The following is a 288,358-nucleotide window of genomic DNA, read 5'->3' as shown; positions in this document are numbered from 1 at the left end:
AACGTGGATTTTTATAAAGACAATAAACGTGGATTTTTATAAAGACAATTTTTTAAAGATTTTTAAAAAATAAACGTGGATTTTTGTAAAGACAATTTTTTAAAGATTTTTAAAAAATAAACGTGGATTTCTGTAAAGACAATTTTTTAAAGATTTTTAAAAAATAAACGTGGATCTTTTTAAGATTTTTTAAAAAATAAACGTAGATTTTTTAAAGATAAACGTGCACTTTATTAAAGATTTTTAAAAAAATAAACGTGGATTTTTTAAAGATTTTTTAAAACATAAACATGGATTTTTTTTAAAGATTTTTTAAAAAATAAACTTGGATTTTTTTTAAAGATTTTTTAAAAAATAATCGTGGCTTTTTATTTTTTTAAATAAACATGGATTTTTTAAAGATTTTTTAAAAAATAAACGTGGGTTTATTTAAATATTTTTTTAAAAATAAACGTGGATTTTTTTAAAGATTTTTTAAAAAATAAACGTGGATTCTTTAAAACATAAACGTGGATTTTTTTAAAGATTTTTTAAAACATAAACATGGATTTTTTAAAGATTTTTTAAAACATAAACATGGATTTTTTAAAGATTTTTTAAAACATAAACATGGATTTTTTTAAAGATTTTTTAAAAAATAAACGTGGATTTTTTTAAAGATTTTTTAAAAAATAAACGTGGATTTTTTTAAAGATTTTTTAAAAAATAAACGTGGATTTTTTAAAAAATATACGTGGATTTATTTAAAGATTTTTTTAAAAAATAAACGTGGATTTTTTTAAAGAGTTTTTAAAAAACAATCGTGGATTTTTTTAAAGATTTTTTAAAAAATAAACGTGTATTTTTTTAATGATTTTTTAAATAATAATCGTGGATTTTTTTTAAAGATTTTTTAAAAAATAAACGTGGATTATTTAAAAAATAAACTTGGATTTTTAAAGATTTTTTTAAAAAATAAGCGAGGATTCTTTAAAAAATAAACGTGGATTTTTTTAAGGATTTTTAAAAAATAAACGTGGATTCTTTAAAAAATAAACGTGGATTTTTTTAAAGATTTTTTAAAAAATAAACGTGGATTTTTTTAAAGATTTTTTAAAAAATAAACGTGGATTTTTTTAAAGATTTTTTAAAAAATAAACGTGGATTTTTTTAAAGATTTTTTAAAAAATAAACGTGGATTTTTTAAAAAATATACGTGGATTTATTTAAAGATTTTTTTAAAAAATAAACGTGGATTTTTTTAAAGAGTTTTTAAAAAACAATCGTGGATTTTTTTAAAGATTTTTTAAAAAATAAACGTGTATTTTTTTAATGATTTTTTAAATAATAATCGTGGATTTTTTTTAAAGATTTTTTAAAAAATAAACGTGGATTATTTAAAAAATAAACTTGGATTTTTAAAGATTTTTTTAAAAAATAAGCGAGGATTCTTTAAAAAATAAACGTGGATTTTTTTAAGGATTTTTAAAAAATAAACGTGGATTCTTTAAAAAATAAACGTGGATTTTTTTAAAGATTTTTTAAAAAATAAACGTGGATTTTTTTAAAGATTTTTTTAAATAAATAAACGTGGATTTTTTTAAAGATTTTTTAAAAAATAAACGTGGATTTTTTTAAAGATTTTTTTAAATAAATAAACGTGGATTTTTTTAAAGATTTTTTAAAAAATAAACGTGGATTCTTTAAAAAATAAACGTGGATTTTTTAAAAAAAAACGTGGATTCTTTAAAAAATAAACGTGGATTTTTTTAAAGATTTTTTTAAATAAATAAACGTGGATTTTTTAAAGATTTTTTAAATAAATAAACGTGGATTTTTTAAAGATTTTTTTAAATAAATAAACGTGGATTTTTTAAAGATTTTTTTAAATAAATAACGTGGATTTTTTAAAGATTTTTTTAAATAAATAAACGTGGATTTTTTAAAGATTTTTTTAAATAAATAAACGTGGATTTTTTAAAGATTTTTTTAAATAAATAAACGTGGATTTTTTAAAGATTTTTTTAAATAAATAAACGTGGATTTTTTAAAGATTTTTTTAAATAAATAAACGTGGATTTTTTAAAGATTTTTTTAAATAAATAAACGTGGATTTTTTAAAGATTTTTTTAAAAAATAAACGTGGATTCTTTAAAAAATAAACGTGGATTTTTTAAAGATTTTTTAAAAAATAAACGTGGATTTTTTAAAAAATAAACGTGGATTTTTTAAAGATTTTTTTAAAAAATAAAAGTGGATTTTTTAAAGATTTTTTAAAAAACAATCGTGGATTTTTTTAAAGATTTTTAAAAAAATAAACGTGGATTTTTTAAAAAATAAACGTGGATTTTTTAAAGATTTTTTAAATAATAATCGTGGATTTTTTTAAAGATTTTTTAAATAATAATCTTGGATATTTTTAAAGATTTTTTAAAAAATAAACGTGGATTTTTTAAATTTTTTAAAAAATAAACGTGAATTTTTTTAAAGATTTTTTAAAAAATAAACGTGGATAAACGTGGATTCTTTAAAAAATAAACTGTGATTTTTTTTAAAGATTTTTTAAAAAATAAACGTGGATTTTTTTTAAAGGATTTTTTAAAAAATAAACGTGGATTCCTTAAAAAAACGAGGATTTTTTTAAGGATTTTTTAAAAAATAAACGTGGATTCCTTAAAAAAACGAGGATTTTTTTTAAGAATTTTGAAAAAATAAACGTGGATTTTTTTTAAAGATTTTTTAAAAAATAAACATGGATTCTTTAAAAAATAAACGTGGTTTTTTTAAAGATTTTTTAAAAAATAAACGTGGATTCTTTAAAAAATAAACGTGGTTTTTTTTTAAAGATTTTTTAAAAAATGAACGCGGATTTTTCTAAAGATTTTTTTAAAAAATGAACCTGGATTTTTTAAAGATTTTTTAAAAAATAAACGTGTTTTTTTTAAAGATTTTTTAAAAAATAAACGTGGATTCTTTAAAAAATAAATGTGGATTCTTTAAAAAATAAATGTGGATTCTTTAAAAAATAAAAGCGGTTTTTTTGAAGATTTTTTAAAAAATGAACGTCGATTTTTTTTAAGATTTTTTAAAAAATGAACGTGGATTTTTTTTTTAAGATTTTTTAAAAAATAAACGTGGATTCTTTAAAAAATAAACGAGGATTTTTTTAAAAGATTTTTTAAAAAATAAACGTGGATTCTTTAAAAAATAAACGTGGATTTTTTTAAAGATTCTTTAAAAAATAAACGTGATTTTTTTTAAAGATTTTTTAAAAAATAAACCTGGATTCTTTAAAAAATAAACGTGAATTTTTTTAAAGATTTTTTAAAAAGTAAACGTGGATTTTTTTAAAGATTTTTTTAAAAATAAACATGGATTTTTTTAAAGATTTTTTAAAACATAAACGTGGATTTTTTAAAGATTTTTTTAAAAAATAAACGTGGATTGTTTTAAAGATTTTTTAAAAAATAAAAGTTGATTTTTTAAAGATTTTTTAAAAAATAAACTTGGATTCTTTAAAAAATAATCGTGGATTTTTTTAAGATTTTCTAAAAAATAAACGTGGATTCTTTAAAAAATAAACGTGGATTTTTTTAAGATTTTCTAAAAAATAAACGTGGATTCTTTAAAAAATGAACGTGAATTTTTTTAAGATTTTCTAAAAAATAAACGTGGATTTTTTTAAAGATTTAAAAAAAAAAACGTGGATTTTTTCAAGATTTTTAGAAACAAAAACGATTAAGTGATTTTTTTGAAACATAAACGTGAATTTTTTAAATGATTTTCTTTAAACAAAAACTTGGATTTTTTTAAATATTGTTAGAAACAAAGGGGACAATTTTAATCTACTAAGGATCATTTTAAAATCATTTTTTTAAGATTTTAAGAATATTCGCAATTGAAAAAACGTGCCACACTATAAGAAATCATAACATCTGAATCACATACTTGTCCATGAGTCTTCCTTCTCAACACTGTGTTTAGAAACGTTGATATCAAACATATTATCAATCTAAGCGTAGAGCTATCACTTTTCACACAGATTATCTTAGCTTATAAACATACATACAGTTTGCCAAGTAATTGTTTTTACACTGAGAAAACGAACACTTGTAATTCACTAATTAGTGAAAATAAAAAATTAACCTACTTAGTCCAATAATAATAAACAAAACTAATAATTAACATGTATGTTTGGACGAAATGTGTTTCAGGCAATTTGTAGTTGATTTAGCCATGTCCGTCTGTATGTATGTCTGTCTGGCTGGTGCGCACGATAACTCTCGAACAGATCAACCGATTCGGTCGAAAACTTGTCCAAACTTAGTTTAAGTTCGAAGATGGGTTTTATCGGTCCACCTCTTCCGGTACCTCCCCCACAAAAGTTCGAAAATGTTCGGAAAATTTATGCGCACGATAACTCTTAAAGAAAGTAACCGATTTGGTCCATACTGTACACATCGTGAAATATCTACTAGACTTAGATGAGGTGTCAATATGGACCCAATCGGTTCACTCCTTCGGGTACCTCCCACACAAAATTTCGGATAAGTTCAGATTAGGGCCTGCTCCCGAATCGCTTTGGTTTTTGTTGCAACAACTTGTATTCATTGTCACCCATACGACGCTATAAGTTTCATCAGGGACAAGTCCATACCTCCTGAGAAAATAGCCTGAAAGGTACAAAAAACCCCTATGACACCGTGTGTAGTGGTTGGAGCGCAAGATAACTCTCGAATGGATCTGCCGATTCGGTCCAAAATGTGGCCTTTTTATTATTTTGTGCAAACTTAGTTTAAGTTCGAAGATAAGCCATACCGGTCCACTCCTTTAGGTACCTCCCCCACAAAACGCTCAAAAAGTGTGCGCGCGATAACTCTTGATGGAAGTGGCCGATTTGGTACATACTTTAGACATCCTAATATATCTACCAGATATAGATCAGGTTCGAATATGGACTATATTTGTCCAATCCTTTGGATACCTCCCACACAACATTTTGGATAAATTCACTTTAAGACCTGCTATCGAATCAATTTGATTTTTGTTGAAGCAACTTGCATTCGCTGCCTCAATTATGACAGTAAAAGTTTTTTCAGGGGCATGTCCATACTTCTTGAGAAAACATCATTTTTAGTGGCTGGAGAGTTCGAATCGAATACTTTGTTCGTCCACACTTTGGATATTATAATATTGGTCTACTAATTTTTATTTTTTTTTCGGATAACATTTTTTCCTTTATGTTATCCGAAAAAATAGTAAAAACAAGTAAAAAAGTGTCAGTCGGCTTTGCCGACAGATATATACCCTCAGCCAATGTGAAGCGAAACTTGTCCGATCGAACGTATTTAAGGCCTTTCAGAATTTTGTGGCCCTTTTTGGACCAAATGTTGAACTTTTGTGGGGCAAGTACCCTTAGGGAGGACCGATATTTTAGAAGTTAAAGTAAATTTTGCAAAATATTCCAAATATCCAAAGTTTGGACCAAATTGGTTGCTTCATTCAAGTGATATCATCCTACATTTTAGTGAACTTTTTTAAATATTGGGGAGAAGTACCGAAAGTTGTGGACCGGTATTGCCCATGAAACTAACTGGATATAATATGACGAAGACGAAATGTTGGACCAAATCGGTTGAACAGTTCGACCGCCACATATGGTGACATAGGGGTTTTTAACACCTTTCGGGCTGTTTTCCCAAGAAATATGGACTTGCCCCTGAAAAAACTGTTACCGTTGTAATGGAGGTATCGAATGCAAATCGCTTCAACAAAAATCAAAGTGATTCGAGAGCAGGCCTTAAAGTGAACTTATCCGAAATTTTGTGTGAGAGGTACCAGAAGGAGTAGACAAATATAGTCCATATTCGAACCTGATCTATATCTGGTAGATATATTAGGATGTGCAAAGTATAGGTTACATCGGTCAGTCCCTTCAAGAGTTATCGTGCGCAAATTTTTTCCGAACATTTTTGAGATTTTGTGTTGGAGGTACCTGAAGGAGTGGACCGATATAGCCCATCTTCGAATTTAAACTATGTTTTGATAAAATATTACGAAGGCCAAATTTTGGACTGAATCGACAGATCCGCTCGAGAGTTATCGTGCGCTCCAACCACTACACAAGGTGTCATAGGGGCTCTTTGCAACTTTCCGGCCATTTTCTCAGGAAGTATGGACTTGCCCCTGATGAAACTTGTAACGTCGTGTAGGGGGAAGTGAATACTAGTTGTTGCAATAAAAGTCAAAGCGATTCGAGAGCAGGTCCTAAACTGAACTTATCCGAAATTTTGTGTGGGAGGTACCCGAAAGAGTGGGCCGATTGAGTCCATATTGGAACCTTATCTAACTCTGGTAGAAACTTCACGATGTGCAAAGTATGGACCAAATCGGTTACTCCCTTCAAGAGTTATCATGCCAGCAAATTTTCCGAACATTTTGGAACTTTTGTGGGGGAGGTACCGGAAGGAGTGGACCGATATAGCTCATCTTCGAACTTAAACTAAGTTTGGACAAAATATTACGAAAGCCAAAATTTGAACCGAATCGGTGCATCCGTTCGAGAGTTATCGTGCGCACCAGCCAGCCAGACAGACGGACAGACGGACGGACATTGCTAAATCAACTCCAAATTGTCTGAAACACATTTCGTCCAAACATACTTGGGGTCTAAAACCATTATTTCGATGAGGCACATTTTGCCCGTATGAAAGTGTATATAGGCCTAAAGGCTGAGGGTATAATTAGTAGATTCTTGCAGTTCTGGTACAGACCATAGTTCTTCGAATATTAGATGAAATTCGAAGGTGGTGCTTAAGGGTCCACTCCTTCCGGTACCTAAATATTGTCGAAACTTAGTTTATGTTCAAATGTAGGTCCTATCTTTCCAATCCTTGTGGTACCACCCACACAAATATTCAAAATTTTTATGTGGTTAAGGGTCTGTTCGAAGATCCTTTGGACATTTTTACGGAAGGTTTTCCTAGTGGTCCTAGTGTGATAAATAAGCCCTATCTATCGTTATCCCCGTAAATGTTTGAGCTTTAATCCTATCCATACTTTCGTCGGTTCATACGCCCAAAATTTTGAAAACCCCCTATATACATATGTTTTTTTTTTGACTGATACTTTTTCACTTGTTGTTTATGCATTCAATCAGGTCTTAAACAAGTCGAGCAACTAAATTTTGCAAAAAATTTTAATTTTTCACTAATTAATGCATGAAAAGTGTTCGTTTTCTCAGTGTTAAAACAATTACTTGACAAACTGTATGTATGTAGGTACGTGATGTTTGATATGTCTGCCTGTATATACAATTATATCGATTTGCGTCATTTAAACGGGTTTAATTTACCTCAAAGGAATGTTTTCATTTCATTAGTTGGAATAACAATAACAATATTTTATTCTTAGAACGCTAATTGATTTGCTTTATTTTCGTAATAAAAATAATCAAAATATGGGTTACAATAACCACATTTAAGCAATGTACAACGTACATACATATTTCCATTGTAAATATGCACATACGTAACGGTTTTTTATTTCCAAATCCACCGGAGCAAAAAAAATATTCGGCTGCTATTTCTAATAAATTTATATTTTAAAAAATTATCAAAAAAGGTTTTCATTAGTCAATTTTGCACATTTTTCCAATTCTGTCTTCTCTGCCGTTTTTAATCCACATGTGGGTTTGAAGTATAAAAATAACCTATAATCGCTAAATATACATTAAATGCTCTGTTCCTTTACGTGCCTGAGGTTACCATTTTTAACCTGTAAAGTGTTCCCTTACTTTTAATATCATACAATTTCCATGAGAGCAGTTTACCACTTTTACCATTTTCTGCCACTGTTACCATTTTTAAAAGTAAAGGAACAGACCATAAGTAAATTCATATAATGTCAATGGTCAATAATTTACATGCAAATTTGTAGAAATGTATGTATGTGTGTGCAGAACAAAAACAATCCACATATACATACCCTGTAGGAAATGTCAATAGTGAATCTATACTGACTTACTACTGACATTGTCAACAGTACTACTGACAAACTGTAGACAACTAATGTAATTTCCTATAGACATTTTGTATGAACGTGTCATTCGAAAGTCAGTACTGACAATGGAACTAGTATGTCAATAGTAAGTCAGTAGTTCCTGAGGAACCATGTGTTGACATTGGAGGTAGTGAGTCAGTATAGACATTGGAGGTAGTAAGTCAGTAGAGACATTGGAGGTAGTGAGTCAATAGTACATAAAGGGTCATATGGAGACATTGGTACCAAATTGTTCACTATTAAGTTTTGTTGGCCTATTTGAAACTTTTTATAGATTAAATGGCTATATAGTGTGTTTTATAAGACGATGAACTTATACGTTTGTTTAAGAAGTATATTTTATTAAAGAATAACATATAATTATGAAAATACTAAAAAGTACAAGGGCTAAGCCCAAGATTCCACATAAGCACAATATTAGTAAATAAAGCCAATGTTTTCAAGGCTGACTAACCAATAATAAAAATATCGTTTTCATTGTCAGATATATCATCGCCTAAGAATTGGTAGGTCCTTGGCCATAAGAATTGGTGTGATTTATCTGCTTAAAATATTTCTTCTTCTGCTGCACTTCGCTTTTTATTTGGCGATTTGCTGAATATTGATATAAAAGAATAAACATGTATAAATAAGCATAAATAAACAAAATGTCCATACATTTTCTTACATTACAGCCGTATAAACATTGCAAAAATCTCGCAATCAATTTTTGCCAAATAACCCTTCAACATTCTAACTCATTATTATGCCGTGTCCAAATATCAGATGTAAGTTGCGTTCATCATTTCCAGCGAGAAGGGACAATATTCGTCATCATCTCTAAAGATTCCATAAAATGTACAATAGTCGAAATTTCACCACATATGTCAGCCGCCTCAGAAACTGCATTTTGATATAGAATTGTCTATTTTTTCACTTGTCTGTTACTTTCCTTTTCTAATTTCTTTTGCTCATACTTGTTGTTATTAAAATTATATATTTTATTGATTTTTCACAAAAACACTTTATTTTATGCCAAACTATTAAAAAAATGAAGAAAAAATAAGATGCTTCGTTGGGCTATCAGTTTTCACTATAAACAATGCTTCTTCTTATTAAGGTAAAAGTATCAATTGTTGACAACCTGTTGACAAAGTGTTGACTTTGTCACCATAATAGTAGACAAAGTGGTGACATGTCGACACATGTCCCCATGCTTCCTACAGGGTATGTATATAAAGCTGGTTTTGGTTTTCAGAAAAGCTCTTAAGCCAACTTATTAAAATTGTTAGTTATTGTGTTATCAACTATTTAATTACACTATGCAACAAAATTAAATTTGTTTCAAAATGATGGGAAAAATCGAGTAGATTATGAAAGTAGAGCTAAGAATATGACACATGTGCATCGGCGTTTTTAATGTTTACATCGGAATGTAACCAAAGTAGGCGGGGCAAGTTCTGCCCATTTCTAGTTTTTTTTTTTTCGAAATATTCGACTTAAGATATCTTGGAATCCTTGCATTTTAGGTTATAGTTTCTTTGGCAACTTTACAGAGGAGGATATGGGGAATATTTCTGTTAACAATTTTAACCCTCATGCGGTACCTTTTTTCGAAAATCGTTCAAAAACTCCTTTAAAATGTAATCATACCAAATCCAAATATTCTACAAAATTGTTCGTCATAAAATTTTACTATAGGTCTGAGAAAACACCAAATCTGTAAACCTTTTTCGAGTTGATACATGAAAGTAATATACAACTTGGTTCTAGGTGGAAAGTGTCAAAAGAAGAAAAATTCTACACATAATTTCACTATGAGTTTCAGAATAAACCATATATCTAGGTATACTATTTTCTTAAGAAAATTAAATTACAAATTTATACATTTTAGGATGAAATTATTTGTTTAAATTTTGGACTGTTAATTTTACATAATTCCATAGTGGATCAAAATCGAACAAAATTCTTCACTTTTTGGGGATATTGTTAAAGAAAGAAATGTTCTAAATCAAATTTCACTATGAACCTCTGAATAAAAGAAATCTGTAAGCATAACATATAACTTTCTTAGCAGCCCTTGTTTTTGATATAGGGTTTATGGCCATATTTTAAAATTTTTATCAAGATTGTCGTTGTGATTGGACACTATAAATATCTTATTGATAGTTTTTCGTTATAAATTCATACAGAATATGTTTTGCGCTTCATTTAAACAGTCGTTGAAATATTTGTGATGAATATATATTTGAAAACCACTAAGGAAAGGATCAAAGTCGGGCGGGGCCGCTTATATGATACACTACACAACTGTGAATAGGTAAAATATATATGGGAGCTATATCTAAATCTGAGCCGATTTCGATATAATTAGGCACATTTATTTCTAAACCTAATTCAACCACACATTCCAAATTTAATCGAAATCGGACATATATAGGATATTTGGTGCAGCAAATATGTGAAACCGGCCGAAAAAATATATGGGAGCTATATCCAAATTTAAACCGATTTTCACCAAAAGCAATAGCGTTCTTCCAATAGGTAAACAAATGATATTCCCCAATTTTCAGCTAAATGGACGGACGGGCATGCATAAGTCAACTCAGAAAGTGATTCTATGTATATCCCCAAAAGGAACTATGGGTCTATCTCGTTTCCTTATGCATGTTACATACAAATGCACAAAGACATAATACCTCTTACCACAGTGTGGTGTAGGGTATAAATATAGAAAACCCAGATCGGACTTCGTAAAATTGTACATTTTTAGTAATTTTAACTTAAATAACGCAGTTAGGATAATAAGCAAAGGAGGCAAATTGCGAGAGACTCATGTATTTTTTACACTTTTGTGTATGAGGCCGAGCATTTCTACCCAACAGTGATAATAAGCCATTGGTTGCTTATATTGTATGTGAAAATACGTGAGAGGTTTACGGCTATGATCCAGTGCTCTCACATGCACGATTTGTCGTGATCCGAAACAATAAAATGATGGCAGTAACTCCTCTTTTGGTATGTTGTTAAACCATGTGAAAGTATTGGTGAAAATTCCATGTCAAATGGTTGATGAATATGAAAAGACCGGACACAGACACAAAGTTCTACGAATTGTAACTAATTGTGGATGTTAATATACGAATTCCACTTATTGACCTAGATATTGAACAATTAATTGAAGCATTCCCCAATCTAATTTTATAAGAAGAAATGTGCTTCACTTCTAAGAAATAAAAAAATGGGGAAAAAATCCTCCAGCCCATATACAGTGTTGGTCACACAATTAGCACACCCCACTATCAACATTTATTTTGTCTAAAAAGACCTTCAAAAGTAGTTGTATTTAATAAAGTATTTGTACTAATATATTCTCAGTAGTATGCTTAAAGAATACAATGCAATACAGGAACTGCAACATAACTGTCAATTTGAATATCCTCCAAAAATGTAAAAAATGTCCTAAATTCACTGGACACGTAATTAGCACACCTTAAAAGAATCACTAATATTGTGAATAGTTTCAAAATTTTCGTCCACATTCAGTTTTAAATCCCTTTCGTTTGGAAATAAGTACAAGTCTGCTAGTTATACTCTCCACCAGTCTCCGAAATTTCAGTGTCAAAAGGGAATTATATGGGGTACACCTTGGGTCCCAAGGACTGATGGAAATTTTAGTTTTTTAGTGTTTTTTATCGATTTTTTCACATGTAAACAAATTCATTGAGGCAAGTTCATAAAAACATCAAATAAAACATCATATTCTTGTTAATCTTCGTAAATTTGCGAATAGTGGGATGTACCCACCAGCAGTGTGCATCTGTAAAGTCCGGTTGGCACAAAAATTTTCATTAAAAAACTGTAATATGATGCTTTGAGCTATTGATTTTATAAATACTTATCCATCTGGACTGATTTTTACCGATATGTCGTGATGTATGCCACGATAAACCTATGTTCATCTCTATGGGACCTACGCAAATTTCAATAATTTTCTAAACATAAGGCAAATGGGAGATAGTCTAGTGAGACCGCAAGATAATATGTTTCCCGGAGCTTAAAACGATTAAATTTAAAATCAATAATCCAGAAAACATTTATCTTAAATAGTATATGCTTACTTTCATGGATTTTAACCAATTTCAGCAAACCTCAAAATTCTTTATTGTTAGAAAGGGGATATACATACCTTAAAACATACTCATGTGCTACGTGTTCCACCCAGTGCTTTGTTGGCAGTTTTGTAGTGATAGGTCTTTTGTGTTAGTCAGTCGTGTAATTTTGAATAACAAATGGTGTTATAAGTTGATCCTTCTTCAAATAAGGGTGCATTTTATTGATCTTCTTTCTATAAACCCATTCCAAATCGAAAGTTTCTTGAATGAAATATCGACCTTAAACACTTTTTGAAAAGTTTTTGCACTTTATATTTAAATTTCGGTTAACATTTCCAATAATTTCAGATCCAATTGTACATTTGTTTTTTAAAGTTATGGCGACATTCTGAGGTTTAAGTGTACATTACGAAAAATGGTCCGCTATTGGGATATATTTTGAGATTCCGGGGTGATAAATTATTTTTTCTTTCAAAAAATGATTTGTTCAATACGCTTTGAATATGAATTAACTTCAATATAAATTAATTTTTGTATATTAATTGAATTAAATTAAAAAATCTAAAAAATCTTGATAATTTGGTCGACTTCACAAAACTTTTATTTTCAAAAAACCACTGATAATACTATTCACTTATATCATTAAATCTGTTAAATACATTATAGAAAAGGATTTTGTTTACGAAAATATTTCAATTTGCTCTATCAAAACTCTTTGCTGACTGAAATCATTTTGCCCTAAAGGTGTGCTAATTCTAAATTTTCGACTTACACGGTTATCTGTGAAAAGCAGAGAAATAAAAATAAAATCTAAATGTCATTGGCTCTTATTTTTGTTTGCATTTTTAGTTAGTTTTTGTTAGTTGTCCATGGATGAGTGCAACGATCGAAATAATTCTGTACCATTTATCTCGTGCCTCTACCCTACCTTCCATTGTGTTAATTTAAATTTTATCTCACTTATTTTTAACTTCATATAATTTAATACATATTCTTGTATGTATTTTACTTACGTGTGTATATAAAATTATATCGCTCAGTATTAAAAAAATCGAAAAAGCATTTTATGTTTGCAAAAGTTTTTTTTTTAAATTACGAGATAAAAACAATTGAGCAAAGGCCCTAAACGACTATCCCTGTGCACAAGCTTTTTACGGGTAAACATTTATTTTAGGGACATACTAAAGTTATCCACCTCCATGGCTTTTATACCAGATGACTTAGGGCAAAACTCTGATATTTGACCATCATCACCACATTTGGTATTGATTTAAAGCTCAGATGGTCTACTTCCATTATAAGGGTTTTCTCTTGGAAAATGTCCAAGGGACACAAATATATCTGCTTTGGAAATCATATTTCACAAATTGGAAGATGGTAGACTTTTTCTATATCTCTAGTATTTTGTTTACGAAGTTAGGAAAAATTTGAAAGCTCAGAATGTCTTCTTTAATTTTGGTCAATTTTGTTGAAGTGCGTCCAACCAAAGCTGGGATATTCGTCATTACAATTCAAATCAAAACAAGTAAAAAAGGTTAAGTTCTTTTAATACCCTCTACCATTAAATATTCTGAATTAAAATTGATAGTCCGGTCAAAATAGACATTGAAATAGCAAAAATTCCCACAAAGCTGAATTTTGGTGGAGAGCTAGGGTTTGTCATTAGAAGCAACGTCCTAAAAGGTCAAAATTTAAGGGTTTTTAGGTTTTCGGATTTATTTTTTGAAAACGGTTGATCTAATCAAAAAGTGACTAAAGTAAATACTGTAGACAGAAAAATTATCTACAAGTTTGACCTTTATAATTTTTTTCTTAGAAGGAACCATTCTTGAGATATAGCTGTTCTAAAAAACACATGATTTTTATGCACTTATAAGGGAAATATGCACATATTCAGACGAACCGGCTAAAATAAGCGAAGTAATCGGGTCTGTCACCCAAAAAAATATATTTTTTCTTGAAGAGCGAAATTATAGCTATCTTCTAAAAAAATTCCAACAAATTCGGAGTGTGTTTAGTAGAGTTATTCAATGTTAGAGTCATTTTATGCAAAAATAGCCCATTTAACCCACATGTATAATCGAAAGCCCAACAGGAACGACCCCAACGAAAAATCTCCGATTTTTTTCAAGTTCTGTCCGAAGGTAGGGTTTGTTGCGCTGATTACGGAAATGTATAATTTTCAACGGTTGCGGATCCGGTTCGCCGGTTTTTAGACCCGGAAGGCCAAATTTAAAAACCCGGTTAGACCCGGTTCTACTGAACCGATCACTGCAAAGTGGATATCGTTTGAAAGCTTACGGAAGTATCTAACACATAGTGTCGTTACTTTAACCGGTTCGCCTCATAATGTACTTACGCGGCTAATTTTTTATTTTCGAGATATCTCGAAAATGGTAAGTCTTTTTTAACAATCATAAAGACCAATCTTGTAGACAATTATTGAATCTACAACTTTTACTTTAGCGGGCTTTTGCTAAGTATTACCGTTTTTGAGAAAAATTAAAAAAAAAACTGTATAATGCCTCCAAAAATGACTTTTGACCCCGAATAACTTGTTTTGCACACATGGGATCGATGGGGACTTTTAGGACGTTGCTTCTAATGGCCAACCCTAGCTCTCCACCAAAATTCAGCTTTGTGGGAATTTTTGCTATTTCCCCCTTATACGCATGTCTATTTTGACCGAACTATTGAATAATTGTTTTCTTTCGTCTTCACAATTATAGGTGGGAATATTTTGTGACCATGGATACCTAAATAAGGAAAAACAAGTAAAAAAGTGTCAGTCGGCTTTGCCAACAGAGATATACCCTCAGCCAATGTGAATTGAAACTTTCATCTACCGACAGATAGAATGTATTTAGCGTCTCTTCAGAATTTTGTGGCCCTTTCGGTAGAACAGTTCGAGAGCCACATATGGTGACATAGGGCTTTTTACACCTTTCGGGATGTTTTCCCAAGAAATATGGACCTGCTCCTGAAAAAACTTTTACCGTCATAATGGAGGTAGCGAATGCAAATCGCTTCAACAAAAATCAAAGTGATTCGAGAGCAGGTCTTAAAGTGAACTTATCCGAAATTTTGTGTGGGAGGTACCCAAAGGAGTGCACAAATATAGTCCATATTCGAAGCTGATCTATATCTGGTAGATATATTAGGATGTGCAGAGTATGAATTACATCAGTCACGCCCTTCAAAAGTTATCGTGCGCATATTTTTTCCGAAGATTTTTGAATTTTTGTGAGGGATGTACCTGAAGGAGTGGAACGACATGGTTTATCTTCGAACTTAAACTATGTTTGGACAAAATATTACGAAGGTCAAATTTTGGACCGAATTGGCAGATCTGTTCGAGATTTATCTTGCGCTCCAACCAGTTCAGTTAAAAAATGTAGCTATACTCCTCCAAATACCTAAAATCGGCAGGTACCGTTATATGTGGACTATAGCAAAACATGGACCTATATTGACAATTTTATTATATGGGGGCTATACCATAGCTATAGTCCATCTACGAACATGAAAAAAGACATTCAGGTGCAAAAATATAGCCTTCTAACTCAATTATTATGGACACTAGAGTGATTACAGCATTCGGACAAGGCTATATCGACTCAGAATTTCATCCTGATCAAGAGTGTATACATATATACTTTATACTAGGGTCGCAAATGTATATTTCAATGCGTTGCAAACGGATAAACAAACGTAATATACCCTCCATACTATGGTGGAGGGTATACAAATTGAAAATTATTTCGATGTGTTACAAACTTTTGGGCTACAAAATCGAGAGACGTACCTAAAATTTTCTGAGCGACTTTTTTGCAGAACATTTCGAAGCTTAAAAACGTCACCTTGTGGTACTATTATATCGGCTCTTAAAAACAGGAAAAGGACATTGAAGGGAGAAGGTCGATGTGCTCTACGAAAATAATCCTCATTCGAGTTGAACAGTGAACAAAGATATAACGCTAATTCCTGATGGCTTACAGGGTCTCTAGCAAAAACTTCATCACGCTATAACGCGGAAGTTCGACTCACGGCGAATCTGTCCTTCGGGGTTCTTAATATACTCACCAAGGCCTTTCTTCCCCAAGAGGAATTTTCCGTGCCCCAGACTTTCACCTCCATTTTGTTGCACAGTGTTATTACTAACGTTTTTATACCCTCAGCCTTTAGGCTAGAAAGGGTAAATACTAGGCCGGGGCGATTTGAAAACCTTAATGAGCCCTTCGCGTTTCTGATTCCTGGGATTGAACTGAGCAAAAAAGTCCACTGGACCATATATCTACCGTGAAAATCGAGCCTCCCGATTTTGACATTAAGTTTTTTGTTGACGTTTTTCATATATTTTGGCATATAACAGCCAAACCATTGAGATTTTCGATCCAACACAAAGACAAAAATTGTAGCCAAGACAGTAATTGAAAACTCTCTAATAAATCGCAAAAGCATTGGAACGCTCCTTCAGGCAGTTTTAGCCTTAAGAATGTGCAAACTTGTCGGAAAGTGTCGATAAATGACATTGTGCCACGAAATTTGACCCGAAAATTATTCAAGCGTTCGGATGCAAAATTCTATCGTGTTGGAATCCATGGACAACAAAAATGTCTTTATTTCGATTGGGTAACTCCGTTTCATTTTTTTATAATACTAAAAGTAGTGAACATCTGGGTTGCTCATATTTTCAAATTTAAACGCGCAAATCTTCTTATTTTCACAACAGAATTCTATTAATCCTTCTTCCGTTTAAAGGGGTGAATAATATCTTTCGAATAAGCTACTATTTGTTCAAATCGGCTAACAAATGACTAAGTCATGGTGGTTTAAGTCTGAAAAACCCCACAAAAAAACTATAAATGAATTTCTCATAATTTGGTCCATACTTTGCACGTCGTGAAATTCCTACCAGACTTAGATAAGGTTCCAATATGGGCTCAATCGGCCCACTCCTTCGGGTACCTCCCACACAAAATTTCGGATAAGTTCAGTTTAGGACCTGCTCTCGAATCGCTTTGATTTTTGTTGCAGCAACTTGTATTCACTTGCCCCCATACGACGCACAAATCTCAAAACACGCAGATTAATTCAAAAAATGAAATTCGGTTTTTGGAACAACTATTATTATACGGTTATAGGGTAAAGAATTCTACGTCTGTACCGAAAATATCAAGGTCATATGTTGTTTATTTTTACAGTTACACTGTGCTAAAGTTGAACTTTTATTCACATTTTCAAAAGTACCAGCAAAAAAATAAAATTTCCTGTTTTTAATGTGTAATATTTTTGATTTTTGCGTATCAAAAGTGATAATTTTTGAATGGAATAGTCAAATACAGATACTTATTAACATTTTAGAAAAAACGCGTTATAGAAAATGTGGTGTACAACTATAATTAAAATTAAGCAAAAATGTGTCCATATTTTCTGAAAGTACATTGAATTATAAAAAAAGAGAGGTGTGAAAATTTTAATTTTGTATTTTAGTGTAGAGTGTTTTCTTTCAAAATCAACTCATAACTCGTGCCGTTTTTTGCCGTTATTTTTTTATTGAAGAAATGGTGCAAATAGTCATTTATTAAAAAGCTGGTAATTATGGATTTTTTCCTCGCTATTATACTTATGGTTGTTATTATACCCTACACCACACTGTGGTAAGGGGTATTATGTCTTTGTGCATTTGTATGTAACATACAAAAGGAAACGAAATAGACCCATAGTTCCTTTTGGGGATATACATCACTGCCGACCAAGAAGAGGTCACACAAAATTCTCAATATTGGCAACTTTTGACAGTGTGTTAGTAAGGTTGCAAGCACGCATGCTGCAAAACAAAAACAAATCAAAACATTTGCTCTCTTTTGTGTGCTCATTCGTTGCGTTCGGGTCGTGTGTGTGTGAATTACCGAAAATCTTCGTAACTTCAACAATACCAAAGAACGGCATTGATATACAAATAATCACTTTCTGAGTCGATTTATGCATGTCCGTCCGTCTGTCCATATATTTTTGTCCGATTCAGCTGAAAATTGGGGACTACATTTTTTTTAGCCATAGGAAGAACGCTATTGCTTTTTGTGAAAATCGGTTCAGATTTGGATATAGCTCCCATATATATTTTCGCCCGATTTCACGTTTTTGCTGCACCAAACACGCTATATACGTCCGATTTCGATGAAATTTGGAATGTGTGACTAAATTCGGTCTACAAATAAGTGTGCTAAATTATATCGAAATCGGTTCAGATTTGGATATAGCTTCCATATATATTTTCGGCCGATTTCACGTATTTTCTGTACCACACGCGCTATATACACTGCCGCTCACTTAAATAGAACCCCCCTGCAAAATTTTTTCCAACCTCAATTTTTTCCCAATTATACAAGATATGAAATTTTTAAGTTTTACTACATTTTACTTCATGTGTTTGGAGTAAACTTAGTCATTCATTTGCATTCAAATCCAATTTGTATAAGAATTATACAAGAAAAACAAAATAAAGTCAAAAATTGAAGTAAAAAAATTGGCTCATTTGAATAGAACCCCCCTTTAAAACTTGGGAATACAGAAAGATTGTAGTAGAATATCGATTCATATTTACTCTATATTGAAAACGAAGTACTTTCAGTAATATTCAGTAAAAGTATATCCCTTCTGATTAAGGATACACCCGTATATCCTGCTTTGGCAAGGATTCTTTAATTAATCGGGTGTAATGCCCAACAAAGCTTGCTATTTTCATTCAACAAGTTTATTTTTTGAAGCGTGCTGTCTCCTTTAGTCGTATATTTTACGCATAAATCATTCCCATACATTTTAGAGAATATTTACCACTGTAGAATATGACGGCCCCTCGAGGGTAACCGCATTTCTTTTCAAAATTTAAAATTTTTATGACTCGAAGTGTACAAAAGTTTATAAAATCGTGATGAAATTTCCACACGGGATATCCAAAAATGTTACTCACTACTGGATATGTCTGTTTCAGAACTCCTTTATAAATTGCCGTACGCATTAAGGTGAAGTAAATTGACGCGCATGTCCTTAATAATTAGTAATGCCTTCCAGCACCATAAAAGCACATTAATCGCTACAGAAACAATTTAGAAGATGGTCTTCCATTCAATAGACGCGAAAAAAATAGTTCTATAGTTATGCAAGTGTTTACTTAATAAGGATAGTCCTTACTAGTTATGAAGGACTTGGGCGTCAATTTCTTTCACCCTAAATGCGCACGACAATTTACAAAGGAGTTCTGAAACAGACATATCCAGTAGTGAGTAACATTTTTGGATATCCCGTGTTGAAATTTCATCACGATTTTATAAACGTTTGTACACTTCGAGTCATAAAAACTTAAAATTTTGAAAAGAAACGCGGATGTCCTTGCGGGACAGCCATATTCTAGAGTGGGAAATATTCTCTAAAATGTATGGGAATGATTTATGCGTAAAATGTACGACTAAAGGAGACAGCACGCTTCCAAAAATAAACTTGTTGAATGAAAAAAGCAAGCTTTGTTGGGCATTACACCCGATTATTTAAAGAATCCCTGCCCAAGCAGGATATACGGGTGTATCCTTTATCAGAAGGTATATACTTTTACTGAATATTACTAAAAGTACTTCGTTTTCAATATAGAGTAAACATGCATCGATATTCTGCTACAATCTTTCTGTATTCTCAAGTTTTAAAGGGGGGTTCTATTCAAATGAGCCAATTTTTTTACTTCAATTTTTGACTTTATTTTGTTTTCCTTGCATAATTCTTATACAAATTGGATTTGAATGCAAATGAATGACTAAGTTTACTCCAAACACATGAAGCAAAATATAATAAAACTTAATCATTTCATATCTTGTATAGTTTGAAAAAAATGGAGGTTGAAAAAAATATTGCTGGGGGGTTCTATTCAAGTGAGCGGTAGTGTATGTCGGATTTCGATGAAATTTGAAATGTGGGACTGAATTTGGTCTAGAAACAAATGTCAAACTATAATTGAACATATTGAAACATCTGAGATTATTTAAATAAGTCCCGGGCCACACTAGAGTAATTTCACTGAAATTTTGACATGAAATAATGCGTCTCTAGATCGAGTTCCATAGTAGAGTAAAATCTTGAAATTGCTGTAGTGGGAAATTCGACCTAAGAACACCTAATTTCATGAAATTTTTTAATGAAATTCACTCTAGTGTGGACCGGGACCAAGAAATGTAAATAAAACCGTGAAAATACTTTATACTTTTATGGTCCCAAATTTATGAGGGCTTCGACAACTCTCTTCAAACCCCTGATATGCACCAAAACTGTGTTCCGTTATATTAATTGAGGCGTAGACATTCGAAAAATATTAACACTAGACCACCCAAATGCTCCCCTGAATTAATCTGCCTCTTTCGGGATCTCACCCCACTGTGCGACGGTACAAGTTTAATCAGGGGCAAGTTCATACTTCCTGAGAAAATGGCCTAAAACGTACAAAAAAACCCTATGACAAAGTGTGTAGTGGTTGGAGCGCAGGGTAACTCTCGAACTCTCTGCCGATTCGGTCCAAAATGTGGCCCTCGTAATATTTTGGGCAATCTTAGTTTAAGTTCGAAGATAAGCCATATCGGTCCACTCCTTCAGGTACCTCCCCCACAAAAGTTCAAAAATGTTCGGAAAAATTGTGCGCACGATAACCCTTGATGGGAGTGATCGATTTTGTCTATACTTTACACATCCTAATATATCTACCAGATATAGATCAGGTTCAAATATGGACTATATTTGTCCACTACTTCGGGTACCTCCCACACAAAATTTTGGATAAATTCACTTTAAGACCTGCTGTCGAATCACTTTGATTTTTGTTGAAGTAACTTACATTCGCTGCCTCAATTACGACAGTAAATGTTTTTTAGGGCAAGTCCATACTTCTTGAGAAAGCAGCCCGAAAGTTGTAAAAACAACTATGGCGCCATATGTAGTGGCTGGAGAGCTCGAATCGAATACTGCGTTCGTCCACACTTTGCATATTGTAATATTCCTTCGAATATTAGATGAAATTCGAAGGTAATGCTTTTGAGCTTTAATCCTATCCATACTTTTGTCGGTTCATACGCTCAAAAATTTTGAATACCCCCCTAAATTCATAATTTTTTTTTTTTTTTTTAGGAAAAAAATTATGTATTTCAATTCTCACATGCTGAGGGTATATATCTGTCGACAAAGCCGACTGATTCTTTTTTACTTGTTATTATTATTATTATTATTTTTATTATTATTATTTTTATTTTGTTTACAAAATAGTCAGGCTTAATCCCATATAAAAAGTCCAACCCTCCTAATTATTTTTATTATTATTATTATTATTACTATTATTTTTATTATTATTATTATTATTATTATTATTATTATTATTATTATTATTATTATTATTATCATTATTATTATTATTATTATTATTAGTATTATTATGTCTGTTCCAGAACCTGCAAAAATCTTCAAATTTTTACAACGACAACAATTTTCCTTTATGATTTCCAAAAAATATTAAAAATTTGTAAATTCTTGCATTTCTGGAAATGAACAATTATTATTAACGTTTTTTTTAATTGTAAAACTATATCAATATTGTAAATATTTTCGTATGTATCTTTCAATTATAGAAGTAATAAACCCTCTAATTGCATTTTGAGTTATATAAAACAAGCTGTTCCTATGCACGACAACCTGCTGTGACACGATAATATACATATGAATGTTTAGTATGTAGAACATCACGAAAAAATATTTATCTATGTATGTACCTTATTTCCTTTACTTTATTAGCTGATTTAAACTCATGAAAATGTTTTTTATACACACAATAGTGGCCTAGAAAAAAAAATAAACACATTTGTTAGTTAATTAAAGCTTGCTCTCTAGAGCCACGATTAACCCTTCCCAGTGAAAAAATTAAAACATTCCTTGAATTTAAAAAACAATTTTAAATAGATTTATTATTGTTATTTTTAAAACAAAACAACAGTGTATTTTTTTGTAGATAAATACATATGCTTGTGTATAATGACAACAATTAACAATAAAATACATACATACAGTTTTAATTATTATTTATTATATTTTATTACATTAACAATATCCAGTTGTTTGTTTGAGAGAAAAAAAAACATGATGAATTTAATTATAAACTAAATTTAATATTTTTTGTTTGTATAAAAATTCCTTGTGAACAGAGACAGAGACAGGGAGAGAAAAATGGAAGTACGTTGATCTTTAAAGAAATGTTTTTTTTTATTTGTTATAGATAAAAAAGGTTTATTTAGTAGATTTCCTACATCATTCTATGAGTTTTTTTGTTTGTGAGTTCTACAAAGTTATTTCGAAAGACAAACAAATTGTTTTGTAGATATGATAATGTGTTAATTGTTTTAATAATCAATTTGCCGTATATCACCATTACGGTCACAAAAATATTTACGTTAATTGAATTCGATCTTGATTTTGTTTTTGGGTTATTAATTTCTGTTGAAAATCGAGTTGATATTTATTGATTGATATTTTCTTTGAAATGAACAAATCATCTTCAATAATGGGATTTATTTATTTTATGGATTACTTGGCATGTTTTTATTTTTTTGAGTCCAACTTAATGATCAGATGAGTTTCAATTGAAATAGGAACAGGAAATCCAGTGCAGTTCCAAACACAACCAAAAAATGTGTTTAATCAAAAATTTTCTTAAAATTTTATTTTTTTAATTACGAATTCAATTTTTTTGGTATATTTATGTCCATTTTCGTTAAATGGGAAATCTACAATTCTCTCCAATTTATAAACATAAAAAACTTCAGTCTTTCGATTTTTGGCATCAGAATACAAAATTATTTAAATTAAATATTTAAATTAAATATTAATAAAATTGTTCACTGGTTATAAATCGTATAGATTCAAATGTGTGTAGGTGAACCGATGACACCATTTAAGATTTATGGACATTAGGGGGTTAAATGTGTGTCGAATTTACAACAACAAATTGCATATTTTAACACAACAAAAATTTGGAGTTTGAACATTTTTTAAAACTATTTTATCATTTACCAAATCCATTGTCTTTGGCAGGCTATTTTATGTGAAATGACTCTGTTATGTATGCATTACTGTCTTAAAACAAATACCTACTTAATTCTATGTACATATAAAATAGCTTTGTTTGATATTTACAATGTTTTGTATTTTGTTTTTTTTTTTCATTTACGTTTCTATTTATATTTAGCATAGTTTTGTGTTTTATTTTGCAGTAGTTTTAGAGCGTATCAAATGTTGCTGCCACAATGTTGTTGCAGTCGACGACTTGTGGGTATGTTGGATAAATTGTCATAAAATTGGACCACATATTTACCTTGGCAAATATTTGATGAACATAATTCGTGTATGCCACCCACCTCCGACAATCCGAAACAACTATGACCAGATTTTGTTATTCTACTTGAATTGAAACTTGCTGCTGGACTTTGCATCTTGTACACCACATAGGCCAAATAACAGGGTTCCAATGTTATAATTATTCTTAAAGCTATAAATAATATAATATTTGATGTTGTCTTTCCTAACAAATTAAATATATGTAACTAAATAAGAGATAAATCGATTCCAGTAGATGCTATTTACAATTATCTTCTTCGTAGAGCACATTATCACCAATCTTAGAATTAAATACGTATGTATGCATATTTGTGTAGTGTCTCCAGATTAACCTGTTTTCGATTTCCTCGTTATTGGACCGGTAACCAAGGCACTGGATTTGGCCATTTTCTTGATTCCTTGTGATATTTTCGATGATGATGACGATGTTGAGGTTGACGAAGACAACTGGGCCACGGGCAAATTATCATAGATGGTGACATAGATTTTATGGCTGACATAGATAACAATGAATCCCAGTATCACCAGCAGCAGTGATATGAAGGTATAAGCCAAAATGGTTGGAATATAAACCAGAAACATTTTTATGGTAGTTTAATATTATTTTAACGCTTTTAGAATATTTATTTTAATGCCTTTAAAATATTTATTATTTTGTTTTCAAAATATTTATTTTAAGTTTCGTTTTCCAGTTTTATATGTTGTCAAAAGAAAAAAGTAATCGTTTTTAGCTTTTTTTAAATTCACTTTGATCGAAAATTCAAATCACTTGTTTTTTTGTTCTTGTCGTCTTTTGTTTGTTTTATTTCTTGTTTTATCATTCAGCCCCGATTAATTTTAATTAAGAATTGAGTTTATGAAGCGTAGCGTTCGTTGTTTTGCCACATTCGACCAGCATTAACTTTGAGATACAACTGAAATTAAAAGTGAAACACACCGGCAGTGTTGGTGTTTTTGTCGTGGATGTCGTCGACATTTATCTATATCGCATGAAATGCGTTCCATTCCATGTTCTCTCATTCTCTGTCACGTTATCAGCGGAGTGTTGTTTACAATCAAAGAAAAATATTAGTTCATTAAATAATTTGCTTTGTCATCGAGTTAATGTAGCTCAGTTAATCTGGAACGGATCAATCGATTTATAGGTCATTTAGATATGACATCATTAGCCGGATTTAGTCCATTATCAGGTTTTATTTGCTAAATCCGGCCAAAATCAACCAGATTTACCATACAAAAATAAATCCTCGTATTGAGTGGATTTGTTTTAAATCCGGCATAAAACCTCGTATACAACTCTGTTTTTTGCAACATGTTGCTAGAAAATACAAAAAGTTGCAAGCTGGCACAAAAAACAAGGTAGATGCATCGGTTAATTGCTACAACAAAAATAATTTAAAATGTCAAAATTTGTAAACAAGGCTGAAAAATTAAGTCTTATGTCAGACTATGAAAATTTTCATGTACGTGAAAATGAGTTTATAGGCAAGAGGTGTGAAGGGGGTGAAACTCTGTACACAAGGTTCTGTAATCAGGAATTATTCTTTGTGTTTAAATTCATAACTCTCAAACCAATGTAAAGCAAGGGAAATATCAAAATTTTCATTTGATTTCATATACGTGTGTGGATGTCAATGAAATTTTAGAAGAAAATGACAAAGAGTTTTCAATGAAAATTTTCATAGTCTGGCATAAGACTAAATTTGCTTTGATAAACAAAGTTGATTTTAATCAAACAAGACTAATATTTACGATGTCTAAACGATAAAATAATTCATTATTTGGTCATTAGTTAGCTTTAGTAGCATAATGTGCTAACATATTCAATATTAAACAATACATTTGTAATTTGCCTTATGTTTTTTTGAGACGAATTCAATTTACAATAAATTCTTTTGACGTTTCAAATTCGATCAGATGGGCTGATGCGTCTACCTTGGTAATTGTGCTATGAACAAAAATCAGCTGACTACCATTTAAATCATCCAAAGGTAGATCTAAATGCAATGAGATTTGTACTGGATTTATCAAATTCAGTTGAGGATTTACGACTAGTCTAAATGAGCTATTAGTCTACACTTTGCATATCGAAATATTCTGTCTAGGTCAGGTTAAAGGACGGTGACCTTATACCCCTTTATAAAACAATGTCATGAATGAAATTTCCCAACATAAACTTATATATCTCAAAAATTGTACTTACTTACTTACTTAGTTGGCCATTACAGAAATTTTTTCCATAGACCGAACTAAGAAAAGATCTCCATTCCTCTCTGTTTTTCGCTTGACTTTTTGGAATACCGCGCCTTTTCATTTCTTCATCCACTTGTATGCTCCATCGAAGCTTAGGCCTGCCGATTCTGCGTGCACCGCCATGTGACATGTATTCATACGCCTTTTTAGCGGGTTCATCATCGCTCATTCTCATGATATGGCCTAGCCAACGCAATCTTTGCATCTCGATACGTTTAACTATATTCATGTCTTTGTATAGCTTATATAGCTCGTGGTTCATACGACGTCGATATTCACCGTCAACGCAGATTGGTCCGTAGATCTTTCGAAGAATTTTCCTCTCAAACACACCAAGCACTGCCTTATCTGCTTGCGCAAGTACCCATGCTTCGGAGCAATACATTAGCACGGGTAGTGTCAGCGTTTTGTATAGTGTTATTTTTGTTTGACGAGATGTGTTTTTTTTTTTAAATTGCTTACTTAAACCATAGTAGCATCTGTTGGCCAATACAATTCTTCTTCTTATTTCACAACTGATTTTGTTTGTTGTGTTTATGACAGTGCCGAGGTAGACGAAGTCTTTAACTACCTCAAAATTGTAGGTACCAACTTCCACAGTTGGTCCGAGCTCTATCGACGCTTTGCGCGTCGACACCATCAATTTGGTCTTTTCGCCGTTTACCGCCAGACCCACTTTCGCAGATTCTGCTTCGACCTTCCTAAAGGTATCAGTTACTTCCTTTACTGATCGTCCCATGATGTCTATGTCATCAGCATAGGCAAGTAACATGTGGCTATTGGTGTCAATTGTGCATTTCTTTTGACATTTGCATCTCGTATTACCTTTTCCAGCAAAATGTTGAATAGGTCACACGAAAGGCTGTCTCCTTGTCTGAAACCTCTTTTGGTACAAAATTCTTCGGAGAGGTTCTTTCCAATTTTAACTGAGGACCTAGTATCAGTTAAAGTCATCTTACAAAGCCGAATGAGCTTTGCGGGGATACCAAATTCAGACATTGCATGGAATACCTTTGATCGGAGTGGACTGTCGAATGCTGCTTTATAATCGACAAAAAGGTGATATGTCTTGGGTCTTCTCTAGGATTTGCCGCGTGGTAAATATCTGGTCAATGGTGGACTTGCCATGTCTAAAGCCACATTGGTATGGTCCAATTATTTCGTTGACCATTGGCTTTAGTCGTTCGCACAATATCCCTGACACTATCTTATAGGCAATAGGGAGAAGACTTATGCCCCTATAGTTGGAGCATACAGTCTTATCTCCTTTCTTGTGGACGGGACATAGGATGCTTAGGTTCCAATCGTCGGGTACGCGTTCTTCCTGCCAGATGGTGCTAACTAGCTGATGCATACACCTTATCAGCGCATCGCTTCCGGTTTTAAACAGCTCGGCTGGTAAACCATCTGCTCCTGCTGCTTTATTATTCTTCAGCCGGTTGATTGCTGTTTTTACCTCATCTTGGCCGGGTGGTATACATTCTATACCATCTTCTGGGATTGAATCAAGCTATCTGTATCTGTTACCAGATTACCTTGCTGGTCTCTACAGGAGGATGTGCCTGTACCAAAGCCATCTGTTTGATGTTTCTCTCTTTGGTAGAATTTTCGGACTTCATTCTGGCTCCTGTACATCTCGATTTTTTCACACTCCCGCTTTTCCATTTCTCTCTTTTTCTTGCGGAAAAGTCGTTTCTCTTCTCTCCTTTTCTCCCGATATCTCTCTCGTGCGCTACGCGTTGCTACTGATTGTAAAGTAGCTCTATATGCCGCATTTTCTCCGGTAGCAGCACGATACTCCTGGTCATACCATGAATTCCTTCGTGGAGGTCTCTGGAATCCAAGTAGGGATTTTGCGGCTGTTTGCATGGAGTGGGCAATATTTTGCCATTGTGTTGTTATGTTATCGGGACAAGGAGTGCTCGCGTTAAGCAATTGGGCTAGTTGAGTGGAGTATGCTGTGGCTATCTGTTGTGTTTGCAGCCTATCGATGTCCAACTTCCGCGTTGTGTCTGTTCGTGCTTTATTTGCAACGTTTAGACGGGTACGTACATTTGCTGCAACAAGGTAGTGGTCCGAATCAATGTTTGCGCTTCGGAAGATCGTACATACAACACGCTGGATGAATGTCTTCCATCTATCACAACATGATCAATTTGATTACTTGTTCTTTGATGTGGAGACAGCCAGGTGCCCTTATGAATATCGAGATGATTAAATTTGGTACTGCTAACTACCATGTTTTTTGCAGCTGCAAAGTCTATCAGCCTCATACCATTGTCAGATGTTTCACTGTGGAGACTGAATTTCCCTACTGTTGGGCCAAAGATATTCTCCTTTCCAATTTTGGCATTAAAATCGCCTAGAATGATTTTAAATACACAAAAAATTTTGAGGATTATGAGAAAGACAAAATCTCAAAAATCAACGATCGCCCATCTTCTTCCAAGCGAGAGCTTTCTCGGACGGAGGACACAAAGGTCGCAAAGCGAAAGAAGTTAAAACACAACACCACAACCTCATCTACAACAAAACTACCCTTCAATGAAGTTGTTAAGCAGGGTAAGCTGTCCCCTATCACCACTGCGGAATGGGGTACTGTGGAAACCAAATTGTCGGAACTTCTTATGGAACACGTTCTAGCAAACGTGGATTCTCCTGTACCCCATTTCGACTATAGCGAGGTACATCGTGGTTACAGGGTGATCAAATGTATGGATGAGTACTCGAAGGAATTTCGTGCCAGATTTTGGTTGCCCAAGATAGAGTGCGACGGAACCAAGCTGCTGAAATGTCTGGCGAAAATGAACAAAGATGTTCCGATGGAGTGGTCCGTAATCGCCACCTAACAATAATAGCATGAGCTTAGTTCTCTCAATTACTGAGGCCGGAGTAGAGGCTCTCGAAAGATTAGGGAACAAGTTGTTCTTTGGCATAAGTCAAAATACTACGCCCACATGGCCCGAATGGAGAAGACGATGAGGTTGACATCGACGATGCCGGTAAGCTGCTTGACAACATGCAGCTAGAGGGGCCATCCACATCTTCACCCAACAAAAATGATGTTTAAGGTCGTGCAGATCAATCTGAAACACTCGAGAATCGCTTCAGATAACCCTTCTGGTTGAGGAGGATCTAGACATAGGCATCATACAGGAGCCCTACGTTTACGAAAACGTAGTAAAAGGCTTGGATAACAGAGGTTACAATACCATATACATGAAGGATAATGGTAAGCCTAGATCATGTTTAATTGTTAAAAAACACCATAAACGCTTTCTTATGTCCCCAGTTTAGCACAGCGGACTTCACCGTTGCAAGAGTGGAACTGGAAAACGGTAAGCAGTTCCTTATTGCCTCTTGCTACATGGCCCACTCAAGAGAAGCTGCACCAGGCGAGGTCTCGAGCTTCATGGGGGCCATTCTACCACACGACACTATAATCATTGGCTGCGACGCTAACGCAAGACATACCCTGTGGGGCAGCACTGAAAAAAACGACAGAGGTGAGTCAGTTTTAGATTTCATAAATTCTAACAACCTCACAATATGCAACAGAGCACAGAGGGGAAATGTGTGTTAAAAGTTGATCAAAAGCCCTAGAAAGCTCATTTACAGTCGGATTGATGTAAAATTTTGCACAAAGCATATCTTCTGTACAAGGATTAATCCTATAGAAAATAATGAAAATCGGTCCAGATTTGGATGCAGCTTCCATATATATTCGCATCTGATATGAGATAAAAATTCACCAAAATCACTGAAATTTGGCACATGCAACCTGAAATAGCCTAAAAAAACATTGAGCCAATTTTCAAACAAATCGGTACAGATGTATATATAGTCCCATATACATATATTTCATTCCAAATTTTATTTTTTGAAACTTACTTAAATTAAATTTTTCTCAATTCACATGAGAAACGCCGCGAATGTTTCTGAATAATGCAAACATATATGATAGGTGTTGGTTTAGTCAGATAAATAAGAGCCCCGGTTATAAGGCGGAACCAAAATTAGTGTGAGTAAACCTTGCAATTCCATAAAAAAATATTTCCTATTTTAGTTAAGAAAAATTAGATTTTTTCGGAATGGCGCAAATATGCGCAATTTTTTATGATTGAATCTGATATTTGAAAATCAAGCGCATAAAACATTAGAAGAAACTATGGTCGGGAAACGACGGGGAAATAGACTTTTTCACTATTGAAATTGTAGTAATCTTAAAACTTATCATAAAAATTTTCAAAAAGAGGATATGTATCACCCATGGTTCAATTATTAGAAGGTTGGGCAGGTTGATGAAATTTTTAAAAAACAACTCTGAAGCCAGTTTGCTTATAACTTCAAAATTACTAATAACAAAAGCAACAAGTTTTATTTATTTGGAGTATTGTCAGTTTTGTTTTGATTTGTTATATTTCATTTTAAATATTATTTATGTTTTTTATTAATCATTTTAGATAAACATATATCGTCACCATAAATGCCGGAAGACGTAACCCACAAAAATAAAATTTTACAGGAGAAGCAAAAAACGTTATAAAATGAAATCGGTGTTATACAATATCGAAAATTTTTAGTATCGTGTTTTAAGACAGAGAAGAAATATATTTTTCGAAAAAAATTAAATTTTTTTCCAGAATGTTAGAAGCTGTGTGGGTTACGTCTTTTGGTATTGTATTTTTCTGAAATGCTAAAAGACGTAACCCACAATATATTGAGTATACATTTGAAGAAACTAGTATAAATGAAAAATTATAAACAAATTAGAACTGAATTATTGGCCTACGCGGTTAAGCGAACTTTAAACTAGCAATCTGACGGTGTTGGGTTCAATTCCCAGTCTTGACGTTAATATTTCAATGGACCACAATTAGGTGAACTGTCTATTCCAACCATCACTATAATTACTTATAATCTCAATTATATTAGACGGTATTAAATCTGGAATATTATATTTATTGTTGTATTTAAGTCAATTTATTGACAAAATATAGTTTATATAAATTAAATGATCTGTAACAGTTTAAATGTAACTTTTAATTGTCACAAGGAATGTTGTCATAAGAGTAATGACAATCACTTGGAATTAAGCGTTTTAAGTCTTGCAGGTTTTGCAGGTGTTATTTTTTGAAACTTTTAGGGAGGATCCACTGCCGCAAAATTTCCGGAACTTCTCTATGGTAGAATCTGGTAGTCGTGTTTGATATAAGTTTTAAATAAGATTATACTGCTAGGATCAAAAGCCAATGCTCGCAGTGACTATATGATCTCCTGTCTTTTTGTATAAGTAAACCAATACAGAAAATTTGCGTTTTTCTCTGGACCTATTGATTACTACAATCAGTTGATCTCTATTAAACCATCGGTTGGTTGACAAGACCACATTTTGAGCATATACACGTTTTCGTATCAACGACTCAAATTTTGAATATTTCCGTTAGTTGTTTCTCTTGGAAAAATGAACAATATCGAGACGAGCATTGTCTTCCGAATAACCACTTCCTTTTGTCCGGTTGACATATTGTTTTCCATATGTTCGTTTTAGATGTTTATTTAAATCCGGGCATAGGTCTTCTGTCATCGTCTTCAATTATTTCAATTGTGGTTTTTTTCTGCAAGACCAGTAAAAACCGTCTAAAGTCAAAGTTATTGCTTTAAAAATTAACTAAAAGAATGGTATTTGTGATTTTTGAAAAAAGCTACCATTCTTCAGATATCGTCACCTAAGAGTCAAATTAAACATATGGATAAATAAGCCGAGTAAGAGAAAAAAACTGTTAAAATAACTACACCATGTGAAAGGTATTTCTATAAGCTTTCATACGTTACCCATTTTGTAGTAATCGGTTCAGTAGAACCGGGTCTAACCCGGTTTTGAACCTGGACTTTCGGGTCAAATAACCGGTTAACCGAATCCGCCCCCGTGGAAATTATACATTAACTCAATAAGCCCTCCCTCTGGCATTATAATTGCTGCAAAAATCAAAGAATACATTGTTTGTACTGCTGTTTAGTTTTGAAATAATGTGGGTTACGCCTTTTGTGTTCTATGAAAATTACTGTATGCTGTTACGTCTATTGGCATTTCTTGAATAGGATCGTTATTTTTAAACGTAGAAGCTTGAAATTTTGCCATAGCATGTATTTTAGCTTAATATATCAGATTCCATCAAAAAACGAATTTCGTTTTCCATGTCGGTTACGTCTTCCGGCATTTATGGTGACGATATATAGCCGTCCGTCTGTGTAGATCGCTCTAGTGTCCGAACGGATGGAAGTGGTGGATAAAATAGTGGTCAAATGTATTGTAGGCCCATATAATTTTGTGTATTGAAAATTGGGTTATAAGTCCACGTTCTTGTATAGCCACCATAAACGTGACGCATCGCTTTTAGGAATACTGAAGGTTGTATTAGCGTTTCTAGAGGTTAAAAAAGCATTTGTACCAAAAATTGTTTTATTGTGGTCAGAAAACTTCATGGTGGAGCCTATTAAACGTTCGGCCCGGACGAATTTAACGCTATTTTACTTACTTATTTATGGTGAGGTTGGCGTAGGGGAGAAAGATTAAAAGCAACGGTCCTGTCCGGCTTTAACATGATAATGTCCATGACTTTATCAGGGTTCCGCTTCCATCTCAAGTGGACGCTCCCTCATGTGCCGTGCGTTCATCCATAAGATCTATATACAATTGGGTTGGCCGTTGGGCTAGTAACCCACCACTATAAAAACATCGTACTATGAAAAACAAACCCCATCTCAAGTTGATGACTCCCGCAAACAAATCTGTACCAGAGTTTGCAGAAGCTTCATAGAGAATGTGCACTTTATGTACTGGCAGATATGTTTGTAAAGAACAATGCCGATATTACTGCATACAGGTAATACAATGGATAGGGAAAGGCGTCACAACATCTGTCAAAGGAGACACACTGTATTATGTGAAATGACATAAAGCATGAGTTCGGTTGTGGATTTGTAGCTGATCGGAGGTTAAAACATCTAGTACCCAGCTTCACCCTGAATAAAGACTTGCTGCAACTGGATAAAGGCTAAGTTTTTCAAAATCAATTTTATTTTTAATTCGAAATAATGATACATCTGACTACGGATGATAGACTTCACATCGACAAACCACATCATAACAGCACCAAATTCAAGCATCTTCATTTTCATAAGGGCACCTGGCTGTCCCCAGACCAAAATATTAGAGATAACGTTGTGGTTGGACATCGGTATATTGCAATCGCAATAGATAGCCACAGCTGAATTGGCACAATTGGTTAAAAGGATTTCTCGATAAGTCACGTTCATTCTCGAATAATGTATTGTCTTCTGTTCTGCATTGTCTTCAGTATTTATTTACATATATTTTGATTTTATTTTATTTTCAATCAATTCATTTTGTCTTTTGTCAAAACAGCTTTGACACAATAGGGGGACCTCAGGAAAAAATTGTAATCATATGTTTGCTGTGTCCTACCTTGTAATGATTGTACCATGTGTATCACCATTATTAAAGAGCAAAGATGTAAAATCAATCTGAAAATTTTAAATGCTAATCTTGTTCGGAGACTGTACAAAAACAATAAATCTTGAAAAATGTAAATTTTCGCGAAAATAATGTCATTTTAATGTTCACCTAATTTCTTAGTTTTCGAAAATTTACTTTTGGTTTTCAGTATGGCTGAGTTCAATCGACTGCTGCATTGGATTGGTTAATCTTACAAAGTCAAGGATGGTTATAGCAAATGTAGAAAAGAGTCTGGTTGCCGTTTATCAACATTTTTTTCATAAAAAACGATTTTCATATTTTGAGTTTTGAGCAACTTTAGGCCTATGTTTCCCCTCTGTGCAGAGGTACTAACCCAACTTTTGTATTTCCAAGCTCGGAGAACTTTAGGGGTGGCAGGAGGTCATCGATCTCACGCTAGTATCAGACAGACGACAAATTAAAATAGATAACTGGATAGTATCCGATAAGAGGTTCTCCTCAGATCACAATTGGATACTATTCAACATATCTGAAAAGGCAACGGTCACTACATGTTTTCGCAATCCTAAAAGAACGAACTGGGAAAAGTTCAAAAGGGTTCTGAAAGACAAACTTCTAAATATCCCACATTCAGATGAAATCACAGCAGATATAGAAAAGGTTGTATGCATTCTAGAGAAATTATTAGATACAGCTTTTTAAGTCTCATGCCCATTGACGCACTCAAAGAAACATTATCCACCATGGTGGGCGTCCGAGCTCTCAAGGCTAAGAAAACAATCACGAAAAGCAAAGCGGATCCTGGCCGCCACATAAGGGTAATCTTAAGGAATACAAAAAAGCAATAGCCAAGGCAAAAAAAGCAATCCTGGATTGAATTCTTTGGATCTTTAGATAGCACCAAAGATACAGCCAGACTAAGCAAAGTTATGGCAAAGGGTCACTCAAATCCCACCTACATAAAGAGAAATAACGGAATCTCTTGAAATCCTTCTTACGACGCACTTCCCCGGTTGCACGGATAGAACCATCGAAGAGCAAACCAATACAGCTATGAATAAAGACAACATTTAAGCCGAAAAGATAATATGTCCGAGTAAAGTCACATGGGCTATTAACAGCTTCTCTCCCAAATCTCCGGGGCCAGATGGTATTAAACCAAAAATGCTTCAAAACGCGGAGAGCATAATTAACCCTTGGTTAGTACACATCTACAGTAGATGTCTATCCCTAAACTACGTCGCTACGAGTTGGAGACAGGTAAAGGTTGTTTTCATACCGAAAGCTGGAAAACGTAGTCACGAAAATGCTGAAGACTTTAGACCCATAAGTCTCTCATCATTTCTGCTTAAAACACTCGAAAGGCTCATCGACGTGTATATTCGAGAAAAGATGGGGAACTCAAATAACATATCTTCAAGTCAACACGGTTAGAGGACGCTCGACAGACACAACCCTACATGAAGTCGTTAGGACTATTGAGATGTCTTTGGAGCACAAACAATACACCTTAGCCGCTTTTTTGGCAATATATAACTTCGGCGTGGAACCATTCATCAGTGGTTGGATAACCACCATGCTGCAGAGTAGAGTCATTAATTCCACACTAGGAAATAGTAGCTGTCGAAGCACGTAAATCGAGGAACTCCACAGGGAGGGGTGATCTCGCCACTGCTTTGGCTCCTTGTGATTAATGAAATCCTAAGCAAACTTGACCATATGGGGATTAAGGTGGTTGCTTATGCAGAGGATGTGGTAATGCTCGTCTCTGGTTTATTTCCGACCGTGCAGAGTGACATCATGAGCGGAGCCCTGAAATCACTGCATACTTGGGCCACAAGAAGTGGTCTGGGGGTGAATCCAGATGGTGTTATTTACTACAAAAACCAAATATGCAATCACCAATCTTCCACGACTACGAGGTCAAGAAATACCTCTATCAGATCACGCCAAATACCTAGGAGTTATCCTAGATTCAAAACTGTCATGGAAACGTAACATGGAACATCGTGCTCATAAAGCAATCGTTGCATACTACAACAATTGTTCCACAAACATCCCAGATGGGACAAGGGAGACTTCTCTCATATCAACGAGTGCACGCCGATTCATATTGGCTCAATGATATGGGACCTACTTTTTATTGCCGAGTCCGAACGGCGTGTCTTACGACACCACTTGTAGAGAAGTTTTTCATGGCTTAAATACTCAGGAAATGTCGCCAGCATTACTGAGGGGGAATTTTGCCACCGTTGAAAATTTGATGTTGCTTGGCCTAGGATTCGAACCGCAGACCTTCTGAGTGCAAGGCGGACGTGCTAACCATTGCACCACGGTGGGCCCCATCGTTGCATACTACACATGTCGCAAAATGTTTGGGAGCCGCTGGGGTCTCAAACCCAAAATGGTGTTATGGATGTACACCAGCATAATAAGACCAATACTCACATATGGAGCACTAGTTTGGTGGCCAACAGTGGGAAAGAAAACAATTCAGGGAAAACTATACAGCATATAAAGATCGGCATGCATCGGGGTGACAGGGGCAATGAGAACTTGTCCGGCTGAAGCCCTCAATACAATGATGCATATACTGCTGCAAGGCTACGTGCTCTAGGAACGTGAAGAGACAGAGCTTACGGACATGCCTGTGTGCTTCTCAAGCTACCGGGAAAAATAGCAACTAATGCTGATTACTGCACACCTGCAATAACTTTTGATCAGCCTTTTAAAGTTAAATTTCCAAGCAGAAAAGAATGGAAAAATAGAACTCCACTGACGGGGTACGACATCATTGTATACACGGTCGGCCCTGGTGTCTACTCGGAAGAAGCAAACATATCTAAATCCACAAAGCTACCTGAAGATTGCAGTGTTTTTCAGGCGGATATACTGGCTATAAAGGAAGCTTGTAATATACTTCTACAACACCCTTCACCAAACTCAATAGGAATTTTTGTCGACATTCAAACGGCGCTCCTAGCATTGAAGTCAAACATTGTCACATCAAAGCTGGTGAAGGAATGTAAAGAAGAACTTGCTAAGCTAGGGCTTCTGACCAGAGTAGTTCTTACTTGGATCCCAGGTCATAAGGGTCTTGTTGGTAACGAAAAAGCAGACGAACTAGCTAGAGCGGGATCTGCCTCTAACAAACTTCCAAGGGCGTCAGTCGCAACACCAATGGGAGTAGTTAAAGGGGATATCTTCAAATACTATCTTTCACAAGCAGAGATCAGATGGGACAAGACTGAAACCTGCAAAATATCAAAATCTACATGGCCACACTACAACATCAAACGTACAAAGTTCGACGGAACATGGAAAGACTAATTGCGGTGCTAACCGGTCACTGGGCCATTGGTAACCATGCAAAGCGCTTACATATTCCACACAATGATTACTGTCGCAGCTGTGGAAACGAAGAAGAGGAAGAAACGGTTGAACACCTGCTCTGCTCCTGCCCTGCACTATTGCAAAGAAGATTGAAAATTCTAGGACGACCGTTCCTACACGATCTTGCAGAGACAACCGAACTAGGGAGACCTTCTGAGGTTTCTCAATTCATCAGGCTGGATATAATTTACCAACATACTATAACGGAATAACAATCTCTACCCGAATGGTGTGGTTTTCAAAACGGTATATTTTAACATACTAATTGAGGCTATGAAGGTTATAGCCACCACGTTAACCAACCAACCAACCAATACCCCTTTTGCACTTAACTGGATTTAATAAACCCGTCAAATAAATCCTTATAAAGAGGGTTAACCAAGCAAAAGCTCTAATGCAAACTCCGTTTTATGGTCCATTCTCTTAATACTCGTAGAGTTCTGAAAGAGAAATTTTAAAAAAGATAGACTTACGAACATAATATACACGGTGCTCTTGAAATAATTTTAAATGGAAGGTGCTTACACCTGGGAAGTTTTTGCGGTTTCTGAAACTACAATGTTCATAGATGAGAAAAATCAAAAAGTCGCCGGAGCGCTTTTTTCATAACTGAATGATTGCAAACACTTCAGGTTGGAAGACACTACAATTTTCGTTTAGTTTGAAGGAGAGTCGTAAGTCGAGGGAGTTGCTATAGACGCCTGCTCCTGCGCCTGCCTCCATCTTAGATCCGTCGGCATAGAAATCTTTACCATCTGGAGGTGGGCAGTTGTGTGTCGTCCAGTCATTGCTGTGAGGTATATGCACCTTGGTTGACTCGAAATTGATTTGTGATAATATATGATCACTGATTTTCTCTGAGCCTGTTGTTATTTAAGTCCGCCGTATCCTGTCTAAACTTAGATTAAGTTCGAAGATAGGTTAGGTTAATATAGTGACTGTTTCACTCGGAGACCTTTGGTACATTGTGATCATTCTGGATAAAATTGAAGATGATGGTCAAATTGCTTTGGATATTTTCCATACAGATTCCATTAGCGGCTTGCCTTCTCAAAGAAGATTACACGAAGTTTGCCGATATAGATTGGAGGTCGAACAGATTTATCAATTTGGTAGATCGATAGACTTACTAACCTTGAACCAGTTGTAACGTGACCATTACATTTATTTCTTTTTATTTAATTTTGTGATTAACCTACCTCATTATATGCCCCACCCTGATATACACATTTCTATAAGTTCCGCTATTTATGAATTTACCATTGGTCATTACATACTCTGCTATCATCACAAAATATCATTAGTTTGTAACACTCGATATAATGGAATAATTTTAGTCCAGCGTAAATAAATGAGAATTATTTCCAACGTAAGGGAAAGTAGTTTTCATTCACCTATTTTTGCTTGCTGGATAAGTATTTAGGTTTTCAACACCAGAAGTCATGAAGTGCTGGAGTTAGGCCGAGGATACATGAAGTTGACATGTGGCAGTCCACCTAGTACCCAATATAGCCGAAGCTTCCTGCGATTCGTTCGCTTCCGCGATTTGTTCGCTTCCCTCCTAATACGATCGCCTTCTCGTTTCAGGTTGAATGAACCAAAGGGCCCCAACGAGAATCACAAACCGGACTACTACTCCCGAATACAACAAACGAGGGTCCTCAACATGAAGCCGACGACACCTAGCCGAGTATCATCAACCAAAGCCGAAGATCAACAAAACTATCAACAAACCAAACACTACCACTGCGTACGATCGTGCCGACATCTGCCATCTGAACACCACCGAGCCGACTACCACAACTTTACCAACATCCCACTTTCTCGTGTCAGCCGAAGACGATTAACAGCGAGTCTACAGTAAGACATTTTGGCATAGCTTCCACATTTAAATGTGAATTGATCTCAAATATAGTCAGGATGCTTCCTTTATACAAGAAATTCTCGGGATTATTTGTTGTGGCAGTAAATGGCATCTTTGTACAAGGACTCAGTTCACTTAAAAGGATGTCTACAATTAATTCCACCAAATTGAAAGTAAATCCATTTCAACTATTTTTTTTTTCTTGAGTGTAAAAATTCTAAAATGCCGAGAATACAAATTCTTGTACTCATGTTGGATGCATTCATTGTTAAGTTATCTCTTTTTCTTGTTATCTCCAGATGTGATTGAGATTTGGTTGGTGTGTTTGTGTGCGTTCGTAAGTATTTTGAAATATTTTTTTGTATTTTCATTCAATTGTTCGTAGTGTGGTTTTTTATAATTTACGATTATTGAATGAATGAACAAATGGAATTGAATACTACATACAATTCAGTACAAAGATGCATGTTCATACATACATACTTGTTTTGTTGCTATCTACGACAGAACAGATGATTATCACCGGTTCGAAACACGTATGCAAATGAAAATCACCGAATACCTATAACATACAGTGAGTGCATAAATAAAGTAATCGGACAAGATTTTTATACCCTCCACCATAGTATGGAGAGTTAATGTACTCTTGTTTGTTTTTTATACCCTCAGCCTTTAGGCTAGAAAGGGTATACACACTTTGATACGACCAAAATGTGCCTCATCGAAATAACGGTTTTAGATCCCAAGTAGGTTTTGACGAAATTCGTTTCAGACAATTTTGAGTCGATTTAGCCATGTCCGCCCGTCTGTCTGTCTGGCTGGTGCGCACGATAACCCTCGAACGGATCAACCGATTCGAAACAAATTTTGGGTATCGTAATTTTTTGTCCAAACTTAGTTTAAGTTCAAACTTCGAATATGGGCCATATCGGTCCACTCCTTCGCGTGCCTCCCCCACAAAAGTTCAAAAATTTTCTGTAAAATGGTGTGAACGATAACTGTCGAAGGGAGCAATCGATTTCGTCCAATCTTTACAAATCGTATTATTTCTTCCAGATATAGATCGGCGTCGAATATAGACTATATTGGTCCACTCCTTTGGATACCTCCCACACAAAATTCGGATAGAGTGATGTTTAAAGAGCTGCTCTCGGATCGTTTTGAAATTTTTTTCAGTAGGTTGTACTTGCGGCTCCCTTTACGACGGTAGAATTTTTTTTTTTGTTGCGCAAGTCCATACTTCCTGCAAACAAAATGACACATCCGCAAGATAATTCTTGCAGGGAGTTCTGATTGGTGCAGACTTTGCACATCGTATTATTTCATCCAGTCATGTATCAGGTTGGAATATGGACTATATCGGTCGACTCCTTTGGGTACCTCAGCACATAAAATTCGAAAAAAGTGAAGTTTAAGAGCTCCTCACGCATCGTTTTGATTCTTTTTTTTTTTTGTAGGTTTTTCTAGCGGGCTCAGTTACAACGGTACAATTTTTTCCGAAGTAAGTCAATACTTCATAAGTAGACAGCGGAATTTTATACAACCCCTATTTTTGGTCCGTTTCATGTCAAATTTTGGGACTGGGCATATTTTAGGCTTCTGATTAAATTGCAATCGAAACATATGACATATGCAAAATTATTCAAAATGCATAAATTTTTGCATATGCAAAATTTATTTATTTTACATATTTTCGTATGCAACAAATATTTCAATAATAGGTACAAAAATGTACAATTTTTCTGTTTAAAATTCTTTTCAGACAGGCCAATAAAATAGAGAAATGTAAAGCCACAGCCTCAACCTTCAAAATACCGAAAATCAGGAGGTATCGTTCTATGGGGGCTATATGAAGGTCTGAACCTAAGAAAAGTTTTTTACCCCCAAGGAAGACTTAATACCAATTTTCAATCATGTCGGAGGGATATTGAGGCCACAACCTTAAATTCGGTGGGATATTGAAGCTACAACTTTCAAAATACCGAAAATCGGGAGGTACCCTTCTATGGGGGCTATATGAAGACGTGGACCTACACTGACAAATTTCAGGTGGAAAGTTTTATACTCCCAACGAAGACTTTATACAAAATGTCAGACATTTAAGTGTGGTGTTGAGGCCACAACCTTCAAAATATCGGAAATCGGGAGTTACCGTTCTATGGCGGCTATAAGAAGACGTGGACCTACATTGACAAATTTCAGGTGGAAAGTTTTATACCCCAAAAGAAAACTAAGTACCAAATTTCAGTCATTTCGGTGGGATATTCAGGCTCCAACTTTCAAAACACCGAAAATCGGCACGTACCGTTCTATGGGGGCTATATGAAGACGTGGACCTATACTGACAAATTTCAGGTGGAAAGTTTTATACTCCCAACGAAGACTTTATACACAATATCAGCCATTTAAGTGTGGGTTTGAGTCCACAACCTTCAAAATATCGGAAATCGGGAGGTACCGTTCTATGGGGGCTATATGAAGACGTGGACCCTTCCGAACAAAATTTTAGGTGTAAAGTTTCATACCCCTAACGAAGACTTAATACCACATTTCAGCCATTTCGGTTGGATTTTTAGACCACAAATTTTTGCATATGGTTTTGCATATGCTCATTTTATGCAAATATGTCAAAATATGCACGATATGCAAAATATGCAAAAATTTCTGGGCCTAATTCGTTTTATTTGGTGATAAAACGAGTTTCTGTCTAATCAGTTTTTCTGTAGGACCATCATCAGGGTAAAATTCGGAGTCAAATTTATGCATGTCTGCCCGTCCGGTTTGTTATAATCAATCTAGCATTCGCAGAAATGGAGATAGGATGCTGAACTTTGGGTAAGATGCGTCTTTCGTTAGGTAAAGTTTGATGATTGTCCTACCGATTTTCCGTATTTTGCTGTTTTTAGTCAGATTTTCAGACCGAATTAGCTATAACACTGTGCGACAAAAAAAAAAAAAAAAAAAAAAAACAATGAAAACGAAAATCGAGTAGATTATGAAAGTAGAGCTAAAAATATGAGACACGTGTATCGGCGTTTTTAACGTTTACATCGGAAAGTAGCCAAGGTAGGCGGGGCAAATTCCACCCATTTCTAGTTTTTTTCGAAATATTCGAGTTAAGATATCTTGGAATCCTTGCATTTTTGGTATATAGTGTCTTTGGCAACCTTATAGAGGAGGATGTGGGGAATATTTTTGTTAAAATTGTAATCCTCATGCGGTTCGTCAAAGGGGTCTTTTTCGTCCTTTTTTCGAAAATCTTCAAAAACTCCTTTAAAATGTGATCGTATTAAATCTGGATATTCTACAAAATTGTTCGCCATAAAATTTTACTATAGGTCTCAGAATACACCAAATCTGTAACTCTTGTCTAATCGCCAGGAATCTCTAAAAAAGAAAAACACATTTTAGGGTTAAATTCGGACTTCATCTGAGTTTATTCAAAATTGTCCCACAAAACATAATTTTAGAGAGATGACGTCAAAGACAAAAATATTCTTCGTCAAATTTATGTAAATTTCTAGGGTTAATTCCGTAAGTGTCACCAAAGCGGGAGTTAATCCCATCATTGTATTATTTTGGACCACGACAAATCGTGTATGTCAGAGCCCATATGACACCTATATTTTCACTGGACCATAGCCGTAGACCTCTAATGTATTTTCGCATGCAATATAAGTAACCAATGGATTATCCTAACTACGGAATTTAAGTTAAAGGTACTAAAAATACGCAATTTTACAACATCCGATCTGGGTTTTCCATATTTTTCAAATAAATATTCACCACAAATATTTCAAAAGCTGTTTAAATGGAACTCGCAACACCTTCCGTATGAATTCATAACGAAAAACCATCAATAAGATACTTATAGTGTCCAATCACAACGACAAACTGGATAAAATTTTTAAAATATGACCCTAAACCATTTATCAACAAGTTAAAAAGTATCAGTCGGCTTTGCCGACAGAGATATACCCTCAGCCTGTGCAAATTAAAACACTTTTTTCACAAAAACGTATGTATTTAGGGGGTTTCAAAATTTTGGTCGTCTAAACCGACAAAAATGTTGATTAGGATTAAGTTCAAAAATATTGCGGAAAAGGTACCTAAAGGAATGGACCGTCATAGACCATGGGGGTGCCATAGGGGGTTTTTACACCCTTCGGGCTGTTTCTCAAGAAGTATGGACTTGCCCCTGAAACAACTTTTACCATCGTAATTGTGGCAGTGAATGTAAGTTGCTTCAACAAAAATCAAAGTGATTCAATAGCAGGTCTTAAAGTGAACTTATCCAAAATTTTGTGTGGGAGGTACGGGATCGAGTGGACAAATATAGTCCATATTCGAACCTTATCTATATCTGGTAGATATTATGAGAATGTGTAAAGTATGGAACAAATCGGTCACTCCCATCAAGAGTTATCGCGCGCACAATTTTTCCGAATATTTTTGAACTTTTGTGGGGTAGGTACCTGAAGAAGTGGACCGATATGGCTTATCTACGAACTTAAACTAAGTTTGGAAACAATATTACGAAGGTCAAATTTTGGCCGGAATCGGAATTTCCGTTCGAGAATTATCTTGCGCTTCCACCCATGAACATGGTGTCATAGGGCTTGTTTTTCAACTTTCAGGCTATTTTTTCAGAAAGTATGGACTTGCCCCTGAGGAAACTTGTACCTTCGTATAGGGGACAGTGAATACAATATGTTACAACAAGAACCAAGGCGATTCGAGAGCAGGTCCTAAACTGAACTTTTCCGAAATTTTGTGTGGGAGGTACTCGAAGGAGTTTTCCGATTGAGTCCATATTGGAACCTCATCTAAGTCTGGTAGAAATTTCATAATGTGCAAAGTATGGACCAAATCGTTTACTTCCTTCAAGAGTTATCGTTCGCACAAATTTTCTGAACATTTTTGAACTTTTGTGGGGGAGGTATCGGAAGGAGTGGACCGATATAATCCATCTTTGAACTTGAACTAAGTTTGGACAAAATATTACGAAAGCCAAATTTTGGACCGAATCGGCAGATCCGTTCGAGAGTTATCTTGCGCTCCAACCACTACACACGGTGTCATAGGGTTTTTTGTAACTTTCAGGCTATTTTCTCAGGAAGCATGGACTTGCCTTTAATGAAACTTACAGCGTCGTATAAAGGACAGCGAATACAACTTGCGTAAACAAAAATCAAAGAAATTCGAGACCAGGTCCTAAACCGAACTTTTCCGAAATTTTGTGTGGGAGGTACCTGAAGGAGTGGACCGATTGAGTCCATATTGGAACCTCATCTAAGTTTGGTAGAAATTACACGATGTGCAAAGTATGGACCAAATCGGTTATTCCCTACAAGAGTTATCGTGCGCACAAGTTTTGCGACAATTTTTGAACATTTGTGGGGGAGGTACCTGAAGGAGTGGACATATATGGCCCATCTTCGAACTTAAATCGAATCTGGACAAAATATTTCGATACCCAAAATTTGAACCGAATCGATTGATCCGTTCGAGAGTTATCGTGCGCACCAGCCAGACAGACAGACAGACGGCAGACAGACAGACGGACGGACATTGCTAGATCTACTCAAAATTGTCTGAAACGGATATCGTACAAACATACTTGGGGTCTAAAACCATTATTTCGATGAGGCACATTTTTGGTCGTATCAAAGTGTAAATACCCTCTTTAGCCTAAAGGCTGAGGGTATAAAAACAAGTAAAAAAGTATCAGTCGACTTTACCGACAGAGATATACCCTTAGCCTATGAACTGAAACTTTCATCTACGTAAAGTTCGAATGTATTCAAGGTCTTTTCAGAAGTTTGTGGACCTTTTTGGACATTTGCATTTGCCGACAAAAATGTGGATTAGGATTTTAGTTCAAAAGTGTTGTAGAGGAGGTACTTGAAGGAATGGACCACCAACATAGTACATTATGGAAATGGATCTTATTTTGGGAGTCAAATTTTGAACAAAATCTGTTGATCAGTTCGATAGTTATCGTGCTCTCCCACCAAGCCATAGAGGTTTTTTATGCCTTTCGGGCTGTTTTCTCAAGAAGTATGTACTTGCGCCTGAAAAAACTTGTACAGTCGTAATGGATGCAGGGAATGCAAGTTGCTTCAACAAAAATCAAAGTGATTCGACAGCAGGTCTTAAAGTGAACTTATCCAAAATTTTGTGTGGGAGGTACCCGAAGATGTGGACAAATGTAGTACATATTCGAACCTGATCTATATCTGGTGAATATATGTATTAGGATGTGTAAAGTATGGACCGAATCGGTCACTATCTTCGAGAGTTGTCGGGCGCACAAATTTTTCGAACATTTTTGAACTTTTGTGAGGGAGGTACCTGAAGGAGTGGACCGACATGGTTTATCTTCGAACTTAAACTATGTTTGGACAAAATATTACGAAGGCCAAAGTTTGGACCGAATTGGCAGATCCGTTCGAGATTTATCTTGCGCTCCAACCACTACTCACGGTGTCATCTTTCAGGCTATTTTCTCAGGAAGTATGGACTTGCCCCTTATGAAACTTGTACCGTTGTATGGGGGACAGCGAATACAAGTTGCTACAACAAAAATCAAAGCGATTCGAGAGCAGGTTCTAAACTGAACTTTTCCGAAATTTGGTGTGGGAGGTACCCGAAGGAGTGGACCGATTGAGTCCATATTGGAACCTCGTCTAAGTTGGTAGAAATTTCACGATGTGCAAAGTATGAACCAAATCGGTTACTGCCTTCAAGAGTCATCGTGCGCACAAATTTTCCGAACATTTTCTAACTTTTGTGGGGGAGGCACCGGAAGGAGTGGACCGATATAACCCATCTTCGAACTTAAACTAAGTTTGGGCAAAATATTAGGAACGCCAAATTTTGAACCGAATCGGTTGCTCCGTTCGAGAGTTATCGTGCGCACAAGCCAGACAGACGGACGGACATAGCTAAATCAACTCCAAATTGTCTGAAACACATTTCGTCCAATCATACTTGGGGTCTAAAACCATTATTTCAATGAGGCACATTTTGCCCGTATGAAAGTGTATATACCCTCGTTAGCATAAATGCTGAGGGTATAACAAGGGCTGCTAAGAATGTTATATGTTATGGTTACAGATTTCTTTTATTCAGAGACTCATAGTGAAATTTGATTTGGAACATTTCTTCTTTTTACCATATCCCCAAAAAGTGAAGGATTTTGTTAGATTTTGATCCACTATGGGATTATGTAAAATGAACAGCCCAAATTTATAACAAATGATTTCATTCTAAAATATATAAATTTGTAATCTAATTTTCTTAAGAAAATAGTATACCTAGATATACGATTTATTCTGAAACTCATAGTGATATTTTGTGTAGAATTTTTCTTCTTTTGACTCTTTTCACCTAGAACCAAGTTTCATATTACTTTCATGTATCAACTCGAAAAAAGAAGGAAACATTTTGCATCAAAAAATTGGAAAATATTTTCATGTTTTTTCAGCAAAATTGATACTAATATTTTCATGATATATAATGTAAATAGACATTTCATTTCTTTGGTGACCTATGATGAAATTTGACGAAGAATATTTTTGTCTCTGACATCATCTCTCTAAAATTATGTTTTGTGGGACAATTTTGAATAAACTCAGATGAAGACCGACTTTAACCCTAAAACGTGTTTTTCATTTTTAGAGATTCCTGGCGATTAGACAAGCGTTACAGATTTGGTGTATTCTGAGACCTATAGAAAAATTTTATGGCGAACAATTTTGTAGAATATTCGGATTGATACGATCACATTTTAAAGGAGTTTTTGAAAGATTTCCGAAAAAAGGACAAAAAAAAGACCCCTTTGTTGAAAGGCATGAGGGTTAAAATGTTTAACAAAAATATTTCCCACACCCTCCTTAGTAAAGTTGACAAAGACACTTTATACCTGAAATGCAAGGATTCCAAGATATCTAAACTCCAATATTTCGAAAAGTTTAAAAATGGGCGGAACTTGCCCCACCTATTTTGGTTACTTTCCAACGTAAACTTTAAAAACACAGATATACGTGTCTCACATTTTTAGCTCTACTTTCATAATCTACTCAGTTTTTTTCCATCATTATGAAAAAAATTGAATTTTGTTGCACAGTGTAATCAATTCGTAAGTTATCGGGCTCTTCAGTAATTTCTGTTTAGAATATAACGTTTGTAAAAACATTTTACGTACAATGCGGAAGAATTGTCATTTTTATTTTTGCTCTTCAATTAATATTAATTTGCTGCATGTTTTTCTTTTTAAATACGTACAGTGCACTATAGGCCCAATGGCAGGTTTCTGAGGCAAAAAGTCTATTTTTGAAGTCGTATACATATTTGGATAAAGTAGTAACGGGATTAGATTCTTAACACTTTGAGGCATTTAGAAACAAAATCATTTCAACCTGGCAATGCTTCATGACCACATACCGGGCTGTCAAAGATATTGCATCTTACATTCTAAAATTTTATAAAAATCTATCAAACGAAGAACAAATTTGTTTCGCTCGACAATTAAAAACCGCTGGTGTATTTTTTGTGTAGTTTATATGGTTTTTGGAATAGAACTCTCGGTATTGCGACGTATTGTCGAAACTATATATATGTGGTAGAAGGTAATAGTGAAAATTTGTGTAGAAAATTTCATTTCCGTATGAATCCGAAAACTTATACAGGCCAATCAATATTTTAAAACATTGAAAACTACTACAATCGCATAATTATGGAATATTTTCGCCAAATCGACAAAAATATTTTATTTTTGGACATAAATATGAAAATGAAAAATTGTGAAATTGGGGAAAGGGAACAGATTCCGCACGGAATTTTTATTCATGATTGCCCTGATAGAAAAATACTTACAGATAGCGTGACACTTAAAAATGTGGATATTTTTAAGTATTGGGTTGGGCTGGGAGTTGGACTTGTGCATTTGACACAAGTCGCGAAATTTGATAGTTATCTTAATCGAGTAATCTACTTCCACATCATCAATTAATGATGGAGGTCACAATTACTATTGTATTGTATCCCAATACGTCAAATGATCTCTGAGATTTCTCGTTTGGCTAAAACCCGTTGTGGGGAAGGTCCCCCGCCCCTCCATTTTTCGGTATAAAAACTACCTTACGATCTATTCTAAGACCAAAAAAATTTACAGTCAAAATTGTATCAAATTCGGTCCAGCCATTTCGGAGGATTTATATTTTGAACATCATGGCAGACCTGAATAATTTTCTATATATATGTAGATAGTATATATACCTGAACCGATCATAACCAAATTTTCTGGACGTGATTCTTAATTGATCAGGATGTACCATAGCAAATTTTAAAGTCATCGGATGCAAATTGTGATCTTAGTGCGGCTTAAATATAAAATCGGTTGAAACATATATACGAAAGCTATATCTATTCCAAATTTTGCAGATATATTTTGATGCTCATTATAAACATCAGTACGAAATTTGAAAGGTCCAGCAGCTTCCAGTGACTTGTTGCCTCAAAAACCTGTCGTTGGGCCCATAGTGCAGTGGTGAGCAAATTAAAAAGATCGAGAAATTAATTTCCTTCGTCATCGAGGGTTTTTCGTAGGCAGATTTTCTCTCTCGAAGGGCACAACTTTTTACTTAGTTACAATGTTGACATTTCTCTATATACATATGTATGTATTTAACTTGTGTTCTTAGGTATTCATAATTATCGTGCCCTTGTTTAGAAAACCTATAGATTTGGGCGATGGCCGTGGATGCGATGGCTCTTCCAAGACCCTCCAATTCTGTACTTCCATTACATAATTTTCAATTTGCAGTGAGTTAGTCTCGCTACCTGCATTTGCTCATCTTACAGCCACTGCAGTTTTCCGCAGGTGTAAGAGTTGAACTGTAGATATAATCATACTAGGTACATGCTGTCATTTCCCTGCTTCAGCACAGTTGCGTCGATGCTGACAACTATGGAAAGAAAAGAAACTACACATTTTTGTGGCATACTCACATTACATAGGTTATCAGTCAATTTAGTCCAGAAAACTTGTTCTGAATAATCCAACTTACATATTCAAAGTCTTGGGGCGTTACTCTGTATTGAGATGCGTAATCTATAAATGTAACTCTCATTTTGTGATCACATATCTATCAAAAAGGGAAAGTAATATTTAGTAAGCCGCATTTATACATAAAAACTCACGTACCACCATAGCGATCATACTATGCTTTAATTTTCTGTTGAAGTATAGGTGTTCGTTCCTGGCCGGTCTAATCATTTGTAAATGGGTGCCATCAACTGCCCCAATCACCCCAGGAATACCAATCCAATTTCCTCTTCTGCCGTTACCTCAAATTGTATGTGCTTGGGACAAAGTATTCGCTCGATCACCTCGTAAACTTCTTTTAGGCAACGCGACATAGATTGCTGTGATAATCCCAAAAGGTGGTCCTGGCCGATTTGGTGTTGATAACCACCTTGTCTAAGCAATTTGAAAACAGCGGCCACTTTTATTGGGGTTGGAATAGGGATAGGTAATGGAAAGCAGTAATCGATTTTTCGACTTTTCGATTTTGGTCTAAAACTAAAAATGCGATTTTTCGGTCTGGCGATTATTTCACTTGTCATAAAACTCGACTTTCGACTTTTTCATAACCACAGAAAATCGATTATGATCGATTATTCGTCGATTTTCGAGTTTTCTTTTGAAAATGTAAAACCGCCAAAACTGTAAAACCGCTAAGTCAGCAATCAATGGGCAAACTCGAAAATCGATCACAAGATAATCGATTATGCGATTTTCCCTCCAGCCAAAAGTCGACCACGATTTTTAGACTTTTAACTGCAAAAAGTCGACTAATCGATTAATCGAAAGTCGACTTAGCTATCCCTAGGTTGGAATTCCTGTGGATCTTTTTTTAACGACGAGGTCGTCTTTAATAAAGGCATCTTTATTGAGACGAAGATTTTGTATAAATCTATAAAAATTAAATATTTGAAAACATTTGTCACATAATTCGTACTTCTATTTTCTTACCCGTGGTCATTTAGGGAGAGTATATTTATTTGATTGATCTCTTAAAATTCTTATTGTAATTCGTTCTTCAGGTTCATTTTCCTCAAACCATTACGCTACCGAATCCATAATTATTATTTTTGTTAATAAATGTTTAAAAGTTTTAAAAACACACGTACCGCTCAAAAATTATGTTATTTACAATTTTTTGACATTTCGTTTTGTCATTCTTCGCTTTTCTTTACTTTGTAGTACCAGGGTTGCCTTATTTTCTATTTGTTTTGCGAAAACATTTGCGTTAATGGGAATTTGAAACACCAATGTTAATAGGTGAGCAAAATCCAAAAACAAGGAAAAATTGCTGGAGGGATTTTTAAATAAATCGCGGTAAAAATTTGGAAACCGTGTTTGGAAACCGCAAGTACTATCGAAATGGCGCCAAAGAAAATGTTGTAGCTGTGAAAAATCTCTAGAGGATTGACCGTTATGATTTGTTTATAGGTTTTACCATTTTTGAGATATATAGATGTTCATGTCACATTTTTAGCTTTTTTGTCCTATCGAAATGGGACTAGAGACAATTTTTTAGCTGTGAAAATTCTCTACAAAATTGGTACCAGGTTGTACCATTTTCGGAATATATAAGTTTAAGTTGGGAAATTGCAGTCATGACATTGTTTTATAAGGAGGCGATACAGTCAATGCATTGTCCCAATTTGAACTTCTATATCTCAATAACGGTAAAACCTACAAATTTATCATGAAGGTCAATCATGTAGAGAATTTTCATAGCTACAACATTTTCTTAAGTTCAATTTCGATTGGACTTGCGGTTTCCAAGCAAAATGGTGAAACCCTAAAAAACCCCTAAAAATGTCAACTTGAATCGCGATTTATTTAAAAAGCGCTCCGGCGATTTTTTTTGTTTTTGATTTTTCTCATCTATGAACATCGTAGTTTCAGAATCCGCAAAAACTTCCCAGGTGTAAGCACCTTCCGTGTAAAGTTGCTTCAAGAGCACCGTGTATCATGTTTTCCGCCTCGAACTTGTTACCCCAATAGACCAATACGGATACCTTGGTCAGTTTGGGGAACTTGGGTCTATCCTCACCTTCTGGGGTTGGTCGCTGACAGGAAGACTTTAAGTCCGCTTCGAACCCGCTGCTGATAATTTTTATTGCATTCACCCTGCAGTAGATGATTCAAAATCTTGTTGCTGACCATTTCCTCGATCACATGAAGGTGGTCTTTTCCTTGCTTGTCGGAACCTCTACTTGTATCGATGGCTGTGTAGCAGAGTTCGTCCTTGTAAAGTTTCTTGGCTATCTTGGCGTTATATGGCGGCTCTCTGCAAGCCTCCGCAGCTTATATCCTCATCAGCCGGGTCCGGAATTCTCTTCATAGGATTTTTGCAACAATTTGCTTTGGTGGTTATTGAATAGAGTGGTTGAAGCATTCGAAGCTTGTTGCTGTTGTAACAGTGTTTTATTATTATGTTTGTATGTTCGTTCTCCTGTTCAATCTGGCTCTGGGTCTATCTCCAGTTCCAGGAAGGTGGCTACTTCAATGGGATGTAACCACAGATCCACTGGAGTCAGATGAGTAGGCTAGGCGGGGCAGTTGAATAGGTGCTTAGTATCGTGCGGGCCCATGTCGCATATTGGGCAGATGTCTTGCACTGTGCGATCGATTTCCGCCCAATAGGAATTTAGGCGACTGCAATATCCTGAGCGTAATTGAGCCAAAACTACTCTGGTTTGTAGTGGCAGCTGACGCTCTTCAGCTGCGATAGATGGGGGATGTTCTCCGATGACTGCATTCACACAATAATTGCTTATGGTCTTAGCAACTGTGTCCGTGTGAATTATGTTCAAACCTGCCTGATATACCTGTTGATCTAGAGGTTCTCTCCTCTCTTGTTGGACCGCCGTCTCTAGAGCATGAATATCCTTCTTGATATGCCTGGGTGTATCGGTGGCCAGCAGATGGTGATTGGGATGGCTCTCACGGTAACACCCGAGCAAGTACTGCAACGATAGCATCTCATTATGTTGCCGTACTGGAAGAATCTTTGCCTCCTCATGTAGATGGTCCACTGTAGTTTTGAGGAGGCACCCTGTTGCTGTTCTCAGGCGGCGTTCTGACAAATTTGAATCTTATCCCACTGCGTGTCACATAAATTCTGGGATCAAACTGGCGCCGCACAGCTTACCACAGACCGACCTATCGCTTTATACGTGGTCAACAAGGTTTCTTTATCTGCACCCCAAGTGTTGTGAGGACCTTGTTCCTACATTTCAGTTTATCGCAGATAGCTGTGGCATGCGCGGACGACGTGAAAGTGGTGTCGAATGTTACCCCTAGAATTTTGGGGCAGTTTGTGGTCGGAATTCTGCTACCATCGACCCTGATATTCAACTCTCTTCTATACTGCGCCGTCCATGTGGTGAACAGAGATTTAGTGGCGGATATCTGCATATTCCTCGCGTGGAAAAAGGTGGTAAGATCGGTTAAATTGGAGTTCAGTCTCTCACAGATGTCATCAGGGAGGTACCTGACGCCAGGATCGTACAATCATCCGCATACGTTACGATCTCAATGCCGTCTGAAGGGGGCGGAATACAGGAAAGAGGTTAAACAGTTCCCGAGATATCACCCCTCCTTGGGGAACTCCATGTTTAACCACATAAGACTGGCGACCACACAGGCCGGAGGGTTGTCTGCTCGATGTCCTCGAACAGCATGGAGTGCTTGACAGTATCAAAGGCTTTTGATAAGTCAAGCGCCACCATCACTGTTCTATCACACTGTCGCTCCTGGTTAAGTCCTCATCAAATATGTGTGGAGATGGCGTGCAGCGCCTTTGTTGCTGTGATGTGCTGCTTACGGAATCCATGCTGATGATCGTCAACATGATAGCTATTTCTAATGCTGGGGAGCACTAAGGATAAACCTAGGTGTCTCGTCCACACTGGTCAATTGGATTGATAGTATGCTTAGCAGTCGAATAATCAATTCAAGTATCGGTGGATGTTCCATCCGGAAGCATGTCACCAGAGGTACACCCCAAGGTGGTGTCATATCACCACTACTGTGGCTTCTAGTGATAAATGAAATACTCAAGGATTTTGATAGGCTGCGTATAAGGACAATCGCATATGCTGATGACGTTGTCATCATGTTTAGCGGGAAGTTTCCACAGAAGCAATCAGAACTTATGCAAGCAGCTCTGGTCAAGTTATCAAGATGGGCACTCAACAATGGCCTCGGAGTGAACCCATCAAAGACTGAGCTAGTTCTATTTACAAACAAAAGGAAGGTCAGACCATTCACCCTATCAGTGCTGGACAGAGTTATTCTTGAACTCTCTTCGGAAGCCAAATACCTCGGCATTATCCTGGACCACCAACTCACGTGGACCACCAACTCACGCCCAATTCCTACATATGGCTCTCTGGTATGGCGGAATGCTCTCAACAAAACGACATATTTAAAAAACTGAACAGCGTCCAAAGACCAATACCTTGGTCTACGACAATCGTACAAGCTGAACGAATATTGTAGTGTCTTCCAAGCCGAAGTTTTTGCGATCAGAAAGGCCGCGGAACTGATACGTTGATAGTCAAACGGCCCTAAAATCACTCAAGTCCTAGTACATCAAGTCCGCGGCTGTTCTAGACTGCAAACACGCTTTGGAGCCACTAAAATCAATCGTCACCTTGTGTTGGGTCCCAGGGCATTGCAACATCGAAGGAAACGAGGCAGCCGACGAACTGGCACGCTGTGGATCGGAGTCACAAACCATTGAAATCGACTACTCCATCAAGCCACCACTGTGCCACTTCAGGAAAACAATAGAGCAAAAATGTCGGGAGAAATTCTGCCAACAATGGGTGCCACCGTGGTGCAATGGTATGCACACCCGCCTTGCACGCAGAAGGTCGTGTGTTCGATTCCCCGACCAGGCAACATCAAAATTTTCAACGGTGGCAAAATACCCCTCAGTAATGTTGGCGACATTTCCTGAGTATTTCAGCCATGTAAAACTTCTCTATAAAGTGGTGTCGTAAGACACGCCGTTCGGACTCGGCGATAAACAGTAGGTCCCATATCATTGAGCTAATATGAATCGGGGTGCACTCATTGATATGCGAGAAGTCTCCCCTGTCCCGTCTGGGATGTTTGTGGAACAATTATATATATAAATGGCAAAACACGCCAAACTGCAGCACATCAAGGGCAATCTGGCCAATCCCGTCCAAGTCAAGAACCGCCTCACTGCTCTCAATGAGGAAATCAGACCTTAAACTAGCAGTGGGGATCATCACGGGTCACTGCAGAATAGGATCCATGACGAGCAAATGGGAAGTAGACCACACGGCTGACTACTGCAGGCTGTGCAAGGATGAGGAAGAAATAGAAACGATCGAGCACCTTTTATGTCGTTGTCCGATGCTCCTTTCTAAAAGACAATGCACCATGGGTGTGCACACCATCCAATCTCTTACAGCATTCTGCCAAGCAGAGCCTTCGGATCTATTACACATGGCAAAAGGCCTAAAATGGCTCCAACGTGCTGAGTAGCATTGTCAACCACGTCCGAGCTACAACTAACCTTTATTTTCACAACTACAATTTCACCCAATCTGCAGACATCGCCTATACATCACTACATCTCACCCGTCATCACCTTCAATACCATCACCAACACACCTGAACTATTGGATTCTACGCATCTACAATCACATCACTCACAAGCTTCATCTACCCGCAACTACTATCACACATCTACATCTCCTTTATATCACAACCACAACTATAATCCGTTTCAACATTCAGGATGATCACAATGGACCCCAAGGTCTCCGAGTGGAGTGGCTGCCATCACAGCAGCTACGCATCCTAAAACCTAACTTAACCTAAGGCCTCAAGGGTCTTGGCTACAGGTGACAAAAACGAAATCGGCCTGTACGATTCACCTTTGCCTGGCTTCAGTAGCGGGACCACCCTGCTAATTTTCCAGACTTTGGGAACGATTTTGGCGACCAGCGACAGGTTGAGAACTTTAGTGAGATACTCCACTCCCGGCTCATCCAGCTGTTTCAACATTACCATGGAAATTCCGTCAGGGCCCAACGCTTTGGATGATTTAGCGTTCCGGATGGCATTCGCAACATCATCCATTGTAAACTGTGGTGGTTCATCCTCGGCAGGAAGAGATCTAATGCGACGTAACACTCTTCTCTTCGCCCTGTCACTCTCGGGGTGCTCGACAAACTATTGATTGAAGTAACTTGCACACCTTTTCGGGTCAGTCAACGTAACGTCGCCAAACGTGACTGAGGTCCTGTCATCCCTCCTTCCGGGGTTCGAGAGTGACTTAACCGTTGTCCACATTTGAAGATGGGAATCTCTTGTTCTTCTTTGTCGGCTTTGAAGGGTTCTACTGTTCAGGAGATTTGATCAAATTTCCCCTCTTCCGATGTAGCCTCCCCTTCGGGAGAAGGGAATAGCACCAACACACAATTCGGGAGTGCCACTCTCTACAAAGGTGTTAAGGTTATAAGCTGCGAAAACAAGGAATCATTAAACTTTCTTGTCCCCACAGTGAATGGCCTTGGTAGTCTTTGGGAGGGTTGCGAGCTCGCGGCAGTGTCAGTGGACGAGATCCCCTGTGGTAGAATCATATCAGCATGGGTGCCACCGCCCTCAGTGGACCCAGCACGCATCCTGACGATTCTCAAGAAACAGAACCCTAATCTTCACACCGACAATTGGAGACTCATCAGTTCAAACCCAGACCAGGAGGGCCTGCCCATTAGGGTATCAATCGATGCCAATGGCCAGGGCTATCTACGACAACGTGAGGGAAAACTGCATTTTGGTTCGGGATGGATCAGATTCCGCACCGCTCCAAGGCAGTAGGTAGACGCAAGCAGCAGCGGCTTCGCATCATGCAAATCAACCTGCATCACTGCAAAGCTGCTGTCAAACGAGTTTCCTTCTCCGATCATCGGAAAATACTATTCCACGTCGCTTTAGATGGCATTCATCAAACTCCGCATAGGAATCCCCGAAAAACTAACTGGCATAAATTTACTGAACTTTCTTTCTTCTTCAAAACTGGGTATAGTGAAAACTTTATCCTCAGTCAATGAAGTTGAAAAAGCAGTAAATCACGTGACAAGTATTCTGGTGGACAGCTATGAGGCCTCTTGGCCACTTACTTATCCAGGTAAGAGATGCCAACCAGTTTGGTGGAATAAAAATCTGGCGAAACTAAGGAAGACTAGCAGGAAATTATACAATAAGGCCAATAAGACTAAATAATCTACAGACTGGGATGCTTATAAAAAAGCATTCAACAAATATAACAGCGAAATCAAAAAGGCCAAGCGAAAATCATGGGTATGCTTTAGTGAGTCAATAGAGACAGAGAAGGACATTACCAGATTCCGCCGAATGCTTTCGAAGGACCCCAAATCCATTGGAAGCATAAAACGTGAAGACGGTACATGGACTAACTGTGATCTAGAAACCCTCGATCTTCTAGCTACCACTCAATTCCCAAACTGCGCGGACGTATCCGATCCCCAGAGCGATCCAATAATACGTAACGCTGCCACGGTGGACAGGAGTGACATCGAGGAGATTATAAGCCGCCCAAAGATCGCTTGGGCTTTAAACACATTTAAATCCTATAAATCTCCCGGACCAGATGGCATTATACCTGCGATGATGCAGAATGAATCTGAGTTGCTTATCCCTTCTCTGGAGAGTATTTTCAAGGCGTGTCTGATTTTGCCATACATTCCGGTTCTATGGAGAGAAGTTACAGTGACATTCATTCCTAAAGCAGGAAAACCTAGTCACACACTTCCAAAAGACTATAGGCCGATCAGTCTGCCATCCTTTCTGCTAAAAACTTTGGAAAGACTATTGGACCTTGAAATTAGAGGCAAACTACCAATTTCATCAATCAGTTCTGCCCAGCATGCCTACACTAAGGGCAAATCGGTAGAAACTGCTCTAAATGATGTTGTCGGGTTTATCGACAAGAATATGGACAACTCAAATTTTACGTTAGCAGCCTTTCTAGATATAAAAGGAGCCTTTAATAACGTCAATTTTGAGTCAATTCATAATTCACTTGTGGGCTTGGACTTCTCCTCTACCCTAATCAGTTGGATTGACAATATGCTTAGTGGTAGGATAATAAATTCGCGCATCGGCTATAATTCCATTAGGAAGTCTGTCACCAGAGGCACACCTCAAGGAGGAGTACTTTCTCCATTACTTTGGCTCCTAGTGATGAATGAAATGCTCCAAGAATTTGACAGACTTCGCATTAAAACCACCGCTTACGCCGATAACGTTGTTTTGATGATAAGTGGGAAATTCCCTCAGACCATATCGGATGTCATGCAAGGAGCCCTTAGCAAGATAGCGGTTTGGGCCCATCGGAACGGACTAGGGGTAAATCCCTCTAAAACAGAGCTGGTCCTTTTCACAAGGAAGAGGAAAATTGATGCATTCACTCTACCAACGCTAAATGGTGTCACTTTAGAGCTCTCTTTGGAAGCCAAATATCTCGGCATAATTCTGGACCATCAGCTATCATGGAAAAGAAATGTCGAAGAACGCGCCAAGAGAGGAGCAGCATCAATGCTCATAACTGGTGCTGCTAGGAGCACTCCACAGGCAGCCCTTACTCCGTTAGATCTCATTGTAGAGGAGCAGGCATCTAAGAGCGCTTTACGTCTCAAGGAGCTCAATCAGTGGTGCGGCTCCCAACAGGGCCACGCTGCGATTCTCAACCGAACGAATGTGCCAACAAGCAAGGAGCATTTAAGTGACTACATATCACCACAAATGAACTTTGAGCAAATAGTTGTGCACATTCCCAACAGAGAAGCCTGGACCAACAACACTCCACCACTAGACGGTATAGAGGTCTATACCGATGGATCTAAGATGGAAAATGGAACAGGGGCAGGTGTATACAGCGACATTCTCAACGTTCAACTCTCTTTTAAGTTGAATATAGAGTGTAGCGTTTTTCAAGCAGAGATTTTTGCAATCAAAAAAGCTGCAGAACTAATTAAGAACATTAAAGGGGACATCGATGGACCGGTGACTATATACGTCGATAGTCAGGCAGGCGGCCCTCAAATCACTAATGTTCTATTCCATCAAGTCTGCAGTTGTTTTGGACTGTATAAAAGTATTAAGTGACCTAAAATCAGCAGTAACACTGTGTTGGGTCCCAGGTCACTGCAATATTGTAGGAAATGAAATGGCGGATGAATTGGCACGCCGCGGATCAGAGTCACAAGATATCATAATCGAAAACTCAGTCAAGCCACCCTTGTGCCACGACAATCCAGAGATATTGCATTCGCCCGTGCAAAACATCTGACCAGCATGCGGCATGGGCCCGCACAATACACCTTTTCAACTGTCCTGCCAAACCTACTCATCTAACTCCAGTGGATCTGTGGTTACATCCCATAGAAGCAGCCAATTTCCTGGAACTGGAGATATACCCAGAGCCAGATTGAGTAGAAGAACGAACACACAAATATACATACAATAATAAACACTATTACAACAACAACAACGGCTTTCGGTTTTACGAATTGAGTATGCGAATATACTTACCCGCAAAACAAACGTTCAAATTCAATCCTGTCGAAAAAAAACTCTTTTCAATTAAAGTTTTAAATAAAAATATGATTTTGTTTTATTTATTAATAATAATTAGGTAGGTTATAGTTAAAAAGTGTTCATTCAGACTGATGGGGGTCTTGGACTTGATTTAAAATAAACTTATTTGATAAATTTACAGATAGTATTGGGGTGTGATTTATTTTGTAGATGGATACCAGATACCAAAACAGATGATGACGACAATGCTTTTATATGCATGTACATATATAGATCGAAATGACAATTGTAAACTTAATTGTTTTATTTTTGCATTAATTTAAGTTAAACACTTTCTAAAGTCCAGGTTGGTAAACTTTTTTTGGATTTCAATTAATTTTATATGTTGTTCCATTATTCATATACTCGTACTTGCTATTCATACCATTTGAATTTGCATGCGCAGGGAACCCGCCGGCGGGTAATAGAAAAATACTCATATAAATTGTATACATATTATGTATGTTGGGTATATGGTTGTGGGTATGTATGGATTTTTTATTTGTATTTCTAGACTTGTGTTGAAATGATGGTCGAATACACAAGAATGTTTTATTTTTTTTTTCATGTAAATTATTTATTATTGATTTGTTGTTGTTAGTCATTGTTTTGTTGTAAAGGCGCACCAGCACTGTTTAATAAAATAATAAATGTTAGTTAAGGGTTTCGTTTTGAGGATTTTTTTCAGTTATATAATCTGTATTTGTAATATGTATTTAAATATTGGTGGAACACAGCTAATGTGTGAATATACAATGTCACTGTGTTCCATAAACGGCGAACATCTACTAGTTGTGCCATAAATGGAAAATTTTGAAAACATGAAAACTTTTTTCGAGAATTAAAAAAAACGTAGGAAGGATTTCGGATTTTAACGTGCATCACTACTCAGTTTGTCGATGAGCAAACGCATTGAGTGGTCAGTCACCTTACTTTTCAATGAACTTAGGTCTGTTCCATTACCCAAAAATTATTCTAATTTCTACAAACTTTTACAAAATGTTGTTCGAAAACAAACTTGTTCAGTAAAAGAGAGCTGAGAAGTACATGCAAATACATACTTTTTACTTGCGAAGTTATCGAACAGACCTATTGTCAATTTTAAAGCTAGATAAACCAATATGATTTCTCAGAGTACGAAATCGATCCTTTATATCTACCAAATCGATTTCAACTGTCAAATCCTTTGCGTTTACGTCAAATGAAAACTCATCTGAAATCCATTGGATTTCAATTGACTGTTGAAATAGAGTGGATTTTCGTATATGTAAAAACGTACTATCAGCCATAGCCTACTTTTAGGCAGGTGCTTTCTAATTTAGTAAACCGGATTTCCGGTGCAATGGAGGAAAAAAATCTAAACCATAGAAGTGCCAAACAAAAAGAGTTCATAGGATTTTTTTATCAGGGATTTTGGGTATTAATCTGAATGAAAACTTCCTGTGAGTTTCTCCATTTCTCCATAAAGATGAAACGGCCGAGAAAAAAAAACTCACGCGGAGTTTTCTTTTAGAATAACTCCCTTTAAGATACCTAAATACAGCACTAAAAACCAGTAAGGAAAGGATCAAAGTCGGGCGGGACCGACTATATGATACCCTACACCACTGTGAATAGGTAAAATATATATGGGAGCTAAATCCAAATGTGAACAGATTACGATATAATTTGCGCACATATATTTCTAGACCAAACACCGTCACACATTCCAAATTTCATCAAAATTAGACATACATAGCGTCTTTGGTGCATCAAATAGCTTAAATCGGGCGAAAATATATATGGGAGCTACATCCAAATCTGAACCGATTTTGATAAAATTTGGCACACTTATATCTAGACCAAATTCCGTCACACATTCCATATTTCATTGAGATCGGACATATATAACGTGTTTCGTGCAGCAAGTACCAAAAATCGGCCAAAAATATATATGGGAGCTATATCCAAATCTGAACCGATTTCGATATAATTTGGCACACTTATTTCTAGACCGAATTCCGTAACACATTCCCTATTTCATTGAGATCGGATATATATAACGTGTTTTGTGCACCAAATACCAAAAATCGACCAAAAATATATATGGAAGCTATATCCAAATCTGAACCGATTTTGATAAAATTTGGCACGCTTATTTCTAGACCAAATTCCGTCACACATTCCAAATTTCATCAAAATTGGACATACATAGCGTCTTTGGTGCATCAAATACCTTAAATCGGGCGAAAATATATATGGGAGCTATATCCAAATCCGAACCGATTTTGATATAATTTGGCACACTTATTTCTAGATCAAATTCCGTCACACATTCCATATTTCATTGAGATCGGATATATACAACGTGTTTGGTGCATCAAATACCACAAATTGGCCGAAAATATATATGGGAGCTATATCCAAATCTGAAACGATTTTGACATAATTTGGCACACTTATTTCTAGACCAAATTCCGTCACACATTCCATATTTCATTGAGATCGGACATATATAACGTGTTTCGTGCACCAAATACCAAAAATCGGCCAAAAATATATATGGGAGCTATATCCAAATCTGAACTGATTTTGATATAATTTTGCACATTTATCTATAGACCTACTTCCATCACATATTCCAAATTTCATCAAAATTGGACAGATACAGCTTGTTTGGTGCATCAAATACCTCAAATCGGCCGAAAATATATATGGGAGCTATATCCAAATCTGAACCTATTTTCACCAAAAGCAATAGCGTTCTTGATTAGGCTGAAAAAAAATATCTTTCCCAGTTTTCAGCCAAATCGAACAGTAAATGCGACCTGTACGTTGCGAACGGACGGACGGACATGCTTAAATCGACTCAGAAAGTGATTCTATGCATATCCCTAGAAGGAACTATGGGTCTATCTCTTTTCCTTTTCCATGTTACAAATGCACTAACACATAATACCCTTACCCCAGGGTGGTGTAGGGTGTAACAAGGGAATATTTCACAATTGCTACCAGAATTAAATTACAGTCAAAATCGACGGACAAGGGACCGACAGAATTGGTCGCCATAACCGATATGTCGCTATCTTTGGGTCTTTTGGAATTCGATGTTATAACCAAATATGTCGTTATAAAATATGACGTAATCGGTTGTATCGGTTTCGTAGGATCAGTAAAATGTAATTCAGTCCAGTTTATCATGCCAGTTTATTTAGATGTAAAAAAATTTCAAGAACAGCTCAGACGGCACATGTAAACCTCAGATGGCTCAGAGAAAAGGCTTTTGAAAAATGTATGGAATCTATTTGGTTGAGTTCCGATGACGTAGCTTTTATATATAGTTTTGAAGGACCTATCATTAGCATAGGATTATCATTGATGCATCAACATGCTTAGGTTAGGTTATAGGAATCGCAGATGCTGTTAATTGTTGACAGCCACTACACTCGGGCCCTAGGAGGGGAAAAACAAGGGAGAAAGATAGAAAAGACGTATGAGGAGAAGATATATACCTTGGGAAGATGTACTGAGTTGAATTTTTATAATCTATGATGATCCGTTCCAAATTCAATTAAGGTTCCCAATAATAACAGATATACCATCTCATGCACATCAAACAGTCTGTGTCTTTTGACTGACAGTTTAGGACACCGGCAGAGAAGATGATCGATTGTTTCAGTCTCTTCCACATTATATCCTGCAATACTCAATGTTGTTGTTATTGTTGTGGAAATAGTCTATTTCAAATAGCTAATGAGCCCTAACAAGACTGGACTTGTATTTAGCCGATAATCTAAATCCATGTTTCCTACAGCTGTCAATGGCCATGAATCTATCACGCTATCGGGAACCGGAGTAGTGAATTGATCTGTTTATGGACAGATCGAATACCGGCTATGCAACCAAAAAAACTTCACAAAAAATTGTAGATGTATGAACATGCCGAAAAAATATGGATTTGGATTGAAGATCAAAAGTGTTGCGAAGGTGGTACCTGAAGTAATGGTCAACATTGTCTATATTGGAAGTGGATTTTTTTTGGATTCATTACTTTCGATAGATATCGCTCCCATTAGTCATTTGACAGTTGGTCACCGTATAATTTATTTTTTGGGCCATTATATTCGGAAGCATGAACTTGCCCATGAAAAATATAATACCGCTGCAAACAGCAAAATTCGGTAAAAATTTAGAAAGGATCATCGAAAAGACCTTAATCTGCACATAAACACAAATGCTGAACTTTTGAAGGAGTGACCGATATAGTCCATATTCGAATCATATCTATGTCTGGAAAAAATATTACGATATGTAAAGTATGGACCAAATTTGTTACTTATGTCGAGAGTTATCGGGCGCATCGTTATAGTGAACAATTTTAAACTTTTGTGGGGAAGGTACCCGACGGAGTGGACCAAAATATTACAACTGCCAAATTTTGTACAGACATACGTGCTTGAACAGTTCAGCTGGAAGCCCATCAGTTCTTTGGTAATAATTGTCCCTCACACTCACGTTTTTCCTGCTGCTACTTTTTGGAAAATTTGACAATTTTTAGCCTAAACGTACTCATTACGGTTTGGGTTGTTTACAGTGACTTGAAAAAATCAACTTGCCAATAAATGGAATTTACTCGAGAATATTCGGTTTGTGCAGAGAAATGTTGAAAAAGTAGGATGGCGATGCTTTAAAAGACGCTTAAAAGATCGTCACAGATGACGAATTATGGATCTATGAGTATGGGCCGGAAACCAAACAAAACAGCAATCGACCGTGGGGGACGATGAGCCAAGTTCAACGAAAGTAGTTCATGAAAGAATCACTTCGAATCAAATGGTTGCCTGTTGCTTCGGCAAAAGTGGTCATGAGGCGACTATTCTGCATAACCTAGAACAGTCAATTCTGAGTGGTACACCACAATTTGTTTGCCTGAAGGCTTCGGACAAATTCGAAAAACGAACAATGCGAGCTCTCACCCATTGACTTCTTTTTATTCTTGCACATCAAGAAAAAATGGCAAGGACAACCATTTTCGTCGCTTGAAGATGCTTCTGAATCATTCAAGACACATGTTTTGGAGGTGTCTCAGTGGAAAAAATGCTTCAACAATTGGTTTGAGGGTATGCAGAAGTGTATAAATAATGTCGGAGAATACTTTAGAAAACAATAAAAATGTTTTTGTTGAAAAAAAATTCGGGTTTTCATTATTAGGCCAGAAACTTTTCGAGTACCCCTCGTATACTCTCAGCCTTTAGGCTAGACCATCAAAAAAATGGTCTAAAAATGGGTCTAACCTTGTTTGGGCGAAATCCTTTTCAGAGGAAAAGAAAGAAAATGCATTTTTCCAAAGAACTGATGACTGCCTGCCAGCTGAACTCTTCAAGTCCGGTGGCGACATGCAGATGACATCGACATAATAGACCAATCAAAGCGAGTCGTAACAGCCAAATAGAGAAAAACGGCGATAAAATCAAGTTGATGGTATCAACGCAAAAGACGTCCAGTAGTTTTGGTTTGCTAGTAGAAACTACGAGGTTAGTAATAATGAACGCTGCACGAATGAACAACGCATTATCATTGTGAAATTGTTTTACCAAAATGGTGAAAGTTTTGCGGCTACAGTTCGCAAATTGCGATCAATTTGGGCTCACAATAATGCTCCAAGAGAATCAACTGTAAATAGATTAATGGATAAATTTGCCGAAACTGTGTCTGCTGTGATGTAAAGACAACAATGCGCGCCTTCGACCAGTTCGATCGATCGAAAATTTCGCAGCTGTACCACCACCTAAATTCGACACCGAGCTCAGCATATTGGTGTCTACAAATCCACTATGCAGCGAATTTTGACGAAAGATTTGCATCTTCATGCATACAAAGTTCAATTGACTCAGAAGCTGAAGCCAGCTGACCATGGACAGCGAAGGGAGTTCGTTAATTGGGTGTTGGAGAGACAACATGAATGAAAATTCTGATTTTGCCGATAAAATCATTTTCATTGACGAGACCCATTTCCATCTTGATGGCTTCGTCAATAGACAGAATTGTCCTCGAGTGATGCACGAGAAGCAAATGCGTCCTCAACGTGTCAGTGTGTGATGTGGTTTTTGGGCTGGAAGAATCATTGGACCTTTTTTTATGAAAATGAGCCAGGTCAAGCGCAAATAGTCAATGATGTTCGGCGTCGTGAAATGATAACCAGTTTTTTCTTGCCTAGAATTGAGGAAATCAATGTGGAGGGCATGTGGTTTCAACAAGACGACGCACTATGTCGCGAGTTCATATTAACTGTGGCCAAAAATAGAAGGAGTTATCGTAGGTGCATCAATTTTGGTGCATGTACTTATTGTTGATCTACAATCTCGAGGACAAAAAACTGGGATGTTCGGTCCACCTTTTGATATAGCCCCCATAGAACCGTACCTCCCGATTTTCGGCATTTTGAAAGTTTTAGTTACAATAACCAACCGAAATGATTGAAATTTGGTGTTTAGTCTTCGGCAGGGGTATGAAACATTCCAACAGAGAATTGTGGGTGTAAGTCCACGTTTTGATATAGCCCCTATATAATGGTACCTCCCGATTTTCGGTATTTTGAAGATTTTAGCCTCATTGGAGGTATACCACTTTCGGTATATGTCCACGCCTTCATATAGCCCCCAAATGACGGTACCTCCCGATTTTCGGTATTTTGAAGGTTTTGGCCTCATTATCACATCGAAATGGCTAAAAATTTCTATTTAGCCTTCGTTGGGGGGTATATAACTCTCCACCTGAAATCTGTCAGTGTAGGTCTTTGCCTTCATATAGCCCCCATGGAAACGTACCTACCGATTTTCGGTATTTTGAAGGTTGGGCCCTCATTATCCACCCGAAATGTCTGAAATTTTGTGTTCAGTCTTCATATTTTTGTGGGCTTATTGAATACATCGAACTCTTGTCTTCAAAAATGAGAATTTTTTTAAAAACTTTTTTTACCGATTAGTGGTCAAAAACTGCCAAATTTTTGTAAAAAATCTAAAGTTGACTATGACTGTTCACCATTTAAAAAAAATATATATATTTTAAAAAGTCTCTCGTCCAAAAGCAAGATTATTAGGTATTTAATAAGCCCACAAAAATATATGATGATCGGTCTATTACCATTAAAAACATTTATATAAAAAGGGGGTAGCTCCCTAATGAGGTGGTCACTGAAAAAGAGAAATAACATGTTCGTCTGCAAACCTCTGCAGCTGGCACCTTTATACATTTGAAGTAATCACTTTTCACAACGCAAACAGCAGATAATATCGATATACAATTTTATACAATTTCTTTCCCACTCCACTAATTTTCAAAATTGGTTCACAAAATCAATGTACTAAGTACTACTGACTTGGGTACATGATCACTATTTACTTCTAAACAAAACTATATTCACGTTTATTACATCCAAAGCAACTGTAGAAATGTATTTTAGAAGGATAAATTACTTTAAATATGACAATATTGGAGCATAATAAAAGTTATTAATTTTAGTAAAAAAGGACAAAAATGCATTCTTTCAACAGTTATAGGTTTTGAACCTTCACATGGGCAAAACTACTTGACAAATAAATACCACAATTCAAATTGAAATGTTTACTATCAATTCTCATCAATAAATTTGTATTCCAAAGTACTTGGTTTTGACCATTTTTGGCCACGGTAGTGACACTGTGCGGCGCCACATGTCATACCTCCAGAGAAACAATTCAATTACTGCAGCAGTCATTTCCCGGTCGTGTTCTTTCGCGTTTTGGAGACCAGAATTGGTCGCCAAGATCGAGCGATTTAAAACCTTTGGGGTTTTTGAAGTCGATAGTTTACGCGAATAAGGGGACGACGACTCAAGCCTTAAAATAGGAAATTGGACGCTGCATTAATGAAATAACGCAGCATTTATGCAAAACAGTCATTGAAAATTTCATTAAAAGATCGCGTGTGTGCCAGCAAAGCCATACATAACCTCATTCTGTCTACTTTACGATATAATCAAGTTGCACAATTTTCTAGTAGGGACACCCTTTATATTATCATTGAAGGACCTATGACTCTTATTTGGCACTATTTTCATGGTGTTCTTGAAGCAAATTTAAATGGAAGGTGCTTGCACCTGGGAAGTTTTGCGGATTCTGAAACTACAATGTTCATAGATGAGAAAAATCAAAAAAACAAAAAAATCGCCGGAACGCTTTTAAAATAAATCGCGATTCAAGTTGACATTTTTAGGGGTTGTTTAGGTTTTTGCGATTTTGCTTGGAAACCGCAAGTCCTATCAAAATGGGAATAAAGAAATTGTTGTAGCTATGAAAATTTTCTACAAGATTGATCTTTATGGTATTCTCGTCGGTTTTACCGTTTTTGAGATATAGAAGTTCAAATTGGACAATTCAAATTCAATTCAGTATCGCCTCCATATAAAACAATGTCATGACTGCAAATTCCCAACTTAAACTAAAAAACGGTACAACCTAGGGAAATTTGCATAAGCCAGTCTTGTAGAGAATTTCCACAGCTTTAAGATTTTCTCAGGTCCCATATCGATAAGACTTGCCACATTCATGCGAAACTCTAACAAAAAACCTAAAAATGTAACCTGAGCTTCATTATCTCAAAAATGGTATAATCTGGGAACAAATCATAAAGATCATTCCTCTACAGAATTTTCACAGCTACAACATTTTCTTTAGCACCATTTCGATAGGACTTGCGGTTTCCAAGGATAATCGTGAAAACCTAAAAAAATCGCTGTAGGGATTTTTTTCTTGTTATTGGATTTTTCTCATCTATAAACATTGCTGTTTCAGAATTCATAAAAACTTTCCCTGTGTAAGCGGTTTTCATTAAAAGTTAGTTAAGGCACACCCTTCATGACATTGTTTTATAAGGGTGCGATACAGTCAGTGCAGTGTCCCAATTTGAACTTCTATATTTCAATAATGGTAAAACCTACGAAAATACTATAAAGGTCAATCTTGTAGAGAATTTTGATAGCTACATCATTTTCATTAGTCTCACTCTGATAGGAATTGCGGTTTCCAAGAAAAATCGTGAAGACATAAACAACCCTAAAAATGTCAACTTGAATCGCGATTTATTTAAAAAGCGCTACGGCGATTTTTTTTTTGTTTTTAGATTTTTCTCATCTATGAACACTGTAGTTTCAGAATCTGCAAAAACTTCCCTTCCATTTAAATTTGTTTTAAAAGCACCGTGTTTTGTTCTGATGAACTAAGTAGATATTTACCTATTTTTTCCAGATCTACACAAAGCAATTATAACTACCAATCCAAAACCATTTCGGCTAGCGGTTGTCAACCCAACATCAAACCTATGCTGTCACACCAACAACTACCGAACCTCGCAGTTTTTTTCGTTAGAGAAGTCAGGAAAATTGAAACATCTTCACTCACCTACAAACTGAGAATTACGACAATTATAATTACCTAATGTGAATCAAAACTCAAGAATCTATAGACGACTTCTTCGTCATAATCATTTTATCTGTGAGAAATTTGTTCCGCATTTTCTTCCCAAACATTTGTATTTACATATACATACATATGTTATATAATATGCCAGACTTATAACTGACTTTGTATTGATTTCTTTATTCATTTGCTTGGGGGAGTTTTAATACATAATAATAATAATGATGAAATAATTTGTTTAAAAAGTATTTACTAATAAAATTATAATAATTCACAATAAAAAACACAAGGCAAACGAAAACAATAGAAGAATAAACAAAATAATGCTACCAAAAGACAAAATATTACTGATAATATTTCTGTTGTTTGTTTTGAAAATATTATTTTCAATTGTAATTTAAAAATGTTTTTATCAGAAAATTTGCCAATTGTTTTTTATGTTTGTTGCTGAAAACTGTAATAGTTTTTATGGGTATTTTAAGAAACAGAAAAAGTTAACCAAAAGTTTATGACACTACACCATTTTCACATGTAATTCGAATAATTTCAGTTGTAATTCGAAGAATTTCAGTTGTAATTTGATTATTTCATTTGAAATTCGAAACATTTCACTTGTAATTTGAGAATTCCAATTGAATTTCGAATTATTTCATTTGTAATTTGAGAATTCCAATTGAAATTCGAATTATTTCATTTGTAATTTGAGAATTCCAATTGAAATTCGAATTATTTCATTTGTAATTCGAATTATTTCATTTGTAATTCGAAATTTTCCATTTGTAATTCGAATTATTACATTTGTAATTTGAAGTTTTTCATTTGAAATTCGAATTATTACATTTGAAAATCAAAGCATCTGAAATATTTTTAAATTAAGGGTGGTGGCAACGATGGTCCATTTTTAAGTTTTTTTTAAGGTTGTGGATCATCCCAGATGGTTGAGAGGGTGTTGGAAGCGTACACTTAAAACGTCGACACAATGATGTGGAAAAGTATTATAAATAATAATAATTTAAATATGCGATAAAAATTTAATAATTTGTCAGGAATATAGTAAGAGTATTTTCCCAATCAAAAACCAAGGGATTGGCATGTAAGGATACACCTATATTACCCTCCAAAGTTTTTGGAACTTTTAAAAGAAGACCCGATTGCAGGAAAACTATACGTTTTAGAGAAAAAAGTGAATTATTACAAAATGCTTAAAAAGTCTCAAAAATATAATTTTCATAAAAAATTTTAAGTTAAGATGAATACGATCCTTTATTGATTTAAGCGTTATGGTTGGATTATCTTCACCTTAGTATAAAGAAGAAATGAGAGTATTTTTGTTTTTATTACAAATAAAATAATTCGATTTTCAAATGGAAAAATTCAAATTACAAATGTAATAATTCGAATTTCAAATGTAATAATACGAATTTCAAATGAAAAAATTTAAATTACAAATGGAATAATTCGAATTACAAATGGAAAAATTCGAATTACAAATGAAATAATTCGAATTTCAATTGGAATTCTCAAATTACAAATGAAATAATTCGAATTTCAATTGGAATTCTCAAATTACAAATGAAATAATTCGAAATTCAATTGGAATTCTCAAATTACAAGTGAAATGTTTCGAATTTCAAATGAAATAATCAAATTACAACTGAAATTCTTCGAATTACATGTGAAAATGGTGTAGTTTTAGTTGTTGTTAACACGTTTCATTTTAGAAAAAACTAAAGTATTTTTGAAGACATAGACCATACATTATTGGGTTTCAATTGTTATCTGTATTACAAATTTCAGTTCAGTCCAGTTTCAGTTTTTTAATATCAAACTTTGTCAATTGGAATTTAGTGTTTATGAAATGAAAGTAATTTCTCGTGCAACGAGCAAACAAGTAGAAAAGAATCTGAAATAAAGTATGTATGCGTAAAAATATGAAACCACATTCGCATTTAAACAATTACCAGTTAAATACATTTAACATTACAACTAATGCTCAGCAAAAGTACCAAATTCAATAGTTAATGACTCTTCCTTCATCTCATAACAGTAATTTATCTACAGGGTTGTTATGTCTTCAAAAATTACTAATTTTCAATAGAATATCTTTTAGTTTATACTAGAAGTTAAGTAGGTAGCTTTAAATGCGCTGCAAACTTGCCAATATAAATGACAGACAAGGATACTTAAGGAAATCTTCCACAAAATGACATTTTAAAAATGTTTTAACCAACAATTTTGATGGCTAGTGAAACAAAATCGCTTGTCAGCCATTAATGTTGACTAGCGCGCAGCATAGCTAAGTTATAAAAAAAATAAATCCTAATAGAATTAAGAATATTTCAGTTCCATTTTTTTACATAATGTGTGTTTCTTTCATATGGAATAAATTCCGTTGTTGGAGTATCCTTCTTTGATTGATTGTGTCGTTACATGTTTGCTTAACATTTGAACAACAGGATATTCTTTTCATTCATGTAAACAGTTATTACAAAATTGAATGCACATAACTAAGCTTATTTTACATTGAAAAGTAGTAGTAGCAGCAGTTGAAGAAGAAGAAGAACAAGAAAACAGCTTAACCAGGTAATACATCAAATTTGGTTAAATTTTTATATCTGCGCTCCAGAGGCCCTTTTTCCTTAGGGTTTTGGATGGGATGTGATGAAATGGATTTTGAAATGATTGCGTTATGAATTTCAAATTTGTATTACATTAATATTAGTTTGAATGCCATAGTTTGTTTCTAGCTGTTGTGTTTGTTGTATGTTGCACTTTTCCTCAAAATGTTCCACACTGTTGTTTCTCCACGTTGTTGTTGTTTTAATTTTTGTTTCAGTTTTCTTTTTGATAATAAGTGTTTTTATTTCACGTTGATTAGCAGTGTATTTTACAAAGTTTGTTGTTCATTTTTTAGTTGGTTTTATTCCTTTTTATAAATATTTCAGTATTGTTTTTTTGTATTAAACATTTAAAAAGATGTTTGATTTTTTATTTATTTATATATATTTTTGTTTTCTTTTAATAAATTATGTTTTTGTTGCTGTTGTTGTTGTTTTCACACATATCCAAAATATTAATAAATTTATTTGTGTTTTTGTTTTTTCTTTTTTAATTTCCGTATGCCGAATTTTAAACGGACAATGAAACAAAGCTGTTGTATTGGGTAATGTTGCGTTTTAGAATATCTGCACAAGGTCCCAAGACACGTTCAAATCTGTAATAAAAAAACAAAATATTTTATTAAAATGTAAGAAATGTAAATAAAATAAAAAATAAATAAAATAAATAAATAAATAAATAAATAAATAAATAAAAATAAATAAAAAATAAATAAAAAATAATAAATAAATATAATAATAAATAAATATAAAGATTAATGCAGGTTTTATAAAAACAGTGTTGCAATGCATTGGATGCTATGTTTCCGAAATCTATGTATAGAAACAAACCAATTCATTTAGAATCAATTTTCTCCCATAAATCTACTGCTTTCAATATTACACTGTGCAACACTGAAAATGCAAAAAACTTATAATGGGCATTTCCTGAAAGCACATACTGAAGCTACAAAAACCCTAATTGGGTTTCGTGTTGTTAGATTGGGTTTTGGATTTTATAGCCTCATCTAAACCTGGCTACAACGACACCTTTTTCCACTTATAAGGGCCTTATCTCAGAAACTAAAAAGAATTTTACTTCGCGGTCTTCAGCAACATTATAGCCTTAAAGTAGAAGAACTTGCGTGTCAAACAGAAGGAAAAACTGCATCTAGCGCATCAAAATCGATAAAATATATCGAAGTTTACATAATTTCTAGATTCACTTTGGCAGTTTTGTTGAGATGTGTGTTTTACTTACTATTTGTGTGCAAGTCAAGCTTAATCTCATATTTGTTGTTTTCAAATTTAAAAATTTTAAAACAACAACTTTAAAGTAACCAAGTAACCTTTGGCAAAAATTTTCCAAATAATGTGCTCAGCAATTCTTCAGAACATTCTCATATTCTAACATACATACTTATTTCAAGTCAATATTTAGCCACGTTTAGATGAGGCCATAAAATCTAAACCCGATCTAACAAGACAAAACCAAAGTACGTTTTTTTATTGAGTGCCTCTAACAATCTTACATTTAAAAATTTTTAAATTTTCATAAAATCTTCAAATCTTTCACTTATGTTTTCCATGAATGTCGAAATCATTTTCTCATTGAACCGTTGTTGGAGTAGAGATGTCGAATACCGCATGTTTATACCCTAGGCAGACGGCAGCGTTAATTTGCATTAATAACTGTATTTAATTTTGGCCTGACAGACGACAGTTTCTGCATTTACGAAACAGCTGATTGCTGTTTTGTTGTTGTTTGCAATGTATTTTTTGTTTTCCTTCTGTCTCAGAGCATGAATATGCTCTCTCCTCCATATGAATATGGGCTCTCTTCTACGGCATTGCCATATTGAAATACCTAAATGCCTTTTAAATGCAGCTCGATTTTGTGCATTAAGAATGTGGATAATGCACGAATTAATTTGTATTAAGGCAGTTAATGCAAATTAACGCTGCCGTCTGTCTAGGGCAGCGACGACCACAGAAATACAGCCACAGCGAAGACATGTATGAACGTATGAGTGAAAAAAAGCAACAACCACATTATGTTTTTGTTTGTTTTCATTCATTTACACTGTACGTGAGAGAAGCAAATGCAAAAACAACTCAGTGGGCGCCCTCACTATACGGTCTAAGCAAAGAAGCACGACCCTGGTCTAGGGTATTAGACCAAATACAGTCAACCAAAAAAGTCTACATACACCCTATAAATCTCGGGTTTTAAGGATAAGGAAGCATTTTTATGAAAATCCAAGTACATAGCTCTATTTTATATCCCTAATAAACAATATTACATACAACAAAAATATATTCCATAATACGAATAACGGTAAATTCTATAAAAATTAAAAAATTAATAGGGAAAAAGTGTACATATACCCAATGAAATATTAAGATTACCGTAAAATTTATGAAAAAAGCAATACAAATTTTACATTTTATTGCTTTATCGAATGTCTCTGGTTGTCTATGATATATTTTAGACAAAATAGGAACATATTTGTGGATTAATTGCCGTTATTTAATGTCAGACTTCGCGTATAGCTCGTTAAGGCGGACCCTTGCAGATTTCTCTGAGTTTTTCAGTCTGGTAGTTTATGAAACCCCAGGAAATACAGTAGGACTAATTATTTTGAGATCCTAGAGCGCTTTGAAGTTGTTCTTATGGATAATATATGCTTCTGAGACCACAAGGCAATGGAATCCGTCATACTGAGCTTTAATAAGGCTTATGAGCTTCGATGGGATACCTGTTGTTTGTAGTAGCTCCCATATTTTGGACCGGAATACGCTATCAAAAGCAGTTGTGTAGTCCACGAACGTCATATATATATTACTTTGCATTTCTATTGTTTGCTCAGCGATTATTCGGAGCGTATTTATATGGTCTACACATGACATATTTGCGCGGAACCCAGCTTGTTCTTTCCGAAGATTTGTTTCTACCGTGTAGTTGATTCTATTAAGAAGAATTCTTGTGAGTATTTTGGAAGGTATGGACAGAAGAGAAATCCCTCTATAGTTTTTACATTGGGAAAGGTCTCCCTTTTTCGGCAGTTTTAGTAGAATGCCTTGTAACCAGTCGTTGGGTAGTTTTTCTTCTCTCCAAATATCTTGGAATAGTGGGTAAAAAAGTCGTGATATTTTTGTAGGACAGCATTTTATTATTTCTGGGGGAATACGGTCGTATCCTGGAGCTTTGTTGTTTTTGAGCCTTTTAACAGCATTCTCTATTTCAATGAGGGATGGTGGTTCGGTGCTGAGTTGATTAGACGTAGGTATGGGTACGTCGGACATGGTATTAAAGTTTGAAGGAGAGTTCGGAGTGTTATCTAATGTGTCCATAAAGTGCGTGCGCCAGCGAGAAATTTGTTCATCAATGTTTGTTAGAACAGTCCCATCCTTTGCTTTGATGGGGCGGTCATGTGGTTTATGTCTCCCTGCTAGCCGTTTTGTTATATCATAGACCGCTTTAGTGTCGTTCCTATTTGCCGCTTCGTTTGCTTGCATCGCAAGTTCATCAGTGTATGCCCTTTTGTCTCTTCTACAAGCAGTTCTTACTTCCTTGTTTTTTGTTGTGTATAACTTTTCCAATTCAATTTTTTTATGCGACGATTTTTCATTGTTCTTTGATATTTTCAGATTTCTTCTTTCTTCTATTAAGCTCCAAGTTGATGGGCTCATCCATTCCTTTTTTCCGGGGGCATAGTGTCCAAGCACATTTTCGCACGTTTGTAAAAGATTATTTTTAATGTGTTCCCAGCGTTCTTCTATGCCTTCGTTTGGGACATTCTCCTGTTCTAACATCATATTTAAATCGTTTTCTACGGCTTCCTGATAACGAGGGTATTTTAATTTTTCTACGTCAAACTTCGATGACGTAAATTTTTGATGTGTTTTTTTGATGGCGCTTACTTTCATTTGCACTATCGCGAGAAGTAGGTGGTGGTCAGAGCCAATGTCAGCACTACGTTTTACCCGTACATCACAAAGATTATGTTTCCATTTACGGCTAATGCAAAAGTGGTCAATCTGGTTTTCAGTTCTCCTATCTGGAGATATCCATGTCGTTTTGTGACTACGTTTGTGCTTGAAACAAGTACCACCTACTATGAGGCCATGTCTGCTACACGTTTCTAATAGAAGTTCTCCGTTCTCGTTTCGTACTCCTATTCCGTGCTTACCCATACAGTGTTTGTAGGTTGTATTGTCTTTTCCTACTTTAGAATTAAAGTCTCCCATACATATCAGTATATCTCCCTTAGGTGTTTTGGAGAGAACTTTATCTAATTCACTATAGAATTTCGTCTTAATGTCTGAGACTGAAGTCTCTGTCGGGGCATATACTTGGACAATGGTGATATTACGTATTCTGGAGTGGAATCTGGCTGTCAATATGCGTTCGTTTACTGGATTCCAGTTGATAAGGGATGTAGATGCGCTTCTGCTTAGGAGTAATGCAACACCGTCGCTATGTATATCCTTTTCATCCCGGCCAGAATAGATTAGAGTTTCACCTGATTGTAGTCGATGTAGTCCCGAGCCGTTCCATCTGCATTCACTTACACCCAAGATGTCAATACCCATTTTTTCACGTTCCTTTGCCAGTTGCGATAATTTTCCACATTCGTAGAGAGTTCTAACATTCCAGCACGCAATTTTGGTGCGTCTTTTAAATGCGAATGTTGATGTTGATTTAGTCTTTGTAGAGGTTTCTTTTATACTGTCTAAACATGAATTGCTCCCTCCCAGACCTGTGGAGCTTGCCGTCGAAACGGGGGGATTTGACATTTGCCTGTGACCCCCTGGGAGATGTGTGATATTCCTTCGTGTTGTATTCATGTTACTTTGACATTTTGTCAGGGTTTCTCCAATGCTTGTAAGGACAAAGAAGAGCTTAGTTGAGCCCGACACTCTTGAACGACTAAGCACGGGTGTAGGCTTCCTGGAAGCTTGTGGGCGCTACCGTTGACAGTTATCTGTTCTTCCGCTACCATCCCTTTTACACAATCCGACCATAATTATGCAATTATCTGCCTGACCCTATTCCCCGACTATTTCGAGTTGGATCATTGGCAGATGAGATATTGTTGTTTGGATGCTAATTTTAAGGACGGCATCTACTCGTCCTGACAATGAGGTGTTCGGGCTATGGAGCTTCCATACCCTATTCCTCATCCGCTGCTTGTTCGGGGTTGTTTATTCAATATATTCACAACTGGCCCCAACTAGGGGCTGTGCACTATCCACAACCTGTGACCCGTCCGGTAGCTTGCAGCTCAGCTCTCACGGGTATCTCACTCCCGCGAACCGGGCATACTAGTTAACAGTGTAAATTTCATACAAATTTCATGCATTCTTTGGTGGTGCTTTTATTTTGATGCTTTGGGAACTTTAGGAGAGGGTTTGTAGAATACTGTTGTACATTTCTGATTGAGTTAAGGTCCAAAAATGTATTACAAGGTAATTCCAAGGTTCTTGCTTGTAATTTGACCCTTGGAATGCTGTGAAAACTATAAATATAATGAAAAAACTCAGGAATTCGCATATTTAGCGAAGCTTAGGAGCATATATTATCCATAAGAACAACTTCAAAGCGCTCTAGGATCTCAAAATAATTAGTTCCACCGTATTTCCTGGGGTTTCATAAACTACCAGACTGAAAAACTCAAAGAAATCTGCAAGGGTCCGCCTTAACGAGCTATACGCGAAGTCTGACATTAAATAACGGCAATTAATCCACAAATATGTTCCTATTTTGCCTAAAATATATCATAGACAACCAGAGACATTCGATAAAGCAATAATATGTAAAATTTGTATTGCTTATTCCATAAATTATACGGTAATCTTAATAATTCATTGGGTGTATGTACACTTTTTCCCTATTAATTTTTTAATTTTTATAGAATTTACCGTTATTCGTATTATGGAATATATTTTTGTTTTAGGTAATATTGTTTATTATTATTATATGAAATAGATCTATGTACTTGGATTTTCATAAAAATGCTTGCTTACCCTTAAAACTCGAGATTTATAGGGTGTATGTAGACTTTTTTGGTTGACTGTATATTTTTAAGATTTTTATTTTGAATAACTTGAAGTTTTTGTTTTAGCACAAATAAAATACGGTTTTTGTCGATTAGGTCTGTACTTTCGTAAAATCCACAGAAGAAGTTGTTTGCACAAAATTACCTTGAATATGTTGCACAGTGTTATTTAAATATTTCGTTTTTTGCAGTGCACAGTGGCCAATTCTACGAAAAATCTGGCTAAAACTCTAAAAATGAATGGATTTAGACCTAACCTTAGGTTTTTATTTTTTTCGGGTAGCTGGTTTCATTTTTCGTATTCTTTAACCCACAGACGGTTATTAAAAGTGTCTTTTTGGTATCTTCTCCTATAAAACACAAAACTCTATACCTTACATAATCTCCAGAAATATGCAAAACTAAAAACACATTTTAGGGTTAAGGTCGAACTTCATAAATTTTATATTTTTCTTAAAAAAAATTATCCCTCGTGGGATCTTTTTAGTCCCTTTTTCCAAAAATATATAATATCTAATATAAAACAAGTAAAAAGTATCAGTCGGCTTTGAGTCGACAGAGATATCGGCCTTTTTGTAGAAAATTTACTTCTGTTGAAACTGAGGTATGGGGTATTGTATCTCGCGAATTGTTGTAATATACCATAACTTTTGAACGCATTAAGGTAAAATAAAATGTTTTTAGCACGATTCACCGATGGATTTCTAAAAATTATAATTTGAGCGGAAGCTGTGTTCATATTAATGTAAAAAAATAGAAAAAAATCGTTGAAGGAAACGAGTTTTTTTAAGTCAATTTTCAATTAGTGGCTTTACAACACAATGTAGAGTATAATGTTCAAAGAAGAAGTTAAAGAATACACTTCAGAGATGAAGTTTCTAATGTATGATTTTTTAATATAACCACCGCATCAATCTCAAACGGATGCTGACATTTTGAAGACTGAAAAATTGGGTTTTATGAATTTTTGCTCTAATCGGAACGCGCAACTGTACTCGTTTAAAAACTGATTATGAGATTGTAGTACTCGCGATTACGAATTTTTTGATGTATAACTCGGGCGTGTAGCCTTCAAAGGTTCACAACAATCCCAGCTTAAAGTCGAAAATTTTGTGCGTAATTTTTTTTAAAAAACCAGTTTTTTGGATTCAAAACTTACAAATGCCTTTCGATTTCAGTGGAAACCCGCGTGAATTTAGTTTTTTTACGTTCTGAATCTAACAAGCCTTTGCGCGTCTAAATCCATCCACTAGATCGGCGGATATGATACCCCTCAAATTTCGAAAATATGCAAAAAATATTTTTGAAAATATCGCGTATTTAGACGCGTTTTAGATGTGTTATTCCTACTTAGCTAAATAGAGCGAAACGCATATTTAAAATGTGCGAAAACAGATATTGAAAAACGTTCGCGAATCCGGAGATATAACAGATTTTTTCTAAAAACTGAGTGCGATGCTACATCCACGGTTCTTGATGGATCGCATTGAAATGACATAGGATGATGTATTTTTTAATGGTGTTCATTGAAATCGGATGCGCATAAAATGCAAATGTACATCGTGGAAATTATGGGCATTTTACTGTTTTTTGCACCCTAACATGCAACTGATGCTACATCGTGGTCGTCAAATGGAATTTCACAAAGTCTATATCAAATAAGAGGGATTGATTCGCTGTTTTGGAAAATCGGATGCGCATCTTGTGATTTCCACTATTACGCGGTTTCTATGCGTTTCAAATGTTGTAATATTCAATATAACATTATTTTAAGGTTATGCCACAATTGGAATTCCTTGTGATTTAATATAATGTTCTAAAAATATTCGCCAATAGGAAAACTATAAGTGAAAAAGTTGTTGCAACGGAATATCTTCATTATTGCGTGAAATTTGGACGAAAATGACGAAGAACTCAATCATTTTTTCTTCAACATTTCCTATAAAACCATAAAAAAAATAAAATTAGAATAACATAATTTTTATTTTTTTCGTCACATTTTCATTGTATTTTTGCAAATAACACGAACTCCAAACTCCAAACTTCACGACTTAGGTTTCATTTTATTCCTCACAATGTCCGGATGCTGCTATAATTTTTTATATATTTTTTTGTAAGTATAAGCGCTATTGTTTCAATAATATGTTTGTAAATACGTGAACTTATTTAACAAATTTAATTTTTCGCGAATCCATTGAAACTTTTTGAATTTTTTTTTGCATATTCTCAAAGGGTGCGAATTCAGTTAACGACAATTGGATATAACAGCTTACTATATTAAGCCGCGATTTTTTTAGAATTTTTTCTAATTAGCATAATTAAAACGGTCATATCTTTTGCGCGCAACAATCAAAGTTGGTAACGAAAACAGATTTGGAATGACGACTTTTTTCTTAATCTATGTACCAAAAATCATAGATGTAGTATCAACATTTTTTTTTGATTTTTTTGAAATGGAAAAGACGATTTTAGACATTTTTGCTGATATACCCTCAGCCTGTGTGGATTGAAGTACTTTTTTCCCAAAAAACTTATGTATTTAGGGGGGTTTTCAAAATTTTTGGGCGTATGAACCGACAAAGGTATAAATAGAATTAAAGCTCAAAAATTTACGGGGATATCGATAGATAGGACTTTTTTATGACAGGCCCACTAGGTTAACCTTTGGTAAAAATGTCCAAAGGATCCTCGAACAGACCCTTAACCACACAAAAATGTTGAACATTTGTGTGGGTGGTACCACAAGGATTGGACAGATAGGGCCCAAATTTGAACGTAAACAAAAATCGGTTGCAAAGTCTATGAGACATCGTGCGTACCATTTTAGCGAATATTTTCGAGCTTCTGTGGGGGAGGTACAGGAAGGAGTAGACCTATTAGCACCACCTTCGAATTTCATCTAATATTCGAAGATATCCAAAGTGTGGACGAACGCAGTATTCGGTTCGAGCTCTCCAGCCACTACATATGGTGCCATAGGGCTTTTTTACAACTTTCGGGCTGTTTTCTCAAGAATTAGGGACTTGCCTCTGAAAAAACTTTTACTGTCGTAATTGAGGCAGCGAATGCAAGTGGCTTCAACAAAAATCAAAATGATCCGAGAGCAGGTCTTAAAGTGAATTTATCCAAAATTTTATGTGGGAGGTAAACGAAGGAGTGTAAAAATGTAGTCCATATTCGAAACTGATCTATACCTGGTAGATTTATTAAGATGTGTAAACTATGGACCAAATCGGTCACTCCCATCAAAAGTTATCGTGCGCAGGATTTTTCCGAACATTTTTGAACTTTTGTGGAGAGTGACCCGAAGGAGTGGACCGATATGGCTTATCTTCGAACATAACTAAGTTTGCGCAAAATATTACGAAGCCAACATTTTGGGTAACAGTTAAGTCACTCTCGAATCCAGGAAAGAAGGAAGATAGGACCTCAGTCACGTTTGGGGACATTACGCTGACTGATCCGTGGAAGTATGTAAGTTATTTCAATCGACAATTTGTCGATCACCCCGAGAGTGACAGGGCGAAGAGAAGAGTACTACGTCGCATTAGATCTCTTCTTGCCGGGGATGAATCACCAAAATTTACCATGGATGATGTCGCGAATGCCATCAGAAACGTTAAATCATCCAAAACGTTGGGCTCTGATGGAATCTCCATGGTAATGCTGAAACAGCTGGATGTACCGGGGTAATGTATTTCAATAAAGTTCTTAAGCTGGCGCTGGTCGCCAAAATCGTTCCCAAAGTCTGGAAAATTAGCAGGGTGGTCCCACTACTGAAATCAGGCAGGGATGCCAGCAAAGGTAAACCGTACAGACCGATTTCGTTTTTGTCACGCGTAGCAAAGACCCTTAAGGATTTAGTCCTCTCCAACGTCAGAAATAGCTATCCAGTTATCGATTATCAGCATGGGTTCCGTAAGCAGTACAGCACGACAACACACATATTAGACGAGAATTCAACCAGAACATGCCGTGTGACAGAACAGTGATGGTGGCGCTTGACTTATACAAAACTATGCTATTGATGGGGTCACCGTGGTGCAATGGTTAGCACGTCCGCACGTCAGAAGGTCTTCGGTTCGATTCCCATGCCAGGCAACATCAACTTTTCAACGGTGGCAAAATTCCCCCTCAGTGTAATGATGGCGACATGTCCTGAGTATTTCAGCCATGTAAAATTTCTCTACAAGTCGTAAGACATGCCGGTCGGACTCAGCGATTAAAAGTACGATTTCCAGGCCAGGCAACATAAACTTTTTAACGGTGGCAAAATTCCCCCTCAGTGTAATATTGGTGACATGTCCTGAGTATTTCAGCCATGTAAAACTTCTCTACAAGTGGTGTCGTAAAACACGCCGGTCGGACTCAGCGATTAAAAGTTGGTCCCATATCATTGAGCCAATATGAATCGGCATACACTTATTGATATGAGAGAAGTCTGCCTTGTCCCTTCGGGATGTTGTGTATTTATGTATTGACACTGTCAAGCACTCCACGCTGTTTAAGGACATCGAGCTAAGTTTGAAAATTTGGATAATCAATTATATGTATGGACACCAGTCGTACGTGGAATTCAGAAGCAAGAAGTCCAAGTCCCTTAGAGTGAAACTGGGAGTTTCCCAATGTGGGATGATATCTCCGGAAATGTTTAACCTCTAACTCTATTGTATTCTGCCTCCTCCAGAAGGCATTGAGATCGTAACTTATGCGGATGATTGTACGATTTTGATATCGGATACCTTCTCTGATGTCATTTGGGAAGGGATGAACTCCTATTTGAGTGATCTTACCAATTTTTTCCAAGCGAGGAATATGCAAATATCCGCCACTAAATCTACGACCACTCTGTTCACCACATGGTCGGCAGAGGTGAGAACAAAGTTCAATGTATTTGGTCGATGGTAACATAATTCCGATCACAAACTACCTCAAAATTCTAGTCACCGCGCATGCAACTTGCTGAGAACAGCAACAGGGTGCGGAGGATGAGGAGGCAAAGATTCTTCCAGTACAGCAACACAATGACATGCTTTCGTTGCAGTACTTGATCGGGTGTTACCGTGAGAGCCAATCACCATATGGTGGATAGACCTCGCCCACTCAGACAGGTCAAGAAGTATCTTCATGATCTAGAAGGAGATTGCCAGCGTTGCAAGAGAAACCCCCTACATCAACAAGCAAATCAAGCAGGCTTGAATAGCACTCATACGGACGCATATGCAAATACCATAAGCAACTATCGTTTGAATGTGGTCCTCGGACACAGACAATCTTCGACCTTGTGACGCAAGTTTGGATGAAAGGTTACGATGTTCAATGTTTGTACCAAAGCAGTTAAACTTTTCAGAAGTTATCGTCTGGACGTAATAAATTTAAAAATGTTTCATATTTTCTATAAAAACAAAACTTACCTCGCTCTATCTAATTTAACACATTTTAAAGGTCCTCTAGCAACAACGGTAGCAGCACGTGGTCTGTCCAATAACAAAGCAATTTCACCAAAATAGTCACTTGGACCTAAACGTCCAACTTCAGCAGGTTCATCTCCTTGCTATTTTGTATGGGGTGTTAAAGAAGGAATGGATTAATAAAATCTTATATAAATATTTTCTATTTCGACAGTATTTACCTCAGCACGTATTTGTAATACAACAGCACAGCCTTCAGCAATAATGTAAAAATCATCACCAGCTTCACCTTGTTTAACAATCGTTTCACCATCTTCAAATGTAACCGTTTCCAAAGCATCTGCTACGGTCAAACGTTCCCATTTATCCAAACTCTCTGTTAGGAAATAAAAAGAAAAACAAATAATATAATATAATATAATAAAGAACAAGGACATATTCTGCTGATTGAGATGATGGGGGTTATCATGAACGGCAATTCCCCGTTAATTTTTTTCACTTTCTCCCTTAAGTTGCAACGGCGGAAAAACAAAACTCACGGGGAAATTTCATTCATGATAACGCCCGATGTTTTTTATTGGTAGAGTACCTATAGAATATCTTTCGATAGAAAGAAAATCATACTTACCCAAAATCGAAACACGCGACAGGAATTCTTCGTACATTTTACGCTTGCGTATGGTGGAACCCATCAAAATTCGACGATACGAATCACGATCAATGCCCCATAGTTTGACATCGGTTTTGGCACGTACAGTAGCTGCTCTGGGTGTACCATAAATCAAGGCCAATTCACCAAAACTACCGCCCTCACCAATGGTAGTGACCATTTCAGAATTGACAAAGACCTATTAGCAAAATGAGAGAAAAATTCCATTAATTTATTTCATTATCATTAAAGACGACCGGCACCTGCACCACCTACCTCAACTTCACCCTGATCGATTACATAGAAATTATCACCTTCGTCACCTTGTTGTATGATATTTTCACCCATTAAATGTGTTACAGGAAACATGGCATCAAAAATATCCGAACGTTCGTTTTCGTCCAAATGTGAAAAGAGTACATTTTTGGCAATAGCCTTGGACAGGGCAGCCATTGTTTTGTAGTCTTTGGGTACGACCTTTTTCACATAGCTGGTGGCGTCTTCTTCACTAACGGGTTCGGCGGAAATACCGCCACGTCGACGTACTGGTGGGGCGGCTGTTTGTGGCATTGGACTGAGATCTTCACAATCATCGGGGCTGGTTACCTGTTTGGTGGAATCAAGTTTTACTTGTTCCTAGAATGAAAAAAAAGAAATAGAAAACGGGATATGAAATACATTTTGAGATAGGCAATAAAATATATTGGAAAATATTACAATAAGATTTACAGTTTACAATATCTTGATTATACATTTTTTTCGAAACAATTGGATGTGAAATATTTAGGCATATACATGCGTACATATGTATGTACATACAAATATATGTAAATATTCGTTTATGGTCCATATTCTAAAACACTTACATAAGTGTTCGATCATCCAAGACCTTTGGAATGAATGTTAATGAAATAAACGTTTGTATGAGGTTTTCCAAATGATCGTTTGAAAAAGAATCCAGACAGACATGGCGCAACAATAAATTTACAATTCATTGAAAAAAGGAAAATAAAATGTCATTTGATTCAGAAACAAAACTGAGAAAATACTCTTGTGCCAGACACTGAAAATAATACATGAAAATAGTTTTGCTTTCCCTTTCTCCCTTCTTACCCATAAGCTCAAAACATTTTCATGAAAATTTTCATAGTCTGGCACAAGACATGGTTTCATTGAGACTTGAGCTTTTCTATACATGCCATGGCACAATTAACCAGGTAGTGGCATCGTAAAATTTTGAATATGTTATGTCAAAACTTTATTTATGTTGTTGGGGAAATTACAACAAAAATAATTTTTTTATAAAGGGATTTGATCATGTTCGATCAGCTGGTGTGATGCCACTACCTTGTAGTTCTGCCATGATACATGCAAAAAAAACAAAAGTAAGATATTATTCCGGTAGCCGGCATTGTATTTGTGCTTAGAATTTTAATTTGTTTCTATTGGTAGAAAACTTTATTACGAAGTCTTGTATAAAACTTATGATGAGGTCTTTGAAGATCGAAGACATTCTGTTTGGGTCTTCTATAGATAAAATACCTACTGTTTAGAGGTTCTATAGTTAATTATATGATTTTCTGATGAGGTCTTCTATAGTTAGAAGACCTTCTTATGCAGTCTTTTTCAATTAGAAGATCTTCTATAGCCCGAAGATCTTCTGATTAAGTATTCTATATATGGGAAAACTTTATGATTAGTTCTTCTATATGTAGAAAACCTTTTGTGATGATTTCTTCTATAGATAGAATACCTTCTGATGACGTCTTCTATAGATCAAAGACCTTCTGATGAGGTCTTTACAGATCGAAAACCTTCTGATTATTTCTTCTATAGATAAAATACCTTTTCTTTAGTGGTTCTATAGATATGGGTTCTTCTGATAAGGTATTCTATAGATCAAAAGACCGTCTAATGGGGTCTTCTATAGATGAAAGACTTTCCGATGAGATCTTTACAAATCGAAACCCTTTTGATTAGGTTTTCTACATATATATAGAAGATCTTATAATGAGGTCTTCCATAGATAGTATACAATCTATATATAGAAAAATTTCTGATAAGGTCTTTACAGGCACAGGATCGAAGGCATATTGATTAGATCTTCTATACATCAAATACCTTCAGGTTAGAGGATATATGCATTGATTATCTTCTGATGAGGTCTTCTACAGATTGAGCACCTTCTGGTCAGGTCATCTATAGATCGAGACCTTCTGATGAGGTCTTTACAGATCGAAGACATGCTGTTTACGTTTTCTATAGATAAAATACCTTATCAATTTATTTAAACTCATGTCAATATTATGACAAAGATCGGATCTTGCACCACTTCATTTGCACTCATGAAAATTCGATGAGAAAGATCGAATCTTTCACGACTTCAATTGCACTCACGAGAACTCAATGAAAAGGATCGAACTTATAATTCGTTGAAAAAGATCGGATTTTTTCACGACTCCATTTGAACACATGATAATATGATGAAAAATAATTGGATCTTTCACGACTTCATTTGAACTCATGCAAAAGAACCAGTGAAATCATAATTTGACATGGAACCACTTCTATTTAATTTTGCTGGGCTTTTATAGTTGCAATACCTTCTGAAGAAATCTTCTATAGATCGAAAACCTTCTAATTGGGTGACTTAGGGGATGGAAGATACCAAGGAACGGTCCTGACCGGTTTTTAACATGGCAAAGCCCAGGATTTGTGTTGGTCCCTCTTTCATCTCAAGTGGACACTGACCTCCCCGTGGTGTCACCTGGGGAACTGCCTTTAACACCCGTTAAAGGTAGTGAGCTAACATGTGCCGCGCGTTCACCCATAAGAACGTTAAAAACTTGGTTTTGGGCGTTGGGTTAGTAACCCTCCCCTAGGAAAAACAGCTTACTATGAAAAAACGAAAGAAAAGAAAAACAAACCCCTCTAAAGTTGACGAATCCCGCAAACGTTTTAAGGACCATGATCTGCGAATCTGCATCTGGAATGTTCGCACTCTCTAAAGCATGAGTTTGGTTGCGAATTCGTAGTTAGTCGGAGACTAAAACATCTGGTATCCAACTTCACCCCAGTGAAGGAAAGACTGGCTGCAATTCGAATAAAAGCTAAATTCTTCCACATCAGCTTTATTTGCGCTCATGCTCCCACTGAAGAAAAGGACGAACAGACCAAAGATATATTTTACGAGCGCTTAGAAGAAACATATGACCATTCTAGGCGATTTGAATGCCAAACTTGGAGAGGAGAATATCTTTGGCCCAACCTTGTTGCAGCAAAGGTACGTACCAGTCTAAACGTTGCAAATAAAGCACGAACAGAACAGACGCGAAAGTTGTACATCGATAGGCTGCAAACACAACAGATAGCCACAGCATATTCCACTCAACTAGCCCAATTGCTTAACGCGAGCACTCCTTGTCCCGATAACATAACAACAAAATGGCAAAATATTGCCCACTCCATGCAAACAGCCGCAAAATCCATACTTGGATTCCAGAGACCTCCACAAAGGAATTCATAGTATGACCAGGAGTGTCGTGCTGCTACCGAAGAGAAAAATGCGGCATATAGAGCTACTTTACAATCAGTAGCAACGCGTAGCGCACAAGAGAGATATCTGGAGAAAAGGAGAGAAGAGAAACGTCTTTTCCGCAAGAAAAAGAGAGAAATGGAAAAGCGGGAGTGTGAAAAAATCGAGATGTACAGGAGCCAGAATGAAGTCCGAAAATTCTACCAAAGAGTGAAACATCAAACAGATGGCTTTGGTACAGGCACATCCTCCTGTAGAGACCAGCAAGGTAATCTGGTAACAGATACAGATAGCGTGCTCAGGATATGGAAGGAACATTTCTCCAATCTGCTGGTATCCAATAGTAGCGAAGACGATGATACCACAGATCCAATCCCAGAAGATGGTTTAGAATGTATACCGCTCGGCCAAGATGAGGTAAAAACAGCAATCAACCGGCTGAAGAATAATAAAGCAGCAGGAGCCGATGGCTTACCAGCCGAGCTGTTTAAAACCGGAGGCGACGCGCTGATAAGGTGTATGCATCAGCTAGTTAGCACCATCTGGCAGGAAGAACGCGTACCCGACAATTGGAACCTGAGCATCCTATGTCCCGTCCACAAGAAAGGAGATAAGACTGTATGCTCCAACTATAGGGGCATAAGTCTTCTCCCTATTGCCTATAAGATAGTGTCAGGGATATTGTGCCTATGGTCAACGAGATAATTGGACCATACCAATGTGGCTTTAGACCTGGCAAGTCCACCATTGACCAGATATTTACCCTGCGGCAAATCCTAGAGAAGACCCAAGAGATGCAGATCGACATATTTCACCTTTTTGTCGATTATAAAGCAGCATTCGACAGTCCCCTCCGATCAAAGGTATTCCATGCAATGTCTGAAATTGGTATCCCCGCAAAGCTCATCCGGCTTTGTAAGATTACTTTAACTGATACTAGGTCCTCAGTTAAAATTGGAAAGACCTATTCAACATTGACCTATTCAACATTTTGCTGGAAAAGGTAATACGAGATGCAAATGTCAAAAGAAATGGCACAATTTACACCAATAGCCACATGTTATTTGCTTATGCTGATGACATAGACATCATGGGACGATCAGTAAAGGAAGTAATTGATACCTTTAGGAAGGTCGAAGCAGAATCTGCAAAAGTGGGTCTGGCGGTAAACGGCGAAAAGACCAAATTAATGGTGTCGACGCACAAAGCGTCCATAGAGCTCGGACCAACTGTGGGAGTTGGTACCTACAATTTTGAGGTTGTAAAAGACTTCGTCTACCTCGGCACTGCCATAAACACAACAAACAACATCATTTGTGAAATAAGAAAAAGAAAGTATTGGCCAACAGATGCTACTATGGTTTAAGTAAGCAATTTAAAAACAAAGCCACATCTCGTCAAACAAAAATAACACTATACAAAACGCTGATACTCGTACTACCTGTGCTAATGTATGGCTCCGAAGCATGGGTACTTGCGCAAGCAGATAAGGCCCCAGCAAAATGTTCGATGACAAATCATGAGTTGAATCATGGGTGCAAGTGACATGTCATAGGTGAAAATTTAGGTGAATCACCAATGACATTTACAAGGGAGTGACACACACTTTCACCAATTCATTGTCATAGCATTTTGCACCATTTCATTGTCATAGCATCTTGCACCAGTTCATCATCATAGCATCTTGCACCAGTTCATTGTCATGGCATTTTGCACCAGTTCATTGTCATGGCATCTCGCACCAGGTCATTGTCATGGCTTCTTTCACCAGTTCATTGTCATAGCATCTTGCACCAGTTCATAGTCATGGCATTTTGCACCAGTTCATTGTCATAGCATCTCGCACCAGTTCATTGTCATGGCTTCTTGCACCAGTTCATTGTCATGGCTTCTTGCACCAATGCTTTGGATCCGGATTTTCGCCAATCAGAAATAAAAATTGCAATACAATTATGTAATTTGTTGAATTAATAAGAATACAATGCACAGAAGATTTGTATCGCCAGATGTTATTTTTCTTTATTTTGTATGTAATTTTCAATTTTATATATTATATTAATCTGCAATATCATATTTATCTCTTCCGATGTCTGCAAAATATTTTTTTCAACTTGGGGTTCCGTTTTCCCAATATTCGATAAATTATGTGTCAATCTCTGAACCAAGCTCATCATTTGGGAAATCTAGTATAAATTTGAATTCTGTTATGTTATTTCAAAAGAAAAAACTTATCCTGTAATAGTTACCATGTTATGGTCTCTTTTATACTTATTTTACCGACCTTCCACTTTGCTTCTCTAACTTTGGATGCCATGTTTTGTGCTATCATATTGAAATTGATCTTTCCATTGGAGTTTTGTTCTTCCCTCGAGTGGCGTAACGTCAAATTGCTCTTATTAATATACCGGTGGCATCTTTATCCATCCTGTTGACATGGCCCAGCCAACCCAATAATTGCAGCTCGATATGTTTTACTATATCGGTGTTGGTCGTACTTCTTTTTGATATCCACAAAACGAAGCAGGTTTCCAAACACAAAATATAGTTTTCTTTTGTTTTATATCAATTTACATTGTATTTTCAATATATATAAATTTTGCACTTTCGATCACTTTCATCTGACTTTTATTTTCATTTTAACAATTACTTCTGCAAGTACCCCAGATAGCATTTGGAAGACTGTTTTTTTCAAAAATCACATTGCGGAGTCTTTTTAGAGTCCTTTTGGTGATCAAAAACTGATTAAGTCGCTTGTATGATCATAAAGGGACTCGAAAGTGACTCCCTGTAATGATTAAAAAAAGTACAATTTGTAATACAACAACAAATGTGTAGCAATCACAAATAAATCATTGATGTGTTTAAAATGTGACCATTTTTTTTATTTATTGTCACATATTAATCATCTGGAAGATTGAAAAATGCTTAATCAAAAAAGGGTCATGCAGGTGTTTGAAAAGTGATTATAATTATGTATCTTCTGATCATATTTTGAACTGTTAGGTGATTAAAATCTGATTGTTTTGTTTTATTTTGTTTGGTTGTAAATAATTCTCATATACACTTTCTACAAAACTTTGATATAAATGTAACGTATAATATTAAAGGTACAGACAAACACAACACAACAGGTTTTGCCAAGTGAAATGAAGAAGCAGTATACTAACCACCAAGCAACATAAAGGATAATTAAAAGACATAACAAAGCAGAAAAGACTATAAAACAAAGGAAAGAAACAAAGAAGAATAAAAATAATTTTTTTTTAATTTATTTCGTCTAACAAAAAGACTCATAAATGACTCCCTAAAGACTCATAAATGATTATAAACATGACTCTAAAAAGACTCGAAAAAGGGTCCCAAATTAATCAACAAAACACCAATAAATGATTGAAATACGACTCGAAAAAGACTCATTTGTGATTTGTTTAGAAGAGTCGCCTGAGGTTACGTTTTCCTCCCGACAAAGGAGTCATTTATGATCAGAAAATGAGCTCATATTCCAGCTTTTTAATCGTGCAGTCGGATCAGAAAAGACTCGAATTTGATTAAAAATTTCAAAAAATGCTGGCTGGGTACACAATTATTCGTGTACATGAGTATTTGATAATTTATTGTGCGGGTACTTATCAATTTATTTAAACTCATGACAATATTATGACAAAGATCGGATCTTTCACCACTTCAACTTCACTCATGAAAATTTGATGAAAAAGATCGGATCTTTCACGACTTCAATTGCACTCATGAAAGTTCGATGAAAAAGATCGGATCTTTCACGACTCCTTTCGCACTCTTGCAAAAGAACCAGTGAAATCATGATTTCATATGGAATCACTTCCATTTAATTTTGCTGGGGCAGTGCTTGGTGTGTGTCTTTCTTCGAAAGATCTACGGGCCGATTTGCGTTGACGGTGAATATCGACGCCGTATGAACCACGAGCTATATCAGCTATACAAAGACATGAATATAGTTAAACGTATCGAGATGCAACGATTGCGTTGGCTAGGCCATATCATAAGAATGAGCGATGATGAACCCGCTAAAAAAGCGTATGAATATATGCCACATGGCGGTGCACGCAGAATCGGCAGGCCTAAGCTTCGATGGAGCATACAAGTGGATGAAGAAATGAAAAGGCGCGGTTTTCCAAAAAGCGAAGCGAAAAAGGGAGAGGAATGGAGATCTTTTCTCAGTTCGGTCTATGGAACAAATGTTCTGTAATGGGCCAGCTAAGTAAGTAAGTAGTTAGAAAACCTTCTAATTAGGTCTTCTATAGATCGAATATCTTCTGTTGATTTCTTCTATAGATACAATATATTCTAATGAGATTTTTTGTTATTGATAAAGGCATTCCAAGGTGGTACTTTATAGTTGCAATGCCTTCTGAAGAAGTAGGGATACGTAAAATCGATTTCGGTTTATCGATTATTAACCGTAAAATTTCCAAAAGTCGTAGTCGACTATTTACTGTGCGAAAACCGGATAATCGACTTTCGGAAGACGGAGTCAAGTATTATTCGTAGTCAACCATTAGTCGTAGTCTATTATTATTCGTAGTCGGCTATTAATCGTGGTCGACTATTAGTCGTAGGTACTTTTTTATACCCTCCACCATATGGAGGGTATAATTAAATTTGTCATTCCGTTTGTAACACATCGAAATATTCTTCGGAGACCCTATAAAGTATATATATTATTGATCAGCATAAAATTCTATGTCGATTTGATCATGTCCGTCTGTCCGTCCGTCCGTCAGTCAGTCCGTCCGTCTGTCTGTTGAAATCAAGATACAGCTCGCAATTTTAAAGATAGAAAGTCAAAATTTGGTACAGAAGTTTTTATTACTTGCAGGATGGTTGGTATTGAAAATGGGATATATCGGTCCACGTTTTGATATAGCCCCCATAGAACGGTACCTCCCGATTTTCGATATTTTTAAGGTTTTAGCTTCATTATCCTACCAAAATGGCTGAAATTTGGTACGTAGTCTTCCTTAGGGGTATAAAACTTTCCCCCATAATTTTTTCGGTATCGGTCCACACCTTCATATAGCCTCCATAGAACGGTACCTCCCGATTTTCGATATTTTTAAGGTTTTAGCTTCATTATATTACCAAAATGGCTGAAATTTGGTACGTATTCTTCCTTAGGGGTATAAAACTTTCCCCCAGAATTTTGTCGGTATCGGTCCACAACTTCATAAAGCCCCCATAGAACGGTACCATCCGATTTGCGGTATTTTGAAGGTTTTAGCTTCATTATCCTATCACAATGGCTGAAATTTGGTACGTAGTCTTCTTTAGGGGTATAAGACTTTTCCCCAGAATTTTGTCGGTATCGGTCCACACCTTCATATAGCCCCCATAGAACAGTACCTCCCGATTTTCGGTATTTTGAAGGTTTTAGCTTCATTATCCTACCAAAATGGCTGAAATTTGGTACGTAGTCTTCTTTAGGGGTATAAAACTTTCCCTTAGAATTTTGTCGGTATCGGTCCACACCTTCATATAGCCCCCATAGAACGGTACCTCCCGATTTTCGGTATTTTGAAGGTTTTCGCTTCATTATCACACCGAAATGGCTGAAATTTGGTACTTAGTCTACGTTGGTGGTATAAAACTTTCCCCCAGAACTTTGTCGGTATCTGTCCATGCCTTCATATAGCCCCCATAGAACGGTACCTCTCGATTTTCGTAATACTGAAGATTGCGACGTCAATATCCAACCGAAATGGCTGAAATTCGTTATTTCGTCTTCCAAGAGTTATAAAATATTCCAGAAGAGTATTATCAGTATAGGTCCACGCCTTCCTATATCCCCATAGAATCGTACTTCTTGATTTTCGGTATTTTTTAAGTTTTAGCCACATTCTCTTACCGAAATATAGGAAATTTGGTATTTAGTCTTCTTTGAGCCTAAAAATTTTCCGTAAGAAATTTGTCGGTATAGATCAACGTTTTGAAATAGCCCCCATAGAATGGTGCCTCACATTGTTTTACCGAAATTGCTGAAATGTAGTATTAAGTCTTCTTCATACACGAAAAGAAAAAATTATTCCATTTTACTTCAATACAACTTGTGGTGGAGGGTATAACAAGTTCGGCCCGGCCGAACTTAACGCCGTTTTTACTTGTTATAAATATAACCATCACGGATCGCATTTACGAAAATTGCCGATTATATTCGGGTTTTCGATTATATCGAAAACCCGATTATTGCAATTCACTGCGTATCCCTGTGAAGAAGTCTTCTATTGCTCGAAGACCTTCTAGTGAGGTCTTCTATAGATCGAATATCTTCTGATGATTTTTTCTTTAGATAAAAGATTGAATTCTAGAATTTACTTGATACACAGTTATTCTCGCCTCACTTTTTAATTTGCCCGCTATTGCGTTTCTGCTTATTGCAAACGGAATGACAATATTTCTTTTTTTGCTGAATCCGATCTGACAATAAAACCTAATTTGAAATCCTTTTAGGTAATGGTATCATCATAAAAGGTCTAGCAAATGGATGTGACTATGGAGGAATAAGTGTTTACATTTCTTTCGTATAAAAGCATTCGCATTAAAATCATACCCATCTTAAGAGTTATGTCACGAATGCTCGGTGTGGCCTTGAAATATGTACGTCATTTAATGCGTATTTGCTATCAGTCGTGATGCATCAAGGATAACGAAGATTTTCAGCAAGATGAATGCTTGTTTCTATTGTCGTTGTTAGCGTTCAATTGACAGTTTGATTGACAATAGACGAACGCATACAAGAAGAAGAAGAAATGAAAGCAATTATGCAGACATTGGAAATCGCCATAATTCCTTTTTTATATTCGTCGTCAATCATCAAGAAGTAATGTGATTTACATAATTACATCGCATTTTTATCAATATTTATGTGGCATACAACTTTGTAAATCATAGATATATATTTTCTAAGCTACCTTGGAAAACGAAACTTTTTCATTGCATTATTGGAGTTGTTTGCGTAATTAAGTTGTGTATCTCCACTGTGGCAGTAACCCTCTGCCCAGACTAATTAAAAGTTTCATGACCAATTTTGAAAATGTGATAACAAGTTTTAATGCACAAATTATTTAATATAATTCTTTTGGGATAAGTTAGAGATTTTCAGTGATTTCTTGCAAATAGTTTCAAAATAATCGAATACCAATAAAATCGAATACCATAAAACTTTGTAAAACAAAGATATTTTCTAGGCTATCTTGGAAAACCAAACTTCTTCATTGCAATATTATTATCATTGGGGTTGTTTGCATAATTGAGTTGTTAATCTTCATTGCCAGGACTAATTAAAAGTTTCATTATCAATTTTGAGAAAAGTATAACATTATGATAATTTGTGATTCTAAGGACTTTGGAAAAGTGATAACAAGTTTTATTACACAAATTACTTAATATAATCCTTTTGGGATAAGTTAGAGATTTTCAATGATTTCTTGATTCAACAATGTATTATGGTTCAAGTTCAAAATTTGCAATGATGTACAAAATATGCGTTAATAATAAAATAAAACAACAAATAAATAAGAACAATGTGTTCCAAATTCCCCAAAGGGAAGACTGGACTAGTCACATATCAGTTGGTGCAGTCTGGTTCTTCCTGTCAGTAGAGCTATTGGCCGCATAAAAAGCTTGAGAATTTAAATGTATGTTAATCCTATTGACTTAGAATGAGAATGACATGCCACAACCCAGCACGTGTTATATATAATGTGAAATTCGTTTTGCCACAAATTGGAATATGTCAATGAAAGGTAACAACACAACAGATACTTGAGTAAACATGTATGTCGTTAAGTTCTTCAGTAGCGGGATTGCAATACAAAAGCCAGAAAAAAAAATAAAAATGCTCAATGTAAATTTCCCCTTTATTTGCATAAATATCGTATCCACAGGAAGGTGTAGCTTAACTTACTTTGCTTCGGATATTCGCATGGGGTGCACAAACTCAATGGCGTCCAATGGGTGGTTGCGTCACAAACCTTGACGTACGTACCATTTGATTTTATTTACATAGAACTCAAATTTGATTTGAGCATTCTTTGAACATTGCGGGGAAAAAGTTCATGAATTGTAAATTCCGATTCTATGGAAGGTGTGCATGTCCATTTCGTATGCAATGATCATACTTTTAATGTCGTATATAAAAATCGTATCTGAAAAATTTAAATACCGACTTATCCCTTAAATACCAAAGAATTCTAAATTTTTTTGCTAAATTGGTGCGCGGGATTACTTTTGAAGGCAGTAAACCATTTGGTCCATACTTTGCACATCGTAATATTTCTACGAGACATAGATCAAGTTCGAATACGGACTATATCGGTCCAAATCTGCAAGTACCTTCCACCAAATTTCACAAAAGTGCAAAAGTGTAGCAGTTTATTCACCGTTCATATTTCCTGAGAAAGTTTATACTTTCGGAGAAAATGTCCAGAAAGTAGTAAAAAATTCCTATGGTACCATGAGTAGTGGTTGGAGCGCATTTCGTAATATTTGTCCATTCTTAACTCATTTTGGATCGTTTTTAATTTTTTTTAGCAGGTTGTCCTTGTAGCATGACAACTCTTAGGGCCATTATTACATGTGTTCTTTTACTATCTGATGGATTTGAAAATGCAAAATAAACTAATTTGGAGGCATTAAAAATATATTTTTCACATTGAAAGTTAATGACTTGAAGCTCCACCTTGAAATTCAATCATCCCTTTTAACTTTAAGTTAACCGGAACGCTATAAATCTATTCGGTAAATCCAAACTATAACAAACTTTAAACTTACCCCCAGTTTTTGTAAAACTTTTTATTCTTCTCACACGAATTGTCAAATTTTGTAGATCGATTTACTCGCTTTAGCGCAAATGTAGAGCGCTGATTTTTAAATGAGGAATCCTTAACGATATATGGAACGGGTATACGAAAAATTAGATGTGTATGTCATCTGGGGGCTGAGCTATGAATGCCTAAATTATTACGAATATAGACGAACGAACAAAAATAAGTTACAAAAACTGGGGGTTAAACTTTTTCAAAATTTCTTCCTTTCTGTAAGTAAGGGTGCTTCCATAGACCTTTTCGGAAAGAATGGGTGCTTTCATAGACTCTTTCCGAAAGAAAGGCGTGCTTCCATAGGCCCTTTCTGAAAGAAAGGATGCTTCCATAACCCCTTTCTAAAAGAAAGGGGGGTGCTTCCATAGACCCTTTCTAAATGAAAGGGAGCTTTCATAGACCCTTTCCAAAAGAAACGGTGCTTTCATAGACCCTTTTTGAAGGAAAGGGTGCTTCCATAACCCTTTTCTAAAAGAAAGGGTGCTTCCATAACCCTTTTATAAAAGAAAGGGTGCTTCCATAACCCTTTTCTGAAAGAAAGGGTGCTTCCATAACCCTTTTCTGAAAGAAAGGGTGCTTCCATAACCCTTTTCTGAAAGAAAGGGTGCTTCCATAACCCTTTTCTGAAAGAAAGGGTGCTTCCATAGACTTTTTCTGAAAGAAAGGTTGCTTTCATAGACCCTTTATGAAAGCAAGGGTGCTTTCATAGACCCTTTATGAAAGCAAGGGTGCTTTCATAGACCCTTTATGAAAGCAAGGGTCTTTCATAGACCGTTTCTGAAAGAAAAGGTGCTTCCATAACCCCATTCTTAAAGAAAGGGTGCTTCCATCGACCATTTCGTATAGAAAGGGTGCTTCCATAGACTCTTTCTGAAAGAAGGGGTGCTTCCATAGACCCTTTCTGAACGAATGGGTGCTTCCATAACCCCTCTCTGAAAGAAAGGGTGCTTCCATCAACCCTTTCGGAAAAAATGGGTGCTTTCATAGACCATTTTTGATGGAAAGGGTGCTTCCATAACCCTTTTCTGAAAGAAAGGGTGCTTCCATAACCCTTTTCTGAAAGAAAGGGTGCTTCCATAACCCTTTTCTGAAAGAAAGGTTGCTTCCATAACCCTTTTCTGAAAGAAAGGGTGCTTCCATAACCCTTTTCTGAAAGAAAGGGTGCTTCCATAACCCTTTTCTGAAAGAAAGGGTGCTTCCATAACCCTTTTCTGAAAGAAAGGGTGCTTCCATAACCCTTTTCTGAAAGAATGGTTGCTTCCATAACCCTTTTCTGAAAGAATGGGTGCTTCCATAACCCTTTTCTGAAAGAAAAGTTGCTTCGATAACCCTTTTCTGCAAGAAAGGGTGCTTCCATAACCCTTTTCTGAAAGAAAGGGTGCTTCCATAACCCTTTTCTGAAAGAAATAGTGCTTCCATAACCCTTTTATGAAAGAAAGGGTGCTTCCATAACACCTTTATGAAAGAAAGGGTTCTTCGCTAGACTTTTTCTGAAAGAAAGGGTGCTTCCATAACACTTTTATGAAAGAAAGGGTGCTTCCATAGACTTTTTCTGAAAGAAAGGGTGCTTCCATAGAACCTTTCTAAAAGAAAGAGTGCTTCCATAGACAATTTCTGAAAGAAAGTGTGCTTCCAATGACCCTTTCTAAAAGAAAGAGTGCTTCCTTAGACCCTTTCTGAAAGAAAGTGTGCTTCCTTAGACCCTTTCTGAAAGAAATGGTGCTTCCATAGACCTTTTCGGATAGAATGGGTGCCCTTTCCGATAGAATGGGTGCTTTCATAGACTCTTTCTGAAAGAAGGGGTGCTTCCATAGACCCTTTCTGAACGAATGGGTGCTTCCATAACCCCTTTCTGAAAGAAAGGGTGCTTCCATCAACCCTATCGGAAAGAATAGGTGCTTCCATAGACCATTTTTGAAGGAAAGGGTGCTTCCATAACCCATTTCTGAAAGAAAGGGTGCTTCCATAGACCTTTTTTGAAAGAAAGGGTGCTTCCATAACCCTTTTCTGAAAGAAAGGGTGCTTCCATAACAATTTTCTGAAAGAAAGGGTGCTACCTTAGACCCTTTCTAAAAGAAAGGGTGCTTCCTTAGACTCTTTCTAAAAGAAAGGGTGCTTCCTTAGACCCTTTCTAAAAGAAAGGGTGCTTTCTTAGACCCTTTCTAAAAGAAAGGGTGCTTCCGTAGACCCTTTCTGAAGGAAAGGGTGCTTCCTTAGACCATTTCTAAAAAAAAGGGTGCTTCCTTAGACCATTTTTAAAAGAAAGGGTGCTTCCTTAGACCATTTCTAAAAGAAAGGGTGCTTCCTTAGACCCTTTCTAAAAGAAAGGGTGCTTCCTTAGACCCTTTCTAAAACAAAGGGTGCTTCCTTAGACCCTTTCTAAAACAAAGGGTGCTTCCTTAGACCCTTTCTAAAAGAAACGGTGCTTCCTTAGACCCTTTCTAAAACAAAGGGTGCTTCCTTAGACCCTTTCTAAAACAAAGGGTGCTTCCTTAGACCCTTTCTAAAACAAAGGGTGCTTCCTTAGACCCTTTCTAAAACAAAGGGTGCTTCCTTAGACCCTTTCTAAAACAAAGGGTGCTTCCTTAGACCCTTTCTAAAACAAATGGTGCTTCCTTAGGCCCTTTCTAAAAGAAAGGGTGCTTCCTTAGACCCTTTCTAAAACAAACGGTGCTTCCTTAGACCCTTTCTAAAACAAACGGTGCTTCCTTAGACCCTTTCTAAAAGAAAGGGTGCTTCCTTAGACCCTTTCTAAAAGAAAGGGTGCTTCCTTAGACCCTTTCTAAAAGAAAGGGTGCTTCCATAGACCCTTTCTGAAAGAAAGGGTGCTTCCATAGACCCTTTCTAAAAGAAAGGGTGCTTCCTTAGACCCTTTCTAAAAGAAAGGGTGCTTCCTTAGACCCTTTCTAAAAGAAAGGGTGCTTCCTTAAACCCTTTCTAAAAGAAAGGGTGCTTCCTTAGACCCTTTCTAAAAGAAAGGGTGCTTCCTTAGACCCTTTCTAAAAGAAAGGGTGCTTCCTTAGACCCTTTCTAAAAGAAAGGGTGCTTCCTTAGACCCTTTCTAAAACGAAAGGGTGCTTCCTTAGACCCTTTCTAAAAGAAAGGGTGCTTCCTTAGACCCTTTCTAAAAGAAAGGGTGCTTCCTTAGACCCTTTCTAAAAGAAAGGGTGCTTCCTTAGACCCTTTCTAAAAGAAAGGGTGCTTCCTTAGACCCTTTCTAAAAGAAAGGGTGCTTTCTTAGACCCTTTCTAAAAGAAAGGGTGCTTCCTTAGACCCTTTCTAAAAGAAAGGGTGCTTCCATTGACCCTTTCGGAAAGAAATTGTGCTTCCATAGACTCTTTCTGAAAGAAAGGGTTGTTTCCATAGACCCTTTCTGAAAGAAAGGGTGCTTGTATAGACCCCTTTCTAAACGAAAGGGTGCTTGTATAGACCCCTTTCTAAACGAAAGGGTGCTTTCATAGACCCTTTTTGAAAGAAAGGGCGCTTCCATAGAACCTTTTTGAAAGAAATGGTGCTTTTATAGACCCTTTTTGAAAGAAAGGGTGCTTCCATAGATCCTTTCTAAAAGAAATGGTACTTCCATAGACCCTTTCTTAAAGAAAGGGTGCTTCCATAGCCCCTTTCTGAATGAAAGGGTGCTTTCATAGACCCTTTTTTAAAAAAAGGTGCTTTCATAGACCCTTTCTGAAAGAAAGTGTGCTTCCTTAGACCCTTTCTAAAAGAATGGGTGATCCCATAACCCCTTTCTAAAAGAATGGGTGATTCCAGAAACCCTTACTGAAAGAAAGGGTGCTTCCATAGACCCCTTCTGAATGAAAGGGTGCTTTCATTGACCCTTTTTGAAAGACATGGTGCTTCCATAGACCCTTTCGGAAAGAATGGGTGCTTTCATAGACTCTTTCCGAAAGAAAGAGTTGCTTCCATAACCGCTTTCTAAAAGAATGGGTGTTTCCATAACCCCTTCCTGAAAGAAAGGGTGCTTCCATAGACCCTTTCTAAAAGAAAGGGTGCTTCCATAGACCCTTTCGGAAAGAAAAGGTGCTTTCATAGACCCTTTTTGAAAGAAAGGGTGCTTCCATAGACCCTTTCTAAAAGAAAGGGTGCTTCCATAGACCCTTTCTAAAAGAAAGGGTGCTTCCATAGACCCTTTCTAAAAGAAAGGGTGCTTCCATAGACCCTTTCTAAAAGAAAAGGTGCTTTCATAGACCCTTTTTGAAAGAAAGGGTGCTTCCATAGACCCTTTCTAAAAGAAAGGGTGCTTCCAAGACCCTTTCTAAAAGAAAGGGTGCTTCCATAGACCCTTTCTAAAAGAAAGGGTGCTTCCTTAGACCCTTTCTAAAAGAAAGGGTGCTTCCATAGAACCTTCCTAAAAGAAAGGGAGCTTTAATAGACCCTTTCTGAAAGAATGGGTGCTTCCATAGAACCTTCCTAAAAGAAAGGGAGCTTTAATAGACCCTTTCTGAAAGAATGGGCGATTCCATAACCCCTTTCTGAAAGAATGGGCGATTCCATAACCCCTTTCTGAAAGAATAGGCGATTCCATAACCCCTTCCTGAAAGAATGGGCGATTCCATAACCCCTTTCTGAAAGAATGGGCGATTCCATAACCCCTTTCTGAAAGAAAGGGTGCTTTCACAGACCCTTTCTGAAAGAAGGGGTGCTTCTAAAGACCCTTTCTATAGGAAAGGGTGCTTCCATAGACTCTTTCTGAAAGAAAGTGTGCTTCCTTAGACCTTTTCGGAAAGAAATGGTGCTTCCATAGACCCTTTCTGAAGGAAAGGGTGCTTCCATAGACCCTTTCTGAAGGAAAGGGGGCTTCCATAGACCCTTTCTGAAAGAAAGTGCTCTTCATAGACCCTATCTGAAAGAAAGGGGTCTTTCATAGACCCTTTTTGAAAGAAATGGTGCTTTCATAGACCCTTTTTGAAAGATATGGTGCTTCCATAGACCCTTTCTTAAAGAAAGGGTGCTTCCATAACCCCTTTATGAATGAAAGGGTGCTTTCATAGACCCTTTCTGAAAGAAAAGGTGCTTCCATAGACGCTTTCTGAAAGAAAAGGTGCTTCCATAGACCCTTTCGGAAAGAATGGTTGCATTCATAGACTCTTTCTGAAGGAAAGGGTGCTTCCATAGACCCCCATAGAACGGTGTCTCCGATTTTCGGTATTTTTAAGGTGTTAGCTTCATTATTACACCGAAATGGCTGAAATTTGGTACTTAGTTTTTGTTGGGGGTACAAAAATTTCCCCCAGAAATGTGTTGGTATAGGTCCACGCCTTCATATAGCCCCCATAGAACGGTACCTCCCGACTTTCGTTATTTTGGAGGTTGTGGCACAATAATCCACCGAAATGACTGAAATTTTGTATTTAGTCTTCATTTGGGGTATTAAATTTCCATATTAAATTTGTTGGTATAGGTACACGCCTTAACACAGCCCCCATAGAACGTTACCTCCCGATTTTCGGCGTTTTGAAGGTTGTGGTATTGTGGTATTCCGCAGAAATGGCTGAAATTTGGTATTTAGTCTTTGTTGGAGGTAAAAGCTTTTCTGTCCGAAATTCAGAGGTATAGGTCCACGTTTCGATAGCCCCCATAGAACGGTACCTCCCGATTTTCATAATTCTGAAGGTTGTGACGTAAATATCCCACCAAAAGACTGAAATTTGATATTTAGTCTTCCATGTGATTATAGAATATTCCAGAAGATAATTATCAGTATAGGTCCGCGGGTTCGTATATCCCCCATAGAAGCGTACCTCTTGATTTTCGGTATTTTGAAGGTTTTACCGAAATATCGAAAATTTGGTATTTAGTCTTCTTTGATTTTAAAAACTTTCCGCCAGATATTTGTAGGTATAGATCGAAGTTTTGATATAGCCCACCATAGAACGGTACCTCCCGAATTTCGGTATTTTAAAGGTTAGCCACATTGTTTTACCGTACTTGCTGAAATTTGGAATTTAGTCTTCTTCATAAACGAAAGGAAACTAATTGTTCTATTTTACTTTAATACAACTCATGGTGGAGGGTATAACAAGTTCGGCCTGGCCGAAATTAACGCCGTTCTTACCCGTTCTTATATTTCAATGATTTGGCATATACCAAAGAGGGTCTATGGAAGCACACTTTCTTTCACAATGGGTCTATGGTCTACGCATTTTGAAGCAAACTCGTGACAGAAAATCTATATTATGTTTGATTATAATTATTATTATGTTTTCTTTATTTTTGGCCAAAGGTTGAGGGTCACGACAGAAAACCTAACAATTGATATTGACTCAAATATTATTCCTCCCGTTTTATATTTGTAATAATCGCAGTAATAATACGATGCTGCTGTTAAATGTAGCCGTTTGTTACAAGTGTCCGTTTGTTGTTGCTTGCTGTAATAAATTTTAATTAATGTCTATAGTATTGTTCGTAAGTAGACGCTAAAAACGAGAGAATCTACTGAAATGAAAACAAGTCTATTATGAATTTAATAGAGTGGAAGATATAAAAGGAAATAATTATTTTTGGTATTTAGATATCAGTGGAAAAAAACGTGTAGCTTAGTTTACTTTGCAAGCAGACCTTGTGCCTTATTTGAGTTGTAATTACAAGTTTTTTTATCTTATCATTTATGCAAAAATATTGTGGTACTAAGTAGACGAATAAAACAAATTTAAATAAAAATGAATTAAAACAAGATTACTGAAACAGCAACAAAAACACACAGAGAGGTAAAACGGTTATAAAAGACAGGTTTGACATTTTGTAATTAGGCACTAAAACAAATTACTTCTGTGTCTAAGAATCACATGACAGGCCTAAAGAGGAGCAAAGAGGAATGGTTTCATGAAAAATGCATAATAAATCTAATTTAAAAAAAAAATCACACTTCCCAGGTGTTTACTACAAGCTAAGTAATCATACGTAGATCCATTAAAACTCCCATTCCCAAAATTACTCACCCACCCCTCTTCAAAATAAACCAATTCGACGCACATGAGTTAGCATTTAATCAATAGCAAAACATTTAATAGACATTTACGAGTGTTTGTTTGTCATGTGAAAATAATTTTGAAGAATGCGTTTCATTTTACTGAATTGAAGAAGAAAAAAAAAAATGACTGTCGACGACTAGCTAGCTAGCTGTTTGGCCCCCAATACCCGATAGATAGAATTGCCTGCCGGTGCTGTAGCGCTGCTGCTGCTGTGAGTTTTGTTTTTACTGAAAAATAAATCTTGTGACGATATGAGTGTCGACGTCACTTTTTTTTTGAGACTATCGTGAAATTTCCAAGCACCAACTATCCAAACATGGTTTAATTGATGGCTGTTCGAGCGTTTATCTCAACGTTGTCTAAAAAATGTATGGCTGCGTATAGATTGATCGATTGCTGATAGGTTTTTGTTTTCGTTTTCAATGGTGTCTAAGGGGTTATGGTTTTTTCTTCATGGTTAAAATTATTTTTGCTTTGCTTTGATTGAATGAAAAAAAAAAAAAAACAAAACCATATCAACAGGTGTTATGTTACGGGCGTGGGTGTCTAAGGTCTTAACGCATTAAATGCTAGTTTATATAGGGCATAATTTTGATTGATTGCCATTTACAGATTTTAGATTTATGGTAGACTTCAATGACAAAAAAGAGAGAAAGAAGAGGTCGTGTAAAGATTTTTGGTAGCGTTAATATTTGTTTTTTGGTTTAGGAAATAAGAAAGTCAGAAACTCGTTTGCGGCCAGCCTGCTAGAAACTCACAACTCTCGGTTTTGTGGCGGGACACTTACGCACTGTGCCACCGTACTAAGTACTTAGTAAAAAGTAAAACAAGTAGTTTTGCCTTCTAAAATTTTATAGACATAAACCATTATTTTTATACCCTACACCACTATATGGGCAAGGTTTTATAAGTTGGTTTTGGCCAAAAAGTTTGTAACACATCGAAATAATGGTCGTTGAGTCTACGACGTAGACCTATATGTACTTACCCAGGAAACCAATCGTAGAGACATCATAACGAAAGTGGTACAAAATTCGGACGTTACGTCCTATGTCGGATCAGATGTCCTAACGATATTTTAATGAAAGTTGTATGAAGTTGTTGACATAATTTCCAAAAGAAATGTCGGAGCGAAATTGGATCGATTCCGGTCCGATTTCGGAACGAAATAGGAAGAAAATCCTTGGAAAGTGTGCTTCCATAGACCTTTTCTGAAAGAAAGGGTTCTTCCAAAGACCCTTTCTGAAAGAAGGGGTGCTTCCATAACCCTTTTCTGAAAGAAAGGGTGCTTCCATAGAACTTTTCTGAAAGAAAGGGTGCTTTCGTAGACCTTTTCTGAAAGAAAGTGTGCTTCCATAGACCTTTTCTGAAAGAAAGGGTTCTTCCAAAGACCCTTTCTGAAAGAAGGGGTGCTTCCATAACCCTTTTCTGAAAGAAATGGTGCTTCCATAGAACTTTTCTGAAAGAAAGGGTGCTTTCGTAGACCTTTTCTGAAAGAAAGTGTGCTTCCATAGACCTTTTCTGAAAGAAAGGGTTCTTCCAAAGACCCTTTCTGAAAGAAGGGGTGCTTCCATAACCCTTTTCTGAAAGAAATGGTGCTTCCATAGAACTTTTCTGAAAGAAAGGGTGCTTTCGTAGACCTTTTCTGAAAGAAAGTGTGCTTCCATAGACCTTTTCTGAAAGAAAGGGTTCTTCCAAAGACCCTTTCTGAAAGAAGGGGTGCTTCCATAACCCTTTTCTGAAAGAAAGGGTGCTTCCATAGACCTTTTCTGAAATAAAGGGTGCTTTCATAGACCCTTTCTGAAAGAAGGGGTGCTTCCAAAGACCCTTTCTGAAAGAAGGGGTGCTTCCAAAGACCCTTTCTGAAAGAAGGGGTGCTTCCAAAGACCCTTTTTCAGAAATGTTGCAAATGGGCTGTATCGGTCCACGTTTGTATATAGCCCCCATAGAACGGTACCACCCGATTTTCGGTATGTTGAAGGTATTAGCCTAATTGTCACACCGAAATGGCTGAAATTTGCCACTTAGTCTTCGTTGGGGGTATAAAACTTTCCCTCAGAATTTTGTCGATATAGGTCAACGCCTTCATATAGCCCCCATAGGACAGTACCTCCCGATTTGCGGTATTTTGAAGGTTGTGGCCTCAATATTCCACCGAAATGGCTGAAATTTGGTATTTAGTCTTTATTTGGGGTATAGAACTTTCCATATGAGTTTTGTCGGTATAGGCCCACGCCTGCATATAGCCCCCATAAAACGGTACCTCCCGATTTTCGGTATTTTGAAGGTTTTGGCCTCAATATTCCTCTGAAATGACTGAAATTTGGTATTTTGCCTTCATTTGGTTGGGGTATAGAACTTTCCATATGAATTTTGTCGGTATAGGTCCACGCCTTCATATAGCCCCCATAAAACGGTACCTCCCGATTGTCGGTATTTTGAAGGTTGTGGCTCAATATTCCTCCGAAATGGCTGAAATTCGCTATTTAGTCTTCATTTGGTTAGGGTATAGAACTTTCCCAATGAAATTTGTTGGTATATGTCCACGCCTTCATATAGCCCCCATTGAAAGGTACCTCCCGATTTTCGGTATTTTGAAGGTTGTGTTCTCAATATTCCTCCGAAATGGCCGAAATTTGGTATTTAGTCTTCATTTGGGGTATAGAACTTTCCATATGAATTTTGTCGGTATAGGCCCACGGCTTCATATAGGCCCCATAAAACGGTACCTCCCGATTGTCGGTATTTTGAAGGTTGTGGCTCAATATTCCTCCGCAATGGCTGAAATTCGGTATTTAGTCTTCATTTGGGGTATAAAACTTTCCAAATGAAATTTGTTGGTATATGTCCACGCCTTCATATAGCCCCCATTGAAAGGTACCTCCCGATTTTCGGTATTTTGAAGGTTGTGTTCTCAATATTCCTCCAAAATGGCTGAAATTTGGTATTTAGCCTTCATTTGGCTGGGGTATAGAACTTTCCATATGAATTTTGTCGGTATAGGCCCACGCCTGCATACAGCCCCCATAAAACGGTACCTCCCGATTGTCGGTATTTTGAAGGTTGTGGCTCAATATTCCTCCAAAATGGCTGACATTGGTATTTAGTCTTCATTTGGTTGGGGTATAGAACTTTCCATATGAATTTTGACGGTATAGGCCCACGCCTTCATATAGCGCCCATAAAATGGTACCTCCCGATTTTCGGTGTTTTGAAGGTTGTGGCTCAATATTCGTCCGAAATGTCTGAAATTAGGTATTTAGTCTTCATTTGTGGTATAAAACTTTCCCCCACAAATGTGCCGGTACAGGTCCACGACTTAATATAGCCCCCATAGAACGGTACCTCCCGATTTTCGGTATTTTCAAGATTATGGCCAGAATAATCCATCGAAATGGCTGAAATTTGGTATTTAGTCTTCATTTGGGGCATTGAACTTTCTTCTTTAAATATGTCGGTATAGGTCCACGCCTTCATATAGCCCCCATGCAAAGGTACATTCCAGTTTTCGGTATTTTGAAGGTTGTGGCCTCAATATTTCCACCAAATGTCTAAATTTTGGTATTTAGTCTTCGTTGGGGGTGCAGAACTGAAATTTGAAGGTATAGACTTACGCCTTCATATTGCCCCCATAGAACTGTACCTCCCGATTTTCGGTATTTTAAAGCTAGTGGCTTCAATATTCCACCGAAATGGCTGACATTTGGTATTTTGTATTGTTAGTTGGTCGTATACAAATATCCCCCGAAATTTGCGCGTACAGGTCCACGCCTTCCTATAGCTCCCATAGGACGTTACCTGCCTGAATTTTTCCAGATAATGAATGTGGACAAATTCACCTTTACAAAAAATTCAAAATTGGCGTAGCGGGTCAAACAACGGAGATATGGAAATAGTCGCCAAACCAACTCAAGTTTTTACTTTTGGGAATTCAATTGTAATGATGAATATCACGTTCCAAAAACAAAGCCTAGAGCAACAAGCCTATCAAGTAGGTTTAAGTGGCATTCACATGGATGCAGTCGCAGATGCCATAAACAACCATCGTGTGAATTGGGTCCTCGGAGAAAATCGCCAATCTATCGCAGTTGATGAGCGTCAAATGTCACGACAAACCAGAGTAGTTTTGGCTCAATTGTGCTCGAGCTGGTGAAGCCCCTTCATATCCTATAGGTCAAGGATCGATGGCATCCTGCAAAACATCTGCACCTTTTCAACTGCCCTGCCAAACCTTCTCAACTAACTCCAATAGATTTGTGGTTATATCACATCGAAGCAGCCGCACTCCTAGAACTGGAGATAGACAGAGAGCAGAAAACGAACATATCAAAGACTGTTACAACAACAACCACCACCACAACCGTTGAGCACGAACACAAACATATAATGTGGCACCTGTGCGGTTGGCAAATGTTAGTGCTACACAGTGGAAGAATATTCAAACCTGTCAGAATGCCACCCTGAGGACTGCAACAGGGTAACTCCTCATGACACTAGTGGACATCCTTCATGAGGTGACGGACATTTTACTGGTTTCGTAACTGCTAGGGTGTTATCGCCGTGAACATCCCTGCCACAATCTAGACTTACCTCACCCAGGTACATGGGGAGAGATTTTCATGACATAGAAAGAAAGGTTCGTAGGCAAACTTGGATAGTGTTCACACTGATGCTGTTAAGCGGGCAGTTGTTTCGTAGAAGGAATTTTTGAACAGTGAAATGCTTGTGCATAGGTGAGTGGTGCATGTTCGGCACTGTCCCGCATGTACTGTAGCCTATTTTTTTATCTGACCATTATTATTTTTTTTCTGGCCAAACTTTTTCCTTTGACCCTATTCCATCCCCTCCCATGTAATGATACCGCTCAATTTGACAACTGCTTATTTTAAAATTAATTTTTATTACGTCTCCTCTCCAATAACTTTGTTTTAAAACTGCTGCCATGAAGACTCTCTCATTTGCCCTTAAAAATATTACAGACAATTAAAAGGTAAAGAATCATAAAAAACCTATCCGAACTAAATATCAATTTGTTTAATATGTACAGCAGACAAAAGACCATGCTGGCTGGCTAGCTGGCTGTCACAACAACAAATAATGCAAAAGAATAACATATAAGGACCCCTAACAGGAAAATAGCCTCTCTGATATGACTATGGTAAATATTGAAACAATTTTCCACAACATTGAGTGTTGACACAAAATCTAAATACCCCCAATTTGTGTAGATGTTGTATGTATGTGTGTATATTTTTTAAACGTATTTCTTATACTACGTCAGAGATGACAAACCGTTATTGCCCCGATTGTTGTGATTATATGTTTACATACAGTTTGTCATGTAAATTATTTCGAAATGGAAAATGTGTTATGAAATTAATAACAAAAAATTATTTATAAAATCGCAAAATATTTTTTGAAATTTACGACTACGTTTTGTTACTAAATTTAAAATTAAAAACGTGAAAAAACCAAGATAATTTTTTCTGTGACATTTTCACATAAATGTTTTCAATGTGTAATTGAGATGATTTTGTTATATTTTGACACCAATGAGTGGGTTAACTGACTTGTGAAGAAACCGCCATAATATTTTTGATAATTTTCTTAATTAATATGTAATTAAATTTAATATTAAATATTTATGAAATATTATTACATTAATATTTAATTATATTTATTAATGTTTTTCAAAATAGTCAGGCTTAATCCCATAGTCGTTGTTTTAATATTTTTTATTTATTATTAATATTAAAAATGTATACAATATATAACAATATTAAATTTTATGTAAATAACATTTAATATTAATAAATTAACCTTTAAAAATATTTACTTGACAAACTGTATTTACATATATTTATAAAAAAAAAACTATAGTAGCAGTATTGAATAAAAACAAGAGAATAAAAGAGAAGAATAATATACAAAAGAGTGAAAACGCTTAAAAAATACACCCCACTTCCATTTAAAATGACCTTAAAACTATGGACAGGCTATACGATATATACATATATACACACATACATATATACAACATACTATAGATGTAGTATGTTTAATATTAGCAAATATTTCACACATTCTTGCACTTAAGTTTTACGTCACTTGGACAAAAAAGGCAGAACAACAACCCTACAGGCATAAATAAAAATAAACAAAAACAGTATCGACCTAGCCGAACGAAGATACAAGAATATACAAGTGTATAACATGCGACTAAAATAGTCTACTGTTTATCCCAGTAGGAAAATGTATGTATGTAAATTATGAATATATTTTTGAAAATACCACTTCTAAACAAGTAATAAAACAATAATTGAAAAAAAAATAGTTACAGTGTTTTATTGATATATTCACTATAATAATTGTTCCACAAACATACCAGAAGGGACAAGGGAGACTTCTCTCATATCAATGAGTGCAACCCGATCCAGAATAATAACATTGTATTTCATTTTTGTTTTCGCAATCGTTTCATTTCACATTAATATCATTCGTAACGATGCTTCGTATTAATTAAGGCATTTGATATGCGGCAGGAATTATAGCCAATAAATTGGCAAACATCATTATCATCAATATCGATTGATGAAGAATGAACGACTATGTATAGTCAGTCGTATGTATATGAAAATATATACCAGTAATTAAGAGATTCGGGAACATAATCTTTCAAAAAAATATGCTACAGAATAAGAAGAGATTGATATAAAATCCTTTTTAATCCGAGTCAATTTATCTCATTTTGCTATCCCATTAGTTACCTACAAGCTCCACTAACACAAATAAACGTAGGAGTCAAATTAAACCTCTGCACAAGCCACTTCTTTTATTGGAGCCAAGCCAGGCACGATCTGACGGCGCACAGTGTCACGACCGTGGCCAAAAATGGTCAAAATCAAGTACTTCGAAAGGTAAATTTACTGATGAGAATTTATAGTAAACATTTCAATATGAAGGAATTTGAATTATGGTATTTATTAGTTTGGAAGTAAATAGTGATAGTATGGTGTTTACAGCTATCCAAGTCTGTGGTACTCAGTACATAGATTTTGTAAACCAAATTTTAAAATTAGTGGAGTGGGAAAAAATTTGTATAATAGTGTATATCGATATTATTTGCTGTTTGAGTTGTGAAACGTGAGTACTTTAAACGTATAAAGGTTCCAGCTGCAGAGGTTTGCAGACGATCTAAAGGGGTTACCCCCTTTTTTAACAAAGCATTTTGCTGTGTTGGCTATAGCGCGAAAACTAATAAACCGATCATCATATATTTTGTGGACTTATTAAGTACGCTTATTGATTTAAAACGAGTGGCATCAAAAATATATTTCTTTTTTAAAAAATGGCGAACAGCGAAATTCAAAATTCGATTTTTTAGAAAAAAAATGGTCCGTTATTGACCGTTAATCGGTCAAAAAACGTTTTTAAAGGAAAATCTCATATTTAAAGAAAATAGATTGATGTTTTCAATAAGCTCACAAAAATCTCACAAAATTTCAGTCATTTCGGGTGGATATTGAGGCCACAACCTTCAAAATACCGAAGATGGAGGGTAGGTTCTATGGAGGCAATATGAAGACGAGGACCTATACCGACAGATTTCTGTACTTGTACCCTCGAACCGATCCATGCCTGGAAGTAATATTTACCATATGCAAAGTTATGACCAATTCGGTTACTCTCTTCGAGAGTTATCGTGAGCACCATTTTAGCGAAAATTTTTGAACTTTTTTGGGGGAGGTACCCGAAGGAGTGGAGGCTAAGTTTGGACAAAATATTACGAATGCCAAATTTTAGATCCAATCGGTTGCTTCGTTCAAGAGTTATCGGGCGCAGACAAACGGACGGACGGACATTTCTCAATTGACTCCGAATTGTCTGAAACAGATTTCGTCCAAACATACTTGGGGTCTAAACGCATTATTTCGATGCGACACATTTTTGGTCGAATAAAAGTGTATATACCCACTTTAGCCTAAGCCAGAGGGTATAAAAAGAAATAACACTTTCGAAATTGTTAATTTCAAGAAGACAACTTGGGAGGGGTTTTAAGAATTTTCGGGCCAAGAATGAAATAATAGCGTTTGTTTGTATTACACCATCTGAAATTATCTGTTTATTTTTTCTGGGAGGAGAGGCATAAATGAAGCTGAGTTCTAAACATTAGGTCATTTTATTGGTTATACCTATGGAAGTATTGGTCTGTTGTAGATATGATGATCATAAAGACAAACTGCTACTAAGATTTCACCACTATCCGAAAAGTGTCATTAAAGTGGTGTCTCAAGTGGTGTCTTAAGACAATGCCGTTCGGACTCGGCAATAAACAGTAGGTCCCATATCATTGAAGTGGTGTCTCAAGTGGTGTCTTAAGACAATGCCGTTCGGACTCGGCAATAAACAGTAGGTCCCATATCATTGAGCTAATATGAATCGGGCTGCACTCATTGATATGAGAGATGTCTCCCTTGTCCCTTCTGGGATGAACAATTATAAATCATAAACCTCAATAATTCGAATTAAATGGCCGGTCCCTTGGATTCCGAAACTTGGAAATTGGTCCTCGAACATCCCATAAACTGCGCTTAAGCAAAAATGTTGAACTATTGTGAGGGAGATACCCGAAGATGTTTTTCAATATACTCTTTCTTAGAACTTGATGTGCGTTCGGATGAAATTTTACGATGTGAAAAGTTTCGGCCAATTTGGATACTCAATTAATAAGTTTTTGTGTTCATCTGTCGTCGTGAAAGATCCGTCGAACGAATTTACATACATATTTATATTTATATGTATTTACGTAAATAGGATGAAAGCTATCGGGCTGGTGTTGACGGGGATTCTAAATAATGACTACGATTGTTAAATCATTTCAAATGGTTGGTGAAAATGATATCCTTAGGATCCGAAAATTAATAGGAAATTTTGGTGACATATTCACGAAGAGAATATGATGCAACTGTTATAAATAATTATACCCTCAGCCTTTAGGATTACTAGGGTTATGATTTTTGACGTTGTTTTCTCAAAAATGATTTCCTGTAGCGATAATGAATGAAATTTTGCCTATTAATGCCAAAAATAACGCTCATTTCATATTCATTATTATCACGCACAAACCACTTTGATTTTTTTTTTGAAAAAATACTATGAAATGAAAACAAAATTTTCTCAAAAAATTATTTCCTGTTGCACAAATGAATGACCTTTTGCCTATTAATAACTACAATAACTTTTATTCAATTTAAATATTGAAAAAGGTCACGCATAAACCACTTTCAATTGATATGATATACGGAATAAAGGTTTATATGATATAAAATGATATATAAGTAATGATATGGAGATAAAATTCGAGAGAAACAAAAACTTATTTCATTTTGGTTATGTCGTGTTTTGAGTTATATTTGTTCTTAAAGTGACTTCAAAAATATTTAAAAAGTTCATACATATATAAAAACTTTAAAAACATTTTGTTTGTGAGCTTTTTATCGAAATACCTTATAATTAAATTTTTATCTAATCTTAGGTTAAAGCTCATCAAAATATGATACAGGGATACGAGGTTGTAAAAAAGTCATAACCCTAGTATATACACTCTGATACGACCAAAAAAGTGTCGCATCGAAATGATGTTTTTAGACCAGAGTAAGGCAATGTGGCTCACGTTTGGGTAAATTTACTCTCGCTCACAACTTGTGTAGACTCTAACTGGTGGTGAGCACGTGAGGTACATTGCCTCATATTGCCTTACTCTGTTTTAGACCCTAAGAATGTTTGGACCAAATCCGTTTCAGACCATTTGGAGTGTGCACGCTAAGAGGTAGTTTACACTATCTATCAATGTCATATGACCCGAAATAAAAACATTCCATATCTACTCACGCAGGCAATGTGGAGACGTAATTTCACTGCATTTTTGTTGATGTGGACACTCATTAGCGACTGCATAACGATGGAAAATTTCAGCACATATGACACTGATAGATAGTGTTGAGTCTCGTAATATTTTGTCCAAACTTAGTTTATGTTCGAAGATGGAGCATATCGGTCCACTTCTTCCGGTACATCGATGTGATGTAATCGAATTGTTCCACACTAAGAATTTGAAAATATTACTTCCATGCCATACTCCTTCGGGTACCTCCCACACAAAATTCGGAAAAATTGAAATCCAAGAGCTCATCTCGGATCGTTTTGAAATTTGTTAACAGCTTGGCCTTGCTGGTCACTTTACAACGGGGCAATTTTTTTCGGGGCTAAGTCCATACTTCCAAAGATAATGGCCTACAAGCTGCAAGAAATCTTGACAGCACCAATTAAAATGGCAAATCTGCATGATAAATCTCACAGGGAGTTTCTGACTGGTCCAAACTTTGCACATTGTATTATTTCATTTATTCATGTATCATGGACTATATCGGCCCCGTCCTTCGGCTACCTTTAACACAAAGTTTGGGAAAAGTACAGGTTAACAGCTCGTTTCGGATCGTTTTAATTTCTTTTTTTTTTTTTTTTTTTTTTGCAATAAGTTCTTCTTCTGGGGCTTGTTACGACGACGCATTTTTTTCGGGGCAAATCCATACTTCTTGGGATAATGGCCCAAAAGCTTCAAAAAAGCCTGCCGGCACCAATTAAACTGGGTAGTGCAAACGTTATACGTAAGGGTTATAACTTTATTGCAATTTTTGCAAATATCAAAAATACCACCACATAGCCGTGTAGAGCATTGAAAACTACTATGAAATACGGGGGTCATTTTTTTCTCTATCGCGAAAAAAGTTTCCGCACCAAATACATTGAAGTTCAGTAATGCATTATTTAATTATACGCTACACCACCCTGTAGTAAGGGTATTATGTGTTAGTGCATTTGTATGTAACATGCCTAAGGAAAAGAGATAGACCCATAGTTCCTTCTATGGATATGCATAGCATCACTTTCTGAGTCGATTTATGCATGACCGTCCGTCCGTTCGCAACGTACAGGTCGCATTTATTGTTCGATTTGGCTGAAAATTGGGGTAGATAATTTTTTAGCCTATTGAAGAACGCTATTGCTTTTGGTGAAAATCGGTTCAGATTTGGATATAGCTCCCATATATATTTTCGGTCGATTTGAGGTATTTGATGCACCAAACACGCTGTATCTGTCCAATTTTGATGAAATTTTCGGCCGATTTGAAATATTTGATGCGCCAAACACGCTGTATCTGTCCAATTTTGATGAAATTTGGAATGTGTTACGGAATTAGGTCTATAGATAAATGTTCACAGTTATATCAAATTCGGTTCAGATTTGGATATACCTCCCATATATATTTTCGGCCGATTTGAGGTATTTGATGCACCAAACACGCTGTATCTGTCCAATTTTGATGAAATTTGGAATGTGTGACGGAATTTGGTCTAGAAATAAGTGTGCCAAATTATATCAAAATCGGTTCTGATTTGGATATAGCTCCCATATATATTTTTGGCTGATTTTTGGTATTTGGTGCACGAAAGACGTTATATATATCCGATCTCAATGAAATATAGAATGTGTGATGGAATTTGGTCTAGAAATAAGTGTGCCAAATTTTATCGAAATCGGTTAAGATTTGGATATAGCTCCCATATATATTTTTGGGAGATTTTTGGTATTTGGTGCACGAAACACGTTATATATGTCCGATCTCAATGAAATATGGAATGTGTGATGGAATTTGGTCTAGAAATAAGTGTGCCAAATTTTATCGAAATCGGTTCGGATTTGGATATAGCTCCCATATATATTTTCGGTCGATTTGAGGTATTTGATGCACCAAACACGCTGTATCTGTCCAATTTTGATGAAATTTTCGGCCGATTTGAAATATTTGATGCGCCAAACACGCTGTATCTGTCCAATTTTGATGAAATTTGGAATGTGTTACGGAATTAGGTCTATAGATAAATGTTCACAATTACATCAAATTCGGTTCAGATTTGGATATAGCTCCCATATATATTTTCGGCCGATTTGAGGTATTTGATGCACCAAACACGCTGTATCTGTCCAATTTTGATGAAATTTGGAATGTGTGACGGAATTTGGTCTAGAAATAAGTGTGCCAAATTATATCAAAATCGGTTCTGATTTGGATATAGCTCCCATATATATTTTTGGCTGATTTTTGGTATTTGGTGCACGAAAGACGTTATATATATCCGATCTCAATGAAATATGGAATGTGTGACGGAATTTGATCTAGAAATAAGTGTGCCAAATTTTATCGAAATCGGTTCGGATTTGGATATAGCTCTCATATATATTTTCGCCCGATTTAAGGTATTTGATGCACCAAAGACGCTGTGTATGTCTAATTTTGATGAAATTTGGAATGTGTGGCGGTGTTTGGTCTAGAAATATATGTGCCAAATTATATCGTAATCTGTTCACATTTGGATTTAGCTCCCATATATATGTATTTTAAATATTCACAGTGGTGTAGGGTGTCATATAGTCGGCCCCGCCCGACTTTCATCCTTTCCTTACTGGTTTTATTTGTTGTAATAACATATACGCTTTCCGTAATAACTTATTAATAGTTTTAATCTAATTTAAAATCAATATCAAACCATACTGGACCAATTTGTCATCAAATCGCGACATTTCAGAGCATTAAATGCGCCTTTGACTATATTGCAATTTTTTATTTTTCTTTTTTCACCAAATGGAACTAAAACACGCGTTTTCGTTATCAGGACAATATTCCGCACATGGTACTGGAGTGGTATTTTTTTTTTTTTGGTTATATCCCTATTGTACATCGTATTATTTCTTAAAGCCTCGAAATATGTCCGAAAATTTACTATATCGGACCACTCTTTCAGGTACATCCCACCCAAAGGTTGGAAAGAGTGCAGTTTAAGGACTCGTCTGGGATCGTTTATATGTATTTTTGGCAACATGTTGTGTATGCGGCTCTAGTTAGGACGCTACAGTTTTTCGGTCGCAAATCCATACTTCCTGAGAAATTGGCCCAAAATCTCAAAAAACGCCTATAGACGTCAGATAAATTGTGTTTGCTACTTTTCTTTAGGTCCGAGGCTGAGCGTATATTTCTGTCGGCACAGCTCACTAATACTTTTGTTTTGTTTTGAAAATATTTTAAAGATGGGGATGGTTAAAATTTTTTTCGAAGTTCAGTTTCGATAATCGGTTTTTACATTAGATTCCATTACATACACGTAAATCAATTATTTTAGTCGATATTATGATATATTGTTAAAAAAGTTTTTTAATCAATATATATTTTAATTGAAGAGAATACGCTTCAGCTGTTGCAATTAATTTTTACTCAGGTTTTTGGATAAATGCACAATATATAGATCCAAACAACCAAGTGACCATCGATGCCAAAAAGAACACTTTATGTGCCAAAATGAAGAGTTTGTCCAGTGATTTTCAATTGGTTGGCTTCCAAATGGTATACTCAATATTTATTATCATTATAAAAAACATGCAATATGTAAGATATTAACTTTACGAACCTCGGACATTGTTGTAATATTTTTTTTTATTTATGAATTAATTCTCGTTCGAGTTGAGCTGTTGTATTTATTTTATTCCTTGAGGATTTAAATTCTCTATCAATTTGTTCTTTGACTTTTACTGTTTTAATATGTTTTACTTTAATACAAATTTTCACAAAATATAAGTTACGATTTGTTTGTTTTTCTAAATATTCACAATTTCACTTTATTGTTGTAATGCACTTTTTAATTTCAATTTTTCGTTTCTTTTTTATTTTGATATATTTTCTATATTTTTGGATTATGTTGAATTTTGCTGCGTTAAGCCTTATGCTTTGCGTACGCGTCACCAAAAATCAACTGAAAAATCGGCCGGCCACTTTATTGAAAATCTTGTTAAACACAACGACCAATGACAAAACCAATGTCACAAAAAAAAATATCTACAAAAAATTTGCCGAGAAGAAGAAGAAGATGAAATAACAATTTGAACATTTTTATATTTATTAGGCATCGAAAAAAAAAGAAATACAGGCGAAAATTTTATATTTACAAAAAAAAAAGAAAACTGATGTTATTTATTAGGTGGAGACGAGAATGTAAAGAATGCAAATAAAAATACAAAAAAGTGTCAGGCAGTTCTGCTGACATACCATTAGTCTGAGATTGCAAAGAAAATAACAAAAAAATTTCCCCAACAAATCCATTTTAAGGGCTTTCAAAAAATGTAGTTAATTAGTTGATTTTATAGGGGTTATACTGAACGAAAATTCCCCGTGAGTTTTTTCACTTTCTCCCTTAAGTGGAAACGGCAAAAAGAGAAAAAACTCACGTGGAATTTTCGTTCAGAATAACCCCCTATGTGTGTGTTTCTTTTTAATAAGTGGACTTATTTTTTATCTCTTAAAATTTGGCCATTTGCAAAAAAACTTTTCGTTCCACCCTTTTGTACTTATAAAATTGCTAAAAATGTGTACAAAATATTCGGTATATGAAATGAACTAATAAATGTGTGTATGCTTGTTGGTAGGTTGGTCAAATGTATGGATATATGTATGTAAAGTATAACACAAACAAAAACAACAGACAGAAATATCCCAAATATGAATTATTAAAAATAAATTGTGCTAAATATTTCTTATTAAGAATCGGTAAATAAACGAAATGTTAAACCAATAAAAACATCTGCGACATTTAAATTTGCGTGAGCACACACTTGACCACAAAGAGTTCCTTTTTTCACAAAGGGTTTTAGAGGTGATGGAAAGGGAAAAAACGAATGATGGGCCGGTAAACATGGTAAATATTTTGAATTACATCGAATAAACACAAGAAATATCCAAACTATTTACAAAGAAGGTGCAGTTTTTGTTACGCACGACGGATGTTCTTGTAAAGTGCAAAGACGATAATTCATCCTTGCACCACAATCTGAAAGGTGACCAAATGTATATACATATGTATGTGCCATGGGGTGACTTAGGGTATAAAAGATACCAAGCAACGGTACTGACCGACATTAACATGGCTAAGCCCAGGATTTATCTTGGACCCTCTTTAATATCAAGTGGACACTGATCTCCTCGTGGTGTCACCTGGAGTTCTGCCTTTAACACTTGTTAAGGCAGTGAGCTAACATGTGCCGCACCTTCACCCATAAGAACGCTAAAAACTTGGGTTGGGCTTTGGGCTAGTAACCCATCCATCCAAAAAGTAACATACTATGAAACAAGTAAAAAAGTATCAATCGGTTTTGCTGACAGAGATATACCCTCAGCCCATGGTAGAACAATATAAGGTAACAGCAATACCCAGCTGACATTTAACCTCATCCAAGGACATTTAACCTCATCCAAGTCCGAACGACGTGCCGCACACTAAAACCACCACTTACAGAGGCGGTACAACATTTGTTAATATGTGTGGTATTTTGTTAAATTTGAAAAATATATAAATAAAGGCCTAATATACATTTGCCTCTTGATTTCAAAAACAAAAGACTGAAACGGCTTCTCCCTTTTCAATGAATTTCCAGCGATCCCAAACATTTTTGCAAGAATTGTAACTGCGAAAAATTATCCATTTAATGGAATTATATAGAAACATTCAAATTAAACCAGTAAGGAAAGGATCAAAGTCGGGCGGGGCCGACTATATGATACCCTACACCACTGTGAATATGTAAAATATAAATAGAAGCTATATCCAGATCTTAACCGATTTCGATATAATTTGAAACATTTATTTCCAAACCGAATTCAGTCACACATTCCAAATATCATTGAAGTCGGACTTATATAGCGTGTTTGGTGCAGAAAATACCCGAAATCGTCCGAAAATACAAATGGGAGCTATATCCAAATCTGAACCGACTTCGATATAATTTGGCACATTTATTTCTAGACCGAATTCAGTCAAACATTTCAAATTTCTTCAAAATCGGGCGTATATAGCGTGTTTGGTGCAGCAAATACGTGAGAAATCGGTCGAAAATATATATGGGAGCTATATCCAAATCTAAACCGATTTCGATATAATTTGGCACACTTATTTGTAGACCGAATTCAGTCAAACATTTCAAATTTCATCGAAATCGGAAAACCATAGCGTATTTGGTGCAGCAAATACGTGAAATCGGCTGAAAATATATATGGGAGCTATATCCAAATCTGAACCGATTTCGGTATAATTTGGGACATTTATTTCTAGACCGAATTCAGTCACACATTCAAAATTTCATCAAAATTGGACGTATACAGCGTGTTTGGTGCAGAAAATACGTGAAATCGGCCGAAAATATATATGGGAGCTATATCCAAATCTGAACCGATTTCGATATAATTTGGGACACTTATTTCTAGACCGAATTCAGTCACACATTCCATATTTCATTGAGATCGGACGTATATAGCGTGTTTTGTGCATCAAATACGTGAAATCGGCCGAAAATATATATGGGAGCTATATCCAAATCTAAACCGATTTCGATATAATTTGGCACGTTTATTTCCAGACCGAATTCAGTCACACATTCCAAATTTCATCGAAATCGGACATATATAGCGTGCGTGGTACAGAAAATACGTGAAATCGGGCGAAAATATATATGGGAGCTATATCCAAATCTGAACCGATTTCGATATAATTTGTCACACTTATTTGTAGACCGAATTCAGTCACACATTCAAAATTTCATCAAAATTTGACGTATACAGCGTGTTTGGTGCAGCAAATACGTGAAATCGGGCGAAAATATATATGGGAGCTATATCCAAATCTGAACCGATTTTCACCAAAAGCAATAGCGTTCTTCCCATGGCTAAACAAATTGTAGTCCCCAATTTTCAGCTGAATCGGACAAAAAATGCGACCTGTACGTTGCTAACAAAAATACATGGACAGACGGACGGACATGCATAAATCGACTCAGAAAGTGATTATATGTATATCCCCAAAAGGAGCTTTCGTTTCCTTTTGTATGATACATACAAATGCACAAAGACATAATACCCCTTACCACAGTGTGGTGTAGGGTATAAAAAGTAACGAATTTTCATAGATTATTTTCAAAATATTTAATGAAATGTGAAAAAATATTAGTTTAGATATTTCCTTATTTTGTTTACATATACCGGTGACACTAACATTATAAACTAAAACAATTTTCTATGTGGTTGTTGTTAAGTTTGCATTTGTTGTAGTATTTACTTTACCTTGTTTGTTCTACCATGCCCTCAGCCTATGTGAATTGAAAGTTTTATCTACGGCACGGTGCTCTTGAATCAAATTTAAATGGATGGTGCTTACACCTGGGAATTTTTTGCGAATTCTGAAACTACAATGTTCATAGATGAGAAAAACAAAAAAAATCGCCGGAGCGCTTTTTAAATAAATCGCGATTCAAGTTGACATTTTTAGGGGTTGTTTAGGTTTTTGCGGTTTTGCTTGGAAACCGCAAGTCCTATCAAAATGGGAATAAAGAAAGTGTTGTAGCTATCAAAATTCTCTACAAGATTGACCTTAATGATATTTTCGTAGGTTTTACAACTTTTGAGATATAGAAGTTGAAATTGGGATAATTCAAATTCAATTCAATTCTGTATCGTCTCCTTATAAAACAATTTCATGACTACAATTTCCCAACTTAAACTTATATATCTAAAAAAATGGTACAACCTAGGACAAATTACATAAGCCAGTCTTGTAGAGAATTTTCACAGCTATAAGATTTTCTCAGGTACCATGCTGATAAGACTTGCCGTATTCAAGCAAAATCACGAAACCCTAACAAAAAAACCTAAAAATGTAAACTGAACTTCTTTATCTCAAAAATGGTACATCCTGAGAACAAATCATAAACGTAAATCCTGTAGAGAATTTTCACAGCTACAACATTTTCTTTAGCTCCATTTCGATTGGACTTGCGGTTACCAAGCAAAAGCGTGAAAACCTAAAAAACATCTAAAAATGTGAATTTTGACCGCGATTTATTTAAAAATCCCTACAGCGATTTTTTTCTGGTTTTTGGATTTTTCTCATCTATGAACATTGCTGTTTCAGAATTCACAAAAACTTTCCCTGTGTAAGCGGTTTTCATTAAATGTTAGTTAAGGCACACCCTTCATTACATTGTTTTATAAGGGGGCGATACAGTCAGTGCATTGTACCAATTTGAACTTCAATATCTCAAAAATGGTAAAACCTACGAAAATACCGTAAAGGTCAATCTTGTAGAGAATTTTCATAGCTACAACATTTTCTGCAGTCTCATTTTGATAGGACTTGCGGTTTCTAAGCAAAATCGTGAAAACCTAAACAACCCCTAAAATGTCAACTTGAATCGCGATTTTTTTAAAAAGCGCTCCTGCGATTTTTTTGTGTTTTGATTTTTCTCATCTATGAACATTATAGTTTCAGAATCCACAAAAACTTCCCTGGTGTAAGCACCTTCCATTTAAATTTGATTCAAGAGCACCGTGACGGCCATATCGAATGTATTTATGTATTAATGTATTTTCATAATTGATATCGCGACCACTAGTCATTTGAATGTCCATCGTATAACTTTTGAATCAATATGCCAGGAAGCATGGACTAGTCCACGGAAAACATAATATCGCTGCTAACAGGACCACAACGAACAGCATCGATATTCCAAAGAATCTTCGAAAATACCCTAAACTGCACTTAGACACAAATATTGAACTTTTGTGGGGAAGGTACTCTAAGGAGAGGACCGTTATGGTTACGGTGACCAATATGTTTGGATGAAAATAGAGTACACATACCAGGGCTACTACATAAGTTTCTGGGCTAAACAACAATGCCAGGCGCCATTTACCATTTCCATTGGAAAGCTTAACATGTTCTAGCACAAGCGTTCTCAGTACGGTTTGACGTATCACGTATTGCGTTTTTACAGGACTTGAAGCATTAATTTGCAAAAAAAAATATGGAATTTACAATTTTCTCTGTGATGGCTTGATACCGAAACGTTGGTAGTCACACGTAAAAGATTTGCCGTAAAGTAAATTGAGTTTTTGTGAAATTTATTGTAGAGGAGGAACTTTGTACGTCCAAGAGAAACGACATCATTTGTCAGACCAGGTGACACAATGGTTATGTCTGCGACACTTGCCGCTAATTTTGGAAGGGGCGTCCATGCAAAACGTAGAGCTCTATCCCAAAAATTCAAAATTCTTTTCCGAAAAATTTATGAAAAACTGGTAGTTAGGGTGGCCCAAAAACTGGGTGACAGAAAACATTGAAGCCTAGAGTAAACTGATAATGCAAGATCGCCATGATAGAGGCACCCTTGGACATTTCTTTCACCGGCTTACATTCCAGACTGCATGAAAACCTGGCTGTAAAAAAGCTTTCTTATCGATGGACTCCGTACCGATTGGTGGAAGAATTTAAAAAAAATATGATCGCTCTATGCGCCTTATACGGTGCGTATAAGCCCGAAACGAAACAGCAATGGACAGAACATGCTGTTGTTACGTTCAAAAACCACGTTTTGGAGGTGTTTTAATAGAAGTGGAAAAAGTGTTTGAGCGCGTGCAGTAGTCTTTTAATCAATAAACAGTGATTTAAAAGCGACCGATTTCATTTCAACAACGACTATATTTGGTTAAATTTCTGCCTAGGTTTCTCAATTTCATTGTATTACTTTTGTATTCACTTGTATTTGTAAAACAAATCAAAAATATAGGACATAGAGTACATATGATGAAAATAGAGGACAAATAGAGTACGTTGATAAAATAGAGTACGGACACCAATAATAGAGTACTGTCCTCTATAATAGAGTACGGTTGGTCACCGTAGTTATGGTCCATTATAGATCCAAGGTTTGGACCAAATTGGTTGTCCCGTTCAAGAGATATCTTATATACCATTGTGGTGATTTTTTTTTTAAATATTGGGGGGAAGTACCGGAAGTTGTTGGACCGGAATTGCCCATCTTCGAACTGAAACTAAGTTTGCACAAAATATGACGAAAGCCAAATTTTGGACCGAATCGGCAGATCCGTTTGAGAGTTATCTTGTGCTCCAAACGCTACACACTGTGTCATAGGAAGTTTTTTCACCTTTCAGGCTATGGATTTACCCCAGATGAAACTTGTACCGTCGTATGGGGACAGTGAATAAAAATTGTTACAACAAAAATAAAAGCGATTCGAGAGCAGGTCCTAAACTGAACTTTTCCGAAATTTTGTGTGGGAGGTAGCCGAAGGACTAGACCGATTGTGTCCATATTGGAACCTCATCTAAGTCTGGTAGAAATTTTATGAAGTGCAAATTTTATGATGACCAAATCGGTTACTCCCTTCAAGAGCTATCGTGCGCACAAATTTTCTGAACATTTTCTAACTTTTGTGGAGGAGGTACCGGAAGGAGTGGACCGATCTAACCCATGTTTGAACTTAAACTAAATTTAGACAAACTATTAGGAACGTCTAATCGGTTGCTCTGTTCGATGGGGGCGACGAATATAAGTTGTTACAACAAAAATCAAAGCAATTCGAGAGCAGGTCCTAAACCGAACTTTTCCGAACTTTTGTGTGGGAGGTACCCGAAGAAGTGGACCGATTGAGTCCATATTGGAACCTCATCTAAGTCTGGTAGAAATTTCACGATGTGCAAAGTTTGGATCAAATCATCCTCCCTACAAGAGTTATGGTGCTCACAAATTTTTCGAACATTTTCGAACTTTTGTGGGGGAGGTACTGGATGGAGTGGACCGATATAGCCCATGTTCGAACTTAAACTCTGTTTGGACAAATATTACGAAAGCCAAATTTTGGACCGAATCGGTTGATTCTTTCGAGACTTATCGTGCGCTCCAGTCAGCCAGACAGACGGACGGACATTGCTAAATCAACTCCAAATTGTCTGAAACGGATTTCGTCCAAACATACTTTGGGTCTAAAACCATTATTTCGATAAGGCACAGTTTGCCCGTATGTACATACCCTCGTTAACATAAACGCTGAGGGTATAAAAACAAAGGAAAGGAAAAACAAAGCCCCATAAAGTTGACGACCCCCGCAAACGTTTTAACGGCCATGATCTGGTAATCGGGACCTGGAAACATCGTACTCTTTATAGAGAAGCTGCAGTTTAGGCCGATATAACTGTCATACAGGAAATACGATTGATTGGGAAAGACGTCAAAACAACACCTAAAGGTGACGTACAATTTTATAGCTGCCATGACACAAAGCACGAGTTTGGTTGGTAGTTGATAGGAGGTTAAAACATCTGGTATCCAGCTTCACCACAGTGAATAAAAGACTTGCTACAATACGGATAAAAGCAAAGAGCAAACTTCCAAAATGTACGGGAACGGAAAAATGACAGAAACGTCAAAAAAGCTAAAATAAATGTCAAGGTCGGAGAATCAACCAATCAGAAGCCGGCAAACATGTTGCACATTTTTGCTCGCCCAAATTTGTCGTATAAAAAGTTTCTAAAGAGAAAGCTATTCAGCGCCATTTTTGTTCAAAGAGAAGTGAACATTTTGCAACTTTTTTGGTGTACGGGAACGCATTTTGGGAAAAAATGTGTTAAATGTGTAAAAACTTTTTAGTTCTGGAACGAAGCTCTTCTCTACGAGCGCTTAGAAGAAACGTACGACCGTTGTCCAGCCCATGACATTCGAATTATTCTAGGCGATTTTAATGCCAAAATTTGGAAAGGAGAATATCTTTGACCCAACAGTCGGGAAATTCAGTTTGCATAGTGAAACATCTGACAATGGAATGAGGCTGATAGACTTTGCAGCAGCAAAAAACATGGTAGCACCAGATTTAAGCATCTCGACATTCATAAGGTAGATGCCTGTCTCCGAATCAGAAAACAAAAAATCAAATTGATCATGTTGTGATAGATGGAAAACATTAATCGAGCGTATTGAATGTACGTTCATTACGAGGAGCAAACATACATAGATTCGGACCAAATGTGCGCAAAGTTACGCACCCGTTTAAACGTAGCAAATAAAGTACGAACAGACACAACACGAAAGTTAGACATCGGTAAGCTGCAATCACAACAGATAGTCACAGCATATTCCACTCAATTGATCCAATTGCTTAATCAAAGCACTCCTCATCCCGATAACTTGTTAGTACAGTAGCACTCCACTCCATGCAACAAGCCGCAGAATCCATACTTGGATACCAGAGACTGCCACCAAGGGATCCATGGTATGACCAGGAGTCTCGTGCTGCTACCTAAGAGAAAAATGCGGCATTTACGTCTACTCTACAATCAGTAGAAACGCGTAGTGCACGAGAGAGGTATCGGGAGAAAAGGAGAGAGGATAAACGTCTTTTCCTCAGGAAAAGGTGAGAAATGGAAAAGCGGGAGTGTGAAAAAAACCGAGATGTACAGGAGCCAGAATGAAGTCCGAAAGTGTTACCAACGAGTGCAACATCAAACTGATAGCTTTAGTACAGATACATCCTCCTGTAGAGACCAGCAAGGTAATTTGGTAAATGCTACATTTTTCCAAACTGTTGATATTAGAGTTAGGCAATCTAGTTCCCGGAGCGGATCGATCTTTCTAGTTCCTTTTCCCAAAAGGAACTAGTTCCTTAATATAGTTCCATAGTTCCGAGACCGAAATGGTTCAACGAATTTTTCCCTTTCATCGTTCTTTTCGTTCAAAATAGTTTAACGAATCTTTCTCCTTCGTCGCTCTTTTTGTTTCCTTCGTTCCTAATAGTTCCAAGACCAAATGTTTTCATGGTTTGGTGGATGAATTGACACAAAAATAAATAAATTGCAGCGGACAAACAGCAACAACGTAAGATCGACTTAGGCGTTAAATTGAAGGAGCCAGAAAAACGAAAGGAACTATATGAACTAAAGGAACTATATAAACGCAAGAGCTGGATATAGTTCCAATAGTTCCTTGTCCGGAATAGTTCCTTGGAACTAGTGCGTTCCGGAACTACACAACTCTAGTTGATATCCAATAGTATCGAAGACGACGAAAATACCACAGATCCAATTCCAGAAGATGGTATCGGATGTATACGGATGGCTGTTCAAAGCCAGAGGCGACAAGCTGATAATGTGTACGCATCAGTTAGCACCATCTGGCAGGAAGAACGCGTACCCGTTGAATGGAACTTGAGCATCATGTATCCACAAGAAGGGTGATAAGACTGTGTGCTCAAACTACTGGGGCATAAGTATGGCCCTTAGTGTAAGGGATATTGTGCGAACGACTAAAGCCTATGGTCAACGAAATTATTGGGCCATACCAATGCGGCAAGTCCACCATTGACCAGACATTTAACCTGCAGCAAATCCTGGAGAAGACCCAAGAGATGCAGATCTACACCATCTACACGCAGAAAAATATATGTTTGCAACATTTTGTAACATAATATGTTTGGGTACCAACATATTTTTTATGTTAGAACATATTTTTATGGGTGGAGAGGATTTTGGTCAAAGAGAGTAACAACAGGGCTCTCGCAGCTGCGGAATCCTGGTTTATTATAAAGAGCTGCGTGCATGTGCATTGTTCCGATTTCGTTACGTTGTCGGTACGATTGGTTTTCTGGGATGTTATTCCCTACATTTTGATCGGTCTCCTTGTCTCACCATCACATTGACAATATATCAACAAACCACAACACAACCCCCACCATCGTCTCACCATAACATTGAGACTTTATCAACAAACCACACACACACAACAACTACCGCTGTCGCAACAATTGTTGTTAATTAACTGACAAACCGACAAACCAAACAACTACAGTGCGTTTGGTGTCGAAAAAAAACAAAGTTCGTATAGTCAAATACTTTGCAACTACAAATTTGTAATTTCCTTAATATAAAGGCAACATCTAATATCTCAACCTGGCGCTGATAGACTCAACCTGTAAGTACATATGATTCATATTGTTCTGCTATGCTTATTAGACGATAACAACTACAGTGAAAATCTTTAGAAGAAACGGTAAGTTACAATATTACAAAATAAAAGAATTAATAAAATAAAAAGCAGCAAAATTTGTCTCTGCTTTGTTTGGTGGTGTGTGGTGGTTGTAAAAAACCAGTATTTTTTTTTGCTTTATGAAAGGCGTTGTTTTGTTTGGGACTGCTTGCAAACGTGTTTGCTGCAAAATATGTTTGGGACATATGTTAGAGAGGCCATTTTTTTCTGTGTGTACCACCTTTTTGTCGATTATAAAGCAGCCTTCTACAACTCCCTACGATAAAATGTATTCCAAGGCATGTCTGAATTTGATATACCCGCAAAACTCATTCGGCTTTGTAAAATGACATTAACTTATATTCGGCTCTCTGTTAATATAGGGAAATAACCTCCCCGAAGAGTTTACAACCAAAAGAGGTTTCAGACAAGGAATCAGCTTTAAGTGTGACTTATTCAACGTTCTGCTGGAAAAGGTTATACGAGATGCAGATGTTAAAAGAAATGGCACAATTTACACCAATAGCCACATTTTACTTGCTTATGCCGATGATAAAGACATCATGGGCCGATCTGTAAAAGAAGTAACTGATACCTTTAAGATGGTCGAGGGGGGATCTGTTAAAGTGGGTCTGGCGGTAAACGACGAAAATACCAAGTTGAGTTCCGAAACCTTGGTACTTGCACAAGCGAATAAGGTGTGTATAAATACGGGCCACATGGCGGTACACGCAGAGCTGGCAGGCCAAGGCTTCGATTGAGCAAACAAGTGAAAGACGAGATCGAAAAACAATATGGGACATGCTTTTAACCGCCGAGTCCAAAAGGCGTTTATTAAGACTCCACATTTAGAAACGTTTTACATGTAATTCCGTTGAAAGTGTGTTATTTTCCGGCTTACTCATCGAAACCTTTACTCAGAATGCAAGGCGAGTCTGCTTGCCTTTTCACCACGGTGGCTCTCAAAATTGTATGCTGGACTTTGTCTATCCTCCGAAACATATTATTTTTTTTTAATTTCTTTATTTTATGTCCCACACATTTTCCCCTCCATTCGCGCAAACACTGTTTTGATAAATTGATGGCACAAATAAAATGACATAAGATTGCATTTAAAAACTAATCAAAATTGTTGGAATTACAGAATAACAAAACGCAATTTCATTTTGCCTCTCTATCTCACACAAACGCATTATTATCTATTTCATTTCTTTGATAGACTATTTTTCTCCCTCATCTTAGGAGAACAACTGTCTTAGGGAATTTTCTTGCAAGAAAATTAAATTTAAATCACTGACAATACGGTTAAATTTATTACACACTTCCGTCGTCATCGTAGTTGACGTAGTCGTTCGCGTCTACGGCATTCGTTACGTTACAGCATAAGAAAAGCGAAAACTATTTATCGTCTTCGTGAGCGTGTATATAGCGCGTACTTGACGTAGTTGTTGATAGTTGCAACTTTTAATTACCACTAATGTGTTCCCAACGCTACTTAATACGTTAGCGGGGGCATTTCATACTCCAACAACAACAAAAAAGTATTGACACAATCTCTATCGGGGTTTGTGTGTGCGTGCGTTTGCAAGGCTGGTTGGTTTAAAAGTGTTAGATAACCCAGTGGTAAATAAGTTGGTAAAGTATGGTGATAAATGTAAGTGTATGTACCATAAACAGAAAAACATATAACAGGCAAGAAGTAAGAGAGGGCTATGGACCCAGGACTTATCTTGGCCCCTCTCTCATCTTAAGTGGACACTGGTAAGAATGATAAAAACTTGGGTTTGGACGTAGGGTTAGTATCCCACCTCTACAAAAAAGCATTCTACTATGGAAAAACAAAGGAAAAGAAAAACAAATCGCTCTAAAGTTGACGACCCCTGCAAACGTTTTAAGGACCATGATCTGCGAATCTGCACCTGAAATGTTCACAATCTTTATAGAAAAGGTGCAGTTTACGCGCTGCCAGATGTACTTGAAAAGTACAAGGCCGACATTACTGCCATACAGGAAATACGATGGCTCACATACAGGAAATACGATGGCTGCCACAAGGCATGAGTTTGGTTGCGGATTTGTAGTTGGTCGGAGGTTAAAACACCTGGTCTCCAGCTTCACCTCAGTGAATGAAAGACTTGTTATACCCTCAGCATTTATGCTAACGAGGGTATATACACTTTCATACGGGCAAAATGTCCCTCATCGAAATAATGGTTTTAGACCCCAAGTATGTTTGGACGAAATGTGTTTCAGACAATTTGGGGTCTATTGAGGAATGTCCGTCTGTCTGTCTGTCTGTCTGTTTGGCCGATTCGATCCAAAATTTGGACTTCGTAATATTTTGTCTAAACATAGTTTAAATTCGAAGATAAGCCATGTCGGTCCACTCCTTCAGTTACCTCCCCCACAAAAGTTTAAAAATGTTCGGAAAAATTGTGCGCACGATAACTCTTAAAGGAAGTGACCGATGTAATCAATACTTTGCACATCCTAATATATCTACCAGATATAGATCACGTGCGAATATGGACTATATTTGTCTACTCCTTCTGGTACCTCTCACACACAATTTCGGATAAGTTCACTTTAAGACCTGCTCTCGAAACACTTTGATTTTTGTTGAAGCTATTTGCATTCGCTACCTCCATTACGACGGTAAAAGTTTTTTCAGGGGCAAGTCCATATTTTGTAGGAAACGTTGAAAACAGCCCGAAAGAAAGGCTGTATGTGGCCCATATGTGGCTTCCGGAGAGCACGATAACTCTCGAACTTTTCAACCGATTTGGTCCAACATTTGGTCTTCGTCATATTATATCCAAACTTAGTTTTATGAGGCAATACCGGTCCACAACTTCCGGTACTTCTCCCCAATATTTAAAAAATGTCACTAAAATGTTAGGACGATATCAATTGAATGGGTCAACCAATTTGGTCCAAACTTTGGATCTCCTAATATGTTGTCAAAATTTAGTTTAACTTCTAAAATGGCCCATATCGGTCCTCCCTAAGGGTACCACCCCCACAAAGGTTCAACATTTGTGTCTCAGTGCAGTTAATTACTAATCCACATTTTTGTCGGCAAGTTTAAATGTCGATAAAGGGCCACAAAATTCTGAAGAGACCTTAAATATATTCGATCTGTCAGTAGATGAAAGTTTCACTTCATATTGGCTGAGGGTATATATCTGTAGGCAAAGCCAACTGACTCTTTTTTACTTGTTACAATACGGATAAAAGCAAATTTCTTCAATATTACCTTTATCTGCGCTAATGCTCCAACCGAAGACAAGGTACGAACAGACCAAAGACATATTCTTAAAAAAACACATGACCGTTGTCCTGCTCATGACGTTAAAATTATTCTAGGCAATTTTAATGTCAAAATTGGAAAGGAGAATATTATTGGCCCAACAGACGGGAAATTCAGTCTCCACAGTGAAACATCTGACAAGTGAATGAGGCTGATAGGCTTCGCAGAGGCAAAAAACATGGTACAGTACCAGATTTAAGCAGCTCGACATTCACACGGGGGCACCTTGCTGTTTCCAAACCAGAAAACAAAAAATCCAATTGATCACGCTATGATAGATGGATGACATTCATCGAGCATGTTGGATGTACGTTCGTTCCGAGGAGCAAACATAGACACGGACCACTACATTGTTGCAGCAAAGGTACCCAGTTGGAAGTTGTCTGCTATGTGTCTTCAAAGTTGTCCCCAATCCATTGAAGACGGCTCGATGACAGCCTTTTGCGATCATCGACGACATTTTCACACAAATGTAGCAAAACTCGTGCACGACCAGTTGAGCGACAAGGTAAGCGAAGTTGTCTTCACGGACGATAGAATGAACATTAACATGTACCAAGGCACAATGCAAGACATTTTCGTTCAGAACGTCACGCATCGCACATGGAAGAGTGACAAATTCGGTGACACCGCCTAGCTTAAAGACAATTTTGAAATTTTTCGTTGATGAAATGGTCATCGCAGATTCAATTTCCAACTGGGTACGTACCCGATTAAACGTAGCAAATAAAGTACGAACAGGCACAACACGAATGTTGGACATTGGTAAGCTGCAATCACAACAGATAGCCAGAGGATATTCCACTCAACTGGCACAATTGCCTAATCTAAGCACTCCTCGTCCCGATAGCATATCAGCACAATAGCAAAATATTGCCATATCCATAATAGGATACCAGAGACCTCCTCCGAGAGACCTCGTGCTGCTACCGAAGAGAAAAATGTGGCATATAGGGCTACTCTACAATCAGTAGCAATGCGTAGCGCACGAGAGAGGTATAGGGAGAAAATGAGACAGAAGAAACGTCTTTTCCACACAAAAAAGAGAGAAATGGAAAAGCGGGAGTGTAAAAATTCTACCAAAAAGTGACACATCAAACTGATTACTTGGTACAGGCACATCCTCCTGTAGAGACCAGTAAGGTAATTTGTGGACAGCGGAATTTTATGTCCGATTCAGGTCAAATGTTGCAATCGAAACATATAACATATGCAAAATTATGCAAATTGCATTTGCAAAATTTATGCATTTTACATATTTTCTTATGCAACAAATACTTCAATAAAATGTGTGTACAATTTTTCTGTTTAAAATTCTCTTCAGACAAGTCAATAAAATAGAGAAACATAACCTTCAAAATAACGAAAATCGGGAGGTATCTTTCTATGGGGGCTATATGAAAGTGGAAAGTTTTATACCCCCAAGGAAGACTTAATACCAAATTTCAGCCAATTTCGGTGGGATATTGTGGTCACAACCTTCAAAATACCGAAAATCGGGGGGTACCGTTCTATGGAGGCTATATGAAGACGTGGACCTATACCGATAAATTTCAGGTGGAAAGTTTTATACCCCCAATGAAGACTAAGTACATAATTTCAGTCGTTTTGGTGTGATATTGAGGCCACAACCTTCAAAATATCGGAAATCTTGAGGTACCGTTCTATGGGGGCTATATGAAGACGTGGACCTATACCGACAAATTTCAAGTGGAAAGTTTTATACCCCCAACGAAGACTAAATGCCAATTTTTAGTCATTTCGGTGGGATATTGTGGTCACAACCTTCAAAATACCGAAAATCGGGAGGTATCGTTCTATGGGGGCTATATGAAGACGTGGACCTATACCGACAAATTTCAAGTTGAAAGTTTTATACACCCAAGGAAGACTTAATACCAAATTTCAGCCATTTCGGTGGGATATTGAGGCAGCAACCTTCAAAATACCGAAAATCGGGGGGTACCGTTCTATGGGGGCTATATGAAGACGTGGACCTATACCGACAAATTTCAAGTGGAAAGTTTCATACCCCCAACGAAGACTAAATGTCAATTTCCAGTCATATCGGTGGGATATTGAGGTCAAATCCTTCGAAATACCGAAAATCGGGGGGTACCGTTCTATGGGGGCTATATGAAGACGTGGACCTATACCGACAAATTTAAGGTGGAAAGTTTAATACCCCCAACGAAGATTAAATGTAACTTTTCAGTAATTTCGGTGTGATATTAAGGCCACAACCTTCAAAATATCGGAAATCGTGAGGTACTGTTCTATGGGGGCTATATGACCTATGCGGGAAAATTTCAGGTGGAGAGTTTCATACCCCTAACGAAGACTTAATACCAAATTTCAGCCATTTCAGTGGGATATTTAGACCACAAATCCTTGTATATATTTTTGCATATGCTCATTTTATGCAAATATGTAAAAATATGTCAAAATATGCACGATATGCAAAAAAAATTATGGGCTTAATTCGTTTTATTTTGTGATATAACGAGTTTCTGTCTAATCAGATTTTCTCTACGACCTTCCTAACCTTATATGCATTTGCATAGGATTCCGCTGTAAAGTAATTTGGTTAGATATACAGATAGTGTGCTCAGGAGATGGCAAGAAGAACTGTTGGTATCCAATACTAGCGAAGACGACAAAGATACCATACATCCAATCCCAGAAGAAGGTATTGAATTGTATACCTCCCGGCCAAGATAAGATAAATACAGCAATAAACCGATTGAAGAATAATAAAGCAGCTGGAGCCGATGGCTTACCAGCCGAGCTATTCAAAACCGGAGGCGACACGCTGATAAGGTGTATGCATCAGCTAGTTAGCACCATGTGGCAGAAGGACGCATACCCCACGATTGGAACATGAGTATCCTGTGTCCGTCCACATGAAAGGAGATAAGACCGTATGCTCTAACTATATGGCCATAAGTCTTCTTCCTATTGCCTACAATTCCACGATTGGAACCACTATTGGAACCTGAGTATCCTGTGTCCGTCCACATGAAAGGAGATAAGACTGTATGCTCTAACTATGGCCCTATAGTCTTCTCCCTATTGCCTACAAGATAGTGTCAGGGATATTGTGCGAACGACTAAAGCCAATGATCAACGACATAATTGGGCCATACCAATGAGGCTTTAGACCTGGCAAATGCACCATTGACCAGATATTTACCCGGCGACAAATCCTGGAGAAAACTCAAGATATGCAGATCGACAACTACCACCTTTTTGTCGATTATAAAGCAGCCTTCAAGTTCAAGTTCAAGAGATGCATATTGACACCAAACGCCTTCGACAGCCACCTACGTTCAAAGGAATACCAAGCCATGTCTCAATTTGGTATCCCCGCAAAGCTCATTCGGCTTTATAAAATGAATTTAACTTGAATTTAACCGGACCTCAAATAAAATAGGAAAGAACATCTCCCGACAGTTTAGTACCAAAAGAGGTTTCAGACAAGGAGACAACCGTGTGATCTCTTCAACATCCTGCTGGATAAGGTTATGCGAGATGCAAAATGAATTGGAACAATGTACACCAATAGCCATATGTTAATTGCTTATATAAAATAAGTAACTGATACCTTTAAGAAGTTCGAAGGATAATCCGCTAAAGTGGATCTGACGGTAAACGGCGACAAGACCAAGTTGATGGTGTCGACGCGTAATGCGTACATAGACTTCCGACCAACTTTGGAAGTAGGTTCCTATAATCTTGAGGTAGTAAAAGACTCCGCCATAAACACAACAAACCACATCAGTTGTGAAATACGAAGAACAATTGTATTGGCCAACAGATGCTACTTTGGCATAAATAAGCAGTTTAAAAACAAAGCCACATCTCGTCAAAAGAAAATAACGCTTTACAAAACACTGATACTATCCGTGTTAATGTATGGTTCCGAAGTCTGGGTACTTGCGTAAGCAGATAAGGCAGTGCTTGGTGTGTTTGAGAGGAAAATTCTTCGAAATATCTACGGGCCGATTTGCGTTGACGTTGAATATCGACGTCGTATGAACCCATAGCTGTATCTACTATACAACGACATCAGTATAGTTAAACGTATCGAGATACAACGATTGCTTGGGTAGGCCATTTCAGATGAATAAGCGATTATGAATCCGCTAAAAAGGCCTATAAATACGGGCCACATGGCGGTAGACGCAGAAATGACAAGCCCGGGCTTTGATCGAGTAAACAAATAGAAGACGAGAAACGCGGTATTCCAAATTCAAAAAACAAATCAGCAAATAAATGGGAATGGAATTATTTTCTATGTTCGGCTTATAGGACAAATGTTATGTGAAAGGCCGAATAGTAATACATTATCTAATCTTAAATAAAAACTCATCAAACTATGACACAATGCATCATCACCCCACTACTCATTCTTGTCATCGGTCATTTTAGTTGATGAGGCCATTATCTCAAGAAGTACGGTATGCCCCCGAAGAACATTATAACGTTGTAATGGTGGTCGGGAGGACAACCTGCTGCAAAACATTCCAAACCGATCCAAGACATGTTCTTAAACTGTAGTTGTGCTTTAACAATTTTTTTTAAAAAAAAGTGCATTAATCGAAGATTAAATCAACTTTCGACAACCTTCCCATGTGCAGCGCATTCGATTTTTTACCACATGGGAGCCAAATGCAGCAAATGGATGGAGTAGATAAATTAAAATGTATGTAATTCTCCACAAGTAAATAATATTACTATTGGTAAACTAAATATTGTTGTTGTTATTGTTGCTGTTAGAATTGTAATAGTTCTGATACATACATATTTATGTACATATTCCTAAGAGAGACAGGGAGAGTAACACGAGAAAAAACAAACAGTTTTGTTAATGTTCGTGCAACATCTAGGGTTACCATGGGTAGGGCAAATGGGTATTTAATATATCAAATACACAGGGAAAAAAATTGGCACTAATACCATTTCAATATGAGTCCGCAACGAAATAGCAATAGATTGTGTGGGTCTTCCGAGGAGGCACCAATTCCAACGCAAGTTGTTTGCGGAAGAAACACTTCGAAGCAATTGGTCGCCTGATGCTTCGGAAAAAGTGGTCATGTAGCGACTATTCCGCTTGAGCAACGTAGGACAGTCAATTCTGAGTGGTGCATAACAATTTGTGTTCGTCAAGTCTTCGGAGCAATTCGAAAAACGATCATGAGAATGCGAGTTCTCACACATCGGCTCAAACTAGCTCCTTTCTGACAGGTCAAAACGTGAAATTAATGTGTCATCCACCATACAGCCCTGACGTGGCACCCAATGACTTCTTTTTATTTCTGCAACCAGGCGGAAGTACCAATAGTTAGGATACATTGTTGTATGACAACCTCAATATGGGTATCTTCTCCTTCTATGGAACTGGACAGATTACAGAAGTTAGTCCAGTGACTTCTTCTTATTTCTGCAACCAGGCGGAAGTATGTACATATAGCTAAGATTCATTGTGGTATGACAACCTCAATATGGGTACCTTCTCCTCCTATTAAACTGGACAGATTACTTAAGTTAGTCCTGAAACAAAATATCGGTATTCAAACGGGAAGGTGGATGATTCTAAACTTTTTGAAGAACGACGGACTTGTCATTAACTTTGCCACCGATAAATCTGGATAAGACTATCTAAGAGTCTCAGTATGAAGCTATGGACACAACAGTGATCCATGTCTCCCGCTCCAGCTATGATACTGTACCCCATGACTAAGAAGAAGTCTTCCCGATTCAGCAAGAACTAAGCTTTGTTCAGACAAACCTGCAACATTGCAAAGCTGCTGCTGCAGCTGAACATCTGCTCTATTCCACAGGATTCTGAAAGCCTCCTAAATAATTTTATGGCTCTGGGTCTATTTCCAGTAACCACAGATCTACTGGAGTACGTTGATTAGCCTTCACAGGGTAGTTGAAAAGGCGCAGTGTGCCGTGCGGGCCCGTACGGCATCTTCCAGACTTCGGGAACAAGTGGGTGGATAGCGACAGGATGAGAACATTCAGCATTACCATGGAAATTCCATTAGGGTCCAACGGTTCGGATGATTTAGCATTCCTGATGACTAGACTGCGGAATTCTATGCAAATGCATATATGGTTAGGATGGTCGCAGAGAAAATCTGATTAGATAGAAACTCGTTTTATCACAAAATAAAATTAATTAGGCCCAGAAATTTTTGAATATTTTGCATATTTTGACATATTTGCATAAAATGAGCATATGCAAAACGATATGCAAAACAATAGTCAAAGATTTGTGTTTAAGTATCCTACCGAAATGGTTGAAATTTGGTATTAAGTCTTCGTTGGTGGTATAAAACTTTCCACCTGAAAATTTTCAGCAAAGATCCACAACTTCATATAGCACCCATAGAACGGTACCTCAAAATTTGGGTATTTTGAAGGTTGCGGCCTCAATACCCCCCGAAATGACTGAAATTTGGTATTTAGTCTTCGTGGGGGTATAAAACCTTAGTCCTTATAGCTCCCATAGAACAGTACCTCCCGATTTTCTGTATTTTGAAGGTTGTGGCCTCAATATCCCTCCGAAAAACTTTCCACCTGAAATTTGTCGGTATAGTCCACGTCTTCATTTAGCCCCCATAGAACAGTACCTCCCGATTTTCTGTATTTTGAAGTTTATGGCCACAATATTCCACCGAAATGCCTGAAATTTTGTATTAAGTCTTCGTTGGTGGTATAAAACTTTCCAGCTGAATTTTTTCAGCAAAGGTCCACGACTTCATATAGCCCCCAGAGAACGGTACCTCCCGATTTTCGGTATTACGAAGGTTGTGGCGTTAACATCGCACCGAAATGACTGACTGGTATTTAGTCTTCGTGGGGGTGTGAAACTTTTCATCTGAAATTTATCCGTATAAGGTATACGTCTTCATATAGCCCCCATAGAACGGTACCTCCCAATTTTCAATATTTTGAAGGTTATGGCCTTAATATTGCACCGATATGACTGAAATTTGGTATTTAGTCTTCTAAATACCACTTTCCACAGAAAATTTGTCGGTATAGGTACACGTCTTCGTATAGCCCCCATTGAACGGTACCTCCAGATTTTCGGTATTTTGAAGGTTATGGCCTTAATATCTCACCGAAATGACTGAAATTTGGTATTTAATCTTCGTTGGGGGTATACAACTTTCCATCTGAAATTTATCCATATAGATCCACGTCTTCATATATTCCCCATAGAACGGTACCCCCTGATTTTCTGTATTTTGAAAATTGTGGCCTTAATATTGCACCGAAATGACTGAACTTTCCACAGAAAATTAGTCGATATAGGTCCACGTCTTCATATAGCCACCATAGAACGGTACCTCCCGAGTTTCCGTATTTTGGAGGTTGCGACCTCAATATCCCACCGAAATGGCTGAAATTTGGTATTTAATCTTCGTTGGTGGTATAAAACCTTCCATCTGAAATATCCATTAATTCCAATATCCCACCGAAATGACTGAAATTTGGTATTTAATCTTCGTGGGGGGTATAAAACCTTAGTTCTTATAGCTCCCATAGAACAGTACCTCCAGATTTTCTGTATTTTGAGGGTTTTGGCCTCAATATCCCTGAAGTCGTCGTTGGGGGTATAAAACTTTCCACTTGAAATTTGTCGGTTTAGGTCCAGGCCTTCATATAGCCCACATAGAACGATACCCCCCACATCCGTTGTAAATTGTGGTGGTTCATGTTCGGCAGAAAGAGATCTAATGTGAAGTAGTACTCTTCTCTTCGCCCTCTTACTCTTGGGGTGCTCGAAAAACTGTCGGTTGGAATAACTTGTGCACCTTTTTGGGTCAGTCAGCGTGGCTGAGGACCTATCTTCCTTTTTTCTAAGGGTCCTATCTTTCTTCTTCTAATGATTTAACCGCTTGTTTCACCTATGCTTACCGGCCAACCTTTTAACTTTCAGGTTAACAAATGTTTCCGGGGGTTCTTAACATTAGGGGATTAATCTTCCTTTATAGTACTGTGTTTTTGTAAGGGCGAGTTTATAACCCCCCAAGAGACGTTGCATCGGATGTTCAAGGCCGTGTGAATTCAGGGATCAAAACACGACGCCGCTTGTTCAAAAGGTTTAAATAGCTGCAAATACTCAGCTAATGTAGCCATCATTATGCTGAGAAGATTTTACTCCGCCGGAAAAACAGACGTTGTCTTATCTGGCCGACGAACCAAGGCATTCAGTGTGTAAGGTGCGTGTGCCAACCCTTTGCACGGTGCTATCCTTCCATGAAAATCCAACAGAGAAACCACAGTTTCTCTCTTGAATATTTTTTTCATACATTGGCCGGATACTGTAATGGCGACTTGAAGATGTATGTATGCATAAATTGGTATCATTAAAACAACGTTGACATGGATGAAGGAATAGCAACATTAACCGATATATGTACATACAAATAAACATACATACTCACATAGTATACAGCGTCCGTATATACCTACATATCTTCTCTGGCATATCAATAAAAAATTATAGATAAAAATAATACCCAGAGAATTGCAATGTTTGACGCAATATATAAACTTCCGAATCTTCCCGATTCAGCAAGAACTAAGCTTTGTGCAGAGAAACCTGCAACCATGGCAAAGCTGCTGCTGCAGCTGAACATCTGCTCTATTCCATACGATTCTGAAAGCCTCCCAAATAATTTTATGGCTCTGGGTCTATTTCCAGTAACCACAGATGTACTGGAGTTAGTTGATTAGCCTTCACAGGGTAGTTGAAAAGGCGCAGTGTGCCGTGCGGGCCTGTGCCGCATTCTGGTCAAACGTTTTGCACGGATTCATCGATCCTTGCCCTGTGGGAATTCAGACGGCTGCACTATCCGGAGCATAATAGAGCCAAAACTACTCTGGAATGCCTGGTTCGGATTTTTTTTTTTGGTCCTTGCCGAGACTGTCTGAAACCCAGGACCAATTTGTATGTGCTCAGTTTGTCACATCAACACACTCGAATTTCGGTGAGATGCAATATAAGCCGAGAGTGGGTGCATTTCAGGGGTTGTTCTGGACTAGTCCATGCAAGAGACCAATGACCCGTACATGCAGTGTATGGAGGTAGCAGTGAGGTGTGTAACTGTCGAGGTAGAATTGCTAAACGCATACATTCCGATAATTAATAGATCTACCGCTGGTTATAGGCACAAGTCATAACCGTCTAGTCTTGGGGCACTTTAAAGCACATCATGAAAACGACCAGAGGGGTATAGTGCTCTGGCTGAGCAGATTGATAGCTCAACGTTTTGCACGGTCAATGAGGATGCCCCTACCAGAATTAGCGGAGAATGTCAAAGTTCTCCAGACATAACCATCGTGTCACCTACTCTGACAAATTATGTCACCTGGTAACCGGTCGTTTCTCTTGGATCTAACCATCTCCCCATAATTTTGTCTCTCAACAAAAGGCCCGATTTCATCACCACTGAGCCGCACTTTCAACAATCATGGGAAATATAATTGGCCCAGTTTCAGAAGAGATCAGCCCAACCCTTCAGATATAGCAGAGATGACCTTCCAAGACATCATCACTGCTGCAGCCGTTCACTACATACCTGCTGGTCGAAAACTCGAAGTGAGGTCAATTTTTCCAGCTAATCCTATCGCCTTAGCAAATGAGCATGATGTACTTCGTCGAGCCAACCCCAATGAACCCAGAGTCAGGGAGCTGACACTGATAGCTAACAGGTTGGTCGGTGAGCATTAGCGGAACAAGTGGTTACATCATCTGAAGAGTTGTAACATAGGAACCGGATTAAGCGAATTGTGGGCAACGGTTAAGTCACTCTCGAACTCTAGAAAGCAGGAAAATAGGTCACCAATCGAGTTTGGTGACGTAACGCAGACATATGCGAAGAGATGCGTAGATGCGAGAACCCCGGGAGTTACAGGGCGAAGAGAAGGGAACTACGTCGTATTAGATCTCTTTCTGTCGAGGATGAACCACCGCAATTTCCAATGGATGATCTTGCGAATCATCCAATGCGTTAGGCCCTGATGGAATCTCCATGGTCATGCTGAAACATCTTGATGAGCCGGAAGTCGAGTATCTTACTAAAGTTCTCAACCTGTTGCTAGCCTACCACATCGTTCCCGAAGTCTGGAAAGTGGGCAGGTTGGTCTCGCTACTGAAGCCAGACAAGAATGTCAGCAAAGGTGAATCGTAAAGGCAGATTTCGCTTTTTTTCGCCCGTAACAAAGAGCCTTGAGACTTTAATCCACCCCAAGATCAGAAATAGCTATCCAGTTGCCAACCATAAGCATGGGTTCCGTAAGCAGCACAGCTCTACACATATTAGTCGAGGACTCAACCAGAGCAAGATGTGTGATAGAACAGTGATGCTGGCGCTGACTTATCGAAAGCACTCCATGCTAACCTCCATATTATGGTGGAGGGTATAAAAACGCTCTTTCGTGCTTATGTCGAAGAGATTGCCATCTTGGGTCGAACATTAGGATAATAAGAGATGCCATTGAAAACGTCGACATAAAATTTTGTAAAGATGGTCGGGCTAGTTAACCCAGATATGCCCAACGTCCTATATATAGGACACACAAAATTCTTGCTAATTTGATATGTTATGTTTATCAAAGTACCGTTTATTTTGGTGATATACTCAGTACACATCTGTAGCTCTTGGGATATTATGTGATTCCTTTATTTTGAGCTACTATTTTTGAGTTTTGAGGTCTAGTTCATCGAAGTTGCCACCTATCGCTTAGTTTTTACAATGATTTGCGTTATGACCGATTAATTATTGGGTAGAGTTATAACGAAAACATACACGATGTGGAGCCTACTACGAAAAAACGTTATCTAAATGCCGAAAAGGTGTCTTTGGACTATATGTCAAATGTTTTGTGTCCCATAACTCCCAGTTATATGATAAAACCCTGTGTCCAAAAGTGGCCTCAAAAACCACTTTTTTCAAAAAATTTTTAAAAAACGTATAAAAATACTGTTATTATTTCACATTTGCCTCTAAAATAATAATGTGCGTGAAGATAAAAACGTTTTTGAAAAGCCACCACCACTAACACCACTACACTTAGCAAAGACACATTTCTCATGTATAACAGTTATATGACAGTTTTATTCGAGGCTAAAAACGTTTTTGACAAAATGATTTTGAAGGATAATTGTTTTAGACTATTGCTCAGGATCTTGAAAAGATACGCGCACACGGAAAGTAGCGTTGGACAGCTAAAGGTGCCGAAATTAAACAAATTAAATGGCCTGAGCATTTCATTGTACAAAATTTGAGAAAAATTTATTTTTTTGAGAAAAAATGTATTTTCAAGGATGTTTTGGGCTATGGCCCAGGATCTAAAAATGATACGCGTATACAGAAGGTACCGTTAGAATCCTGATAGTCTCTGCTCTTCACAAATGCAAAGAATTGAGCATTTTATTGTAGAAAATTTAAGAAAAATTTATTTTTTTGAGAAAAAATGTATTTTCAAGGATGTTTTGGGCTATGGCCCAGGATCTAAAAATGATACGCGTATACAGAAGGTACCGTTAGAATCCTGACAGTCCCTGCTCTTCACAAATGCAAAGAATTGAGCATTTCATTGTAGAAAATTTAAGAAAAATTTATTTTTTTGAGAAAAAATGTATTTTCAAGGATGTTTTGGGCTATGGCCCAGGATCTAAAAATGATACTCGTATACAGAAGGTACCGATAGAATCCTGACAGTCCCTGCTCTTCATAAATGCACAGAATTGAGCATTTCATTGTAGAAAATTTGAGAAAAATTTATTTTTTTGAGAAAAAAATGTATTTTCAAGGATGTTTTGGGCTATGGCCCAGGATCTAAAAATGATACGCGTATACAGAAGGTACCGTTAGAATCCTGATAGTCTCTGCTCTTCACAAATGCAAAGAATTGAGCATTTTATTGTAGAAAATTTAAGAAAAATTTATTTTTTTGAGAAAAAATGTATTTTCAAGGATGTTTTGGGCTATGGCCCAGGATCTAAAAATGATACGCGTATACAGAAGGTACCGTTAGAATCCTGACAGTCCCTGCTCTTCACAAATGCAAAGAATTGAGCATTTCATTGTAGAAAATTTAAGAAAAATTTATTTTTTTGAGAAAAAATGTATTTTCAAGGATGTTTTGGGCTATGGCCCAGGATCTAAAAATGATACTCGTATACAGAAGGTACCGATAGAATCCTGACAGTCCCTGCTCTTCATAAATGCACAGAATTGAGCATTTCATTGTAGAAAATTTGAGAAAAATTTATTTTTTTGAGAAAAAATGTATTTTCAAGGATGTTTTGGGCTATAGCCCAGATCTAAAAATGATACGCGTATACAGAAGGTACCGTTAGAATCCTGACAGTCCCTGCTCTTCACAAATGCAAAGAATTGAGCATTTCATTGTAGAAATTTTGAGAAAAATTGATTTTTTTGAAAAACATATATATGTCAGGTCAGGTTTGGTCGGATCTTAAAATGATTATTTAGAAATATAAAATAAAAAATTTAAAAAATATAGAATAAAAAAGGAAAACCAACCAAAAAAAGTAAAAATATAAGACTAAAAAAAGCAAACTTTGTCGAGATTTGAACCCCGTCTGCTGGATTGCAATACCAAACTCTCAACCCACTCAGCTACAGCAGCTTCCTATTGAATTGGAATTAAACGCATGTTTTCATCATTACATATATGATTTGTGCGTTTTTTCTTTGCTTTATCTTCGTTCAGTGGTAGTATACACATGGGCACTTACATACATATGTATGTGCATACACAATCATCAAAAAGCGTCAGATTCCAGAGAACAGATTCATGCAAGGGCAAAAACGATTTTGATATACATATGTTTTAGCATATTGCTCAGGATCTAAAAATGATATACGTCTACGGAAGGTACCGCTGGAAATCTGATAGGCTCTGCTTTCCAAGAATACATAGCATTTGATTGTAGAAAACTTTAAATAACAATAAATTCTTTGGAAGAAAAAATAATATTTTTCAAGGAAGTTTGGCCATTGGGTCCAACATACAAATATATTAATCACCTTATAGGTTGATTGTATAAATTTTTGTATATGGGCCGATGATGAAAAGTCTTCATTTATGAGAATGGACCTGTTAAGGGTTGATTGTAAAAATTTTGAAATATCGACCTTTTAGGAAAAATCTTTTAAAAATTATAATTTTTTTATGAAAACATAGTTATCAATTTTATTGTTCTTTTTAATTATTTATATCTTTATTAATAAAAAAACAACTTAAGGAATTCATAATTTTATAAAAAAGTTAAAATTAAAAAAAAAATAACATTTTAAGTCGCAAATATATGTACATATGTATGTGGACAAAACTTAAGCATCTCTCAATTTAAGAAAGAAAAAATAGTGAAATCAATTTTTCGTTGTGAATACTTAATATACAGAAAATCGGGAGGTACCGTCCTATACCAAAACATTAGCCGATGTTGTTCATATATCCCTATGATCATATCCAAAATGATCCTACAGTATCATCTGGTAAAATGCAAAACCCTTAGATTTAAGAGAAGAGTGGCAGAGGTAGCCTTATTCAGTTGACGACCAGCTAAAAACCTTTCATATCGATAAAAAATTAAAAAGCCAGATTTGAATTCGCCAAGAACCATCTGAATTGACAATCTTATAAAAGTTAAGAACCGTGCTGTTTTTTGATGAATCTATATTAAATTAATGGCATAAGGTGTGGGGTCAAATGGGCAACGGTATAATCATAAATATTGCAAAGCCACAGTAAAACATGGAGGCGGAACATAATGGTCTGGAATTTTTTTCACGGCACATGGGATTGGACCAATTTATAAAATTATTGGAATTATGAATCGTTTCAAGTATCGTAACGCATTAAAAGACGTGATGTTACCTTATGCTAAAGAAGATGTGCTATTCAGATGGACGAAACATTTATCGAAAGTGATTAAGGAGTGATTCCAAAACAATTCGACAGAAGTTCTTCATGGGTTTAACTAGTTTTTGTGTTCCTTAAATTGGAGGTGTTTTCGTTTTGTGAATTTATATTTGTGAATTTATAAATGTTTTTTTTTTTAATTTTAACTTTTTCTTATCGAATTCATAAATCCTTAAGTTTGTGGTTTTTTTTTCAATAGTAAAGACATGTACATTAGGGATATAACTTTTTGCACTTTTTTGCAGATATCGAAAATACCACCACATAGCCGTGTAGAGCATGAAAAACTATTATGAAATAAGGTGTAATTTTTTCTCTATCGCGAAAAAAGTTTCCGCACCAAATGCATTGAAGTTCAGTAATGCATTTTTTAATTTTATCTGTTATAACAATATATCTGCTTTTCATTAAAATTTTTATTTTTTTGTAATCTAATTTAAAATCATTATCAAAGCGTTCTGGACCAATTTGTTCTCAAATCGCGCCATTTCGGAGCATATTAGGAACTTTTGACACAATTGCAATTTTTGGTTTTTCTTTAAAATCTCGTGAATTTTATGTTTATATTTTTTGTACCTATCGGACAAGAGAGTTTGGGGTCATTTGCAACGAATTCGCGAAAGTTACATACCTTTGTAATGACTTTGCCTGTGAGAAATGTATTTTTGTCTATAAATATTTATTCAAACAAAGCAAATTTAAAATTATAAGTAGAAAAAATATCAAAAGGGTTTTAGTAATTGCGGTCGGTTCTGAAACTTTTTTCATCGAATCGATCTTAGAAACGCGTTTTCATTATTAGGACAAAATTCCCCACATGGTACTGGTGTTGTATTGTTGTAGAAAACAAATACAATTCTCACAGGCAAGGTCAACAAAAACAGCCTGTAACTTCCGCGACTTCGTTGCTAATGACCCCATATTCTTTTGTCCGGTAGGTACAAAAAATATAAACATAAAATTCACGAGTTTATAAAGAAAAACCAAAAATTGCAATAGTGTCAAAATTTCCTAATATGCTCCGAAATGGCGCGATTTGAGAACAAATTGGTCCAGAACGCTTTGATTATGATTTTAAATTAGATTACAAAAAAATAAAAATTTTAATGAAAAGCATATATGTTGTTATAACAGATAAAATTAAAAAATGCATTTCTGAACTTCCATGCATTTGGTGCGGAAACTTTTTTCGCGATAGAGAAAAATTGACACCGTATTTCATTATAGTTTTCCATGCTCTACACGGCTATGTGGTGGTATTTTTTTGGTTATAGCCCTAATGTACATATAAATAAAAATTAATTTATAACTTTGTTGCCTTAAAAAGTATTACCATTAAAAACTGTAATGATACTGTAAATATGTAGCTGGACATTTATGAAACTTAGAATTAATGTAAGTATTATCAGGGTAGAGTTAACAGGATTCTACTCTAACCTTAATTGCCCCTTATTTTATTTACTGGGAAAATCTAATAAAATGGAAAAAAAAACGCTACGTCAAGTAAAATGTGTAAACAGTCATTATACATTTCAGAGAAAATTCGTAATAGAGAATTTATTATATAACACTTTCTTTCAGTTTTAACAAATTTTTCCTTAACTTACACGCAGAGAAAAAATAATGTTGGAACAATCATATTCTAAGAACAAAATAGTGTATTTTAAAATATGTATTGTTGGCGCATCAATATATTTTGTGTCATCATGTTTCCTAATAAAAAATATATGGTTGAAACAACAATATATATTTTCAGATTTTTAAAATATACTATTTTGTTCTTAGAATATGATTGCTCCTACAATATCTCTTCTCTGTGTGTACCCTTCGGAGTAGGGAGTGAAAGTTTTCGTTTGTGATTTTTATAACAATAGAAACTACATACATACAGTGGCTCCAAGCGAAAGTCGTACACCTAATGAAATTTTTTAAATTGACTTATATCTCCGACACAAAAAGCGATATGAAGAAAGTATTTACGCAGCTTTATAGTGTATTTAATCGACAATTTAGAAACACGATATAATAAATTAATCAACCCGTTTTCATTGTTATTAAATTAAAATATCTAAAATACTAAGAATTTTAGCACCAAGCGAAAGTCGTACATCAATTATAAAGACAAAATATTTATTAATATAAATAATCCTTCCGCATATTTCTGGTTTCAGTTGAATTCTGCAATCGATTTAGAATATTTTTGACCAGTTTTGTAGAGCTGTAGTGTAAAATATATCGCCGCTTGTTTTGAAAATCTCTCCTATAAAGATGTCTGGAAGTATAAGTCGTCTGGAGACATTTTCCATTTATAGAACCACTATTGACGATTTATTGTTCAAGCTTGGACTACAGTCCAGCCAACCCATGTTATTGAAACAATTATTTAATACCAGTGGTCGCAAATAATAAGATTTTATGCTTGAAGTCAGAGTTTTGGCAGAAAGAACAACGCTTAACTTGGCCAATACATTATTCGCCAGTTAGTAAGAACTCATTTTAATCATAAAACCTCATAGTTCGATTCCCAATGACTTCAAAAAAATTACAAAACAAAGATTCAAATCTAAAAGATAAGCCCCACACACTCACAGATACACTGATGTGTTATGTTCTATAATTCGTGTATTAGACATCAAGCAATTTGTGGGATTTTTCACAATGTAATGTCAGGTTTCGCACAGAACTTGGTGCATCTATGAAAATTACACTCTTTTAAGAAAATTTATGCATTCATCGCTATTGTTTTGATATTCTAAACATAGCTTTTGGATAAATTTATGTATAGCTTCTTTACGCCTTTTTTATCATCATTTGACAAGGTATTTATGTTGTAAAAATTTGACGGCACATTGGAAAAATAAGCTTCCAAATATTTTTCTCAATCTATTAGAGTGTCGGGACATTGAAATCAACTCATTTTGCACATCGTGTATTAAACTATCCACAAGAAAATATTATTTATTTAATGTTTGAGTTATTTTAAATATTTCATATATGTTTTATTCTTATTAGTAGACATCAAATTGAATAGTATTGAATAGCTTCGAAATTTTAATTTTCGATATCTGCTGAATCTAAAAAATTGTTTTTGTAAAGTTGAATAAATAATTTTCTCATGTGGTTTCATAAAAATAATTTCTATTTCATTTTTACGCTTCTTTCCCATTTAATCTGATACAAGTTTCCAGAATCGACACTCTCAATTGTAAATAAGCACTGGTGTTAAACTAAATCGATCGTAGGATTTATCAAAAAAACGGAACATGTACTAGAATTAATTATATTAACAAATACTTTGTCTTTATAATTGCTGTACGACTTTCGCTTTGTGCTAAAATTCTTAGTATTTTAGCTAATTTAATTTTTAAACAATATAAACGGGTTGATTGTTTTATTATATCGTGTTTCTAAATTGTGGACTAAATGCACTATAAAGCTGCGTAAATACTTTCTTCATATCCATTTTTGTGTCGGAGATATAATTCAATTAAAAATTTTTCATTAGGTGTACGACTTTCGCTTGGAGCCACTGTATATAAAATTTTCCAAAGGGTTTTTAACCCACTTATTGCCAATAGCCATTTAAACGCCACAAAAATGGTTGTAAAACTCGGGTGTTTTCGCATATTTTGTGGGATTTTTTTTTTGCATTTTGTTAAAGTATTGTCTGTTATCTGTCGTTCCACGCTTATAAAGTTTTATTTGGCGTATGCATTTCCGCGGATTTGGTCTAAATCAATTAAGAAATCGATTTATTTTTTTAATAAATAACTTTTTTCTCTAAAACGTATAATTTTGCGCCAAAAGTTGAAAATAACAAAATAAATCGATTTTTTAATTAATTTAGACCAAATCCGTTGAAATGCATACGCCAAATGAAACTTAATAAGCGTGGAATGACAGATAACAGACAATACTTTAACAAAATGCAAAAAAAAAAAATCCCACAAAAATATGCGAAAATACCCGAATTTTACAACCATTTTTGTGCGTTTAAATGGCTATTGGCAATAATTGGGTTAAAGACCCTTTGGAAAATTTTATATATGTAGTTTCTATTGAGACCATTGTTATAAAAATCACAAACGACAACTTTCATTTTTACGAATTTTCCCTGAAATGTATAATGGCGGTTTACACATTTTACTTGACGTAGCGTATTTTTTCAATTTTATGAGATTTTCTAGTAAATAAAATAATGGGCAATTAATGTTAATACTTCGAAAGGTCGATAAAATCAAGAAACATTTAATACTTACCTTAAAACTAAGTTTCTTAAATGTCCAGCTACTTATGTACAGTATCATTACAGTTTTTAATGGTAATATTTTTTAAGGAAACTAAGTTATAAATTTATTTTTTATGTATACGTACATGTCTTTACTATTTAAAAAAAAAACACAAAATTAAGAATTTCTGAATTTGATAAAAAAGTTAAAATTCAAAAAAACATTTTAATTCGCAAATATAAATTCACAAAACGAAAACACCTCCAATTTAAGGAACACAAAAACTAGTTAAACCAATGGAGAACTTCTGTCGAATTGTTTTAGAATCACTCCTTAATCACTTTCGATACATGTTTTGGCTCGTTATCTTCCTGAAATGTCCATCTAAGTGGCTTTGCAATATTTATGATTATACTGTTGTCATTTGACCCCACACCTTATGCCATTAATTTAACATAGATTCATCAGAAAACAGGACGGTTATTCATTTTTGGAAGAGTGTCAATTCAGATGGGTCTTGGCGAATTCAAATCTAGTTTTTAATTTTTTATCGTTATGAAATGTTTTTTGCTGGTAGCCAAGTGAATAAGGCGACCTCTGCCGCTCTTCTCTTAAATCTAAGCGTTTTGCATTTGACCAGATGATACTGTAGGATCATTTTGGATATGATCATATGGATATATGAACAACATCGGCTAATGTTTTGGTATAGGACGGTACCTCCCGATTTTCTATATGTATATTGAGGAAATAATTAATAATTTAATATTATCTACGCTCACAAGATGTGCGTGTGTCATCCAGAATTAAGTATTCACAACGAAATTTTGATTTTAGTATTTATTTTCTTAAATTGAGAGATGTTTTAGTTTCGTCCTCTTATATTTGCGGCTTATTTTTTTTTTTTTTTTTTTAATTTTAACTTTTTTATAAAATTATCAATTCCTTAAGTTGGTTTTTGATTAATAAAGTTATAAATAATTAATTTTTATTAATAAAGCTATAAATAATAAAAATGAAGTTATAATTAACTATGTTTTCATACAAAACTATAATTTTTAAAAATGTATAGGTATGGAGATTTTTCATAAACGATCGATATTTCACAAATTTTACAATCAACCCTTAACAGGTCCATTCTCATAAATGAAGACTTTTCATCATCGGCCCATATACAAAAATTTATACAACCAACCTGTAAGGTGATTAATATATTTGTATGTTGGACCCAATGGCCAAACTTCCTTGAAAAATATTATTTTTTCTTCCAAAGAATTTATTGTTATTTAAAGTTTTCTACAATCAAATGCTATGTATTCTTGGAAAGCAGAGCCTATCAGATTTCCAGCGGTACCTTCCGTAGACGTATATCATTTTTAGATCCTGAGCAATATGCTAAAACATATGTATATCAAAATCGTTTTTGCCCTTGCATGAATCTGTTCTCTGGAATCTGACGCTTTTTGATGATTGTGTATGCACATACATATGTATGTAAGTGCCCATGTGTATACTACCACTGAACGAAGATAAAGCAAAGAAAAAACGCACAAATCATATATGTAATGATGAAAACATGCGTTTAATTCCAATTCAATAGGAAGCTGCTGTAGCTGAGTGGGTTGAGAGTTTGGTATTGCAATCCAGCAGTCGGGGTTCAAATCTCGACAAAGTTTGCTTTTTTTAGTCTTATATTTTTACTTTTTTTGGTTGGTTTTCCTTTTTTATTCTATATTTTTTAAATTTTTTATTTTATATTTCTAAATAATCATTTTAAGATCCGACCAAACCTGACCTGACATATATATGTTTTTCAAAAAAATCAATTTTTCTCAAAATTTATATAATGAAATGCTTACTTCATTCATGGAAAGCAGAGCCTGTCAGGATTCCAACAGTACCTTTCGAGTACAAGTATCATTTTAAGATCATGAGTAATAGGCCAAAACATATATCCATGAAAATCATTCCAAAAACGTTTTTGGACGAATCTGTTATACTGAAGTGTTCGAAAATCAACGCTCACTTTCCCGCCAAAGCTTGTAGTTGCTTGAGGATGTGCATATGTATGTGCCCATGTGTATACCACCCCTGAACAAGACAAAAACAAAGAAACAACGAAACATGCTAATACTACGCATTTAATTCGCAATTAGTATGAACCTGCTGTGGTTGAGTGAGCTGGAGGCTTGGCATTGCAATCCGGCAGTCTGGGGTTCAAATCTCGGTGAAGTTGTATTTCGTATTTTTTATTTTATGTTTTATGTTTTTATGAAAAAACATCAGTAAAAAAAAATATATTTTTGTAAAAATGTCAGTTTTTCTCAAATCGTTTGCAAAGAATTGCATTGTGTTAGGATTCTAACGGTACCTTCTGTATACGCGTATCATTTTTAGATCCTGGGCTATAGCCCAATATCCTTGAAAATAATTTTTTTTTATCAAAAAATTAAATTTTTCTCAAATTTTCTACAATGAAATGCTCAATTCTGTGCATTTATGAGGAACAGGGACTGTCGGGACTCTAACGGTGCCTTCTGTATACGCGTATCATTTTTAGATCCTGGTCTATAGCCCAAAACATCCTTGAAAATACATTTTTTCTCAAAATAATAAATTTTTCTCAAATTTTCTACAATGAAATGCTCAATTCTGTGCATTTATGAAGAGCAGGGACTGTCAGGATTCTAACGGTACCTTCTGTATACGCGTATCATTTTTAGATCCTGGTCCATAGCCCAAAACATCCTTGAAAATACATTTTTTCTCAAAAAAATAAATTTTTCTCAAATTTTCTACAATGAAATGTTCAATTCTGTACATTTATGAAGAGCAGGGACTGTCAAAACTCTAACGGTGCCTTCTGTATACGCGTATCATTTTTAGATCCTGGGCTATAGCCCAAAACATCCTTGAAAATACATTCTTTCTCAAAAAAATAATTTTTTCTCAAATTTTCTACAATGAAATGCTCAATTCTGTGCATTTATGAAGAGCAGGGACTGTCAGGATTCTATCGGTACCTTCTGTATACGCGTATCATTTTTAGATCCTGGGCCATAGCCCAAAACATCCTTGAAAATACATTTTTTCTCAAAAAAATAAATTTTTCTTAAATTTTCTACAATGAAATGCTCAATTCTTTGCATTTGTGAAGAGCAGGGACTGTCAGGATTCTAACGGTACCTTCTGTATACGCGTATCATTTTTAGATCCTGGGCCATAGCCCAAAAAATCCTTGAAAATACATTTTTTCTCAAAAAAATAATTTTTTCTCAAATTTTCTACAATGAAATGCTCCATTCTGTACATTTATAAAGAGCAGGGACTGTCAAAACTTTAACGGTACCTTCTGTATACGCGTATCATTTTTAGATCCTGGGCTATAGCCCAAAACATCCTTGAAAATACATTTTTTCTCAAAAAAATAAATTTTTCTCAAATTTTCTACAATGAAATGCTCAATTCTTTGCATTTGTGAAGAGCAGGGACTGTCAGGATTCTAACGGTACCTTCTGTATACGCGTATCATTTTTAGATCCTGGGCTATAGCCCAAAACATCCTTGAAAATACATTTTTTCTCAAAAAAATAAATTTTTCTCAAATTTTCTACAATGAAATGCCCAATTCTGTGCATTTATGAAGAGCAGGGACTGCCAGGACTCTAACGGTACCTTCTGTATACGCGTATCATTTTTAGATCCTGGGCTATAGCCCAAAACATCCCTGAAAATAATTTTTTTCCCAAAAAATTAAATTTTTCTCAAATTTTCTACAATGAAATGCCCAATTCTGTGCATTTATGAAGAGCAGGGACTGTCAGGACTCTAACGGTACCTTCTGTATACGCGTATCATTTTTAGATCCTGGGCTATAGCCCAAAACATCCTTGAAAATAAATTTTTTCTCAAAAAAATAAATTTTTCTCAAATTTTCTACAATGAAATGCCCAATTCTGTGCATTTATGAAGAGCAGGGACTGTCAGGACTCTAACGGTACCTTCTGTATACGCGTATCATTTTTAGATCCTGGGCTATAGCCCAAAACATCCTTGAAAATACATTCTTTCTCAAAAAATAATTTTTTCTCAAATTTTCTACAATGAAATGCTCAATTCTTTGCATTTGTGAAGAGCAGGGACTGTCAGGATTCTATCGGTACCTTCTGTATACGCGTATCATTTTTAGATCCTGGGCCATAGCCCAAAACATCCTTGAAAATACATTTTTTCTCAAAAAAATAAATTTTTCTTAAATTTTCTACAATGAAATGCTCAATTCTTTGCATTTGTGAAGAGCAGGGACTGTCAGGATTCTAACGGTACCTTCTGTATACGCGTATCATTTTTAGATCCTGGGCCATAGCCCAAAACATCCTTGAAAATACATTTTTTCTCAAAAAAATAATTTTTTCTCAAATTTTCTACAATGAAATGCTCAATTCTGTACATTTATAAAGAGCAGGGACTGTCAAAACTTTAACGGTACCTTCTGTATACGCGTATCATTTTTAGATCCTGGGCTATAGCCCAAAACATCCTTGAAAATACATTTTTTCTCAAAAAAATAAATTTTTCTCAAATTTTCTACAATGAAATGCCCAATTCTGTGCATTTATGAAGAGCAGGGACTGCCAGGACTCTAACGGTACCTTCTGTATACGCGTATCATTTTTAGATCCTGGGCTATAGCCCAAAACATCCCTGAAAATAATTTTTTTCCCAAAAAATTAAATTTTTCTCAAATTTTCTACAATGAAATGCCCAATTCTGTGCATTTATGAAGAGCAGGGACTGTCAGGACTCTAACGGTACCTTCTGTATACGCGTATCATTTTTAGATCCTGGGCTATAGCCCAAAACATCCTTGAAAATACATTCTTTCTCAAAAAATAATTTTTTCTCAAATTTTCTACAATGAAATGCTCAATTCTTTGCATTTGTGAAGAGCAGGGACTGTCAGGATTCTAACGGTACCTTCTGTATACGCGTATCATTTTTAGATCCTGGGCCATAGCCCAAAACATCCTTGAAAATACATTTTTTCTCAAAAAAATAAATTTTTCTCAAATTTTCTACAATGAAATGCTCAATTCTTTGCATTTGTGAAGAGCAGGGACTGTCAGGATTCTAACGGTACCTTCTGTATACGCGTATCATTTTTAGATCCTGGGCTATAGCCCAAAACATCCTTGAAAATACATTTTTTTTCAAAAAAAAAATAAATTTTTCTTAAATTTTCTACAATGAAATGCTCAATTCTGTGCTTTTATGAAGAGCAGGGACTGTCAGGACTCTAACGGTACCTTCTGTATACGCGTATCATTTTTAGATCCTGGGCTATAGCCCAAAACATCCTTGAAAATACATTTTTTCTCAAAAAATAAATTTTTCTCAAATTTTCTACAATGAAATGCTCAGGCCATTTAATTTGTTTAATTTCGGCACCTTAGCTGTCCAACGCTACTTTCCGTGTGCGCGTATCTTTTCAAGATCCTGAGCAATAGTCTAAAACAACTATCCTTCAAAATCATTTTGTCAAAAACGTTTTTAGCCTCGAATAAAACTGTCATATAACTGTTATACATGAGAAATGTGTCTTTGCTAAGTGTAGTGGTGTTAGTGGTGGTGGTTTTTCAAAAACGTTTTTATCTTCACGCACATAAAATAATATAAAAATACTTTTAAAATGATCACGATCAAGCAATGGGCATATCTGGGTTAATGGTATCCATTATTATAACCCGGGCCATAGAGTGCCATCCTCTTTCTCCCCCCTGTGGAAGATTTGCCATATCTTCATTACCAAAGTCTAATTTTGGTTTCACCAGCTTGAGGTTTCCACCTTCCCAAGTAGTTGTTATGCTGCTGACCAATTTGTTAATTAGGAGGCCCTCTTTAAGCTCTCTGCTGATTATTTAATTGTTTTCTAGTTAGTCGCGCCAGGTTCTTCTTAAACTTCCGTCCTTGAGCCTCTGACCACTGCACCCTTTTCGTTGTTAGTTTTGGCATCTTCAAACCAGTGTCTGACTATTTTTTTCTACCAGCACATACAAATACAAAAGTCATCGTAATAATAAGCGAAACATCTACACTTACAATAACTGATTTACAATTTCGGACTAACACTTATCCCCGTTCGAACAGTCAAAAGAGAGGGGAATTCTACATTTATGGCATTAGAACAACACGAATTACATTTTGAAGTGTATAAAAATACTTTAACCACTTAAAAACACAACAGCAGGCAGAAACTCATACGAAAAGTGGCAAACATCAAAAGATCTGAAAAATAGTTTGAATTTGTATAAGTAGCTTCGAAAATATTAAGAAACCAAAGTGGGACCTATGGTGAACATCGTTGAAAAATCAACAACAAACCTACACAATTCAAGAATTACAAAATAGAACCAACAAATCCAATTAACCACATTTTTAATCGAGCCTCGTCTCCGATTACATCTCTTTTGAACAATTTTTGTTTTTACTTGGCGTTTAGTCATCGCAAAGTGTCTGACACCTCCAAATGTATCTTGACATATGATCTCAAATTCTAACCTTGTCATAAATGTTAAATTTTGTATCGTATAAATTTGTAATCGAACTAGCGCCGTATTTATAGCAGCATTAAGTTAACCTATCACAATGTTCTGCACATTACCAAAGATGAAACTTACATCTTTTGGATAAGAGATATACATATGCACTAAGGTCAAGGTAGTGAAGAAGTTGTGCCGAAGATTCAGATCGACCGACAAGTGTCTGAAGAAGTCTGGCAGCCAGCAACTCACGCTCGAAATCACGGAACGCGTCGGGGTAATTATAGTCTAATAGCCTAGTCTGCACAAACCGTCACTAGTTGGAACAACATATACAGAGCAATACAAATGAAAACAAAATCAAATTCCAAAAAAAAACAGGCTGAATAACAGTTTTCCTATGGAAAACAATATTCAGCCAGGCTGAATAACAGTTTTCCTATGGAAAACCATATTCAGCCAGGCTGAATAACAGTTTTTCTATGGAAAACCATATTCAGCCAGGCTGAATAACAGTTTTCCTATGGAAAACCATATTCAGCCACGCCGAATAACAGTTTTCCTATGGAAAACCATATTCAGCCAGGCTGAATAACAGTTTTCCTATGGAAAACCATATTCAGCCAGGCTGAATAACAGTTTTCCTATCGAAAACCATATTCAGCCAGGCTGAATAACAGTTTTCCTATGGAAAACCATATTCAGCCAGGCTGAATATTAACAGTTTTCCTATGGAAAACCTTATTCAGCCAGGCTGAATATTAACAGTTTTCCTATGGAAAACCTTATTCAGCCAGGCTGAATATTAACAGTTTTCCTTAGGAAAACCTTATTCAGCCAGGCTGAATATTAACAGTTTTCCTTAGGAAAACCTTATTCAGCCAGGCTGAATATTAACAGTTTTCCTTAGGAAAACCTTATTCAGCCAGGCTGAATATTAACAGTTTTCCTATGGAAAACCGTATTCAGCCAAGCTGAATATTAACAGTTTTCCTATGGAAAACCTGAATATTAACAGTTTTTCTACGGAAAACCTTATTCAGCCAGGCTGAATAACAGTTTTCCTATGGAAAACCTTATTCAACCAGACTGAATGACAGTTTTCCTGTGGAAAACCTTATTCAGCCAGGCTGAGTAACAGTTTTCCTACGGAAAACCTTATTCAGCCAAGCTGAATATTAACAGTTTTCCTATGGAAAACCTGAATATTAACAGTTTTCCTATGGAAAACCTTATTCAGCCAGGCTGAATATTAACAGTTTTCCTATGGAAAACCTTATTCAGCCAGGCTGAATATTAACAGTTTTCCTATGGAAAACCTTATTCAGCCAGGCTGAATATTAACAGTTTTCCTGTGGAAAACCTTATTCAGCCAGGCTGAATATTAACAGTTTTCCTGTGGAAAACCTTATTCAGCCAGGCTGAATATTAACAGTTTTCCTGTGGAAAACCTTATTCAGCCAGGCTGAATATTAACAGTTTTCCTATGGAAAACCTTATTCAGCCAGGCTTAATACTAACAGTTTTCCGATGGAAAACCTTATTCAGCCAGGCTGAATAACAGTTTTCCTATGGAAAACCTTTTTCAGCCAGGCTGAATAACAGTTTTCCGATGGAAAACCTTATTCAGCCAGGCTGAATAACAGTTTTCCTTAGGAAAACCTTATTCAGCCAGGCTGAATATTAACTGTTTTCCTATGGAAAACCTGAATATTAACAGTTTTCCTACGGAAAACCTTATTCAGCCAGGCTGAATAACAGTTTTCCTATGGAAAACCTTATTCAACCAGACTGAATGACAGTTTTCCTGTGGAAAACCTTATTCAGCCAGGCTGAGTAACAGTTTTCCTGTGGAAAACCTTATTCAGCCAGGCTGAGTAACAGTTTTCCTATGGAAAACCTTATTCAGCCAGGCTGAATATTAACAGTTTTCCTATGGAAAACCTTATTCAGCCAGGCTGAATATTAACAGTTTTCCTATGGAAAACCTTATTCAGCCAAGCTGAATATTAACAGTTTTCCTATGGAAAACCTTATTCAGCCAAGCTGAATATTAACAGTTTTCCTATGGAAAACCTTATTCAGCCAAGCTGAATATTAACAGTTTTCCTATGGAAAACCTTATTCAGCCAGGCTGAATATTAACAGTTTTCCTATGGAAAACCTTATTCAGCCAGGCTGAATATTAACAGTTTTCCTATGGAAAACCTTATTCAGCCAGGCTGAATATTAACAGTTTTCCTATGGAAAACCTTATTCAGCCAGGCTGAATATTAACAGTTTTCCTATGGAAAACCTTATTCAGCCAGGCTGAATATTAACAGTTTTCCTATGGAAAACCTTATTCAGCCAGGCTGAATATTAACAGTTTTCCTATGGAAAACCTTATTCAGCCAGGCTGAATATTAACAGTTTTCCTATGGAAAACCTTATTCAGCCAGGCTTAATACTAACAGTTTTCCTATGGAAAACCTTATTCAGCCAGGCTTAATACTAACAGTTTTCCTATGGAAAACCTTATTCAGCCAGGCTGAATAACAGTTTTCCTATGGAAAACCTTATTCAGCCAGGCTGAATAACAGTTTTCCTATGGAAAACCTTATTCAGCCAGGCTGAATGAAAGTTTTCCTATGAGGACATCCTTATTCAGCTATAGGAAAACTTTCAATGGTATGCACACCCGCCTTGCACGCAGAAGGTCGTGGGTTCGATTCCCCGGCCAGGCAACATCAACATTTCCAACGGTGGCAAATACCCCTCAGTAATGTTGGCGAAATTTCCTGAGTATTTCACCCATGTAAAACTTCTCTATAAAGTGGTGTAGTAAGACAAGCCGTTTGGACTCGGCGATAGACAGTACGTCTCATATCATTGAGCTAATATGAATCGGGGTGTACTCATTGATATGAGAGAAGTCTCCCCTGTCCCGTCCGGGATGTTTGTGGAACAATTATATTATAGGAAAACTTTCATTCAGCCTGGCTGAATAAGGTTTTCCCCATAGGAAAACTTTCATTCAGCCTGGCTGAATAAGGTTTTCCCCATAGGAAAACTTTCATTCAGCCTGGCTGAATAAGGTTTTCCCCATAGGAAAACTTTCATTCAGCCTGGCTGAATAAGGTTTTCCCCATAGGAAAACTTTCATTCAGCCTGGCTGAATAAGGTTTTCCCCATAGGAAAACTTTCATTCAGCCTGGCTGAATAAGGTTTTCCCCATAGGAAAACTTTCATTCAGCCTGGCTGAATAAGATTTTCCATAGGAAAACTGTTATTCAGCCTAACTGAATAAGATTTTCCATAGGAAAACTGTTATTCAGCCTGGCTTAATAAGATTTTCCATAGGAAAACTGTTATTCAGCCTGGCTGAATAAGATTTTCCATAGGAAAACTGTTATTCAGCCTGGCTGAATAAGATTTTCCATAGGAAAACTGTTATTCAGCCTGGCTGAATAAGATTTTTCATAGGAAAACTGTTATTCAGCCTGGCTGAATAAGATTTTCCATAGGAAAACTTTCATTCAGACTGGCTGAATAAGATTTTCCATAGGAAAACTTTCATTCAGCCTGGCAGAATAAGGTTTTCTGTAGGAAAACTGTTATTCAGCCTGGCTGAATAAGGTTTTCCATAGGACAACTGTTATTCAGACTGGCTGTATAAGGTTTTCCGTAGGACAACTGTTATTCAGCCTGCCTGAATAAGGTTTTCCATAGGAAAACTGCTATTCAGCCTGCCTGAATAAGGGTTTCCATAGTAAAACTGTTATTCAGCCTGGCTGAATAAGGTTTTCCATAGGAAAACGGTTATTCAGCCTGGCTGAATAAGGTTTTCCATAGGAAAACGGTTATTCAGCCTGGCTGAATAAGGTTTTCCATAGGAAAACTGTTATTCAGCCTGGCTTGAATAAGGTTTTCCATAGGAAAACTTTTATTCAGCCTGGCTGAATAAGGTTTTTCGTAGGAAAACTTTTATTCAGCCTGGCAGAATAAGGTTTTCCATAGGAAAACTTTTATTCAGCTTGGCTGAATAAGGTTTTCCATAGGAAAACTTTCATTCAGCTTGGCTGAATAAGGTTTTCCATAGGAAAACTGTTATGTAGTCTGGCTGAATAAGGTTTTCTATAGGAAAACTGTTATTCAGCCTGGCTGAATAAGGTTTTCTATAGGAAAACTGTTATTCAGCCTGGCTGAATAAGGTTTTCCATAGGAAAACTTTCATTCACTTTTAGTCGCTTTAGTACAGACATATTTTTTCACAAATCAGGTTCCGGTGAGGTAAACAAAAATTTGATTTTTTCACACATTCTTAAACTTACCAATTTGAGAGACAGCGAATTTGACATTTTATTACAAAATATTTAAATGCAGGTTAGAGCAACTTGGTGGGGGGTTGTTGATGATTCTTATGGATTTATGCCACTAATTATATTCTTAATGAAACACTCCAGATTTGGGGGAATTTTTGAATTATTAAATATTTTTCTTTAGATTTTTTTGCTATATATTCTCTTTTTTAATTATACAATTTTTATAAAACACATGTGCTCTGCTTTGCTTTTTTCATAAACACCACCACCACACACGACTTTGTTTTATTTTGTGCGGAGAAAAATCAAAATATTTAACACACAAAACGCGAAAAACCAAAAATTAACAACAAAATATTTTCAATTTTTTTTTTGCTTTTCCAAACAAAAATATATTTTTTTATATTTTTTTCAAACACTCTCACTGCGACGGATAAGACAAAATCAGAGATGATGAGTCGAGCGCAGCAGCAATGCTAAGTGACGGCAAAAGAAAATCCCATAAAAAGCCCACGACTACTTGGAAGAAGAATAGCGTCCGTTGTTGTCGTCTTCCACACTCAATTCACTCAAAACAAATGTTCATTTGTGGTCCGAATAGTAGCGTTGCTTAAAGGGGTGTAGGAGTGAACAGCAGAGCATAGTCATCACAAGTAGACGTTCATAACGTAAGCATCATTAATTCCATACGCTGCGCGCCTCACAAGCAGCAAAGAAACACACCACATCAGTAGCTAGTCAGTCAGTCAGCCGGTCTGTCAGCCAGACAGCGAGGCAGTCAACCATCAATTTAACAATAAAAAATTATTGAAATATTGAAGGCAAACAATAATCATAACAATAGAATAACAACAATAATAATAATTTCAAGCAGCAAAGTAACCACAATCACACAGGCAGAAACACACCAACCAAAGCATGTACAGAGCGCAAAGCACCAAAGTAGGTGTAAATGTAAGCACAGTATTGTAAAAAATAGAATGAAAAAAAGAGAAAATATTATTAGTATTCTTTGCCGACAGATTTATGATAAATATTAACAACATTTTAATATTACATTAAAAATTACAATAATGACAAAAACATATTTCCCACGAATATCCCCAAAAGGACAAGGGAGACTTTTGGGATGCAAAATATGAGAGCGCTACCCAATGTCATGAAATAAGGGACGTTGGCCCCCCTAGCTTTACCAATTATTTACCGACATCGACATAGTTAAACGAATTGTTGGTCAACAAAAAAGGAGAAAGGCCAAACACCGATGGAAAGAGAAAGTGACCAAAGAAAGGCTTGCCGGAGCCGGAGTGATTAATATAAAGATTATCGCAGTTGTAACCGCGGGATAAATGTTCTCTCACGATTCACCCAAGTCAGTTAGTAATAGACATACTTATGTATGTCTGTACAGTAGAATCGCGATAATTTGTACCTCGATAAATCGAAAATGTCGATAATTGGTAAATGGTGTCGGTCGCTTAAAGTCATTTCCTTCGCATTTTAACCCCGCTAATTCGAAATCCTCGATAATTCGTAGAAAATGGATTACGAAATATCGAAGTTCTACTGTACTTATCAATGGCAGAATGATAAAGATTCATTAAATAGTGATTGAAAATAGTCCTATAAGCACATCACAGAACATGCCCACATTCATTGGAATTTTATAAATAAAAATTTCTATTTCAAGTTAATTAATTGAGAAATGGTTTATTTTTTTGTATAAAATTTGTTGGTTTTACACACAACAAAACTTTTCTATTCATTACCAACCATATTAATGGCTTAATTTATAGCCAATTTTCATTGAGCATTTTTTTTTTTGGGAAAAATACTAACAAATCTAAAATAAACAACAACAAAAGCACCATAAATAAACAGATACAGACAAATGATTGATTCTTTTACTGATATTAACACTTTAATGTTAATGACAGAAAGACAAATTTACATTCACTTGCGAACGAACACACTATACTGAGCCGCAAAAAAATCACTGCAGAGGAACTCTATTGAATGGAAAACCACTGTTAAGGTGATTTATGTAATAGAAGGGTATTTTATAAAACTGAAGAACACACCAAAAGTCTCCTATAAAATAGAAGATCACTGTAGGGATCTTTTATAGTATTCTTAAGTATAGAAAACCAGTCTAAAAGTCGTCTTTAAAATAAGAGATTTCTACAAAATAGAAGACCACTGTAGAACAGTAGACCACTATGGAGCCTTCTGTAGAATAGAAAACCACTAGGAGGTCTTCTGTGGAATAGAAGACCATATTTTAGCAGTCTTCTATAGAATTGATGATCACTGTATGGGTCTTCTATAAAATGGAAGACCACTGTAGGGGTCTTCTATAAAATGGAAGTCCTCTGTAGGGGTCTTCTATAGAGCAGAAGACCACTGTGGAGAATAGAAAACCACTAGGAGGTCTTCTATAGAACAAAATACCACTGTGGAGAATAGAAAACCACTAGGAGGTCTTCTGTAGAATAGAAGACCACTTTATGAGTCCTCTAAGAAATGGAAGACCACTATATGTGGGTCTTCTATAAAATGGAAGACTACTGTAGGGTTCTTCTATAAAATGGAAGACCACAGTAGAAATCTTCTATAGAACTGGAGACCACTGTGGAGCCTTCTGTAGAATATAAAACAACCAGGAGGTCTTCTGTAGAACAGAAGACCACATTATAAGAGAATTCTATAAATATAAAGTCCACAGTAGGGGTCTTCCATAAATGTAGGGATCTTCTATAATATGGAAGACCACTGTAGGAGTATTCTTTAAAATGCAAGACCACTGTAGGGGTCTTCTAAAAATGGAAGACCACTGTAGGGGTCTTCTATGAAATGGAAGATCACTGTAGGGTTCTCCTATAAAATCGAAGACCACTGCAGGGGGTCTTCTGTAGATTAGAAAACACTACGAGATCTTCTGTAGAATAGAAGACCACATTTTAGGAGTCTTCTCTAAAATGGAAGACCACTGTATGGATCTTCTATAAAATGGAAGACCACTGTAGGAGTATTCTCTAAAATGGAAGACCACTGTAGGGGTCTTCTATAAAATAGAAGACTCCTGTAAGGTTCTTCTATAAACTGGAAGACCACTTTAGGAATCTTCTATAGAATAGAAAACCACTAGGAGGTCTTCTATAGAATAGAAGACATTATAGGAGTCTTCTATTAAACTGAAGACCACTGTGGAGCCTTCTGTAGATTAGAAAACCACTAGGTGGTCTTCTACAAAATGGAAGACCAATGTAGGAGTTTTCTATAAAATGGAAGACCACTGCAAGGGTCCTCTACAAAATGGAAGACCAATGTAGGAGTCTTCTATAAAATGAAAACCACTGTAGCGTTCTTCTATAAAATAAAAGACCACTGGAAGAGTCTGGGTGACGTAGGGGATTAAAGATACCAAGGAACGGCCCTGACCGGCTTTAACATGGTAAAGTCCAGGATTTATCTTATCTCAAGTGGGCATTGACCTCCCCGTGCTGTCACCTGGGGAGCTGCCTTTAACACCCGTTAAAGGTAGTGAGCTAACATGTGCCGCGCGTTCGCCCATAAGAACGTTAAAACCTTGGGTTTGGGCGTCAGATTTATCTGCGCTTATGCTCCAACCGAAGACAAGGACGAACAGACCAAAGATATATTCTACGAGCGTTTAGAAGAAACATATGACCGTTGCCCTGCCCATGACATTAAAATCATTCTAGGCGATTTTAATGCCAAAATTGGAAAGGAGAATATCTTTGGACAAACACTCGGGAAATTCGGTCTACATAGTGAAACATCAGACAATGGAATTAGGCTGATAGACTTCGCAGCGGCAAAAAACATGGTAGTTAGCAGTACCAGATTTAAGCATCTCGATATTCATAGGGGCACTTGGCTGTCTCCAGACCAAAGAACAATAAATCAAATTGATCACGTTGTGATAGATGGAAGACATTTATTGAGTGTGACAGACACAACACGAAAGTTGGACATCGCTAAGCTGCAAACACAACAGATAGCCACAGCATATTCCACTCAACTGACCCAATTGCTTAATGAAAGCGCTTCTCGTCCCGATAACATATCAGCACAATGGCAAAATATTGCCCACTCCATGCAAACAGCCGCAAAATCAGTACTTGGATACCAGAGACTTCCACCAAAGAATCCATGGTATGACCAGGAGTGCCGAGCTGCAACCGAAGAAAAAAATGCGGCATATAGGGCTATTTTACAATCAGTAGCAACGCGTAGCGAACGAGAGAGGTATCGGGAGAAAAGGAGAGAGGAGAAACGTCTTTTCCGCAGGAAAAAGAGAGAGATGGAAAAGAGGGAGTGTGAACAAATAGAGATGTACAGGAGACAGAACGAAGTCCGAAAATTCTAGCAAAGAGTGAAGCATCAAACTGATGGCTTTGGTACAGGCATATCCTATAGAGACCAACAAGGTAATTTGGTAACTGATACAGATAGTGTGCTCAGTATATGGAAAGAACATTTTTCCAAACCGTTGGTATCCGATAGCAGTGAAGACGGCGAAGATACCACAGATCCAATCCCAGGAGATGGTATTGAATGTATACCGCCCAGCCAAGATGAGGTAAGGACAGCAATAAACCGGCTGAAGAATAATAAGGCGGCAGGAGCAGATGGCCTACCAGCCGAGCTGTTCAAAACCGGAGGCGACACGCTGATAAGGTGTATGCATCAGCTAGTTAGCACCATCTGGCAGGAAGAACGCGTACCCGACGATTGGAACGTGAGCATCCTATGTCCAGTCCACAAGAAGGGTTATAAGACTGTGTGCTCCAATTACAGGGGCATAAGTCTGCTCCCTATTGCATATAAGATAGTATCTGGCATATTGTGTGAGAGACTAAAGCCTATGGTCAACGAAATTATTGGACCCTATCAGTGCGGCTTTAGACCTGGCAAATCCACCATTGACCAGATATTTACCTTGAGACTAATCCTGGAAAGGGCCCATGAAATGCAGATCGACACTTTCCATCTATTTGTCGATTATAAAGCAGCATTCGACAGCCCTATACGTTCAAAGGTGTTCCAAGCCATGTCTGATTTTGGTATTCCTGCAAAGCTCATTAGGCTTTGTAGAATGACATTAACTGAGACGAGATCCTCAGTTAAAATAGGAAAGAACCTCTCCGAAAAGTTTATTACCAAAAGAGGTTTCAGACAAGGAGACGGCATGTCGTATGATCTATTCAACATCCTGCTGGAAAAGGTCATACGAGACGCGAAGGTCAAAAGAAATGGAACGATATACACGAACAGCCATATGTTTCTGGCTTATGCCGACGACATTGACATCATCGGTCGATCGGTAAAGGAAGTAACTGACACCTTTGCAAAAGTAGAAAGAGAATCTGCTAAAGTTGGTCTGGCAGTAAACGGCGAAAAAACCAAGTTGATGGTATCGACGCGTAATATGTCCACAAACCCCGCACCATCTGTGAATGTCGGTACCTACAATTTTGAGGTAGTAAAGGACTTCGTCTACCTCGGCACCGCCATAAACACAACAAATAACATCAGTTGTGAAATGCGAAGAAGAATAGTGTTGGCTAACAGATGATACTTTGGGCTGAGTAAGCAGTTTAGGAATAAAGCCACCTCTCGTCAAACAAGAGTAACACTTTACAAAACACTGATACTACCCGTGCTAATGTATGGTTCCAAAGCATGGGTACTTGCTCAAGCAGATAAGGCAGTGCTTGGTGTGTTCGAGAGAAAAATTCTTCGAAAGATCTACGGGCCAATCTGTGTTGACGGCGAATATCGGCGTCGTATGAACAACGAGCTGTACCAACTATACAATGACATCAATGTAGTTGAACGAATCGAAATACAACGATTGCGATGGCTAGGCCATGTTATAAGAATGAGTAATGATGAACCCGCTAAAAAGGCGTATAAATACGGGCCGCATGGAGGTTCTCGCAGATCTGGAAGGCCAAAGCTTCGTTGGAGCGAACAAGTGAAACGAGATATCAGAAAGCTACATATCCCAGATTGGGAAAATAAAGCAGCAAACACAGATGATTGGAGATTTTTTCTTAGTTCGGCTTATGGAACAAATGTTCTGTAAAAGGCCAGCTAAGTAAGTAGGAGGAGTCTTCCATATAATTGAATACCACTGCATGTGTCTTTTATAGAACGGAAGACTACAGTAGGTGTCTTCTATAGAATAGTAGACTACTTTAGGGATTATAGAATAGAAGACCACTGGGGGAGTTTTGTATAGATTTGAAGACCACTGTAGGGATTTTCTATTGAATTGAAGACCACTGTAGATGTCTTATATAGAATAGAATAGAATATCACTGTATGTGTCTTTCATAAAACAAAAGACCATTTTAGGTGTCTTTTATAGTATAGAAGGCCGTTGTAGGTGAACAACAAAACTTTTACACGAGGTCTCATCGGAATTTTCTCATGTCGATGTCGCCTCGAGCATCTCTAAGCTTAGCTATGTATGTTTTTACCAGGAATCGCTTGTAGTACTCAATTATGCTGAAACCACGATATATCTCGCTAAGGTCAAAATGGTGCTCAGGAGAATCCTTGTAGTTCAGACAACTTTGACTCCGCTCTATCCCATCCCGCAGTGGTGATAGGGGGCATCTTTCACTTCATGTCGCTCGCCGCGGCAAGCATCAGGTTTTTTGTAACAGCTTCGTTGAAGGGCCTTTTTGTTGTAGATAAGGCTTATGAAGCAAACCTCTCGTAGTGGTCCAATTTGAAAGTAAGCCACACATTAGTAGACATCGGATTTTTGAATATTATATTTTGAAATTTCAACCAATTGTAACTACGCTATTATATAGAATTTTGTCGTTCCAATGATAGAAATTCGATGTCATATTGAAAATAATCAATAATACGTACAAAGCTCTCACGGTGCTCTTGAATCAAATTTAAATGGAAGGTGCTTACACCTGAGCGCTTTTTAAATAAATCGCGATTCAAGTTGACATTTTTAGGGGTTGTTTTGTTTAAAAGTTAGTTAAGGCGCACCCTTCATGACATTGCTTTATAAGGGGGCGACACAGTCAGTGCATTGTCCCAATTTGAACTTCAATATCTCAAAATGGTAAAACCTACGAAAATACCGTAAAGGTCAATCTTGTAGAGAATTTTCATAGCTACAACATTTTCTTCAGTCTCGGTTTCTAAGCAAAATCGTGAAAACCTAAACAAACCTTAAAAATCTCAACTTGAATCGCGATTTATTTAAAAAGCGCTCCGGCGATTTTTTTTTTTTGTTTTTTTGATTTTTCTCATCTATGAACATTGTAGTTGCAGAACCCGCAAAAACTTCCCAGGTGTAGGCACCTTCCATTTAAATTTGATTCAAGAGCACCGCGCTCTAAGTTCTATTGTATATTAAACTAATTAATGCATTATAATTTTCAAAAATATGCAGAAATCCGATGTCCACACATTAGTCGCATAACTGCTAAATGTAATTATTACTTTATTACTGTCACATAGAAACTAAGACCATATCATGGCTGTTAAGGAAACACTACTAGCTTTTTCAAACTTTTATATGTTTTTATTTCTCTACGATCATTACCTACAATGAAAAATATGCACTTCACACCACATACTCGGTCGGTCGAATAATATATATATACTACATACATTGTTATAACCAGGGTTTCGGAGTCGAGGTATTTTTGGCTCGACTCCGACTCCAGACGAGTTTTTTTCACGACTCCGGCTCCAGGTCGACTCCGAGAGTCAATTCCTATAGCACTAAAAATGAATAAAATGTGCACACATTTTTAACTTTTTCCTATATTTTGGCCTATATAGGCTAATGTGTTACTTTTTCCTTACATATTCATTCGAAAGGGCATTCGTTCGAATACATTCGAACATATCAATATTGTTTCTGCCGAACCATACATTGAAAATTAAAGTTTTTTTTTTAAAAAAATTTTGCCTTTTTAGGCCAAGATAATTTTTAGTATTAATTTATATTAATTTCTCGTTGGAAATCGAGCTTAATGATCAATAATGCATCTGAAAAAGGAAAGCCGACGACTCGAAAGTTTTTGTCGGTTTTCCTTTTCTGCACGAGTATATTCTGGACGGAATTCTTCCGCGTGAGAAAATCTTTAAGCTTTCAAAATATGTGAAAATGAAGTGGTAACACAAATCGTAAGGAGTTTTGAGACCGTCTACGAAACCCTGTTTTTATTAAAGCCTTTTGCGGTGCCAACCAACTATACCTCGAAAACTGATAAGCCAATTGTCATATATTTTGGTGGCCGATTTCGAAAAAAACACAGTTATTTGCTGCATACAAAATAAAATAAATTGTTTCCATCCAACGCATATACTATGGAAATATTGTTCCGATCGACTTAAAAATTTGATCACATATTCTATGCTATGCTATTTATACTACAATTCAGCGCTCACATTTTGAACTTTGGTGTGGAGTGGATAATTTTATTGAAATATTTGAGATATTTTGTGTAAACAAGCCATCACGTAGGCAGACAGATGTTTTCTGGAACTGAAAAATTAGCACACGAAAAAATTAGAATGAAAATATTCTAAGTTTTGCTAGAAAAATTTTATGTAGGGTCGGTCCACTAAGACAAGAAATCGATATTGTCATGTTTCCATTGTCCTTTATCACTTTTACCCGATCCTTTCTCATGTAAACTTTATGGTTATGTATTTCATTGAATTTTGTATATGCTATTGGTTGTGTAGAAAACTCGGATACACATGAACTATGTCTGATCCTGGCGGACAGATCCGGTTATTTGAATGTCTACATCTAATGCCCTCATTGAGTACATAAAGAATCCTAGAAGAAAGATTCGCCGTTTGTCAGACTTCTGAGTTATGTTAATAGATTATGCGAAATTTACTGAAGTACATAGAGACCACAATGTTTTTAATAGAGGACAAGGATGATTTCTCATAAAAAACAGGATGAGAATACCAATAGACCTTTGTGAGAAGACCAGTAAGACTTCTGACGAAAGATTAAATTAGTATAAAATACCGTTCGCATATATGTTTTCTTATAATTTTCTTTTAAAATAAATAATGATTTTAAAAAAATGTTCTTGTTTCAAATTTAATCTTATGTTTCTATAACGTGGAAAAAATTTTGCCCGGAGTCGGAGTCGAGTTATTTTTTCCGACTCAGACTCCAGCAAAATTGCTCGACTCCGACTCGTAGACTCCGACTCCGAAACCCTGGATATAACCGAGTCTTCACTACTTCTCTACATGGACTTAATGTAATCCTTTGTTATTATTTGCAATAAAACTCAACAGAAAAGTTATAAATGTAGAAGCAGCAAATGACAGACACTCTAAGTTGATTAATTTAATTTAAATTACATGGCTAATGGACCAAAATAACAACCCGTATCTAAGGCAGTTATGGCTTAACAACCCTAAATACATATTAATTTATTAAGGAAGCGTGTAGGCGAAAGAACCGTTTTACAAACTCTACTTCCACAAATAAACTGTTGGTGTATTTGTAAATACGAAGCGTAAAGGAGAGTATACACTATCAGTTGTGAATGACAGTTAACACACTTTCAGGACAATTTCTTTGGGAATTAAAAAAAAAACATTTATTGAGAGTGTTTCAAATAGTATATCTTAAGAAAGAATTATTTCAAATTAGGAAAAATTATTTTTTAATAGGTCCTTAATACATATTAAACATTGACTGTCGTTGACTGTCACTCATGTTGGATAATGTTTGTTATCCGTGAGAACAATAAACTTCTCTGGCTGCGGTCATACACAGGTTTGTGTGTGGTCAACAATGATCTAAGGGTATCCTGAAAATGTGTGAAATAAAAATATTTCACACTTTGTATAACAAAAGGGCTAACTAAAAGGCAATGATTGGAAGTGTATTTTATTTTTAGAATTAAAAAAGGTTTAACAATAATAACGACATTAAGGTCCGTTATTACCACCTTTCGGTAGTTATTCTTAGAAGTTTGTTTTAAGAATAAGTGTCAGGTAAATTAAAAGGAACTTTGTGTTCCTGAAAGTATGCTACACCAAAAACAAGAAGAAATTAGAGCAGCGTCAGGCTAGAGAACGCACAAGTGCTCTCAGTAAACGGTTCTCTCTCCACATACACAATTCAACTAATTGAAAAAGCATGCACTCACACAATGACACCCCCAAAAGTATGCAATAACTCTTGAAGGGAGTAACCGACTTGACCCAAACTTTCATCCTGAAGTTTCTAGCAGACTTAGATGAGGATCCAATATGGGCTCCATCGGTCCACACCTTCGGGTACCCCCACACAAAATTTCGGATAAGTTCAGATTAGGACCTGCTCTCGAATCATTTTTTTTGTTGCAACAACTTGTATTCACTGCCCCCCCTACGACGGTACAAGTTTCATCAGGGGCAAGTCCATACTTCCAGAGAAAATAGCCTGAAAGTTGCAAAAAGCGCCTATGAAACCGTGTGTAGTGGTTGGAGCGCAAGATAACTCTTGAACGGATCTTCCGATTCGGTCCAAAATATGTATGTCCTTCGTAATATATTGTCCAAACATATTTTAAGTTCGAAAATAAGCCATATCGGTCAACTCCTTCAGCTACCTCCCCCACAAATGTTCAAAAATGTTCGGAAAAATTGTGAGCACAATAACTCTTGAAGGAAGTGGACGATTTGGTCCATACTTTACACATCCAAATATATATACCAGATATAGATCAGGTTCGAATATGGACTCTATTTGTCCACTCCTTCGGGTACTTTGATTTTTGTTGAAGCAACTTGCATTCGCTGCCTCAATTACGACGGTAAAAGTTTTTTTAGGGGCAAGTACATACTTCTTGAGAAAACATCCCGAAATGTGTAAAAGACCCATATGGCACCATATGTAGTGGCTGGAGAGCGCGATAACTCTCGAACTGATCAACCGATTTGGTCCAAAATTTGGCCTTCGTCATATTTTGTCCAAACTTAGTTTCAGTTCGAAGATGGGCAAATACCGGTTACTTAAATGGTATGCACGATATCTCCTGAATGGGGCAACCATTAAACTTTGGATCTCCTAACATTTTGTCCAAATTTATCGGTCCTCTCCTAAGGATACCTCCCCGGCAAATGTTCAACATTTGAGTCTAAGTGCAGTTTAGGGTCTGTTCGAAAATCCTTTGGAAATGTATACCGATGCTGTTCGATGTGGTCCTTTTTACAGCGATATTGTGTTTTCCGTGGACAAGTCCATACTTCCTGGTGCAAAAGTTATACGATGACCCACTATTGGGCGCGATATCTATCGAAAAGATATGACTCCCAAAATAAGATCCACTTCGATAATTGACTATGTCTATCCATTCCTTTAAGTACCTCCTCCGCAACACTTTTCAACTTTAATCCTAATCCACATTTTTTCAGCATGTTCAAATGTCCAACAAGTGTTTCAATTCACATGGGCTGAGGGTATATTTCTGACTTTTTATAAATTACTAGCAAATGCCCGCTACTTCGTATGCGGAAAGGAAGCGAAATATATATAAACAATATCTAATACCGGAATGGTGAATACTGCAGATTCTGTTGTACTAAGACCTATTTTTATTACCAATATTTTTTTCGATTGTAGTCAGAATTTACAAAAAAAATCTGTCGTATCGCATCCCTACACAACTACCTTATTTTTTATTTCGAATTTCCAAAACTAAGTATCATATTGCAAATTTCAGATTTGACTCCTGGTTTTAACCCTTCACTAACACAGCATTCCCTTCCAGTACGAATTTCCAAACACTGAACTTTATCTCACCCTTTCGCCCAGAACCCGAATAGGTCCGTTAAATTTTCGGCATTCAAAATGGTCATAAAAATCCACGTTTTCGTATATCCCCGTATAACGGTACCTCTCGACTTAGTGTATTTTAAAAGAAGAACAAATCTATATTGTCCAATTTTCTTTAAATTTGGACCTTGAATACTCAGAGGATATAAAAGTTTAATTTAAAAAATCTCCACTTCAATCCACGTTTATTAGAAAAGATATCTTGAAGATTTAGAGTATTTTGAAGATCTTCTGCACATTTTCCAACCGAAATTCGGAATTTGTGGCATGAAGGGCTAGAAAACTTCTTTACAAAAAATTGTAGTTAATGTGCACGGGTAAGTCAACCGTATATAACGGAAAATTTTTTGGAGGCATTTCAATTTAGGATTTTTTAATATCAGGGGGTAAATACCTTCTAGTTAACAAAATTGTCGCATTGGACCACGTTTTCAAATTTACATACCAAAGCGGTAAGAACAATAAACATTTTTTGAAAAGATACTTCACGTTTGACTACTTAATCTCAGTACATTATTTAGAATCTCCTTGGCGTTAACATCAAATCAATGGAACAATATTCAGTACAATTTTTCAAACTCAGAACTTTGTCTCAAATTTTAGATTGACCTTCATAACAAATATTTTTCCATTTCGTATTTTTTGTACAAATAGGTACCCAACTTTTCGTACACATAGGTAAACGTTTCAAAAATTACTTCAACATATATCCTAACCCTAATTCACTTTTCCAGTCTTACCAGTTCCCCTGAAACCCATTTGAGGACTATTTAGTAGTTTTTGTATAAATAAGTACGAATTTTCAAAACGTCCTTCCTACCTCTACTCTAAACTCCCTAATACCGAATTTCAAAATTCCAGTTCTACCCTTTACAAAATCACAAATTGTACAAAATTCTATACCATATAGCAACTACCAAAAGGTACCAAATGTTGTACCATTTAGCACTTTTCGTACACGATTTTCCAAAATGTATTTTCATATCTCAGCTATATCCGTTCACCTAAACGCAAATTATAGCCAATGTAGTTCCATTTAGCACTTTTCCATAAGTACGAATTTCCAAAGCTACGTCAATCCTACACTCCAACAATAATCTGTTCTTGCAAATACAAATTATAGCGAATTTCGTACCATTTAGTACTACTTCGTGCACATTAGTACGATTTTCCAAAGCTACCTCTATATCTCAATTCTATATTCCAACAGTAATCTTAATTCCAAATTTCAGGATTCCAGCTCTTCAAATCCAAATCATACTAAAGTCACTACCATTTACGACTTTTCGACCTTTGGCACATCTTTCTTACTCTTCATCAGTGACCCCCATTCCAAATTTCAGGATTCCAGCTCTATTCGTTCACCCAAACCCAAATTGTACTAAATTTAGTACCATTTAGTATTTTTCATGCACTTATAGTTCAAATTTCTAAAAACCTTTCTTTGTTACTCTCCATCAGTGACCCTCATTAGAAAATTCAGGATTCCAGCTCAATCTATTCACCCAAATCCAAATTGTACTAAATTTAGTACCATTTAAAACTTTTCATGCACTTATAGTTCGAATTTCCAAAAACCTTTCTTTGTTACTCTCCACCAGTGACCCTAATTTCAAATTTCAGGATTCTAGCTCCATCCGTTCACCCAAATCAAAATTGTACTAAATTTAGTACCATTTAGTACTTTTCGTACCCTTGTAATTCGAATTTCCAAAAACCTTTCTTTTTTACTCTCCATCAGTGACCTTCATTCCAAATTTCAGGATTCCAGCTCTGTTCGTTCACCAAAACCCAAATTGTACTAAATTTAGTACCATTTATTACTTTTTGTAACTTATAGTTCGAATTCCAAAAACCTTTTATTTTTACTCTTCATCAGTGATCCTCATTCCAAATTTCAGGATTCCAGCTCTATCCGTTCACCCAAATCCAAATTGTACTAAATTTAGTACCATTTAGTACTTTTCGTGCACTTATAGTTCGAATTTCTAAAAACCTTTTTTGTTACTCTCCATCAGTGACCCTCATTACAAATTTCAGGATTCAAGCTCAATCCGTTCACCCAAATCAAAATTGTACTAAATTTAGTACCATTTAGAACCTTTCGTGCAGTTTTAGTTAGAAATTCCAAAAACCTTTCTTTGTAACTCTTCACCAGTGACCCTAATTTCAAATTTCAGGATTCCAGCTCTATCCGTTCACACAAATCCAAATTGTACTAAATTTAGTACCACTTAGTACTGTTCGTACCCTTATAATTCGAATTTACAAAAACCTTTCATTGTTAGTCTTCATCAGTGATCCTCATTCCAAATGTCTGTATTCCAGCTCAATCCCACCCAAATCAAAATTTTACTAAATTTAGTACCATTTAGTACTTTTCGTACCCTTATAGTTCGAATTTCCATAAACCTTTCATTGTTACTCTTCATCAGTGACCCTAATTCCAAATGTTTGTATTCCAACTCTATCCGTTCATCCAAATCCAAATTGTACTGAATTTAGTACCATTTAGTACTTTTCGTATACTTTTAATTCGAATTTCCAAAAACCTTCCTTTTTTACTCTCCATCAGTGACCTTAATTCCAAATTTCAGGATTCCAGCTCTATTCGTTCACCCAAACCCAAATTGTACTAAATTTAGTACCATTTATTACTTTTCGTACACTTATAGTTCGAGTTCCAAAAACCTTTCATTTTTACTCTTCATCAGTGATCCGCATTCCAAATTTCAGGATTCCAGCCCTATCCGTTCACCCAAATCCAAATTGTACTAAATTTAGTACCATTTAGTACTTTTCGTTCACTTATAGTTCGAATTTCTTAAAACCTTTCTTTTTTACTCTCCATCAGTGACCCTTACTCCAAATTTCAGGATTCCAGCCCTATCCGTTCACCCAAATCAAAATTGTACTAAATTTAGTACCATTTAGTACTATTCGTGCACTTATACTTCGAATTTCCAAAAACCTTTTTTGTTACTCTTCATCAGTGACCCTAATTTCAAATTTCAGGATTCCAGCTCTATCCTTTCACAAAAATCCAAATTGTACTAAAATTAGTACCATTTAGTACTTTTCGTACCCTTGTAGTTCGAATTTCCAAAAACCCTTTGGTACATCTTTCTAACTCTCCATCAGTGACCCTCATTCCAAATTTCAGAATTCTAGCTCTTACCGTTTGCCTAATACAAAGGGTACCATATTTAGTACCTTTTAGTACTTTTCGTACACTTCTAGGTCGAATTTCCAAAAACCCAGCCTTATCTCACCCCTACACACCAACAGCAACCTACACCCAAAATTTCAACTTTCTAGCTTCAGCGGTTTCGTCTGGGCGTTGATGAATCAGTCAGTCAATCAGTCAGTCAGTCAGTCAGTCACTCACCTCACTACTCTTTTATATATATAGATTTCAGTTTTTCTTTTATTAAAGTCTGTTATGTATTTCATTGGAATTTTTTTTTATGTACCTATGTGTCTGTTGTTGCTTTTGCTTGTTATGCCTTTCAATAAACCACAACCATTTATAAATGTGTGTATATGTTTGAGATAGCCAGTGAGTGCTTACTGAGAGCAAGTGAAATTGCAATTGAGCAATTGAAATTTACGCTCCCTTGCTCTCAAAAAGCGCCCATTGGTGCATGTGTTTGTTTTTTGTGGCTTTTGGGTTTGTATTTGTTTGCACCCAAACAAATATTTGTTTGCACCCAAACATATAATTTGTTTGCACCCAAACATATATTTGTTTGCAGGACCCAAACATATGTAATATTTTTTTGCTGCAAAATATGTTTGGGACTTTTGATAGAGAGGCCCTTTTTTTCCTTCGTGTAGAGACCCCTGTTGTAAAGGTGAGATTTTGGCCTAGGGCATGTTATAAACTTTGTTTTGAAGGTTATGCAATTTTAACCCCTAAATATTTTCTGATCTTAACGAAGTTCAACACAAATCACTGATGGTGAGAGATATAACAAGTTTAATCTGAGAACTCAAGAAATTAACTATGCAGCACTTGAAATAAGCCTTACGGGAACAAATCCGCCTTCCTTGGCCATTCATCCAGAGCTCTGGTACTTTGCAATCACATGTTGATGCAAAGTATAACAAAAGACCTTCCAACAAAATCAATTTGGCATGTTGAAAATGTAATTATCCATTTCATGAAAGCCTTCAATTTTTTTCAAATGGGTTCTACAACATGGATTTTTTGCTGGCAAAGTAATTTCAATTTCATCATTGCACGTGATGAAATGCATTAAATCAATAAAGAGTGGCCATACGCAAGCATTAGCATTATAATCCGATAGAACACCTTTAAAAGCAAAAAAAAAAATAAAAAAAAAAAACAAGGGAAAATAAAAAGAAGTGGTGGTTCAGAATGAATGAAAAAACACGCACAGCCACCTACACACACTCGTTCAGAGACTTTGCTAGCAGGTGTGCTGGTAAAATGAAAAAAAGGGGGTACAGCAAATTGTTAACACGTTAAAGCTCCATGTAAAAGTGTAATGGGTTAATCAAATTTGGTACAGTTACTCCCAGCCAATCTATGAAGTTATGAAATGGGTGATGAGCTAGTTTGGAGACTGATGTAAAATGCCTTCGCAACATTCATTTCGAAGGCGGGAACCCATACGCTTTTGGACGTGTCCCATACATTCCTTCTTTATGACTTCTACCTCGCCATATGGATTAGAATTTAATATAATTCATTTCAGGGAATTCCCAACAGGTAGCCATTGTGAGGTACATTAAAATTATGCAAAAAGAAGTGGTATAATAAACCAAAAAGTACGCCTAAACACACAAACCACTACGGTTTCTCCACTTTGAAAGGTCATATCTCAGCCAATTTTGCTCCGATCGACTCTATACTACCTGTACATCAAAATAAGCCAATAATTTTTTTTTCGATTTTTTTGAAATTGACAAGTAGGGATAACCCCTTAAATCCATTACATTCCACACCTTTTCAGTCATAAACATTGTTTCTTGTTTTCAACATTTGTGGAAAGGAAATTACTGCGAAATAGACTTATTTCCATGTTCTGTCTATTTACTTAGTTTGTCAACAAAAACAAATAAGAAGAAGGAAATTATCTTTTAATCAATGTTCAATAAAAGTTATGAACAAACAAAAAACTTTAACAAACGGATATTACAACTGGGTTATTAGCATTACAACTTAAACACAACAAACTAACAATTTCAAAGGGGGCTGGGCGGATGTTAAATGTTAAAGGACAATAGTCACGCCTAATATTCAAACATGTAAGTATATGTATACAATGTAAGTATACAATGTATTAGAAGTATAATTAAAGCCTAACAAGTAAAAAGTATCAGTCGGCTTTGCCGACAGAGATATACCCTCAGCCTGTTTGGACTGAAATACTGTTTTTCAAAAAAAAAAAAAAAAAAAAAAAAAAAAAAAAACTTTTGTATTTAGGGAGGTTTTCAAAATTTTGGGCGTATGAACTGACAAAAGTATGGATAGGATTAAAGCTCAAAAATTTGCGGGGATATGGATAGATAGGACTTTTTTATCACACTAGCCTACGAAAAACATAATATCGCTGTAAACAGGGCCACCAGGAAAACCTTCAGTAAAAATGTCCAAAGGATCCTCCAACAGATCCTTTACCACACAAAAATGTTGAACAGGGTGGTACCACAAGGATTGGACAGATAGGGCCCAAATTTGAACATTAACTAAGTTTCGACAACCAAATCGGTTGCTACGTCTATGAGAAATCGCGCGTACCATTTTAGCGAATATTTTCGAACTTTTGTGGGGGAGGTACCGAAAGGAGTGGACCTATAAGCACCACCTTCGAATTTCATCTAATATTCGAGGAAATATTACAATATCCAAAGTGTGGACAAACGCAGTATTCGGTTCAAGCTCTCCAACCACTACGTATGGTGCCATAGGAGTTTTTTTACAACTTTAAGCCCAAAAGTCTTTCAAGAAGTATGGACTTGCCCCTGAAAAAACTTTAACTGCCGTAATTAAAGTAGCTAATGCATGTTGCTTCAACAAAAATCAAAGTGATTCGCGAGCAGGTCTTAAAGAGAATTTATCCAAAATTTTGTGTGGGAGGTACCTGAAGGAGTGGACCGATATGTCTTATCTTCGAACTTAAACTAAGTTTGCACAAAATATTACGAAGGCCACATTTTGGACCGAATCGGCAGATCCGTTCGAGAGTTATCGTGCCCTCCAGCCAGCCAGACAGACGGACGGACATGGCTAAATAAACTCCAAATTGTCTGAAACACATTTCGTCCATACATACTTGGGGTCTAAAACCATTATTTCGATGAGTCACATTTTGCCCGTATGAAACTGTATATGAAGAAAAGACAAAATTTTTTAGTTTTCCATAAAAAAAAAGTAAAAAAAAAATTTTAAGCTACATGAAAGATTTTTGGTACATAGATTGGGAAAAAAATGCCATTCTTAAATCTGTTCGTGATACTAATTTTGGTTGTTGCGCGCAAAAGTTATAGCGGTTTAAATTCTGATAAAAAGAAAAAATCTTTAAAAGACTCTAATCATGATATTGAGAAACTCTCTTAATTAGGGGATCCCTACATACTATATGTTTACTGAGGTCCCATAACTTTAGTGAAAAAGTTGTGCATTTTCGCGGAAATTAGGAAAGAATTCCAAACAATTGGTAGTTTGCAACTTGTTTTAATAAAATTCAACCTGCTTATGCCTCTGAAAAATATATAAAAAATATGTACGTAATCTATACATCGCGAAGATTCAAATGAAACCAAAACTATACAAATCCGTTTAGTGGTTTTCATATTATAGCGAAAACAAAAAAATATATTGAGGAAATTTATAAAATTTTTGTAAGAGAAAATATTTATTAAAATTTATTTTGTAAGTTAGTTGAACAAAATGTAAGAAAAATAGGTCGGAGTTTTTCTTCTATTGTAGTTAAATTCCACGCAATAAATCACATTTTTTATTCTAATCACTTCTCGAAAACACGCTAACATCTAGCAGAAGATATGGATATCTTTCAAATAAATGTTGGGTTCCTTTAAATGGGGTATAATCTTGAAATAAAATTGTATCGGGTAATGTTCATTTTGAAATGCGTGTAAAGCGCGAAATCCTCAAAATCACTTGATGCGCATGTGGTTTACCAATACAGCGAATTCTTCTCTTTTAATTTGTACACATTTGCCAGGATTTAAATTGGCCGCTAAGATGTAGCATCGTCTGCAGTTTAGTGTGCAACAAACTGTATAACGCTTATATTTTGCACAAAGTGCATACACTTTTTATGCGCATCCGATTTCACTATCAACCGTGAAAAAATACATCGATCTAAACATATTTCAATAAAATCCATCAAGAACCGTGGATGTAGCATCACACAGTATTTTTTGGATAAATCGGATACAGCTCCCACGTCACTAAATTTTTCAAACCGCTGTTTTCACACAAACGCGAGTGATGATTCACTTTCTTCATTGAAATGGAAACGATCCACATAAAACGCGTATTAGTCAGCGATATTTTGAAAAACATTTTTCGTAAATTTTTCAATTTTTGCAGTAGCTATTTCCGCCGTTCTAGTAGATGGATTTTTATGATCTGTGATTCATATGATCCGGATCGTAGAAAAACTAAAATATCGCGGGGTACCAGCACACTCAAAACGATATTGTAAATACTGTACCCAAAAAATAGGTTTTTTAGAAAAAATATCACACTAAATTTTGGCCTTTGGCAGTAGATTACTTTGCTGCTGTGTGGGCTACATACTCAATATACGTATCAGATTATGCGAAATCGCGAGTTCTTTAATCCTATAATTGGTTTTTCGAAATATCCGAATGCGCGTCCCAGTTACATAAAAAATACAAAAAACACCTGAAATCCGGCTTCAAAATGTCAGCATCCATAAAAGGTGGATGCAGTGGAAATTTTGGAAAGTGATAGATTAGAAGTGTAATCTTCATTTTGTATTCTCCTACTTTTACTTTGGACAGATGTCCGTCAGTTGAATGGTTTAATCAGAAATCGAATAGCAATGTAAAAAACCTGTTTAGCTTCAACGTGTTTTTGCCTATGTTTTTTCCTTTACGCGGTCGTAACTACCACGTAAATTAATTTTTTTGCTAAATTTTTGAGCTTTGTACAAAAACATCTAAAATAATCCAGCAATAGTCATAGTTACTGGTAAACTACAATAGTTCGCGTATTATAATAGTGCAAACCTTGGCTTCATGGAAACTAAAAAATTTTGACTTTTCATCATATACCCTCATTAGCATAAATGCTGAAGGTATAACAATAGTTACTAAATGCTATTCTTTATTTTCGGCTTCCATTATATAACATACCATATGTATAAATATAAATAAAATAAAGAATAGCATTTAATAAATATTTTCCCTATTGTTAAGCCTTAACTATACTTCTAATTAATATAAGTTGAATAAAATTCTTATATAGATTTTAATTAATTGTTTTCTATATATACATACATATATTTATGTATGTAAGAGTAAAACTTAACTATTGTTTGGGTATTACAATTTGAGCTCCGCTACATGTCTAATGAATGTATTTAACGCGTAACAATTGAATATGACTTTATAAATAAATATCATATTGTTACGGAATTAGATTTAACTAATATCCGTGTAGAAGTTGTTTTATTCCCCAGTACGATTTGTACCAAATAAAACAGGGCTCGTTTTAGATTACGTTTCTACAATGCTTTATTTACTTTATTGCACTTATTCGGAACCGACTTTAATTACTAAGCACGCAGCTTGTCTCTATTTAGCACGCAACTCTTCTTTAGCCGATCTGTTCAGTTCAACGCTTAAAACACAACTAACTCGCCGTTGCTGCTTCCACCTGTATTTATCGCCAAAATCTCCCTGTTCGAGAGTTATCCAGAACATCTGGTAACACCTCGAATCTGTGCAACGAACACACAGACGCACATTCGCACCAAGCGAACTACCATACTCACATACATGGGCGAAGGTCAGTACAAGTGGACAAGCACACTAATGACGTAATTACATCAACAAACAAATGCAAGAAATACAAGGTTATGGCAAAACAAACAAAAACACATTAATAAAAGGTAAATTAAGAACTAGAATGATGAAGAGAATTCTACATGGTAGTTGTTGTTGCTTAAATAAAGTAACTGCGTAATAAAAACTTTACGTTACAATTCAAATTTTTAAATTAACGGAAATAAAACTAAATTAACTTAAACCTATCAGTTACATTCGTAACAATATGTTCTTTTTGTGGATGGGTACAAGATCCGTTAGTCATTTTATTGTTTAGAAATTATTTTTTTACCATCCACCAGACATTCACAAATTTTATTAAAATTTGTCTAGTCATTTGCAGCGATGACAGTTATTTTGACATAATTGTAGTATACGAGTACTTATGTGGGGATGTAACTATTTTCACATGACTCCTTCAGACTCAATTTCACATTACAGAATTAGAAAAGACACCTCTGGTTTCTCCACTACTCCAAGTTCTGCATCTGACGCCGATTGGTTCGAATAGAAATGCCTTTTCAGTTGCAGGCATTCATGACCTAGCCAACGGCCAGTGGTCACAGTTGTATGGTAATTGTAACAAAAATTCAGATATTGACATAAAACTTTGATCAGATCATATGATGGGGTAACAATAATTCGATGTGATCGATGTACACGGTGTGCCCTAACTAACTTCAAATGAAAAGTGCTTACACCTGGGATGTTTTTGCGGAATCTGAAACTTCAGCTATGCGAAACTTCTCATCTAAGAGAAAAACAAAAAAATCAACGGAGAGATTTTTGAATAAATCGAGGTCAAATGGTAAATTCCCAGTTGGAAGCACTTTTCATTTAAAATTATTAACCTGAATACACACGCAGAGTAAAAAATATGATTGATCCAACAATATTCGAAGAGCAAAATATGTATTGTAAAGATATTGTTAAATTCCAAATGTAGTATTGTGATTCCAACAATTGGGTTTTGTTAAATCCGAAAATAGTTTTTGTCAACTGGACAATAGTTCTCTCTTTTCTTCGACAATTTTTTCTCTTCGGTGCTGTGTTGAAAAAAACAATTATGGTGAGTTTTGTTTGTATGACATGATGCCTTTATCTTTGTTTTTGTGTGTATGTATACCAACAATGAGACTCTTGTTTTTATTTGTTTCTGTTTTGTTTCATTCTTCTATCTTCATTGTGCTTTGAGGTTTGGTGTTATACCGGAGTTTGTTATGGTGTTTAATTATTCCTTATGTTGTGGTGGGTGCTTGTGGCTTTTTGTTTGTCTTTGTTGTCAGCCAATGCAGCAAACCATGTATTGTGTTCATCAATGATTGCAATATTATACGCGACATTTATATCCAAGTTATGCGAAAAGTGTATATGAGAAGTATATACACTCAAACCAAAAATTTCTGGGCTGGTTTTCTGGGTTGACAATACTTTTTGTAAACAAAATTAGATTATGATAGTTCCTACAATCGGTATTGTTAGCGATTTTTACAATATTGCGGACATTCGAAATTTGTTTTTGTTTTCTATGTTTGGAACAAAAGATGGTATTTTTGGATTTGGATTACAATGTTTGAACAAAACAAATACATTTTTGGAACCAAAACAGATATTTTTGCTCCAACAAAAGCGAAAAATATTTTTTCTCTGCGTGCAGCTTGAGCATAAGCTGCTTGTAAAGGTACCTATCACAAACAAGAATTTTAAATATTTTATCTCATTTTACTACAGTTTTAGTTGTAATTTGAGATTTGGATTGCCAAAAGATTTTAGTCATAGGTGCGCATTAAGGTTCATCGTAATATTTTTGAGACAAATTAGGCATTGTTCGAATATGGATTACTATTATCAAAATTTTTGCAAAACTAAAATTTTAGAGCAACTCTCCGATCTTTCGGAAATCGTTTGCATCAAGTTGTCCTCGCGGTCCCTATTTGGACGGTAACAATTTTTCGGTAAGAAAATCAATGCTGTGATGATGGCCTAAATGCTGTAAAAAATCCTAACATAATTGTCCAAGTGCCACCGTGGTGCAATGGTATGCACACCCGCCTTGCACACATAAGGTTGTGAGTTCGATTCCCCGGCCAAGCAACATCAAAACACTTTTCAACGGTGGCAAAATACCCCTCAGTAATGTTGGCGACATTTCCTGAGTATTTCAGTCATGTAAAACTTCTCTACAAAGTGGTGTCTTAAGACACACCGCACAGTGTTGCCTCAGTGGACAAAAATCGAAAAATGTGTTCTTGACTTTTTTATAATTTTATGGTTTTATTTTATTGAGAACACTTCAAATAGGACAAACCTCAAAGATGTTGTCGATATTTGGTGTTACTATAAAGTTATAGCTCGTTAAACATAGAACATTTTTCGTATGTGACATTTACTAAAATGTATTTAAAAAAGAAACCCATGTTCATGGAAATTTTTTAAAGAAGTTATTGAAATATTCCACAACTTTTGAATAGGGAATTTAAGACATCCCTTTCGAATTAAAAAAATGCAAAGTTTACATCCTATAAAATCCGATTCTCGGAGCCACAACCATATCATCATAAACAATTTGTACGAAAGGAGCAAGAATCCAAGTTTTGCCTCAGTGGATAAATTCACTTTATTTGACTGCTTCGTTTCATATATCCAAATATGAACCGATTTTTAACAAAATCGGCAAAACTTATCAGAGGCCCAAGCAAATATCGCATATTAAATTTGAAGGCGGTTTAAATAAAATTGGCTGAGTTATAGCAAAATCGGGGAAATATATATGTGGAGGCTATATCGAAATCTGATCCGATTTTTAACAAAATCGGTAAAACTGATCAGAGGCCCAAGCAAATATCGCATATTAAATTTGAAGGCGGTTCAAATAAAATTGGCTGAGTTATAGCAGAATCGGAGAAATATATATATGGGGGATATATCCAAATCTGAACCGATATGGACCAAAATGGGAATTTTTCATTCCTATGCCCGCATAAGTACTTGTATAAAAATGCATCGACCTAGGTCAACTCCTTCTATTTTTGTCCACGTTTACAAGGAAGCGGCAACACTGTGCGCCGTTCGGACTCGGCGATAAACAGTAGGTCCCATATCATTGAGCTAATATGAATCGGGGTGCACTCATTGATATGAGAGAAGTCTCCCTTGTCCCTTATGGGATGTTTGTGTAACAATTATTATATTATTATAATTGTCCAAATTTTTCTAAAATACTAGGATGATTTTAAGGGCAGGGCTGATCAAATATTGTTTCGATCTTCATCGATGGTAGTCTATGTGGTGCCGATTACAATAATATGTTTTTCGATATATAACGATAACATGTTTTTCGAGGGCCATGCATCCTTATATAGCACCACAAAAGTTCTAAAATATCCTACGTTTATCAACTAAAATGTCTTGTGGACTTGATAACTAACGAAAAGAGTGACTCATTAGTCCAACCTTTCGAAAATTGAATATATCAGACAACTCCTTCCGGCACCTTCCTCAGAAAAGTTTAAGATGTCCACTTAAGTGCAGCTTAAGGACTGTTAAGGAATGGATTTGCAAATGAGCGTAATAGTGATCCCAGATACAGGGAGCTGACACTAGATGTTAACAAGTTGGTCGGTGATGGATGCCAAAGATCCCAGTAAAGGTGAATCGTAGAGACCGATTTCGCTTTTGTCACCCGTAGCAATTCGAAATTCGATTATTTTCAATTATTATTTCCTGTTCAGGTCCGTAAATAACAAACCTTTCAAATTTCCTTGAGTTTTGAACAGTTAGTTATTTCAAGACCGGAGCAGGGGGAAACATTACAAATAATTTTATTGATTGCGAATTTGCGCTTCAAGTATCATTCCTAGAGTCTTAATATGTTGTTTATTGAAATTTTTGTAATTAAATGTATCCTTAGTTTTTGGCGGTTCGTTATCTGTGGACAGGAATATGAGAAAAAAAAATAAAGATCTAATATTTTCAAAAGTTTTTGACTATTTTCGCACTTAACAACCGTTCATAGACATTTCGTATGTTCCAAAAAGTTGTTTTCTGATATCTTTGCTAAATTTTTGTGGTTGTTTTCTTGAATTTTGAACGGTTTAGTATCTATGGAGCGGAAATCGAGAAAAGAGGATAAAAATCGCATTTGTTTTGCTATTTTGGCCATTAAGAACCGTTTCTACAGCGTTTATATGTTCTAGAAAGTGATTTATTGAGATCTAAGGATCGGTTTTCGGTCAATTTTGATCGGTTTGATATCTGCAGACTAAAATCCGAGAAAATATTATAATGTAAATTTGACCTTGACGATTTTGACCTTGACGATTTTAACCTTGAATATGAAGTTTATTGGATTTTAATTTCACAATTATTATTCTTTAGGACGAGAGCTACAACCTTGCTTTCACAAGTAAACTCAAATTCCTAGTGGTTTAGAAGATATGTGTCTGATAAAAAGATCTCTTTTGGGAAACCATAACCGCGAAAGTTGAAGTGATAGGGAAAAACGCCGGGACACCTATCTTCTTATTTTTGGTCTTCTACCACGCTATGGTGTCGGAATATGGTTAATAAACCATGACTCAAAAAATTACACACTTGGATATCCTATGTAGTCAGTCTCATTATCGTAACTATAAGCGAAAAATTCACATTAAGCGGTAACCAAACCTAGTTTTGGACTATGTTAACAATTTTTGACGATTTTCCATTTTTTTTTTTTTTTGAAGATTGTTTTACTAATTCCGATCAGGAACTGTCGGCAACACTGATTCCGCACCCTCCATAAGGCATTGAGATCGTAACGTATGCGGATGATTTTCGATCTTGGCGTCATTTACCTTCCTTGATGTCATTTGGGGAATATCTGAATATCAGCCACTAAACCTATGACCACTCTTGTTCCCGACATGGACGGCTGAGGTGAGAACAGAGATGAATGGCAGCTAAATTCCGACCACAAACACCCCAAAATTCTTGGGGTTATGTTGTCCGCGCATCCCACAGGTATTTGCGAAAAGCTGAGGTGCAAAAACAAGGTCCTCAAGTCCCTAGCCGATAGGTTGCCTCCTCATGTCTTTAGTGGAGTATCTACATGAGGAGACAAAGATTCATTCAGTACAGCTACACAACGTCATGCTCTTGTTGCAGTAATTTCTCTGATAAATCGACAGTTTTTGGAGCACCCCGGTAGTGACTGGGCGAAGAGAAGAATACTACGTCGCATTAGATCTCTCGGTTTTGGCTCAACCACGGTAGGGATGGTGCAGCCGTCTGAATTCCTATAGGACAAGGATCAATAACGTCGTGCAAAACACGCTACACCTTTTCAACTGCCCTGCCAAGGCTTCATAATTAACTCCAGTACATCTGTGTGAAACAGCCACATTCCTATAATTGGAGATAGTCCCAGAGTCAGATTAAGCTGGAAAACGACATAACAATTGATCAACACAAGTTGAACTCATCTAACACATTCTACAGTCCTTCTGCAATTGTTAGAGCTTTCCTATATTTCAATTTGAACGCAGTCAACTTAATTTCTATAGATTTATTCTTGAGGCTACGTTCTTATATTCAAAGATCTCAAGGTGTTTGTTGTCAAAGTACATAATCCACTTTTCCAGATAAAACGTGCTAACCAAGTACTCCTTCAACCGAGCGGCTTGCCTGTATGTAGCCTTGTGGATTGGTGACTGAAATGGAGGTTGGGATTTCAATGCCCTGTTGGGTTATGTTTCCTTTTTCTCACCCTCCAAAAGACTATCTTTACTGCTGTTGAAACAATCAGGTATCCATTGTTACACGCAGAAAAATATATGTTAGAAATATGTTTGGATCCAAACAAATATTTGTTTGGGACTGGTTGCAAACAAATATATGTTTGGATCCAAATATAATTTGCTTGTGTTCAAACAAATATATGTCTGCAACATTTTGTAACATATCTCAACTTTATTTGTTTGGGTACAAACACATTTTTTATGTTAGAATATATTTTTTATGGGTGAAGAGAGGATTTTTGTCAAAGGGAGTAATAACAGGGCTCTCGCGGCTGCAGAATGCTGTTTTATAACGAAACACGTGTGTTTCGTGCTTTGTTGTTGTTAACCAACGTAGCAAGCGAAGAGGAAAAGAAAAAAAATGTTATTAAATATGTTGTTCTTTTTCCAGTTTTGTAAATACAATCGTTGAGTTAAGACGGTAAAGTGAGTGAATAAATCAGTGTTTTGTGTTTTCTTAAAGAAATGGTGATTTTTACATACATTTTACATTTTATAATTGAATCAAAAATGTGAATGTAAATATTTTATTGGACAAGGAAGAAATCGCATTTAATATTGGTAATTACATCAATACATTTTTCATATACATACATGCATATGTATATTTCAAATATGGATGTACCTATTTATTACATCATATAAGCATTTGATTCCATATTCCGATTTCCCGCTGATGATTTCAACGTTGAGGAAAATGCGTTTTATTTCACAACTAAGGAGAAGCGTTCAACGATGTTTCTATATAATTTTTTCTTTTTAAAAGTTTGAGTTTTAAAAATTATTTCATTCAGTTTTTCTTTTATTAAAGTCTGTTGTGTATTTCTTTTGTACCTATGTGTCTGTAGTTGCTTTTGTGTTGCTTTCTATAAACCACCACCATTTATAAATGTGTGTATATGTTGGAGATAGCCAGTGAGCGCTTACTGAGAGCAAGTGAGCATACATTTCAATGTGTTTTACATTGAAAATTACGCTCCCTTGCTCTCAGTAAGCGCCCGCTGGTGCATGTGATTGGTTTTTTCTGGATTTTGGGTTTATATTTGTTTGCACCCAAACATATAATTTGTTTGCACCCAAACATATAATTTGTTTGCACCCAAACATATATGTATTTGTTTGAGGGACCCAAACATATGTTATGTTTGAGACTGATCGCAAACAAATATATGTTTGCTGCAAAATATATTTGGTTGGCTAAAGGCTCTTTTTGTCATTGCACCTATTACATTGAATGTAATGTGGCGCCACCAATGTCAACAACAGTTGTAGGAGCTGTCAGTAGAACTTTTATAGATATGAGATCAGATGGTATGCTATTTAGCCTTCTATTAACGGATTGACAAATAACTGATATTATTCTGTTTTTACCGATGGTCCACATTTTATATTATGGCAGAGATGTGTTTAAGAGATCAGGTTCAGAAATCAAAGGAGGAAGTTTGATAACGCATATTGATTCTTTAGTAGTTTCATCTGTTATACCATTGTTCTGCGTTCGTAAAATATTTACATTTACATTACATCTACATCCGGCACATCAAGAACTTCAAAATCATCATCAATATTGTAAGTATCTGTTCTTCGTTAATATCATCTCCCGATTCTTCTTCGCTTAGGCGCTGTACAACTTTTTCAAGTTTTCGATTATCAATGTCATCATTTCCTGTTTATCTCAATATATGACAAGTCCAGTGTTTTGCTACATATGGCTTTAGCTTTAAAAAGGGCTTTAAACAATGACCGCTCAAAAATGAGGCTTCCGCAAAAAAACCATTCCTAACAGGTAACCAACGGAAAAATACATATCAATAAAAACGAAACTTTCTTCAAAAGTTCGTTCATTCCTGCTACAGGAAAATTTTTGAGAAAAAAGTCGAAATGTTATAACCCTAGTCTATATCTTCTGTGCTTCGACATATTATTGTCATGCTCTAGCCTCTTCTTTTACTAGTTTTCCAATTCTTGGATTTGTTTCGGAAACGTATAGATTTCGGCGGTGGCCGCGTTAGTTTAAACGATGGTCTGAAAAGAAGCGCTCTTCCAAAACCCTCCAATTCAGCAACTCGTTTTCGGACAGAATTTAAACATATTTCCATTGAGTTATTTTTTACGTGCATATGCTGCATAATCACATGCGTATATGTGTTTTCAACTCCTAAAAGTATGCATAAAATACTAAGCATGACTATTATATTCAATATGTGCCATGTTCGCTGCATACTTTCAGGAGTTTTAAAAAGAATTTAAAATGTTTTTGTTACGGGCTACGCCATAGTAATTTACAACAACAAAACTTCTGAAAAATAATGCTAAAACATTCTTCACAAATTTCAATGAACACATTTTAGCAGCAAATGCAAACAATTAATAATTACAAATGACAACAACAATAATAAATACAAAAACAATAAATAAAACTATTGCGCCAGCACCAATGTTGTTGATATACAAAATATGGAGGCAAAAAAAAAAGCAACAAAGTCAGTTTGTATACAATTCCGATTCATTTTCAATTTGAGAGTATTGTCATTTGTTGTTTTCGAACACGAACGAAGTGGAAAGTGAACAATAATTGTAGGATTAGTATTTTGCGGCAAAATAAATAGGACACACACGAATATTGGATAGGCGATTTCATTTTTTTCATCAACTTCGTTTCTAATGCATGTTTCACCTTCAGCTAAATACCGTCGGTCTCCTTAAAACACTCACTTGCATTTCAAAATTCACCAGCAACCGCAATTCTAAAGGACGGACGACAAAGGGCAAGGGCTATAGGGTTTTTTCGTTTTGTTTTTGTGCAAAACCGACAGACGTTAGGAAATCGAATCACGATTTTTACAATTATGCTGTAAATATGCAATTCTATTACGACACAATCAACAACAATGTAACGCGATTAGGTTCAAAAGTGGCGCAAACCAAAAAAAATCGGGCACACAAAACCCCAAGTCTTGTTTCGTCGGTATTTGAGTGGCAACTAAACCGTGCCTGACGATGATGATGGCGTTCACTTGGTTACCAGTAGCAGATATGTGCCAAGCAAATGATGCCGAAATGCTGCCGCCAACAATTTGAGAACACCTACCAAAACGAAACAAGGGAAGAAACTACCCTAGGGGTAGGTAGGTGGTGGTGTATTAGACGGCGACAATTTTCGTCATTGGCATGGCCGCCTGCCCCAAAATAAAATGGTCCTTTCCCCACACCAAAAACATTCGAACGACAAACACTCAATGGCACTTTGTAGCAAATGTTTTCAACTGGAAAAACACCTCCACCTTTTTGTTGTTGTTTTTTTTTTTTCGTTTTTGCCAAAGGAGCAAAAATATATCACAGCTTATGTTTGCGTGTGTGTGCTTGTTGTGATGACTACCGACTGGCATTGGCAAAGAAAAAAAAACAAAACGAAAAGCAAAAGAAGAAAAAGGGAACGAAAAAAAAACTCATTTGTGACGACACAATGACCTTCACCATCATTTGTATAACACACACACAGACCACAAATTTGTTTATTCCACTTTGCAAAAGAATCACAATAAACCTGTGATTGCCAGCAGGGAAAGTGACTACGTGAGAGTGTCAAATCAATAGAGAGTGTGAGAGCAAAAGGAACAAAAGTGTACACAGAGAAAATGTTATTAACACCAGCGTGAGTGTTGTGCCAATAATGGGAGAAATATTGCCACCTTCCTTTTGGGATTTGCTACTTTTGTGGCACTTTGTTTTTTGAGATACCACCAATTGCCACTTTTTCAGTTTTTGTGCCACTTTATGAAAAGAAACCTGTACACATTAGGGTTATGGCTTTTTGATCATTCTTCTCAAAAATGATTTCTGTTGCACGATTGAATGACCTTTCGCCTATCATTGACTATAACATCTTTTATTCTATTTAAAGATTGAAAAAGGTCCCGCACCCGAACTACTTTCAATTTATATGATATATAAAATAAAATAAGAACGGTGTTAAGTTCGGCCGGGCCGATCATGTTATACCCTCCACCACGAGTTGTATTGAAATAAAATAGAATGAATAGTTTCCTTTCGTGTATGACTTAATACCAAATTTCAGCAATTTCGGTAAAACAATGTGAGGCATGACAAATTTCTGACGGAAAATTTTTAGACTCAAAGACGACTAAATACCAAATATTTTGGTAAGAGAATGTGACTAAAACTTAAAAAATATTGCAAATCAAGAAGTACGCTTCTATGGGGATATAGGAAGACCTGGACCTATACTGAAAATACTGTTCTGGAATATTTTAAAACCTCTTGGAAGACTAAATAAAGAATTTCAGTAATTTCGGTGGGATATTGATCGAAACGTGGGCCTATACCGGCGGATTTTGGACGGGAATGCGGGCAATATGAAGGCGTGGACCTGGGGCCTAATTATGTGATTCGATATCGAGTTGTTTCGACCTGAGTACTCAAAGTTGGGATGACAACATTCGTTATCGAGTAAAATTATCGAGAAATTGAGCATAAATTTGCGAGTAATTTCTCGAGGCCAAATTACCTATCGTAAACAAATAAAATGAAAGATTTCCTTATTGTCTTTTTGTTTAAAATGTAAAAATTGTTGTTTGTTGTCGTTTTATAGAAGAAAAACGATGTTAGTAAATAATTGGCAGCATTTTTTAGACAATATAACAAGAGAAATTGGGAAAAGTCCTTTGCAGTCGTTTTGAGAAATTGTGATAAATTTAGAATTAAAATGCATGCAATCATTAACAAAAATTACTTTTGCAGTCGTTAAAAAATAAGTTGAAAAATAAGCATTTCTGCAAAAAAGAAAAAAATATTTAATATTAATAGCCTTTATTGTATAAGGGAAGTACATTTTAAACATTTCATCCCCCGTTGTTTACCAAAGGAAATATTCTCTCAGAGAGGCTAATGCAAAACATCCACCAAACTCTCTCTCTCATTTATTTTGAGAGAGGATTATTAAGGTAGATGTATCAGCAATCCGTTACAACAATGTCAAAAAAACTTCATTCCGAAATTATTATTGAATGTATTGTTCAACAAATTCCAAAAATATTTACATTTTTCATTCATAATTCAGTTTTTTTTTTTGGTTCTTGCTTTCAAAAAACACCTTTTTTACATCTACCTTCATAATATTCCCTATTGTACACGTAGGTTTTCATAGTTCGATTACCGGTTACTCTCGAAACATTCGATCAACGATTTCGATCGAATCTCGTCATGCCGCGTTTTTATCGTGTCGAAATCTTTTTTACGAGCAAATACTCGATCGAATCGAATCACGTAATTAGGCCCCTGTACAGACATATACCTCCTGGGGAACAGTTTTATATCACCATTTCGGTGGAATATTGAGGCCACAACGTTCATAATACCGAAAATCGGGAGGTACCGTTCTATGGGGCTATATGAAGGCGTGGACCTATACCAACAAATTTCAGGTGGAAAGTTTTATACACCCAACCATAACTAAATACCAAATTTCAGACATTTCGGTGGGATATTGAGGCCGCAACCTTCAAAATATCGAAAATCGGGAGGTACAGTTCTATGGGGGCTACATGAAGGCGTGGACCTATACCGACAAATTTAGAGGGGGAAGTTTTATTCTTCCGAAAAAGGTCATATACCAAATTTCAGCCATTTCGGTGGAATATTGAGGCCACAACCTTCAAAATACTGAAAATCGGTACCGTTCTATGAGAGCTGCATGCAGGCGTGGACCGATAGCGACAAAATTCTGGGAGAAAATGTTATACCCCCACGAAGACTAAGTACCAAATTTCAGCCATTTTGGTAAAACCTTAAAAATACCGAAAATCGGGAGGTACCGTTCTATGGGGGCTATATGAAGGCGTGGACCGATACCAACAAATTTCAGGTGGAAAGTTTTATACACCCAACCATAACTAAATACCAAATTTCAGACATTTCGGTGGGATATTGAGGCCGCAACCTTCAAAATACCGAAAATCGGGAGGTACCATTCTATGGGGGCTATATCAAAACGTGCACCGATATATCCCATTTTCAATACCAACCATCCTGCAAGTAATAAAATCTTCTATATCAAATATTGACTCTCTATCTTTAAAATTGCGATCATTTCAGTGGGTCATCGTATAACTTTTGGACCAGTATGCCAGGAAGCATGGACTTGTCCACGGAAAACATAATATCGCTGTAAACAGGACCATATCGAACAGCATCGGTATTCATTTGCAAAGGATTTTCGAACAGACACAAAACTGCACGCAGAGAAAAAATATTGTTGGAACAATCATATTCTAAGAACAAAATAGTGTATTTTAAAATTCTTAAAATATGTATTATTGGCCCAACAATATATTTTGTGTCATCATGTTTCCTAATAAAAATATATGGTTGAAACAACAATATATATTTTCAGATTTTTAAAATACACTATTTTGTTCTTAGAATATGATTGTTCCAACAATATCTCTTCTCTGTGTGTGCACTTGGACACAAATGATGAACTTTTATGGGGGAGGTATCCTAAGGAGAGGACATTTAAGAAGTTTAACTAAAGTTGGACAAAATGTTAGGAGATCCAAAGTTTGGACCAAATTGGTTGATCCGTTCAAGAGACATAGTGCATAGTGACGTTTTTTTAAATATGGGGGGAAGTACGGGAAGTTGTGGACCGGTATTGCCTATCTTCGGAGGCCAAATTTTGGACCAAATCGGTTGATCGGATCGAGAGTTATCGTGCTCTCCAGCCACTATATATGGTGCCCTAGGGGGTTTTTACACCTTTCAGGCTCTTTTCTCAAGAAGTATGGACTTGCGCCTAAAAAACTTTTACCGTCGTAATTCAGGCAACGAATGCAAGTTGCTTCAACAAAAATCAAAGCGATTGAATGTGTAATGTATGGACCAAATCGGTCACTCCCTTCAAGGGTTATTGTGCGCACAATTTTTCCGAAAAATTTTGAACATTTGTTGGGGAGGTACCTGAAGCAGTGGACCGATATGGCTTATCTTCGAACTTAAACTATATCTGGACAAAATATTACGATGGCAAAATTTTGGACCGAATAGGCAGATCCGTTCGAGATTTATCTTGCGATCCAACCACTACACACGGTGTCAAATGATTTTTTGCACATTTCAGGCTATTTGCTCTGGAAGTATGGACTTTCCCCAGATGAAACTTGTACCGTCGTATGGGGCCGGTGAATACAAGTTGTTACAACAAAAATTAAAGCAATTCGAGAGCAGGTCCTAAACCGAACTTTCCGAACTTTTGTGTGGGAGGTACCCGAAGAAGTGGACCGATTGAGTCCATATTGGAACCTCATCTAAGTCTGGTAGAAATTTCACGATGTGCAAAGTATGGACCAAATCGGATACTCCCTTCAATAGTTATGGTGCTCACAAATTTTCCGAACATTTTCGAACTTAAAATAAGTTTGGACAAAATATTACGAAAGCCAAATTTTGGACCGAATCGGCTGATCTATTCGAGAGTTATCGTGCGCTCCAGCCAGACAGACAGACTAACGGACATGGCTAAATCAACTCCAAATTGTCTGAAACACATTTCGTCCAAACATACTTGGGGTCTAAAACCATTATTTCGATGAGGCACATTTTGCCCGTATGAAAGTGTATATACCCTCGTTAGCATAAATGCTGAGGGTATAATGATATATGTATGGTGATAAATTTAGTGAGAAACAAAAGGTTATCCCATTTTTGTTATGTCGTGTGGTTTCAAAACTCATTTTCAGTCATATATCTTCTTATAGTGACCAAAACGTAGACCTATGTTGAAAATTTTTTGGTGGAGGTATTTTGTGGCCACTAGGAACCTCAACTGTCAAATTACAGGTAGTTCGGTCAAAAAATTTAGCTAAAATCCTCAAAATAACGAAAATCGGTAGGTACCGTTATATGCGGACTATACCAAAACGTGGATCTATGTTGACAATTTTTGGTGGAGATATTTTGTGACCACAGCGAATCTAAAATGTTAAATTACAAGAAGTTCGGTCAAAAAATGTAGCTAGACTTCTCAAAATCCCGAAATGCGGGTGGTACCGTTATATGGGGGCTATACCAAAACGTTGGCCGACATAGCCCATCTTCGAACTTGACCTGCCTATGCAAAACAGACACTAGGGTGCATTTAGCGCTCTATCTTAATTATTCCGGACGCTGGAGTAATTACAACAGGCAAGCCGACGGACATGGCTATATCGACTCAGATTTTTATCCTGATCGAGAATATATGCTTTATGGAGTCGCAAATGTATATTTCAATGCGTTACAAACGGAAAAACAAACTTAAAACTATGGTGGGGGGTATAAAAATAAATTTATAACTTTGTTTTCTTAAAAAAATATCATTTTAAAGCAGGTAATAGATGGCTATAGTCGGACGGGGCCGACCATGTGATACCCTACCCACTACCCTTGGACATCAACAGTTTTTCGGCCCTCGAAAACGACCAGAGGGGTATAGCGCTGACTAAGTAGATTGATAGCTCTACGTTTTTTCGGTCAATGAGGACGCCCCTACCAGAATTAGAGGAGCGTGTCACAGTTCGCCAGACATAACCATCGTGTCACCTGGTCTGACAAATGACGTCACCTGGCAACCCGTCATTTCCCTTGGATCAGACCATCTCCCCATAATTGTCTCCATCAGCACACCACCCGATTTCATCACCTCTGAATGCCGCACATTCGTCAATCATGGGAAAGCTGATTGGCCGAGTTTCAGAGAGTTCACCGATTACCCCTCAGAGAATTGCCCAATCATTCTGATGTTCGGGTAGCGGAAAGGACGTTCCGAGACATCGTCAATGCTGCAGCCGCTCGCCATAGCCCTGCTGGTCGAATACCCGAAGTAAGACCAGACTTCCCAGCAGAGGCGACGGGATTAGCAAATGAGCGTGATGAGCTTCGTCGAACCAACCCCCAAACAGGCTGGTCGGCGAACATAAGCGGAACAAGTCGTTAAATCATCTGAAGAGTTGCAATATTGGCGCCGGTATAAGTAAATTGTGGGCAACGGTTAAGTCACTCTCGAACCCCGGAAGGAGGGATGATGGGACATCAATCACGTTTGGCGACGTTACGTTGACTGACCCGAGGAGGTGTGCAAGTTACTTTAATCGACTGTTTGTCGAGCACCCTGAGAGTGACAGGCAGCGAAGAGAAGAGTGTTACGTCGCATTAGATCTCTTCCTGCCGAGAATGAACCACCAAAATTTACAATGGATGATGTTGCGAATGCCATCAGGAACGCTAAATCATCCAAAGCGTTGGACCCTGACGGAATTTCCATGGTAATGTTGAAACAGCTGGATGAGCCGGGAGTGGAGTATCTCACTAAAGTTCTCAACCTGTCGATAGCCACCCTTATTGTTCCCGAAGTCTGGAAAATGGGCAGGGTGGTCCCGCTACTGAAGCCAGGCAAGGATACCAGCAAAGGTGAATCGTACAGGCCGATTTCTCTTTCGTCACCTGTAGCCAAGACCCTTGAGGCCTTAGTACTCCCCAGCATTAGAAATATGTGGCTATCAAGTTGCCGATCATCAGCATGGATTCCGTAAGCAGCACAGCACGACAACTCCGCTGCACGCCATCTCCACAAATATTTGTCGAGGACTCAACCAGGAGCGGCCGTGTGATAGAACAGTAATTCACCTTTGATGGTGGCGCTTGACTTATCAAAAGCCTTTGATACTGTCAAGCACTCCACGGTGTTCGAGGACATCGAGCAGACAACCCTCCGGCCAAGTCTGAAACGTTAGATAGTCAACTATATGTGTGGTCGCCAGTCGTATGTGGAATTCAGGAACATGAAATCCAAGCCCCGTAAAGTGATAGAGGGAGTTCCCAAAGGAGGGGTGATATCTCCGGAACTGTTTAACCTCTACCTCTCCTGTATTCCGCTCCCTCCAGCCGGCATTGAGATCGTAACGTATGCGGATGATTATACGATCCTGGCGTCAGGTACCTACCCTGATGACAGCTGTGAGAGACTGAACTCCTATTTAACCAATCTTACCACCTTTTTCCACGCGAGGAATATGCAGATATCCGCCACTAAATCGACGGCCACTCTGTTCACCACATAGAAGAGAGTTGAATATCAGGGTCGATGGTAGCAGAATTCCGACCACAAACTGCCCCAAATTTCTAAGGGTCACATTCGACACCACTTTCACGTCGTCCTCGCATGCCACAGCTATCTGCGATAAATTGAAATGTAGGAACAAGGTCCTCAAGTCCCTAGCCGGCAGCACTTGGGGTGCATATAAAGAAACCTTGTTGACCACGTATAAAGCGATAGGTCGGTCTGTGGTAAGCTATGCGGCGCCAGTTTGGTCGCCGAATTTATGTGACACGCAGTGGGATAAGATTCAAATTTGTCAGAACGCCGCACTGAGAACAGCAACAGGGTGCCTCCTCAAATCTACAGTGGACCATCTACATGAGGAGGCAAAGATTCTTCCAGTACGACAACATAATGAGATGCTATCGTTGCAGTTCTTGCTCGGGTGTAACCGTGAGAGCCATCCCAATCACCATCTGCTGGCCACCGATACACCCAGGCATATCAAGAAGGATATTCATGCTCTAGAGACGGAGGTCCAACAATATACACAGTGTGCCTTAACCAAATTTAAATGGAAGGTGCTTACACCTAGGAAGTTTTTGCAGATTCTGAAACTACAATGCTCATAGATGAGAAATATCAAGAAACAAAAAAATCGCCTGAGGGATTTTCAAATAAATCGCGATTTAAGTTTACATTTTTAGACGTTCTTTAGGTGTTGACGATTTTGCCTGGAAACCGCGAGCCCTATGTAAATAGGCCTAAAGATAATGTTGTAGCTGTGAAAATTCGCCACAAGATTGCCCTTCATGATATTTTCGTAGGTTTTACCGTTTTTGAGATATATAATTTCAAATTGAGACAATGCACTGACTGTATCGCCTCCTTATAAAACAATATCATGCTGAGTTCGCCTTAACTAACTTTTGATGAAAACCGCTTACACATTGGAAGATTTCGCGGATTTTGAAACAGCAATGTTCATAGATAAGAAATATCAAGAAAACAGAAAAAATCGCGGGAGGGATTTTTAAATAAATCGCGATCAAAATTCACAACTTTAGGGTTTTTTAGGTTTTCACGATTTTGCTTGGAAACCGCAAGTCGTATCGAAATGAGTCAAAAGAAAATGTTGTAGCTGTGAAAATTCTCTACAAGACTGGATGATTTATTATTTTCCTAGGTTGTACCATTTTCAAGATATATAAGTTTTATTTGGGAAATTGCAGTAATGACATTGTTTTATAAGGAGGCGAAACAGTCAGTGCATTGTCTCAATTTGAACTTCTATATCTCAAAAACGATGAAACCAACGAATGTATATTAAAGGTCAATCTTGTGGAGAATTTTCACAGCTACAACATTTTCCTTAGACCCATTTACATGGGACGCGCGGTTTCGAAGCAAAATCGTGAAAACCTAAAGAACCCCTATAAATGTGAACTTAAATCGCGATTTATTTGAAAATCCCTCCTGCGATTTTTTTTTGTTTCTAGATATTTCTCATCTATGAGCATTGTAGTTTCAGAATCTGCAAAAACTTCCCAGGTGTAAGCTCCTTCCATTTAAAATTAGTTAAGGCGCACCGTGTATAGGAGAGAACCTCTAGATCAACAGGCATATCAGGCAGGTTTGAACAGCATTCACACGGACACAGTTGCCAAGGCCACAAGCAATTATTGTGTGAATGCAGTCAACGGAGTACATCCCCCATCTATCACAGCTGAAGAGCGTCAGCTGCCACGACAAACCAGAGTAGTTGCGGCTCAATTACGCTCGGCAGTCTCCTAAATTCCTATTGGGCGGGTATCGATCACACTGTGTAAGACATCTGCCCAGTATGCGGCATGGGCCCGCACGATACTAAGCACATATTCAACTGTCCCGCCAAACCTACACATCTAACTCCAGTGGATCTGTGGTTATATCCCATCGAAGTAGTCACTTTCCTGGAACTGGAGATAGACCCAGAGCCAGATTGAACAGGAGAACGAACATACAAACATAATAATATAACACTGTTACAACAACAACAATAACATCACCAGTTTTCCACGGAATTTATTTAATAAGATTGCGTAATATTTTTGCCATGTACATGATAACATCTCAGAAATTCGCACATTCATACACCGTCATTACTGGAAAAGTTATGTGTAATTTTCCTTATTTTATAATGGACAGCCGGACCTTTTTGTATTAAAAGCAAAAAATATCAAAAGACATTTAGAAATTGGTTTTTGGGCAATTTTATAGACCAATTATTAAACGACCAACATTTCGAGATATTACATTACTTCTTACCAAAGGTGGCACAAAAACTCTAAGACCCCGTACGTCGTTGTAATTCGAATCAACTTAAAAAAAACGGAGATTTCGACCCAATAATAAAAAAGCAACAGGATAGATGACCAAATTTATCAATAATCGTCTTATTAAATCTGTGAGTATATATAGCTAGAACGATTGCAGACATTAGAAAATTCATCTGCAAATATGATAACTTATTTCTTCTATATTTTTTACGAACATTTTTGCTTTTAAATACCTCCTTCTATTTTCAATATTACAAGTACATGGAAGAAATGCCAAGTCTGTGTTATATTATGCCGCTTTTTTAAAAAATGTCACATTTTGTGCTAATTTTAGGAATTCCAAAGTGGTTACACTGGCTAAAACACAGTCATTACTCGCGAAAACTGTTATTGCAAAGGCAAAAGCTTTTGTAAAACAGTGTTGCCAAGAATGTAATGAATAATATCATAAATATGGCAAATGTATTTTTTTGAGTCAAGTCATGTCGACTCGGTAATTAGAAATGTATATTTCAATTCATTCTTTCAAACACAAAAAAGAAGAGAGAGAGAGTTATCATTCCATCTCTATCAGACTATCCAGTCTCCGAATGTAATCTTGATGAATGATGTGTGACATTTTGTTGGGAACTTTTTCATTTAGAAACCACACACTTGTTTGGTATTTCTGTAATTTAAGTTATTTTCAATTTTACTTAATGTTTACTATTCAATTATATTTGAAAAAGATTATATCACCACCTATCACGCCTTAAGTTTGGGAAATTTGACATCTTTTAACTTACCACTAAAAAAATATATCAAGGTTCGAAGTAACGAGCAAACACACTTACCTGAAAGAAAAAAAATTAAAATTATTGAATAAATTACGCAATATTTAAAATAATCCCAATATACATAAAAACTTAAAAAAATAATATTTTGCAATTTGGCAACCCTACAATAGCTTTAAACATATTCTGAGAGAGCTTTTAACACCCCAGTGGAAAATTCGTATGTCGGTTTAATGAGGGAAAAATACCGCCAAAATGTAAAATAAAGTTTTGCGTATTTATTTGTGTTTGTATTCTCAACACACATATATTTTTGAATAATGGAAACAAATGTCGCCAAACATGCTGTCACCAGGAATATAAAAACAAACTCGTAGTTAAGCATTTATCCCCACATACAGTGGAAGAATAAAGTCTGCATACAACATTTCTTTGTTTCAATATTTAAATATAAAGTAATTAATATATACAATAGCAAATGAGCAAAGACTATAGTCGGGACGGGACCGACTTTGTGATACCCTACACCACTAAATTTTTTAATAATTTAAAGCTCAGATGGTTTAGTTTCATTATAAATTTCTCTCCTTAGAATTTGTATGTCCAACAGAAGAAGAAATATCAAACATAGAAATAAAATTCCATATATTGGAAATTGGGATATCCCAGCGTCTTTTTCAACATCACAAACATTTCACGAATTTTGATAACGCAATTGGGAACATTTTAAAGCTCAGAATGTCTTATTGTTGAAACGCATCCAACCAAAACCGAGATACTAGTCAGTATAATTCAAATAAACAAGTAAAAAAGTATCAGTCGGCTTTGCCGACAGAGATATACCCTCTGCCTGTGTATATTGAAACAATTTTTTCCCAAAATACGTATGTATTTAGGGGGTTTTAAAAATTTTGGGCGTTTGAACCGACAAAAATGTTGATTAGGATTAAAGATCAAAAGTTTTGCGGAGGAGATACTAAAAGGAATGGATCGACATTGACCGTTAACGAAGTAGATCTCCAGCCACAACATATGGTGCCATGGGGGGTTTTTATATTCTTCGGGCTGTTGGCTCAAGAAGTATGGACCTGCCCCTAAAAAAACGTTTACCACCGTAATTGAGGCAGCGAATGCAAGTTGCTTCAACAAAAATCAAAGTGATTCGATATCAGGTCTTAAAGTGAACTTATCCGAAATTTTGTGTGGGAGGTACTGTATGGAGTGGACAAATATTATCCATATTTGAAATTATCTATATCTGGTAGATATATTAAGATGTGTAAAGTATAGACCAATTCGGCCACTCCCTTGAAGAGTTACCGTACGAACAATTTTTCCGAACATTTTTGAACTTTTGTGGGGGAGGTACCTGAAGGAGTGAACCGATATGTCTTATCTTCGAACTTAAACTATGTTTGGACAAAATATTACTAAGGCCAAATTTTGGACCGAATCGGCAGATCCGTTCGAGAGTTATCTTGCGCTCCAACCACCTCACACGGTGTCATAGGGGTTTTTTTGCAACTTTCAGGCTATTTTCTCAGGAAGTGTGAACTTGCCCCTGATGAAACTTGTACCGTCGTATAGAGGGCAGTGAATAAGAGTTGTTAAAACAAAAATCAAAGCGATTCGAGAGATGACCCTAAACTGAACTTTTCCGAAATTTTGTGTGGAAGGTAGCCGAAGGAGTGGACCGATTGAGTCCATATTGAAGCCTTATCTAAGTCCGGTACAAATTTCACGATGGGCAAAGCATGGACCAAATCGGTTACTCCCTTCAAGAGTTATCGTGCGCACAAATTTTCCGAACATTTTCGAACTTTTGTGCGGGAGGTACCGGAAGGAGTGGACCGATATAGCCAATCTTCGAACTTAAACTAAGTTTTGGTAAAATATTACGAAAGCCAACATTTGAACCGAATCGGTTTATCCGTTCGAGAGTTATCGGGCGCTCCAGACAGACAGACAGACGGACGGACATTGCTCAATCGACTCCAAATTGTCTGATACACATTTCGTCCAAACATACTTGGGGTCTAAAACCATTATTTCGATGAGGCACATTTTGCCCGTATGGAATGGGTATAAAAATGGGTAAGTGGTATGTGCGCCAACCTATTTTGCATCATAATAAAGGTGATATTTTCCTCATCCATTGACGGGCTTTCCTTTTGGAATACGACTACTAAGCGGAGATATTCGCATAAGATTGAAATTTAGAATATTTGTCCACATAAGCTTTTTGCCCATTCCACCATCAATAAACTTAATATGTTTCTTTTTCTCTGGGAGCCCTATTAACCACCAAAATTTCGCGACGATTCGATGAAAATTGCGACCTATAGCGTGATTATAAAAAATGGAAAAATGGGATCCGTTGTTTGACCACCTATGCAACAATGTAAAGAAAATCTTCTTCCATTTACAGGCTTTTCTTTTGGATTACGGCTACTAAAAGCGGAGATATCAAAATTGCGACCTGTTGCGTGATTTCAAAATTGTGATATCTCCGTTATTTGGTCATCTACGCTAACCTACTGTGGATCGTTGTAAAGATGGGATATTTTACTTTCATTGTTGTTGTTGTAGCGGTGTTTGTTATTATGTTTGTATGTTCGTTCTTTTGTTCAATCTGGCTCTGGGTCTATCTCCAGTTCCAGGAAAGTGCCTGCTTCGATGGGATGTAACCACAGATCCACTGGAGTTAGATGAGTAGGCTTGGCTGGGCAGTTGAACAGGTGTTTTGTGTCGTGCGGGCCCATGCCACATACTGAGCGATGTCTTGCACGGCGCGGTCGATTTCCGCCCAATAAGAATTTAGGCGACTGCAATATCCCGAGCGTAGTTGAGCCAAAACTACTCTGGTTTGTCGTGGCAGCTGACGCTCCTCAGCTGCAATAGATGGGGGATGTATTTCGAGGACTTTATTCCCACTATAACTGCTTAAGGCCTCGGCAACTGCATCCGTGTGAATACTATTTAAACCTGCTTGATATGCTTGTTGACCTAGGGGTTCTCTCCTGTATCGTTGGACCTCTCCCTCTAGAGCATGAATATCTTTCCTGATATGCCTGTATCTGTCGGGCCTACCTACCCACAAGATGTTGATTGGGATGGCTCACACGGTAACATCCAAGCAGGTACTGCAACGAAAGCATCTCATTGTGTTGTTTTACTGGAAGAATCTATGCCTCCTCATGCAGATGGTCCACTGAAGATTTGAGGAGGCACCCTGTTGCTGTTCTCAGGGCGGCATTCTGGCAAGTTTGAATCTTTTTCCAATTCGTATCACATAATCTCGGGGACCAGACTGGCGCCGCATAGCTTACCACAGACCGACCTATCGTGTTATATGTGGTCAACAAGGTTTCTTTATCTGCACCCCAAGTGCTGCCGGCTAGGGACTTGAGGACCTTGTTCCTACTTTTCAGTTAGTCGCAGATAGCTGCGGCGTGAAAGTAGTGTCGAATGTGACTAAAATTTTGGGGCAGATTGTGGTCGGAATTCTCTTCCAAACTGCACTGTCCATGTGGTGAACAGAGTGGCTGTTGATTTTGTGGCGGAAATCTGCATATTCCTCGAATGGAAAAAGGTGGTAAGATCGGTTAAATAGTTGTTCAGTCTCACACAGATGCCATCAGGATAGGTACCCGACGCCAGGATCGTGCAATCATCCACATACGTTACGATTTCCATGCCGTCTGGAGGGGGCGGAATACAGGAGAGGTAGAGGTTAAACAGTTCCGGAGATATCACCCCACCTTGGGGAACTCCATGTTTCACTCTACGGGGTTTGGACTTCTTGTTCCTGAATTCCACGTACGACTGGCGTCCACACATATAATTGACTATCCAACGTTTCAAGCTCAATGTCCTCAAACAGCGTGGAGTGCTTGACAGTGTCAAAGGCTTTTGATAAGTCAAGCGCCACCATCACTGTTCTATCGCACGTCCATCTCTGGTTGAGTCCTTGACAAATATGTGTGGTAATGGCGTGCAGAGCAGTTGTCGTGCTGTGCTGCTTACGGAATCCATGCTGATGATCGGCAACTTGATAGCTATTTCTGATACTGGGGAGGACTAAGGCCTCAAGGGTCTTTGCTACGGGCGACAAAAGCGAAATCGGCCTATACGATTAACTTTTGCTGGCATCCTTGCCGGGCTTCCGTAGTGGGACGACCCTGCCCATTTACCAGACTTCGGGAACAATGAGGGTGGATAGCGACAAGTTGAGAACTTTAATGAGATACTCCACTCCCGGCTCATCCAGCTGCTTCAGCATTACCATGGAGTTTCCATCAGGGCCCAACGCTTTGGATGATTTAGCGTTCCTGATGGCATTGGCAACATCATCCATTGTAAACTGTGGTGGTTCCTCCTCGGCAGGAAGAGATCTGTTGCGACGTAATACTCTTCTCTTCGCCCTGTCACTCTCGTGGTGCTCGCCAAACGTGACTGAGGTCCTATCTACCCTTCTTCCAGGGTTCGATAGTGACTTAACCGTTGCCCACAATTCACCTATACCGGCTCCAATGTTGCAACTCTTCAGATGATTTAACCACATGTTCCGCTTGTGCTCACCGACCAGCCTGTTAACTTCCACTGTCAGCTCCCTGACTCTGGGGTCATTGGGGTTGGTTCATCACGCTCATTTGCTAATCCCGTCGCCTCTGCTGGGAAGTTTGGTCTTGCTTCGGGTATTCGACCAGCAGGGATATGGCGAGCGGCTGCAGAAGTGATGATGTCTCGGAACGTCCTTTCCGCTACCCGTACATCAGAAGGATTGGGCAGTTCTCTGAAGCGGTGATTGGTGAACTCTCTGAAACCAGGCCAATTAGCTTTCTTATGATTGACGAATGTGCGGCGTTCAGAGGTATTGAAATAGGGTGGTCTGCTAATGGAGACAATTATGGGGAGATGGTCTGATCCAAGGAAATGACGGGTTGCCAGGTAACGTCATTTGTCAGACCAGGTGATACGATGGTTATGTCTGGCGAGCTGTGACACTCTCCTCTAATTCTGGTAGGGGCGTCCTCATTGGCCGTGCAAAACGTAGAGCTGTCAATCTGCTCAGCCAGCGCTGTACCTCACTGGTCGTTTCCGAGGGCCGAATGCCACATCCCATGATGCGCATTAAAGTCCCCCAGGACCAGACGATTATGACCTTCCAAAAGCGGGCTAATATTAGGCACGTAATCTGAGATACAGCTATTTCTCGGCGGGATGTATACGTTCAGCAACTCTATCTCGGCAGTCCTACACCTCACTGCTACCCCCATACATTCCATGTACGGGTCATTAGAGACAGGCTCAAGCGAGACAGGTCTGTATTGAACAGACTAGTGCAATAGGTAAGCTTATCCCCCAATCCCACGGCAGCGGGTTCTTTCGTACCGGATTGACCCGGAACAACACATATGAACACAGTGAACATATGTTTGTATTTGTTTCGTTTACTTTCATTGTCAGGTTTTGCTTTTGGAAAGTCCCCAACCAAAGCTGTGATATTCGTCATTATAATTAAAATCGCAAAAATTAAAAGTTGGCTTTCATTAGCGTCTATTCCGAAAAATTCTTTGTTTTACCACCTACGACAATCTAATTTACATCGTTGGAAAGGTGATACAGTATCGGCCAAAACAAAAACACAACCTCAGTACATTTTTTTAAAATGAAAAAGTTTTAAGAAAACGAATTTTAAATTTTTTTGTATTTTTCTTTTTTATTTATTTATATCTTTTTTGTTATTGGAAAACACAAACATAAGGAATTCAGGTACGGACATCAATTATTAAAAACGCGCACTTCATTGGCGACACTGAACATTTTAAATTTGTTTCACATACCTTTCATTACAATTACAAAAAAAAAATATTTAAAAACCGTTGTTTATTTTGGATATTTTTAATAAACAACTTAAATATTGGAAAAAATCCAAATAGGGTCACTTTGACCCGCTTTTATGGCCTCTTACTATAACGTATGTATTTTTTCACAACTACTCGCAGTGGGATCCTATAAACAATATTTGACCCAATTTAGTGTAAATTGATACAATTTCATTTTCGATTTTTTCTAAAAAGTAGAGTAAAACAACGGAAATTCAATACATTAAATCCCATTTGCTATCAACTTTTTTCAAATCCGTTTTGCTTTTATTTTTGTTAATATGTAGTTTCGGCATATTACCAACATATAATATCCTATCATCCTCATTTGCAGGATACCAAATAAAATTAATTTTAATAATATTTAGTTTGCATCAACTCCAAAGTCAAATCAATTACCGGTTGCTGCAATTAATTATCTTGGATTTTACAGCATATGTAGGTATGTAGATAAACTAAACTAAACTACAAAGCTCTTATGAGGCTAATTAAATTGTTATTAAAATCTATTAAGCACATTCGGTAATTTGTGTGCAGAAACTTTGAGTAGCTAAACAAATTACGCAAGGTCATGGTTTTTGCAATTTTTAACATTGCAATAATAATTTCCTACTTTGCTAACGTATTTGGGGGGGTTAACTAACATCAATCTGTATACATTGTATTGGTCCCACGTGGTGTATTAGCAATATTAAAAGAGGAGATCAAAAAATTATACATACGCAGGTATGCACAAATGCACGACAATCACAAACAGATTTCAGCGATACAAACGAAAATACATACATATAAACAGAACATGCTTTGTCTTTCATGTGATATTTCATTATTATATACAGCCCTAGAAATAATTATATGGTACAAATATAAAGATGTCCAAATTTTCCTTAAAAATGTACATAACCGGGATTTTTATAATTTATGTTTTTAGTGTGTTAGGTGCTTATTATAACCTATAACTGTTAACCTTGTGGCATTTATACATATACCGTTATTTTAATAACAATATTTTTTTAAAGACTTTTCTTAAGAAATATTTATGTGGTACAATGTAAAATATTTATGTTCTTATTTTAATACAAAAAGATTAAGTACAGATATTGACATAAAATTAATTTTGGACTATGTGCAACGCAGTTGCATGAACTTTAAGTACAATCAGAGTGGCTTGTATATAATTCCGTCTCTTAATATGATCCTGGAAACAAGATGACAATTGCATATTGGCATATAGGCCGAAATTTTGTTAAACTGCAAGGTTTGGCCAAGATTTTTGTACATGTTCACAAACATTTCAATTGAAAATAAATAACAGAAATAAATATATTCAATATCAATTGTCTAATACATCCAAATGAGTAGTTTATAACCTCCCTGACGACTATAATTTGGGTCAGGACCAAATAAGTGACCTACAAAACGTTACATAATCAAACAATTTTCAACTTTAAATGACAGATAACTAACAGACGATTTGAAAAAATTAAAAAAATGGAAGTTTTCGTACTGTTAGAAAGGCAAAATTTAACACCAAACTTGTCCTTTATTGTGCCGAGGCATAATAAAACACATGTACCTGTTAGACAGATACATATGCACAATATAACGGTGCAATATCATTTAAAGTGACATAAAACTAGAAATTTAGATGATATATACCCGTTTTGAGAACGTACAATAGGGTACTAAATCGAACAAAGGAGTACGCAACTGTAATGTCTTGCTCATTTATGTTTTCAGGGAATTCTGCTATTATTTTAGTATTTAACATTACTATAACTTGCCATTTTTAATTTTTATTTTATCATTTGTTTATTTTCTACAATTAAAAGTTGTAAAAAGAGTGCACCGTTTGATTACATAAGATTTTGTTGGTCACTAATTTGATCCAGACCCAAATTGTAGTCGTCAGGCCGTTAAAAACACCTTGTGGGGGATGAGTTTCATCATTTATATTGAAAGTAGTTGGTACTACTGGACAGATCTGATTTAGGATTGTAAGGAAAGTAAAATAAAAACATGATATAGCTTTTTTAGATTGCATGATTTCTGTCCGTAAAGCAGTTTCCACGATTTTATTATTTCCCAGGGCTGCAGCCAGGGTCAGAACCCAATGGGAACCATTCCAATTGTTCCTAAATTGGATGCTTTTTTATTGTACTTAATCCCAAATACATTTTATGTCATTAATTTTGTTCAGGTCCTTTGTAGTGAAATTATAACTTTAAAAATTTTCCCTGCACCATATAATTATTTCCAAAGAAATATTAATTTGAATAATATTACGGATATGTATATAAGACACACAAGGTCGGCAGTCATAGGTATGAACAAGCACACTAACCACTACTATCGTAAATAAATAACATCTGGATAATACTCCTTAACTATAAGATTAAAGATAATCATGGGTGTACCATATAATTATTTCTGGGGCTGTATATTTTGAATCTTCGCCAATCGCCAGAAAAGACAAAATCATTTTTAAAATTCCCCAAGCTAATTTTTAGGCCTTTGCACTATTATGCAAGTGTAAAAAGATAGGCGATTGAATCAACGCACTATAGGTAATTTGGCCTGTTTTTGAGGCAAAAATTAATAGCGGTGGACTTATGGGCTTTTTATAAATTTTTAATGCTTTATATGCAAAAGTAAGAAAAAACAAAGAATTACACAGTAAAATTCGGATATAGCGAACATCGGTTATAAGAAACTACGTTTATAGCGAACAAAGTTTTGTGTTTCCAAAGATTTTTTTTTAATATTTGCACACACATTAAGCTTTTTAAAACGACCACGATTATAACGAACAAAAATGGTTACCCCGCGAAAGGAATTTTTTACAATTTATTAGGAATTACAGGCCCGCTATAAAGCACAAGCGGATAACGACGAATTTAAGCACTGTTTCAAATTGTTTAACATACGTAATTTAAAAGTAAGCTTTAATAAGAATTTTACAGATGAACACGTTTATAACAAACAAATTTTCCTTTTCATACCCCCTATTCTGTTGACCACAGCACGTCTGTACATTTTTAGAACACATGGTGTATACTTCTTTAAAGAAAATGACTTTTTAGTTCAAATCGGATGCCTTTTTGGGCTTAACATTTCCTTTACCAAACAAAAAATTAAAAAAATATATATATTTTTTCTGCCAGGAGGGCACCTGCAAAAAAGTGCTATAACTCAAAAAATCGCACCTTTGTAATTATGTAGTTTATTCAGGACCCTTTGCTGAAGATATTCCCGGTGGCAGAATTTCAGACAACGTTGGACAATTTTGTAAAAGTCTATAATATAAAACTATAATTTTGTAAAAAAAATCCTAGGTTGTAACCTATATGACGATTTTTTTCTGCTCTAACAAACATTTTGAAGAAAATTATTTCTTAAAACAGAAAGTACACACCACCATCATTCGACTGAATATCATATCAATGTATTAAAATCTGCTCTGAGTTTAAATCTTTTTTAAAATGTTTTATTTTGTCTTCGAAATGTTGATTTTAGATTCGAATTATACCGCGAGTTTTGAATATTTTTGAAAACAAATTGCACATCCATACAAATTTGACATTTATTTGACAATTAAGGCAAAAGAAAACAGAAAACAACGCGCATTGTCAGAGCAAAATAAAAAGAAATAAAATAAAATAAGTATAAATAATAAAAAATTTTAACCAATGAAATAAAAAATAAACAAGTAAAAAGGTGTCAGTCGGCTTTGCCGACAGATAGATATATACCCTCAGGCAATGTGAAGTGAAGCGTTCCCCTACGGACTTTATTTAACAGCGCGTGAGTAGAGCACTGCTAAACTTAACAGAGCTATTCACTATCGCGACATCGGGTAATATTTTTAAAGGTTTTATTTGCCCAGGAGATAGTTATCTCGATAATCTCTCCATTGATACCCATGTTGTCCTGGCAGAATTTTCCTTAAAGGATCTATGGTGAAAATAAGTGTCCTTTTTGCAGAGTCATTCCCAAAAACGGTAAATATCGCGACATCGGGCAAAGCTTTTTTAAAGATTTTATTAGCTCATGGGGGGTAGCTATCTCGATAAACTTTCCAATGATACAAATGTTGTCCTGACAGAATTTTCCTTAAAGGATCTATGCTCAAAATAAGTGTCCTTATTGCAGGGTCATTCCCAAAAATGGTAAATATCGCCACATCGGGCAATATATTTTAAAGATTTTATCAGCTCAGGGGATAGATGCTTCGATAAGCTTTCCAATGGTACCCATGTTGTCCTGTCAACATTTTCCTTAAGTGACCTAAAAAGGATATTTTTTACAAAGCAAAGCATTTTTGAATAGCTATTTTAAGTTTAGCAGTGCTCTGCTTACGCGCTGTTAAATAAAGCGTTAACAGAGCGCTTTGTGTCATCGCTAGACTGATCTGAGTCTACGTTACTCTGCGTTTACACACGACAGGACAGTTGAGTACATGTATTGATTGTTAAAAATTCAAAACTTGCCTGTGTGACGTATGTGTCCACACAACTGCAAAAACAGTTGTAAAATTATGAATGAAAATCGTCGATTTCTTTTTGTTTGTCGTTCACATATTTTGTTTTTGTTCATGTTCTTTTGTTTTCAACACATTTCAATTATTATCTCACACATTTTTACAAAAAATGTCAAAAATTTGTTAACCCTACTGTCTGTGAAAAAATGATGGACAGCTGTGAGACAACCGACAAATGTATGTATGTGTTAGTAAATCAGAGTTGTATTTGAAGACAAATTGTATGGTGTAAACGCCTAGTTAATTATACCTCAGCATTTATGCTAACGGGCAAAATGTGCCCCCAAGTATGTTTGGACGAAATGTGTGTTCCGACAATTTGGAGTGCGCACGATAACTCTCGAAGGGATGAACCGATTTGGTCCAACATTTGGCGTTAGTAATATTTTATACAAACTTAGTGTAAGTTCGAAGATGAGCCACATCGGTCCACTCCTTCAGATACCTCCCCCACAAAAGTTCGAAAATGTTCGGAAAAAATGTGCGCACGATAACTTTTGCACATCGTGAAATTTCTACCAGACTTAGATGATGTCCCAATATGGACTAAATCGGTTTACTCCTTCGGGTAACTCCCACACAAAATTTCGGATAACTTCAGTTTAGGAGCTGCTCTCAAAACGCTTTGATTTTTTTGTAGCAGCTTGTATTTACATACGACGGTACAAGTTTCATTAGGGGCAAGTCCATACTTCGGGAGAAAATAGCCTGGAAGTTGCGAGTAACCGATTTGGTCCATGAGAGTACTATATGAACTCTATCGGTCCAATCCTTCGGGTACATCCAACACAAAATTTCTAAAAAGTTCAGTTCTCCCCCACAAAAGTTTGAAAATGATAATTCTTAAAGGGAGTAACTGATTTGATCCATACTTTTCTTATCGTAATATCTCTACGAATATGGACTATCCACTCCTTGGAGTACCTCCCATACTAAATTTGTGAAGAGTGCAGCTGAAGGCCTGCTCTCAAATCGTTTTGCTTCTTTTTATACCCTCCACTATATTATGGAGGGTATAATTAAATTTGTCATTCCGTTGGTAACACATCGAAATATCCATCGGAGACCCTATAAAGTATATATATTCTTGATCAGGGTAAAATTCTAAGTCGATGTCCGTCTGTCCGTCCGCCTGTTGAAATCAAGATACAGCTCACAATTTTTAAGATAGAGGATAGGATGTTTGGTATTGGAAATGGGCTATATCGGTCCACGCCTTAATATAGCCCCCATAGAATGGTACCACCCGATTTTCGGTTATTTTGAAAGTTTTGGCTTCATTATCATACCGAAATGGTTGAAATTTGGTACTTAGTCTTCGTTTGGGGGTAGAAAACTTTCCTGCAGAATTTTGTCGGTATCGGTCCACGCCTTCATATATCCCCTATAGAATGGTACCTCCCGATTTTCGGTATTTTGAAGGTTGTGGCCACAATATTCCACAGAAATGGCTGAAAATTGGTATTTAAGCTTTGTTGTGGGTATAAAATGTCCCCATTTAAATTTGTCGGTATAGGCCCACGCCTGCATGTAGCCCCCATAGAGCGGTACCTCCCGATTTTCGGTATTTTGAAGGTTGTGGCCTAAATATTACTCCGAAATAGCTGAAATTTGTTATTTAGACTTTGTTGGGGGTACTCCACTTTCCTCTTTAAATTTTTCGGTATAACCCCCTGTTTTTGTAAATTTTTTTATTCTTCTCACACGAATTGTCAAATTTTGTAGATCGATTTACTCGCCTCAGCACAAATTTAGAGCTCTGATTTTTAAAAGAGGAATTCTTAACCATATATGGAACGCGTCTACGAAAAATTAGGACCGTATGCCATCTGGGGGCTGAGCTATGGATGCATGAATTATTACGAATAAAGACGAACGAACAAAAAATAGTTACAAAAACAGGGGGTAAGTCCACGCCTTCATATAGCCCCCATAGAATGGTACCTCCCGATTTTCGGTATTTTGAAGGTTGTGGCCTCAATATTCCTCCGAAATGGCTGAAATTTGGTATTTAGTCTTTGTTGGGGGTACAAAACTTCCCTCCTATAAATTTGTCGGTATATGTCCACGCCTTCATATAGTCCCCATTAAACGGTACCTCCCGATTTTTAGAGTTTTGAAGGTTGTGGCCCCAAATTTCCTCCGAAATGGCTGAAATTTGGTATTTAGACTTCGTTGGGGGCACTCAAACTTCCCCTTTAAATTGTTAGGTATCGGTCATTCATATAGCCCCCATGGAAAGGTACTTCCTGATTTTCGGTATTTTGAAGGTTGCAGCCTCAAAACTTGTACCATAGTAATAGAGGCCTTGAGTGCAACCTGTTTGCAAGAAAAATCAAAACTTTTCGAGAGAAGGTTCTAACCTGCACTATTCCGAAATTTGCTGTGCGAGGTATCCGAAGGAGTTGACATATATAGTCCATATTCTAACCTGATCTATGTCTCGTAGAAACATTACGATGACCAAAGTATGGATCAAATCGGTTACTGCCTGCGAGAGTTACCCGGCCCTCCATCCACAACACATGGTGCCATAGCGGGTTTTTACAGCTTTCAGGCCATTTTCTCAGGAAGTTTGGGCTTTCACCATCGTATTGGGGACAGCGCATACAAGTTTTTACAACAAAAATCGGAAGGGTTCGAGAGGAGGTCCTAACCTGCATTTTTCCGAAATTTTATGTGGGAAGTATCCGAAGGATCTGATATATGATCTATGTCTCGTAGAAACATTACAATGTCCAAAGTTTGGACAAATCGGTTACTGCCTTCGAGAGTTATTGTGAGCACTAGTTTAGGGAAAAGTTTTGAACTTTTGTGAGGGATGTATCCAAAGGAGTGGACCGATAAGGCCCATCCTAGAACTTGATTTATCATTAGGCAAAATATTACGATTGCCAAATTTTGGATCGAATCGGTTTATCCTTTCGAGAGTTACCACGCGCTCCACGCGTGGGTATTTACATCTTTCATGCATGCATTTTTGGTGTTGTCCTTTTAAAAACATACATCTTCGTCTTGGGGGCAGCAAATACAAGTTGTTACAACAAACATCAGAAGGATTCGAGAGCAGGTTTTACAGCAGGAAATTGCAGTAATGACATTATTTTATAAGGAGACGATACTGTCAATCCATTGTCCTAATTTGAACATCTATATCTCAATAACGGTGAATATTACAAAGATATGACAAAAGTCAATCTTGTAGGGAATTTTCATAGCTACAATATTTTTTTTAGTCCCATTTCGATAGGACTTGCGGTTTCCGAGCAAAATCGCGAAACCCTAAAAAACCCATAAAAATGTCAACTTGAATCGCGGTTTATTTAAAAAGCGCTCCGGCGATTTTTTTCTTTTGGTTTTTTTTTTATTTTTCTCATCTATGAACATTGTAGTTTCAGAATCCGCAAAAACTTCCCAGGTGTAAGCACCTTCCATTTAAATTTGTTTCAAGAGCACCATGACATGGATTTAAACCAGCGCTTTTTTGATCGGACAAAACGGGGAATTGATAGGTCATCCGCCGTACAGCCCTGACTTCGAACCCAATGAATTCATTTGATTCCCGCACATCAATAAAAACAGGCGTGGTCAACGATTTTCGTAGCCAAAAAATGCTGTTAAAGCGTTTAAAAACCATTTGTTGAGGTGTCTCAATCGGAGTGGAGAAATTGCCTCAACAATTGGTTTGACCGCATGGAAAATTTATAAGTCATGCTGGTAAATATTTGCATTATTTTTTTGCGAGAAAACTTACAATTTTGTATGAAAATTATATTTTTGAAACTTTTTAAGCATTTCTAAAAAACTAACTTTTTCCCCTAAAACGAATAGTTTTCCTGCAATCGGGACTTCTTTTAAAAGTGCCGAAAAATTCGAAGGGTTATTTAGGTTTGTTCTTATATGACAATCCCTTGATTTTTGATTGAGAAAATACTCTTACTACATTCCTATCAAATCCCTGGAGTTATATGAATGTAACATTTTTGATTAAATTTTTGCATCAAAAGTCGAAAATTACAAAAAAGTCGATTTGTTTGAATTGCTTGCGTTTCAGACCAAATGTGTGGGACAAATGCAACTTTATAGGCGTGGAATGACAGACAACAGACAATACTATTACAAAATGCGAAAAATCCCACATAAATATGCGAAAATACCCGAGATGTACGTCAATTTTTTGCAACATTTTTTGGTGGCGTTTAAACGGCCAGTGTCGAAGTAAGCGAAGTTGCAAAACACGCTCTTTTTTATACATATCGAGCCCCCAGTCATTTACGTTAGTAACCGTACAATTTTCAGGCCTTTATGTTACGAACCATCGGTCATATAACTTAATAACAGTAGAATATATTAAAGCTTCCAGGCCATTACCGGAAATAACTACATTCGCTAAAAAAATCAAAACAATCCTCGAATAACAAAACTGTTTCCTGCGAAAATTTCGAACTTTTGAGCGGGAGTAAACTGAAGGAGTCCAGTTTAAAAAAAATATTACAATGTGAAAAGGTTGGACCAATGTCAATCATTTTTACACTGTGCAACATTTATAAGGTGATCTTGTGCAAAAAATTCGAACTGAGGATTTTTTGAAAGTACAGACCCAAACGACAATAAACCCTACTTGCGTTTTGTTGTGTCAGACCCAGCTCGGATTTTATGGCCCCATCTAAACATGGTTAAATATTGAGTTTTTAAGAAATTCGGGGCTATATCTCTGAAACCAATGCGAATCTTCTTTTGACCTCTGAAGCAAATTTTTAGATAAGGACAAGAATAAAATATTTGGAGAAATAATGAACTCGAAAAACTACATTTATTGCCTCAAATTTCAAAATATATGCAAAAATTCCACATTTTTATACATTTCGCATCGTATCTCCAAAACCGTTAATTTTTTCTGAATATTTTCCTTTGGAAAAATATTCCCAGGAATTTAATACACAACTCTTCAGAACATGTCATTGTTGTAAAATGCCTCTATGCCGTTGTTTTCAGTACATTTTTCAAGGATGATTTAATAAAAATGTCAATAATGTAGTGAAATCCGAAATGCGAGAATAAACTGTTGGTGTGAACTGTGTTTGAAGTACGTGTTGTAAAAGATATGATGCAAAATACCGGTGAAACAACATGAAGTAAGCATTTTAGAGTTTTAGAATGTTCTAAAGAATTGTTGAGAACTTTATTTGGAAGATTTTTGCAAAAGGTTACTTGGTTCAACTCCCAATAGTTTAGCCGATACTGACCAGAATTTCAGCAATTATGTAAAATGTTCTGTATTTTATAGATTTTGATGTCCTAGATGAAGTTTTTCTTATGTGGTTTTTTTCAAAAGATAAGTTTTACTAGTTTAGGGCTACAATATTGCTAAAGACAGCAAGGCCAATTTCCTAATTGTTTCTGAGATAAAGACCTGATAAATGCAAAAAAGTGTAGATTTAGCCCGGTTTAAGTGAGGCCATAAATCCGAACTGGATCTGACAGGACAAAACCCTACTAGGGTTTTTGTAGTCTAAATATGTACTTTCAAAAAATCCATACTAGAAATTGTTTGCATTTTCAGTGTCGCATAGTGTTATCGAAAACTATCAGCAGCCACTTAAGTTGGTCTCCATTGGATATTTTAGAGCTTTTGTAGCATTCTATCACGAAGTATCGACTTTCCCAAAAATAAATTAATTTCAAAACTATCCTCGAACAGCCCTTTACATGGACATAACTTTTGTGAGGGAGGTACCCCCGAAAGAGTAGTCCTATCAAAAGATGCGCCTTATCAAAATAATGGTTTGATCGAAATTAGATTCAGATAATATGGAGTCGACAGGCCTAGTCGTCTTGCTGGCTGGTGCGCACGATAACTCTCGAACGGATCAATAGATTCGAACCGAATTTTTCACTTCGTAATAGCATGCCAAAACTTGGTTTATGTTCGAAGATGGGCAATATCGGTGGTCCATTCCTTCATGTGCCTCCCTCACAAAAGTTCAAAAATGTTCTGTAAAATGGTGTGAACCATAACTTGCGAAGGGAGAAATCGTCTTGGTCCAAACTTTGCACATCGTATTATTCCTCGGGTATCACCCACACTAAATTGGGAAAAAGTGAAGTTTTAGAGCTGCTCTCGGATTGTTTTACATTTTTTCAGCACGATGTCCTTGCGGTCTCCTTCACGAAGGCACAATTGTGCCATACTTCCTGAAATAATGGCCTACAAGCTCCAAGAAACAATATAACTCTCGCAGGATGTTTCCGATTGCTCTAAACTTGCTTACTAAAAATTTTTGGTACCAACAGATTCCATGTATTTTGAAGCATACAAAATCAATATATTTTATATACGGCATAATTATTGTGTTTGCTTCTTTTTTGGTCAGAGACTGTGGGTATATCTCCATCAGCATAGCTGACTAATACTTTCTTGCTTGTTTTTAATTTAACTTTTATCTGTGTCTGACTTTCGAGTTGGAGTTTTCTATCAATTTACCACAAAATAAATTATCAGGTGGAGTAAAAAATACAACAACTATAGCAACATTAACACCGGTCAACAACAGCAACGACTACTGAAAAACATATTCTACTCGATGGCATCGACACAAACATTTGTGATAAACGTTCGCACCACAATGAGGTTAAGTCCTTGTAACAAAAAAAAAACAACCAACGGCAACAACGACAGCAGGAGCAGCACAAAAATGAAATAATTACAATGTGTAAGAGTGTGCGTGTGAGCATCGAATTATCAATAACTTCCCAGCAAACCAAATGTCAGATGTTCGAGACGTCTGGCTAATTTCAGAAGCAAAATCGTTCAGATTTCGTTCCGATTTCGATTTTTGGAGGGGAAAACGTTCAGATTTTGTACCGATTTCGGAGCGAATGTCGAACATAAATTTCCCTTCCGAATTTTCCAAAGACTTTTTTCGATTTCTTTGCGAAATCGGACTGAAATCGATTGCCGATTTCGCTCTGACATTTCGTTGCGAAATTATATCAACCACTTCGTTAAGAAATCGTTACGATTTCGGATCCGACATCGGACGTAGCATCCTAATTTTGTTCCGATTTCGTTACGATGTCGATACGTTTGGTTTGCTGGGTTCGTAAGGGGCTACTATATGCTACTTAAGGGATTTTGTGACGTAACGATGATTTATTTATAATGTTTGGGTGTGTGTGTACAATGATTAAGTTATATGGTTGTGGAAAAACGATGGAATGGTAACCCTAAAATGAATATTCCAATAATAGCATTAATGTGTGCGGATGGATACGTTTTCCTTGTGTGGATGTGAACGGTCAGTTAAGTTAAGACAGTTAACACTTTAAGTGATAGGAAGGTAATGCGACATTTAAATTTTGAAGATTTTGAAGAGAAGAGAGAAATGTTTACCAACGTGAACATTTCGAGAAAGCACTTGAAAAAAATTAGAGCGTTTTTCCCCAGCACAATACCGAAAATACCGACTATTGCGATATCTACGTTGTTTGACCACCTACGGACACCCCTTTTTGCATCATTGTAAAGTTGATATTTTCTACCTTCATTGTCAGGATTTGCTTTCGGAAGGTCCCCAACAAACGCTGCAATATTCGTCATTACAATTCTAGTCCAAAGAAAAATATTGGCTTCGATTAGCGACTGTTGCGATATCTCCGTAGTTTGGCAACCTACGCCAATGTAATTCTTGGTGAACTTTTAGGGCATAAAAGAATAAAAAAACATAACACCAACTTCAGCACGCCATATACTGTCCTTTCGGATTCTTAATATTCTCTAATGGACTTTCATCCCCAAAAGGAATTTTATCACCTTCCAAATTTTGATCTTCCAAAGAATCATTTAAGTTTGTAAACGTAGGGTCATAATGTTAGGAAACATGGACTTGCCCACAGAAAAAATAAGGAAGGGAGGTACTCCAAAGTGTTGTTAGATATAGACGTTCTTAGAACTCGATGCACTTTTGAGAGATTAGCATATGCAAAAATATATACAAGGATTTGTGTTCTACATATCCCACCAAAATGGCTGACATTTTGTATTAAGTCTTCCTTGGGGGTATAAAACTCTCCACCTGAAATTTCTCGGTATAGGTCCACGTCTTCATATAGCCCCCATAGAACGTTACCTCCCGATTTTCGGTGTTTTGAAGGTTGTGGCCTCAATATCCCACCGAAATAACTGAAATTTGGCATTTAGTCTTCGTTGGGGGTATACAACTTTCAACCTGAAATTTCTCGGTATAGGTCCACGTCTCCATATAGCCCCCATAGAACGTTACTTCCGGATTTCTGGTATTTTGAAGGTTGTGGCCTCAATATCACCCCTGAAATGGCTGAAATTTGGTATTAAGTCTTCCTTGAGGGTATAAAACTTTCCACCTGAAATTTATTGGTATAGGTCCACGTCTTCATATAGCTCACATAGAACGGCACCTCCGGATTTCTAGTATTTTGAAGGTTGCAGCCTCAATATCTCTCCGAAATGGCTAAAATTTGGTATTAAGTCTTCCTTGGGGGTATAAAACTTTCCTCCTGAAATTTGTCAGAATAGGTCCACTTCTTCATATAGCCCACATAGAACGGTACCTCCGGATTTCTAGTATTTTGAAGGTTGCAGCCTCAATATCTCTCCGAAATGGCTAAAATTTGGTATTAAGTCTTCCTTAGGGGTATAAAACTTTCCACCAGAAATTTATTGGTATAGGTCCACGTCTTCATATAGCCCCCATAGAACGGCACCTCCCGATTTTCAGTATTTTGTAGGTTGTGGCCTCAATATCACACCGAAATAACTGAAATTTGGCATTTAGTCTTCATTGGGGGTATACAACTTTCCACCTGAAATTTCTCGGTATAGGTTCACGTCTTCATCCCCTATAGACCGGTACCTCCGGATTTCTAGTATTTTGAAGGTTGCGCCTCAATATCTCTCCGAAATGGCTAAAATTTGGTATTAAGTCTTCCTTGGGGGTATAAAACTTTCCACCTGAAATTTGTCAGTATAGATCCACTTCTTCATATAGCCCCCATAGAACGGCACCTCCCGATTTTCAGTATTTTGAAGGTTGTGGCCTCAATATCACACCGAAATAACTGAAATTTGGCATTTAGTCTTCATTGGGGGTATACAACTTTCCACCTGAAATTTCTCGGTATAGTTTCACGTCTTCACCCCCTATAGACCGGTACCTCCGGATTTCTAGTATTTTGAAGGTTGCGCCTCAATATCTCTCCGAAATGGCTAAAATTTGGTATTAAGTCTTCCTTGGGGGTATACAACTTTCCACCTGAAATTTGTCAGTATAGATCCACTTCTTCATATAGCCCCCATAGAACGGCACCTCCCGATTTTCAGTATTTTGAAGGTTGTGGCCTCAATATCACACCGAAATAACTGAAATTTGGCATTTAGTCTTCATTGGGGGTATACAACTTTCCACCTGAAATTTCTCGATATAGGTTCACGTCTTCACATACCCCCCATAGAAAGGTACCTCCCGATTTTCGGTATTTTGAAGGTTGTGGCCTCAATATCCCTCCGAAAAGGCTGATATTTGGCATTAAGTCTTCATTGGGGGTATACAAACTTTCAACCTGAACTTTCTCGGTATAGGTCCACGTCTTCATATAGCCTCCATAGACCGGTACCTCCGGATTTCTGGTATTTGAAAGGTTGTGGCCTCAATAAAGGCTGAAATTTGGTATTAAGTCTTCCTTGGTGGTATAAAACTTTCAACCTGAAATTTCTTGGTATAGAGAACGTTACCTCCGGATTGCTGGTATTTTGAAGGTTGCAGCCTCAATATCCATCAGAAATGACTGAAATTTGGTACTAAATCTTTTTTGGGGTTAAAAAACTTTCCACTAAAAATTTGTCGGTTTAGGTTCAGCCCTTAATATAGCCCCCATAGATCGATCGATACCTCCCGATTTTCTGTATTTTGAAGGTTGTGGCTATGGTTTCCCATTTCTCTATTTTATTGACATGTCTGAAGAGAATTGTAAACAGAAAAATTGTACACACAAACATTTGTGTACCTATTATTGAAATATTTGTTGCATTAGAAATTTCTATTTCTATATTTATGCCCAAGAAGGGAAAATTTTTTATCGATTCGGCGAGAATATTCCACTTAATGAAATTATTTTCCGTGAGGAAAATTCCGAGGGAAATATTAATGATTGCCCTGATAGTTTAACTTCTACAATGGCTCATATGAAATTATTTTCCGTGAGGAAAATTCCGAGGGAAATATTAATGATTGCCCTGATAGTTTAACTTCTACAATGGCTCATATCGGTCCTCTCCTTAGGGTACCTCTAGGTACCCCCACAAAAGTTCAACATTTGTGTCTATGTGCAGTTTAGGACGTCAAGGACGAACAGACCAAAGATATATTTTACGAGCGCTTAGGAGAAACTTATGAACGTTGTCCTGCCCATAACATTAAAATTATACTAGGCCATTTTAATGCCAAAATTGGAAAGGAGAATATCTTTGGCCCAACATTCGGGAAATTCAGTCTCCACAGTGAAACATCTAACAATGGTATGAGGCTAATAGACTTTGCAGCTGCAAAAAAGATGGTAGTTAGCAAGCAGTACCAAGTTAATGCATCTCCATATTCATAAGGACACCTGGCTGTCGCCAGATCAAAGCGTGCATCAAGCGTGTTGGATGTACGATCGTTACGAGGAGCAAACATAGACTCGGACCACTACCTTGTTGCAGCAAAGGTACGTACCAAATTAAACGTAGCAAACAAGGTGCGAACAGACACAACACGGAAGTTGGACATCGGTAAGCTGCAATCACAACAGATAGCCAGCCACAGCATATTCCACTCAACTGGCCCAACTGCTTAATCAAAGCACTCCTCGTCCCGATAACATATCAGGACAATGGCAAAACATTGCCCACTCCATGCAAACAGCCGCAAAATCAGTACTTGGATACCAGAGAACTCCACCAAGGAATCCATGGTATGACCAGGAGTGTCGTGCTGCTACCGAAGAGAAAAATGCGGCATATAGAGCAGCCAAGATCATCTATATACGTTAACGTATGTGAGAATAACAATCAGTCATCGTTGAGCAGCCGACAAGTAAACATGTGCATGGATATACGCATAATTTTAGTGGGGACACTGAACAAAACTGCACACACCCGCCACATGTTTACTGGTCACAGGTCTAGCAACCACTAAATGTTGATACAAATTTTCTTGTGATTCTCTCACTACTTTACTCTCTTTTTTATTTTGAGCATCAATGATATAGAGCTACCTTACAATCAGTAGCAACGCGTAGCGCACGAGAGAGGTATCGGGAGAAAATGAGAGAAGAGAAACGTCTTTTCCGCAAGAAAAAGAGAGAAATGGAAAAGCCGTGAGTGTGAAAAAATCGAGATGTACAGGAGCCAGAATGAAGTCCGAAAATTCTACCAAAGAGTGAAACATCAAACTGATGGCTTTGGAACTGGCACATTCTCCTCTAGAGGACCAGCAAGGTAATCTGGTAACTGATACAGATAGTGTGCTAAGGATATGGAAAAAGCATTTTTCCAAACTGTTGGTATCCAATAGTAGCGGAGTCGACGAAAATACCACAGATCCAATCCTGGAAGATGGTATTGAATGTATACCACCCGGCCAAGATGAGGTAAAGACAGCAATAAACCGGCTGAAGAATAATAAGGCAGCAGGAGCTGATGGCCCACTAGCCGAGCTGTTTAAAACCGGAGGCGACACGCTTATAAGGTGTATGCATTAGCTAGTTAGCTCCATCTGGCAGGAACAACGCGTACCCGACGATTGGAACCTGAGCATCCTGTGTCCCGTCCATAAGAAAGGAGATAAGACTCCAACTATTGGGGCATAAGTCTTCTCCCTATTGCCTACAAGATCGTGTCAGGGATATTGTGCGAACGACTCAAACCTATGGTCAACGAGATAATTGGACCATACCAATGCGGCTTTAGTCTAGCAAATCCACCATTGACCAGATATTTACCCTGCGCCAAATCCTGGAGAAGACCCAAGAGATGCACATCAACACCTACCACCTTTTTGTCGATTATAAAGCAGCTTTTGACAGCCCGCTACGTTCAAAGGTATTCCAAGCCATGTCTGAATTTGATATCCCCGCAAAGCTCATTCGGCTTTGTAAAATGACTCTAACTGACACAAGATCTTCAGTTAAAATAGGAAAGAACCTCTGCGAAGAGTTTTCATGCAAGGAGACAGCCTTTCGTGCGATCTTTCCAACATCCTGCTAGAAAAGTTTATACGAGAGGCAAACGTCAAAAGAAGTGACACAATCTACACCAAATAATCACATGTTACTTACTTATGCTGATGATATAGACATGATGGGACGATCAGTAAAAGAAGTAAACGATACCTTTATGAAGGTCGAAGGAGAATCTGCTAAAGTGGGTCTGGCGGTAAACGGCGAGAAGACCAAGCTGATGGTGTCGACGCACAATGCGTCCATTGAGATCGGACGAACTGTTGAAGTTGGTTCCTATAATTTTGAGGTAGTAAAAGACTTCGTCTACCTCGGCACCGCCGTAAACACAACAAACTACATTATTATTTCACAATAAAAAGAAGAATTGTATTGGCCAACAGATGCTACTTTGGCTTAAATAAGCACTTCAAAAACAAAGCCACAACTCGTCAAACAAAAATAACGCTTTAAAAAACATGCTCATGCTCATTGGTTCCGAAGCCTGGGTATTTGCGCAATCAGATAAGGCAGTTCTTGGCGTGTTTGAGAGAAAAATTCTTCGAAAGATCTACGGACCAATCTGAGTTGACGGTGAATATTGACGTCGTATGAACCTCGAGCTGTATCTGCCATACAACGACATCAATATAGTTAAACGTATCCAGATACAGCGATTGCGTTGGCTAGGCCATGATGAACCCGCTAAAAAGGCGTATAAATTCGAGCTACATGGCGGTGCACGAAGAATTGGCAGCCAAAGAATGGTTAGGTTAGGTTGAAAAGAGGGGCGAATATAAGAATCGCCACATGCCCGTATGGGGCATACACTTAAGCCAGTATAGGCCTGTTGTGCGCTCTAATTTCGGAAGCCTAAGGGGAATAAATTTTTTATTGCTTAATTTATTAAAAGAAATTAAATTTATCAGTTAAGAAATTCTGTGCCATTGACATAATCTCTTAAGTTTTTGAACTCGCTTGCCCTAATTTGGTGGAGTTCTGGTATAGGTGTATTTCCTAGAAATTGGTTTCTTAGCGTCGCGAAGGCTGGGCAATGACAGAGATAGTGTTCCAACGTTTCGTCGTCCTCTCCGCATGCTCTGCATTCGCTGCTTTCTGCACAACCGATTTTGTGCAGGTGTGCTTGTAGCCCTAGGTGTCCTGTAAGGATGCCTGTCAGTCTACTAATGTCTTTTTTACTCATTTGAAGGATTTCCTTTGTTTTATCCTCGTCTGGGTTTCCCCAGAGGATTTTTGTATTTTTCCCTTTCTCTTCAGTATTCCAGAGGGATGTATGGGCGTTTTCTGTCCATGCTTTTAACTCTAGACGCGCCGCTTTTAAAGGCTTAGCATTATCTAGGCTTATCGTAGCTTGCTCTGTGGCTTGCCTTGCCAAGGAGTTGGCTATCTCGTTACCCCTAATCCCTTTATGTCCTGGTACCCATATAATGTTAACAGAACCATGGTGGGAGTAGTCGTTGATTGATTTTTTACACTGCAGGACAGTTTTTGATTTCACCGTCTTGCTTGTTATTGCTTTAATTGCTGCTTTACTGTCCGTTAGAATGTTTACAGTGATTGGCCTTGTGTTAGCTTTAAACCAGTTCGGACACTCTGTGATCGCTTGGATTTCGGCCTGTAGGATCGTATTATGATCCGGCAGTCGAAGGGAGATTCTAGTTTCCTGGTCTTCGATATATAGACCCAGACCCGTTCTCCCCCCTAGAACGGCCCCATCTGTGAAACCACAGCTTCCAGTTGGCATCCGTTCCAGGGTTCCATCGATCCACATGTCCCTGTCTGGTATTAAAATTTCACACAAGGCGGATTCAATTGTTTCAGGTATACGGTCTGATACAATATGATCTATTGACTCACCCGTTGTAACCTGTAATATGCTTTGGTGGTATGTTTGGTGGTCTCTTACGATCCACTCGCTCATCGACTTAAGTCTTATAGCTGCGATGGCTGTCTCATACCTTACCTGAATTTCTATTGGGTGGACAAATAAAATTGTATCTAATGCCCTAGTTGGTGTAGTCCTCATTGCCCCGCTAATACTTAAGCAGCACGTTCTTTGGACTTTTTGCAGTACTTTTACGTTGCATTTCTTTTCCGTAGCTGTCCACCATACCACAGAAGCGTAAGTTAAAATCGGTCTAATTACGCTTCTGTATAACCAGTCATCCTAGGATTGAAACCCCATTTTGAGCCTATAGCTCTTCTGCAGGTTGACCAAAATCTGTGGGCTTTATTAGCCCTTTCCTGAATATGGGCTCTCCATTTAAGTTTCCTGTCTAGAATTACTCCCAGGTACTTAATTGTTGGAGAAATGTTTATCATCTTATCTAGGAAAACGGGTTCTTCGTAAGCTCCTATTTTCGTTTTCCTAGTGAAAAGTCATAATTCTGTTTTTTTCGGGTTGACATTTAGACCTCTCGGTCTAGCCCAGTTGTATGCTATTTTTAGAGCCGTTTCGGCCCTTCTACAGAGTATATTTGGATTCTTTCCCCTAAGGAGTATTATAACGTCATCTGCATAGCAGATGGGTTCAAATCCTTCGTCGGTTAAGATCCTTAGTAGACTATTTATGGTGGTAACCCATAGGAGATGTGATAGTATTCCTCCCTGTGGCGTCCCCTGACCAACTTTGTCTCTTTTTGTTACGTCTTGTAGCGCGCAGCTTATCCATCTATTCCTTAGCATGTGATCTATCCAGTGCCTCAAGGCCCGGTTTACCTGAAACTCGGTGCTGACGTTGTTGAACGCTCCTTCGATAACGATGCAAACTGCGAGAGTATACAACTTCATCTCAAAGGTTCTCTCTATATGGTGTACTACCTCATGTAATGCGGTTTCCACTGATCTACCTTTTACGTATGCATGTTGTTTGTACTGGAGCATATCGTTAGAGACGTTACTCTTTATCATAGTGTCGACCGTCCGTTCCATTGTTTTGAGTAAGAATGAAGTTAAACTTATCGGACGATAAAATTTTGGTATTGCATGACTTGACTTGCCGGGCTTGGGAATGAATACTACCCTTGCCTCTTGCCAGGCCAATGGAGTATACGCAAAGTTTAAGCAAGCATTGAAAATCTCGACCAGATTGGACGAAATATAGTCCACTTCCCTTTGAAGTAAGGCTGGGAAAATCTGGTCTGGTCCCGCTGATTTGTATGGTGAGAAGCTCATTATTGCTTATTTAATCATCAAGTTGTCGATTTTTGGTGCTTCTTCTGATGCATAAGCTATCTCCATCGGTGACACTGTGTGTGCCGTAGTACTCGACGGGAAGTGCGTTCTCATCAGAAGGCTAAGAGTTTCCTCGGTTGTTTCCATCTTTTTACCCGTCTCATCAACCATAAGCTCGGGTTGTGAGTGAGTTTTAGATAGAAACTTTTTAATTTTAGAGACGTCATTCACGCTATCTACCTGTTCACAAAAAAGCTTCCAGGAGTTCCGTTTGGCGTTTCGTGTCATTTTGTTGTATTCATTTAGTTTTGTTTGGTAGTTGTCCTGCTTTTTTACGTTTTGCCCTATTTTAAAGTCTTCGGACCTCTTCGCCTTTGTTACGAATTTCCCCTGTCATCCAGGGTTTTTCGTAGGCAGATTTCCTCTCTCGAAGTGGACAACTTTCTTCGAAAGACCTTACTAGAGCCTCTGTTAGTTTATTGACATTTCTATCTATATCTTCTTTGCTTAGGCAAACCTCAACTTCTTGCCCTAGTCTATCTTTAAATTCGGAAAACAAGGCCAAAGAATAGATGGCGAAAACAAATGAATGAAGAGATGACAAGGCACGGTATTCCAGAAAGCGAAGCACTAAACAGAGAGAATTGGAGATCTTTTCTTAGTACGCTCTATGGAACAAATGTTCTGTAATGGGCCAGCTAAGTAAGTCAGCAGTTTAGGGTCTGTTCGAAGATCCTTTGGAAATGTATACCGATGCTGTTCGTTGTTCTCCTGTTTACAATGATATTATGTTTTCCGTGGACAAGTCCATGCTTTCTGGCATACTGGTACAAAAGTTATACGATGACCTACTGAAATGTCTAGTGGGCGCGATATCTATCGAAAAGATATGACTCTCAAAATAAGATCCACTTCCATAATGGACTATGTCGGTACATTCCTGTAAGTTCCTACTCAGCAACACTTTTGAACTTTAATTCTAATCCACATTTTTGTCGTCAAGTTCAAGTATCCAAAAGGAGCTACAAAATTATGAAAAGACCCTAATTACATTCGATCTGTCCGTAGATGAAAGTTTCAATTCACATAGCCGACAGACACTTTTTTACTTGTTTTGCAGCATTTTGCTCTCAAAGCCCCTATTACGATGGTACAATTTTTTTGAGTGGCCACTCCTTGGTGTAACACCCACACAAATGTTGAACATTTTTGTGCGGTTGTGGGTCTATTCGAGGATCCTTTGGAAATTTTGACCGAAGTTAAATTATACGGTGACCAACTAAAATGACAGGTGGGCGCAATAGCTATCGAGAGGAATGAATCCCAAAAGAATACCCACTACCAAAATGAACTACGTCGGCCCATACCTTTAGGTACTTCCCCGCAAAACTTTTGTAATATGAATCGGGGTGCACTCATTGATATGAGAGAAGTCTCCCTTGTCCCTCATGGGATGTTTGTGGAACAATTATTATTATTATATTATATCTTTGTCCACTTCTCCTATGAATAAGCCCTGACGTGACGGGAGAGCTTTGTACTTTCATAAACGATAGGCAACAAATTTCTGTTCCATTCTACTTCAATACAAATCGTGGTGGAGGGTAAAACAAATTCAGCCCGGCCAAACATAACGCCGTTTTAACTTATTTTTAATTATTTCAAATTATCATACATTGTCTATGTATGTATGTATGTATGTAATTCATTAGTTGACAAATTGCATTTGCAATTACACTGCACATTTTATAATTTTGAAAACATTAAATTTAATTACCCCATCAACAAATAACTGAATTATTTTTTTCTATTTTCATAATGTCATTATTTAATTCGGTTGTCTAATGCAGCAGAAACAACAACACCAACGTAACACACACAAACAAACATGCCAACGAACTCCCGCCAAAAAACTTACAATATCCTCTTCCGGTATTGTTGCACATGAGGTACGCATAAAACGCACCCGCGTCATGTTATCCAGGCTGTAACGATGTTCCTCGAAATGTGTATGGAAATGGGTCACCCTCGGATCCAATTGACCGCTGTCAGAGAATGAACGAAAACGCATAGCACCATCATTATCAGATGCCACCGAAATGGCACGAAAACGTTCCATCACCGCATCCTGTAAATTGCCCACATTTATGGTGTTGCCCATAATTGAATGCAGCAGAGGTTACTGAATAATTTTCTAGTCAAGTGCAAGAAGGAAAACACGGCGAACCGCAGAGCAACAATGCAAACAACCAGACGAAACCACATGAAAAAATGTCCAAGTGTTAATGGGTCACGTTGCTGAATGTGCACTGAACAAAGGACCGACCGACTGACCGTAGAACCAACCAACCAAACGAACGACCGACCGAATAATCAATCGACCAACAAACAAAACTCTTTGATCGACAAGTTTTAAAGGGATACCAACAAATATAGACTTCCGCTCACGGTTACGATGAAAAGAAAACTAAAACTCCAGATGAATTTGCATGTTCGAAACAGCCTGTTTGTTAGCCTGCCTGCCTGCTTGCATATGTACATATATTCAACAGGCTGCTACTACTACTGCTGCGGCTCCCATCAGCAAGAAGCAGCATCATCGTCATTATCACCAGCAACATCAACATCTCGGCATTAACAACATTATCATCGTATATAACGTATACTGTGTGAATCTATGTGAGGTGAGGGATATGCACATGACTGTTTCTCGGTGTAAATGGGCCTGTGTGCGTTTGCGTTTACCCAGCAAACCAAATGTCAGATGTCCGACACATCTGAACAATTTCGGAAACAAAATTGTTCAGATTTCTATACGATTTTTCGTAGAGGAATTCGTTCAAATTTCGTTCCGAATTTGAAGCGAATGTCGGATGTATATTTTCCTTCGAATATACCAATGTTTTTTTCGATTTCTATACGAATTAGGACCGAAATGACGGAAACAAATTTCCCTTTGCACAACAACCGTCACTACCACTTTGTGGCATTCGGCCCTCGGAAACGTCCAGAGAGGTACAGCGCTGGCTGAGCAGATTGACAGCTTTACGTTTTGCGCGGTCAATGAGGACGCCTCTACCAGAATTAGAGGAGAGTGTCACAGCTCGCCAGACATAACCATCGTGTCACCTGGTCTAACAAATGACGTTACCTGGCAACCCGTCATTTCTCTTGGATCAGGCCATTTCCCCATAATTGTCTCCATTAGCAGACCACCCGATTTCATTACCTCTGAACGCCGCACATTCGTCAATCATAAGAAAGCTGATCGCCCGGGTTTCATAGAGTTCACCAATCACCGCTGCAGAGAACCACCCAATCCTTCTAATGTTCGGGTAGCGGAAAGGACGTTCCGAGACATCATCACTGCTGCAGCCGCTCGCCATATGCCTGCTGGCCGAATACCCGAAGTAAGGGATTAGCAAATGAGCTAGATGAGCTTCGCCGAACCAACCCCAATGACCCAGAGTCAGGCAGCTGACACTGGAAGTTAACAGGCTGGTCGGCGAGCATAAGCGGAACAAGTGGTTAAATCATCTGAAGAGTTGCAACATTGGAGCCGGTATAGGTGAATTGTGGGCAACGGTAAAGTCACTCTCGAACCCTGGAAGAAGGGAAGATAGGACCTCAGTCACGTTTGGCGAGGTTACGTTGACTGACCCGAAGAGGTGCGCAAGTTATTTCAATCGACAGTTTGTCGAGCACCCCGAGAGTGACAGGGCGAAGAGAAGAGTATAACGTCGCATCAGAACCAGGAACCACCACAGTTTACAATGGATGATGTTGCCAATGCCATCAGGAACGCTAAATCATCCTAAGCGTTGGGCCCTGATAGAATATCCATGGTAATGCTGAAGCAGCTGGTTGAGCCGGGAGTGGAGTATCTCACTAAAGTTCTCAACTTGTCGCTATCCACCCGCTAAATCATCCTAAGCGTTGGGCCCTGATAGAATATCCATGGTAATGCTGAAGCAGCTGGTTGAGCCGGGAGTGGAGTATCTCACTAAAGTTCTCAACTTGTCGCTATCCACCCTCATTGTTCTCGAAGTCTGGAAAATGAAATGCCGAGGAGGAACCACCACAGTTTACAATGGATGATGTTGCCACTGCCATCAGGAACGCTAAATCATCCAAAGTGTTGGGCCCTGATGAAATCTCCATGGTAATGCTGAAGCTGCTGGATGAGCCGGGAGTGGAGTATCTCACTAAAGTTCTCAACTTGTCGCTATCCACCCTCATTGTTCCCGAAGTCTGGAAAATGGGCTTGAGCCGATCATCAGCATGGATTCTCAACTTGTCGCTATCCACCCTCATTGTTCCCGAAGTCTGGAAAATGGGCAGGGTGGTGCCACTACGTAAGCCCGGCAAGGATGCCAGCAAAACTGAATCGTACAGGCCGATTTCGCTTTTGTCGCCCGTAGCAAAGACCCTTGAGGCCTTAGTCCTCACCAGTATCAGAAATAGCTATCAAGTTGCCGATCATCAGCATGGATTCCGTAAGCAGCACAGCACAACAACAGCGCTGCACGCCATTACCACACATATTTGTCAAGGACTCAACCAGAGACGGCCGTGCGATAGAACAATAAAGGTGGCACTTGACTTATCAAAAGCCTTTGATACAGTCAGGCACTCCACGCTGTTTGAGGACATTGAGCAGACAACCCTCCGTCCAAGCTTGACACGTTAGATAGTCAATTATATGTGTGGACACTAGTCGTACGAGGAATTCAGGAACAAGAATTCAAAACCCCGTAGAGTGAAACAGGGAGTTCCCCAAGGTGGGGTGATATGTCCGGAACTGTTTAACATCTACCTCTACCTCTCCTGTATTCCGCCCACTCCAGACGGCATCGAGATCGTAACGTATGCGGATGATTGCGCGATCCTGGCGGCGGGTACCTATCCTGATGACATCTGTGAGAGACTGAACAACTATTTAACCGATCTTACCACCTTTTTCCATTCGAGGAATATGCAGATCTCCGCCACAAAATCAACAGCCACTCTGTTCACCACATGGACAGCACAGTTTGGAAAAGAATTGAATGTCGTGGTCGATGGTAGCAGAATTCCGACCACAAACTGCCCCAAAATCTTAGGGCTCACATTCGACACTACTTTCACGTCGTGCGCGCACGCCACAGCTATCTGCGACAAACTGAAAAGTAGGAAGAAGGTCCTCAAGTCCCTAGCCGGCAGCACTTGGGGTGCAGATAAAGAAACCTTGTTGACCACATATAACGCGATAGATCGGTCTGTGGTAAGCTATGCGGCGCCAGTCTGGTCCCCGAGATTATGTGATACGAATTGGAAAAAGATTCAAACTTGCCAGAATGCCGCCTTGAGAACCGCAACAGGGTGCCTCCTCAAATCTTCAGTGGACCATCTGCATGAGAAGACAAAGATTCTTCCAGTAAAGCAACACAATGTGATGCTTTGGTTGCAGTACCTGCTTGGATGTTACCGTGGGAGCCATCCCAATCACCATCTAGTGGGTAGGCCCGACACATTCAGGCAGATCAGGAAAGATATCCATGATCTAGAGGGAGAGGTCCAACGATACAGGAGAGAACCCCAACAAGCATATCAAGCAGGTTTAAATAGTATTCACACGGATGCAGTTGCCAAGGCCTTAAGACCAATTATAGTGTGAATAAAGTCCTCGAAATACATCCCCTATCTATTGCAGCTAAGGAGCGTCAGCTGCCACGACAAACTAGAGTAGTTTTGGCTCAACTACGCTCGGGATATTGCAGTCGCCTAAATTCTTATTGGGCGGAAATGGACCGCGCCGTGCAAAACATTTGCCCAGTATGCGGCATGGGCCCGCACGACACAAAACACCTTTTCAACTGCCCAGCCAAACCTACTCATCTAACTCCAGTGGATCTGTGGTTACATCCCATCGAAACAGCCACCTGGAAAAAAAATCGGTCGAAAATATATATGGGAGCTATATCCAAATCTGAACCGATTTCGATATAATTTGGCACAATTATTTTAAGACCGAATTCAGTAACATATTCTATATTACATTGAAATCGGACATATATAGCGTGTTTGGTGCAGCAAATATTTGAAATCGGCAGAAAATATATATGGGAGCTATATCCAAATCTGAACCGATTTTGATAAAATTTCGCACATTTATTTTAAGGCCATATTCAATCACAGATTCCAAATTTCATTGAAATCGGACAATTATAGCGTTTTTGGTGCAGCAAATACATGAAATCGTCCGAAAATATATGTATATGGGAGCTATATCCAAATCTGAACCAATTTCGATATAATTTGGCACAATTATTTTAGACCGAATTCAGTCACACATTCTATATTTCATTAAAATCGGACATATAAAGCGTGTGAAATCGGCCGAAAAAATATATATGGGAGCTATATCCAAATCTGAATCGATTTTCACCAAAAGCAACAAAAATGATATCCCCAATTTTAAGCCGAATCGGAATCGGACAATAAATGCGACCTGTACGTTGCGAACCGACTGACATGCTTAAATCGATTCAGAAAGTGATCGGACGTAACGTCCCAATTTCGTATCGATTTCGTTACAATGTCGGTACAATTGGTTTGCTGGGTATATTCAGATTTTAACACAAACAGGAACACGGATATGGTCACAACACTGTTGTATTTACAATAACTCCTCTTCGTCATAAACACTGATGAATGACTGACTACTAAAAGGGTTGAAAAATACATCGATGAAAACCAGCAACAACAACAACAACCGCCTACTTACATTCATGCATACATACAAACACGCTCATAAATATGTTTTTTTATTTACAAAATCTATTGTGTATACATTAAGGTGGCCGCCATTCAAATAATTTACATGAAATAGTTGGAATTCCATTAAAGGCACTTGCATATCCCCCCCATTGCATAAATTAGCACTAGAAGTGGCACCGTAGTATTATCGTTTAAAATATCATTTTTATTTCATGGAACATTTCATTTTTATGTCTGACTGGCTGAATGGATCAAACGATTTGGTCCAAACATTGTATGTCGTAATATTTTATCTAAACATAGTTTGGCCATATCGGTACACACCTTCGAGTACCTCCCCCAACAAAAATCCAATATTTTTCGCAAAATGGTGCCCATCATAACCCTCGAAGGGAAAACCCGATGTGGTACAAACTTTCCACATCGCAATATTTCCTCCAGCAGGTTCGAATATGGACTATATCGATACACTCCTTCGGGAACCTCCCATGCAAAAATTCAAAATGTTTCCAAAAGTGAAAAACTGCTTCTCATCATGGGGAGTAGTAGCCCAAGTTCAGCATGGATTCCGCAAAATCCACAGTATGACAACAGCATTACACGCCATACCCACACATATCAGTTGAGGTATGAACCTGAATAGATGGGTCTTGACCTATCGAAGGCCTTCTATACTGTCAACCGTACCAAGCTGTTGGAGGATAATATATATAATAATTGTTCCACAAACATCCCAGATGGGACAAGGGAGACTTCTCTCATATCAATGAGTGCACGCCGATTCATATTGGCTCAATGATATGGGACCTACTTTTTATTGCCGAGTCCGAACGGCGTGTCTTACGACACCACTTGTAGAGAAGTTTTTTCATGGCTTAAGTACTCAGGAAATGTCGCCAGCATTACTGAGGGAGAATTTTGCCACCGTTGAAAATTTGATGTTGCTTGGCCTAGGATGTTGGAGGATATAGATAAGAATTCCCCTTCAGTCGTGTTTGAAACGTGGAATTCACAAAATAAGAAGTCTAAGACCCGTAGATTGAAACAAGTAAGAAAGGCGTTAAGTTCGGTCGGGCCGAACTTTTTATACTCTCCACCACAAATTTCAGCCAACGTGGACCTATATAACCCAATTTTGGTAGGAATGTTTTCTGGCTTCTGAAGACAAAAAATACCAAATTACAACCAATTCGATGGTAAAATGGGCCAAATATCTTAAAAATTTCTTAAAACGACGACGCGTCATTTTGTATGGGGGCTATACGAAAGCGTGGACCTACATAGCCCGCTTTCAATACCAAAAGTCCTACGTAAATGTAACATATTTTCCCAAAATTTCATAAACCTACGTCAATCCGTTCGGACGCTAGAGTGATTTCCACAGACGGTCAGACGGACGGACATGGCTATATCGATGTAGAATTGCACGCTGATCAAGAATATATATACTATGTGGGGTCTACAATGATTATTTCGAGTAGTTACAAACGTAGTGACAAACTTAATATACCCCCATCCTATGGTGGAGGGTATAAAAATCAAATGTCGTTCGTTGGTAATGGCTTCAGTTGAGAAGGGCTGGACCGATTTGTGTAATTCTTTTTGTGAAATGTTCGCCATAACCCGACCTAGGTTTTTATGCAAAGAACATTTGACCACGCCCACTTTTTTTCAATTTTCAATTTATATATTTTCTACAAAAACTACTGAACTGATGTTTCTGTTAAACTTAACAGAGATATTCAAAAATATTTTTCTTTGTAAAAAAAATATCCGTTTTTGGTCCTTTAAGGAAAATTCTGCCAGGACGACATGGGTACCATTGAAAATCTTATCGAGATAGATAAAAATATTGCCCGATGTCGCGATGTTTACCCTTTTTTCGGGAATGACCCGGCAATAGGGATACTTAGTTTGTTTCTTTAAAGGATCTGTGGTCAAAATAAGTATCCTTGTTGCAGGGTCATTCCCAAAAACGGTATATATCGCGACATCGGGCAATATTTTTTAAAGATTTTATTTGGCCAGGAGATAATGATACCCATGTTGTCCTGGCAAAATTTTCCTTAAAGGATCTGTGGTCAAAATAAGTATAAGTTATTCACAAAAACGACAATTATCACGACATCGGGCAATATTTTGTTTAAAGATTTTATTTGCCCAGGAGATAATGATACCCATGTCGTCCTGGCAGAATTTTCCTTAAAGGATACAAACCGCTCCGTTTACGCTTTTCTTAACAGCGCGTTAGTAGAGCACTGTTTAACTTAACAGAGATATTCAAAAATATTTTTCTTTGTAAAAAAAAATCCGTTTTAGGTCCTTTAAGGAAAATTGTGCCAGGACGACATGGGTACCATTGAAAAGCTTATCGAAGTAGCTAAAAAGATTGCCCGATGTCTCGATATTTACCTTTTTTAGTAATGACCCGGCAAAAGGGATACTTATTTTGTTTCCTTAAAGGATCTGTGGTCAAAATAAGTATCCTTGTTGCAGGGTCATTCCCAAAAACGGTATATATCGCGACATCGAGCAATATTTCTTTACGATTTTTTTAGCTCAGGAGATAATGGTACCCATGTTGTCCTGGCATAATTTTTCTTAAAGGATCTGTGGTCGAAATAAGTCTCCATATTGGAGGGTCATTCACAAAAAACGGCAATTATCGCGACATCGGGCAATATTTTTAAATTTTTTATTTGCCCAGGAGATATTGATACCCATGTCGACTGGCAAAAATTTCCTTAAAGGATCTGTGGTCGAAATAAGTATCCTTATTGGAGGATCATTCACAAAAACGACAATTATCACGACATCGGGCAAATATTTTTTTTAAAGATTTTATTTGCCCAGGAGATAATGATACCCATGTCGTCCTGGCAGAATTTTCCTTAAAGGATACAAACCGCTCCGTTAAAGCTTTTCTTAACAGCGCGTTAGTAGAGAACTGTTAAACTTAACAGAGATATTCAAAAATATTTTTCTTTGTAAAAAAATCCGTTTTAGGTCCTTTAAAGAAAATTGTGCCAGGACGGCATGGGTACCATTGAAAAGCTTATCGAAATACCTAAAAATATTGCCCGATGTCGCGATATTTACCGTTTTTTGCTAATGACCCGGCAATAGGGATACTTGTTTTGTTTCCTTAAAGGATCTATGGTCACAATAAGTATCCTGGTTGCAGGGTCATTCCCAAAAACGGTATATATCGCGACATCGAGCAATATTTCTTTACGATTTTTTTAGCTCAGGAGATAATGGTACCCATGTTGTCCTGGCATAATTTTTGTTAAAGGATCTGTGGTCGAAATAAGTCTCCATATTGGAGGGTCATTCACAAAAAACGGCAATTAGCGCGACATCGGGCAATATTTTTAAATTTTTTATTTGCCCACGAGATATTAGTACCCATGTCGACTGGCAGAAATTTCCTTAAAGGATATGTGGTCGAAATAAGTATCCTTATTGGAGCATCATTCACAAAAACGGCAGTTATCACGACATCGGGCAATATTTTTTAAAGATTTTATTTGTCCAGGAGATAATGATACCCATGTTGTCCTGGCAGAATTTTCCTTAAAGGATACAAACAGCTGCGTTAACGCTTTTCTTAACAGCGCGTTAGTACAGCACTGTTAAACTTAACAGAGATATTCAAAAATATTTTTCTTTGTAAAAAAATCCGTTTTAGGTCCTTTAAAGAAAATTGTGCCAGGACGACATGGGTACCATTGAAAAGCTTATCGAAATAGCTAAAAATATTGCCCGATGTCGCGATATTTACCGTTTTTTTTGGTAATGACCCGGCAATAGGGATACTAATTTTGTTTCCTTAAAGGATCTGTGGCCATAATAAGTATCCTTATTGCAGGGTCATTCCCAAAAACGGTATATATCGCGACATCGGGCAATATTTCTTATAGATTTTATTAGCTCAGGAGATAATGATATCGATGTCGAATGGCAGAAATTTCCTTAAAGGATCTGTGGTCGAAATAAGTATCCGTATTGCAGGGTCATTCACAAAAACGGCAATAAGATTTTATTTGCTCAGGAGATATTCATACCCATGTCGACTGGCAGAAATTTCCTTAAAGGATCTGTGGTCAAAATAAGTATCCTTATTGGAGGGTCATTCACAAAAACGGCAATTAGCGCGACATCGGGCAATATTTTTTAAAGATTTTATTTGCCCAGGAGATAATGATACCCATGTCGTCCTGGCAGAATTTCCCTTAAAGAATCTGTTGTAAGTTTATTTGAGTTTATAACACTCGCAAAATTGTATTCCCGGGAGCAAGGAATTATTTTTCACATCATTATTATCGTACAACAATTATTATTCATATATATCTTAAAGCATGGTGCTGTAACATACCTACACTTATTGTAAATTTGGACAACACATTATAATCTTAAGTATTAATTCTATCTATTAGTGCTCTGTAAAATTATAACGTTTCTAAAAAAAGGCTCAATAAATTAAACCTTAACCTTAACCTTAAAGAATCTGTGGTCGAAATAAGTATCCTTACTGCATTATCAATCACAAAAGCGGCAATTACCGCGACATCGGGCAAAATTTTTTAAAGATTTTATTTGCCCAGGAAATAATGATACCCATGTTGTCCTGGCAGAATTTTCCTTAAAGGATCTGTGGTCGAAATAATATCCTTATTGGAGGGTCATTCACAAAAACGGCAATTATCACGACATCGGGAAATATTTTTTAAAGATTTTATTCGCCTAGGAGATAGATGTCTCGATAAGCTTTACAACGGTACCCAGTCGTCCTGGCAGAATTTCCCTTCAAGGATATGTGTTAGGAATAAGTATCCTTATTGCAGGGTCATTTAAAAAAACGGCAATTAGCGCGACATCAGGCAATATTTTTTAACGATTTTATTTGCCCAGGAGATAATTATACCCATGTTGTCCTGGCAGAATTTTCCTTAAAGGATCTGTGGTCGAAATAAGTATCCTTATTGCAGGGTCGTTTCCAAAAACGGTTAATATCGCGACGTCGGCAATATTTTTTTTTGAGGATTTTACAAGCTCAAGCTTTCCAATGATACCCACGTTGTCGTGGCAGAATTTTCCTTAAAGGACCTAAAAAGGAAGTTTTTTACAAAGAAATGAATAGCTCTGTAAGGTTTAACAGTGCTCTGCTAACGCACTGTTAAGAAAAGTGTTAGCAGAGCGGTTTGTGTCTCCGCTAGAGAGGTTCGCGCGCTAGTTAAATACTTAATGGCCTCTTCTAGTTGTGGAGTCTCAATGTGGTTTCGCTGGATGGTGCTTGCACATACTAAAACCAGTATGGAAAATATCAAAGTCGGGCGGGGCTGACTATATGATACCCATATGTAAAATATATATGGGAACTATATTCAAATCTCAACCGATTTCGATACAATTTGGCACATTTATTTCGAGTCCAAATTCCGTCACATATTCCACGTGTTATTGAAATAGGTGCATGAAATACCTCATATCGGCGGGAAATATATATGGAAGCTATGACCAAATATGAACCGATTTCGATATAATTTGGTGGCACATTTATTTCTAGACCAAAGTACTCACACATTCAAAATTGGAAAGATATAGCGTATATGGTGAATTAAATAGCTCAAATCAGCCAAAAAATATATGGGAGCTATATCCAAATCTGAACCGATTTCCATATAATTTTGCACATTTATTCCTCGATCAAGTTCGATTACACAATCCAAATTTTATTTAAATCGGACAGATATACCGTGTTTGGTGCATCAATTACCTAAAATCGGCCGAAAATATATATGAGAACAATATCCAACATGATCGGTTTAGATCACCAAAAGCAGTAGCGTTCTTCCTATGGCCAAAAAAGTGATATTCACCAATTTTCAGCTTCATTGGACAATAAAAATAAATGCGACCGGCAACACTTGGGGTACAGATAAAGAAACCTTGTTGACCACATGTAACGCGATAGGTCGGTTTGTGGTAAGCTATGTGGCGCCAGTTTGGTCCCCGGGATTATGTGATACGAATTGCAAAGATATTCAAACCTGCCAGAATGCCGCCCTGAGAACAGCAACAGGGTGCCTCCTCAAGTCTTCAGTGGACCATCTACAAGTGGAGGCAAAGATTCTTCCAGTAAAGCAACACAATGAAATGCTTTCGTTGCAGTACTTGCTTGGGTGTTACCGTGAGAGCCATCCCAATCACCATCTGCTGGCTAGGCCCGACACATTCAGGCATATCAGGATATTCATGCCCTAGAGACGGAGGTCCAACAATATAGGAGAGAACCCCTAGATCAAAAGGCATATCAAGCAGGTTTAAATAGTATTCACACGGATGCAGTTGTTAAGGCCATAAGCAAATATAGCGTCAGCTGCCATGACAAACCAGAGTAGTTTTGGCTCAACTACGCTCGGGATATTGCAGTCGCCTAAATTCTTATTGGGCGGAAATCGACCGAACCGTGCAAGACATCTGGCCAGTATGTGGCATGGGCCCGCACGACACAAAACACCTTTTCAACTGCCCAGCCAAACCTACTCATCTAACTCCAGTGGATCTGTGGTTACATCCCATCGAAGCAGCCACTTTCCTGGAACTGGAGATAGACCCAGAGCCAGATTGAACAGAAGAACTAACATAAAAACTTAATAATACACACTGTTACAACAACAACATAAATGCGACCTTACTTTGCGAACGGACGGATGGACGAACAGACATGCATAAATGTAAGATTCTATGTATATTCCTAAAAGGAACTATGGGTCCATCTCGTATTCTTTTGCATGTTACATGATGGTTCTGATTCTATAAAAAAAACAAGTTTTTGAGGTCACCGTTATAATTGTGGGATTTCCCTTTTTACTTTTTTATTAGCTGGGGATAAAAACAAAATTTTCCCAAAAAGAATGAAACTTTTCTGTTCTAATAAAAGTTTGCATTTCCATAAAAGAATGTTGATGAATACATGGACCACTTTCAGGTACGAAAATGACATTTCATCGATTTTCCTCATAAATGGCCATCCCACCAATAGTACAACAAACATGCGTATGTCTGTTTGTTTTCTTTCTTTTTTCTCTCCTTGATAATTCATTCCTGTAAATGTTTCGACCAGCCCCTTATTGTATTATTCTGCCTACTTTGGTAAGTTGTCAGTAAATATTTGGTGTCACTCAATGTAATTCGTCTGCTCATCCATCCGTATATTCTTGCTTAATCGATAGATTGATTGGTGGTGTACAGCATTGTGAAGCAAAAAAGAAACAAGACATACGACTCACCTGAAACAGATTTCAATTAAAAGTGAATCTGAAGTGCTACAACAACTATACAAATACTGCAGGATACTGTTTCCTTCAAGTTTTGCAGTAGGCTTAAAATATAAAGGTGGATAGGAATTGGTGGCAACCTACTGAACAAGACGAACAGTACAAATTGTAATCTTTGAAAGCAAACTCGTGTTTTTCGATCTTTAATGTGTTACCCCTATCATCTACCGGATCATACAATTCCGTACGCCGAATACATCGTCATTCCGATCATGTACATCCAAACACCGAATACATTGTGTTCCTGATCATATACACCCGAACCCGAACCCTAAAAATCGGCACCACCACATCAAGTTCCCGATTATCGTCATCAACCCTTTTATTTGCGGAGTCCTTAGCTCAATCATATCCACTGAACGTTTACATGTACCGATTCAACATCTCTGAACGTCACACTTTTATCAATCATCAGATTTCAGAGAGTTCACTAATTACCGCTTCAGAGATCTGCCTAATCCTTCTAATGTTCGGTAGCAGAAAGTAAGTTCCGAGACATCATCACAGCTGCAACCGCTCGCCATATACCCGCTGGTCAAATGCCCGAAGTAAGTCCAAACTTCCCAGCAGAGGCGTTGGGATTAGCAAATGAGCGTGATGAACTTCGCCGTGTCAACTCCAGTGGTGGTGAACGTCAGCGGAGCTAATGATTAAAACATCCGAAGAGTTACATCATTTCTGTCGGAATTAGTGAATTGTGGGCAAAGGTTAAGTCACTCTCAAACCTTGGAAAGAAGAAAGATAGGACCTCAGTCACGTGCGTAGAGGTTCCATCGACACCCCTTCACAGCACGACAACAGCGCTGCACGCCATCTCCACATTTATTAGTCGAGGACACTACCATAGCAAGCCGTGTGACAGAACAGTGAAGGTGGAGCTTGACTTATCAAAAGCCTTTGATACTCTCAAGCACTCCACGCTGTTTGAGGACATAGAGCAGACAACCCTCCTGCCAGGTTTGAATCAATTATATGTTTCGACGACGCCAGTCGTACGTGTAATTCAGGAACAAGACAAGACCCCGCAGAGTGAAACAGGGAGTCCCATAAAGTGGGGTAATATCTCCGTAACTGTTTAAGCTCTACATCTCATGTATTCCGCCTCCTCCAGACGGCTTTGAGATCGTAACATATGCGGACGATTGTACGATCATGGCGTCAGGTACCCTCCCTGATGTCATTTGTGAAAGTCTGAACTTCTATTTGACTGGTCGTAACATATTTTTCCACGCGAGGAATATGCAAATATCCGCCACTAAATGTACGGCCACTCTATTCAATTTCAGGGTCGACGATAGTAGAATAACGACCACAAATTACCCCAAAATTCTAAGGGTCATATTTGACAACATGTTGATTTTGTCCACGCACGCCACAGCTATCTGCGACAAGCTGAGATGTAGAAACAAGGCCCTCAAGGCCCTAGGCGGCAGCACTTGGAGTGCAGATAAAGAAATCTTGTTGACCACATATAACGCGATATGTCGGTCTATGGTAGGCTATGTGACGCCAGTTTGATCCGCGAATATAAGTGCAAACTTGTCAAAATGCGCCCTCATGTCTTCAGTGGACCATTCATCTACATGAGGAGGAAAAGATTTTTCCGGTACAACATCGACATGGCATGCTTTCGATAGGAAGCTTTGATAGGACTCCCCCGTCCAGGCATGTCAGGATGTCAGATGCAAGACATCTGCCCAGCATGCGGCATATTTGCGTACGACACACTGCACCTTTTCAACTGCCCTTTGAAACTTACTCAACTAACCCCGGTAGATCTGTGGTTACATCCCACCGAAGTAAACACATTCCTCGAACTGAGAATAGACACAGGACCATATAATAAAAACACAGTAACAACAACATGTGCCAATGTCTCAACCTTTAACCAATGTCTCAGCACTTTCAAGGTCCCAAACATGTGGAAAGTCGGAAAAATAATCCCTATCCAAAAACCAAGCAAAACTGCCCACATGAGCTATCGCCAGTTGTAAAAATACAGGAATCTATTATCTTACCGCGCTTCACTGAACACTTCCACCTTGCCGATCATCAGCACGGCTTCAGAGCTGGAAGGAGCACTATAACAGCTCTCAGTGAAGTCACGGCTAAGGTAACAGAAGGACTAAACAGCATGAGGCCACATCACAGAACCATACTAGTGACACTGGACCTGTCCAAAGCCTTTGACACGGTTAACCACGCCACTCTTCTGAGGGACGTTATGGAAACAACACTCCCCAACTACCTCAAGAGATGGCTGGTTAACTACATGGCAGACAGACAGTCCTATATGGAGTTCCGAGGACACAAATCCAAACCCAGGAAGAACAAACAGGGAGTACCTCAAGGGGGCGTACTATCCCCGTTGTTATTTAACTACAATATCTCTAAAGCTCCCAACCCCCCGGAAATGTCCAGCTAATATCATACGCCGATGACTGCACGATCATGTCCATTGGCAGGAATATCCAAGAAATAGAAGACCACATTAACAACTATCTCCCCACCCTCAGGTCAACACTGAACTAAATATTCATATTAGCGGGCAAAACATCCCAACAATTAAGAACCCCAAAATATTGGGTGTAACCTTCGATAGTATGTTCCTCTTCTGTAAACATGCCGAGATGGTGGCTGGGAATGTAGGGAAAAGGAATAAAATCCTTAAAGCTCTCTCTGGCAGCACATGGGGGAAACATAAGGAGACCATCCTGATAGGTCGTCCCCTCCTTGACTACGCAGCACCAATATGGTCACCGGCGGTCAGCGACACGCAATGGAAGAACCTCCAAACGGTCCAAAATACGGCCTTGCGTATCACTACAGGGTGCCACTCCAAGGCCCCAGAAAACCACCTACAACATGAAACTAAACTCCTCCCGGTAAAATCCCATTGTACCCTCCTAACACAACAACACGCGATTAAATGCCAGAAACAGGACCACCTTAACCATGAGAGCTGCAATAGACCCCGCTATGAAAGACCCACACCCATTAGATACGACTTTCGTAAAGAGCTACCAAATATCCCCCCAATCCCCCATAATCCATCAGATGATGACATAAAAACGCCCTTAAACAAGTACACACAAAGGCTGTTGAAGACCAAATCTCCTACTATACGTGCTGTGTTGTGGTCAGTGGGAGACCCCCTCTTGTAAGCGAGGATGAGAGGGTCCTACCTAGGGAGACCAGATCGAATCTATCCCAGCTCAGGTCTGGTATCGCTAGGTACCTCAACAGTTATCTGTCCCTCCTGAATCCTGCGATAACTGACACATGCCCAAAATGTGGCCAATCTCCACACATCACACGACACCTCTTCGCGTGTCCTGCACGACCGACAGACACAACAACTACACACACATTAGCCGAGGACTCAACCAGAACAAACCGTGAGATAGGACAATGTCGATGGTGCTTGACTTATAAAAAACATTTGATACTGTCAAGTATTTGGAGAACAACCTCATTTATCGCAGCTTAGGAGTGCCAGATATCACGACAAACCAGAGTAGTTTTGCTTCAACTATGCTCACGATGTTGCAGCCGTCCTATAGGTCAATCATTGATGGCACCGTGCAAAAACATCTGCCCAACATGCAGCACAGGCTCTAACGACGCACTGCAACTTTTCAACTGCCCTGCCAAATCTACTCAACTAACTCCAGAAGCTTTGTGATTACTATTCATCGATTCAGCCGCATTTCTAGAGATAGACCCAGAGCCAGATTACATATACATATGTTCCCATACACATCCCAAAAGCGACACGGGATACTTCTATCATATCAATGAGTGCACGCCGATTCATATTAGCTCAATGATATGGGACCTACTTGTTAGGGAAGATTTACAAGGCTGGAATACTCAGGAAATGACGCTTGCAATACGCTCATAAGTATTTTACCACCGTTGTAAAACACAGAGTGCAAGGCGGACGTGCTTACCATGGCACCACGGTGGCACATATGCTGTTAGAAGGTCAGAGGTCTTCCGATAGAAGGCTAGTCTATAGAAGCAACTTTCTTTTAGAAAGGGTCTATAGAAGCACCCTTTGTTTCAGAAAGGGTCTATAGAAGCACCCTTAGTTTCAGAAAGGGTCTATAGAAGCACCCTTTGTTTCAGAAAAGTTGTATAGAAGCACCCTTTGTTTCAGAAAGGGTCTATAGAAGTACCCTTTGTTTCAGAAAGGGTCTATAGAAGCACCCTTTGTTTCAAAAAGGGTCTATAGAAGCACCATCTCTTTCAAAAAGGGTCCATAGAAGCACCATCTCTTTCAAAAAGGGTCCATAGAAGCACCCTTTCTTTCAGAAAGGGTCTATAGAGGCACCCTTTGTTTTAGGAAGGGTCTATAGAAGCACCCTTTGTTTTAGAAAGGGTCTATAGAAGCACCCTTTGTTTTAGAAAGGGTCTATAGAAGCACCCTTTGTTTTAGAAAGGGTCTATAAAAGCACCCTTTGTTTTAAAAGGGTCTATAGAAGCACCCTTTGTTTTAGAAAGGGTCTATAGAATCACCCTTTGTTTTAGAAAGGGTCTATAGAAGCACCGTTTGTTTTAGAAAGGGTCTATAGAAGCACCCTTTGTTTTAGAAAGGGTCTATAGAAGCACCCTTTGTTTCAAAAAGGGTCTATAGAAGCACCCTTTGTTTCAGAAAGGGTCTATAGAAGCAACCTTTGTTTCAGAAAGGGTCTATAGAAGCAACCTTTGTTTCAGAAAGGGTCTATAGAAGCACCCTTTGTTTCAAAAAGGGTCTATAGAAGCACCCTCTCTTTCAAAAAGGGTCCATAGAAGCACCCTTTCTTTCAGAAAGGGTCTATAGAAGCACCCTTTGTTTTAGAAAGGGTCTATAGAAGCACCCTTTGTTTTAGAAAGGGTCTATAGAAGCACCCTTTGTTTTAGAAAGGGTCTATAGAAGCACCCTTTGTTTTAAAAGGGTCTATAGAAGCACCCTTTGTTTTAGAAAGGGTCTATAGAATCACCCTTTGTTTTAGAAAGGGTCTATAGAAGCACCCTTTGTTTTAGAAAGGGTCTATAGAAGCACCCTTTGTTTTAGAAAGGGTCTATAGAAGCACCCTTTGTTTTAGAAAGGGTCTATAGAAGCACCCTTTGTTTTAGAAAGGGTATATAAAAGCACCCTTTGTTTTAGAAAGAGTCTATAGAAGCACCCTTTGTTTCAAAAAGGGTCTATAGAAGCACCCTCTCTTTCAAAAAGGGTCCATAGAAGCACCCTTTCTTTCAGAAAGGGTCTATAGAGGCACCCTTTGTTTTAGGAAGGGTCTATAGAAGCACCCTTTGTTTTAGAAAGGGTCTATAGAAGCACCCTTTGTTTTAGAAAGGGTCTATAGAAGCACCCTTTGTTTTAAAAGGGTCTATAGAAGCACCCTTTGTTTTAGAAAGGGTCTATAGAATCACCCTTTGTTTTAGAAAGGGTCTATAGAAGCACCCTTTGTTTTAGAAAGGGTCTATAGAAGCACCCTTTGTTTCAAAAAGGGTCTATAGAAGCACCCTTTGTTTCAGAAAGGGTCTATAGAAGCAACCTTTGTTTCAGAAAGGGTCTATAGAAGCAACCTTTGTTTCAGAAAGGGTCTATAGAAGCACCCTTTGTTTCAGAAAGGGTCTATAGAAGCACCCTTTCTTTTAGAAAGGGTCTATAGAAGCACCCTTTGTTTTAGAAAGGGCCTATAAAAGCACCCTTTGTTTTAGAAAGGGTCTATAGAAGCACCCTTTGTTTCAAAAAGGGTCTATAGAAGCACCCTCTCTTTCAAAAAGGGTCCATAGAAGAACCCTTTCTTTCAGAAAGGGTCTATAGAAGCACCCTTTGTTTTAGAAAGGGTCTATAGAAGCACCCTTTCTTTTCGAAAGGGTCTATAGAAGCACCCTTTCTTTTCGAAAGGGTCTCTAGAAGCAGCCTTTCTTTTCGAAAGGGTCTATAGAAACACCCTTTCTTTTCGAAAGGGTCTATAGAAGCAGCCTTTCTTTTCGAAAGGGTCTATAGAAGCATCTTTCTTTTCGCAAGGGTCTATAGAAGCACCCTTTCTTTTCGAAAGGGTCTATAGAAGCACCCTTTCTTTTCGAAAGGGTCTATAGAAGCACCCTTTCTTTTCTAAAGGGTCTATAGAAGCACCCTTTCTTTTCGAAAGGGTCTATAGAAGCACCCTTTCTTTTCGAAAGTGTCTATAGAAGCACCCTTTCTTTTCGAAAGGGTCTATAGAAGCACCCTTTCTTTTCGAAAGTGTCTATAGAAGCACCCTTTCTTTTCGAAATGGTCTATAGAAGCACCCTTTCTTTTCGAAAGGGTCTATAGAAGCACCCTTTCTTTTCGAAAGGGTCTATAGAAGCACCCTTTCTTTTCGAAAGGGTCTATAGAAGCACCCTTTCTTTTCGAAAGGGTCTATAGAAGCACCCTTTCTTTTCGAAATGGTCTATAGAAGCACCCTTTCTTTTCGAAAGGGTCTGTAGAAGCACCCTTTCTTTTCGAAAGGGTCTATAGAAGCACCCTTTCTTTTCGAAAGGGTCTATAGAAGCACCCTTTCTTTTCGAAAGGGTCTATAGAAGCACCCTTTCTTTTCGAAAGGGTCTATAGAAGCACCCTTTCTTTTCGAAAGGGTCTATAGAAGCACCCTTTCTTTTCGAAAGGGTCTATAGAAGCACCCTTTCTTTTCGAAAGGGTCTATAGAAGCACCCTTTCTTTTCGAAAGGGTCTATAGAAGCACCCTTTCTTTTCTAAAGGGTCTATAGAAGCACCCTTTCTTTTCGAAAGGGTCTATAGAAGCACCCTTTCTTTTCGAAAGGGTCTATAGAAGCACCCTTTCTATTCGAAAGGGTCTATAAAAGCACCATTTGCTTCAGAAAGGGCCAATAGAAGCACCTTTTGTTTTAGAAAATATAATATATTTCTCAAACTTAAATAAATTTCAAATATGGATTATTTCGGACAAATCCTTCCAAGACATCCCTCACAAATTTTAAAAAGTTTGGTATATCAAAAGATAATTTTAAGGGCTGTTCGAGAATTGTTTCAAAATATTCATCAGTGGAGGTTCTTGTGAATATGTCTCGCAAAAGCTCTAAAAACCTACTCTGCCCAGCTAAAAGGGCTGTCAAAATTAGATCCACTTTGCAGATGGAATTTTCAAGAATGTACAACACTTTTGTGATTTAAATCAATTTAAGGTCACTTTCCAGATTTTCCGGATAGTGTCGACATTACTAAGGGCCCCTCCTTCATATGTCTCTCACATTAACCTCCTTAGTAGACTTTTGTTTCAACCATATAACATTGTTCTCCACATCAGCGACGTACACAGGGTGTTTTTAAAGGGTATCGGGGCCCCTCCGAATTGAAAATTTTTCATACACTTTTTGAACAAATTGTCTTCTGTCTACGTTGGTGCTCCATACTTCGCTCATTAATGGGCTGAATGTTACAAAAGCCCGAAGTATCGTTTTTTGGTGAAGACTGTGTTGATTTGTTCTCTCAGTGGAATAATTAGGACCACTGTTTATGATAACTATCCCACAATCGCCTAATAATATGCGCAGGGAACTTACAAACTTCTTTCATTATTTCGGGTTTATTGGGGCCAATAAACCAAAACAATGTATGTGGATGAAAAAGTACAAGGACACCGAAATAACAAAGAAACGGACATAAGAGTTCACTTACCTTTTCCAATTTTTGAAAATACTGTCGTAAAAATTGTATTGGATTTTCGGGGCGGCTAACACAGAGCTGCACTATGCAATCCTTGAGTACGCGTTGTATGCCATGGGATTGTATGTAGTTTTCACATTCTCGTAGACTCTGTTGTTCCTCCAGTGTATTGGCCATGTTTGTAATGTAAGCCTTGTGATTGATGAAGCCCCTTGTTAGGTAGGTACACAAAACCAACAATGTCTCAAAGCAACACTTTCGCTTTTGTTTGCTTTCTTCTTGCCGGAGAAGAAAGTAGAGATGTAACTTTAAATTTTTAATGTTTTATCAAATATTTGTAAGGGCGAGAGGAGGAACCGAGTCAATTGTTTGCACCTCTCCTTATAAGAATATGTATATAATTTTTCCAATTAGATGTTCATGTATTAATGTCCCGATATCAAATCTCTCGTCGTGTTTTCTTTGAGCAGATATTGTTAACAAGCAGTAGATGCCTTGAATTTCTACAAAAAAGTACTATATTTTAATGCTTTTAGTTTTTGTTATTACAATAATTTTTTGCAGTAATCTTTTTCTTTTTTAGTTTCGCCAACTTTTGGCTCTTTGTTCTGTGGAAAATACTATTGTTGTCTGGCGAAAAAACACAATGCCGAGGAAAATTTCACATTCAAGGAATATTTTTCAAGCGTTAAAATTAAAATTGCTTTTGTTTGTGCTGAGAATAAATAAATTACACGATTTTTTCGAATCAAAATCAATGTATTTTCCTTTTTACTCTACAAATTAATATTTTGAAGCCATTTGAAAGAGGAGATATGATAAATTTGAGAAATAAGAATTTGCTGAAACAAATGTCATGTGAATGCAAATAAAAACAAAACAAACTGATCGATGTGGCAAGACTTTGGAGTGGCACTTTAATATAGTGGTAATACTTTTTAGAGTACATTTATAATAGCGTTTGTAAACAAGTTAATCTAATGGATTTCAGATCAGTTTCCATTTGACGTATACGCAAAGGAATTGACAGTTGATTTCATTGTAAAAATTGCATGAAATTATGCGTCTCTAGATCGAATCATAAAATTGCTGTAGTGGGGAATTCGATTATGGGTACTTTACACGATATGTATTTTACATATGGGTTGTCACTTTTTATATACAAAATGTATACGCAAAGTGACAACCCATATGTAAAATACATATCGTGTAAAGTACCCATTAAAGAACGCCTAATATAAAGCTGGGTACACATTGTCAGTTTTGAATGACAGCTTTGTTGTTGCTTGCTAGTGTGGCCGTTCATTTTTGTCATTCATCATGCAACCACCAAATATTTTGTGGTTGCTGGACGGTTGGACAGTTATCGATAATTGCAAAAAATCGTCATTCAAAACTGACAATGTGTACTGACTTAATGGATTTCAGATGAGTTTTCATTTGACGTTTGAACAATGGAATTCACGGTTGAAATCTAGTGGGTTTGGTAAAAGTTAACTTATAGTACGTTTATTTATAAGAGGATTTAACAAATCCACTGGGATTCAATCAATTCCATTGCATATGTTTCAAATAAATTCTCATAAGTCCCGGGCCACACTAATAGCCCGTTTAGAGTAGTCATTTTAAATCGACTCGATTTCTAAATCCAACTTTCAAGTCCTAGTTGTTTAGACTAGTCTAAAATGATATAAAATGCCAGTCAGCTGATCTTTGTTTACGTATACATACGCGAATTTGCAAAAAGAATTGCTTGAAAATTAAAAATGAAATGAAATACTGCAAAAAATAATCTGACAAATTGCTATTAAATATGTTGTTTACAATTTATATTAAATTAAAGCTACATCCATTTTATTTTTATCTAATATTTTTCTATTTTTCCGCTTCTGTTTGTTTTTGAGTGTTTGTGTTTACAGTTATTTGAAAAACGAAATAATAGGGTTATCCCTGTGTCATATTTGGATGAACTTTTGCATAAGATTAGAAAAAATCTTAATTACAAGGTGATTCTATAGAAAAAAACTCACTCACAAAAAGCTTTTAAAGTTTTTATAGATGAGCTTTTTGGAAAAAAAATTTGGAGTCACTTTAAGCACATAAATAACTCAAAACAATCGTTAAAGCCACACGACATATCCAGAATGACATAAGCTTTTGTTTCTCACCATTTTTACCGTCATATTATTACATATATATCATTTTATATCATATATATGTAGCTTTATTCCATGTATCACATAAATCGAAAGTGGTTTGTGCGGGACCTTTTTCAATATTTAAATGGAATAAAAATTATTTTAGTCTTTAATAGGCAAAATGTCATTTATTCGTGCAACAGGGAAAACATTTTTAAGCAATTTTTTTTTCATTTCATACGATTTTCCAAGAAAAATGTCAAAGTGGTTTGTGCGTGACCTTTTTTAATAATTACATGGAATGAACAATATTTTTGGCATTAATAGGCAAAAGTTCATTTACTCTCGCTACAGGAAATCATTCTTGAGAAAAAAGGTCATAAAGTCATAACCCTAGTAAATAAACGACACATGAACATAGTTGTCAATATTGGTACAGACTGCAATAGTTGCATTTTTAGGAGCAAAAAGCAGTGTTGTATATCAAAATATTTCTATTTAACATTTGATTTAAAACAAATCCAAGTTTTGAGTTGATGGATTAAGCACTTAAATCGAGATAATGCCCTTAATCATCGTATAAGGGAATAGTCTAAACGGGCTATAAGAGTAATTTCACTGAAATTTTGACATGAAAGTAAAGTGGGGTACACACTAGAGCTGGCAAACCATCGATATTCCGAACATTAGATATTTTCGATATAATATTTTAAAATATCGATTGCTATCGATATTATCGTTAAGCTGTTAGCACCATTAATTTGAAGACGAAAATGGCGGAAATGTCAATGATTTTCTTGACATTTTGCACAAGTAGTACACAGAAATGTAAAGGAGAATAAACAATTGTTTTTACTTTATAAAAATATTAAAAAATTGTTGTCGGCGTTTTTTTATTTGTTGGACTGCAGAATTTTACATCTTTGTGTTTATTTCAGCTTGAGTCCATATTTTGTTGTAATTCAATTGTTTGAATAACAATAAAATATTTTAAAGTAGATATGATAATAGGCATCAGCACGGCCTTGTTGACCAATGCGTAATGCAAAAACAACATTCTTGTTGAAGCAACATTCCTATGTTCGTATTCTTTGCGAAGCAAAGACGACATAAAAACAGTGGTGGATATGAAATTATTTAGTTCGACTCAAATTGTAGGGTAAACAGCTTTAGGGCCATACAGCAAATTTCTCATTTTGTGTAATTTGCTAGATGGCTTTATTGACCTGTTTATCGATACAGAGTCGGCGAAAAAGGGAACTGATGAAGTTGTTTGGTGACAACTGAAACTATAGTACTCCCTACCCTTCACCCGCAACTAATCAATTTCATATCCACTTTAAAATATTTTGTTGTTCAAACAATTGAATTACAACAAAATATGGACTCAAGCTGAAATAAACACAAAGATGTAATATTAAAAAATACATTTTACTTTTCCGAAAAATGTGTACGTGTGACTACGGACTTACTTTTTCACACACACAAAACCAAAAACAGCGAAATTTCAATTTATTTCAATGAATTTTAGGTTGGGGGTTTTGTTCCGATAATTTCGATAGGCAAAACTATCAATCGATATTTAATTTTTAAAAAACAATCGATTTTATCGATAGTGCCATCGATTTTTTGCCAGCTCTAGTACACACGATCAGTTTTGACTGTCAGTTTTGCTCAAATAATCGGTTGCTTCCCAAACCCATGGGTAGCATCAAACGAGAAAACGGTACGTGGACTAACTCTGGTCTAGAGACTCTAAATCTGCTGTCTGAAGTGCATTTTCCAGGCTGTACAGACCTAGAGAGTGACTCGCAACGAACGAGTCACAATCAGGGCTGTACGGCACAGGACGAGCAACTGATTGACAGCTTAACTAGCATCCCAAGAATAAAATGGGCGATAGACAGCTTCCAACCCTATAAGTCTCCTGGACCGGATGGCATTATCCCGGCCATGCTGCAGAATGCAGCTGACTCGGTACTGGCAACCATAAAGGAAATTTACAGGGCCTGCCTGCGTCTGTCGTACATACCTAACTCATGGAAGGAGGTAACGGTAACTTACATTCCCAAAGCTGGGAAGCCTAGTCACACACTACCTAAAGACTACAGACCTATTAGTCTTTCTTCCTTCCTCCTCAAAACTCTAGAGAGACTACTCGACCACGACATACGGTCTCATCTAGATTCCCATACTATAAGCAACTCACAGCACGCCTACCTTAAAGGCAAGTCGGTGGACACCGCCTTACATGAGGTGGTTGGATATATTGAGAGGAATATGGAGGGTTCGTGCTTCACACTTGCAGCCTTCCTCGATATAGAGGGAGCCTTCAACAATGTGAAGCTGGAATCAATTCATAATTCGCTCACTAACGCAGGAGTTTCCTCTATCCTTGTTAGGTGGCTTGATGAAATGCTGAAGAGCAGAATCATCAACTCCCATCTAGGAGAGAGTTTCTGTAAGGAAGAAGGTTTGCAGGGGTACGCCTCAAGGAGGAGTTTTATCACCCCTCCTCTGGCTCCTTGTAATAAACGAAATTCTTGTGAACTTCAACCAACTAAGGACAAAGGTGGTAGCCTATGCTGACGATGTTGTTATCCTCATAAGCGGCAAATTCTTGTCGACTATATCAGACCTTATGCGACGTGCTTTAGTGCAGCTGTCTCGCTGGGCTCGCACCAATGGACTTGGTGTGAATCCAACGAAGACCGAGCTCGTACTCTACCCGAAGAAGCGCAAAATTCCCGTGTTCCCGTTACCAGAGCTGGATGGTGTTGCCCTAAAACTCTCATCGGAAGCCAAATACCTCGGTGTTATCCTGGACCAACGCTTAAATTGGAAAAGGAATGCTGAGGAGAGGGTTAAGAGAGGTTTTATGGCACTCTATTCCTGTAAGAACTCCATTGGTAAAAGCTGGGGTCTCAAACCAAAGATCATACACTGGTTGTATGATACCGTGGTTCTCCCAGTTCTTACCTATGGAGGGCTTGTCTGGTGGCATGCACTCGGGAACAGTGCACTTCTGTCCAAATTATCTAGTGTTCAAAGAGCCGCATCTCTGCTAATCTCTGGTGCCATTAGAAGCACACCTCAAGCCGCCCTGAATGTGATACTGGATCTCCAACCTCTGGACATCACTATCAACTTTCAGGCGGCGAGAACGGCTTTCAGGCTCAGAGAGGCAGGTATGTGGCAGTGTTCACGATTTGGACATGCAAAGGTCCTCTTCCCCTTCACCGATTTACTTGAGTCCAGTGGACCCGATCACATCAGTGATTATATACCCACTGCACTCAATTTCAACCAAATTAACGTAATAATCCCAAGCAGAGATGCCTGGTCTAGTGGTAGCCCTCCTCTTGGCGGTCTGGCCATCTACACAGACGCTTCAAAGATGGAGGATGGCACAGGTGCCGGGGTCTTCTGCGAAAACCCACAAATTAAGCAATCCTTCAAACTCAACGATAACTGCAGCGTCTTTCAGGCATAGATCTTTGCAATTAGGAAAGCAGCGGAGATGATCAAAGAACTTGGGAATGTCCTGAAAGGACCGGTGACCATTTTTGTCGATAGTCAAGCGGCCCTTAAGGCTCTCAAGTCATGGACCATAAACTCAAAAGCTATCCTCGATTGCAAAAACGCTCTGCTTGAAGTACGTGACTTCGTTGATCTTTGCTGGGTTCCAGGACACAGTGATATAAAGGGAAACGAAGAGGCGGATGAACTAGCACGGGGTGGCTCTCAGTCGACTGACTTACCAGTCGAGTTATCTACCAGACCACCAAAGTGCTATTACATCCGGAAACTTCGAGGTTACTTCCTCGAGAAAGCGGGGCAAAGATGGCAAATGGAAACTGGCTGTAAGGTATCCAAGGCAATCTGGCCCAGCTATTCTCAGCGTAGAACCAACTCTCTCTTCTCACTAAATAAGTTAGGGATAAAGATCACTGTAGGTCTCATTACCGGTCACAACATGGTCAGGTCCCTAACTTCTAGATGGGACAACAGTAGTGTAGACTACTGTAGGCTATGTCAAGATCCAGAAGAAACAGAGACGGTCGAACATCTACTATGTAGGTGCCCCTCGTTACTCATGAGGAGACATCGCTTCTTCGGTAGATATGAGATAAATACTCTGACTTTCTTCTCCGACATAGACCCCATCTACTTGTACCAATTTGCCAAAAACCTCACATGGCTGGCAAACAAAACTAATTAATCTTTGTTTTTCTTTCTCCTTCACACAGGGGGATTGAAAATCGGCTCAACACTGAACAACAACCTCAGCGGCAACACACCCACTACATCATCATCTTTGTCACAATCACAGCAGCCGCGCATCCATATACATTACTCATCGCACCCATCACATCAAACCACTTTACATCAACAAACTGGAACAGACCAATCACTTCATATTACTTCAGAATAAAGCAGTCACCACTTTCAACACCCATCTTATAAATCAGCATCCACCATCATTACATCCAACCCATCAAAACAACTCTACAATCATAAACTTACATCCACCATCACAACCTCAGCAACAACCTATAAACTCACATCCATCATCACAGCATCAACTACATACTCAACTTTACAACAAATCCGCAACAATCCAGCATCTATCATCACCACACATAACCCAACCACAACAAACAGTTTCACAATGGACCTCAAGGTCTCCGAGTGAAGTAGCTGCCAACAACGGTAGCTGCGCGTCCTAAAACCAAACCAAACCAATCGGTTGCTTGCCGGTGTGGCCGTTCACTTTTGTCAGTCATCATGCAACCACAAAATATTTTGTGGTTGCTGGACGGTTGGACAGTTATCGATAACTGCGAAATATCGACATTCAAAACTGACAATGTGTACTGCTCTCAAAAGAAAATGTAAGTCCCGGTCCACACTAGAGTGATTTCATTGAAAAAATTGCATGAAATTATGCGTCTCTAGATCGACTTCCATAGTAGAGTAAAATCATAAAATTGGTGTAGTGGGGAATTCGATTTAATGATAGGTTTATATTTACGCATGATACAATGATACAAGGTAATCTCACGCTCACAACTCACATAGTTGTATTTGCTTTGCCGTCCCTTCATTGACAAAATGTTTTTGACAAACTTTGTATGTATATGTTAAAATATATATACATATGTCAGTTATATTTACAATTTCAAATTGTAATAAAATTTTATTCTTTCAAATTTTGATTAAAATTTTAACGGAAAATGAATTTCCATTTCAAATTTTCGATAGACAATGGCACAGCCCATCTCGGGAGATTTGCTTGCGGGTTGTGACAGTGGTGGTTTCTTTGATGCTATGATACCGGTGTTAACACGTCCAAAATTAAACCAGAACCTCAACGAATTTTTGGTGCCGCCAGTTCCAAATGAAAAGGAGGCGAAGTTTCCCAAACAATTAATTAAAAAATTGTCAACAATTGTGGAAACATCGCAGCATGGAACAACACAATAACAATAGAGGTTTCAATAACACCAACCCCTCCCCCACCTAAAAATTCAGATCTTCGGAAAAAATTAAAAAAAAGTCGCCAGCGGTGATGCTCGTGGTGGATTGGAATGTTAATTTGAAGAAGATAAAAGTGAAACAATAACAAAGTGGTAGATGAGATGCGGCATCCAATAACCAGGATAATTTCTTTGAATTTTCCACCCAGTTACCACCAGGGTTTCGGAGTCGGAGTCGGAGTCGGAGTCTACGAGTCGGAGTCGAGCAATTTTGCTGGAGTCGGAGTCGGAGTCTGAGTCGAAAAAAATAACTCGACTCCGACTCCGGGCAAAATTTTTTCCACTTTATAGAAATATAACATTAAATTTGAAACAAGAACTTTTTTTAAAAATCATTATTTATTTTAAAAGAAAGGTATAAGAAAATATATATGCAAATTATATATTATACTAAATTAAAGGCCAATTCACAGGATAGTAAATATCCTTTGAAGTGTAGTCTATTCATCCCTATTTTGTTGATCCAATTGATTCGTTACATTTTTGCAAACAAAAGTAAAGTTCTATGACAATCGAGTTAAGACTGGACCTTTTAACCTCTTTCGTCAGAAATCTTACTGGTCTTCTCACAAAGGTCTATTGGTATTCTCATCTTGTTTTTTATGAGAAGTCATCCTTGTCTTCTATTAACGACATTGTGATCTCTATGGGAAATCTTACCCTGTGACACGAAATGGAAGTTAAGATCTGGGGGAGGAAAATTCCTTTTGGGAATGAAAGCCCCAATTGAGAACCCCAAAGGATCCCATAGCTGAAATTTCTGAGTCATGACATAATGAGTTTTTTGATTTGTCCCCCATCAATCATTGAGAAAATAGTTTTATATCTCTGTTTGGAGATATTGTTTCAACATTTTTAGATGACATGTTTTCAGTTAAATGGAATGAGGAACGTTTCTGCCAAATATGCTGTCCTAGCTCAGTTTCTTCCATGTCCTTTTTGTTCTTGAACCCAAAAAGTAAAACAAAATTAAATTTTCTACAAAAATGTTCCACCGAAAATTATATGTAGGTTTCCCATATCCAAGAAATCGACATTGTCGCGTTTTCATTGTCCTTTATCAGTTTTACCCGTTACTTTCTCAAAAAACAGTATGTTTATGTATTTCGGTAAATTTCGCATAATCTATTAACTATATACCAAATTAGGATGGTTACGCTTCTGAATTTGAGACTAAGCACGATGAATTGTTGGCTTACATCCAGTTTGAAACTTGGTCGTGAACTGCTTATAGTTTTTATTGCATGTAGTCCTTACGATTTGTATTGCCCCATCATTTTCACATATTTTGAAGGCTCAAAGATTCTCTCACGCGGAAGAATTCCGTCCAGACAAAAACTTTCTAACTTTGAAATTTGTCAATGTAAGATTCGCAGAAACAGTACTGATATGTTCGAATTTATTCGAACAAATGCCCTTTCTAATGAATATGTAAGGAAAAACTAACACATTAGCCTATATAGGCCAAAATATAGGAAAAAATTACAATTTTGTGCACATTTTATTCATTTTTAGTGGTATAGGAATTCACTCTCGGAGTCGACCCGGAGTCTGAGTCGGAGTCGGAGTCGTGAAAAAAACTCGCCTGGAGTCGGAGTCGGAGTCGAGCCGAAAATACCTCGACTCCGAAACCCTGGTTACCACGCAATACCTCAAAGGGTTCACTTGCTAAGAAACTGGACAAGCCTGTGACAGGTCAACTACGAATTGCCACAGAAAGCAATACACCCATGACTCAAAATTCTAAAAGTGTTTGCGATATCGAAACCCCTGATCAAGGAACGACTAAATCAAAACGTTCGGCGTCATTCCATGAAACTCAATCATATTCTGCTTCCCCAACATCTTCTATGGAAAACAAAAGATGCTCTGGAAATGAGTAATGTTTGACACTAAAATCAACATTATTAAGAACTCCACATGTGTGCCAAATCATGGTCCAATATCTTCAAAAAATCTATCAAAAATTCATGAAGATTCAATACCTATAAAGGACAAGGACATATCAGCATAAAAAATTGTCCAAACCTAAATTAAGTTTTTAGATAACTCATTTTCGAATTATAGCATCGATGTCAGGCAATCGGAATGTGTTGCTATACTATACTATATGATACCTACCCCACAAACACATAAAATGCTATTTATTTAGACTTAAGGATCTGTTCTTATTTCTACATTTATGTCTGCTTCTCCTTTTATTGTTTGTTTATAGTTACAGAAAAATATCTAATAAAAAAACTATATTACAAAATTTCTTCGTAACTTTTTAATACTTACGCACAGTGGATCCACTTGTATGGAGAAAGTGGCCAAAAATATTTCGAGTGTAAATATCAAGCTAATTCGTCGTTTAAAGCTTTGTGCTGTTGCGAAGATTGTTTTAAGAAAGCATGAGCGTAACATTCTCCCCCCTTCCCCTCTGGAAGGGGCTTACGGTAAGAATCGTTTTATGCAGTTAATACAAAATTGCATGAATAAAGGTCACGACTATCTTAAGCGCTCGGCACATACGGTGCGTTGTGCGTCGCGCTACAACAACCACATGAAAAATGTGTAAGTGATGCCAAGTTTTTTGAAAAACAACAACATGGCTGGCGCATTAAAGTTAAACATAATTTAACTGTTTTGGGACAACGCATGTCCCAACGTGTCACTAAACGGACCGTATGTGCCGAGGGCTTTATGATGCAGAAACAGGCGTGGAGAAACAAAACAATCTCCAAAACAACATAAAATCCAGCCAATTTAGCGGATTAAAAAAATAGACAATTTTGTCTGAAAAGTGCAAAAAATTTTAATATAGATCTTATAGCGTTCTTCCAGGATAGCACACACCGCCCATATAAGACAAATTTGGAAGAAGATTTCTTCGCCTTGACGTTGATGCCAATTATGTTAATGTACATGGTCAGATATCGGTATTATACGCTAATATATCCATTGAAACCCTATTCTAAGGCAGTTTTAGTCAGCGACCCACAATTTATAGTCTGGCACTAGATGGCAGCTGATATTAATACTGAATAATCTTAAACCCATGACCTACATTGGAAAATTAATCCCGAGGTGGGCACTGGTGGACTAAGAAAACATACAGATAACTGGAATTCCACAACACCTCTTTAAACACTGTTTTTTAAAGAAAATTAAGCTATTACCCCCTCCTTCAAAATCCACTATAATCTTTTTCAATACGTATAAGTTTCGCGATATTTAGAATATATTTACAGGCTCTTAAAATATTGGGTGTTCTCACAACAAATGTTCTGATTTTGGTGTCATTCTTAAGAAGTGCGCGTTTGAATGAAACAAAAACTAATATATTTTTAAAAAGCTCCATGTCATAGGTGTCGCATATGACAGACGTTGTACCAAAACGTTGACATTCATTTTTTTTTATTTTTGGCCAATGGGTGGATCCACTTTGTAACGGCCTAGAAAGATAAAAACCTTTTTAATTTTTTCCACATCTTGACCAAAACTACAGTAATGGTACGTTTTTCTGCGGTTGACGAATTTTGGACAATGGATTGAGACGACGACAATGACGGAAGACTTTCTTGCGGAGTCAAAGAGTGCGTTACGGATTTCTTCAGATTTGAGAAGGCGAGACAAACCGGTGCTGGTCATCTTGGAGTGAGGAACATTGCATCCTTCTTCCGAGATCTGCAGATTTCCAACTATGAAATTAAAAAGCGCATACAAATATTATTTGTCTTTTCTCATTTCTTATTCAGCTTGAAAGTGGTAAATTGACTTACCAGGTCGGTTGTTGTTGTAGCAAATATGTTCCTTCGAATGTTATATCAGTTACTATGTTCTGATTCATCTGTATGTGGACTTAAAAATTCTACCAATACGAATTAAGGCGTCTGCATTGTACGGATCTTAACAAGGCTAATCCACTCGCGTATGCATTGGCAGCTGGCGTTCTTCTGCTGCGATGGACGGGAGGTGGTCTCCAGTACGCTGCTGGACTGTGTGGCAGTAGATGTAGGGCTGATATTTACATATTATTCAGATGGAAGAATTCCGATTTCCTTTTGTATATTTTAGTATATTTCCACACAACTGCAATATATCCACACGGGCCGCGATGCCTGTTTATTTTTTGCACAACGCTTACAACTTTTTATTAGCAATTTTTTCCAAAATTACTTAAAAATATGTAATATACACAATATTTCAAAAGAATAAAGAATGTAAACAAACAATATATGTATGTATTTTGTTATTGTTGTCAACAACAACTTTCATATTGTTTCGAATGCATGGTTGTATTTGGCAGCTCAAGGACGGTTTTTTCAAATGAGATTACCTTCTTATTCTGCCATGATATTTACGAAATCCACTCGATTTCAACTGTCAATTCCATTGCTCAAAGGTCAAATGAAATCTCATCTGAAATCCATTGGATTCAATTTGACGTTTAACCAATGGAATTGACAGTTGAAATCGCGTGGATTTCGTAAATGTAAACCAAGCATAAGAACGCCTAATTTCATGAAATTTTTTAATGAAATTCGTGCTAGTGTGGACCGGCACTAAAATAAAACGGTCTGTTTGTTTCATACGAATATTGCAACAAAGCAAAATTGCAGAGCACATGAAACCGTGTACACTAGTTTCTTGAAATTATGCATTATTCCCAAAAAATGCAAAGATTCATGTCCAAATTTTATTGAAATTACTCTAGTGTGGCTCGATAATAAAGAAGGTTAATCCTTCAAAAGGCTATAACATAAACATGGCCTTATTTATGGAGTTTCTACACGGTATGTTTTTTACATATTTATGCATAGCAACTGTCACTTTTTTCGCCCATATGAAATTCTTTCTGCACGGCAAAAATTTATTTTTCATTCGTTTTCTGTTGTTTTCTTTATTTATATCGCGTAAAAACAATACAGCTGTTTACCTTTGGTTGTACAGACGGGAATAGAGCGCGTTCTATTCGGAAAATATACATATGTATGCACCATGGCAGAACTACCAGGTAGTGGTATCACACCAGCTGATCGAATATGAAAAGTCAAATCCCTTTATAAAAAAAATTATTTTTGTTGTAATTTTCCCAGCAACATAAATGGTCTGTTCCAGTACTACACATTTCTACACATTTTTAATCCGATAACCGATTTTTCCTTTATGTTATCGAAAAAAATAGTAAAAATGTGTAGAAATGTGCAGTACTGGAACATACCAAAAGAAAGTTTTGACATAACATATTCAAAATTTTACGATGCCACTACCTGGATAACTGTGCCATGGTAGGCACATAGTCCCGGTCCACACTCGAATGAATTTCATTAAAAAATTTCATGGAATTAGGTGTTCGTAGGTCGAATTCCCCACTACAGCAATTTCATGATTTTACTCTACTATGGAACTCGATCTAGAGACGCATAATTTCATGTCAAAATTTCAGTGAAATTACTCTAGTGTGGACCGGGACATATGAAATTGGGCGTTCTTAGGTCGAATTCCCTACAACAGCAATGTCATGATTTTACTCTACTATGGAACTCGATCTAGAGACTGATAAATTCATGCCAAAATTTCAGTGAAATTACTCTAATGTGGCCCGGGACTATCACGTTGATGCATTGAAATTTCTGTATGGTTCACACCATGGTTCAATTATTAGAAGGTTGGGCAGGTTGATTAAATTTTTAAAAAACAACTCTGAAGCCAGTTTGCTTATAACTTCAAAATTACTAATAACAAAAGCAACAAGTTTTGTTTATTGGAAATAATGTCAAAGTTTGTTTTGTTTACATTTAATTTGAATATAATTTATTTTTTCATTTATTGACGCTTCCACATGAAATAAACATATGTATAGCCATGTCCGTCCGTCTGTCTGTGGAGATCACTCTAGTGTCCGAAAGGATTGAAGTTGTGGATAAAATGTTGGTCAAATGTATTTTAGGCCTTATAATGTTTGTATTGATAATTGGCTATATTAGTCCACGTTTTGGTATATCCGCCATATAACACGACGCATCGCTTTTAGGAATATTGAAGGTGGCATTAGTGTTTCCAGAGGTTAAAAAAGCATTTGTATGGTGAGGGTGACGTAGGGGAGAAAGTTAAAAGCAACGGTTTTAACCGGCTTTAACATGATTATGCCCATGACTTATCATGGTGCCTCTTCCATTTCAAGTGGACCCTGATCCATCCATAAGATCTATAAACACTTGGGTTGGCCGTTGGGCTAGTAACCGACCCTATAAAACATCGTACTATGAAAAAACAAACCCCAAACCCCCGTTGATGACTCTCGCAAATTTTTAACGACCATGATCTGCGAATATTTACCTGAAATGTGGCAAATATGTTTTTAAAAATACAATGACGATATTACTGAATACAGGAAATAAAATGGATAGGGAAAGGCGTCACAACATCACCCAAAGGATACGCACTGTATCATATTCAATGACCTAATGCATGAGTTCTGTTGCGGATTTTTACCTGGTCGGAGGTTAAAACATCTGGTATCCAGCTTCACCCTGAATAAAGTTATGCTGCAATTGGATAAAGGCTAAGTTTTTCCAAATGATTTTTATTTGAAATTCAAAAGCTCTCACTAAAGACATGGACGAATGGACTAACGACATATTTTACGAGTGCTTAGAAAAAAAACATATGACCGGCATCCTGCATATGGGATTAAAATTATTCTAGGACATGTTAATGCCAAAATTTAAAAGCAGAATGTTTTCGACCCAATAATCTGGAAATTCAGTTTGTCACAATGATGCATCTGACTACGGATTAGGCTGAAAGACTTCGCATCGACAAAGCACACGATAGATAACAGCACCAGATTCAAGCATCTTCACTTTCATAAGGGCACCTGGCTGTCTCCAGACCAAATCAAATTGACAACGTTGTGGTTGGACATCGGTAAATTGCAATCACAACAGATAGCCACAGCATATTCCACTGAACTGCCACAATTGCTTAAAAAGATTCCTCGCTAATGTTGAAATCAAGATTGTTTTCGAATAATCTATGTATTGTATTCTGCTTTTATTTATATTTTCATGTTATTATTTTATATTCAATCAATTTATTTTGTCATTTGTCAAAACAGTTTTGACACAATAGGAGGACCTCAGGAAAAAATTGTAATCATATGTTTGCTGTGTCCTACCTTGTAATGATTGTACCATGGTTCACACCATGTGTACAAAATTAAGACTTGTAAAAAGAGACAGTTGGTATGCACAAATATGTAAAAACATACCGTGTAGAAACCCCATTATACCAAGAATTTTACCTGGTTGATCGTTGCCAATGTGAACAAATTAAAATTGTAAAACACTTATGGCTATTCTACACGATATGTTTTTTTTAAATGTTTTACATATGTGTTGTCATGTGGTAATGTTTTTACGATATTTGTTGTGGCGCTTCTACACTCGCTTAGTCGGGAGGGGCCAGCAACATAAAGAGGAAAAAAATGTTTTTACGAAATCATGAATGAAAATCACCAATGTTACCACACGTTTTCAAAATTTCCACGCCTCGGTAAATGGCAAGTAGAAATTAAAATTACCAAACGCGTAGGTAAAGATAACTAATAGGTAGCTATCTACCCGGTTACCTCGGGCTAGAAATTATGGCTGAATTACACCATATCGTCACCATAAATGCCGGAAGACGTAACCGACATGAAAATCGAAATTCGTTTTTTGGTGGAATCTGATACATAAAGTTAAAATACATGCTCTGGCAAAATTTCAAGCTTCTACGTTCAAAAACAACGATGTTATTCAAGAAATGGCATTTCGGAAAATGGGATAATATTGCCGATTTTGTTGTAATGGAGGATCTCAAAACTAAGCACTTCAGCGGTTTTGGTTTCACTACTAATTCCCCTTCGTATATGATCGATAATATCCCATATACTCGCCTTCATAAGATTAATATTCCATAAAAAAGTTTTTAATTTTATAACGTTTTTTGTTTCTCATGTAAAGTTTTATTTTTGTGGGTTACGTCTTCCGGCATTTATGGTGACGATATGCTTTTTCACATGTATGACATCAACTGGTCTGTATATATTTATACCCAGAGTAACATCATACATGTGAAAAAGCATATGGTGTAATATAGCCATTGCGGGCATAAAACAGGCCAATTCTCTTAACGTAACTCTGTCGTACGTATTGCATTACGCCGTGCGCTGCATTTAAATAAACAACATCAACGGCGTTTTGTGCCTTGTCGCCATCTTTGGTTACCAAGTATTTAACGAGTTGCCAACTATCATAATTATTAATTAGAGACAAGAAGCTTGTGAAAATTTTCTTCGCGTGCTTCTGAGTGAAAAAATTTGATAATTTCAAAATTTTAACGCAATATACTCTAGTTAATATTAACAAATAAGCAAAGAAAGAAGAAATTGTGAATTTATTTTAAAAGCATCAATAAGCAAAAGGTAATTTAATAGATTCCTAAATGTGACCAAAATATTAGGTGTGTATGCTTTTTGGAATGAGGCACAAGTAAAAAACCAATTTGTTCTCCGGCACACTTTCGCACAGACGCCGGCCAGTGTTAATAGATACATACACAAATTGTTGGAATAAAGTGTTTAAAATCCATTTTCATTAAAATTATATGTTGCCGTGATATTTTTTTTTTGCCAAAAAGTAGCATTATTGTGTTATGTGTGTACAAGTTATTAATATTATCCCAATTATTTTCAGATATGGGTCGTGGTTTTAATAGGGGCTACGGTGGTAACCGTGGCGGTTCAAATAATCGTGGTTCATCATATCGTTCATCGAACTACAGCAATAGCCGGATGCAATCTTCAGGTGGACGTTCATCAGATCGTTCCGGTCGCTACAATTCCAGCAGCAATAATGACAGCCGCTATGATTCACGCAGAGATCGCTTCAATAATTCCAGCACTAGTCGCCATGAATCTGGACATAAACGCAGTTACAGGGTGAGTAAGAATTTGTATGTACTGTTATGTTCAGTAGTAGTATGTCCATATAAAAATATTACAAAAACAAATGCAATAAAATGTGCTTAAAAGCAGGAAATGTTATTCTGGGTACATTTAAAGCCACTTAATTTGAGGATGAAATTCTTTGAGGAACAAGACGGGAATAGGTGCGCACACCCGATTTTTTTGAAATTTTTACCACAGGTAGGTCTCGTTGCCCTGATCACAAAAATATATATATCGTCTAGATGTAGTCCATACTTCCCGAGATATAGGCCATTAAAGTTCCAAATTTTCTTTTAAATTATAATTTTCTTCTGCAATAGCCGGCCTTCGGCCGGGGATTTAAGACTTTCTCCTATGGACAGGGGCAAATCTAGGGAACGGGAACAAACATTTATTTTAAATTATTAATGTTTCTCTAATTAGCCGGCCTTCGGCCGGGGATTTAAGACTTTCTGCTATGGACAGGTACAAGTCTCGGGAACGGACACAAAATTTTCTTTTAAATTAAATTTTTTTCTAAATAGTCGGCCTTCGGCCGGGAACTTAAGACTTTCACCTATGGACAAGTGCAAATCTAGGGAATGGAAACAAAACTTTATTTTATATTATTAATTTTTCTCTAATTAGCCGGCCTTCGGTTACATATTTTTGGAACTTTAAAGGCCTATATCTCGGGAAGTATGGACTACATCTAGACGATATACATATTTTTGTGATCAGGGCAACGAGTCCTACCTGTGGTAAAAAATTCAAAAAAATCGGGCGTGCGCGTGTAAACCCGTCTTAAGCCATTCTTTGATGGGTATATGTGACTTAGTATTAAAAACTTAAACTTAAACTCCCTGCCAGCATTTGGAAGTGAGTTTCTCACTCCCTCGCCTAAGACGTCACTCCGGAGACACCCGAAGAAATATAAAAGACGATCGTTGGTAAATTACACAAAGAATGCCTATAGCATTATTAAGTGACGCCTGAGTCACTTAAAATGCGATTGGGCATAAATAGAATACTCTACCAGCTGGCGGAAAATCTGAAATGTTTACCATAGGTAGATCTTTACGTCCTGATTACAAAAATGTAAAGTTTGTTGGGAACTCCTTTCCTTTACCGACCCACCGCAAAAAATTATGAAAAAATTACCACAGATAGTGCTTTTTATCCTGATTCCAATGATGTATTGCTTTTGTTGCGGAAATATATACTTCCCGAGATATGGGCCTCCAAAGTTCCACAATGGCCCTAGTCTAAAATTTTGGCAAATGAGATATTTTTATCTAAATAGCCGGCCTTCGGCCGGGATTTACGAATTTCTCCTATGGACATGTGCAAATCTCGGGGACGGGAACAAATTTTTCTTTTAAATTTAATATTTTTGGAGGCCTATATCTCGGGAAGTATACATACCCTTCAACAAAATAATACATCGTTGAAATCAGTAAAAACATCACTATTTGTGGTAATTTTTTAATAATTTTCTGCGGTGGTTTGCCAAAATGTTAGACTAGGGCCTTTGTGGAACTTTGGAGGCCCATATCTTGGGAAGTATACATTTCCGCAACAAAAGCAATACATTGTTGGATTCGGTGTAAAAAGTACTATCTGTGGTAATTTTGTAATAATTTTCTGCGGTGGTTTGCCAAAATTTTAGACTAGGGCCTTTGTGGAACTTTGGAATCCCATATCTTGGGAAGTATACATTTCCGCAACAAAAGCAATACATTGTTGGATTCGGTGTAAAAAGTACTATCTGTGGTAAATTTTTCATAATTTTCTGATGTGGGTCGGTAAAGGAAAGATAAGCCAAAAAATTTAAATTAAAAAAAAATGTTGTTTTCGTTCCCTAAAGTCTACTTAGAAAAAACTTACAATTTAAAAAAAATTTCAGATTTTTTCCGTCAGCTGGTAGAATTCAACACATTTGAACAAATAGTATAATCTGATGATTATAGGACTCGGTGGTGCTGTGGTAAGCATGCTCGCTTTGCACTCTGAAGGTCCAGGTTCGGTTCCCAAGCCAGACAACAAATCAAAATCGCATTTTTAGAATGACAAAATTAAGGGCTTATGAATTGTGACTTGATTGCATGATTTAGCTTTTAATATCTTTTGAGGTATTAGCATAATGGTGAATAATAAAAAATACCTATATTTAACTCGAAATTATTCGAAACCCAGGCCCAGAGGTACAAAATTTTTGCTTAGATGGAGGATATATAAACTTAGGTTCGCAACACCTTGGACTATTCCAATACATACAATATCGGTCAAATAAATGACGTAAAATCCCCGTTTTTGCATCTGAAGCTTTTCTTCGCTCTCTATTTAAACTGGCTCAGTTCCTCTCTTAATTTCCTTTACCGGCCCACCGCCCAACAATGTATGTCTTTTGTTGTGGAAATGTATACTTCCCGAGATATAAGCCTACAAAGTTCCGAAAATTCCCTTGTTAAATTTGAAAAAATTTTTGATTTAAAAAAAATAGTTCGCGTAGCCGAAATTTGCTCCTGTCCATAGGAGAAAGTCTTAAATCCTCGACCGAAGCCCGGCTACTTAAGAAAACTTGCGATTTAAAGGAAATTTTTGTGTAAAGGAAATTTGTTTTCAGGTTCTATCTCCAGTTGTCAGTATCTGGCAAACTTTCTAGATTGGGTTAGATTGTTGCGACAACATATGTGTATGTTTGTTAGTTCATTTTCTGCTTAATCTTGGTCTATCTCCAGTTCTAGAAATGTAGCTGGTTCGATGGGTTGTAGCCACAAAGCTACTGGAGTCAGTTGAGTAGGTTTGGCAAGGCAGTTGAAAAGGTGTAGTGCGTCGTGCGTTGGACTGATTTGATTCAGTCTTAACATATCAGAAAAAAATTTTCTCCTATCAAAGCGTATATAACCCCATTAGTCATAAGGCTTAGGTTATAATTATATCCACAACATACATATTCGCGGATATTCTGAACGAAAATTCCCCGTGTGTTTTGTCTTTCCACCGTTTCAACTTAGACAGAAAGTGAAAAAACTCACGGCGAATTTTCGTTCAGAATAACCCTAATAATCAAATATTAATATAAATCTCTACATATGAATAAAATGATATCTCATTTTTTATTATCATTTTTTTATTTCTAGGACTCATCACGTGATCGTTCCTCAGATCACAAAAGATCTCGCCAAGACGTAAGTAAAAACGACCTCAACGTTTATTTGTGTTGCCCATTTAAATAGAACACCTTAAAGAAAATAATTTAATCATATGCATTGTTCTATATATTTTTGTTGTGTATACATGCCAATATTTAACTACATTTTCATATAACTATTTTACATGTTTTTGTTGTAACGAAAACCTATAGAGTTTTATTTAGAAACAAAATATGCCGTTGAGTTTCCAAATCAAAACCTATGAAATGTTCAAAGAAAAAAAACCAAACTCACAACTCTACTCTGCAGTACGTGGATATAATAGTACTATCTACTACTACCACTACATACAAATGCTATCAATGAGACTACTCCTTCTGTGTATAGGAAAGTGTCCACGACGAATATGCTCTGTGCATTTACCTCTTTATGTCTCTAAATGCTGTAGTGTATGGGCATTGTACAGATGAAAGACTTGAGATTATGAAGAGCGCGAGAGCATTGTCTAGAGAAAATCTAAAAAAGTCAGGCAATTCATCCAGGATCAATCAGCTCATAAGACGAATGTGCGTACAAACATAAAAACCAATTAGAAATATCAATGCGCTTATATAAGAGTACAAAAAATAGACGAAGAAAACGTTTATGAAAGAAAGTGAATGAACATCCTCCTCTCTTAACATCTTCATTATCTGAAGCATTATAATATTTTTATATGTAGTCTGGCAAGGAATGTGTGCACACAGCTTAAATCTTATAATGAATATTCTTCTCAATGGTGTTTTGATAAGCCTCCAATAAAGGCTCGACATAATTCGAAATATAAACCAAACTCCATTCACTCACTCTCTACTGCAGAAATTAAGAAAAATCCAGCGGCTTTATAAAGCTACTCTCCCAACAAGAAAAACCCCAAACATTAGAAAAATGAAACACACTCCATTATGTTTTAATGTGTTTGTAATGTCAAAAGCTACCCACAAAATCTGAATCGCATAGAAAACTGTACTGAATATTGTTGTTGTTGTTTGATTGAGTATGCAGCTCTCTAGTCAATTATCTGCAAAAGTTGAAATGACAAAAAAAACAAACTTACAAACAAACATTGCTATAGATATAAATTCTCCTCTACAAATCTGTTCTCATCATCGCCACTATAGGATTATAGACGTACTTCTTCATCAACTGGAAGGGGCAATCGTACGCCTCCGCCACCACCACCACCGGTGGTAACATCGAATAGCTCATCGTCCGGATACAGAGGTGGCAATTCCTCAAGACACAGCGATCGTGATGACTCAAAGTCCAGACATCGTTCAGATATGGGACCACCAAGCAAAAGACCACCAGTACGCAGCAGCTTTACCGCACGTTTACGTGGTTCCAGTGGTCGTGTTGGAGTACGTTCTGGCCGTGGAGGCGGTTCCGGCCGTATTGTACGCCGTGAATCGAACGATCTGAGAATAATGAGACGTAAACTTATGTATGCTCAACAAAAAGACCGTGCCCGTCTCATGAAAATTGCACGTCTTACGAGGTAAATACTTGAAAATTCAAACAAAACCAAGAAAATTAACGTTTTAAAGCTCAATTACTGACACAATCCACAATCAATCGAATCATTAGAAGTGGAAATCTATTTTGAGACAATTGCCCAAATATATCCCTGAATAGAAATATGGACTGGGTCTTTTTTGCGAACAAACGCCTAATTCCCAAGGGAAACGATTCTCCGAGAGACATTAGGTATATGTTTGATGAAGTTCCCCCGCCCAGTACAAAACAAACAAACGAAAGAAGTTTCTCAAAATTGAATTCTAAACAAATTAAGTTTGTGGGTCCGGCTCCACTGGCAGCCGTTCGTTCCATTTTGTGATGACAGCAATTGATCTCGAACATAATTTTTATGATTTCTTGATATTCTATTTCTTTTGATCTGTTTGAACTGAAACAATTGATCTAAACGTATTTTTCCTCCCATATGTTGATTACCTTTCGCCATCGCCTAACAAAAATACACAAATCAAAACAAACCAATTTTAGCTCACTTAGGCGCCGTCGTTTCGAGAGACGTTCTTCAAAGAGTCCACGTCGTTCATCGAGGGGCACCAAGAAATCGGCATCTGGATCCAGTGATGAAGATGACGACAAGAAAAAGTCCAAGCAAAAGGGCAGCGATGACGAGGATGAGAACAATGATGAGGATAATAAAGAGGGCAGCGATGATAAGAAAGAAACAAAGCGTAGCAAGTCGAAGCGTTCTAAAACAGAAAAGTCGAATGCAGAAGAAGACGATGAAGAGGAAGACGAGGATGCGGATGAAGGTAACAAAACTGCTAGAGTAAAAGGTGAGGGTGATAACGACGACGAAGATGATGAGGAAGAAAACGGAGACGACGAAGACAAAAAGTCGAATGCCGATGACAAAGAACATGTAGAGGGTGAAGATGAATCAGCCGAAAAGAATGAAGAAGATGAAGCAGCAAAGGAAGCAGATGGATCCAATGAGAAGGCAGAGAAAAAAGAAGGTAAGAAAACTAAGGAGAGTAGTTCTTCAAAGAAGGAAAAGTCATCGACAGCCACCAAGAAGTCCAGTTCATCATCGTCTAAAAAGGATGACAAAGAAAGAAAATCAAAGAAGTCATCTCGCAGTGACGACGATGCCGATGATAAATCTAAAGACCGCAAAGGTCGTTCCTCTCGCCGAGGAGATAGCCCTGGACGTCGAGGCGGTAACTCACGTTTCATTAAATTGACTTGTATCCACTGTCACATGAAATGTGTTACATTCACGGTAAGACTGTGCCGAGTAATTCATTTGAAGACCACTATTGATAACCTTTTGTTAAAACATTTTAGGACTATTTATACCATTTGAGTTCGCGTGTACACAAAGCCGCTTTACGTCAAATTGCAGTACGCCAAAGGGCTCATCTATTGCGTTTGAGAGCACGACAACGTGCAGCCCAAAAGGAAATCGAAGAAAAGTCTAAGGAAACTTATGAATCTAAATTCTGTCATCTATGCCGCCTCCACTATAGGCAGCCCAAAGCTAAGCATCAGCTGTCGGAACATCATAAAATCATGAAAAAATTCCTTATGCCATACTGTTCCACATGTCACTTAGCATTTAAGAGTCCCATACTCTATGAGACCCATCGTTGTTCATTGGAACATATCAGGGTAAGTGTTTTATCAAGGAAATAAGGCAAACAACATAACAATGAATTTCGTTCTTTTCTTTTCTAAACAGAATAAGGCTCGCAAACAAGATTCCGACTCGGATAACAGCGGAGATGAGGAGATGCGTGAAATTGATTTGAATAAATTTATGACAGTCGATTCGGTTGGAGAGATTGATGATGAAATGGATGCAGATGTTGAAGCTCTACTGAATGATGCAAATGAGGATTCCGATGAAGAAAACGAAGACAAGGAACGTACACCGGTTGGCAAAGAATTTGTTAAAGATGTCACAGCTTTCTATTGCGAATTATGCGAACTATTTGCATCGACAGAAAATACGACATTGGAAGAATTTTCCAAAAAGCATTGCTTGCAAAGATCTCACTTGAAGGCCTATTTGCGCCATAAGGAAGAAGAAAAGAATGCCCAGAAACGTAAAGAAGCTAAGGAGAAAAATACATCAGAAAGTGAAAACAAAGAAGAAGGTGACGAGGGCGAAGAAGAGGGAAATAAGGAAGAAAATGAAGAAGCCACAGAGGAGAATGAAAAGACTGAGAAGGCCGATGGTCAAGAAGAGCAAGATGAAGAAAACGATGTGGACGATGAGGCACAAGCTGATGAAAAGCTTTGGGAAGATGTCGACAAAGACTTGGGCGATTTGCTGAGACATGTCGATCCTGAGGAACGTGATGAGGATGAAGAAAATGATTCGGTTCTAAATATTGATATAGAAAGGTTGGTATAGATAGTTGGGTTAAAATTGTATGAATCTTTGATAGGGTTTATTATTGGGGGTTATCACGAACGGCAATTCCCCGTGAATTTTTTCACTTTCTCCCTTATGTTGCAACGGCGGAAAAACAAAACTCACGGGGAAGTTTCATTCATGATAATCCCCATTATTTAGTGCTTTAATGTTAAATCCTGGGAACATAATAAATGCTTTTAGAAGTACCATGGACTTTATTAAAAAATCTTTCGCTCGATTGAAATATTGCCATAATTTATGTAATCGATTTTTAAAGATTCTGAATCATGTTTGCTTGTGTCTTGAGTATTCCTCTTATGGCTTAACTTCGTATTACTCTCTATCGCAGGGAGAATTTTTTTTACAAAACAAACTGACAAGCGTTCTGAATCATGTTTTTTACTTCTAAAATGTATCACAACAAAATTCATTTATTATTTGTACCAGTGCACGATGGGGCCAATGACAGGTTTTCGAGGCAACAAATCACTGGGGGAAGCTAGACCTTTAAAATTTTGTACAGATGTTTATAATGGGCTTAGAAACTAATATGCCAAATTTGGTTCATATCGGTTCATATATACATATAGCTGCCGTATATATGGTCGCCCTATTTTAAGCAATTGATGGACCAAACACGCAAATTTTTAGGTATTTGGTGCACCAATCCCGCTATGTATGTCCAATCTTGATGAAATTTGAAATGTGTGACGGATTTTGGTCTAGAAACATTTTTGGCAAATCACATTGAAATAGGTTCAGAATTGGATATAGCTCCCATATATATGTTCGCCCGATTTCAGGAAAATGATTGACCAAGCATGCAAATTCCATCAAATTACAATAAAATTTGGAAAATGTTACGGAATTCGGACTACAAATAAGTTTGTCAAGTTATATTGAAATCGGTTCAGATATAGAAATAGCTAAAATTTCATGGTTCTGTCTGTGCTTTGTTATAAGTTAATAAAAAAAGGTTCCAAATTTAGTAAAAATCGGCTAAGATTCCCCCACAAAAGCCAAGGTTTGCGATATCTTTGAAATTATATATTATTATTATTATATTCGTCTATTATATTTTTCCGAAATCCAATTGGTAACATTAATGGGTTTCCGATTATTCGCCAACCAAAACATAAAAATGTCCATATTTTTAAGTATTACGACATCTGAAATCACATTTTTATGAAAAGGCGCAGATAGGCGCAGCTAATTTTTTCACAAAATAATAGTAGACATTAATACCTTTCACCACATATATATAATATCCTAGATCTACCTAGATCTCAAAAGTTATACTCCAGAGAACACATGGATAACAAAGCAAAATACACCAAAAAAGACATAACATCTTAACTCAAAAATACATTTACCACACATAACATTTTTATTATTTGTTAACACTATCTTATTTTACATACCCATTGAAGAGCTTTCCATGTTTAAAAAATATAAAAATGTTGAAATGTTCTTTTTGGCGCCTAAAATGCTTTCACTACTTATTTATAATGAATGTCGGAAAATGATGCATAAGAAAATATATCACCATTGCCAGATCTGTATGTAGCTATGTGATGTTACCAGATTGATTTCTATTTTTATTTTTAGTGATTCAGAGTGTTGGCAATCGAAATCCGTTATTATTTTTTTCAAATTGTTCACTTCAAAAATTGACTTTTTGCCTCGAAAACCTGCTATTGGCCCCATCGTGCAGTGTACGAATTGGTCAATGAAGCAATTTCTATACAAACAGCGAATGTTAAATCGGAGTTTAATCAATCTGCTACCTTTAAAAAAGCGCCTTCGAAGAGAATTACTTGTGCTCAACAATTTTCCATTATTGTATTTGCCCTATTACTGTTAAAAAAATTCAAACCATATCCAACAAAATCAAATGGAAGTGGTTCGAGCAGAAGAAGTGGGTGGTGGTCCATACCAGTCGAAATAAATAACATCTATGACTTATGTTATTTATTTCGATAATATCAGATAATACATTTCTTTTACTACAATCTATTCAATAAAATGTTTTGTTTTTTGTTTTTGTCTTCAGCGAAAAACACAAAAACAAGGAAGTGAATGGCAAGAAAGACGAAGAATCTGAAGAAAAGGACGACGAATTAAAGAAGTCATCAAATAAAGAAGACAATACGGAAGTTTCCACCTCCACCGAGACAGTTTCTACACCAACTCCTGCTAAGGGAAAACCACAAAGAACAACGAAGGCCAGTGCTGCGAAGGCCAATGCACCTAAGGAAGCAGCAGTTGAGGAAGAAACCAAAGAGTAAATAATAAACACATCGGTCATATATGTCCGTTAAAAAAGAGATCTAAATTGGTGGCAATACTCTTTGAGTATTCTTCAGAGTCCTTAAATTTTTAAAAACAAAATGTATGGATTTCTCTTAGTATTTAATTTTAATTTTCTTTTGTAATATTTTTTGTTAGTTCTTTTTCTTTTCTAGGTATACACTTACCTATTTATTACCATTTTTGCAATTAAAATATCCAGTTTAAGTATAACCGATTTATCTCTAAAATTGGGAAAAATAAATACAGAAATAAATGTGGACATCATTTTAAACAATAAATTATGTATGAAAATTGTTTTTCTTTGGGTGGCAAAACAAAAACTTACTTTCACTTGCAAAGTGGTAATAGGGGTTTTTGCAGCAACCTTATTGATGTGTGGGTCGTTAAATGTGCCACTTAATAGCAAACAGAGTCGAGTTTGGCGTTCATGCATGACGACAAGTAGTGTGTTCATTAATTCCATTGAGTGCTTCCGTTGTTATACTTTGTAAATCCATGAAAATATTATTTAATAAGGGATCACCACAACATTATAAAGTTCAAATAACGTTCATATTTGGATTTTTATTATAATTGCATTAAAACAACAACACACACGTTGTCTTCTGTTCAAATCGCTATATGGTAGTGGTGCTGCTGCTCCAATATCATTAAAACTAACTAACATTCACTTTTCCTTCCCTGGTTGGCTACTGTTGTTGTGTAAACATCTGTTTAGTTGGAGACTCACTCTTTAATGTTATTAGCAGCTGCTTTTTTGTTGATGTTGTTCCTTTTGTTATGTTTACATAATTGAAAGAGGGGGACTAGTAATTAGGTTAAAAGAAAGGGATCATAGCGACCATGAGGTTATCATTCATCTTAAAAAGGAAGTGTAATTAGAAATATCTTGTGGGAGGGGTAAAAATGCCCTTTAGGTTTCAAAACGGGAATATCCGAAAAACTAATAATCTATGCCAGTGCCGGACAACCATTTGTCGCTGCCCAGCAAACCAAAATCGGAAGAAACATACGAGTTCGGACCGAAAGTCGGAAGAAACATCCGAAAGTCATATGGCGTGGTTGACGTGTTCTCTGACAGAAATTCGGATGAAAATCGGAAGTTTTTGCAGACTTTCGGACCGAATTCTGATGAACTATCGTATGAATTTCTGATTTATTAACCGACGTTCGGACAGATGTCGGTCGGAATTCGGTCATAAAAAGCTCGATTAATTTAATTAAATTTCTCGTTTATTAGTTTTCTCGTTTAGAGTTAAGCTTGATGATCGGAAATTATTTGCAAGTGAAAAAGGAAAGCCAAGGACTCGAACCCACATAGTTCACTGGTGGTAAAGCAGATCTTCGGACGTATCGTATATTGGATGTTGTTCGTGTACTCTACAGTAGGATGCAAAAGACCTTAGCCGATTACAAGAAGTTACTGAACTTGTACAAATTTTTGAGTAAACTTGGACCCGAAAGTACGGGTACAAAACTCTGGTTAGACCCGGCTCTACTAAACCGATTGCTACAAAGTGTATCATTGGAAAGCTTATGGAAATACCTATCCAACAAGTGCCATATGATGGGGTTATTTTCAAGTAGTCAGGTGATATAACCCAAAAACTGATGTTTGGACCCGGATGTTTCCATAAAACCCTCAAAAAGTCGAAAATGGGCCCATTATAGGATCCCAATTAATATAAGCCAGATTGTAGCTCACACTTTAACCTCTCCAAAATTGTGCTATATGTTCTAATACCTTCTCTGGATCCAGAGATATGGCTCTTAGAATCTCGACAACCCGGTCTCTCTAAGTGGCTATTTATAGAAAAAAAAAAACAAGTAAAAAAGTATCAGTCGGCTTTGCCGACAGAGATATACCCTCAGCCTGTGCAAATTGAAACACTTTTTTCAAAAAAAAAAAAAACTTATGTACATATTTAGGGGGTTTCAAAATTTTGGTCGAATGAACCGACAAAAATGTTGATTAGGATTAAAGCTCAAAAATTTTGCGGAAAACGTACTTAAAGGAATGGACCTACATAGACCATGGGGGTGCCATAGGAGGTTTTTACACCCTTCGGGCTGTTTTCTCAAGAAGTATGGATTTGCCCCTGAAAAAAACTTTTACCATCGTAATTGAGGCAGCGAATGCAAGTTACTTCAACAAAAATCCATGTGATTCGATATCAGGTCCTAAAGTGAACTTAAGCGAAATTTTGTGTGGGAGGTACCGGATTGAGTAGACAAATATAGTCTATATTTGAGCCTGATCTATATCTGGTAGATATATTAGGATGTGTAAAGTATGGACCAATTCGGGCACTTCCTTTAAGTGTTACCGTACAAACAATTTTTTACATTTTTGAACTTTTGTGGGGGAGGTACCGAGTGGACCGATATAGCTTATCTTCGAGCTTAAACTATGTTTGGACAAAATATTACTAAGGCCAAATGTTGTACCGAATCGGCAGATCCGTTCTAGAGTTATCTTGCGCTCCAACCACCTCACACGGTGTCATAGGTGTTTTTTGCAACTTTCATGCTATTTTCTCAGGAAGTATGGACTTGCCCCTATTGAAACTTGTACCGTCAGTGAATACAAGTTGCTAAAACAAAAATCAAAGCGATTCGAGAGATGGCCCTAAACTGAACTTTTCCGAAATTTTGTGTGGGAGGTACCCGAAGCAGTGGACCGATTAAGTCCATATTGAAACCTATCTAAGTCTGGTACACATTTCAGGATGTGCAAAGTATGGAACAAATCAGTTACTCCCTTCAAGAGCACAAATTTTCCGAACATTTTCGAACTTTTGTGTGGGAGGTACCGGAAGGAGTGGACCGATATAGCCCATCTTCGAACTTAAACTAAGTTTGGGCAAAATATTACGAAAGCCAAAATTTTACCGAATCGGTTCTTCCGTTCGAGAGTTATCGTGCGCTCCAGCCAGACAGACGGACGGACATTGCTCAATCGACTCCAAATTGTCTGAAACACATTTCGTCCAAACATACTTGGGGTCTAAAACCATTATTTCGATGAGGCACATTTTGCCCGTATAAAAGTTTATATACCCTCGTTAGCATAAATGCTGAGGGTATAATTATAATTTAAAAGAACATTTTGTTCCCGTTCTCGAGATTTGCACCTGTTCATAGGAGAAAGTGCTAAATCCCCGGCTGAAGGCCTATAATGTAAAGAAATGGGCCCTACAGAACCGAGTTCTCAAGATTCTAAGGGCCATATCTCTGGATCCCCAGAAGCTATTACAACATTTTGGAAATCTGACATACAATAAGCGGGCGCCCATAATGGGTCCATTTTTTACATTTTGAGGGTTTTATGCAAAAAACCCGGGTCCATAAATTGATTTTTGGGCTATATCACATGAATATCTGGAAGTAACCCCATCACATGACCTATATGAATTGTATGGTGTCTGAAGTAAAGGAACGCTTTTCGAGTAAAAAGTTGTAAAACTAGAAGGAACAGAGAACGTAAAGGAACAGAGCTAATTTTTCTGTCTACAATATTTACTGTAGCCAATTTTTGATTCGATCAATGGTTTTTAAAAAATGGACCCGAAAACCTAAAAACCCCCTTAAAATTTGACCTTTGACCCCGAATAACTTTTTTTTGCACACATGGAATTGATGGGGACTTTTAGGACGTTGCTTCTAATGACAAACCCTAGCTCTCCACCAAAATTCAGCTTTGTGGGAATTTATGCTATTTCAATGTCTATTTTGACTGGGCTATATGTAACAGAATAACTTTCCTCGAATTATTGCATTTCATAATTTCACTCTAGTTCGCTATTAATTTTATTAATTTTGACATTTATTGTCTTCATCCGCTCTCATTTTAATGCGATAATAAAACAGAATATATAATAACGCTAATTGGCGAATGGAAGAAAATGCTATTCATTGTAACTACCTATGAATTTTCTTTCTCTTCGTTTCACAATACCCCTGAATTTGTTTTATGTAAATTTGTTTAGCTAGCGAGTACGATAACAGTAAAAGAGAATTCCCATAAAAAAGTATGAAAATGTAAATCATGTTTCTATGAATTGTGTACCATGTCGTATGAACGGGTTAATTCGTGTACGTAATTATGAGAGCGAACAAAGTGATTCAAATGCTGGTATGAACATGGCATAACTTATGGGTAAGAAGGGAGAAAGGGAACGCCTTCACCTCCGCTCTCTTCTAAAAACTAAAATAATTTCTAATTAATTTAATTAATCGAGCTTTATGACCTAAGGAGATTACATTGAAAAATTGATATCTAGCGAAGTCCTACACACACACATCAACCGCTATGCGACGATCGTATCGTTAGCTGGTTAGGCTAAGATCTACAGGCATATTAGTTGTTGTTGTTGCTAGACAATTTTCGCCATTTGCATTTGTGAATTTCAAATTGAAGCTTTTTATTTCCAAAGACCACTCATTTGTCCCCCTTCTATTCCAGAAATCAATTTTTCAATATTATGCCTGATTTAGACTATGCTGGATTTAGCAAATCCAGTGGATTTAAGTTGTCATTTTCATACAACATATGTCAAATAAAGCCAGATAATTGCTAAATCCAGCGTAGTCTAAATGAACTTTTACATTCATATTACAGCCAATGGCTTTTTTCCATCGTAGACTGTATATGGGCCATTATTACATGTGTTCTTTTACTATCTGATGGATTTGAAAATGCAAAATAAACTAATTTGGAGGCAATACAAATATAATTTTCACTTTTAACTTTAAGTTAACCGGAACTCTATAAATCTGTTCTGTAAATCCAAACTATAACAAAAGAATACTTATAATAATGGGGGTATATCTTTCACATCGAAAGATTTTTAAGTGGATTGTGGTTCAGAACGCTAAGACATCAACAACATTGTCTGTTAGTTGGCGACGACCCAGGTTCGAATCCTAGACAATGTTTTTTAATACTTGATCCCACGCTACTTTGTTAACTCTAAAAACCGTTGCAAAATTTTTTTTGTCAAATTGACAACGTCGTGCTCAATTCGTCCACAAACGGTGTTCATACACTATCGACAACGAATGTACGGATGTGGTCAGTCTCACCACGTATGGACGTATGGTGTCATTTTTTCCCTGGGTGTAGATATATTGGAGTCAAATATAGCAACATATTAACGCTTGAGATCCCTGCCCACATTTTACATACAACTTTGGTATTAGCCACATTCCTGTATTTTGGGAAATACTTTCAACGGATGCACATTTCTAGAATTGTTCATTTTTCCTTCTTCGGAAATCGAAATAAAAAAATTATCGGAAATAGATTCAGATTCGTCAAAATCTCAAAAAGTATTAGTCGGCTTTGCGGATAGGAATATACCCTGAGACTGTGTGAACTGAAACTTTAATCTATGGACAGAATAGCGGCTACACAACCAAAATCCTTTAACCCAATGCTATGTATTAGGTGATTTTCAGAATTGTGTAGCCATTTTCGGACGTATGAACTCACCAACAAAATATGGATTTTATCATTGATCATAAATGTTACGGAGGAGGTAACTGAAGAAATGGACCGGACCAACATAGTTCATTTTGGAAGTATATCTTATTTTGCGAGTCATTCCTTTTAAAAGATATTGCGCCCACAAGTCATTTCAGTGCGTCACAGTATAATTTTCAGTTTTTTCAAGAAAAAAATATACACACACAAAGAATACCGAACTTAAACTGCATTAAACAACTATTTTGAAGGTTTGTTGGGATGTACAAAATATTACTAAAAACTTAAAACCCGTTTAATTAGAAATTGTTATTAAATATGTTTATATCTTCATATATGTATATATGTATGTATATATGTTTATATGTTTATATCTTTATTTAGTTTTAAGGATTAAGTTCAGAGTTAGGTGTAGTTTAGGATAACTTTGCTTTTGTAACATAGATGGCCTTGTAGGCTTGGTTACCCATTCGAAATAAATAAAATAAAAATAAAAACCAAAGTTTGGAACAAATCTGTTGCTCCGTTCAAGAAAAATCGCACATACCACTGTAGCTACAATTCTTGAATTGTGGGGGGAAATACCAGAAGGAGTAGACCGAAAATCACCATCTACGAACTTTATATAAGGAAATATTGCTATAAACAATGTTTGCCCAACGCAGTATCCGGTTCGAAAGTTGTCGTGCCCACCAGCCACTACACATGATGGCCCTAGGTGTTCCTTACAGCTTTCGGGCCATTTTCTCTGGAAGTATGGGCATGACCCTGAAAAAACTTGTATTGTAGTAATAGGGGCCCCGAAAACTATTGCTGCAAAAAAGCAAACCGTTTCCAGAGAGGTCTTTATAATTTATTTATATAATAATTATACCCTCAGCATTTATACTAACGAGGGTATATACACTTTCATACGGGCAAAATGTGCCTCATCGAAATAATGGTTTTAGACCCCAAGTATGTTTGGAAGAAATGTGTTTCAGACAATTTGGAGTCGATGGAGCAATGTGCGTCCGTATGTCTGTCTGGCTGGCTGGAGCGCACGATAACTCTCGAACGGATAAACCGATTCGGTTCAAATGTTGGCTCTCGAATCGCTTTGATTTTTGTTTTAGCAGCTTGTATTCACTACCCTCCATACGACGGTACAAGTTTTATCAGGGGCAAGTCTATACTTCTTGAGCAAACAGCCCGAAGAGTGTAAAAACCGGCTATGTTGTGGCTGGAGATCCACTTCCATAACGATCAATGTCGATCCATTCCTTTTAGTATCTCCTCCGCAAAACTTTTGATCTTTAATCCTAATCAACATTTTTGTCGGTCCAAACGCCCAAAATTTTTAAAACGCCCTAAATACATACGTATTTTGGGAAAAAAATTGTTTCAATATACACAGGCTGAGGGTATATCTCTGTCGGCAAAGCCGACTAATACTTTTTTATTTATTTCATATTTTTAGTCATAATTAAATTATTAACATAAGGAAGTGAAGCCATCACTACTGAGGTCTTAAGCTTACACAGGTATATTTACTGATTATCCAGAGAGGTCTGTACTTCTCTGAAAAACTTTCAAATACTCTGTGGAAAGTTATCGAAAGAGTGGATTGAATCGGTTGATCTGTTCGAGAATTATCGTGTTCTCCAGGCAGCCACCCAGACGGACGAACATAGCTAAGTCTACTCCAAATTTTCTGAAACAGATTTCTTCCAAACACACAAAAATCTGGGCGCCAGAATTTCATTTTAAAATTATTCAAGACTGACAAAACAAGAGTTTTCTTGGTTCCTGATCAATTTATGAGAAAATCCACGATAGGAAACAAGAATTTCTATAAGAGAAGTCCGACGATTGGACGCCAAAATAGTCTACTGACAGAAAGAATTTGTCAATACATACCCACGATTGGGTGCTAGAATTTCATCATGGAGAGACTCACTATTGATTAGCATTAGTTCTCTATCAAGAAAACCACTAACGGCCTTCAGAAATTCTTTGTGATATCTATGATATCTACGATTGGACACCAAAATATCTTTAGGGAATAACTTCAATGACTCCTGACTTTCCGAAATTGAAAAACTGACCATATTCTGACACCGCAGCGTGATAATAGACAAAAAAAGAAGACACGTGTCTCGGAATTCTTTCCTTTATTTATATAACTCCTAAATCTACATGCAAATATAAAAAATACTAATGGATAACGCCATGATATCCGAACGTTCCCTTTGCATAAATCAATTCTCTACTAATCCCATTTTTCTTCCATAAATTACTCAATAAAATTGGAGTGGAAAATTGAAGCCATAATTTGGACCTTTGTGAAGTAGGAAACAAAGGAAAAGTTAAGATATTTCTAAGTGTTTCCGATTGTATACTCCTTCTTTTGTTACCGAAGTGATATCACTGAATTACATAACATTTACTGTAGTTGTGAGTTATTTGATAAATGATACACCCAAAAGTATATGCGATTATTAATATATCTATATCTGAAATATTGTCAAAAAAGTTGTGAAAACAAGGAGAAATTGGCCAAGAAGTCTTACGTCATTTTAATTAAAAAATAGTAATGACAAATATTTCATCAGTCATATATGTAAGTATAAAATATGGTTTACATCATTACTAAATAAAAACTACATTACTAATTAAAAATTTTGGTCAGGCGGGCCTCCCCCCCCCAAATGAAATCCTGGCTACGTCCCTGCTTATAATAATGGAGATATATTGGTCTATTTTCTTCGGTACCTCCTAAACAACATTTTCTCAAAAGCGCAGTAAGAGGACTTCTACCGTGTTGAGATTTCAGAAGATCGTTTTCAAAATTTTACCGAAGGTACTCCTTATAATATTGAACTCATTAATAATGCACAACGCCATGGTATTTGATGATATTTGCAAAAAACAAGTAAAAAAGTGTCAGTCGGCTTTGCCGAGAGAGATATACCCTTAGCCTGTATATATTGAAATAATTTTTCCCAAAAAACTTATGTATTTAGGGGTTTTTAAAAATATTGGGAATTTGAACGACAAAAATGTTCATTAGGATTAGAGATAAAAAGTTTTGCGGAGGAGATATTAAAAGGTATGGATCTACATTGACCATTATGGAAGTGGATTTCCAGCCACTACATATGGTGCCATAGGGGGCTTTTACACCCTTCGGGATGTTTGCTCGAGAAGTATGGACTTGCCCCTGAAAAAAAGGTTTACGATCGTAATTGAGGCAGAGAATGCAAGTTGCTTCAACAAAAATCAAAGTGATTCGATAGTAGGTCTTAAAGTGAGCTTATCCCAAATTTTGTGTGGGAGGTACCGGATGGAGTGGACAAATATAGTTCATATTTGAACTTGATCCATGTCTAGTAGATATATTAGGATGTGTAAAGTATGGACCAATTCGGCCACTCCCTTCAAGAGTTACCGTATGAACAAATTTTCAAAACATTTTTGAACTTTTGTGGGGGAGGTACCTGAAAGAGTGGACCGGTATGGTTTATCTTCAAACGTAAACTATGTTTGGACAAAATGTTACTAACGCCAAATTTTGGACCGAATCGGCAGATCCGTTCTAGAGTTATCTTGCGCTCCAACAGCCTCACACGGTGTCATACGGGTTTTTTGCACCTTTCAGGCTATATTCTCAGGAAGTATGGACATGCCCCTAATGAAACTTGTACCGTCGTATGGACGGCGGTGAATACAAGTTGCTAAAATCAGAGCGATTCGAGAGATGGCACTAAACTGAACTTTTCCCAAATTTTGTGTGGGAGGTACCCGAAGGAATGGGCCGATTGAGTCCATATTGAAACATTATCTAAGTCTGGTGCACACTTTACGATGGGGAAAGTATGGACCAAATCGGTTACTCCCTTCAAGAGTTATCGTGCGCACAAATTTTCCGAACATTTTCGAACTTTTGTGGGGGAGGTACCGGAAGGAGTGGACCGATATAGCCCATCTTCGAACTTAGACTAAGTTTGGGCAAAATATTACGAAAGCCAAAATTTTAACCGAATCGTTTCATCCGTACGAGAGTTATCGTGCGCTCCAGCCAGCCAGCCAGACAGACAGACGGACGGACATTGCTCAATCGACTCCAAATTGTCTGAAACACATTTGGTCCAAACATACTTGGGGTCTAAAACCATTATTTCGATGAGGCACATTTTGCCCGTATGAAAGTGTATATACCCTCGTTAGCATAAATGCTGAGGGTATAAAAATGTAATTGTCTTCGTGTTACATACATAAATACATACATATTTAATAATGTAGAGTGTATGCAAACAGAAGATCGCTAAAGTCAATCTTCTTTTGAATCAGTTTTTCAAATCTAACATAAATTCCTGACAACTAATTAAATCTTGTGTCACCAACAGAAAAAAAAACATCGAATCAATGTAGATCTCAAAGATATTTTTGATATGTATGTATGTACATTCCCAGCAAACCAAATGTCTGATGTCCGACATATCGGAACAATTTCGGAAGCAAAATCGTTCAGATTTCGTTCCGATTTCTAAACGATTTTTCGTAGGGGAATTCGTTTAGATTTCGGAGAAAATGTCGGAAGTAAATTTCCCTTCGAATATGCTAATGCCTTTCTTCGGATTTCGGTACGAATTCGGATCGATATGTCGGAAACAAATTTCCCATTAGATACGTTTGAAATTACGATCTTCCAATAAAAAAAGAAAAATTTATGAATAAAAAAGAGGCGTCAGAGAAAAATGTCTTTATTCCAAAATCGTTCAGAAATCTTTACGAAGATTCAGAAGATACATCAGATTTTCATACGACATTATTCCAAAATCGTTCAGAAATCTGTACGAAAATTCGGAGGAAAAAATTCGAATTCCGAATTTCCCAAGGATTTTCTTCCGATTTCGTTCCGAATTCTGACCGAAATCGATCCGATTTCGCTCCCACATTTCGTTCCAAAATTATGTCAACCACTTCATACAACATTCGTTAAGATATCGTTACGATTTCGTATCAGAAATCGGACGTATCGTCCGAATTTTGTTCCGATTTCGTTACGATGTCGGTCCGATTTGTTTGCTGGGAATTATGGAATTATGTGAGGTTTCATTTATACACATCAATATATACACTAGTTCACCGCAAATTAATTGTTTTAAATGTTTTTAGGATTTATTTACAGTTCACAGTAGAATAGGCTCTGTAGAAGTTCACATAGTTCATAGTTCACATAGGATACATTTTATCAGAGAAAAGATATATGTATTGCCATTTTTTATATTATCCGATCAAACTTTAATACTCCATGTAATTTCAATATTTTTTTAAACTTGTGTGAATTTGTTTGCTGAAACATCATAGACAGCATCGACAACATGGGAGAAGGTCTCTGGTTTGACGTCATAATCTCTATCGCTAAATGAAGTTATAATAAAGTTAAAGCTAAATACTGAATAGCCTCGAAGCTGAGGCTAACATTTAAAATACAATTGAGAAACATTTATCAAATAAGATAAAATTCAAAAAAATAAATGTTTTTAAGAACAGCTTACAATAAATTCCATCTGATAGGAATTTTTGTTTAGATACAATAAAACCAGAAAGAATAGGCTATATTTGGACGGATACAATAGGGTATAAGCATTCCTCGGATTAACATTACTTTTAGGAAAAAATGCTCCTCCCAAGGAGTTGGTTGCAAAATTTCTCCGATTTTTTGGTATTAAGTTTAAATGAGCTTAAAAAAACAGTCTTCTTTGTTGCCTTACACTCTAATCTCTAAATTTTTTTAAATATTGCAAAATATGATGTTTTTATTAATATTTTTGCCCAATTCCCCATCAATTTATTTGCGAATTTTTTCACAAACATTTTTCGCTCTCTCTTTCGATTGTGATAGCTATTTTTCACACTTGGCGAATTTTTTTTTCCTTCCGACCTTCACCATGATAAGCCGAAGGAGGAAAGGGAAAAAATTCAAGGGAATTGCCGTCCATGATAAGGCTGTTTATGTCTTCATTTTGAGACTATAGAAGCAAATAGCTTCTAAACATTCCGAATTTTTTCGTTAGGAAACCGCATATCGGATTGCCTACACACAGAAAAAAATGGCCTCTCTAACATATGTCCCAAACATATTTTGCAGCAAAAATAAATTTGTTTGCAAGCAGTCCCAAACAAAGTGGACACTTTCTGAGAGCAAGGGAGCGTAAATTTCAATGTGAATCACATTGAAATGTATGCTCACTTGCTCTCAGTAAGCGCTCACTGGCTATCTCAAACATATACAACAATTTATAAACGGTGGTGGTTTATTGTAAGGCATAGAAAAAAGCAAAAGTAACAACAGACACATAGGTACATAAAAAATTTCAAAGAAATACATAACATACTTTAATAAAAGAAAAACTGAATGAAATAATTTATAAAAAGTTGCACTTTTAAAAAGAAAAAATTATATAGAAACATCGTTGAACGCTTCTCCTTAGTTGTGAAATAAAACACATCTTCCTCAAAGTTAAAATCATTAGCGGGAAATCGGCATCTGGAATGAAATGATTACATAATGTAATAAATAGGTATATCCATATTTCAAATATACATATCGTCACCTGAAATGCCCAAAGACGTAACCCTCAAAGGGTTACGATTGTAAAGTAGCCCACACCACTTCTGGTCATACCATGGGTTCCGTGGTTTAGGTCTCTGATAGCCAAGTATGTATTTTGCGACTGTTTGCATGGAGTGGGAAATATTTTGCCATTGTGCTGATATGTTGTCGGGACGAGTAGTGTTTCGATTAAGCAATTGGGCCAGTTGAGTGGAATATGCTGTGGATATCTGCTGTGACTGCAGCTTACCGATGTCCAACTTCCGTGCTACGTTTAACCGGGTATGTACCGTTGCTCATAAGTACCCGAATTATTAATTGCTCATAAGTACCCGATGTTTGGTGATTTATTCGACCCATGGAGCTCATCTTCCATGACAACCTGAAAACGCGATCCAGCACATGATGCTGAAGTTGTGTGTGGTGTGGCCTTTCTCTTCGAACATTTGCTGCAGTCGAGCTACAATACCTGCCATTTGGCTGGTATTCACGCTTGTTGTATCGACAACAATCATCACAATTAATCTTTCAATTTGAGCGCTTAATTTCTATAGATTCATTCTTTAGGACCAAGGTCTAATATTCAAAGCTCTCAAGGTATTTGTACGGCTTTTGCTCTCAATTTGCGGTTTTTAGAGATTCTTTTCCTCCAGATACATGTGTATGTGCCAAGTTCAATGTTTTGCTTTATAGGCCTTTAGATGACCACATGGTCTTCTTATAGAAGATCTCATGGCCTTATTAAAAAGACCACGTGGTTTTCTACTCATAGAAGACCTCATGGTATTCTTATAGAAGACCTCATGGTCTTCTTATAGCAGTCTTCATGGCCTTCTTTTAGAAGACCTCATGTTCTTCTTATAGAATACCTCATGGCCTTCTTATAGAAGACTAACGGTCCTCTTATAGAATACCTCAAGCTCTTCTTATAGAAGACCACATGGTCTTCTTATAGAAGACCACATGGTCTTCTTATAGAAGACCTCATGGTCTTCTTATAGAAGACCTCATGGTCTTCTTATAGAAGACCTCATGGTCTCCTTATAGAAGACCTCATGGTCTTCTTATAGAAGACCCCATGATCTTCTTATAGAAGACCTCATGATCTTCTTATAGAAGACCTCATGGTCTTCTTATAGAAGACCTCATGGTCTCCTTATAGAAGACCTCATGGTCTTCTTATAGAAGACCTCATGGGCTTCTTATAGAAGACCTCATGGTCTTCTTATAGAACACTTCATGCTTTTCTTATAGAAGACTCCATGGTCCTCTTATAGAAGACTTCATGGTCTTCTTTTGGAAATTGTCAAGGTCTTTTTATAGAAGACCTCATGGTCTTCTTATAGAAGACTTCATGCTCTTCATATAGAAGAATCCATGGTCCTCTCATAGAGCACTTCGTGGTCTTCTTATAGAGGATTTCATGGTGTTCTTATAGAAGACTTCATGCTTTTCTTATAGAAGACTTCATGGTCTTCTTATAGAAGACCTCATGGTCTTCTTATAGAAGACCTCATGGTCTTCTTATAGAAGACCTCATGGTCTTCTTATAGAAGACCTCATGGTCTTCTTATAGAAGACCTCATGGTCTTCTTATAGAAGACCTCATGGTCTTCTTATAGAATACCTCATGGTCTTCTTATAGATGTCCTCATTGTCTTCTTATAGAAGACCTCATGGTCTTCTTATAGAAGACTTCATGGTCTTGTTTTAGAAAACTTCATGGTCTTCTTATAGAAAACTTCATGGTCTTCTTATAGAAAACTTCATGGTCTTCTTATAGAAGACATCATGGTCTTCCTATAAAAGACCTCATGGTCTTCTTATAGAAGACCTCATGGACTCTTATAGAACTTCATGGTCTTGTTTTAGAAAATTTCATGGTCTTCTTATAGAAGACATCATGGTCTTCTTATACAAGACCTCATGGTCCTCTTATAGAAGACTTCAAGGTATTTTCCAGAGGACCCCATTTTTCATAGAAGACTTCAGGAACATCTTATAGAAGACCTCATGGTCTTCTTATAGAAGATCTCATAGTATTCTTATAGAAGACCTCATGGTCTTCTTATAAAAGACCTCATGGTCTTCTTATAAAGACCTCGTGGTCTTCTTATAGAAGACCTCATGGTTTTCTTATAGAAGACCTCATGGTCTTCTTATAGAAGAACTCATGGTCTTCTTATAGAAGACCTCATGGTCCTCTTATAGAAGACCTAGTGGTAATCTTATAGAAGACCTCATGTCTTCTTATAGAAGACCTCATGTCTTCTTATAGAATACCTCATGTCTTCTTATAGAAGACCTCATGGTCATTTTGTAGAAGACCTCATGGTCTTCTTATAGAAGACCGCATGATCTTCTTATAGAAGACCTCATAGTCTTCTTATAGAAGACCTAATGGTCTTCATATAGAAGACCTAATGGTCTTCATATAGAAGACCTAATGGTCTTCATATAGAAGACCTCATGATCTTCTTATAGAAGACCTCGGTCTTCATGACCTTCTTTTAGAAGACCTCATGTTCTTCTTATAGAATACCTCATGGCCTTCTTATAGAAGACTAACGGTCCTCTTATAGCATACCTCAAGCTCTTCTTATAGAAGACCACATGGTCTCCTTACAGAAGACCTCATGGTCTTCTTATAGAAGACCTCATGGTCTTCTTATAGAAGACCCCATGATCTTCTTATAGAAGACCCCATGATCTTCTTATAGAAGACCTCATGATCTTCTTATAGAAGACCTCATGATCTCCTTATAGAAGACCTCATGGTCTTCTTATAGAAGACCTCATGGTCTCCTTATAGAAGACCTCATGTTCTTCTTATAGAAGACCTCATGGTCTTCTTATAGAAGACCTCATGGGCTTCTTATACAAGACCTCATGGTCTTCTTATAGAACACTGCATGCTTTTCTTATAGAAGACCCCATGGTCCTTTTATAGAAGACTTCATGGTCTTCTTTTGAAAATTGTCAAGGTCTTTTTATAGAAGACCTCATGGTCTTCTTATAGAAGACTTCATGCTCTTCTTATAGAAGAATCCATGGTCCTCTTACAGAAGACTTCATGGTCTTCTTTTGGAAATTGTCAAGGTCTTCTTATAGAAGACTTCATGCTCTTCATATAGAAGAATCCATGGTCCTCTTATAGAGCACTTCGTGGTCTTCTTATAGAGGATTTCATGGTGTTCTTATAGAAGACTTCATGGTCTTCTTATAGAAGACCTCATGGTCTTCTTATAGAAGACCTCATGGTCTTTTTATAGAAGACCTCATGGTCTTCTTATAGAAGACCTCATGGTCTTCTTATAGAAGACCTCATGGTCTTCTTATAGAAGACCTCATGATCTTCTTATAGATGTCCTCATTGTCTTCCTATAGAAGACCTCATGGTCTTCTTATAGAAGACTTCATGGTCTTGTTTTAGAAAACTTCATGGTCTTCTTATAGAAAATTTCATGGTCTTCTTATAGAAGACATCATGGTCTTCCTATAAAAGACCTCATGGTCTTCTTATAGAAGACCTCATGGTATTCTTATACAAGACCTCATGGTCCTCTTATAGAAGACTTCAAGGTATTTTCCAGAGGACCCCATTTTTCATAGAAGACTTCAGGAACATCTTATAGAAGACCTCATGGTCTTCTTATAGAAGATCTCATAGTCTTCTTATAGAAGACCTCATGGTCTTCTTATAAAAGACCTCATGGTCTTCTTATAAAGACATCGTGGTCTTCTTATAGAAGACCTCATGGTCTTCTTATAGAAGAACTCATGGTCTTCTTATAGAAGACCTCATGGTCCTCTTATAGAAGACCTAGTGGTAATCTTATAGAAGACCTCATGTCTTCTTATAGAAGACCTCATGTCTTCTTATAGAATACCTCATGTCTTCTTATAGAAGACCTCATGGTCTTCTTATAGAAGACCGCATGATCTTCTTATAGAAGACCTCATACTCTTCTTATAGAAGACCTAATGGTCTTCATATAGAAGACCTAATGTTCTTCATATAGAAGACCTCATGATCTTCTTATAGAAGACCTCGTGGTCTTCTAATAGAGGACCTAATGGTCTTCTTATAGAAGACCTAATGGTCTTCTTATAGAAGACCTAATGGTCTGCTTATAGAAGTCCTAATGGTCTTCTTATAGAAGACCTCATGGTATTGTTATAGAAGACTTCATGGTACTACTTATAGAAGACCTAATAGCCCTCTATTAGAAGATTAGAATTGTCTTCTTATAGAAATCCTTAAGGTTTCCTTATAGAAGACCTCATGGTCTTCTTATAGAAGATCTCGTGGCCTTATTAAAAAGACCACGTGGTTTTCTTATCATAGAAGACTTCAAGGTCTTCTTATAGAAGACCTCATGGTATTCTTATAGAAGACCTCATGGTATTCTTATAGAAGACCTCATGGTATTCTTATAGAAGACCTCATGGTCTTCTTATAGCAATCTTCATGACCTTCTTTTAGAAGACCTCATGTTCTTCTTATAGAATACCTCATGGCCTTCTTATAGAAGACTAACGGTCCTCTTAATGAATACCTCAAGCTCTTC

At 36.9% G+C, this 288,358-nt stretch overlaps 2 protein-coding genes across 16 annotated transcripts; one reads left to right on the top strand and one right to left on the bottom strand.

Annotated features, from left to right (window-relative positions):
- Window positions 1-70,650: 70,650 nt before the first annotated feature.
- On the bottom strand, window positions 70,651-246,499 carry Pka-R1 (protein kinase, cAMP-dependent, regulatory subunit type 1). 12 transcript variants are annotated; one of them, XM_073984473.1, is made up of 7 exons: window positions 127,084-127,259; window positions 115,342-115,528; window positions 82,719-83,078; window positions 82,422-82,641; window positions 82,015-82,169; window positions 81,797-81,936; window positions 70,651-70,937 (listed from the first exon to the last, which is right to left on the bottom strand). In XM_073984473.1, the coding sequence occupies exons 2-7, from the start codon at window positions 115,348-115,350 to the stop codon at window positions 70,853-70,855; spliced, it is 969 nt and encodes a 322-aa protein (XP_073840574.1). In that variant the 5' UTR covers window positions 115,351-115,528; window positions 127,084-127,259; the 3' UTR covers window positions 70,651-70,852. The 12 variants fall into 12 exon arrangements, with proteins under 12 accessions (XP_073840574.1, XP_073840570.1, XP_073840571.1 ...); XM_073984469.1 differs by having other exon boundaries at window positions 115,342-115,766; window positions 127,084-127,256; XM_073984470.1 differs by having other exon boundaries at window positions 115,342-115,702; window positions 127,084-127,256.
- Window positions 246,500-261,592: 15,093 nt separating this feature from the next.
- Ciz1 (Ciz1 zinc finger protein) lies at window positions 261,593-271,979 on the top strand. 4 transcript variants are annotated; one of them, XR_012412696.1, is made up of 9 exons: window positions 261,593-261,795; window positions 262,067-262,311; window positions 265,443-265,490; window positions 266,615-266,991; window positions 267,498-268,248; window positions 268,314-268,637; window positions 268,708-269,375; window positions 271,442-271,780; window positions 271,901-271,979. XR_012412696.1 is itself a non-coding variant. In XM_073984463.1 (8 exons), exons 2-8 carry the CDS (start codon window positions 262,069-262,071, stop codon window positions 271,674-271,676), a joined length of 2,646 nt encoding a protein of 881 aa, XP_073840564.1. In that variant the 5' UTR covers window positions 261,593-261,795; window positions 262,067-262,068; the 3' UTR covers window positions 271,677-271,979. The 4 variants fall into 4 exon arrangements, 1 of the variants encoding a protein (XP_073840564.1); XR_012412695.1 differs by having other exon boundaries at window positions 271,854-271,979; XR_012412694.1 differs by having other exon boundaries at window positions 271,837-271,979.
- The last annotated feature ends 16,379 nt before the right edge of the window (window positions 271,980-288,358 follow it).

This window comes from Musca autumnalis, unplaced genomic scaffold (assembly GCF_047663935.1).
Source record: "Musca autumnalis isolate F117 unplaced genomic scaffold, ASM4766393v1 scaffold_4, whole genome shotgun sequence".
Lineage (NCBI taxonomy): Eukaryota > Metazoa > Arthropoda > Insecta > Diptera > Muscidae > Musca > Musca autumnalis.
The sequence above is the reverse complement of the archived record's forward strand: the minus strand, read 5'-3'. Positions and strand labels throughout refer to the sequence as shown.

Excerpts from the sequence above, each read along its gene's own strand:
- Pka-R1 (XM_073984465.1), bottom strand. The coding sequence starts at position 245,839 with ATGGCCAATACACTGGAGGAACAACAGAGTCTACGAGAATGTGAAAAC. Across the intron at positions 83,079-245,674 it reads ATTTTCAAAAATTGGAAAAG|GAACAAGTAAAACTTGATTC; the intron begins GTAAGTGAACTC and ends TTTTCATTCTAG. Across the intron at positions 82,170-82,421 it reads GTCGCGTGTTTCGATTTTGG|AGAGTTTGGATAAATGGGAA; the intron begins GTAAGTATGATT and ends ATTTCCTAACAG.
- Ciz1 (XM_073984463.1), top strand. The coding sequence starts at position 262,069 with ATGGGTCGTGGTTTTAATAGGGGCTACGGTGGTAACCGTGGCGGTTCA. Across the intron at positions 268,249-268,313 it reads TGAAATGTGTTACATTCACG|GACTATTTATACCATTTGAG; the intron begins GTAAGACTGTGC and ends AAAACATTTTAG. Across the intron at positions 268,638-268,707 it reads GTTCATTGGAACATATCAGG|AATAAGGCTCGCAAACAAGA; the intron begins GTAAGTGTTTTA and ends TTTTCTAAACAG.